The sequence below is a fragment of the Schistocerca serialis genome, chromosome 5 (assembly GCF_023864345.2).
Source record: "Schistocerca serialis cubense isolate TAMUIC-IGC-003099 chromosome 5, iqSchSeri2.2, whole genome shotgun sequence".
NCBI classification, from domain to species: Eukaryota; Metazoa; Arthropoda; class Insecta; order Orthoptera; family Acrididae; genus Schistocerca; species Schistocerca serialis.
The window spans coordinates 263,342,702-263,604,148 of NC_064642.1; the positions used below are offsets into that span (position 1 = coordinate 263,342,702).

The window sequence follows — 261,447 nt, forward strand, 5'->3', positions numbered from 1 at the left end:
GTCTATACAAGGATGGTGTACTTGAGGGTGGTATTATGTAAATGGAAGAGGACATAGATGAAGGTGAAATGAGAGAACTGGGAAGAATATAATAATTCCAATCCCAAAAAAAGCAGGTGTTGACGGAGTGAAAACTACTGAACTATGGGTTTAATTAGTCACAGCTGCAAAATACTAACATGAATCATTTACAGACAAATGGAAGAACTGGTAGAAGCTGACCTCATGGGGGATCAGTTTGGATACTGTAGAAATGTTTGAACACATGAGGCAATACTGACCCTACAATTTATCTTAGAAGATAGATAAATGAAAGGCAAACCTAAGTTTCTAGCATTTGTAGACTTAGAGATAGCTTTTGACAATGTTAACTGGAATACTCTCTTTCAAATTGTGAAGGTGGCAGGGATAAATACAGGGAGCAAAAGGTTATGTGCAATTTTTACAGAAACCAGATGGTAGTCATAGGAGTCGAGGGGGCATGAAAGGGAGGCAGTGGCTGGGAAGGGATTGAGACAGGGTTATAACCTATCCCAAATGTTATTGGGCAAGCAGTAAAGGAAACAAAAGAAAAAATTGGACTAGGAATTAAAATCCAAGGAGAAAAAATAAAAACTTTGCAGTTTGCGGGTGACATTGTAATTCTCTCAGAGACAGCAAAGGACCTGGAAGAGCAGTTGAATGGAATGGACAGTGCCTTGAAAGGAGGATATGAATTGAACATCAACAAAAGCAAAACTAGGATAATGGAATGTAGTCTAAATTAAATCAAGTGATGCTGAGGGAATTAGATTAGGAAATGAGACACTTAAAGTAGTAGATGAGTTTTGATAGTTGGTGAATAAAATAACTGATGATGATCAAAGTAGTGAGCATATAAAATATAAACTGGCAATGGCAAGGAAAGGGTTTCCGAAGGAGAGAGCATTTGTATGGAGTGTAGCCATCTATGGAAGTGAAACATGGATGACAACTAGTTTAGACAAGAAGAGAATAGAAGTTTTCAGAATGTGATGCTACAGAAGAATGCTGGAGATTAGATGGGTAGATCACATAACGAATGAAGAGGGACTGAATAGAATTGGGGAGAAGAGGAATTTGTGGCACAACATGACTTGAAGAAGGGATCGGTTGGTAGGACACGTTCTGGGGTGTCAAGGGATCACCAGTACAGTATTGGAGGGCAGTGTGGAAGGTAAAAACCATAGAGGGAAGCCAAGAGATGAATACACTAAGCAGATTCAGAAGGATGTATGTAGGTTGCAGTACTTACTTGGAGATGAAGAAGCTTGCGCAGCATAGAGTACCATGGAGGGCTGCATCAAACCATTCTCTGGACTGAAGACCACAACAACAACATACTGTAACAATATACTTCTTTAAGGTTCCAATGTTATTCAATCTGCTTAGTGAACAAGCAGTAAAAGAAACCAATGAAAAATTTGGAGTAGAATTTCAAGCGAGAAGAAATAAAAACCTTGAGGCTTACCGATGACATTGTAATTCTGTCAGAGACAGAGAAATTAGTTATATGAGCAGTTGAATTGAATGAAGAGAGTCTTGAAAGGAGGATGTGAACATCAAGAAAATCAAGAGAGGGATAATTGAATGCAAACAAATGAAATCAGGTAATGCTGATAGAATTAGATTATGAGACACAGTTTTTGCTATCTGGGCAGCAAAATAACTGCTTATGGCTGAAGTAGAGAGGATATACAATGTAGTCTGGCAATGACAAGAAAAATGTTTGTGAAGAAGAGAAATTTTTTTAACACTGAATATGGACTTAAGTGTCAGGAGCTATTTTATAAAGGTATTTGTCTGGAGTGAGTCTTGTGCGGAAGTGAAACATGAACAATAAACAGTTTAGATAAGAAGAGAATAGAAGCTTTTGAAATGTGGTGCTACAGATGAATGCTGAATATTAGATGTGTAGATGACACCACACAATACAGGTATGGATAGAAGCTGAAAATCTTCATGTCAATAGAAAAGAGAAACAACATGTGACAAAAAGAATCACCAATGATGACAATGTTAAAGATCTCAACAGTTTGCTGAAAAGCTTACAATGGGGTGAAAAAAACAGCATTACTTTCAGTGAATTTGCATCAGATTTTTATTATTGCTTCAATATCTCATGCCCAGAAATGACCTTTGCAGTTAATGACTGCAAAAAGATACAAAAAATAATTGGATAAATAATGAAGTAAAAACAGTAAGATAGAAACTTACTTTTGTAATATGCAATGGTAAATAATAACAATAATAATAGACTAAAGGTAGAATTTAAAAACTATCATGATTATTATAAAGATCTGCTGCTAGAAACTAAAAGTAAATATGTAGCCACAATGTTAAGAAACTCTACTAACACTGGTTTAACTGTTGGAAAGTAACAAATAGCTTTAGGGATTGTAAGGACAGATCAACTAGTGATTTTACTATAAACCATAAAGGGCATATCATGAAATGTCAATGTCAGATTGCAAATGGTTTTAATGAGTACTTTTCTTCTGTTGGAAAATCTATCATTAACCATTTTAAGAATCTTCAGTATAGATAAAAAGGCATTCCAATCAAACAAAGTATATAATTGGCCCCAGCCAATAGCAAGGAAATCAAAAATAATGTAAGGTCATTAAAAAATACAAAATCAGCAGGCTATGACGGATTGTCTATCAGTACACTAAAAAGATGCATTGAGAACATATTTGATGCCATGGCCACAGCAGTAAATGATATAATTGCATCACGTTGTTTCCCAGATAGTCTAAAGATAGCACAAGTAACCCTGATTTACAAGAAAGGTGATAAATCTAAAATTGAAAACTACCATCCCATCTCAATCTTACCTGCATTTTCTAATGTAGTTGAGAAAGTTATATCAGACTAATGACATTCCTGAGTCAACACAATTTAATATTTGAAAATCAGAATGGCTTTATGAGAGAGAAGTCAACTTCAGTAGCTGCAGCACAATTAATGGACAAAATAAAAACTGTCATAGAGATTTATTTATTTATTTATTTCACGTTCCATAGAGCCATATGGGTACATATCCCTGGATATAGAATGAGTCAAGGTTTTTACAGATTAGTGTTTTGTGCACAGATACATTGTTCTTATCATTAGATTAAAGAAACTGTGAAGTTTAGCATATACCCTTACGTATTAGTTAAGATACAGGACATCTGAAGGGATATACAGTGATACATAAATTTGGGTATTGTTCTTAAGTTATACAGGCGTCATATACAGACATACATAAATTTGGGTATTGTATTAAGTTACACTGTACTTACAGAGTATGATTAATCAATTGTAGAGGTCACACAGTAAGGTTTAAGCACAAACAAGAGATTCTATGCATTTTTGCTAAGAAATTCATCAATACTGTAACAAGATTCATCTAAAAGGAACTGCTTCAGATTTTCTTTAAACTTTGGCATGTTTCCAACCAGTTCTTTAATGTGTGGTGGGAGGGCATTAAAAATCTTGGTGCCACTGTATAAAACCCCCTTCTGGACCATGCTTTTCGTTTTTAGCTCATAATGGATATCCAGTTTCCTTCGGGTGTTATAACTGTGGTATGAGCTATTGATTTTGAATAAGTTGCAATTTTTTGAAACAAAGCACATCAGAGAAAAAATATATTGGGCAGGTGTTGTAAGGATCTGTAGAGCTCTAAACAGATCCCTGAAAGAGTGCCTAGGATGTAGTCCACACATAATTCTTATTGCTCGCTTCTGTGCATGAAACACCTTTTTTGCTATTGGTTGATTTCCCCAGAATATTGTACCACAGGCCATTATTTGGTGAAAATAGCCAAAATATGCAGTTTCTATTGTGCTCATTTCCCTAGTGTCTGAAATTATTTTTAAGGCAAACATTGCTGAGCTTAGCCTTTTGCACAGATCTTGAATATTGTGGTGCCACTTCATTTTGCTATCTATATGCAGACCCAAGAATTTGGAGGACTCAACCCTCAAAATCTTGTGCTCACCCATTTTTAGGTTCATTTCATTAGTAACATTTGTGTTAGAAGAGAAATGAATGTAATTTGTCTTTTTTAGGTTGACTGTAAGGCCATTGGTTTCAAACCAGTTTGTCAAATCTGCAAAAGCTTTATTTGCAGCCTCATTTGACACAATCCCCGAGAGATTATTAACTGATAAAGTGGTGTCGTCAGCAAACATGAGTATTTTCCCATATTCTGTACATACTGCTAAGTCATTTATAAATATTAGAAAGAGCAGTGGACCCAATACTGAGCCTTGAGGTACTCCTGCAGTAATGGAGCCCCATTCTGAAGATACCTGGCCTTCATGCAGTCCTTCCACGATTACTTTCTGCTTTCTACCACACAGATAGGATTCAAGCCACATGACTACGATTCCACCCATTCCTAGGGTCTTGGCTTTACTCAAGAGAATATGGTGACTTACACTGTCAAAACCTTTTGACAGGTCACAAAATATTCCAACCATCATCATATTATTATGTATGGCTTCCATAATATTGTCAACAAAGGCATGTATTGCATCCACAGTTGATACCCCTTTCTGAAAGCCAAACTGGCTACTGCTGAGGATGTTATATTTACTAAGATGCTCAACCATTCTGCTATGCATAAATTTCTCTAGTACCTTGGAGAAAACTGAGAGTAATGAAATTGGTCGATAGTTTGTAGCCTCAGTCTTTTCTCCCTTTTTATAAATCGGTCGTATAAGCCCATATTTTAGCCTGTCGGTAAAAACACCTTCTTCCAATGACGTATTACTAATATGGCAGAGGACTGTACTTATTTCTTTGCAACAGTATTTCTGTAACTTGCTGGAAATGTTGTCAACTCCAGCAGAATTTTTACATTTTAAAGACATAATTATTTTTTCTAATTCTATCACTGTAGTTTTTCGAAGATGCATCTCATCTATTTTGTTAGTTAAGGTGTTATGCAAGTATTCTGTAGCTTTCTTTACAGAACCCTGGCATCCCATTTGGTTGGTGACTGTTAGGAAATGATTGTTAAAGATATTAGCCACCATTTTGGGAGCATCCACCAGAAGGTTCCCAGTTCTTAAGCTAATCACTTCTTTGGCAGATAAGCTTTTCCCCATCTCGCTTTTAGCATATTTCCATATGGTTTTCATTTTGTTGTTTGATTTGTCAATTTCCTTTTTTAGATACATACTTTTAGATTTCTGGATCACCTTCCTTAATATCTCAGAGTACACTTTATATTGCCCCATCACTGCAGTATTGTTAGACTGTCTGGCTGAGGATGCAACTCTCTTTTTGTTTTTCATGAAATTTTGATGCCCTGTGTAATCCATGGCTTAAATGCTGGGTTACATTGATTTTCTCTAACTCTTTTATTTGGAAACACCTCCTCAAAAAGATTTGATGTTAAATTAATAAATAAATTAAATTTTGTGTTGACATCTGCTGAGTTGAATACTTTAGACCAGTCAACTAACTGTTGCTTCTGCCTGTATGTCTCCATTGTTTCTTTATTTATTGGTCTCTCATTTTTCCAGACAGCTTTTGGTTTTCTGTTAAGATTTAAATGGGGGATTGTCAGAAGTATAGCATCATGGTCTGACAGCCCGTTTAGGACTTGACTGACTCTCAAGCTACTGTGCCTAGACTTATCAACAAACACATTATCAATTAGAGTACTGGAGTGGTCAGTTACCCTAGTGGAAAATTCAACTACTTGCATTAGATTGTAACAGCTCATTAGTTGCTCCAGCTCCATTCTGTCATAACTTTCATTCAGGAAATTTACATTAAAGTTGCCTAGTATTATGACTGAAATGTTTTTTCTGTACAATTTTGATAACATTGCTTCAATCTGTTGGAGAAAGATTCCAAGATTCCCTGCAGGTGCTCTATAAATTGATAATATGACTACTGATACACTATTTGTTGCCAGTTCTATACCACACACTTCAAAGTGCGGCTCAATACAAAATTTGCTTACATCAAGAGTTCTAAATACTACATTATTTCTAACATAAATCACTGTTCCGCCCCTCTCCATATTGGATCTGCAATATTGAGATACTAAACTGAATCTGCCTAAGCGCAATATCTGAATACCACAAGTGACATGATGTTCAGTGAAGCATAGTATATCTGGTTGCTTTTCTCATTCTATATCATTTATGTTTATTAGTAGCTGGTCTAGTGAATTTTTAAGTCCTCTTAGGCCAATGTTCTGGTAGAAAATTGTGAGTGGTTTAGTCTTTCTTAAATCTGCACCATTTTTATGATTAGGCTTACTTGGTATCAGGGTACTTTCACTGTGGATATGTAGGCCTACTGTTGGTTTGGGCTTCGGAACTTCTGCTATATCCTCTTCCTCTGCATTGAAGGATACCAAAAGCCTGGAAGTTACCTTTCTTCTTGACTGATTCACCACTTTTATGGTAACTGCTGGCGATTCCAATGGTTCTGTCTGGCTGGCGTGTTGAACACTCTGTATGTTGCTGGCACAGGATACAGTATTTAAGTGAGTTGGCTAATCAGTTGAGATTGAAATGTTTTCGTAAATTAGGGTACTTAGTTCAATCTTTTCTGTAATCAGTTCGTATAATCTTTCACACAAAAATCGCTTCCCCTCATAGTTCAAATGTAATCCATGTACTGTATGCATGCATGTATCTAATGTCCTCATTATCATCATCATCATCATCATTTAAGACTGATTATGCCTCTCAGCGTTCAGTCTGGAGCATAGCCCCCCTTATAAAATTCCTCCATAATCCCCTATTCAGTGCTAACATTGGTGCCTCTTCTGATGTTAAACCTATTACTTCAAAATCATTCTTAACCGAATCCAGGTACCTTCTCCATGGTCTGCCCTGACTCCTCCTACCCTCTACTGCTGAACCCATGAGTCTCTTGGGTAACCTTGCTTCTCCCATGCTTGTAACATGACCCCACCATCTAAGCCTGTTCGCCCTGACTGCTACATCTATAGAGTTCATTCCCAGTTTTTCTTTGATTTCCTCATTGTGGACACCCTCCTGCCATTGTTCCCATCTACTAGTACCTGCAATCATCCTAACTACTTTCATATCCGTAACCTCAATCTTGTTGATAAGGTAACTTGAATCCATCCAGCTTTCACTCCCATACAACAAAGTTGGTCGAAAGATTGAACGGTGCACAGATAACTTAGTCTTGGTACTGACTTCTTTCTTGCAGAAGAGAGTAGATCGTAGCTGAGCACTCACTGCTTTAGCTTTGCTACACCTCGGTTCCAGTTCTTTCACTATGTTGCCATCCTGTGAGAATATGAATCCTAAGTACTTGAAACTGTCCACCTGTTCTAACTTTGTTCCTCCTATTTGGCACTCAATCCGTTTATATTTCTTTCCCACTGACATTACTTTCGTTTTGGGGATGCTAATCTTCATATCATAGTCCTTACATTTCTGATCTAGCTCTGAAATATTACTTTGCAAACTTTCAATTGAATCTGCCATCACAACTAAGTCATCCGCATATGCGAGACTCCTTATTTTGTGTTCACATATCTTTATCTCACCCAGCCAGTCTATTGTTTTCAACATATGATCCATAAATAATATGAACAACAGTGGAGACAGGTTGCAGCCTTGTCTTACCCCTGAAACTACTCTGAACCATGAACTCAATTTACCGTCAACTCTAACTGCTGCCTGACTATCCATGTAAAGACCTTTAATTGCTTGCAAAAGTTTGCCTTCTATTCCATAATCTCGTAGAACAGACAGTAACTTCCTCCTAGGAACCCGGTCATATGCCTTTTCTAGATCTATAAAGCATAGATACAATTCCCTGTTCCACTCATAACACTTCTCCACTATTTGCCATAAGCTAAAGATCTGGTCCTGACAACCTCTAAGAGGCCTAAACCCACACTGATTTTCATCCAATTGGTCCTCAACTAATACTCGCACTTTCCTTTCAACAATACCTGAGAAGATTTTACCCACAACGCTGATTAAAGAGGTACCTCTGTAGTTGTTACAATCTTTTCTGTTTCCATGTTTAAAGATTGGTGTGATTACTGCTTTTGTCCAGTCTGATGGAACCTGTCCCAACTCCCAGGCCAATTCAATTATCCTGTGTAGGCATTTAAGACCTGACATTCCACTGTATTTGATGAGTTCCGACTTAATTCCATCCACCCCAGCTGCTTTATTGCACTGCAATCTATTGACCATTTTCTCCACTTCCTCAAATGTGATCCTATTTCCATCAACATACCTATCCCATTCTACCTCGAAATCTTAAACATAACTGATCGTATTTTCACCTACATTGAGCAACTCTTCAAAATATTCCCTCCATCTGCCCAAGGCATCCACAGGATTAACCAGCAGTTTTCCTGACCTGTCCAAAATACTTGTCATTTCCTTCTTACCTCCCTTTAAAGACTGCTAAATACACTCCAGAATGGTTTTCCAGCAGCTTGACCCATAGTCTCCAACCTGTTTCCAAAGTCTTCCCAAGATTTCTTCTTGGATGCTGCAATTATCTGTTTGGCTTTGTTTCTTTCTACAACATAACTTTCTCTGTCTACCTGAATTCTAGTATGTAGCCATTTTTGATACACCTTCTTTTTCCTTTTACAGGCTGCCTTGACTGTGTCATTCCACCAAGCTGTTTGCTTCATCCTACTTTTAAACACTACTGTTCCAAGACATTATTTAGCCACTTCTAGTACTGCATCCCTGTACCTTGTCCATTCCTCTTCCAGTGACCGTAATTGACTACATTCAACTAACTGGTAGCTTTCTGAGATCGCTGTTATGTACTTGTGCCTGATTTCCTTATCCTGAAGCTTCTCCTCTCTTATCCTCCTACATATGTACCTGACCTCTTGCACTTTCGGCCTCACAATCCCAATTTCACTGCAGGTTAAATAATGATCAGTGTCATCAAAGAATTCCCTGAATACACGTGTGTCCCTCACAGCCTTCCTGAATTCCTGATCTGTTATTATATAGTCAATGACAGATCTGGTTCCCCTGCCTTCCCAAGTATACTGGTGAATGTTCTTATGTTTAAAAAAGGAGTTTGTGATTACTAAGCCCATACTGGCACAGAAATCCAAGAGTTGTTTCCCGTTCCTGTTGGCCTCCATATCCTCTCCAAATTTACCCATAACTTTTTCGTACCCTTCTGTTCGATTTCCAATCCTGGCGTTAAAATCACCCATGAGCAGAACACTGTCCTTGTCCTTTACTCTAACAACTACATCACTGAGTGCCTCATAAAAACTATCCATCTTATCTTGATCTGTCCCTTCACAATGCGAATATACTGACACAATCCTAATTTTCTTGCTAGACACTGTCAAATCTATCCACATCAGTCGTTCGTTTAATACCTTATTGCAACTACGCTGGGTTCCATTTCTTTCCTGATGTAAAGCCCTACACCCCATTGTGCTATTCCTGCTTTGACTCCTGACAGGTAGACCTTGTATTCTCCCACTTCCTCTTCTTTCTCACCACTTACCCGAATGTCACTAACAGCTAAAACATCCAACCCTATCTTACTTGCAGCCTCTGCCAGCTCTACCTTCTTCCCAGAGTAGCCCCCATTGATATTAATAGCTCCCCATCTCATTACCATTTGTTTGCCAAGTCGTATCTTAGGAGTCCCTGGTTTGTCAGTTAGAGGTGGGACTCCGTCACCTCCAAAGGGCCGAGGCATTTTGCTCTGATTGTTGCCAGCATCATATTTAAAGTACCAGGGAAGCAGGTTGCTAGCCTTACTTGTCCCGAGTCCCATTGGGTTTTACCCCTAACAGCTGAGGGACTAACCGGTGGATTTTGTAGTCTTCGCCGTATGAGCACAAAGGTGATCACGACTATGCCCAGCCTTATTCCACAGTAACTGGTATCCCGACTGTCGGGACCATTTACTTGGCCACTCATACATTGCCTGTGGTTCATGAACTAGGACATGATTACAGGAACCCACACCATGGAGCACATGTCCCTACATCCAAAATCCAACATTTTTCATATCTTGAACAAAGCAGTTTAATCCTTGCATTTGTTTTTCTGATCTCTTCGTTAACACACGAATGGTATGTTAAATCTTGCCGAAGTGGAATGGTAGCAACAACAGTATTTTTTGATTTGTTTTGTTCTAGAAACATGGAAAAGCCTTCGACACAGGTCTCAGCTTCATTAAACGCCATGTCATTTGCGCCTGCTATACATATGGTAAAATCATTGTCCAGCAACATTTTGCGTTCTAAGTCTATATTTGCTATGATGTTTAAGGTTCTTGCTCCTGGCTTCACCACACTGCTTACTTGGATTTTATTGTTTACACTTTGCAGGGTTTCCGCTAACTTTCTTCCGTGGCTATCAGTAAGCAAGAGAATATTGCACTTCGATTTGTATTTCTGAGTGAATTTACAGTTGTCATTGCACAGTTTAGTGGGCTTGTTTATCTTGTCAACTGTTTTCTTTCCACTTGTCTGGACCATTTCACTACCTTTAGTTACAGGGATTCAATTTATGTAGCAATTTTCTTTTGTGACCTGGTTTGTTTTGGTACTCACTCACTGTTTATGGAGTTCATTGTCCTTAGTGTGTTCATCACTATTTGTCAACAGTACTGTGAGTCTGTTTTTTTCGGCAAACACAATATCATTTATAAAGTTAGATACATGTTTTGCACGTCCTTTCTGCTTCTCGAGATTCTCTACAGCTCCAGTTTGCAATTTACTTACTGGTGCAAAGGGAAGGAAATTGAACACATTGCATTAGCCTCATATGACCTTGCATGTTACTATAGCAGAATCTCAATGAATGATGGAGGTTCATGTATCTATGTAAAAAAAAAGGTATGTCATTTAAAGTTAGATATGATTTTTTAGATCTAAGTGAGGACAAACATTTTGAACTTTCCGCTGTTGAAATAATAGGACCTGGCACAGCAAAAAAATTTGTCGTATTTTGTGTGTAGCACTCTCCCAGTGGAGACATTGATATATTCTTCTCAAAACTGAATCAAAGCTTAGACAAGGTTTCTGGACCAACAGCAAATGTAATTATATCTGGTGACTTAAACATTAATACACTCCTGGAAATTGAAATAAGAACACCGTGAATTCATTGTCCCAGGAAGGGGAAACTTTATTGACACATTCCTGGGGTCAGATACATCACATGATCACATTGACAGAACCACAGGCACATAGACACAGGCAACAGAGCATGCACAATGTCGGCACTAGTACAGTGTATATCCACCTTTCGCAGCAATGCAGGCTGCTATTCTCCCATGGAGACGATCGTAGAGATGCTGGATGTAGTCCTGTGGAACGGCTTGCCATGCCATTTCCACCTGGCACCTCAGTTGGACCAGCGTTCGTGCTGGACGTGCAGACCGCGTGAGACGACGCTTCATCCAGTCCCAAACATGCTCAGTGGGGGACAGATCCGGAGATCTTGCTGGCCAGGGTAGTTGACTTACACCTTCTAGAGCACGTTGGGTGGCACGGGATACATGCGGACGTGCATTGTCCTGTTGGCACAGCAAGTTCCCTTGCCAGTCTAGGAATGGTAGAACGATGGGTTCGATGACGGTTTGGATGTACCGTGCACTATTCAGTGTCCCCTCGATGATCACCAGTGGTGTACGGCCAGTGTAGGAGATCGCTCCCCACACCATGATGCCGGGTGTTGGCCCTGTGTGCCTTGGTCGTATGCAGTCCTGATTGTGGCGCTCACCTGCACGGCGCCAAACACGCATACGACCATCATTGGCACCAAGGCAGAAGCTACTCTCATCGCTGAAGACGACACGTCTCCATTCGTCGCTCCATTCACGCCTGTCGCGACACCACTGGAGGCGGGCTGCACGATGTTGGGGCGTGAGTGGAAGACGGCCTAACGGTGTGCGGGACCGTAGCCCAGCTTCATGGAGACGGTTGCGAATGGTCCTCGCCGATACCCCAGGAGCAACAGTGTCCCTAATTTGCTGGGAAGTGGCGGTGCGGTCCCCTACGGCACTGCGTAGGATCCTACGGTCTTGGTGTGCATCCGTGCGTCGCTGCGGTCCGGTCCCAGGTCGACGGGCACGTGCACCTTCCGCTGACCACTGGCGACAACATCGATGTACTGTGGAGACCTCACGCCCCACGTGTTGAGCAATTCGGCGGTACGTCCACCCGGCCTCCCGCATGCCCACTATACGCCCTCGCTCAAAGTCCGTCAACTGCACATACGGTTCACGTCCACGCTGTCGCGGCATGCTACCAGTGTTAAAGACTGCGATGGAGCTCCGTATGCCACGGCAAACTGGCTGACACTGACGGCGGCGGTGCACAAATGCTGCGCAGCTAGCGCCATTCGACGGCCAAGACCGCGGTTCCTGGTGTGTCTGCTGTGCCGTGCGTGTGATCATTGCTTGTACAGCCCTGTCGCAGTGTCCGGAGCAAGTATGGTGGGTCTGACACACTGGTGTCAATGTGTTCTTTTTTCCATTTCCAGGAGTGTATAATGAAACCTGATAAGACTAGCAACATATATGTTAATATTCTAAACCGTTATGGAATATACTCCCTTGTTAATTGTCCAACTAGAATAACGAAATAATCTTCCTCATCTATAGATCATGTAGCTACAGATATTGATAGTAAAAAATGTCATATTGTTGTCCAAAACCTGGGCCTATCAGACCACCTCTGCCAGATCTTAAAAACTAACATTCATGTAGAAACTCCTCATAAACTGTGTACATACAAAAGACTGTTTTCCAAATCAGCCCTGTATAAGTTTAAATCCCAGCTAGAATATGAAGATTGCAGGGAAGTCTATGCAGAAACTAATGCAAATCAGAAATTTATCAAGTTCATGCCAATTTTTAAATTCAGATTTGAAAAGATGTTTCCCAAAACTCTTTATCAAATTAAAACTACAAAGAGAAATCAGTGGGTGACTACAGGTATCAAAAAATCCTCAGAAACTCTTAGATATCTCAACTCCATAAAAAATAATCAATCTAACCCAGAAGTTCTGCAACTCTACAAAAAGTACAGGAAAATGTACAAAAAGGTGCTGCTAGCCACAAAAAAACTTTCAAACAACAAAATATTACTTCAAGCTGAAAACAAGAGCAAAGCAGCCTGGAACATCATCAAACAGGAAACATCTAACTCTGCTAAAAAGGACCTCAATTCACATATTAAAAACAAATATGTACCAGTAGGTAACCCTAAAAAATTAGTGGATTTTGTAAACTCATATTTCAGTAGTATTGCAAAAAAATTACAGCAGAAATTTCCAGATACATATGATTTACCTACTCAGAACCAGCCAACAAACTCAGTGGTGCTCTTGCCAACTACAGGAAGGGAAGTGGCACTAGTAGTACACCAACTAAAAAATAAAACTTCAGTAGGACTTGATGAAATCCCAGCCTGCGTAATTAAAGAATGTATAGACTCCATAAAGGGCCCATTAACAGACATAATTAATGAATCTTTCGAATCTGGATACTTTCCAGAGTACCTAAAACAAGCAAAAGTTATACCTATCCTTAAAAACGGAGATGTGGAAAATGTAGAGAACTACAGGCCGATTTCTATACTGTCTATCATTTCTAAAATAATAGAAATACTGGTCAAAAAGAGGCTGCTAAATTACCTGAATAAACATAACCTTCTTTTCAATGACCAATTTGGTTTTAGGCCCGGAAAAAGCACACAGTCTGCTACAGCACAGTTCACTAAAGTAATTTTAGAAGCACTGGACAAAGGTGAAAATGTAAGTGGTATCTTTTTAGACTTGTCCAAGGCCTTTGATACAGTTGACCACAAAATCTTACTTCATAAATTAGGGAAATAGGAATAACAGGTGTGACAAAGAAGTGGTTCAAATAATACTTGGAAAACAGAGTTCAACGAGTTGAGATATCAGCAGTTTTAAACAATTCCCTTGTAAAACACCTGTCTGACCCAGAACATGTGAATATAGGCGTCCCACAGGAAGTGTATTAGGCCCAACAATGTTTCTTATATACATTAACAACTTCCCACAAAGTATCAGACATGGAGAAAAAATACTTTTTGCTGACGACAGCGACGTAGTAACAACAGGCGAAAATCCAACACAACTGTGAGAAAGAGCAAACGAGGCTCTCAATGATGTCCACAACTGGTCATTAAAAAAATAAAGTAACCCTAAATGTAAAGAAAACTAACTATATTAACTTCCAATTGAACAAAAAAGACAATGCCACTAGAATAGAAGTTAATAATAATGAATTATAATGTGTAAAAAGTATCAAATTCTTAGGGATTAATGTAGACAGCCAACTGAAATGGACAAACCATGTCAACATTTTGGCAAAGAAATTATCCACAGCATACTATGCTCTTAGGATCCTTGCACCGGTATGCAATAATACCTGTCTTAAAATAACATATTATGGATATCTACACTCAGGCCTCAGCTATGGGATCATGTTTTGGGGAACAAGTGCCAGTAACATAAAAACTGTGTTCAAAGTACAAAAAGATCCATAAGGATAATAAAAAACAGCTACAACAGGGTCCACTGTCTAGAATTATTTAGAAAGCTAGGCATTGTAACTGCTTCTTGTGAGTATATCTTTCAGAACATTATGTTCATTAAGAAAAATCTCAACATGTATAACACAAACAGCCTAATACATGACCAAGAAACTAGATCTTGTCACCACCTACATCTAGATAGAAAGAACAAGGCAAAGACACAAAAAAGTATATTTTGTAATAGGATAAAACTGTATAACAAATTACCACAGGAAATTAAATAAATAAATAAACCCTCACTTTCAGACAAAAGCATAAAACCTTCTTAGTCAGTAAAAGTTGTTATACTGCAAAAGAATATTTAACATAGATGTAGATTATTAACAACATATAACATTATCACCAAAATATGATGTAATTATAAATGTGTGTATGATTAGTTATAAAAACTACACAAAATATGAGAAATCTGTTTCATTGTAAATGTAAATGTGTGCTCATGTATTATAAACTGACGATATCCATACAATATATATTGTTCCACGGATGAATAAATAAATAAAAATAAATAAATAAATAAAAAGTTTTATCGATAGGAACACGACACACCTTCTGCAGCTTGGTATTTTCATTTCTTAGTTGCGAAAATTCACGTCTTAGGACTTCCACGATTTTTTGTATACTTGAAATACGTTCATTTAATTTTGCTATTTCACTGTCACACTTCCCACAATTTCCTTTTTTTACCGCAAAACTGTAACTTTTTTTTGCTTGACAAGTTGTGGAACCTGGGTATCAGAGGAACTGGCTATGAGCTAATAAAATCATATATGAGCAATAGAAAACAATTTGTCTTGCTTAAAACAAACAGTGGGTCTTTCAAATCTAAAATTACTGATATCGAATATGGAGTGCCTCAAGGATCTGTCCTGGGACCCCTTATTTTCTTGATTTATATTAATGATATACAGTATTGTTCTCCTAACTGTAAAAAAAAAATTGTATGCAGATGATACATCAATTGTGTGTAAACTCGAAGACTATGACATTCTGGAGGTGTTGTGCAACAATGTAACTATTGAAATAGTCGAGTATTTTAATGAAAGCCATTGAAATGTAAGTGCTTAAAGACTGCAATGATGGAATTTATCACAAGGAAACAAACAGAATTTGGCATGAAGTTATCCATAGGAAATGACATTGTAAAAAAGGAAAAATGGACAAAGTTCTTGTGAATTACACTACAAGACAGCCTCAAATGGTACATGCATATCAATTCCTTAGCCTGTAAGCTGTCGAAGAATGTATTTGCTATATATATGATTAGCAAATATTGTAAGCATATGGGTGTACAACAAACTGCCTGTCATGCCCTATTCTCATCAAATTTAAACTATGTCATAGAAATATGGGGTGCAACAACTCAAGCCAACCTAAGCACATTATTACTACTACAGAAAAAAGTTATCAGAATTATTTGTGGTGCCAAATCTCAAGAATCATGTCGGAATCTGTTCCCAAAATTAGGTGTGCTCACCATTACAGGTGTATACATATTGAAAGTTATATTACTTGTGAAAACAATAAATCCAAATTTCAACTGTGACATGCACCAGTACGATACAAGGCAAAAGTTCAGATGCCATGTAAATAGCCACAGAACAGCTTTATATGAAAAATATGCACTTCGAGCCTGGCTGAAGCTAGCCATGCCCCACCAAAAAGTCTCAGAGCCCTTCCTACTAACAAATTAAAAGACCAGCTAAAAAGAATTTTAATTGAAAACCCGTTTTATTCCCTAGGTGAGTAATATATATATAAAAAACAAAGATGATTTGACTTACCAAATGAAAGTGCTGGCAGGTCGACAGACACACAAACAACCACAAACATACACACAAAATTCAAGCTTTCACAACAAACTGTTGCCTCATCAGAAAAGAGGGAAGGAGAGGGAAAGACGAAACAAAGTGGGTTTTAAGGGAGAGGGTAAGGAGTCATTCCAATCCCGGGAGCGGAAAGACTTACCTTAGGGGGAAAAAAAGGACGGGTATACACTCGCACACACACACATATCCATCCACACATATACAGACACAAGCAGACATATTTAAAGACACAGAGTTTGGGCAGAGATGTCAGTCGAGGCAGAAGTGCAGAGGCAAAGATGTTGTTGAATGACAGGTGAGGTATGAGTGGCGGCAACTTGAAATTAGCGGAGATTGAGGCCTGGTGGATAACGGGAAGAGAGGATATATTGAAGAGCAAGTTCCCATCTCCGGAGTTCGGATAGGTTAGTATTAGTGGGAAGTATCCAGATAACCCGGACGGTGTAACACTGTGCCAAGATGTGCTGGCCGTGCACCAAGGCATGTTTAGCCACAGGGTGATCCTCATTACCAACAAACACTGTCTGCCTGTGTCCATTCATGCAACAGTTTGTTGCTGGTCATTCCCACATAGAATGCGTCACAGTGTAGGCAGGTCAGTTGGTAGATCACGTTGGTGCTTTCACACATGGCTCTGCCTTTGATCGTGTACACCTTCTGGGTTACAGGACTGGAGTAGGTGGTGGTGGGAGGGTGCATGGGACAGGTTTTACACCGGGGGCGGTTACAAGGGTAGGAGCCAGAGGGTAGGGAAGGTGGTTTGGGGATTTCATAGGGATGAACTAAGAGGTTACGAAGGTTAGGTGGACGTCGGAAAGACACTCTTGGTGGAGTGGGGAGGATTTCATGAAGGATGGATCTCATTTCAGGGCAGGATTTGAGGAAGTCGTATCCCTGCTGGAGAGCCACATTCAGAATCTGATCCAGTCCCGGAAAGTATCCTGTCACAAGTGGGGCACTTTTGTGGTTCTTCTGTGGGAGGTTCTGGGTTTGAGAGGATGAGGAAGTGGCTCTTGTTATTTGCTTCTGTACCAGGTTCTGGTTATTTGCTTCTGTACCAGGTCGGAAGGGTAGTTGCGGGATGCGAAAGCTGTTGTCAGGTTGTTGGTGTAATGCTTCAGGGATTCCGGACTGGAGCAGATTCGTTTGCCACGAAGACCTAGGCTGTAGGGAAGGGACCGTTTGATGTGGAATGGGTGGCAGCTGTCATAGTGGAGGTACTGTTGCTTGTTGGTGGGTTTGATGTGGACGGATGTGTGAAGCTGGCCATTAGACAGGTAGAGGCCAACGTCAAGGAAAGTGGCGTGGGATTTGGAGTAAGACCAGGTGAATCTGATGGAACCAAAGGAGTTGAGGTTGGAGAGGAAAATCTGGAGTTCTTCTTCACTGTGAGTCCAGATCATGAAGATGTCATCAATAAATCTGTACCAAACTTTGGGTTGGCAGGCTTGGGTAACCAAGAAGGCTTCCTCTAAGCGACCCATGAATAGGTTGGCGTATGAGGGGGCCATCCTGGTACCCATGGCTGTTCCCTTTAATTGTTGGTATGTCTGGCCTTCAAAAGTGAAGAAGTTGTGGGTCAGGATGAAGCTGGCTAAGGTAATGAGGAAAGAGGTTTTAGGTAGGGTGGCAGGTGATCGGCATGAAAGGAAGTGCTCCATCGCAGCGAGGCCCTGGACGTGCGAGATATTTGTGTATAAGGAAGTGGCATCAATGGTTACAAGGATGGTTTCTGGGGGTAACGGATTGGGTAAGGATTCCAGGCGTTCGAGAAAGTGGTTGGTGTCTTTGATGAAGGATGGGAGGCTGCATGTAATGGGTTGAAGGTGTTGATCTACGTAGGCAGAGATACGTTCTGTGGGGGCTTGGTAACCAGCTACAATGGGGCTGCCGGGATGATTGGGTTTGTGAATTTTAGGAAGAAGGTAGAAGGTAGGGGTGCGGGGTGTCGGTGGGGTCAGGAGGTTGATGGAGTCAGGTGAAAGGTTTTGTAGGGGGCCTAAGGTTCTGAGGATTCCTTGAAGCTCTGCCTGGACATCAGGAATGGGATTACCTTGGCAAACTTTGTATGTGGTGTTGTCTGAAAACTGATGCAGTCCCTCAGCCACATACTCCCTATGATCAAGTACCACGGTCGTGGAACCCTTGTCCGCCGGAAGAATGAAGATCGACCGGTCAGACCTCAGATCACGGATAGCCTGGGCTTCAGCAGTGGTGATGTTGGGAGTAGGATTAAGGTTTTTTAAGAAGGATTGAGAGGCAAGGCTAGAAGTCAGAAATTCGTGGAAGGTTTGGAGATGGTGATTTTGAGGAAGAGGAGGTGGGTCCCGCTGTGACGGAGGACGGAACTGTTCCAGGCAGGGTTCAATTTGGATAGTGTCTTGGGGAGTTGGATCATTAGGAGTAGGATTAGGATCATTTTTCTTCATGACAAAGTGATACTTCCAGCAGAGAGTACGAGTGTACTACAGTAAATCTTTGACGAGGGCTGTTTTGTTGAATCTGGGAGTGGGGCTGAAGGTGAGGCCTTTGGATAGGACAGAGGTTTCGGATTGGGAGAGAGGTTTGGAGGAAAGGTTAACTTCTGAATTAGGGTGTTGTGGTTCCAGATTGTGTTGATTGGAATTTTGAGGTTTTGGAGGGAGTGGAGCTGGAAGTGGGAGATTGAGTAGATGGGAGAGACTGGGTTTGTGTGTAATGAGAGGAGGTTGAGGTTTGCTGGAAAGGTTGTGAAAGGTGAGTGAGTTGCCTTTTCGGAGGTGGGAAACCAGGAGATTGGATAGATTTTAAGGTGGAGGGTGGCATGCTGTTCTAATTTGCGGTTGGCCTGTAGGAGGATGCTCTGAACAGCTGGTGTGGATGTGGGAGAGGAAAGATTGAGGACTTTTATTAAGGATAGGAGTTGACGGGTGTGTTCATTGGCTGAGTTGATGTGTAGGTGAAGGATTAGGTGGGTGAGGGCAATGGATTGTTCAGTTTGGAACTGGTATAGGGACTGATGGAAAGAAGGGTTGCAGCCAGAGATGGGAACTTTAAGTGTGAGGCCTTTGGGGGTAATGCCAAATGTCAGACAAGCCTGAGAAAATAAAATTTGTGAGCATAATCTGGCTAGGGTGAAGGCATGTTTGCAGAGGGAATGTAAATAAAACTTAATGGGGTCGTCGTGGGGATGTTGTGAGGGTGACCACAGAAGAACCACAAAAGTGCCCCACTTGTGACAGGATACTTTCTGGGACTGGACCAGTCTCTGAATGTGGCTCTCCAGCAGGGATACGACTTCCTCAAATCCTGCCCTGAAATTATATATATATATATGAAAAGTGCTTCATAAGTATGTCAAGCTCATAGTTTTAACTAACCGACAACTAATATAATGTTGATACCAAAAATGTTTGTAATATTGTGATTGTATACTACCAAATGTGAAATGCATCAAAATGTCAGATTTATTTATACAAACAAATCTTTAGTTTGTAATTTATAAGCTGACTTATTCAGAAGAATAATCTGTATGATGTCCTGAAACAGTATTATTTCTAGGGATTGTATTTGATTATTTGATGTTGAATAAAAAATATTATATTATTATTGTTATTATTATTATGAGGAGATACTGAATAGAATTGGGGAGAAGAGAAATTTCTTGCACAATTTGACTAAAACAAAGGGTCAGTTGATAGGTCACATTCTAAAACATCAAGGGATCATCAATTTAGTACTGGAGGGAAGAGCGTGTGTGTGTGTGTGTGTGTGTGTGTGTGTGTGTTGTGTGTGTAGTATGGGTGCATTGGGGGGGGGGGGGGGGAGGTAATTGTAGAGGGAGACCAAGCAAGCAATGAATACTGTAAGCAGATTCAGAAGAATGTAGGGAGCAGTAGTTATTCAGAGATAGAGAGATTTGCACAGGGTAGAGCATGGAGAGCTGCATCAAACCAGTGTTTGGACTGAAGACCACATCAAAAACATAAAAAAGAAATATATAAAAGTTTATTTTTGTATAAGTAATAGAAAACAGGCAGAAAATGTGATATCTGCAGTTTAAAAACATCAAGAAATACAACTAATGCAAACTGGAGTTTTCCTGAAAAAAAAAAAAAAATATACAAAGGTTTATGAATTTGGCATTTTACTTTGCCACCGAACACTCGTAGCTTAGAAATGCACACACTCACAGACAATTGGATGTAGCAGCTGATACTGATGTTTTTGTGGTATACACTAGGCAGGTGTGACAAGCAGCAATTCTTGCAGAGCTGCTGGCAGCACACCTGAAAGTCACCTTTTCTTGTGTCATTGTCGTAGGAAACTGGCACTGTTTTGCCTGCAGGCTGCACAGGGGGCTTCATTGATTGGTGGTTGTGAGGGTGGGTGGCACATTGGTGACGGCTGTGCAAATGAATGTCAATGGCTTCCAGTGCCCCTGATGAGAAGTAAACAGAGCAATTGCACAGCAACCCATGTGCAACATTTGACTTCATTGAAGGAACAGGGGATTGGCAATAGCATGGGGTGTGCACACATGGACTGGTGCATTTGCCAGGAAAGGAGGTGCAGTAATGGTGTTGATTGCATCACTGGGACTACCACTCCAAGATTTTAGGATGAAGTGAACATGGAAACAATAGTCTACATTGCTGCTAGGCTAATACAGGTATAGGATTTTAGCACAAACAGTAGCAAATTACTAAATAAATCACTGTTCATAAATATTTGACAGTTTTTTTTCCAAGTGGCGCTCTGGTTGTTTGCAGTTGTACAACATGCACAACACATAGTGTCTACCTCTACTCCCTCTTCCACTATGTAATGTGTATATCTTTGTAAGAAATCAAATGACAATATGTCTCTTCAGCTCTTCTTGTTCCACTTTGTGAAAGTTTGCATGGATGCTGCTGACCTGCAACAACCAGACTTCTATCTTTCCATATCTTTTTACGTTTCTTTCCATGAGTCAACAAACCATAGTTAACTCATGTCTCTTCTCAGCAATAACCATGTCTTCTCTTGTTCTCTTTGCTAAAATTTCCTCTCAACTCCTGTTGCTTCTCCTCTGTTCTTCTTTGTGAAGATCTTTGTTTCAACTGCTCTACTATCCCAATTATTGCACAAGGCAGATAACCACAAACTTCATGTAGTAATCATTGTGTAACCTTGCATAAAATGTTATTTTCCTTATATCATACTTCAAAATATTGATTTATTCCAGATACTCCTTCCAAAACTTCTGCATACTTTTTCATCATATCCATAGTTTTGAAACTTGGTCTTTTGTGACTCAATGTTGGTGCTCTAAATCACAATTCATGACTGTTAAAATTAACCCTTCTGAAAAACCAGATTCAGGTATTTTTGAATGAGCAACAGTGGATAAATGTAAACAAACTACTGTTTATTGTTTTTTTCTGACACTAATTAATGAATACAAAAATAATCCACAATCTACATGCCACAATCCATGTAGAACTGGTTTTTTCCCATATCTTTGTGTAATTTCTAGTTGTTACTCATAAAGAATGTGTTCCTATGAACAGTTGTTTGCTTGATGAAAATATTTGCCACAGAATCAAGGATCTAGTTTTTTGCTTCTTATTTCAGGACATGCATGATAACATTGTTGTTCCAGTTCTCTCACTTCATGATGTTGCATAGGTACGGTTTTAATTGTTTAAGGGAGGAGAAAGATTATTCTGCTATACATGTGAAAACTGGCATTGTTAAAATGGCCTTTATAATTGCAACAATCTGGAATCAATTCACTGAAGTGCACATTTGAGGGATAATAGCACATTAAGTCTTTTGTACTCTCTTTGAAATAATTTTTAGAGTTGGACACATCTAACATCATTATTTCTGTGCAAAGTTGATCTTTCTGACTCACTGTCATCCATATACCATTCTACTACATAACTGCAAGATTTAGTTTTGGAAAGAAGACATGTTTCTATTTCTTTGATGTGAGTCATAGCAACTTCAGAAAATGGATCCTTGAAACACTGAACCATTGTCTCTATAACCTCAAAATAAATTCCCTGGCAGAATCATAGGGTAGAGCACTGTCATCTGGTTTTCCAGAAATTTTTTGAACTTTTGATGATGTTTGAGATCAAATGTTTTAGGTCAGTTCCAAGCAAGAACTCCATACTTCATCAAAACTTTCATCAGTTCGAGATAACTTCACAGCATCTTAGAAACTATTAGACTAATGCTGACCGTGGCCTTTTGGAGCTGTAGGAAGGAATTTTGCAGAAAAAGCATTCAAAATTTCAGCTGCCTCCATATTTTAATAAGTATAAGGACAAAAATTAATTCAAAATAACACAGAAAATTTAAGCTTTAGCATCAGCATCAGGTTCTTTTTTCCTTTTTCCTTTTTTTTTTTTTTGCTCCAGTTCCTCAAAGAACGAAATTAACTATTTATAATTCTGGAAAATAGTTTTCAATGAATTTATTCTACAATACCATCTGACAGGTTGAAAACACCAAAGATCTATAGTTTGAATAAAGCTATCACATTGAGCAGCTTTCAGAGATGCAAATAGTGCTAGTAATTTGGAGAACCTTGTACACAGTTGGTCAGTTCTTTCTAACTGGAAATATAATTGCTCATGATGGTTTCATTTTACATTGCCTCTTTGGTTGAAAGATTGGGAAAACAGTGTACATGCAGAATATTTGGCTCAATTTCAAAAGAGAGAGTCATATTTGCTGCTCCATAAGTAGCAATATGAGTGAGAACACCCATTGAAATTGTGAAAAATACTTCAACTGTACCAGATTCAGTATTATAGAAACCAAAATATAATTCATGAATTTGGGAGTTATTACCTCTGACACAGTGAAAGCAAACTGAAACTTGTTTGTCTTGATGACACACAACACTAGAAATTATTTAATGGTATTGGGAATATTTCACAAACTTTATCAAACTGAGTAGGACTTTGTTAGTCATAATAGAGCCTGTTTAATTAGTTATGCCATGCAAAAGCCATCCGTATTTTGTAGATTAAAGCCAATACAACAAACCAGAGATACGTTCTGTAATTAACCCTAAAAATCCATTATAATTATAATTTTCATCTATGTGGCCATGGATTCCTAATGCCTGCACCATGAGATAACACAGTGAAGGCAACATTCTCAACAGATTTACTCTTAAACACTGCATGCTCTAACATAGCTACCTTAATGATTAATTAATTAAACTTCATAACACTTGAAGGAACTAACTTCATAACAAGCTGCTGTCAACTTAAACTTTAGAAGGTTGTTTGCTTAGCTTTTGTAATGGAAATCTCCACAATGTTGCAGAAACTGTTCATTGGGGTGCTGAATCCACTTCCAGATAGTTCTGAGAACTCAAAATGTGAGGATCTGGTGTTCTAAATAAAAGTCAACTCCAGAAAAATCTTGGTTTTGACAGTCATATATTCTCTCAAACAACCTAGTCACAAAGATGTTCCATCACACAACAACAACACAACCTGGTTTATCATGCAGCATTGCTTATAAACTTTCTTGACAACACATTCTGTTTTGGTCTCATTGTTTACAAAGCAGATTTATCAAATTACAATTAGAAAGTTTCATTATAATTTAGAACGGACATTCTGAGCCTGACATCCTAAATAACATGACTGCCTAAGATCTTACATGAATTTAGTTGCTTCTGATGATGTGAAACATTTTGAATTGTTAGTTTGGCTTTTCATGAAATACTTGAATTTTAGTGATTAATTTGCTAATTAGTTACAAACTGGAATTTGATGCTAACTTCATCATGACATCATCATTTATTATTTTCAAAACTTACTTAATTAGTTTTCCTCTATCTTTTATCAAAGTTCTGAGCCTGAACTAATGCATTACTGGCAATTACAATTTCTTCCTAATTACTTCTACATTGCAGGCTGGTAAGCTAATTAGTTATACTAAATCATGTAAATGATGTATAAATTAGCAAATGATCATAAATTATGAATCAAAAGCTTTTCATTACATACTGTACTCTGCGTAATGCGGCCTGGTGGTATAGCCTACTGAAAAGCTATCTTGGGCACATAAACTGTCTCTCATTAAGTCCTATTAAACACTCACAGCTTTATTAATTGCAGTTTTCCTGCAACAGCAAGACATATGATAATTCTACTTTTCCTGACAAGAAAACCTTTCTAAAGCTTTGTTCCAAGAAGAAAACCCAACTTCAACAAATGCTTTAGTCACATCTTCATCTTGTTTAGTTTTCTTCATAAAAAGACCATTAAAGGAACAGAAAAAAAAGAAACCGCTTTACCACACTTCTTATCATATAATATCCACTTATATTTGTCTTTCCACTGTTGTTGAAAAGGTTGGCCACCACCAACATGACCAGTTTCCTTTGTTTGCAGCAGTTGAACCAGAGACACATGAACCAATATCTGCACATATTGTAGCCAAATCACTTTTCCTGACAAGAAAACCTTTCTAAAGCTTTGTTCCAAGAAGAAAACCCAACTTCAACAAATGCTTTAGTCACATCTTCATCTTGTTTAGTTTTCTTCATAAAAAGACCATTAAAGGAACAGAAAAAAAAAGAAACCGCTTTACCACACTTCTTATCATATAATATCCACTTATATTTGTCTTTCCACTGTTGTTGAAAAGGTTGGCCACCACCAACATGACCAGTTTCCTTTGTTTGCAGCAGTTGAACCAGAGACACATGAACCAATATCTGCACATATTGTAGCCAAATCACTTTTCTTCATTGACACTGACCAATGAATTTGGCCATTAAAATACTACCTACAACAAGAAAGACAAAAAATAAATTGTAATTGTAAAAAATTGTAAATGATTCTGTGTTATGCAATAAAAAGATGTAAACAAAAATTTAATGCTCCACAAAGAAAGGTACTGAGTGAGTGAATATCTGTCGATGCAAAGCAGGTAGTTTACAACTCTGCCAGCTGTTGCCTATTGGGCAGAATGTTCAAAAACAGCCTCTTCTCACTCCACAAGATACTATTTCTCTGCAATGCTTCCTCCATCCTACATTCCTGTGCAATTGAACCCCTTGCTCTCCAGCACCTAGAAGAGCTTCCCAGACATCACCTCCTTAAGTTATGCAACTTACTAACATCCTACTACTGCTTTTGGCACCACTATCCAAACCCTACCCTACCCAAAGTGTTCCTCCTCATCCACCCTTCATAACACCTAGACCCTGTCTTGCTGATCTTTTCAGCTTGCCACATTCCCAAAAACTCCCTACCAGCACTTCACCAAATCCAGAGCATAAACATTCCTGTAACACTGATCTTAATCTTTCCACCAAAACCCTCAGTTCCTAAGAAGTTTCAGCCCTATCCAAGGGCCTCACCTTTTGCCCTACACCCGAATTTAACCATGCCGGACTTTTCAAAGACCTACTAGAACCTTCTCTCCTTCTCCTGATCTCTGCAATGGAAAAACCTCTTTGCTGCCAATTCCTCCAACCAAAACCAACCTAATTGGAACATTGAACCCCAACTCCCTCAGTTCATACCACCATCCAACTGTGCTGCTCCCCCCTCCCACCTAACCATCCATTTGCCACTTTCCAGGAAACCCTTACCTCCAACTTAACCTCACCATCCTTCCCCAGGCCTCTTCCTCAGATTACTAACCTTTCAGCAGAAGAAAGAATATCCCATTGTGGCTGGTTATTGTGCACCCACTGAAAGAATTTTGACCCTCATTGACCAGCACAAATCCTGACCTAATAATTCTACCTGCAGACAAAGGAGTTATGAATTGGAGTGACTACCTGGCAGAAGGTCTCTGCCAATTTTCTGATTCCTCCACCTATGATCTCTGCCAGAGTGATCCCATCCCAGAAGTCCAACACAGCCTCCAATCCCTGCTTAAAACCTTAGGCCCTTTCCAGAACCTCTCCCCTGAATCTATCTCCCTCTTCACCCCTATGACACCCTACACACTCACCTTCAACATTCTCCCCAAACTCTGCAATCTCCAAACTCAACAATCCTGGATGAGCCATTCAGGCTGGTTATTGTGCTCCACACTGAATGAATTTCAGCCTTCATTGACCAATATCTCCAACTAATTGCCCGTAATCTAGCCTCCCACATCAAAGATATCAACTACTTCCTTCACCGACTCTCCATCGTCCCCACCCCTTTACATCATGGAACCCTGCTCATCACTGTTGATACCATTTCACTATATACCAACATCCCTAACGCCCATGGTCTTATCACTATTGAATACTACCTTTCCCAGTGTCCTCCAGACTCCATACCAACTACCTCACTCCTCATACACCTTAGTAACTTTATTGTAACTCACAACTACTTGTCCTTTGAAAGGGAGGTATACAGACAAATCTGCAGCACAGCCATGGGCACTTGCATGACACACTCCTATGCCAACCTGTTGAAGGGCCATCTAGAGAAGACCTTCCTAGCCTCCCATAATGCCAAACCCTTAATTTGGTTCAGGTTCATTGATGATATCTTCATGATGTGATCTTAGGGCCAAGACACCCTATCTTCATGCCTTCACAACCTCAACACCTCTCCCATCCACTTCACCTAGTCCTCATCAACAGAGTCAGCCACCTTCCTAGACACTGACCTTCTCCTCTCTGACGGCTCCATCCACATCCATCCACATTAAACCCACCAAAGACCTACAGTACCTGCATTTCAACAGCTGTCATCCCTTTCACACCAAAGAGTACCTCCCACAACCTGGCCACCTGGAGCAATGTATGTGCCATGATAAGAAGACCCTTGCTTAGTATGCTGAGTATCTCATCAAGGCCTTCACAGACAGGCACTATCCCCCCACACCTAACCCGCTTACACATCTCTCGTGCCATTTACCCTCATACCCCCAATCCTCCCATCACCTCCAATAACTGGTCACAAAGTATTACCCCTTTTGTCACCCAGTACCACTCCAGACAGGAACAACTGAACCACATCCTTCACCAGGGCTTTGACTACCTATAATCATGCCCTGAAATGACAGACATTCCATGGATGATCCTTCCCATACCTCCAACAGTGGTGTTCCACTGCCCACCCAGCCTCCATAACAGACTAGTCCAATCCTCTTCCACTTCGAGTTCCAGTACCTTGGCACAAAGATCATTTCCCTATGGAAGACCCAGGTGCAAGACCCGCCCAAACCAACCACCCAGCAATTCCTTCTCCAGTCATGTCACAGGACCCCATCAGGAGCCAGGCCACCTGTGAAAACAGCCATGTCACTTACCAGCTCTGCTGCAACCACCACACATATTGGTATAACTACCAATCAGCTGTCCACCAGGATGAATGGCCATCACCAGACAGTGCCCAAGAGCAAAAGTAGACCACCCTGTAGCACAACACACAGCTGAACATAACAAGTTTGATTTTAATGGCTACTTCATTATCTGAGCCATCTGGATTCTCTCCTCCTCCACCAGCTTTTTTGAACTGCACCTATGGTAACATACTGTCCCCACATCCTCCATTCAACAGTTTCTGACCCCTCTGTCCTATCATCTCCTCCCCATTCTCATCTCCCAGTCCCTTTATTTGTCACCCTCTCCTAATCCACTTGCCCATCTTTCCACATTCCCCTAATTTTTGCTCCTTTTTACCCCACCTCCCTGCTCAACAACCTCCTGACACTTCACCTGTTGGCATTCTGCACACTCTGCCAGACTACTTTCCTATGTCTCTCCACTCATACAGTACTACTCCTTCTCCTTCCCTGCCCCCTCCAGATTGCTGCTGCCATCCCACATGATAGTTGCATTCTGACCTGAGCTGCTGGAGTTGGTGATCGTGTGTGCATGTGGTGTGCTTGCTTGTGTGTATGAATAGTGTGTGTTCCTCTCTTTCTCTTTTTCTGACAAAGGCTGTGACTAGAAGCTTAGTGTAAGTGTCTTTTAATTGTGCCTGTCTGCAACTTAACACGTTTTCATTACAGTAAGTAGCAATCTATTTTTTCCTACATTTTTGTCAAAAACTTTTATGATATTTCCACAAGAGAGTAGTGCTGAGCACTTGTAAGTTGTTTTTGGAGAACTGACAAGTGTTGGGCCGTTTTTGCATGGTCCACTGAAATAGCATGGTGTCAATATTGACATATTCAACAGCTTTGAATTTTCCCCATTTTTTCTATATTTTTATTTATTCTGTTTTATTTACCTTCACCATTTTGTGTTATTTGCTGAGTACTCCAGAAACATTCTTGGGGTACACAAGCACCGGAGCTCCCATGGAGTTGTCACCGCTGATCATATCTCTGATAGTAAGGAACACTGCAAATAAAATTTTAAGTCTCATCTTTCATATTTTTAGTCCTGTATTTTCCAAGAACATCTTTTCAACTTCTTCATATAACAAATTTCCTTTGTCTTGCTTCCCAAACTACATCTCATCAATTTTCTTCCTCTGATGTAAAGAACTCTGACATTCCTCTTCTAAATCATATTTTTGTTTCATAATAGTCTGCTTCACTTCTTCAGCAACAGTAATCTTCACATCTTCTGCCTGATGTTCTGCTCTGAAGTATGTTCCTTATCCACTGACAACACATCTGAAATCACACTGAGAATGTGTACATCCAATAATGTAATATCATCATCTGTAATCTTTGTACCATCTGTATGATCCTTCTATTTCAAATTACATTCTTCTTCCACTGACAGTACATTGATTATGTATGCAAAATGTTAGCATCTGACAGTACTATCACTGTCAGTGTACGTACTGCTCATTTTGTCATCTAAGCACATTGTTTCACACACTAAGTTCAGAGCTAGGTGTTTACTTTAGCTTAAGCTCTTTACTTATGATGTTTTTAGACATTTAAGCTCTCAGTTTTTCAAATCTCATCAGGTGCAGTCCCCAACAATCCACCTTTCTTTCTCATCCTGTCTGGTAAGTCTTTGCTGACCTAGGGTTCTGGACAACCTTTTAAAACTCTGTCCCTTTTTATAAACCTCACCAGTCCATTTCCTTCAAATTTCTTCCTTCCTCTTCAGTCCTCCTGCCAGAATAAGGAGCCACTGGCCCCAAAAGCTTGCAAACTGTAATAATTGTTACATGTGTGTTCTCCTGCTGCTGACATCAGTAATAAACTGCCCAACAAGGATTATATCCAAGTGTCAAACTATGATAGACAACATTTTTTAGATGTAAGTAGACATCAGAATTATATTATCAGGCAGGTTATAAGTGGGCTTTCAGATCATGATGGACAAATTCTCACTCTTTATGACGTTAATCTGTTCAAAAAAGAATTTCCTCAAGGGAAATTCATAAGAGTAATGAATGAAGAGGCAAAAGGAACTTTCAACCACAGGTTGCAGCAAATGGATTGGTCTTTAGTATATAGCCATGGTGATGTTGATACTAAATTTAACTGTTTTATAAATGAATTCTGTGCTCTTTTTGAAGAAATATTTCCCAAGAAATGGGTCAGAATGGGTGCTTCCAATTCTGCAAGTAAGCTGTTGATTACAAAAGGTATAAAACAGTCATGTAAAACCAAAAGGGAAACTTATGCTGCAATAAGATTCTGTAAAGATGTAGAAAAATGGGAACACTATGGATTATACTGTAAAATTTTGAAGAAAATAATACCGAAATCAAAAGCCCTTTATTATGAGAAGAAAATAAATAATTCTAATAATAATAATTGGAGCATTGTAAAAAAAGAAACAGGAAAAGATGCAACAAGCAAAGAAGATGTAAATAAAATCAGATATGAAGGTACCCTAGTAGATAACCCCAAAATGGTGGCTGAGATTTTTAATAAACACTTCCTATCAGTAACTCAACAGATTGGTTGCAAGCCCAATGTTGATGAAGCTGTAACTCTTTGTCAAGCAGTATATTCAAATGCAATTTCAGAAATGCACCTTAATCCTGTCACTGTAGAAGAAATTTAAAAAATCATCATGTCTCTAAAAAGTAAGAACTCTGCAGGGGTTGATAATATATCTAGTAATTTATTGAAATATTCTTGTGTGTGGATAAGGGACATTCTCTGTCATATTTTCAATGCTTCCCTTCAGAAAGGTGTTGTTCCCAGTAGGCTTAAGTATGCCATTGTGAAGCCCCTGTACAAAAAGGGTGATAAAGCTGAACTAACTATCGACCTATCTCTTTGCTGACAGTTTTCTCCAAAATTCTAGAAAAGCTAATACATCTAAGAATTACTGATCATCTCATGGAGAATGGAGTTCTCAGCAAGAGCCAATTTGGCTTTCAAAAGGGCCATTCAACAGAAGACGCTGTCTACGCACTTGCAAATGAAGTCCTAGAAACCCTTAATGAAAAAATGCTAGCAATTGGTGTCTTCTGTGATTTATCTAAAGTGTTTGACTGTGTTCATCACCAGATTCTCTTGCAAAAAGCAAAATTAGTAGGAATAAGTGGTGGGTGCAGGCAATTGGCTACAGTCGTACCTCCAAGACAGAAAAGAAAAAGTTGTCTTGAATAGCTCGAGTGGAGTATGTGACACTTCCTCAGATTCTGAATGGAGTTCCATTACATGTGGAGTGCCTCAGGGCTCAATTCTTGGGCCACTATTATTCCTGATTTTTATAAATGATCTACCATCACGTACAAGCCTGCTGTGTAAATTTGCATTATTTGCTGATGATACCACAATTTTTATGAGCAGTAGAATGGACAACAATCTTGAGGAACTTGTTAATCACATACTCTCAGATGTGGTTAATTGGTTCAAGGTGAATGGTCTCTCATTAAATTCCAGTAAGACCAGCTTTATTCAATTCTGTACAAAAACAGAAAAAGAGAGAGAGATAAGTGTGACATGTGGTAATCAACCAATAGTAAGAATGGAAACAACAAAATTTCTTGGAGTGCACATTGACAAGAAAATGAACTGGTCTTCACATATTATTGATCTCTGTAATAGGCTTAGCTCTGCTACCTATGCTTTACGGGTTGTCACTACATGTATTGAACCTAACACTGCAAAAGTGGCCTACTATGGCTATTTTCATTCTCTCATTGAGTACGGAATTATTTTTTGGGGCAACCAGCCATTAGCAAGGAAAGTGTTCATTGCACAGAAGCAAGCTTTAAGAATTATTGTTGGATTGCTCCCAAGAGACTCGTGTAGAAATAGTTTTCGTAAACTTAAAATATACACAACTACATGCCAATATATTTTTTCTCTCATGTGTTTTGTTTGTAAAAATATAGAGATATTTCAACCAAACAGTAATTATCATGAGCATAACACATGGAGGAAGAATGACATACACAGCGAGCTCAGAAATTTGAGCTTGGCACAAAAGGGTGTCCACTACACTGGAGCAAAACTCTTCAATGCTCTTCCTCCCGAAATAAAGACAGAGATTCATAACAAGAGTAAGTTTAAGAAAGCACTAAAAATATTTCTGCTAGAAAAAGCTTTTTACAGTCTAGATGAATTTTTAACTAAATAAATTGTAATATTTTAATATTATATAATACAAGTTGACATAATGCCACTAAGAATGTTATTTAACCTGAGCTCTGTATCTGTGTGTGCTCTGTATCTGTTTTCTGTAATGTTTTAATGATTTTAAGAAAATATGTATTTTCTTTTTCTGTGTTGCTGCCCAAAGAATTTACTGTATAAATTTTTATATAATTATGTACTCAAATTTTTGTATATCAGATTGTATTTGTATAAAACTGACTTGTTCCATGTCCTTCTGTATCCAACACAGTTAGACCTATGGAACACAAAATAAATCAAATCAAATCAATCAAATCATTAGAAAAATGGTCTGGATCATTATGCTCATCAGCACTAACTTTTGTTAGCATCAACAACTTGCCACTTTATATCCAGGCTGCTTTTCTCAGTTTTCTTCTATGTCTTTTGCTCTCTAATTTTTTATCTCCCTTAGAAAATTCAGAGCCTCCAACTTTCAGGAATTCTATTGATTCTGTAATATTGTCATCTAATACTTCACTTCCTCTGGAATAAAGTTTGTTAATTTTTTTTCACTTTGTCTTTCTCCAGAAGCTGACTGCAAAGGAATGTCAAAATTAATATGATCACTATGAAAATAACAAACTATTTGTGGTTTAAATTTTACACCATGAATCAAGACTTCTTTCGTTTTGGAATGAATCCAGACTCTAAATACATCTTTGTCATTGACATACTCCACAAATTGTCCAAAAAAGTTTTATCATCAGACTTTGAATGAAACTGTTTCTATGAATATAGCAACAACTACCAAAAATTCGGAAGTGATCAAGTTTTCCTACTGGTCGACTGTACCACAGCTCATATGAAAATCCATCTGAAATCAAAGACCTTCCAATATAATTTAAAATATAGATTGTTGCATTACAAGCTTCTGCCCACAATCCTATTGATAGTTTGGTTGTGTTCAGCTTTGAACTTGTATTCAACAATTGTTCTTTTTTTCACATCAGATTAGGAGGAATGAGCAATTCTGTTCCCTTACATGCAAGCAATTCCTTAACTCTATTGTTGTTAACTTCTTTGCCTCTATTACATCTAAACTCTTTAACAGCATGTCCTTCAGTTTGAGTTTCATTTAAAAATTGTAAAAGCACATCATACACTTCATTTTAATGATTCAAACAGAAAATTCAGTGGAATTTACTGAAATAATTTTAAAACATAAATAATATCAAGTATGTCCAAAAGACTTCATTCTCATTGGCCCATTGGCATCTGCATGGATTAATTCACAAATAACTGTGGAGTGATTTGCTCCTTGTCTGAATGGTAGTTTATGCATCTTTCCTAATGCACAACCATCACAAATTTCATCCTTACAACCTTCTACATTGTTCTTAAGATTCTTCAACATGTTCTTGATGTATTGTTTATTTTGATGACTACAATACAGCAAAGATGCTGAGTCACAGATAGACACAACAAAACGACTGTGACAAAATAAGCTTCCGAACAACAAGACCTTTGTCAAAAATAGACAACAGACAGACTCATACACACACACACACACACACACACACACATGCAAACACAGCTCACACACATGACTACAGTCTCTGGCAGCTGGAGCCGGACTACGCACAGGAGCAGCAGTGCATGATGGGATGTGAGTAAGGAGGAAGCTGGGGTGGGTAGGGGGAGGGATATCAGGGTAGGGGTGTGGGACAGTGAAGTGCTGCTTGGGAGCATGCAGAGTTGACGTAGGACATAAGAAAAAAGACTTGGTTCATTGGTGAAATAGAGGCCTGTGTAGTGCAGGAATGGGAACAGGGTAGAGGCTAGATGGGTGAGTCAATGACTAACGAATGCTGAGGCCAGGAGTGTCATGGGAACATAGGATATATTGCAGGGAGAGTTCCCACCTATGCAATTCAGAAAAGCTGGTGTTGTGGGAAGGATCTATATGGCACAGGCTGTGAAATAGACATTGAAATGAAGAATGTCGTGTTGGGCTGCATACTGAGAAACAGGGTGGCCACAATTTGTCATTGGCCATTCATGCAGACAGACAGCTTGTTGGTTATCATACCCATGTAGAATGCATCACAGTGATTACAGCTTATGTTGTAGATCACATGACTGATTTCACAGGTAGCCCTGCCTTTGATGGACAGGTGATGTTTGTGACCAGAGTGGAGTAGTTAGTGGTGGGAGGATTATGGGACAGGTCTTGCATCTAGGTCTATTACAGGGATATGAGCTGTGAGGTAAGGGGTTGGAAGCAAGGGTTGTGTAAGGATGATTGAGTGTATTGTGTAGGTTCAGTGGGCGGCAGTATACCACTGGCGGGTGGGGAGGGAATGGAGGGGAAAGGGGGGGGGGGGGGGGAAGGAAGGATAGTGGGTGGGACATTTCACATTTCAGGGCATGATGAGAGCTAGTTGAAGCCATGGCAGAGAATGAAATTCACTTGCTCCTGTCCCATGTGCTACTGAGTCACGAGGAGAATGCTTCTCAGTGACTGGATGGTGAGACTTTGGAGGTGATGGGTGACTGGAAAGATAATGCATGGAGATTTGTTTTAGTACAATGATGGGCAGATAATTTTGGTCTGTAAAGACTTCAGTGAGACTCTCAGTATGTTTCAAGAGGGACTGCTCATCACTGCAGATGCGATGGCCATGGGGGGCTACGCTGTGTGGAAGGGACCTCTTGGTATGTAATTCACATTGTTACGAAGAAAAATGGCAAAAATTCAAAGAATTGCAGATTTCATGACCATCAATGTAGATAGATCATAGTAAGAGATGGTATTTATGACTACCATAAGTAAGAAATGCACCAGATACATCTACACAAATATCACTAGCCAACATAAATGCATGTAACTGCCTTGGACCAAAATTCATATTGCAGCACTCTCTCTAGGCACAGTCCAGAGATAGTTCTTTTCTTGTGGCAGAGGATCTCTGGAGAATACGTTGAGATTGATGCTCCCACATGCCCATCAAAGTTATCCCTACTAAGCATAGAAAGTGATTTACACTGGGAGTTGGATTTCACCAAAATCTGCAATGATTTTTCATCATAAAAACTCACAGGGTTCCATTCATTAACATCATATCTTAATTTGATTTATTTATTGTATTTTATTTTGTCTCTTTATTATTTCTTTTCCAATAAATTATTGAAACATTTGAAAGAGAAAGTTTTTTAACTTATATAAAAATGATTAGGGGTCTCCACTCCTTTGTTGCCCCAGGGCCTCAACAGCTCTAAATCTGGCCCTGGGCCTATATCATCCTTTACTGAATTTAGTAGGTTGAAGGTCTTAGGGAGTGAGCAAAATACAGATTTAACATTTTGTTGCTCCAAATTATGTTGACTTTTCTGGAAGTATTGCTGACAAGTGGCGTGTATGTTAGTGATTTGTGCTCCTCTTCTTATTTCTGCAGTTGTCTAGGTACTACTTGCTAAATGCATATTTATCTGATTGCTGGTGTACCCACTTCTTTGATATGTTGCCTCCAGGTGTTAAATCTCAGTTGGAAGGCTGCTTTGTTTGCTGATGGTTTGTGCCTGTGAACAAGTGTGTGTAAAATGCTTCCACACTGGGAGTTGTGGTAGCATTGAAATAAGAGTCCAAGGTGATCTAATTAACAAAGATAGCAGCCTACAACTGAATTAGGTGTGGAACTCTGCACTGAGTCAAGGAAAAAGAGTGTTCCCATGCAGTAAGTTCCACATCTGCCAGCCATAGCACAGACACTGGAAACCATAGTTTGCCTCTGGGCATCACAATCCCCACTCTCACCACCACCTACCGTGATGACTGCATGGATACAAACAGGAGAGTACTGATGGAGGGGGTGATGACTGTATATAGGATGCCAAAACAAGTAGAGCAGCAATCATAAGGAGCCACCTGAAGATGGCAATCAATGAGTCTGATGAAATATCATGGAGAACTTACAACATCACCCCTGTGAATATTAGGGAATTTTACATGTTAGAAAAGGAATTTCCCATTTCAGTTCTCAAAACAAACCCATCATAAATATGAACCAGCAACCAATCACATTATTTGCTTGCACTTGAACTATGTTTCATTGTATCTTGGGATGAATAACATTTCACCCAAAGTATATTCTGTTGCTCATCCAACTTACAAAATATCCTAGTCAATTCTTCCCTCCATTGTCCCACTCGCTCTCCACCCTGCCCAACCCTGGAGGCCATTTCTCTGTGAGTGCCAGAGGTGCAAGACTTGCTCATAAGCCCACTCTCCATCTATTACTGCCATCCAGTCACATACATTGCTTATCCAGTCAAAGATAGAGCAATGTGTAAAAGCAATATCAGTCCCTCGTATGGTTGCAATAACTGTGCAGTATTCTATGTAAGTTATATGATATTGTGAAAGTTAGTTGTGTAGTAAAGTTTTGTTTTCATAATTTCATGTTTTTCTGAACTCCAATATTATCAATCTCTCAACAAGGAGTATTATTCCATATCAACTAGCATAGTAACATCAAGTACTCATATGTGAAATGCATCTTATTCTGGAACCACATTTATAGGAACAAAAATTTATTCTTTACAACGCAAATGCTTCATTTACAGTGTAGAGATGGTTAAAGAACTAAATGTATTGACTTGTCACAGGCTCATTTGTCTTTTGCAACTTTCCTCAATTACTTTATTGAGCATCTTTGATCCAAGGCCTGTCCTGAAGCAAATTATAATATAGTTCAACCTACAAAATCCCCTAGAACTGAAGGTGCACTACACATCTCAGCAAAGTGCATGAAATGTTCTGTTTCCTAATAGGAAGATGGTTCATAGTATTAGGTCTTACTGATGCTAGTAAATAAAAGAACTTCTTGTCTAAAATGCTACAGGACATTGTCATTTTCACGACACAAGTGATGCTACTAAGTCCATATCAACACACAGTTAATGATGTAAAAACACATTGTTTCTCATAGCTTGTGCTATTACTTTCACTCACATAGCTCATTCTCACACTAGTAGCCTGTACAAGAATAGAACTCTTGAACTGCTGTCTCAGAAACCACAACTTTTACCAGCAATTATATAGTTGTAAAGTACATATTATGTATATCAATTTTGTACGCTCTTTCAATATCAGACAGTTCAACAATATTCAGTTCTGGAATAGCAGGCCATTTGGAAATTTATCACAGCAGAAGAAAGTCACACAATTCTCTAAAAATCTTAAAACTTGTGGAAAAGTTGTTTGCATTGACCCAATAATTTTATGAACTTTCAGCAAATTACAACTTAGGTCTACATGCCATTAAAGCAGAACTGCAGCTCCCATGTTTAGTAACCAAGTGTTTGGTTTAAACAATCCTATGATGTATTCACTAAAACATATTAATGGGCTTTTAATGGAACTTCATTAGACAACCACAATAAAGTTGCAGGAATATTTTGTGATGTCACAAAAGCCTTTGACTCTGTAAATCATGCACTACTCATCTATAAGCTTGACAAGATGGGATCAAGGGTAATGTTCTAAATTGGCTTACTTCATACTTATCAAATAGGAAATAAAGAGTGATTGTCTCATCAAATGCAGCAAATCATTATTCAAAATGGAAAACAATAGCCCAAGGTGTCCCTCAGGGCTCGATTCTAGGACATATTTTTTTTTTTCCTATGTTAATGATTTACCGAACAATATAAATGCTCCATCGATTTTATTTGGAGATGACACATCTGTATTAATTGAAAACCACGAGCCAGAAAACATCCCTCTCTACATAACAAACACAATGAACAAACTAGAAACATGGTTCCAACTGAATGGATTAAGACTGAACATCCCCAAAACCCACATGGTCCAGTTCAGAACAAAACAGTCAAAGCCCCAAAAAATTAAAATAACTCAGAAAAATCAGGATATAGAAGAAGTGGATTCTGTGAAGTTTTTAGGGTTAAACCTAGATAAAAATTTAAGTTGGAATAAACATGTTGACTACCTGTTAAACAAATTATGGAGCTTTGCATTTGCTATGCAAATATTAGCTGGTGCAACAGACATGAATACAAGGAAAATTGCATACCACAGCTACTTTCAATCAGTTGTAAGGTATGGTATTATTTTTTGGGGAAATTCAAGCAGTATATGGTGCATTCTAAAGTTACAGAAAAGAATAATAAGGAACATGTGTACTGCCCATCCAAGGACATCATGACATCATGTCGCCCACTATTTGAAAAACAGCAGTTATTAACAGTTCCCTCCTTATACATCTATGATGACATCATCTTTCTACATAGCAATTTAGAGTTATTCCAGAAAAACTGTTTCAATCACGCGTATAACACGAGAAACAAAGTCAATTTTATGCTTCCCACTCATCGCTTAAACCTATATGCGCAGTCTCCTCAGTATATGGCAATGAAAATTCATAACAAGCTAAAAAGGAAAGAATGTTCTGAGTATGAACCTAGAGACACTGAAAACAAAGCTATATGATATACTTGTCAAATGCTGCTACTACACTGTTGAGGAGTTCATGAAGGATGAACTGAACATTTGAGCAAGATAAATTTACATATAGTCTTGTGTGTGAATGTAGCTGTCCTTCACAAAAAGGAGGAAAGAAAAATAAAAGTTTGTATTAATGTTAAAATTCTTTGTACCAATTAGGCCTAATTTGTGTTATCCATTTTTTTGACATGTCTCCTGTACACTAATCGTTGATTAGAAATTGTATGTTACGAGACAAATAAAACACTATTCACTAAAATTTAGGTTCATTAGTTTGTGGTATTTGTGGCCTACTTGCTCCAGCACAGTACATTTTTAATGTAAATTATTTACTAGTCTTTAAAAGGGCAAACACTGGTTGATGTGGAAAATTGTACCTGTTTAACGGATTGTATTTCAAATAGCAAGATATGGTGAACTGAGGCTGACTTAAATTTTATTTAATTTGTGAGAAATTTTATCTTGTTTATTTATATTGGTGTCATTACAGAAGTGACTCAAAATCAGTACACTAGAAGATGGATAATAAGATATCTCAACAATGATTTTAAATATTTTATGCATATTAAGTGCAATTTCTTAGTGTCACATCTATAAGAGCTGCTTTTTTGCCACTTTGAAACCAATATGACCATTCCATTATCATGTAGTACTTTTTGTAGATTATTTCAACACTGGTTTTGTTTTTTTAGATAATTTCCCATTTGACTCAACAATACGATGAAGCAACTGAACAAATGGGACGGCTTTCCTATGCTGCTCACCGATTGCCTGAAGTTGAACTGAAGGTGTGTATTGTGTTGTTTCAGAATTAAAAAAAAATGTATTTGTTGTAATTTTCACTCTGCTTTGCATTCTGTCATTACATCTAATATTTCAGTTAATTCACTATTATGATCTTGTGGACAGCCAAAAATGGTGAATCTTTATTTCTGAGAAAGCATCAGTCTGCTTTCATCTGAATTGACAGATATATCTGTGATGTGGTTTCTGGAATGCTTTTCATGATTTCCATCCAAATATCAAACTATCTTTCCATTTCAATCTCATATGAAGAAATAAATAAAAACAATTTGGTAATGTATAATGATATTTTGTTCAAAAACATTTTGTTAGGCAAGGCAGTATTGATTTACATTTTAGAAGGAGGGTGCAGCAGATTGTAGGCTTTTGCAGTCAACAGCAGCTGTTCTCAACAATTATATAGAAGCAATACAATAATTCCAAAGTCCTAGGTGCATAGGATAGAGTTGTGAGAGGCATACTCATCACCAGACAAGGGCTTTTTTCTCTGTTCATATGATATATTGAGTAGTTTACCCTTAACTGTATAGTTCAAGTTTATACTGTGGCATGGTCTGATAACTAACTACACCATCCCTTTCTGTGGGTTCTGGTTACATTACTTTCCCCTGCTGTCAGTACACTGTAACAAGCTGTTCAACATTCTTGGAGAGGTGTGGTATGCTCTAGTGATGGGAAATTGAGCTTTTACTTCTGCACTACTATTATTAGACATTGTTATAGATATCAAGAATCAAGAATTTTTTTGCTATAGCTCATTTTACAATGATATTGGCTTCACCATACAGGATGTACTAGTACATACAGAATAATAAAATAAACAAGTGTCAGTACATTATAGAATACATTCCAAGCATGGCAGTGTACAAAATTACACCAGGATAGCTTCTAAAAGTTAATGCAATAAGCTGTACTATAATCTAATATAATGTACTATTGTATTGTTTATTGTATACACTATGTAATTACACATTATTAACCACAGCACACAATAATATGTTTAACTACAGACAACTTTTAAATGCTAGTATCCTCCTCAGGTATCTCAAAGAATTCTTTAATGTCATAGAATGGATGATCTGAAAGCCAGCTGTACCACTTAATTTAAAAAAAAATTATATCCATAGACTGAACACGAATTGGCAGTTTATTGAACATTTTGAGTGAGTTAACTCTGTGGGAATTTCCTGTTCTTGCTAATCTGTGGTGCAGTATGTCTAAATTGCCCTTAGCCCTAGTGTTGTGTTCATGTATTTCCCCTCTGGCAATAAATTCTGAAATATTATTTTTAATGTAGAGTACAGACACATAGATGTATAAATTTATGATTGTGAGTATTCTGAGTCTGTAAAAAAGAGGACAACATTGCTCCCTATGACCTCTTTTATATATTATGCATAAGACCTTTTTTTTTTTTTTTGTAATTTCAAGATGTTCTTGATGTGAGGGGAGTGCCCCCATATAATCAGACCATATGAGATATGTGACTGGAATAATCCAAAGTATGTCACCCTAAGGTACTCTAAGCTCGCTACCTGCCTTAGTTTCAATATAAGGTGTGCCACCCAAGATATTTTTCCACATATGTGATTGACATATTCCTCCATGTAGAGTTTAGAGTTAATGTGAATACCTAAGAGTTTTACTGACTTATTGCTTACTTCATTTGATGTTCCCATTAAAAGTTGTTGGGCTTTAACAGGATTGCACAGGAGCTTATTGGCTGCAAACCAGTCCAAGGGCTTATCAAGTGTTTCTTTTGTTAGTTTATTCAGATCTGAAATGTTCTGATGTGTGGTAAGTAGTGTTGTATCATCAGCATAACACACTACAGGGTACACTATGTTTTTAGGTAAATCATTAATAGCTACAATGAAGAAGAAGTGTCCAAGGATAGACCCTTGTGGTACACCTGTGCTGATTTCCATTACACAAGAATTTACATTTATGACTGAAACAAATTTTTTTCGGTTACTTAAATAAGAATTTATCACAGCTAAAGTGCTCCCTCCCACACCACTCTAGTTCCCCCGGTAGTACGTCAACAGGAATGCAATCGAAAGCTTTGCTTGGTTAACAATGCACCAGTGATACCATGTTATTGTTTTCAAAAGCTGTTAAGGTTTGCTCAATGATTTCCAAGATGGCTTCTGTTGTGCTTTTCCCTTTGTGAAAACTAAACTGATTGCTACATTGGATATTGTGTTTTTCAAAGAAGCTACTTATTTGTGTGTGTATCAATGCCTCAAATATCTTTGAGAATATTGGAACAATAGAGACTGGTCTGTAGCTTTGGGGAAGATGTTTGTACCCTTTTTTAAAAACTGGGACAACTTTTGGTACCTTAAGTGCATCTGGAAAAACTCCGAATTCTACACATTTATTAGAAATAAAAGATAATGGTTTGGCAATTGAGTGTATTGTCTTTTTATTTATGTTATTTGATAACCAATAACAGTCCATACTTTTAGAACCTGAAAATTTGGATACAACTTTTATAACATGAGGAGGTGTGACAGCCCTCCAATGAAATACCAGGTTAATAGGCAGTGGTGTTCCGACAAGGTCCATTGCAAATGAATTTGTTGCTTTAATACTCTTACTTATTTCTTTAACTGAGTTTAAAAAGTATTGATTTAATTCCTCAGGTTCAAGCAGAGCTGTTTCTGTACAGTTTGGTGTATTGTCTTGTTTTATTATCTTCCATGCTGCCTAAGGCACTGCAGTCCTGAACTGAGCGGCCGGTCCGGGCGGAGGTTTGAGTCCTCCCTCAGTCATGGGTGTATCTTTTGTCCTTAGGATAATTTAGGTTCAGTAGTGTGTAAGCTTAGGGACTGATGACCTTAGTAGTTAAGTCCCATAAGATTCCACAAACATTTGAATTTTTTTTTTTCCATGCTGCCTTGCATTTATTGGGAGCCCTTTCTATATAGTTTTCCACTGCTTGCTTTTTTGCCAGAATAAGTTCAGCTTTGTAGTATTTATTGAATCTCAGATATGACCTATACTCTGTTCTGCTCCTTGGTCACCAGCTTGCTTATGCATCTAGTACAGCATATGCATGTTTCCTCTAATTTCTGCTAGCTCTTCTGTAAACCAGTTCAGACTTTTCTTTTTCATTTCACTTGGATATCTAATTTTTTTTTTTTTACTGTTGAACAAGGATACCATAAATCTGTGTACTTTTTGAAGAAGTTAACAAAGGTAATTTCAGCTTCCCTTTTTCCAGATTGACAATGATATATAAAGTCCCAATCTGCACTTCCTAATCTATCAACAAACATACTTATGCATTCTTCCTTTTCTACTCACACCAATACTACTTAAGGTTCTAACGTGTTAACTAGCTGTCTCTTCAGAGTGTAAGGAGTAGTGGCTCATGATCTGCAAGTCGACTTCCTGAAATTCTGACTGTAAAATCTTCCCTATGGAAATTCACAACAGTATTGTCTATGCAGGCATTCTTACGTGTGGCATGCTTATTTGTACAATAGAGGTCTGATGATCTTAGCGTATTCAAAAATGTCCTAGCAACTGGCCTCTGTGTGTTTACTATTTCTATAATGAAATCACCACATATAGCAATTCTTGTTTTACTCTTCAATATCTTTTGAACTATTAATTCACATTTTTCAATAAACAAGTTTACATCACCATATGGCGACCTATATAGACATTAGTTTTACACAACTTAACTTCCCGTCTAGTTCTGAGGAGTACATAGATACATCAATTCTGGAAAACACTGAACAAATACTGTGTGCAACATACTGCTGCAGAAAGAGAGATATCATCAGAATTGTTGTCACATGTTTTAGTTAGAGAACATCAGATGCAGATGCTATGTATTGTATTGGTACGTAGGAAAAGCCATGGATAATAGAGGGACTGTGTATATAGTTCTTGAGTGGTGAAGACGTATTTTTGTATGGTGTGTGTGTGGTAGCCATTTGGGTTGTCTGAATAATAATTATTATATGTACAAAACCACGAAAATTTTCCTTTCTTCCACGCATCATCTTGATGTCAGCGGCCTGCATCGGTAGAAGAAGCCTGATCAAGAACTAGTGTTAAACACACGGTCAAGAGAATACTTATGGCGGAAGAAGATGAATATAACAAAGGACACCAGAAGTATGCCAAGAGAATACAAGCAATTTGTTTAATTATATATAACTTTTATATATAAATTTGTACAGTATTCCACAAGATATTTATGTGTATAAATTGGTGCATTCATAGGTAATTCATTACTGTTTATCAGTTTAGGTTCAAAACTAGTCACTGCATAATATTATTAGATTGTGGAATCATTGCAAAGTGAAATTTTACTTCACATAAATATCTTCCATTACTCATTTTTTTCACTTCCCTGTTCACTAATAATTAATTAGTTATGATGTATTTGGTAAATTAATACAGTAGCATTTTGAGTTTCTCTAGTGGTTCTGAAGTACTGGTAGCTAACCTCAGTTTCTGTTGATTTATCAACAACCATCACATGGCTACTTCACGTAAGATGTCCTCTGAATGTGAATTTTTGTTGTAAGAAGCTACTTGCACAGCTTATTGTTATCATCCATTTCTTACTAGTGTGTCCCATCCTAATGATTTCGAGTGTTTTACCTAAGTCTTTTTATTTTTTATAAGTTTTCCTGAAAGAAAAAGCTCCAGAATAGAGGAAATTGTAGTTAAAACATCTTCTACAAAAGCAAACTAATAAACCTTCAGCACATCTATGGGTCTGTAGCATGTTATATCGAAATATAAGATGCTTTATAAATAAAAATGGTGAGCTTAATAATAATAATAATAATAATAATAATAATAATAATAATAGCTTTATTCAACATCGAATGGTACACTGCACATGTACAAAGAAACATTAATGATTAAAGTTGTTTGTACAATACACAAGACACATTTTTCTGAATACGTCATTAATTTACAACAAAATTACAATAAGATGTTTATTGATTTCTATTCACATAATTTCACAAAGCATTTGTTGTTCTTCATATAAGTATGGTACTCTTCTAATGAGTAGAAAGGGTGTTTTACTAAAAATTTCTTAAGTTGATGCTTCAGTTTAATTGTAGGAAGAGCCATGACTGCACTAGGCAGTGCATTAGCTAATTTTATACCTGCATACTGAGGCCCCCTTTCCTAAAGTGCTGTTCTGTGGCTGCCAATGTAAAATCTTTCTTTATTTCTAGTATTGTACTGGTAGAAATCTGAATAAGTGTTTGGGCGCAGTCTTTTCACAAGCAATATGGCTTTTAGATTGTATGTGTTTATAACAGTTAACACCTCTGTTTTTGGAAACAAGTTGCGACAAGATTCCCTATATTTTTCTCCACAGATTATTCTCACACCCCTTTTTTGAAGAATGAGTAGCTTATCTAGATTAGCTTCTAAAACAAAAACAAAAATGAAAACAAGTTTTGTTTATCAGAAGATCACGTTGGAGTTATGGAAATAAATAGACACTTATGGATGGATGCAATCCAGAATCACTTTTGCATACAAGGATAATCATCAATGCTATATATGTCTTTCTCCCAAATGTTTTCATGAATCTTTTAAGATATAATTACATGATGTTGTTGTTGTGGTCTTCAGTCCTGAGACTGGTTTGATGCAGCTCTCCATGCTACTCTATCCTGTGCAAGCTTCTTCATCTCCCAGTACCTACTGCAGCCTACATCCTTCTGAATCTGCTTAGTGTATTCATCTCTTGGTCTCCCTCTACGATTTTTACCCTCCACGCTGCCCTTCAATACTAAATTGGTGATCCCTTGATGCCTCAGAACATGTCCTACCAACCGATCCCTTCTTCTGGTCAAGTTGTGCCACAACCTTCTCTTCTCCCCAATCCTATTCAATACTTCCTCATTAGTTATGTGATCTACCCATCTAATCTTCAGCATTCTTCTATAGCACCACATTTCGAAAGCTTCTATTCTCTTCTTGTCCAAACTATTTATCATCCATGTTTCACTTCCATACATGGCTACACTCCTTACAAATACTCTCAGAAATGACTTCCTGACACTTAAATCAATACTCGTTGTTAACAAATTTCTCTTCTTCAGAAATGCTTTCCTTGCCATTGCCAGTCTACTTTGTATATCCTCTCTACTTCGACCATCATCAGTTATTTTGCTCCCCAAGTAGCAAAACTCCTTTACTACTTTAAGCGTCTCATTTCCTAATCTAATACCCTCAGCATCACCCGACTTAATTCGACTACATTCCATTATCCTTGTTTTGCTTTTGTTGATGTTCATCTTATATCCTCCTTTCAAGACGCTATCCATTCCATTCAACCGCTCTTCCAATTCCTTTGCTGTCTCTGAGAGAATTACAATGTCATCGGCGAACCTCAAAGTTTTTATTTCTTCTCCATGGATTTTAATACCTATTCCGAATTTTTCTTTTGTTTCCTTTACTGCTTGCTCAATATACAGATTGAACAACATTGGGGAGAGGCTACAACCCTGTTTCACTCCCTTCCCAACCACTGCTTCCCTTTGATGTCCCTCGACTCTTATAACTGCCATCTGGTTTCTGTACAAATTGTAAATAGCTTTTCGCTCCCTGTATTTTACCCCTGCCACCTTTAGAATTTGAAAGAGTGTATTCTAGTCAACATTGTCCAAAGCTTTCTCTAAGTCAACAAATGCTAGGAATGTAGGTTTGTCTTTCCTTAATCTAGCTTCTAAGATAAGTCGTAGGGTCAGTATTGCCTCACGTGTTCCAATATTTCTACGGAATCCAAATTGATCTTCCCAAAGGTCGGCTTCTACCAGTTTTTCCATTCATCTGTAAAGAATTCGTGTTAGTATTTTGCAGCTGTGACTTATTAAACTGATAGTTCGGTAATTTTCACATCTGTCAATATCTGCTTTCTTTGGGATTGGAATTATTATATTCTTCTTGAAGTCTGAGGGTATTTCGCCTGTCTCATACATCTTGCTCACCAGATGGTAGAGTTTTGTCAGGACTGGCTCTCCTAAGGCTGTCAGTAGTTCTAATGGAATGTTGTCTACTCCCGGAGCTTTTTTGCGACTCAGGTCTTTCAGTGCTCTGTCAAACTCTTCACGCAGTATCATATCTCCCATTTCATCTTCATCTACATCCTCTTCAATTTCCATAATATTGTCCTCAAGAACATTGCCCTTGTATAGACCCTCTATATACTCCTTCCACCTTTCTGCTTTCCCTTCTTTGCTTAGAACTGGGTTTCCATCTAAGCTCTTGATGTTCATACAAGTGGCTCTCTTTTCTCCAAAGGTCTCTTTAATTTTCCTGTAGGCAGTATCTATCTTACCCCTAGTGAGATAAGCCTCCACATCCTTACATTTGTCCTCTAGCCATCCCTGCTTAGCCATTTTGCACTTCCTGTCGATCTCATTTTTGAGACGTTTGTATTCCTTTTTGCCTGCTTCACTTACTGCATTTTTGTATTTTCTCCTTTCATCAATTAAATTCAGTATCTCTTCTGTTACCCAAGGATTTCTATTAGCCCTCGTCTTTTTACCTACTTGCTCCTCTCCTGCCTTCACCACTTCATCTCTCAAAGCTACCCATTCTTCTTCTACTGATTTCTTTCCCCCATTCCTGTCAATTGTTCCCTTATGCTCTCCATGAAACTCTGTACAACCTCTGGTTCTTTCAGTTTATCCAGGTCCCATCTCCATAAATTCTCGCCTTTTTTCGGTTTCTTCAGTTTTAATCTACAGTTCATAACCAATAGATTGTGGTCAGAGTCCACATCTGCCCCTGGAAATGTCTTACAATTTAAAACCTGGTTCCTAAATCTCTGTCTTACCATTATATAATCTATCTGAAACCTGTCAGTATCTCCAGGCTTCTTCCATGTATACAATCTTCTTTTATGATTCTTGAACCAAGTGTTAGCTATGATTAGGTTGTGCTCTGTGCAAAATTCTACCAGACGGCTTCCTCTTTCGTTTCTTACCCCCAATCTTTTCATTTCACTTCATTTTATTATCTTCCTTTATATCATTTACATGATGTAGGAACTGTCACAACAAAGTTACCATACTAGTGCAAGTACTACAGACATAATAATGGAATATCACTTTCAAGGCATTTTTTAAAAGTACAAATTTAGACATGTAAATTAAAATTTTTGGCAATAAATTTACACACTATCAAAGTACTCATCTATGTCATAGAAAGTTTTGCTTAAAAGGTAATTTTTAAGCTGAGTCTTAAATTTTACTTCATCTATTATTGCCTTCATGTACACTGGCAGAGCATTGTAGAGTTTTATTCCAAAATAACTTACATGCTTTGGGTTTGTGTTGTCCTTACCCTTTCTGCATACAAATTCTTACGAGTTCTAGTATTATAATTATGGCAGTCCTCATTTGTACGTAGATTTTTCATATGTGCTCTTGTACACAGAATGCTTTTAAAAATATACAGTGATGGTATTGTGAGTATTTGCAGTTCTTTGAAAAGGGGCCTACAATGAGTTCTTGGAGAGTTATGTGTTATGATTCGTATAGCTCTTTTCTGAAATTTGAAGATATCTGTTAAGCTTGATTTAGTTTTACCCCAGAACACTATGCCGTAAGACACAATGGACTGAAAGTAAGCAAAATACACTAGTCTAGTACAGTCTGTGCTGCATACTCTAGATAATATCCTCAATGCAAAACATGTCGAATTGAGCCTTTGGGATAAGTGCTTGAGATGGTCTTTCCAGCTTAAGTTTTGATCAATGTGCATGCCCAAAAACTTTGTGGATTGTACACTCTCTATCTTCTTATCCATTAGTTTTAACTGGAGGTCCATATCTTGAGTTGCTTTGCCATACTGTATATAATTTGTTTTACTTGGATTAAGTGTTAACCCATTAGCATTAAACCAATGTTGAATATATTTCAGGACTATATCAGTTGTGGTGGTTAATGATTTTTTATCATCACTTATAATTATGCTAGTGTCATCTGCAAACAACATTATTTTGGTACAAATATGAGGATTTTTTATGTCATTTATATAAAGCAAGAATAATAAGGGACCAAGAACACTGCCCTGTGGGACACCTATTTCCAATTTCTTTTCATCTGAGACCCACTTGATTTTCTGATTTTTATGCTCTGTGATGATTTCTACCACGTGAGTTCTATCTTGAAGGTAAGATTCAAACCACTGCTTCACAACTCCCCTTACACCTATTGCCTCCATCTTGTTTAACAGAATTTTGTGATTTACTTAATCCATATTCACCTACTAGGTTTCCTTCTCTCCCTTTTCCTACTGACGAATTTCAGTCACCCATAACTATTAAATTTTCATCTCCCTTCACTATCTGAATAATTTCTTTAATTTCATCATACATTTCTTCAATTTCTTCATCATCTGCAGAGCTAGTTGACACATATACTTGTACTACTGTGGTAGGCGTGGGCTTCGTATCTATTTTGGCCACAATAATGTGTTCACTATGCTGTTTGTAGTACTTACCCGCATTCCTATTTTCCTATTCATTATTAAACCTACTCCTGCATTACCCTTATTTGATTTTGTGTTTATAACCCTGTAGTCACCTGACCAGAAGTCTTGTTCCTCCTGCCACCGAACTTCACTAATTCCCACTATATCTAATTTTAACCTATCCATTTCTCTTTTTAAATTTTCTAGCCTACCTGCCCGATTAAGGGATCTGACATTCCATGCTCCGATCCGTAGAACGCCAGTTTTCTTTCTCCTGATAACGACGTCCTCTCGAGTATTCCCAGCCCGGAGATCCGAATGGGGGACTATTTTAACTCCGGAATGTTTTACCCAAGAGGATGCTATCATCATTTAACCATACAGTAAAGCTGCATGCCCTGCATGCATCAAATAGGGGTAATGCAGGAGTAGGTTTAATAATGAATAAAATAATAGGAGTGCAGGTAAGCTACTACAAACAGCGTAGTGAACGCATAATTGTGGCCAAGATAGACACGAAGCCCATGCCTACTACAGTAGTACAAGTTTACATGCCAACTAGCTCTGCAGATGATGAAGAAATTGAAGAAATGTATGATGAGATAAAAGAAATTATAGAGGTAGTGAAGGGAGACAAAAATTTAATAGTCATGTGTGACTGGAATTCGTGAGTAGGAAAAGGGAGAGATGGAAACATAGTAGGTGAATATGGATTGGGGGTAAGAAATAAAACAGGAAGCCGTCTGGTAGAATTTTGCACAGAGCATAACTTGATCAAGCTAACACATGGTTCAAGAATCATAAAAGGTGGTTGTATACATGGAATAATCCTGTAGAAATATTGCAACACATGAGGCAATACTGACCCTATGACTTATCTTAGAAGAGAGATTAAGGAAAGGCAAACCTATGTTTCTAGCATTTGTAGACTTAGAGAAAGCTTTTGACCAAGTTGACTGGAATACTCTCTTTCAAATTCTAAAGGTGGCAGGGATAAAATACAGGGAGCGAAAGGCTATTTACAATTTGTACAGAAAGCAGATGGCAGTTATAAGGGTCGAGGGGCATGAAAGGGAATCAGTGGTTGGGAAGGGAGTGAGATAGGGTTGTGGCCTCACCCCAATGTTATTCAATCTGTGTATTGAGCAAGCAGTAAATGAAACAAAAGAAAAATTCGGAGTAGGTATTAAAATCCATGGATAAGAAATTAAAACTTTGAGGTTTGCCGATGATATTGTAATTCTGTCAAAGACAGCAAAGGACTTGGAAGAGCAGTTGAACGGAATGGACAGTGTCTTGAAGGAGGATATAAGATGAACATAAACAAAAGCAAAACGAGGATAATGGAATGCAGTCGAATTAAGTTGGGTGATGCTGAGGGAATTAGATTAGGAAATGAGACACTTAAAGTAGTAAAGGAGATTTGCTATTTGGGGAGCAAAATAATTGATGATGGTCGAAGTAGAGAGGATATAAAATGTAGACTGACAATGGTGAGGAAAGCGTTTCTGAAGAAGAGAAATTTGTTAACAGCGTGTATAGATTTAAGTGTCAGGAAGTCGTTTCTGAAAGTATTTGTATGGAGTGCAGCAATGTATGGAAGTGAAACGTGGATGATAAATAGTTTAGACAAGAAGACAATAGAAGCTTTTGAAATGTGATGCTACAGAAGAATGCTGAAGATTAGATGGGTAGATCACATAACTTATGAGTAGGTATTGAATAGAATTGGGGAGAAGAGGAGTTCGTGGTACAACTTGTCTAGAAGAAGAGACTGGTTGGTAGGACATGTTCTGAGTCATCAACATATCACAAATTTAGCATTGGAGGGCAGCGTGGAGAGTAAAAATCATAGAGGGAGACCAAGAGATGAATACACTAAGCAGATTCAGAAGGATGCAGGTTGCAGTAAGTACTGGGAGATGAAGAAGCTTGCACTGGATAGAGTAGCATGGAGAGCTGCATCAAACCAGTCTCAGGACTGAAGACCACAACAACAACAACAACTTATATTGAAATAGTTTAAGCTTCATTTAAATTTAAAGTATGTGTAACACCACAGCTCTAATGCTGTACGGATTTATTTTGCCTTTTGCTTTGGTTTAATGTTATAACATTGAGTATCTGTAAATGTGTTTGACTGAATCGATAACTCAAAATTGTTTACTCTTTTCTTTGTTTAAAACTTTGATGTCATGATTTGATTCTATGCAATGTAATATATCTCTCATTTAAATTCTTTGTCTCAATTGGAGGGAGACAAAACTTACTGTATATAATTGTAATTTCTGTATGAATAATTTTTTTTGTAGAAATGTCAATATGTACAAATGTTCTGTGTTATTTAATGTGTCTGGTTGCTGTTATGTAAATTGCTGACCTTCACTTAGGATTCTTAGTTAGTTTGTATGTAAAAGGTGTAGTGGTTCCCCGCGGGAGTCGAACTGTGTAGCGCACACAAATTGTGGTTGGCCTAGGTAGAAAGGTGGAACAAGAGTCAGTCGGGGACGAGCTACCAAACTGTGCACTGCCATGTAAAAGTGGCATATTTTTCTGGTTCTGAAAGAGGCTTTATTTGCTACTTTCCAATGCCTGAGATGGACGGATAAATAGCTGTAACAATTCTGGAATTGGTATTCATCCTCGTCACCAAGAAGGGCCAGAGTCCAGCAATTCTGTCTGCAAATCCGCCTACCAACATGCAGTTGCCACCACATTGCGCAATCACTGTAAAGGAGTACTATAGTAATGTACAGTGAAGGATCAGCTTATTGGGCGATTTAGTGTGCACAAATATAAGGTAACTTATAACTGAATTTATGTACTTACCTTGATTTTTTCCCTATCACAACACCTCTCAGGTTCCTCTCCATTTGAACTAAGATCACCGAGTGTTCTATTTTGTGGAAAAAATGAGAGCCTCAAAGTTAGACAGTTAATTACATAATGTTGTTTGATCTTTAATGAGAAGGGAATATTCAGATTTACTGTGGATTTAGTGAAATTGTGGGAAGCAGTAAATGAAGTTTTGTGAAATTTCAAAGTCTCCTATTTAATCATTTACTTGCAAGTAGAAGACTGTGATAATAAAGACAATTTGCAGTTCCTTTAAAGATTAAAAGCTCTTATAACTGAGGCTCAAAAAGTTTTCCTTAGTAAATGATCACATTGTTGCCTGTAGTAAACTCAAAAAGGTGAGTTAATTTCTTGCAAATTTGTCAACATTGTGTTTCACTGTAGTAAAAGTTGAAAACTGCTATAGTAGAAAATTATATGTTCATGATTGCTAAGTGATTGTCTCTCTTGTGTATTGGAAGTGAATATTAATAGTATCACAGGATCCACAGTTTGTCTATTGTGCTAATGCCAGGTAACAAGTAACAGGAAGACCACTATTTATGAAAACCATAATTCCTTTATTCAAAAGATAGTGAGAAGCAACCTGTTAGTGTATTCCAATTAACTCTCATTTTAAATAGTAAAGTATTTAACGGAAAGAGACTTAACCTATATCCAATTTATGATCCTGCAGTGAATGTTAATAGTAATGTTATAAAAACCATTCAGTTTGAACAAGACCTGAAAGTAATAGTGTGTTTCGGTATCTGCTACATTTTTGCAAATAGTTTGTGCTGCTCTAGCTGTTAGCTTCAATCTTACTGTAAACATATGTATGTGTCAAGAGTTCATTGCACTCGTGTGTGACAAAGTATAGATTGAGTTTATCCGTTAAAGTTACTAATAACTATTTTCTTGAACAAGAATGTTACTCTTTCTCTTGCCTAATTAGGCTGGCGACCGTTTTCTTTACTCTTTAAACAGTATAGCTAAGTAAAATATTGTTTGTTACTGTTCAAATATTTACGTAACTCTGACTTTCACTTCTGATAAGCCACTTCCGTTAGTTACAACACGGTCAACATAACAAAATTCCTCTCAGAGGGTAACACTGCTGTGTTGCTTTATACCATAATTGTTTTAACTAGATAGTTATATTTCATGGCCTGCCTCCAACTTTAAGGTTATAGTACAGCAGTAGCATACAGTTGTGTTATATATGCGTTGTTGGCAGTAAATTCTATAATTTTTTTATGCATGTTAGGGCACTTCATATGTATTTTTCAGGCTGAATGTAACTGCAATAAATGTCCATGTGTGTGTGATAAATTAAAATTGGAATTGGAAACAACACAAAGAGAACTTAAAACTTTAAAATCTGTGCTTAACAGCTTATCTCACTACATGCAAAGGGAATATCACCACAAATGGAACACTAAAGAAAAAGACATTAAGTCCCTTGACAAGAGATGCCAAAATATTCTTCTTGTCACAGATAGCCAAGGCCAGAAACTTACAGATAATAAAGAAGATGTGACATAAATGCCACAGGCTGGGTTAAACTAGGTGACTCAGTGTGTGAAATCCTAAGAGACTGTAAAAAATTAGCCCAGAATTTGATGAAGTGCTAGTGATCAACTCAACAAAGGAAGCACTAAAACTCTTATCTAATACAAACGTCATCTACTAGGCATCCCACCCAGGCATGACCTTACTCCTGACTCCTGGACAAACATAATGATAGGGAAAATGTGCTGGGAACTTGAAAGAGCCACTAAACTCTACACAAATGTCTCATTTCTAAGACTCCGCCACCTTGAAAGATTTATCTTTACAAATTGTGGGATGCATCTAAATGATTTAGGAAAACAATTTTTGTGTGAATTAATTGAAGAGGGCATAGCCAGCTTACAAATGAACACTGATAACCAACAGCCAATTTTTGATGGGGTACTACAAGAACAAGTAATAGGAAAAGAAGCTAGGTCAACTTCATTGCCTACTCTAAAACACACAGGTCCACCTACAGGTCTGTCATATACTAGAAGACACTTATCAGCAGCCCCAGCAACAGAAGTAGCAAAAGATCCTACAAAAGAAGTAACAGATGACTCCAAAACAGTACATCCACCCCAAATGTCAGATGCTCTTCCACCACAAAAAGATTTGGCAGTAGCTTCAGTAAAGTGTGTGTCTGGTAATTATGCAAGTGGAAATATTCCTTATTTGTCATCAGATGTTCTTCCATCACAAGAAGATATGACAGTAGCTTCAGCAACATATATGTCTGCTGATAGGGCAAGTGCAGCTGTTAGTCACTCATCAACAGTTGCTCTTCCAACCTATGAAGATATGGAAGATCTAGTGTCAGGAGCAGACGTGTCAGGTGATGATGCAAGTATTGTTGCTAATCACTCATCTCCAGTTGCTGTCCCAGCACAAGAAGTTATAGAAGTTCTAGCTCAGCAACAGGTGTTTGTGCAGGTGCAGTTGTTAATAACTCATCATCAGATATTTCTGGTGCAGCAGTTCCACCTCAAAGTTCAGGTAGCAGAAAAATCCCTCAAGACCGAGATGACCTACTGTCAAAAGGGAGGACTTTTACTACCCCGTCAACAAGAAAGGATTGACTTAACAACTGTAAGTCACACAGATAATCTTTTTTGCAAAAGTCCTGTAGATGATAAATCCACCCATTTAAATGTAACTGCCAAAGTAGCCCCAATTACTGATAAAAAAAGTAATCACCTAGATGTAATTAATGAAGAACTTAACTGTTAAGACTTTCCCTCGAAAATTTACTTTCATAATGTACAAGGTCTTAGAAGTAATATGTGTCTTAGAAGTGTTAATAAAGTCTGTAAGTGATATTTCACTTGCAAAAATTCTATGTATAACTGACCACTTAATGGAAGCATAAGAAATCGAAAGTGTAGTTCTCCCACAATTCAAACTAACAGATAATTTTTCAAGAAAAATTTACAAAGGTGGAGGGAGTTGCATATTTGCAAGGGAATGCATTGCAGTGCATCCACTCCAAATATTCTGTTCTTACACTATTCAAAACAATATAGAATTATCTGGGATTCAAGTTACTGACCTAAATTTACTCTTAATAACTGATTACAGATCACCTTCTGGTAACATAGGCTCTTTATTTAAAAACTTCTTGAAACTCTAACAAAGAGAAGCATTCCAAATACCTTATTCTGTGGCGATTTTAATACTGACTTCTTTAATGATGGCAGCATCCAAGCAGCCTTCATAAATTTGAGGAATTCTTTCAACTTTCATTTGAAAGCAAAATCTGCAACTACAACCACACCCCATAGTAGTAGCTGTATTGACCAAGTAGCCACTAATGTAGAATGTGTTGCACACTCTGTATACCTAGGGTTCTCAGACAACAATGCTATAATTATAAATGCAAAGTTACCACACTGGGATGCCTTAGTCAGAAATGTAGTAAGAGAAAGCAGAAACTTTTCAGAAAACAGTATTCTTAATTTTCTATCCCACATGAATAAAGAAAATTAGCAGACATTCTTCCAGTAAGAAACAGTAGATGATAAGTATGAAGCATTCCTAAACATTTTCTCCTATTACTTCAATTACCATTTTCCTTTAGAATTAAAAAAAGTCGTTCATGGTTATTTCAGAAAGTGGATCACTTCATGCATTATAACTTGCTCCAAAAGAGAGAGGGAGCTTTTCTCCCTGAGCAAAATAAAATTTGGCAGGAGTATTCAGTTTAAAAAATACTTCACTGCTTATAAAAAAAAAATTCAAAAATGTTGTCAAGGCAGTCAAAAAACTTCATTATGACATACTTCTCAAAACTTCAACTAACAAAAGTAAATGTATGTGCCAGTTATTTAATACTAGTACTGGTAGTTCTAAAACATTGCAAATAGCATTAACCTAGAGATAAATGGAAGATTTATTACTAACATAAAAGAAAAGGCTCATGAATTTAACTCCTTCTTCACAAATTCTGTTGAAAACCAGTGCCCTCTTTCAAGCAAACCTACTGCTTCACTATTCTTATCACCAACCTCAGAAGCAAAAATCAACAATACAATTAGCCAAAAAATAAAGAAGGTTTATTCTACTGGTCAAGATGTAATCCCTTGTTTCCTTGTTCATAGATGTTCAAGTGTAATAAGTAAGCCTCTATCATATATTATTAATTCTTCATTTTTGGAAGGCATATTCCCTAAAGTACGTACCATAGCAAAAATTATACTGATACACAAAAAAGACTCTAAACAAGATCACAATAATTATCAGCCAATAGCAGTCCTCTCTGTGTCGGGTAAAACATTTGAGTACGTAGTGGCTGACAGACTAAAATCATTTCTGAATAAGTAAGTATCCTTTCTCCAGCTCAGTATGGATTCCAGGAGGGAAAAACAACAGTAGATGTTGCTTATAAATTTCTATATACAACCCTCACTCTCATAGATAAGAAACAGCCAGCTTTGGGGTTGTTCCTTGATCTTACAAAGGCCTTCGATACTGTAAACCACAGAATACTATTACAAAAACTATATAACTATGGTATACTGGGCCTATGATTGGTTTTGCAAGCTATCTACTAGACAGAAAACAGTATGTGCACTTACGTGAGGTCACCCCTTCTGGTTAATCCACAGTGTCATGTCCTGAAATTCAAACCATTAAACATTGTGTCCCTCAATGATCAGTTTTAGGCCCAATCCTATTTCTCCTGTTTATTAAAGATCATCCTCTTCACTTACCAGCTTGCAATACCTTCCTTTTTGCCAACAACAGCAGTATTCTGATATCTGACTCTGATAATTGCATTGAAGCTGCAGGCAACCAATGTACAGCTCTACTGGATTAAGGACTTACAGCTAATAGGCTACTTCCTAATGCAAAAAAAGACTTTAGGACTAACATTTCATACATTCCATAACAGAAATCCCATCATGCCAACTATACAATTAGGTGGAAATAGTATTGAACTCGAAAATGTAACTAAATTCCTTGGAATATTTATCTGACACTCTAAGGTGGAAAAGGCACACTTACAGTTCAGCTACCAAGCTAAGTAAAGTATGTTTTAGGCTTCTGACAGCCAGGGAAGTGATGAGTATAAATATCCCAACATCAGTGTACCATACTCTTTTTCAATCAATCCTAACATATGACCTCATACTTTGTGACCACAGTTCTGAGCTCCTAAAGAAAGCTGTCTGGATAATGTTATTTAAAAAGCAGAGAGACTCATGTAAACAATTATTCCAAAAACTAGGTATTCTTCCACATCCATGCCAGTACATATTGGAGATACTAAGTTTTACCAAGCTAAATATTGGCAGCCTGAAGCTGATCACCAACTTGACTCTAGAAGGAAATACTTGCTGACACAGTTTCCCCGTTCCACCAAATTCTGTGCTGATATTGTAAAGTGCAGGGTATTAAAGATTGTAATCATCTACCACTAAATGTAAAAAACATCAACAATCCAGCACATTTTAAATTAAGGCTTAAATTGATATTATTAAAATACTCTTTTTATAACTTACATGCATATTTTGAATGTGATTTTTCTATGTAATTTATTTGCACTCTTATCTTTCTGTACTATAATTGATCTACAATGAGTAAATTTCAATAAGGCCTAACCGACTGTTAAAAATTGATGTGCTTGTATGTACTTACTACATTCATCCAGTAAATCTGAACTGTTGTATAAATTATATAATGCTTATCGGTACTTAATTTGACTTTAAGTATCCACAGATTTTAATTTTAATTAGTCCTTGTTGACCTTAATTTTGAACAAGTTATGAGCGTACTAATACTATATCTTGTAATCTACAACTATCATACAATTGTGTAAATCTAGGTGTATTTAATTTGGTGTTACATATTTTTAAATGTTTAACTACTATAATGACTAGTCCCATGTCATGTAGTATTCACTGTACACAAAATGATTCAGTGGATCAATAAAGAATAAATGAAACATGCTGTTTTTACACTAGTGTCACTTTTCTTACTGGGACATGATATTATATTGGAACTTAAGTTATATTGTATTAGAGAAATAGTCTCCCATGATACGGGAACAATTTTGAATCAAAATTAATTTGACAGAGTAAAAAAAATATTTGTAACTGTAAGTTGGAAGGAATACATTTGATGTTTTTTCACCATGTGGACACATATAGATATATACTGGGTGGTGTTAAAATCTCAAGTTACTTGTTGCTGGACTACATGTTTCTCTCCATTTTAGATTCATTATCATTATTACTGTTCTTCTGTACAATATGAATATCCTGTTTATTTTGGCTGTGCCTCTATGGAGAAGCATACTGCAGCATGAAATAATGCTAAGAGTGTCATTTTCATAATGTTTATGTCTTCTAGGTAGCTGCATTTGTGCAGGACATACAGGTTTGTGCACTTTTTATCTTATTCTAATGCTGTGGGAGCAAACACAATGCTGTGTGATGCTGGTAGCTTGCCAAGGTCAGGATCTAGATGTTCCACCATCCCTGGTTACAGGTTGACAGTGGCTAGCAGTGAAATACCCACAGGCATTAATGAAATGTTATTAACAAAGAAAAAATTTATTGTTGAAAGATGCACAATTGTCTTGTTCCATGGGCTGTTCACAGTTACAGTATGATGAAGATGGCACACACCATGCCAGAATGTGCTGATGCCAGCTTGTGGCATGCTGTCTTGGGTGCAATGGCAGACGGAGCATTGGAATCAGTGCCTCCAGCCTGGATGGCTGTGAATTGCGTAGGTCCTTCACCACAATAGGATTAATATTTACACAGGGCTGGCTCATGTACTTTGCAATTGTGAGGTGACAATAACATCACTTGTCCTGCATTTACTGCCCATTCAGTTTCTCTGGTCACACTGGTTGCAGCTGAAAGGTGTCCCAACCCTGTCTTTCAGGAGCGGTGGTGGGTATATATTGTAAAGTCAGTGAACTAAGTAGTTATTCTTGCATATGACTTACACCTTCTTACACCACTCTGCATGGTCAGCACAGTGACAGTATCCCTCTCTCCCTATGATGACATTCTGCTGCATTGGCACTTTGGACACCATGCTCTTTCAGTGTGTCGCAATTTACTCTGTTTTGCAATCATGTTACATACAACATCAGTGGTCCTTCCCTACATGCATTCCACCAAGTTGTTGAATACTGACTTTCTTTGCTCGCCTCTTGTATTATCAGGGGAATACTTCAACATTTGACTCAACAAAGCAATGCTATTATTCCATGACACTTCATTATTTATTCTATCTTCTTCCTCTTTTTAAATTATCATCAGTTATTATGCCAAAGAATTTTGTGCATATGAAATTTTTTGCTATCGAGTCATATGTGCCAACTTAAATACCTGAATTGTGTCTGATTTTAGTCTGTATCTTAAAGTGTTTTATGAATGTTATTATGTGAATTTAGTTCCTCAGACCTTTCGATGGTATTTTTCAAGTTGCCCTTTACTTTCAGATTTTCTGTATTGTTACCATTTCATAGTAGAATTTTATCATCTGTACAACAATACTGATATTATTAACAGTGTTTGGGATATGATTATATCTAGTATGAAGCATAATGGGTCACGTATGGATCATTGTGAGACAGAGCAATTTAGCTACTTGCTTCTGATTGCATCCTCTCTCTTGAATTTATTATTATTATTATTTCTGTATATTGGTTACCTTTTTAAAGATGTGACAGTGTCAAGTCTCCTGCCTTCTCTCTTATGCCATATGCATTTCTACTAATAATCTCTCATTCTCACAGTCAAAAGCATTTGTGAGATCCACATTTACTCCTATACATTTCTTTCTGGAGTCTAAGTTGCTGTTGACACTCTCTGAGATATACACTCCTGGAAATTGAAATAAGAACACCGTGAATTCATTGTCCCAGGAAGGGGAAACTTTATTGACACATTCCTGGGGTCAGATACATCACATGATCACACTGACAGAACCACAGGCACATAGACACAGGCAACAGAGCTTGCACAATGTCGGCACTAGTACAGTGTATATCCACCTTTCGCAGCAATGCAGGCTGCTATTCTCCCATGGAGACGATCGTAGAGATGCTGGATGTAGTTCTGTGGAACGGCTTGCCATGCCATTTCCACCTGGCGCCTCAGTTGGACCAGCGTTCGTGCTGGACGTGCAGACCGCGTGAGACGACGCTTCATCCAGTCCCAAACATGCTCAATGGGGGACAGATCCGGAGATCTTGCTGGCCAGGGTAGTTGACGTACACCTTCTAGAGCACGTTGGGTGGCACGGGGTACATGCGGACGTGCATTGTCCTGTTGGAACAGCAAGTTCCCTTGCCGGTCTAGGAATGGTAGAACGATGGGTTCGATGACGGTTTGGATGTACCGTGCACTATTCAGTGTCCCCTCGACGATCACCAGTGGTGTACGGCCAGTGTAGGAGATCGCTCCCCACACCATGATGCCGGGTGTTGGCCCTGTGTGCCTTGGTCATATGCAGTCCTGATTGTGGCGCTCACCTGCACGGCGCCAAACACGCATACGACCATCATTGGCACCAAGGCAGAAGCTACTCTCATCGCTGAAGACGACACGTCTCCATTCGTCCCTCCATTCACGCCTGTCGCGACACCACTGGAGGCGGGCTGCACGATGTTGGGGCGTGAGCGGAAGACGGCCTAACGGTGTGCGGGACCGTAGCCCAGCTTCATGGAGATGGTTGCAAATGGTCCTCGCCGATACCCCAGGAGCAACAGTGTCCCTAATTTGCTGGGAAGTGGCGGGTGCGGTCCCCTACGGCACTGCGTAGGATCCTATGGTCTTGGCGTGCATCCGTGCGTCACTGCAGGCCGGTCCCAGGTTGATGGGCACATGCACCTTCCGCTGACCACTGGCGACAACATCGATGTACTGTGGAGACCTCACGCCCCACGTGTTGAGCAATTCGGTGGTACGTCCACCCGGCCTCCCGCATGCCCACTATACGCCCTCGCTCAAAGTCCGTCAACTGCACATACGGTTCACGTTCATGCTGTCGCGGCATGCTACCAGTGTTAAAGACTGCGATGGAGCTCCATATGCCACGGCAAACTGGCTGACACTGACGGCGGCGGTGCACAAATGCTGCGCAGCTAGCGCCATTCGATGGCCAACACCGCGGTTCCTGGTGTGTCCGCTGTGCCGTGCGTGTGATCATTGCTTGTACAGCCCTCTCGCAGTGTCCGGAGCAAGTATGGTGGGTCTGACACACCGGTGTCAATGTGTTCTTTTTTCCATTTCCAGGAGTGTATGAATACATCTATGGTAAGTTTATCTTTCTGGAAACCACACTGACTTTTATTCATTATGCCATATTTAATTAAGACTGGAATGAGTCAGTGTGTGTAAGCTCATTAAAATATTTGTGATATGATTAGCAGAAGAGCAATGGGCCTACAATTTCCTGTTTTGTATTCATTGCCCTTTTATGTATTTGTGTCTTTAGTACTGTATTCAGGCAGTTGTCTATGAAGAATGTATTTATTAGTTTCACAAGAGGCTTCTTGAGCTCTGACAATGTTTAATTCCTTCAGATGTTGTGTTCAACCAGTTGTTCATGAAGGATGTATTGATTAGTTGTGCAAGATGTTTATTGAGATCCTGAATATAATGTTTAATTTCTGTAGATGATATTCCAGAAATTCTGCATGACATATTTTTGGAAATATAATGTAACTGGTTAGATAAAATAATCTACACACCAAGTGGCAAATGGAAAATATCAATTTAAAAGGTGTTAAAATTCGAAAGCTTTAGGAGCCAGTGGCTCCTTCTACTGGCAGAAAGACTGAAGGGAAAGGAAGAGGGGTGAAGCGAAACGTCTGGTGAGGTTTAGAGTTCAGAAAAGTAGCCCAAAATCACAGTTCAAGGGTTAATTAATAATTAAACAATATAGCTGAATTTGTAATTTTCATCTTTGATTTGTTACTGAAATTAACATGGCTAATTCTAAAATGTCAGAGTTCAGATGTTTGTTTACATATAATATGGATTTTGTCTGTTCCAAAAATTAATGTTTTCTTGATAACTGTGTGGTTGAAAGTTTTGTTGTAAGTCTACAGTGAAGATAATTTTCTATTTCATACATCTGGTGTACTACATACATTAATACCATCACGCTCACAAATATTTTGCTACTTATTATTTATTTTCAGGTGACACCTAACTATTGAGTTCCCTATTTTAACCAAGACATGACTCTGCATCATTTTCTGGAAGGTTACTTAAATACTAAATTAAAACTATGTGCATAGTTGCTTGCTGGCACTCTCAATATTAATATATTCAATTTGTGTCAGTACTTAGTTCAATCTTTCTCTTTTTTTTTGAAATGCAAGAGCACAGATATTCATACTGCAGATGTCACTTTGACTTACCTTTTTGCACCTGGATAGAAAAGTATTATCATAGGCGAGGCACATTCCCATCTCTCATAGTATATTCAAGACTTAGTTTATATTTCTTCATTCCTCATGTAGGTATCCTATGTAGCTAATTTTCAGTAAATAGTGTTCACTTTGTCCTCTGTACATATATTCCTTAACTTTGTTCTTCCTAATTTCTTAATCTTAGTTTAGTTCTGTAGTGGAGATGTTTAATTTCCTTAATAGTCAAGTCATATTATAAAGATTTCTCTAAGTGAAAATTGCTTGGCGGTTCTTAGCTAAGCTACAAATGTCATCTGATGGCATTCCTTCAGCTTACATTGTGCTGTATGTATGCACAGAAGTTGTCAACTTTAAAGCCAGCTACTGCACAGGCACAGTTCTGTCCTCGCTCCCAGGCACAGTCTGTCCTCACTCCAACTCACCATTTCCATGCACTGCATCTCAATCAAATGCCTACTGTGTTTTTAAACAGTACAGTGTCACATTAAATAATTTCTCACACTCAGTGAGGGTAATGTTTTCTGAGCTTCTCTGGCTTGTAAACATACACTGAAAATCTTACATAATTAACACTTACATCCTAATAAGGCAACACACATGAAATAGGCAACATGAAATCTTTCCTTCATACTAAATGTCAATCATAATAAGCATATTCAAGTGGACAGCATGTCATCTTTTATTTACACTTACTTGCATTGCTCCAAGCCATGCCTAATCAGTGACAAATTCCGTTTAGTGCACAAATTCATGTAAATCTTTTTGTGGGTAGAGCCCTTTTTCCTTACCACTGTTTAAGTATACTATATTATAGGCTCCTGGGTGATGAATTTTTGATATAATGAATGGCCCTGTATACAGCAGTTGCTACTTGCAATTCAATTTACCATGCTTTGTCAATTTTGGATGAGTCCTGAGGAGTACTTGTCCCACATAGTACTCTACAGTGTGCTAATTTCTTATCATACAATTGTTTTCTGTATTCTGCCTTTTCTTCAGTACTAACCAGTGCCCCATGTATTTTCTCCTCACACTATGTTTCCTTCCCAGGGACCTTAGGTAGAGGTTTCTCCCAATTGTCTGCTTGCCTTTTGTCAAACAGCAATTTGTAGGTGTGAAGCTGGTTGACCTATGTGCAAGATTGTTAACAGGTTTCTGGAATGAGGTAATGTATTTGATCCATCTTGTTCATTTGTGATGGGTGTAAGTCCAGACAAATCTGTTAAATTCCTTAAATATCTTTACTATGGGACTTGCTTCTGCATGAAATGTGGATACAACTATATGTTTAATGTTTCCAATGACTGCTTTTAAACTATGATACATTGTCTGTCATCAGTATTTCCAACTAGCCTTCTCTGGGTAAATAATCCATTGTAATTCTTATGATGATGGTGCTTGCAGTCACTGACCTCACAGCATACAATTTGACATACTTGGAGAAAATATAATACAGAGCAACACCATATCTTACATCTCCTTTCCCTTGTGGATAGGGACCATCCATGTCCAAGGAAGTTAGTTTTTAGGCAATATAAGGTGTAGTTCAATCAGTCTCAGTTTATTTGTACATTAAGCCTTCTGACACACAACACATTTCCACATTACCTGCAGAACTTTTCGTTTTAAATTTGGATGGTAACAATAAGTGCTTATCTCACGTAGTCATTTGGAGATGCCATAGTGTTCCAAACATTGTGAGTGTGGAATATAAAATCATTAATGGGATCCTGTGGTAAACAAACACACCACTGGCTCTGCTCTGGGTGGTGTCAGTGAAACAATGCACATTGATAAATCATAAAAAAATTTTCAACCCATCATCACTGTTGTGCGGCAGTTTTAGCTTTACCTTTTGCCATCTGTAATCATTCTGCTACAGTTATTTCATGCTTTTACACATCCTGATGTAGTATGGCTGTTGTGTTTTGTCTGTCATCAACAAAATCCTGATTTCTGAATTGTTCTCCATGAATACCAAAATTTGTCTAGATCTTGTGGAAGTCTCATTAAGGTATCATCAATTACCTTTTGATTAACTTTGACATATGCAATTTCAAAATTAAATTCCACCTAGCAATCCTCCTGTGTAAGACTTAACAAGTGAGAAGGGAGGGGGTTGGGGGGGGGGGGGGGGGGCAAAGACTGATGGTATGCTTTCCCCACAGGAAATATTTGAACTTTTTGAAAGCCCATATTACCACAACAGCTTCCAATTCAGTCATGGAATATGCTCATTCAGATTCAAATAGGGTCCTACTACCAACACTAATTACCCTGGGGTAAGCTCCCCCATTTGTGTCAGTGATTTGGGATAAACAAGTGCCCAGTCTTGTGAGGATGCGTCTGTACACAGGCAAAAATACTGGGTCATGTCAGGATAATGTAAGATGTTTGCCTTTGAAAGAGCTTCTTTAAGGGGGGATGTAATGGAAAATGTAAACATTTATTTAAAAAATTATTACAGCCATATTCATTAATGTACAAATCTAAAATTTTCCATGTGTAAAGCACAAGAACTGTGTTTTAATGGAAAAATATAATAAAATATGCAGGATTAATATTTTGCACATAAATTTGAATTTTTAATTTTTGTCTTTTTCATAAAAAGCCATAACTCAAATTCTAATTATGCAATTAATCTGAAAATTTTATTGTAGTGTCCTGAGAATGTTATAAGACCACTGAACTACAGTTATTAATTTATGGTACAAATTGTGTCATTAACAGAGTTTTTAATTTTGCACATCCAATACAATCATCTAAAAATCAGAACGCAATTGCAGGATCTCGTATTTTTTAGTTCGAGGGAGAAAGCAACACATTACAAACCATACCTGAAAATTTCATATCATTAGCACATATACTTTTTGAGAAAGGCTTCTAATAACATAAAAAATGTAAAACAGAGAAAATGAGGTTCAAAGATTTTCTTCCCTCAATTTTAAGATCTTGCATACTGATACTCCTCATTCTCCAAGCTTCTCTTCTCTCCTCTTCAAATCTGCCTGGCCTGTATTTGTAGATAAGAAATTGATCTGTTAGCTTGTCGATGGTGTAAAATGCTTTTGTTGTATGGACACAAGGATCTGCACCAACTCTCTTCAGCACTTCTATTCTGCCATTATTTCCATTATTGTAACATAAAACTGCATCATAGACACCTATTTTGAGTACTTCAAGTCCTCAGACTGTCCTTTTTGAGCATCTAATCCAAATTAAATTATTGAAGACACTTCCTCAATAAATCAGGGTTTGCAAGAAACCTGAATGTGGGCTTAATTGCATTCATAGCAGGTTCTGGTAATGAATGTTTATGTGAATACATCTCATTTGTGTTGTTGAACTTACACCAATCTTCTTTTGGACACAGATTGTGGTGTTTGGTCAGTGGATGGTTTGTGGAAAAAAATTGCCCACACAGCACGCCTCATTACTCCTAAATTACGTGTGTTTTTCCTGATACCTCTCCCACAAAATAACTGAAGAGAATCAATTTCTTTCAGAGTAAGCCTGCCTTTTCCTTCTAGTCGTTTTCCATCCTCAAGTACTTCACCTTTCTTCTCTTTCAGCAAGCAACAAAGCCTACCACCAAGCATCTTTTGGATGTGGCCAACACATTCCAACTTTTCTATTGTTGTATTGTACAATTTTTATCTGCTACAGCTTTGAACAAAGAGAAGTACCCATCACCAAGGTATTTAGTATATCTAACACTATACTGGTCCTTAGATCTGGGGAACTTCCTCACAACTGCAGCAGCCTTCATGCCCCCATTTAAACCACTACAATTTTTAGAGCATGCTACTGCATGCTTTTCCTGCCACAGTTTCTCACTGTCTCCATTGTTGGACATTTTCCTTGTTGTGCACTGGTGGCAGTATCTAGACATAGTTTCTACATCTAAAACTTTACCTGAGTCAATACCAATAACATATGCAACTCCATACAGAGATGTGTGACCTCTTTTCATTCAGATGGTATCTACAGACACACACAGGTCAGTAACATTTCTAAGAGGATCACTGTCATGAATATCTATCCCAAGGTCTATTTCTCTTTCCACCAATTCTTCCACTACTTTCTTCATAGAAACTTCGGCAGTATTGCATACAGCATCAGACATTTTTCATTTATTTTTTCAAACCTTGCACAAGGTGGAGGCATGTTCAGAAAACCACACAATAAATTACCTCCTTCCCCATGCTGTCCAAGGCATCTGAGAGCATATGCCAACCTAAAATTGCTTTCATAGGTACCAGTGTCAGTTTTTTTGGAGAAGGAAAATGAAAATTCATAGCCATTCTTCTTCCCCCAACAACAATCATGCATCCTGTATTTTTACAGCTAGCACATGAACATGAAAACTTTATAGCCTTGCAGAGAAGCTCTAAATCAATAAGTCTGAATCCAGTGGAATCCATATCAACATCATTCATGCACCTGTACAATACTCCTGTCCCAAGCTGAAGCTGAGAACTTATGTTCTTCATTTTGAGCTGCTTCCTCTTTTTTGTTGGTAAACCAATTTCCATGAAACCTTCATTTCCTAAACATAGTTTTTCCATGACCCATTATGCACAAATCTTGACTTGCACATAAAGTTTTGTGAATTCAACCTTCCACCTACTAATATGTGTTAGTATTGTCAAAATGTAAATAAACCACATGCAAGAAAGTTTTCAGGCAAAGATATAGATGTCAGCCAGACGTATAGATGTCAGCCAAAGATATCAAGAAAAAATAGTCTTCACACTGACATAAATTCCATTGAAGCAAGCAGTTTCTCAAATGTTGGAAAATGTGGGAGTGGCTGCCAATGCAGAGTTCAAATGGTTCAAATGACTCTAAGCTCTATGGGACTTAACATCTGAGGTCATCAGTCCCCTGGGGCCACAGCAGAAGCATCCATGTCACGGCCCTGGGAGGACTACTTGTAGCCCTGCTGATTCTGCTACCACCAAGCCATTACAAGAAAGAACAAAATGCATGACGACTCTCATAATCGGTCCTTCTTAAGACCATGTTTGACTATCATCTCCATAAATGTGGAGGGATTATCACCTGCCAAACGGGATATACTGGCTGATTTGTGCAGATCGAATGAATGTCATGTCCTATGCCTACAGGAAACGCACCAAGGCCCAAACAACATTAGCCCTAAAATTGTGGCCAAGAAACTGGCAATCAAACGGCCTGACGATCAATACGGAAGTGCAATTTTCATACAAGAGGGAGTAGCCTACGACGGGTTTCAACTTTCAGACAAAAACAACATTGAACTTCTCAGAGTTGAGACTAATCATATGACAATAACATCAATATATAAGCCTCCAAATATGCCGTTCGAGTATGACCTGCTGCGCAATAATCCCCTTCCCACGGGCAGTATTGTAATGGGTGACTTCAATAGTCACCATACACGCTGGGGATACAATGAATCTAATGAAGACGGACTCAAGGTGGAGACAAACTCCCCCCATCTTTTAACAGTGGCAGGTGGCAAAGGGGATACAACCCTGACCTCGTCTTCATCAGCCAGAACTTGGTAACTGAGTGCGTGAAAGATGTCCTGGGTCCTATTCCACACTCCCAACATAGACCCATCAAACTCACAGTTACTTCAGCAGTGGTGCCAGTGCAGATTCCATTTTGACGAAGATTTAATTTCAAGAGGGCAAACTGGGAAGGTTTTGCAATTGGAATCGATGAAAAGCTGCAAACTCTAGAACCAATACCCACCAACTACGATAAGTTCATAGAAATTGTACAGAGCGTATCAAGAAGGTCTATACCTAGGGGATGCAGAACGGAGTTTGTACCGGGCCTAACAAAAGACAGCCGGCAACTATACGACGCATATAAAGAAAAGTATGAGGAGAACCCATTCTCTGAAGAAACTCTTGAACTTGCAAATGCACTTACCGACCAGCTAATCGAGAAGCACCGAGAAGAATGGCAACATCTAATTGAAAGTGTAGACATGAAACATTCTAGCTGGATTGCCTGGAAGACAATTAAGAAGCTAAATAATGACCCTAAGCAGCAAACGGAAGCACCAAGAGTAACAGCCAACCAAATAGTGCACCAACTCGTTCTTAATGTGAAAACGAAGACTCCAGCAAAACCCATTCCAATAAGAAGTGGCGAAAGTGACACGAACTTCTACAGCCGTCCATTTACCATCGAAGAGCTAGAGTCCACACTTAAATCTCTGAAACCTGGCAAAGCAGCAGGGCTAGACGACCTTAGGAATGAACAGATCCGTAAATTTGGCGAGTACATGAAAAACTGGCTGCTCCTACTTTTCAATACCTGTATCTAGCTAAACAACATCCCGAAAATCTGGAGAAAGGGCAAGGTCATAGCCATTCCAAAACCCGGCAAACCATTGGACGAGCCAAAAAATTTCATTCCGGTAACATTACTTTGCTGTGTTTGAGCGCATGTTGCTGAATCGACTTGTGCCTAATATTGATCATCAGATAATTCCAGAACAGGCGGTGTTTTGCCCTGGGAAAACTTGCACAGGACAGGTCTTGAACCTTACCCAGTTCATAGAGCATGGGTACGAGAACCGTCTAATTACTGGAGCTGTACTTGTCGACCTCTCATCCGCATTCGACACTGTAAATCACAAACTGCTGCTCACTAAAATATACGCTATGACTAATGATTTCGGGCTGATACAAATTATATCAACTCTTCTCAGCAACAGACGGTTCATCGTAAACCTAGGAGGGGAGCGAAGCCGATGGCATATCCAGAAAAATGGACTACCCCAAGGCAGTGTCCTCACACCCACTCTTTTCAACTTATGTGTGAATGATCAACCAGTTGCACCAGGGACTAGGAGCTTTGCTTACGTGGACGATCTTGCAATAGCTGTGCAGGGTCAGAATTTTAACGACATAGAAATTAGCCTTACGAATGCTCTCAATGGTCTAACACCATACTATGAAGCCAACTTCCTACGCCCAAATGCAGCAAAAACATTATCCTGCCTATTCCATCTTCGAAACCGAGACGCCAAACAACCCTAAACATCACGTGGAACAACAAACGAATCGTGGTCAGCAGCACTCCTTGTTATTTAGGCGTCACTCTTGATCGCACACTTACTTACAGACATCATGTAGACAAGGCCAGGGGCAAACTATCAACAAGAAACAACTTCGTGAGTAAGCTCACCTCCACAAAATGGGGTGCTGATTCACATACTTTACGTACGTTGGCACTTGCACTCTGCTACTCGGTTGCTGAATACACTGCCCCAGTTTGGGAAAAATCAGCGCATGCGAAATGAGAGGATCCTCTGCTGAACGATGCTTGTCACGTAATCACGGGATGCCTAAGACCCACCCCGGTTAGCCAACTTTATTTGCTTAGTGGCATAGCTCCACCCAACATCAGACGAGCTATAGCAAGCAAAGAGGAGCACCTCAAGCAGCTGCCCGACCAGCGCCATCCTCTCTTCGGACAAAACCCTCCACACACACACGTCTAAAATCAAGACGGAGTTTCCTCACCTCAGTTCAACTGCTCAAAACCTCAAAACAAAAGGCCAGATTGTCAAAATGGCAAGCAACACTGCCTATGGGAGACCAGGCACCTCTAATCTCACCCAACGAACAACTGGCCTCTGGAAATGAACTAAAATGGCCATTATGGAGAACCCTCAACCGCCTACGAACTGGGGTGGGCAGATGCAACGTAAACATGTGTAAATGGGGATACCGAGACGGGACGGACAAGTGCCAGTGTGGACAGATCAAACAATGGACCACCTCCTGGAATGCAGCAACGTAGGGGAAGTGTGCAGGAAAGAAGATCTGGCAAATGCTACGACAGTGGCAGTTAAATACGCTGAATTTTGGTGGGACGTGGTATGATATATATACTATGTTTATCTTTATATTGTAATGTGACTTCCCATTTTAGGTTTGTTTTACTTATACATATCTGTATTGTATTTGTATTTGTGTGTATATGTAATATGTGGGTTGTCTATGGCTTGGACATGATTAAATAAATAAAATGAATCAGTCCCCTAGACCTAGAACTACTTAAACCTAACTAATCTAACGACATCACACACAACCATGCCCAAGGCAGGATTCGAACCTGTGACCGTAGTAGCAGCGCAGTTCTGGACTGAAGCACCTAGAACTGCTCAGCCACAGTGGCCAGCCAGTGCAGAGTTAATCAGTTTAACAATTTCAAGCCATTTCTAAAGCTGCTATCATGATAAAATTCACACACAACGTAGAATAAACTGTGTAGATAAAGAATATAATATTTTTGAAAAATCGATTTTTTGGACCAAAATCCATTACATCCTCCATTAATGTTTCCAAAATCAGTTTTACATTGTTTGAGCCATAACCAATGATGGTTCTTCCATAGAAGTTTCAATAGGGTGTCAATATTTAAAAGCTGTTGTGGTATAAATTTTCTGAACAAAGATTCTAATCTAACATATCTCTTCAACTGTTTTTTTTTATTTTGATGTACAGGGCAGTGTCTGATAGCATCAAGCTTCTTAGGGTCTGGAAGTAAGCCTTGAGGTCATATTATGTGTCCAAGGAATTTAACACTTTCCTTACCGAAATGTGACTTTATTAGGATGGCTGTGACTCTGCATTCCAAAAACCTGTACAAGACTTCAACCAAGAGCCTTAAGTGTTCTGAACACATGGTAAAGTAATCATTAAACGAAAAACATATGCAGTAACTCTAGTTAACAATTCAGGTTCTAAGACTCGATCTAAATCAGAAATGAATATGCCTGCACTGAAGTTTAAACCAAATGGGAGAACTCGGAACTCATAGCTTCTGCCCACACATACACTGGGAGAGTAGTGATGGCTATCTTCATGTAGTGCAATTTCCCAGTATGAGGTACATAGATCAATTATGGTAACTGTCAGTGACAGAGCACCTTGAGTTCCAGCTGCTAATAAGGTGACCCATTCGTTTGTTACGTATTCTTATGAGCTTCAAACCGGAGTGACTCATTTTCAGTTATCCATGTAGTTACTAGTTAATTTTTATAATTTCTTGTGTGCTTGAGTGCTTACTAGACACAACACTTTATTTTAATAACAATGTAGTACTGCTGTTGTTATCTACACTTCTATCAACACTCCTCTCGTACAAGCCTTTATTTGTTTTGGTTAGTGTAGGGCAGTGTCGGTTAGGCAATCAGTGAGAGAGCACCTTGAGTTCCTGCTGCTAATAAGCTGAGTGCAAAGTTCATTTTTTACATATTGTTAGGAGCTTCAAACAGGAGTGATTTCAGCAGATGACAGGAAATGTGACTGCTGTGTACAGATGTGAGCTGCGTTGGTGACACCTTGCTCAGAGCTCCAGGTGGTGCTTGTTTCCATAACACAGGTTCAGGCTGTTGCCATGGAACATCACTGTGTGGGGGGTTGGACATTTGGAAGCAAAGGACATCGAGCATGTCCCACATGTTCCCCAATCAGTCCACTGCTGTATCCGCCCCGGATACTGCCTGCACTGAGGTTGACCACTCTCCCGTAATCATGTGGGATATCATAGCAATATCTGGCAGGAAGCAAAAGACTTTCTGAGGTGCCAGTCATAAAGCCTCCCCAGTTCATTTGATGAACAGGATTCATATGTTATCTGTAGCTGACAAAGTCTCTAAGCCGGATGCAGTCATCCACCCCGTTCCAGAGGAAACTTCTCGGCCCGCAAGGTCTGGGCATTCACAGAGGGTGGGTTTGCTGGTAGTTGGGAGCTCCAACATTAGGCTCAGAATGGGGCCCTGTAAGACCATGGCTGCCAAGAAGGGGAAGGAAGCGAGTGTGCACTCCATGTGCATAACGGGGGGATTCATTCCGAATGTTGAAAGGGTGCTTCCAAATGCCATGAAGAGTACAGCGTGCAGCTAACTGCTGGTGGTGACTTATGTCAGTACCAATGACATGTGTCACTTTGGATAGCAGGAGATTCTATTTGGTTTTGGGCAGATAGCGGAAGTTGTAATGATTGCCAGTCTGTTTGTGAGATTAAGGTAGAGATAATTATCTGCAGCATCGTCAATACAACCGACTGTGGTCCTTTGTTGCAGAGCCAAGTTGAGGGTCTGAATCTGTGACCATGTAGGCTGCAGATTACTTGATTTGCACCATCGTGTGGTGGGTTTCTGGGTTCCGCTTAATAAGTCTGGGGTCCACTACACACAGAAAGTGGCTACATGGGTAACGGGGGCTGTGTAGAAGGGGCTGGCTGATATTTTTGGTTAGAGGATCTCAGGAAACCACAGGAAGTGCGTCCATATAAAAGGGGTAGGTAAAACACAGTAAGGTAGTTGCAGAAATGATAGGTATTGTAGTTGTAAATTGTCGTAGTTGTCGTAGCTGTGTTGGGAAAGAACCAGAGCTACAAGCCCTAATAGGAAGCAATGAAGCTAAAATAGTTACAGGTACAGATACCTGGCTAAAGTCAGAAATAAGTTCAGCTGAAATTTTTTCAAATGACCTAATAGTGTTCAGAAATGGTAGATTACATACAGCTGGTGGTGGAGTATTTATTGCTATCAGAAGTAGTTTACCATGTAGTGAAAATGAAGTAGATAGTTCCTGCAAAATAGTATAGGTAGAGGTTAAACTTTAAAATTGGACTAAACTATTAATTGAACCATTTTACTGACCACCCAGTTCAGAAGATATAGTTGCTCAACAGTTCAAAGAAAACTTGAGTCTCGTTTCAAATAGGTACCCCATTCATACAATTATAGTTGGTGGAGACTTCAATCTACCATTAATATGCTGGAAGAATTATATGCTTTGAGCTGGCAGCAGAGATAAAACATCATCTGAAATTGTACTGAATGTTTTCTCAGAAAATTATTTTGAACAATTAGTTCATGAGCCCACTTGGAACGTAAATGGTTGCAAAAGCATACTTGACCTCTGAGCAACAAATAATCTTGGACAAATAGGGAGTACCATGACAGATACAGGGATTAGAAACCACAAGGCAGTTGCTGCTAGGCTGAAGACCATAACACTAACAATCAACAAAAAGAAACACAAAGTACATCTCTTTATTCTCCACTCCTCCTGATCTGATCATGTAGGCATAGAAAAGATGTGGAATGATTTAAAAGAGATAGTATCAATGGCAATTGAATGATATATACCACATAAATTAATAAGTGATGGTATTGATCCCCCATGCTACACTAAATGGGTCATATTGCTGTTGCATAACCAATGGAGAAAGCACGCCAATTTTAAAGAATGCAAAATCCCCAAGGTTGGGCAATTTTTTCTGGAGTTTGAAATACAGCACATGTTTCAATGCGAGATGCTTTCAATAATTTCCTCCATGAAATCCTGTCTCAGAATCTGGCAGAAAACCCAAAGCGATTGTGGTCATACATAAAGCACACCAGTGACAAGTGAAGCCACTGAAAACAATGCAACTAAAGCAGAGGTATTAAACAGAATTTTCCAAAGCACCTTCACCAATGAAGAAGACAAAGTAAATATTCCTGTATTCCAATCAAGAACAACTGCCAAGATGAGAAACATAGAAGTAGATATCCTCGGTGTAGCAAAGCAGCTTAAATTACTTAATAAAGGCAAGACCTCTGGTCCAGATTGTATACCAGTCAGGTTCCTTTCAGAGTATGTTGATACAGTAGCTCCATGTCTAGCAATTATATACAATCACTTGCCCATAGAAAGGTCCATACCTAAAGACTGGAAAATTGCTCAAGTCACACCAATACCCAAAAAGGGAAATAGGAGTAATCCATTGAATTACAGGCCCATATCACTAATGCCAATTTGCAGTAGAGTTTTGAAACATATACTGTGTGCAAACATTATGAATTACCTCAATGAAAACAAATTATTGACACACAGTCGGCACAGATTCATAAAATATCATTCTTGTGAAACACAACTAGCTCTTTATATGCATGAGGTAATGAGTACTATCGATAGGGGATGTCAAATTGATTCCATATTTTTACATTTCCAGAATGCATTCAACATTGTTCCTCACAAACTGCATGCCTATGGAAAATGGTTTCAGTTGTGCAACTGGATTAATGATTTCCTATCAGATAGGTGACAGTTCAGAGTAATAGACAGAAAGTCATAGAACAAAACAGAAGTAATATCCAGCATTCCTCAAGGAAGTGTCATAAGGCCTCTATTGTTCCTGATCTATGTTAACAACATAGGAGACAAACTGAGTAGCCCTATTAGATTGTTTGCATATGATGCTGTCATTTACCATCTTTTAAAGTCAGCAGGTGACCAAAACAAATTGTAAAATGATTTAGATGAGATATCTGTATGGTGCAAAAAGTGGCAATTGACCTCAATAAAGAAAAGTATGAAGTTTTCACATGAATACCAAAAGAAATCCTCTAAATTTCAATTACATGACAAGTCACACAAATCTGAAGGCTGTAAATTCAACTAAATACTTAGGGATTACAATTAGAAATGACCTAAATTGTAACAATCAAATAGATAATGTTGTGGGTAGTGTAAACCAAAGACTGGGATTCATTGGCAGAACACTTACATCTACATCTACATCTATGACGCCTGTCTAAAAAGTATCCTACCTTTGGCCAGAAAAAATATTTGGTATACCTGACGGGGTTGGGGCACTAATCCCCTTCAAAGTAGGCCATTTGTGCTTGCACAGGCTTTGCCCACCGATCTTTCCACTGCTGGAAACACCTCAGCAAAAACACCTCAGCAAATCTTCTGTTGGAATGGTTTTCATCTCCGTCGTCATGTTCTGCATTACCTCTTCTTTACTCTCAAAACGATTGTCTCTTTGTTTCTGGACTGTACCTGTACACCCATGACTCATTTCCAGTTATCACAGAGTTCAGAAACCAAAACCCAGGATCAGTTTTGGTAGTGTCCAGAAGGTCCTGTGCAACATCAAAACGGATGTCTTTTTGTTCTGGCAACAAGAACTTGGGCACAAATTTTGCAGCCACTTGGTGCATGTTCAAATCATCAAGCAAAAATGCATGTGCAGAATCTTTACTCACTCCAACCTCTTGGGCAATCTCACACATGGTCAAACGACGATCTGCCATCACCAAATTTTGCACCCTCTCAACAACAGCTGCACTCCGGGCAGTTTGGGGCCTGCCATGCTCGTCACTCTCTGCTGATGTGCAGCCATTTTTGAATCAGTTGATCCACTCCTTAATTTGTGTGACACTCATCGCATCTTCTCCAAACACCTGCTGAATCTTACAAATTCTTTCACTTTGAGAACCAAGATTTTGACAAAACATGATGCAGTATCTTCGCTCAACATGTTCAGTCATCTTGAGAGAATCAGTAATCCAACAGACACATTGTGTAGCATCTCACTCAGTGCAGTCACTGACATGCTGTAAGGCAGACACAGAATTCACACATGTGCAATAAAGGTCTCTTCCTTTACTGTTTACAGTAGCGCCACGCTATCGTCTCTATTTTGTGAGGGAAAATAAAGGGTCAGATACTTTTTAGACAGACCTTGTACATCTACATAATTACTCTGCTATTCACAATATGTGCTTGGCAGGGGGTTCAATGGACCACCTTTGAGCTGACTCTCTACCGTTCCAATCTTGAATAGTGTGCGGGAAAAATGAGCACTTAAATTTTTCTGTGTGATCCCTGATTCCGCTTATTTTATCATGATGATCATTTCTCCCTATATAGATCGGTGCCAACAGAATGTTTACACAATGGGTGGAGAAAACTGGTGATCGAAATTTCATGAGAAGATCCGATCGCAATGAAAAATGTCTTTGTTTTGTTGATGGCCACACCAATTCACATATCATGTCTGAGGCACTATCTCAACTATATTTCAATGTCCTGTCAGTTCCACCTGATGCAGATCCCACACTGCACAGCAATACTCCAGAATAGGGTGACAAGCATGCTGTAAGCAGTCTCTTTAGGACACCTGTTATACCTTCTAAGTGTTCTACCAATGAATTGCAGTGTTTGGTCTGCTCTATCCACAACATTATCTACGTGATCATTCCAATTTAGGTTATTTGTGATTGTGATTCCTAAGTATTTAGCTGAATTTATGGCCTTAAGATTTGTGTGACTTTTTGCATAATCGAAATGTAGTGGATTTCTTTTAGTACTCATGTGAATAACTTCACACTTTTCTTTATTCGGGGTCAATTTCCACTAGTCACTCCATACAGGTATCTCTGGAGATGAGGTACTGGTGGAATTTAAGCTGTGAAGATGGGGTGTGAGTCATACTTGGGTAGCTCAGTTGGTAGAGCACTTGCCCGTCAAAGGCAAAGGTCCCAAGTTCGAGTCTCGGTCTGGCACACAGTTTTAATCTGCCAGGAAGTTTCATATCAGCGCACACTCCTCTGTAGAGTGAAAATTTCATTCTAGAAACAACTACCAGGCTGTGGCTAAGCCATGTCTGTGCAATATCATTTCTTCCAGGAGTGCTAGTTCTGCAAGGTTCGCAGGAGAGCTTCTGTGAAGTTTGGAAGGTAGGAGATGAGGTACTGGCAGAATTAAAGCTTTGAGGATGGGGCGTGAGCTGTGCTTGGGTAGCTCAGTTGGTAGAGCACTTGCCCGTGAAAGACAAAGGTCCCGAGTTCGAGTCTCAGTCCAGCACACAGTTTTAATCTGCCAGGAAGTAATTCATAATGTTCAAACACAGTATATGTTCCAAACTCTACTGCAAATCGATGTTAGTGATATGGGCCTGTAATTCAATGGATTACTCCTATTTCCCTTTTTGGGTATTGGTGCGACCTGAGCAATTTTCCAGTCTTTATGCACGGAACTTCCGGTGAGTGAGTGGTTGTATATAATTGATAAATAAGGAGCTATTGTATCAGCATACTATGAAAGGAACCTGACTGGTATACAATCTGGACCAGAGGTCTTGCCTTTATTAAGTGAGTCAAGTTGCTTTGCTACGCTGAGGATATCTACTTCTATGTCTCTCATCTTGGCAGTTGTTCTTGACTGGAATTCGGGAATATTTACTTTGTCTTCCTTGGTGAAAGAGTTTTGGAAAATTGTGTTTAATAACTCTGCTTTAGTGGCACTGTCATCAGTGACTTCACCATTGTGGCACTGTCATCAGTGACTTCACCATTGTTATCACACTATGAATGTATTGATTGTATCTTGTCACTGGGTTGCTTTATGTATGACCAGAATCCCTTTAGCTTTTGTGCCAGATTCCGAGACAGGGTTTCATAGAGGAAATTATTAAAAGCATTTTGCATTTAATTATGCACTATATTTCAAACTCCTGCAAAACTTTGCAACCTTGGTGATTTTGCGTTCTTTTAAATTTGACACGCTTTTACCATTGATTATTGCAACAGTAATATGATCCATTTCATGTGCCTTGGGGGATCAGCACCATCACTTATTAATTTATGTGGTGTATATCATTCAATTGCCATCGATACTATCTCTTTGAAATTATACCACATCTTTTCTATGCTTACACAATCAGATCAGAAGGAGTGGAGACTGTCTCTTAAAGAGCAATTTTATCAGCTTTTTTAAATAGCTGTACTTTGCACTTCTTGTTCTTGGTTGTGGGCATTACAGAATTCAGCCTATCACCAACTACCTTGTGGTTGCTAATTCCTGTATCTGTCATGATACTTCCTATTTGTCTCAAATTAGTTGTTGCTAAGAGGTCAGGTATGCTTTCACAACCATTTACACTTCAAGTAGGATCATGAACTAATCGATCAAAATAATTTTCTGAGAAAACATTCAGTACAATTTCAGATGATGTGTTATGCCTGCTACCAGCTTTAAACCAATTTGAAATGAGACATTAGTTTTCTTTGAACTGTTCAGCAACTATATCTTCTGAATTGGGGGGGGGGGGGGGGGGGGGGGCTGTAAAATGATCCAGTTAATAGTTTAGTCCAATTCTCAAGTATAACCTCTACCCATACTATTTCACAGGAACTATCTACTTCAATTTCACTACAAGGTAAGCTACTTCTGACAGCAATAAATACTCCACCACCAACTGTATTTAATTTATCCTTTCTGAATACTGTTAGATAGTTTGAATAAATTTTCAGCTGAACTTATTTCCGACTGTAACCAGCTTTCCGATCCTGTAACTATTTGAGCTTCATTGCTTTCTATTAGGGCTTGGAGCTCTGGTTCTTTCCCAACACAGGTATGGCAATTTACAACTACAATACCTATCATTTCTACAACTACCTTACTGTGTTTTACCTGCTCCTTTTACACAGATGCCCTTTCTGTGGTTTCCTGAGAACCTCTAACCTAAAATACCACCCAGTCGCTTCCACACAGCCCCCGCTACCCATGTAACTACTTCCTTTGTGTAGTGGACTCTTGACTTATTAAGCGGAACCCGGAAACCCACCACCTGATAGTGCAAATCAAGGAATCTGCAGCCTACATTGTCACAGAACTGCCTCATCCTCTGATACAGACCCTCCACTCAGCTCTGCACCAAAGGACCACAGTTGGTTTTGTTGACAATGCTGCAGATGGTGAGCTCCACCTTAATCTCACAAGGAAGGCTGGCAGTCTTTACCATTTCCTCTAAATGCCCAAAACCAGAGAAAATCTCCTCCGATCCAAAGGGACACACGTCATTGGTGCCAACATGGGCCACCATTTGCCACTGGAAGCACTCTTTGCACATCGATATGATTCCTTCCGGTATGGAAATGGAGTGCACACTGGCTTAATTCCCCTCCTTGGCAGCCATGTTCCTAAGGGGTCCCACTATGTGCCTAATGTTGGAGTTCCCAACTACCAGCAAACTCACCCCCTGTGAATGCCCAGACCTTGTGGGCTGAGAAGCTTCCTCTGGAACAGGGTGGATGAGTTTATCGGGCTCAGAGACTTCATCACCACAGATAACACCCGAAACCTGTTCATCAAACTGGGGTGGCCCTACAATCAGGCCTTTAGAAAGTCTTTCACTGCCTGACAGACTTTGGGATAATCTCCGCTTGATTACAGGTGAGGGATAAACCTCAGTGCAGGCAGTACCCGTAGCGGTCACAGCAGTCGACTAATCAAGAGACATGTGGAACATGTTCCACAGCCCTTGTATACCCATGTCCAACCCACCACAGTGATGTTTCTTGGCAGCAGTCTCTAGCTGTGTGATGGAAGCCAACACCTCCTGGAGCTGTGAGTGAAGGGTCGACAACCTTATTTCTATATACAGCAATCACAGTTTCTATCCATTACTGAAGTCACTCCTGTTTGAAGCTCATAAAAATAAGTAATAAACAAATGGTATACTCACCTTATTAGCAGCAGGAACTCGTGGTGCTCTCTCACTGATGGTCTAACCAACACTGAGCTGGTCTTACCAAAACAAACAAAAGTATGTGGGATATGAGGGTCAATACAAGGGTTGATAACAACGGTGGTACTGTATGCTACACTGTTATTAAAATAAAAGGTTGTGCCTGGTAAGCTCTCAAACACACAATAAATTACAAAAATAAACTACTAACTACACAGATAACTGAAAATAAGTCACTCTTGTATGAAGCTTGTAAAAATATATAATAAACAAATGTGTACTTGCCTTACTAGCAGCAGGAACTCTCGGTGCTCTCTCTCACTAATGGTCTCACCAACACTGGTTAAAAGGTGGAACTGGTCTACCATAGAGACTGCTTACACCATGTTTGTCCACAATATCCTGGAGTATTGCTGTGTGGTGTGTGATACATTTATTGTGTATAGCAGGGTAATCATGTAGATGTAGATGTAGATGTAGGAATTTAACATTATGGAATTTTGGAAATTGTTCTTCCAGGTTTTCAGGCCATATCCTGACAGGCACATTAATTCTATTTATTCCTTGTGCATCAAGCATGAGGCAGAAACTACCATCTGATCTGCTAATGGCCAAAATGGGGATATAGTATGTAGTTCAGGATGTTTGTATTATTTTCCAGTTTAGCATTCTATTGATCTCTTTAGGCCCCTTCTTGTACCATGGAAAAGGTGAAAAGCAGAAGGTTTTGTGTGGGTACACCTCGATTTTGTATTTGTATCCTTTGATTATTCCAGGGCAGCATTCAGAAATATGAGCATCATGTATTAAAAGCTCCTGCAGTTCTTCCTTTTGTTCTTCCATAAGATTTGCTGATGCACTTGCCTGTGATTGTTCAATCCCCCATGAGTTTACAAACATGAGAGTAGAGTAGAAAAATTGTATTCAAACATCAGCAGTGTGTTTTGGTTTGTGTTCTCTGGAATTTGACTTGGTCTAGGTCTACTGAATATTGTTGCTTGTTCACAATGAAATGACACTTCCCCTAGCCAGCATCAAGTTGTGCTAGATACTTAGTAAAGGTGTTCTTGCTGATAAGGCAGTGTATTTTTAGCCTGTCAGCCACAAAGAAGGCATTGTAAAGAGAAGCTATCAATTTGAATAGGAATCCATGCATGCAATTTTACTCCTTTAGACTTACCTCCTCCAGCCATTTGGATTTTACGATTTTGGACTGGAAGCATCAGTATGTGTCTTCATTTTTGTAATTAATCAGACAGATCCTGTGAAATTATGTTCGTGGTAGTTCCAGTGTCCAGTACTATGTGTACTTTTAAACCAAGTATTTGTGCACTGATTATGGCCTGTAGTGTGTCTTCATTTTTATCTGCATCGTTGGTAACAATTTCCTAACATGGGTCATCTTTGATTTCACCACAATTGTCGTATCTAAGAAACCAGCTTCTAACTAGTTCCAGTGTTCCACCCCTATTATCAAACATCAAATGGGGGTCTATTGAGACTGGCTTGAGTTTTCTGAGCACTGACCCCCTTGTTAGGGTATCATCAACTATGTGCACATTATGCACCTGCTTTCACCAGTTAGTATCTTTACCTAGCTCTCAATTCAAAATTTTGCTGTCGCTGACCACTATTCAAAATGTAATTTTGACTGTACCAATTATAGCCAGGTGAAGGTAGATTATTTTTTCAGCCAGTTACATTCTGCCCTTGCCAGTTGCCCTTCAGGTCATTGCCCACAGTCGGCAGCACATTGTACGCTTGCTGACAATGACCCCTCTGGCCATTAAATCCTCACTGATTGAAATTCTGTTCTTGGTTATTTTTATATCCTTGCTAGAATTTTTTTTCCCTTTTCCATTACCATATAGGTTCCTGTTGGTATTGCTGGGAGTGGTATATAGCTGCCAACCATGTTGGTTTTTATTGCCATTTCTGCCATGTTGTTCATTAGTTCATGTGGGATCTGCCTGTACACTGCCAATTTTTGGTTGCAGAGGTCTCTCTTCATAGATAAGATTAATGGAATCAAGAAGTAAGAGGAATTTTTCTATACTGTGCTCAGGAGTGGTGCTTAATTTCTCAAGTATCTTAGCCAGTAGTAGGCTTTTCAAAATTTTATATCATCTATGTACAATTTCAGGTTGGTCCAGTAATGGTCTTTTTTTTTAGGTACTTCTCAAAGTACCTTCTAAGCCCTCCATGTTTAATGCTAAATGGTATCAGGTTAAACACTTCACGCCCAGTCTTTCTTGTACTGCAATGGCCCAGAACTTATCTAGGAATGCCCTTTCAAACTGTTCTTAGGTGTGATATATATATAAAACAAAGATGATGTGACTTACCAAATGAAAGCGCTGGCAGGTTGATAGACACACAAACAAACACAAACATACACACAAAATTCAAGCTTTTGCAACCAACGGTTGCTTCCTCAGGAAAGAGGGAAGGAGAGGGAAAGACGAAAGGATGTGGGTTTTAAGGGAGAGGGTAAGGAGTCATTCCAATCCCAGGAATGGAAAGACTTACCTTAGGGGGAAAAAGGACAGGTATACACTTGCACACACACCCATATCCAACCGCACATACACAGACACAAGCAGACATTTGTAAAGGCAAAGAGTTTCGGCAGAGATGTCAGTCGAGGCAGAAGTACAGAGGAAAAGATGTTGTTGAATGACAGGTGAGGTATGAGCGGCAGCAACTTGAAATTAGTGGAGGTTGAGGCTTGGCGGATAATGAGAAGAGAGAATATACTGAAGGGCAAGTTCCCATCTCTGGAGTTCTGACAGGTTGGTGTTAGTGGGAAGTATCCAGATAACCTGGACGGTGTAACACTGTGCCAAGATGTGCTGGCCGTGCACCAAGGCATGTTTAGCCACAGGGTGATCCTCATTACCAACAAACACTGCCTGCCTGTGTCCATTCATGCGAATGGACAGTTTGTTGCTGGTCATTCCCACATAGAAAGCTTCACAGTGTAGGCAGGTCAGTTGGTAAATCACGTGGGTGCTTTCACATGTGGCTCTGCCTTTGATCGTGTACACCTTCCGGGTTACAGTACTGGAATAGGTGGTGGTGGGAGGGTGCATGGGACAGGTTTTACACCGGGGGCGGTTACAAGGGTAGGAGCCAGAGGGTAGGGAAGGTGGTTTGGGGATTTCATAGGGATGAACTAAGAGGTTACGAAGGTTAGGTGGATGGCGGAAAGACACTCTTGGTGGAGTGGGGAGGATTTCATGAAGGATTGATCTCATTTCAGGGCAGGATTTGAGGAAGTCATATCCCTGCTGGAGGGCCACATTCAGAGTCTGATCCAGTCCCAGAAAGTATCCTGTCATAAGTGGGGCACTTTTGTGGTTCTTCTGAGGGAAGTTCTGGGCTTGAGGGGATGAGGAAGTGGCTCTGGTTATTTGCGTCTGTACCAGGTCGGGAGGGTAGTTGTGGGATGCGAAAGCTGTTTTCAGATTGTTGGTGTAATGGTTCATGGATTCCGGACTTGAGCAGATACGTATGCCACGAAGAACTAGGCTGTAGGATTAGGATCATTTTTCTTCGTGGCAAAGTGATATTTCAAGCTGAGAGTATGAGTGTATCACTTTACCATGAAGAAAAATGATCCTAATCCAACTCCTAATGATCCAAATGCCCAAGACACTATCCAAATTGAACCCTGCCTGGAACAGTCCCATCCTCCGTCACAGCGGGACCCACCTCCTCTTCCTCAAAATCACCCTCTCCAAACTTTCCAGGAATTTATGACTTCCAGCCTTGCCTCTCAATCCTTCTTGAAAAACCTTAATCCTACTCCCAATCATCACCACAGCCAAAGCCCAGGCTATCCGTGATTGGAAAGCTGACCGATCCATCATCATTCTTCCAGCTGACAAGGGTTCTACGACTGTGGTACTTGATCGTCGGGAGTATGTGGCTGAGGGGCTGCATCAGCTTTCAGACAACACTACGTACAAAGTTTGCCAAGGTAATCCCATTCCTGATGTTCAGGCGAGCGTCAAGGAATCCTCAGAACCTTAGGCCCCCTACAAAACCTTGCACATGACTTCATCAACCTCCTGACCCCACCGGCACCCCGCACTCCTACCTTCTACCTACTTCCTAAAATTCACAAACCCAAACATCCCGGCCCCCCCATTGTAGCTGGTTACCAAGCCCCCCCAGAACGTATCTCTGCCTACATAGATCAACACCTTCAACCCATTACATGCAGTCTCCCATCCTTCATCAAAGACACCAACCACTTTCTCGAACGCCTGGAATCCTTACCCAGTCTGTTACCCCTGGAAACCATCCTTGCAACCATTGATGCCACTTCCCTATACACAAATATCCCGCACGTCCAGGGTCTCGCTGCAATGGAGCACTTCCTTTCACGCTGATCACCTGCCACCCTACCTAAAACCTCTTTTCTCATTACCTGACTCACAACTTCTTAACTTTTGAAGGCCAGACATACCAACAATTAAAGGGAACAGCCATGGGTACCAGGATGGCCCCCTCGTATGCCATCCTATTTATGGGTCATCTAGAGGAAGCCTTCTTGGTTACCCAGGCCTGCCAACACAAAAATTGGTACAGATTTATTGATGACATCTTCATGATCTGGACACATAGTGAAGAAGAACTCCAGAATTTCCTCTCCAACCTCAACTTCTTTGGTTCGATCAGATTCACCTGGTTCTACTCCAAATCCCATGCCACTTTCCTTGATGTTGACCTCCATCTGTCCAATGGCCAGCTTCACACATCCATCCACATCAAACCCACCAACAAGCAACAGTACCTCCATTATGACAGCTGCCATCCATTCCATATCAAACGGTCCCTTCCCTACAGCCTAGGCCTTCATAGCAAATTAATCTGCTCCAGTCCTGAATCCCTGAACCATTACACCAACAACCTGAAAACAGCTTTCGCATCCCGCAACTACCCTACCAACCTGGTACAGAAGCAAATAACCTGAGCCACTTCCTCATCCCCTCAAACCCAGAACCTCTCACAGAAGAACCCCAAAAGTGCCCCACTTATGACAGGATACTTCCCGGGACTGGATCAGATTCTGAATGTGGCTCTCCAGCAGGCATACGATTTCCTCAAATCCTGCCTCGAAATGAGATCCATCCTTCATGAAATCCTCCCCACTCCACCAAAAGTGTCTTTCTGCCGTCCACCTAACCTTCGTAACCTCTTGGTTCATCCCTATGAAATCCCCAAACCACCTTCCCTACCCTCTGGCTCCTACCCTTGTAACCGCCCCCAGTGTAAAACTTGTCCCGTGCACCCTCCCACCACCACCTATTCCAGTCCTGTAACCCGGAAGGTGTACACGATCAAAGGCAGAGCCATATGTGAAAGCACCCATGTGATTTACCAACTGACCTGCCTACACTGTGAAGCTATCTATGTGGGAATGATCAGCAACAAACTGTCCATTTGCATGAATGGGCACAGGCAGACAGTGTTTGTTGGTAATGAGGATCACCCTGTAGCTAAACATGCCTTGGTGCATGGCCAGCACACCTTGGCACAGTGTTACACCATCCAGGTTATCTGGATACTTCCCACTAACACCAACCTGTCAGAACTCTGGAGATGGGAACTTGCCCTTCAAGATATCCTCTCTTCCCGTTATCCACCAGGCCTCAACCTCCGCTAATTTCAAGTTGCCGCCACTCATACCTCACCTGTTATTCAACAACATCTTTGCCGCTGTACTTCCACCTCGACTGACATCTCTGCCCAAACTCTTTGCCTTTAAATATGTCTGCTTGTGTCTGTATATGTGTGGATGGATATGTGTGTGTGTGTGTGTGTGTGTGTGTGTGTGTGTGTGTGTGTGTGTGTGTGTGTGTGTGCGAGTGTATACCTGTCCTTTTTTCCCCCTAAGGTAAGTCTTTCCGCTCCCGGGATTGGAATGACTCCTTACCCTCTCCCTTAAAACCCACATCCTTTTGTCTTTCCGTCTCCTTCCCTCTTTCCTGACGAAGCAACCGTTGGTTGCAAAAGCTTGAAATTTTGTGTGTGTGTTTTTTATTGTGTCTATCTACCAGCGCTTTCCTGTTTGGTAAGTCATGGAATCTTTGTTTTTAATATATTTTTCCCATCTACATCTACATTCTACATTGATACTCCGCAAACCACCCAACGGTGTGTGGCGGAGGGCACTTTACGTGCCACTGTCATTACCTCCCTTTCCTGTTCCAGTCGCGTATGGTTCGCGGGAAGAACGACTGTCTGAAAGCCTCCGTGCGCGCTCTAATCTCTCTAATTTTACATTCGTGATCTCCTCGGGAAGTATAAGTAGGGGGAAGCAATATATTCGATACCTCATCCAGAAACGCACCCTCTCGAAACCTGGCGAGCAAGCTACACCGCGATGCAGAGCGCCTCTCTTGCAGAGTCTGCCACTTGAGTTTATTAAACATCTCCGTAACGCTATCACGGTTACTAAATAACCCAGTGACGAAACGCGCCGCTCTTCTTTGGATCTTCTCTATCTCCTCCGTCAACCCGACCTGGTACGGATCCCACACTGATGAGCAATACTCAAGTATAGGTCGAACGAGTGTTTTGTAAGCCACCTCCTTTGTTGATGGACTACATTTTCTAAGCACTCTCCCAATGAATCTCAACCTGGTACCCGCCTTACCAACAATTAGTTTTATATGATCATTCCACTTCAAATCGTTCCGTACGCATACTCCCAGATATTTTACAGAAGTAACTGCTACCAGTGTTTGTTCCGCTATCATATAATCATACAATAAAGGATCCTTCTTTCTATGTATTCGCAATACATTACATTTGTCTATGTTAAGGGTCAGTTGCCACTCCCTGCACCAAGTGCCTATCCGCTGCAGATCTTCCTGTATTTCGCTACAATTTTCTAATGCAGCAACTTCTCTGTATACTACAGCATCATCCGCGAAAAGCCGCATGGAACTTCCGACACTATCTACTAAGTCATTTATATATATTGTGAAAAGCAATGGTCCCATAACACTCCCCTGTGGCACGCCAGAGGTTACTTTAACGTCTGTAGACGTCTCTCCATTGATAACAACATGCTGTGTTCTGTTTGCTAAAAACTCTTCAATCCAGCCACACAGCTGGTCTGATATTCCGTAGGCTCTTACTTTGTTTATCAGGCGACAGTGCGGAACTGTATCGAACGCCTTCCGGAAGTCAAGAAAAATAGCATCTACCTGGGAGCCTGTATCTAATATTTTCTGGGTCTCATGAACAAATAAGGCGAGTTGGGTCTCACACGATCGCTGTTTCCGGAATCCATGTTGATTCCTACATAGTAGATTCTGGGTTTCCAGAAATGACATGATACGTGAGCAAAAAACATGTTCTAAAATTCTACAAGAGATCAACGTAAGAGATATAGGTCTATAGTTTTGCGCATCTGCTCGACGACCCTTCTTGAAGACTGGGACTATCTGTGCTCTTTTCCAATCATTTGGAACCCTCCGTTCCTCTAGAGACTTGCGGTACACGGCTGTTAGAAGGGGGGCAAGTTCTTTCGCGTACTCTGTGTAGAATCGAATTGGTATCCCGTCAGGTCCAGTGGACTTTCCTCTATTGAGTGATTCCAGTTGCTTCTCTATTCCTTGGACACTTATTTCGATGTCAGCCATTTTTTCGTTTGTGCGAGAATTTAGAGAAGGAACTGCAGTGCGGTCTTCCTCTGTGAAACAGCTTTGGAAAAAGGTGTTTAGTATTTCAGCTTTACGCGTGTCATCCTCTGTTTCAATGCCATCATCATCCCATAGTGTCTGGATATGCTGTTTCGAGCCACTTACTGATTTAACGTAAGACCAGAACTTCCTAGGATTTTCTGTCAAGTCGGTACATAGAATTTTACTTTCGAATTCAATGAACGCTTCACGCATAGCCCTCCTTACGCTAACTTTGACATCGTTTAGCTTCTGTTTGTCTGAGAGGTTTTGGCTGCGTTTAATCTTGGAGTGGAGCTCTCTTTGCTTTCGCAGTAGTTTCCTAACTTTGTTGTTGTACCACGGTGGGTTTTTCCCGTCCCTCACAGTTTTACTCGGCACGTACCTGTCTAAAACGCATTTTACGATTGCCTTGAACTTTTTCCATAAACACTCAACATTGTCAGTGTCGGAACAGAAATTTTCGTTTTGATCTGTTAGGTAGTCTGAAATCTGCCTTCTATTACTCTTGCTAAACAGATAAACCTTCCTCCCTTTTTTTATATTCCTATTAACTTCCATATTCAGGGATGCTGCAACGGCCTTATGATCACTGATTCCCTGTTCTGTACATACAGATTCGAAAAGTTCGGGTCTGTTTGTTATCAGTAGGTCCAATATGTTAGCTCCACGAGTCGGTTCTCTGTTTAATTGCTCGAGGTAATTTTCGGATAGTGCACTCAGTATAATGTCACTCGATGCTCTGTCCCTACCACCCGTCCTAAACATCTGAGTGTCCCAGTCTATATCTGGTAAATTGAAATCTCCACCTAAGACTATAACATGCTGAGAAAATTTATGTGAAATGTATTCCAAATTTTCTCTCAGTTGTTCTGCCACTAATGCCGCTGAGTCGGGAGGTCGGTAAAAGGAGCCAATTATTAACCTAGTTCTGTTGTTTAGTGTAACCTCCACCCATAATAATTCACAGGAACTATCCACTTCTACTTCACTACAGGATAAACTACTACTAACAGCGATGAACACTCCACCACCGGTTGCATGCAATCTATCCTTTCTAAACACCGTCTGTACCTTTGTAAAAATTTCGGCAGAATTTATCTCTGGCTTAAGCCAGCTTTCTGTACCTATAATGATTTCAGCTTCGGTGCTTTCTATCAGCGCTTGAAGTTCCGGTACTTTACCAACGCAGCTTCGACAGTTGACAATTACAATACCAATTGCTGCTTGGTCCCCGCATGTCCTGACTTTGCCCCGCACCCGTTGAGGCTGTTGCCCTTTCTGTACTTGCCCAAGGCCATCTAACCTAAAAAACCGCCCAGCCCACGCCACACAAGCCCTGCTACCCGTGTAGCCGCTTGTTGCGTGTAGTGGACTCCTGACCTATCCAGCGGAACCCGAAACACCACCACCCTATGGCGCAAGTCGAGGAATCTGCAGCCCACACGGTCGCAGAACCGTCTCAGCCTCTGATTCAGACCCTCCACTCGGCTCTGTACCAAAGGTCCGCAGTCAGTCCTGTCGAATGTTTCTTTCTATTTTAGTCATATATATAACCTAACACAAAGTGTATCATCTGTACTTTAGCCCAGTTCCACAGGAAAACGTTCAGGAAGACTCTTATGAATACAACTCAGTTTGTTCACTTACCTTTGAAAGAAAAGATTGGAAGCTGCCTGTGTCATAACAAGTCTTCATCAAAGTAGAAATGCATGCAGCACTGTCCATTACTGGTGAGGTATTGTTTTGATGAATCAGACTGTATTCCGAATACATCTCCATGACAGGGGCAGAAGTTGATAGTGCCTGATGGATGTTATAGTTGTCATCTGTTTCACCTGATAGATAAGGGCTCAAGTGTGAATAGATGTTTGGACCTTAATGTCTTTATCTGCCCTTTCTTGCTCCTTTCTCATGAACTGAGTATTTAAACTTATGCTATCTAGTTGCAGTGACACATCTTGCCCCTATTCATATAGTTCTTTGTATGCTGTTTGCATCCTGTCAGTGGTACCTGTGAGTATATTTATATTCTGGCACAATATAATAACTGCTCCTGCTACAGTTTTGCACGAGCCTCAGAACCTCCTCCACTTTTCTGTGAACTTTTCTTGTGTCATGCCTACTGATGACACTTTCTGGCTTAAATTATTTATTTCTTGCAACAAAAAAGCATCAAGAGTTTGTTTTTGCTGTTTTTTCAAGTAATTCCTTTTGTGTATATGTCTGTTGTTTTGTAAAACATTAAATTTTTCATCAATGCTTTCCTTAAGTGATTGATTTTACTCATTAGACTTATTGAATTTTTCATTTTGTTGTTTTGAAAAGTCATTGGAGCTTTTTTTAAATATCTGTTGTCACATTTGCATCATGATCAAGAGTTTTTGGTGTGAGCAATGCACCCTGTCCAATCACATTTGCATTAGGCATAAGTGTAGCACACAGAGAATTTTTTAATAAGTCTGTGCTGTCACATGTTTCGTTTTCACCAGGGAAAAAAATACTCCCTGGAGAAAATTGTGATCCTGTCTCATCTACTGTCATCATTGTATCATTTTGAATGATAATGTTACTATCATCTGTATCCAGCTTAACTGAAAAATGTTACTGGTCATAATCACTGCAACCAAGATTTTCAGTTTTGATTCCACTTGTTACCACATTCATGTTGGTGACACATTCAGCGTTTCTATCTCATGTACTCATTTTCTGATAATTTTACAAAATGTCAAAATAAGAAAATACTTTTGAAAATGAAATACTGTGTTTGTAGTAGTGAAGACACCACTACAAAACTATTCAGTGGTGCCTCACTAACATGTATTAAAATACACTGTTGGTGTAACTCAACCTTAGGCACACATTTCTCTCCCTAAAATAAATTTTCTGTCCAAATATCAACATATTTTATAAGAATGTTTGAATTTAGGAATTGGATTAAGAAAGGTACTACAAATACTACTGGCAGAGATGCTACTAAGCACAGTCAAGCACACAATGGATCACAAATTTTGCTATCTTTTTTGTTGGCTTCTTTGTCACTTCCAGAATTAATTCTCCAATTGGTTATGTTTAACCTCTTGCACATCATGTAATTTCCATCCTTCTTGTGATAATATAGTATCCCATTCATGAAACAGAGAAAGACAAAAATTAGTATAAAAGAAAATTTACAAAGTTATATAATTATTTTAAATTATTACAAACATGCTAACTCTCTCCTGATGGCAATGTCCTAGTATAGATCACCAGGTATAGTGGTTAGGGACAGAGATAATGTGAATTGTTCAGACATCACATAGGTATGCCAATGTACACTTAGCCGCATTCAAAAATATAAGTCAGCAAACACATGCAGGTATGTATGTGTGTGTTTTACGAAAGTTTGTGGCAGTTCCAGACCACTGGTTCAAGATTAATTGCTTTTGACTTTTTTTGTGTGGTTTGATATTTGTCTCATCTCCCCAATGATGATTTACAATGCCAGTGTGTCTGTGCCAGCTATTCTCTCTTTGTGTTCACTTCTTCTCTGAGGAAGTCCATTTAAACCACAAGTCTTCATCACACCAGAATGTGAAGCTTGATAGGGGAGTGAAAACTTGTGACTTCTGCATATTATAACTTTTAATTAACACAATATTTGGAGAGTGCAAGTACATATGTCTTTAACACACCAGCTCAAAAGACCAACAGACACCAAGATCAGTGCAGCAAATCAATTGAGATTCATAAGATAATTGATAATATAGCTTTCAATTTTCTGTCATTTTACTCAGATATGATCAAACCCTCCTACAATATCTTTGCTGGATGGGGACAGTGCAGATAAGACTAATTACAAATCTTTATTTATATGTGTAGTCCATTAAGAGAACCTATGGAAGACTCAAAAATGAGATGATTTTCGTTCATATGGAACAAGCCAGAAGGTATAAAATAAAAAGCATAAAAAATTTGAATACAATATCCACTACCCTGTTCATTTGTCAGGTGATTGTCAAAATATGTGAATACATAACAGTAAACTATTACTGCCAATATTTACAGAATTAATACATTGTCAAAAAGAAACATAGTTGAGAATTTTTAATAAATTTATCATAAACAATGTACCTAATCATGACTGTTGCAAATAAGTGCTGTCAAAATTGAAATCTAATAGATATTTTTACTTAAACTGGTCTAAGAGTCCCTGTTAAGATATTCATCTACAGAGTAGAAGGAGTTGCCTATCAAAAGGTCTTTCAAATTCTGTTTTAACTGTGCTTTATCTAAAACCAAGTTTTTAATGGTTGCTGGCAATGTTGTGTCCAACATAAACTTTTCCTTTTTAACCTTCACTATTCACACTATTAACACAATCTGCCACTGTATCCATATTAGTTGCATCAAAATTTATTGCAAACTCTGTGCAGCAAACCAGGGATTCCTTTTTACATTTAAGACCTTCTTATTCATCCCCTGTTTCCCATTACATTTCCACAGTCATACTGGTAGTGTCCAACCATACCACATCTACCACACTGAAGTTTGCAACATAGCCTCTCCACACCTCCTGTTCTCCCATACCTACATCACTTCATGTTATCAGAGAATATGCCTCTCTTATCTCGCATTCCTGTTATTACATCAGTTTCTTCAAATTCCATGGCTAATCTGAACACAGAGTATAAATACTCTGGGGTACCCATTCTCACACTTCACGTATCAGGTGGCAAGGCCCATAAAAATGCACCCTGTGCTCTGCAGTGCTGTGCTTCCTGGAGTTTGACCCTATTTGCCTCATCACTCTCCCCTAATTTATATGTCAGCACTTTCAATTTCTGTATTCTTTCTGCAAAATTCTCTACTGATTATTCATTCTTCTTTGACAGACTATCAACTGCTCATAAAAAGCCTTCTGCTGTTTTGCTTCTCTTTTCAGTTCAACAAATATCTGTACACCTCTTTGTTCCTCTGTACATCTGACACACATCTTGGCTTCTTCTATCAGGTCATAACTTTGTCACCTGTAATAACTGATCCTGAAACCACCCTCAATACTTGCTGCTAACTGCAAGTGACTCAAACAAGCCATTACATCATCAGTTGACTTTCTAGAAAGGGCATGATCAAACTGGCTCCAGCTGGATCTCATACAGAAATAGGTTGATCAGCTAATTCCAATTCTTCATCCCTAGCTGCAAGCCTGTTATGCAAGTCTGTATTATCTGCTCTCAGATGCACTATTTCAGTAACCAATGCTTCAACTGCCTCCCAACTAGTGACACCCTGTTTCTGAGACTCTGCCATTGCAGAGCTTTAATTTCCTGTCCCCACTAAAAAAAAACACAAAATACACTCAAGACATTCAGTATGACAAAATGCTCTTGCATATTATGCCTTACCATTATCCATATTGACTCTGTGCTCTGACTAGTCATATGCCCACATCAATGACAGTTCACATGAACTACTGGTACTCGCTCTGTACATGGTGCAAAATGGCTTGGCAAATTATGTTAACCACATCTTGCAGGACATAAATAGTACTCCTTTGCATTACCATAGAATTCTGAAAGATCAGCCGGTTCCACTGCCTGGAAAAACATAACCCTCAAAGCCCTGTGCATCACTCACTTAGACATATGCCCTCTACACATAAAACACAAAAGATAATCACAAAAATCAATAGTCTGCTCACTCATCCCACAATTTTTTGAAACTTTGTTCCATGGTTGTGAAGCTTTGCAGTGTTGAGGTTGACTGTGCTGGTTTCAATTGCCAGACAAGATTGAGTGACACCGATATACTTCTGATACCACTCTATAGCAATCCAGTATGAGTAGGGCTACTATGGTGTAGGGTGGTGGGTTGTGGAGTTGGTAGAGCTGGCGAGGTGTGGTTAGAAAAACTCTGCTACAAGATATAATGTGTTTTATTTAGTCCTGAGCTACAATGTTGAAGGGTGCTATGCCCCCAGATATGCCCTATGCAGGTGCATGGTCTGCCAGCAGTGATGTTGATGTTGGAATGCTGCAGCAGCAGGATGCCCATTTGATGTTCACATCCTGCTTGGCTGACACTGTTTACCCCACTCAGCAGTGCATGCCTAAATTAGCACTATGTGACTGAGTGAGCAGTGCCAGAAATGTGAACACTTGCTGAATTCTCATAAGCATCCATTGCTATCAAGTTAGAAGATTGCCCTGGTGTAGGTGGATGGTGGCAGTACTGCCCCGTCTGCAAATCACTGCCCTTGAAGTCAGGGGTGCTATAGTGGAGCCTAGGGATGGTTAACCCAGCACATTGTTCTAAGTTCACAGGTGCCATTTAGAACAGTGAATTGATTTAGTCAAAATGGCTGCCCAGATGGGCATCAGCTGCTGGCTGGCCCATAATGTGACGGAGATTTACATGGACCCTTACATGACCCAGTGTCATGGTGGGTGCTACCAGACTGCGTATAACTATGCTAGAATTGGAGGAGATTTGTAGTGATCAATAGCATGTTTGTTGCTTCCAGGCATATGCAGATCACCACCTTCACATCTCAATGATGTGGAAATACTCTGGAGGCCAGTCCATAGTTGCATGGCCTTTCTGCAGTGCACACCATGATTATACAGCTTGGTCCAGCCATCTTGCAGTGTACAAACAGGCTCGCTCGTGAAATTGCATATAAGCACCTCTGTTCCTCCTGCTTGCCTCACTTATGGTTGCAACAAAGCTGCTTCTCACTCAGTAATGCCTGCAATTAGCAAGAGCATTACAGTATGATCAGAACCAGTCATTATCTACACCTTTTATTCTAAATGCTTCTATCTTGTTTGGTAGAATACTGTGGGTGACAGCACCAAAACCCTCTGAAAGATCTAAAATTATGATTGTAACACACTCATCATTGTCAAGGGCATAAAATACCACTTTTATGATTACTGCTATGGCTGATACTATACTTCTACCATTTCAGAATCCAAACTCTGATTCACTTAAAAGGTGTATTCATTCAAGTAATTCTGTAAACCTTGAACTAGCTCACTATATTTATTATGCAAGTGATTGTGCAGTGTATTTTGTACCCATGTAAAGAATAGCTGTCTTTATGTTACCACGGGAAACATGTATGAACAAAATCATAGTTTAATCTTAGTTTTAACAGTGATAAAATAAACTTACATTATGTGAGCTAAAGTACTGAAATCAAACAAATAATAAAATAAACTTTCATTACATCACTCTGTTGCAGTGTACAGGTATAACCCCACAGTAATGACTCACTCACAGCATTAAACAGTGCAGTTGCATTAGATTCCAGTCAACTGCTTACTCATTAACTAATTATGTTATAGAGAACTGCCTCATTATGGGACTGTGCTGCTAGCTCATAATATGGATCATTTTCTTGTATATATTGTAAATTTTTCTCATGTGGCTTGCTGCTTATTTTATATTACTGCTGCCCACTTGGACTTATGACAACAGATCTTATCACCTTATTAGCTAAAGCAAAAATGAAGGACAGGTACGGCCTCACAATTGTAAAACAACAATGGAGTGGTACAAGATGATGATGTTTGTCTTTGGCACACTGTATACACAGGCTTCCCTGCTCAAGGGTTAATCATTCTTTTACTTTTGAGAATGGTGACAGGGCTCCTAATTTTCTACATCTTCTTCATAACTTCCTTTAGCAGACATAAAAGGGTTGCCTGTTTTAAACACTCTAGAAATTTCCATAATATGAATGATTCACTTACAATGCTTCTTAAGGGAACTTGTATACTCTGTATGCATTGTTCTAGTACAAACACTGGTACTAGAGCCTTTCTTATTATTTTAGGTTTTGTTTAATTTTACTGACTACATGCTACGTCATTGGTAGTAACATCAATGTTCTTAGTGAATAATTATTTACTGATGCTTGTTGGTTTTTTGAGAATATTTGAGAATATTTGTTGTAATTTCTCTGCAGTATTTGAAGAATGCTCATTCACATAGTTTGCTATGTGGATCATTTATTACTTAATGAATACGATGTTATGCCTTTCTCTCCCCCTTTTCCCTTTTCAATGACTTTCCATACTGCTTTGTTTTTATTCTCTCCACCGCATATTATTTTGTCATTAAATGACTTTTTTCAGTAATCAGTACATTTATGTAACTCTTTTTTACCTGTGACAGAAATTTAAGAACTGTCGCTTAACATGTTTCATTTCCATGAAAGTGAGGCATTTATGGGCTTGGAGGGACTGTTAATACCTATTATTATCAACTTATTTTTTTTTATTGACATGGTGATACTGATGCAAAGACTTTTGGTAATGTCTATTTGCAGTTCAGTTTAAATGAAACTGAGAATATAGAGAATTTCATGTTTACAATAGTTTCTCTACAGATTTCATCTCAATGCTAGTTCTCACGAAAAATTTTATATTTCAATTTCTGATAAATGACTTTTGTTGGCCTGTAGTTTAGGGATTTTTTCCATACCCAATTATATGTTATTACTTGTCAGAAATGGTTTGATAGTCCAAGATCATTCATAGTATATATAAGTCAGCCAGGAAATATGATCATAGTCACACAAATCAATGGAACACTACCTGTTGTCACAGGTGGGAAAAGTAGGTCCTTTTTGGAATAAATCCAGACAACAGGTTCCCCTATCTAAACAGTATCTCCAGCAGTTTAAAAAATACTGAAACAGTCACTCACAAGACAGACTTTAACACTTCAAATATCACACATACCAGATGTCACAAAGAAAACCAAACCATTGGAAAGAGTACCATAGGGTATTTCACAGACTTAACATCCCTCCATCAAAACATGAAATCAATAACAAATAAAATACAACTATTAGAAGTTGAGCTCCAATCTTTGAACTGCACAGTAGTTTGTATTACTGAGCACTGGTGTAGAGCCACAGAAATCCAACATGTAGTGTTATCATTGTATGAAAGGGCAAACTCTTACTGCAGAACTACTTCAAGGGGTGGAGGATCTTGCATTTATATCAGAAAAGGAACACAGTTCAAATCAAGACATGACCTCAGTACAGTAAGTGAAGACAAACACTTTGAAATATCAGCTATTGGATTAAAGGGGCTCGATATCACCAAGAAATTAATCATTTTGTGTGTGTACAGATCTCCCAGTGGTAGTGCGGACACTTTTTTCAATAAATTAACAGAAGTTCTAGATAAAGTCTCAAGCACAAAGGTCAACATAATTCTGTGTCAGGACATTAACATCAGAACTAATATCATAAATGAATCCAGCAGCACCTTCATAAACATCCTTCAAAGTTTTGGAATGTCCCTATTGGTCAATAGTGCAACAAGGGTTACTACAATGACTGCATCAGTAACTGACCATGTGGCCACAAATATGGACAGGGAAAAATGTGATGTAGCTGTAAAAGATCTCAAACTATCAGACCATCTCTGTCAAATAACAACAGCAAAATCAGGCATCAAATCATTCCCTAAACTACAAGCCTACAAACAACATATATCAGAAATACAAATAAAAGATTTTTCAGAAGAACTATAAAAACAAAGCTGGGATGCTGTGTATAAGGAAACCAATGTGAATATGAAATTCACTAAATTCTCCACATTGTTTAAATTGAAATTTGAAAACGCATTTCCAAAATATACATGTCTTTATCAACATCTCACAAAAACAGATGAATAACAGCAGGTATTAAGAAGTCCTCCCAAACACTTAAATAGCTCAGTTCCATGAAGAAGAGTTGCAATGATTCAGAATTCATAAATATCATAAATACAAAAAGATCTATAGGAAGATGCTGATTGCTGCAAAAAAGTCATGTAATGAAAAAATAATATATAATGCAGAGAATAAAAGCAAATCAGTCTGGGATGTTATAAAAAAGAAAACGGGAAGAGGCAAACAAACGCAGGATAACATACTGCTAAGAGAGGGGGATAAAGTAATAAATGATACACAACACTTAGCAAACTACAGAAATGAGCATTTTTCAGGTATTGCAGAAAAGTTACAGCAAAAATTCAACAAAACAAATATAGCAGCTGTAAATAATGTTGCACTAAATACAATGATGCTACTTCCAACCACAGAGAATGAAGTCAATAAAACTGTTCAAAAACTAAAAAATAAAAAGTCAGTAGGCTTAGATGAAGTTCGATGTGTGTACTGAAACAATGCATAGGGATTATACAAGGCCACGTAACCAACATAATAAATGAATTCTTCACATCAGGGACATTTCCAGAGCAGTTAAAACAGGCAAGAGTTGTAACTTTGCTTAAGAAATGTAATGCAGAAGACATAGAAAATTACTGGTCCATTTCCCTGCTGTCAGCATTCTCAAAAATAATACAAGCAATTATGAAAGACAGATTAATGAATTACCTGAACAAATACAATCTTTTAAGCAAATCACGGTTTGGTTTCCAAAGTGGCAAAAATACGGAGTCAGCCATAGTAGAATTCACAAAAGTTGTAATTGCTGCTCTTGATAAAGATGAGTGTGTCACAGGCATATTTTTGGCTCTTTCTAAGGCGTCTAATACAGTCAACCACGAGATTCTATTAAATAAATTAGAAGCATTAGGAATAAGAGGGGTAGCTAATGACTGGTTTCTATCATACCTAGCAGATAGGGTACAAAGAGTAGAGATAACAAATACTTCAAATAGATCCAAACATTTAGTAAAACGCTTATCAGAACCAAAATACATGAATATAGGGGTTCCGCAAGGTAGCATATTAGGACCATTACTATTCCTGGTATACATCAATGACTTTCCCTGTAGCATTACTCATGGTGAAAAAATTCTCTTCGCTGATGATGGCAAATTATACTCACTGAGAAAATAAGAAAATACCTAGCCAAGAAAGCAAATGAAACTCTGAAGGAAGTTTATGATTTGTCAATAAGCAATTTTGTGAACATAAAGAAAACTAATTCCATGAATTTCAGCTTGAAGAGGAAAAATGACAATGTTAAATGTAGATGGTACCCATATAGACCGTGCAACAAATGCAAAATTGTTTTTGAATGAATACTGATTCTCAGTTGAAGTGGTATGAACACACAAAGGTACTTGCAAACAGAATGTCATCAGCATGTTATGCCCTTAGAATATTATCATCAGTGTGTAACATGCAGTGTATTTTAGTTACATATTCATATGTACATATGTTACATATTATTCATATGCACACTCAATTCTTAGCTATGGCATTCTTTTTTGGGGAATAAACACATAAAATATGGACATGATTTTCAAACTCCAGAAAAAAGCCATAAGAATAATAACCAAAAATACTAGTCGAGCTCATTGTAAATATCTGTTCAAAATACTGGGGATTTTAACTGCTCCATGTGAATACATTTACCAGTCAGTTGCACACATCAAAAATAACATTGGTAATTGCTGCACAATCAGCTCTGTCTGTGAGAATGCAACAAGAGATAGACTCAAATTACATTTACGAGGAAAAAATAAACATAAAACTCAAAACAGCATTTTCTACCAAGGAATAAAACTGTGGCGACAGTCGACTGCCAGTAACTTCACCAGCGAAGCACAGAGTAAACGGTCTTTGGAGACTAGAGCTTCTTTGGCAGTCCCATCTGCGACTTGACTAGTGATACACGTGTCGTGAAATTGTGCATTGTTTTTCTTGTGTTTCTGTAAATATACAAACCGTAATAAAAGTGTCTTATTGTAATAAGTTGGAGTTTTTGGTGCGTGGTCCGTCACTATAGCCATAAAAACCCACAAAACTGTACAATAAATTACCAACAGAGATTAAAGAAACTGCAACAATACACTTATTTTAAAAAGGCAGCTAAAAAGTACCTGTTATGCAATACTTTTTATACATTTAAGAATTATTTAGTTAAAACAGAGTAGGAGTTTGACAAAAAAAGTTATATAAATAAATAATAATAATGATGATTGTAAAACATCCAACATCCACATAACACCTTCACTTTGTTTTTTTCCTTCTTTTTTCTTTTCTAGAAACACGCTACCCTCAAGCATAGCACAATACTAACACCTCTTCCTCTTTCTGGGCTAAACATCTCACTCGTTATGGAGGGATGCTGACTCAATTTTTCGGGATAGCAACTGGGAATTTGTGGTACAGAAAATGGCCCAGAGATCACCAGTGTGTGTGTGTGTGTGTGTGTGTGTGTGTGTGTGTGTTTAGTGAGCAAAGTGTTATGAAACAATGTATGTATAGTGTGTGCAGTGACTGATAGTGAGATATGAGTGAACAGTGTGGCATTATATTATTTAATAAGTTATTTGTAAAAGAAGGATTGTATATAAGAAGCAAAATCTAATGATCGTCTCTAACTAGAAGTCTATAAATATATGTGTGTACATATTAGCTTATTTGAAATTGGTGTAAACTTGTAAGTACTTTGAAATGTCCTGTATCCTTGTAAAAAGAGATCTACGGATGAATAAAACTACTACTACTACTACTACTACTACTACAATCTGAATGCAGTGTTCCCATTGTTATTTTGAGGTAGAGATTTATCGCAAGCAATGAATTCTAAATGTTATTCTGCTTGTCTTCGGTTCCTCAGGTGTAGCAACATTTGATCTCTTCACCCGATTATCAAGTATTTTCTGGAAGACTATGATTTAGAACAATTTCTGCTTTACTTGAAGAATATACAACAGCTCTTGAAATTATGTGTCATGTCTTCTTTAAAAATCTGCCTCCATAACTCACTAACACACATGTTTGCAGTGGTGTTTAAATCAGAAGCAAGCCAATTCAAATCCTGATGGTGGGAGAAATTTTCACTGCCAGTATTTGACTAGCAAGGAGAGGAAAGATGGCAACATAATTTTTCAGATCACCAGTCTTTGTATCAATGTCCTGGATTAAATTCAAAACCTCTCCACAGTGTTTCATGAAGTGAGAGCATGGGACACTGTTGACAGTGATCTGTTTGTTGGACAGTATGTAGACTGTCAGGAAATATGGTCTGAGTCATACAAATACAATGGAACACAGCATTCTGAATGTAGTGTTCCCATTGTTATTTGGAAGTACAGATTTATATCAAGCAGTGAATACTAAATTCTCCTTGTCTTCAGATTAGACATTATATTAGATTAGTACTTGTTCCATAGATAATGAATACGACACTTCGTAATGATGTGGAACGTGTCAGGGTAGTAAAAGATGTCTATACAAGATACTACATTAGACAAAATATTACATGCCACTCAATATTTTTATTTATTTTTTTTTTTTTCTTCTGGGAAATTACCCACTTACTATATCCAAAAATTCATCTAATGATTAGAAGGAGTTGCCATTAAGAAATTCTTTTAATTTCCTTTTAAATGCTATATGGCTATCTGTCATACTTTTGATGCTATTAGGTAAGTGACCAAAGACTTTTGTGGCAGCATAATTTACCCCCTTCTGAGCCAAAGTTAGATTTAACCCTGAGTAGTGAAGATCATCCTTTCTCCTAGTGTTGTAGCCATGTACACTGCTTTTACTTTTGAACTCATTTGGATTGTTAATAACAAATTTCATAAATGAATATATACATATTTTGTGAGGCTACAGTGAAGATTTCTAGCTCTTTAAATAAGTGTCTGCAGGATGATCTTGGATGAGCTCCAGCAATTATTCTGATTACACGCTTTTGTGCAATGAACACTCTTTTACTCAATGATGAGTTACCCCAGAATATGATGCCATACGAAAGCAGAGAATGAAAATAGGCATGGTAAACTAATTTACTCAGATGTATATCGCCAAAATTTGCAGTGACCCTAATAGCATAAGTAGCTGAACTCAAACGTTTCAGCAGATCGTCAGTGTGTTTTTTCCGGTTCAACCCCTCATCAATGCATACACCTAGAAATTTTGAATATTCTAAATTAGCTACCAATTTCTAATTGAAGTCTATATTTATTAATGGGGTCATTCCATTTACTGTGTGGAACTGTATATACTGTGTTTTGTCAAAGTTTAATGAGAGCCCATTTGCAGAGAACCACTTAATGATTTTCTGAAAAACATTGTTTACAATTTCATCAGTTGATTCTTGTCTGTTGGGTGTGATAGCTATATTTGTATCATCGGCAAAAAGTACCATCTTTGTGAATATAGAATGGCAAGTCATTAATATATATTAAGAACAGCAGAGGACCCAAGACAGAACCTTGTGACACCCCATTCTTGATTGTTCCCCAGTTTGAGAAATAACCAGTTTTTTGCATATTATGTGAACTGTTTATTTCAACTTTCTGCACTCTTCCAGTTATGTATGATTTAAACCATTTGAGTACTGTCCCATTCACAGTACTTGAGCTTATCTAGAAGTATTCCATGATTTACACAATCAAAAACCTTTGATAGATCACAAAAAATCCCAACGGGTGACTTCCGGTTACTCAGAGCATTTAATATTTCATTAGTAAAAGTATATATAGCATTTTCCGTTGAGAAACCCTTCTGGAAACCAAACTGACATTTTGTTAAAACTTTATTTTTACAAAGGTGTGAAGCTGCCCTACAATACATTACTTTTTCAAGAATTTTGGATAAGGCAGTCAGAAGTGAGATTGGGTGGTAGTTGTTGACACCAGTTGTATCACCTTTTTTATGCAGTGGTTTAACAATGGCATACTTCAGTCTATCTGGGAAAATGCCCTGGTACTTTGTTTTAACAATGGCATACTTCAGTCTATCTGGGAAAATGCCCTGCTTCAGAGAGCTATTACATATGCTTGGTAGACCTCAGATAGAGCATCACTGGACTTCTTCAAGTGATTATGGAGTATTTGCTGGAAGGCTATGATTTAGAACAAACTCTACTTTACTTTAGTGAAGGTGTTACACTTCATGAAAATGTATGTCATGTATTCTTCAAAAATCTCCCTCCGTAGCTGAGCTCACTAACACACATCTGTGCAGTGGTGTTCAAAATGGAAGTAAGCCTGTTCCAATCCTGGTGGTGGGAGAAATTTTCACTGCCAATGTCTGGCCAGCAAGAAGAAGAGAAGTGGAAACAAAAATGTCGGATCACTATTATATGTACTGGATTAAGTTCAACCTCTCCACAGTGTTTCATGAAGTGTGGCCTGTGATGCTGTTGATGGTGATCCGCTCATGGACAGATACATTTAGCTTGGCAGCTTCATCAGTGTTTTCCAAGAGGTGTAGGCTATATGCTGGCACTGTGTTTTGCCCTCTCTCTTCCCTCCATCCGTAACAATACAGACTCAACACCAATGGCAAACCAATACCACTAGGTCCTTGCTATGAGCAGCAGTGCAAGATTCCTGCATCTGCTCCCCCATATTCAATCTCTGATTATGGGACTAAACCAGTATTGGACTCTCCGTATAACAAATCTTCAAAAATTCTACTTACAAACTCAAATCCCGTAATTCAAAATGAAAATGAATCTACAATACAATGTTCATTTGTCTCTCAACTTGATACAGTCATTGTTCTCTTCTTCCTTTCGTTTCTGGGTTGATACTTTAAAATGGGCTGGTATACTCAGGGAGCATAAACATTGGACCCACATAGCAACTTTCTCTTGCAAACTGAGTGCAATCACTGGCTCATCTTTAAGACATGGCTTGCCACATGAACATAAGTAATTTTCACTGTAGCTGTACTATCCTATATCATAAATTGTGTCAAGCATCACTCATCTGGACTGAAATGTAACACCTCATGTCCTCACACTTAAATGAATGATTTTGCCATGAATTCAGTTCTATACTTAACTCATATATTTATTTATGCAAATAAGCCATGACTTTCACAATTGAAGACAACTCCTTATAAAAAATCTTTACCTGCTGCTGCATCCTTAAGCTGATACTTTTGAGACATCAATAGGTCATATTTGACTATGAATAACATAATCTTTGGGACTCAGATCACTCATCAGAGCCACCACGTTAATTCAGTCTGTTCTTGTACCTTGTACTGTGTGAACATGTATGATCCTTGTTGAAATATATGTACGTGCAGACATAAATGGGGACAGTTTATTCTGTATACTGCTACTCATATCCTGTTCCCATATTGGTGACCCCGAAGTTTCTATGTCTTCCGAAATTTCCCTGCCAGTTGTTGTAAATCAACAGGTTATGCGCACGGCACCATGGCCACCTCATCCAATGCTTTGTTTGAAGACTTTGAAGGACAACAATGATCACTGGACCTCTTCATTCCTTCACCAATGACCAGTTCTACATTAACTGACAGTGATTCATGATCTCCAGCCACGTTAACCTCAAACTTTGTCGCTCTACAACGGTTGAGTGCTACACTGCTAACACAAACAATGGACTCAGGTTTTGTGTTGCCGGACTGTGTTTGCCAACATGTGAAGTGTGTAGTGCATAATATTCAGAACTGTGTACCTATCGATCGATTGTATAATGCTCAAAGCCATCTACGTTTGCACACGTACTTTGACTATCAAGGAGCTGCAACAACAATTACTGTTGCACCGTGTGCAGTGCTGCCATTACTGCAAAACACACCTGGCCACTATCAACCATGACCTGCTCTGGTTTTGCCTCATTGGCAAACTAATCAAGAACATTTTAGTGCACTCAATTCTCTGTGCTCACCCCCCTAACCCAGTTGCTCAAGTTTTCGACCACGTTGGTTCAAGTGCCTCCTTCAGTGTTTTGCCTTCCAATGGCATCTTAGCACACCAATGTGACTTCTCACAAGTTCCAGCGGTCAGTTATAGTGCAACCTCATGGGGTGTGTTTTCAACTTGTGTGGAGAAGTTAAACTTTGGTCATATGAGTTACTGACAACCTCCCCCACCCCCTGCCCCTCCCGCACTTGTAGGGGGCCCCAGTTCTGGCCACTCAGCCGCTTGCCTCTCTCACAGTACCGCCTGTGTCTGCTGCACTGGACTTATTTCTGGGGTGGGTCATTTCAATTCAGCACCTGTAGCCTATGGCCCAGTTTACGGGACGGGGTCTCAAGGCCTACCACGCAACTGTTTGTTCCCACAGTTCTGACCGTATCAGTCGCATTGTGGTTTTGTGACACATCAAGGACAATGCAGCCTGCCATTGCTACGGACATTTTCACCATAAACACACCCATGCCTACCACACTGGCCTGCTGTATAGCCTCTCCCTTCACGGACCAGCTAGTTTTCCTAGAGATGCCGAAACTGCCAACATCCCCTCCCCTAGGTTGTCTGTGGAAGCTGCCACCTTTATACGAGGACAACACAGTGTCATGTTTTACACTTGATGAACATCTTTTCAAGTTGCTTCATGTGTCCGATGACAACTCTAAGTTCCTGTGCCTCGTCATGCACCTCCACAATCATTTGGACTTAATTCGTGATCTCCTCCTCTCGCCAACACCTCTACTGAAATACAAGTTCATGAAGAAGATGATCATAGAACGCCTTGCCTGCTCACCACAAGAATTAATAATTGTACAGGGAACACCTGGGGGATCGAACCCCATCACAACTCTGGCGCCACCTTTGGCTACTTGTGAATGAGTATACCAGGCTACTTGTGAATGAGTATACCATGCCAGACATCACACTGTGGGTGGTGTGGTCTGCCAAGCTGCCTACTTACCTACAGATCCACCTGCTACCACACTCCTATGAGTCAGTTGGTTCTTGTCTCCGCATCCCAGACCAACTGTATTCATTGCTACAACAACACCAGCCAGCTCACCACTCACCACTAGTTGGCACAACTGCACCCACTTACCGGCCGCCTGCTGGCAGAGGCAGGGCTCACTCCACCTCCACACCTTCTACATCACCTGGCAGCATGTGCTCACTCTCTCCACTGCCTGACCCCTCCAGGATTGCCCTCACTACGTATGTGCTGGTATACATGCCAGAGCAAATTGATGAGGACAAGTCTCCTCCGCTGCTGCAGTCATCACCACCGCCACATCCGGCTCATCTGTACTGCTGGTACCACAAGGTTTTCTGTGATAATGCTAGCTGCTTACCTTGCCAGCACCTAAAACGCCGACCACAGGATCAAAAACATGCCGAGTCTTGTGGGGTACATCACAGGCATCCTCGTACGTTGCACTCCTTCCACTCGTCCACCTGGGCAAGCATTCATTTGTATGTGACTGACATTTTGTCACAGCTCGTTTTCCTAGTTGACATGGGTGCTGACGTGTCTATCATATGTACATTGATGACTCCCCCCCCCCCCCCCTCCCCCATCTTTTCACCAATGAGGTCACTTCTATGAGCTGTCAATGCATCAACGTTGCAAACCTCAGGCTCTGCCAAAGTTACGGTGCACCTATCTCCTTCTCTGTGTTTTCCATGGACTTCCTACATTGCCGACATCGATGAATCAATTCTCAGGATGGATTTTTGTCCCATTACAAACTCTCTCCAAACGTAGTTCAGGGCTCAATGCTACACCATCCCACTAACACTCACATACTGTGCTCCCGCACTTATGTTCCATGCTCTGTTTCTCTCATGGCATGTGAGTTAGTATGCGAGTGCTCGGCCCTCATGGGTGACATTGTGACCTGTGTCACTAAACTTATGTCAGAATATGACTTGGCAGCACAACTCCGCTGGGAAAATGATGAGCTGAAACAATGCATAGCACACACTTACAACGAGTTCTTCATGTCTCATACCTTGCTGCTGAAACTGCAGTCCACAATTCTGCCACCTAATCAAGCTTCTCCAGCAGACACCAGCTCAGACGCTCGTCAGGTTAGGCCAAAAATATTAATTATATGTCTGTGTCTGGTAGACTCTGCACCCCCAATGTGCTCACCACGTTCAGTGCCATAAGTTTCAGACAGTGCTTCTGATGACAGTCGCGCGATACGACAATGCCCACTGCACAGGCAGCTGCCCCGCATGTTGATAAACGTTCCCCCTCTCTCGTACACCAGCCACATGATTTGGCAGCCATCACTGTTCCACACACGATGCCAACGCTGATGCCGCCCGTGCCAGTTACCAAGTGCAAGGTTGACAGCAGACAGTCGCTGAGCATTGCAGCCACCCTCTCTAAACGAGCGCAAGCCATGCTCACGTACTAGGCATGTGAATTTCAGGCTGCCCTTTCCTACTCATGCAATGGCTATGCCCCGTCGTGCCCTACTCGTCCAAAAACTTCGCGTCAGGACAATGACCAGTCTGGTGTGCAGTTCTCGGTTTCTTCTGTGACTGATGGAACGACATACAAGATAGTTACCACTGCCAGCCTCCTATTAGGCACAAGGTTAGATAGCTCAACCCTATTAAGTTGCGCATCACCCGGCAGCAAATTAACAAACTTTTGGAGGCAGGTATCCTGCCACCATCAGACAGCAACTGGTCTTCACCGATTCACCTCATCCCCAAATATGACGATTCTTTCCAAACGTGCAGCAATTACAGACGTTTAAACGCTCATACCATCATGGACAATTACCCCATGCCCTACGTAAATGATTTCTCTCATATGTTATCGGGTGCTACAATCTTCAGTGTTTTTGACTGTAAACATGCCTACCACCAGATTTCCATAGCGCCAAAACAGCTATTATCATGCCGCTTGATTTGTTCCAATACAACTACATGCCATTTGGCCTAAACAATGTGGCGCAAATGTGGCAGCATTTCATTGACTCCATCTTACGACAGTTCGAGCTTTGCTTCACATATCTTTATGACATACTCATTTTCAGCAAGTCAGCTAAGGAACATGAAAATAATTTATCCATGGTCTTCCAGACCTTGAACTCCAATGACATCGAAGCCAAAAAGACACATTCCAGTTGCGTCAGCCCTCTGTCACTTTCTTGGGTTACACTGTCTCCACCGATGGAATACAGCCTCCCAAGTCTAGCGTTCAGGCCATCATGTCACTGCTGCCCCCGGTTACTTACAAAGAACTCCAACACTTTCTGGCCACAATAAATTACTACTGTCGTCACCTGCCCTCTGCCGCCACCATGCAGGCCCCTCTGACAGACTCACTGTCGGGTAAACAGACTTCAGGTCTCAAACTCATTCACTGGACTGCACCTATACTGGAGGCTTTCAATGCATTAAAGACTTCTTTAGCTCATGCCATGACATTCGCCCACCCCGACCCCTTGGCCAAGTTGTTCATCACTATGGACACCAGTGATATTGCAGTGGGAGTGGTACTACAGCAACGCAAGGCAGACACGGTTTCCCCTCTGTATGTCTTCTCTAAAAGACTATCAACAGCTCAGAAGAAATACTCTGCTTTTGATAGAGAACTCCTTGTGGTCTATGAGGTCATCAAACACTTCCGCCCCGACATGGAGGGTCACTCATTCTTCATCCTCACGGATCACAAACCCCTCACAGAAGCTTTCTGCAACCCCCCCTCCCCCTCCCCCCGAGGACTCAGCCTCTCAGCGTTTCTGCCACTTTGTGCTAGTCTCCCAATTCACAACCAACGTTAGCTACATCAAAGGCCAAGACAACATCACTGCAATTTTTTCCTCATGGATCACTACTATTTCAAGCATCTTTGACTCATTCAACCTGGCCGCCCTACAAGGCTTCAACGAGGAATCTCAAGCTCTCCTCATGGACCCTCAAACATCCCTTGTGTTTACCAAAGCTAAATTCCCCGGTGTTGTGAATGAGGTGTGGTGTGACTCTTCTACGGTACCTTATGCCCGTTACTCCCACCCTGCCTGCACCGGCAGGCCTTCGACGTTCTGCATAACCTCACTCATCCTGGTGTCCACATCACTACACAGCTCATCTCTAAGCGTTTCATTTGGAAAAGTATAAAATGGAACTGTCAGACCTGGGCACGCAACTGCATCCCCCACCAATGCAACAAAATCAGCCACCATGCCACCTCACCACTGCGGAAGTTTGACATCCCCCCACGTCGATTTCGTCATGTACATAATCGATCTTATCAGTCCTCTTCCATCATCAGAGGACCACAGATACATTCTATCCAAAACCGACCGCATGTCCCACTGGGTGGAGGCAGTTCCCTTACCTAACATCACTGCTGAGACCATGGGCAAGGGTTTTATCTCCTCATGGATTCCTAGCATCGGTTGCCTGACCACCATCACCACTGACCAGGTTCGGCAGTTTGAGTCTTCCCTGTTCACCATTTTATGTAATGTCTGCAGCATAAAGAAAATTCATACTACAGCCTACCACCCAGAAAGCAACAGCTTAGTAGAATGGTGGCCCACACTGTAAAAATGGCCCTCAGGTCCCACGACTGCCTCTGGTCCAAAGCAATTCCATGGGAGCTGCTCAGCCTTTGTTCAACTTTCAAGGCTGACTTACAGGGAACTATCTCATAATTCGTTTTGGGGAGAACCCCGTCCTAACAGGGGAGCTCATTCAGCCTCAGGTAGCTGAAGATTCTCCCCCCCCCCCCCCCCCCCCCTCTCCTCCATGGATTTCATAAGTCTTATTTGCACTCACTTCAAACATTCATGCCTGCACACACCTATCAGCCACTCCTCACTGGACACTTATGTGCCAACCGCTCTCAACACTTGCTCCCATGTAATGCTGAGAGATGATTCAGTCCGACAACCTCTGCAACCACCTTATCTCGGCCCCTTTAAAGTTCTCCAGTGGGGCAATACAACTTTCAATATCATCGTCAAAGACAGTCCGTTAACTGTTTCATTACACTGACACAAACCAGCATTTGTGAACCCTGATGCCCCTCTGCTGGCTCAGTCTGATTCTCCTAACAACTCTCCCGCCAGTCTCCCTCCCAATGTGGCATCTGACAATGTTTCTCCTTGGGCCACCATGCCGATTTGTTCACCCAACACCTCCCCGTTGCTTTCGTGGATTTCTCGGACAAATCAAGCTCCACCCCGTGTGTGTGTTTCACTGCTACCTCATCCACTATGGAGACACCCTCTCCCATAGTCACCCTGCTCTGGAATGTACCCCCCACACCGCATGGACGATATTTCCATCGTTACTCTCAATGACCGAGTTCTCATTCTACTCACTTAAAGATCAGTGTTTTGCATAGCCTCACCCTCCCTCGTGAGTGCAACCCCATGACAATTCCCACCTTCATCTTGCCGGACGGTTTGATTTGCATTGAGGCTTGCGACACCTACACCCTGCCATCTGCCGTTCCGCCCACCTGCTCTCGGGCTGGCTGCCACATTGTCCATCCTTGCTGGCTCACCTTTGAGGTGGACCTGCCTCCTGTCACTCTGCTTTCGTACCTGCCCCGGTCGAAGTGGAGGTCCCGGTCATGCGTCTACCATTTCATATGACCACCAAGAGCATTGATGCTCACATTGTCTTCCCTCAAGACTCACATGCGGTACTCCATACTGCTGGGGGGGGGGGGGGGGGTCGACCATGAATAACATAATGTTTGGGACTTAGATCACTCATCAGAGCCACCATGTAAATTCAAAATTCAGTCTGTTCTTGTACCTTGTACTGTGTGAATGTGTATGATCATTGTCAAAATATATGTATGTGCAGATATAAATTGGAACAGTTTATTCCATATACCGCTACTCGTATCCTGTTCCCATACTTTCATTTTCAAAACGTAGTATTAGGATTCTTCCTTTCTGCTACTGGACATCTCAATATGTTTCCCAATCTATTAATAATTTTGTATAGTCATTAAAAAATATGTTTCTATCTGTACACACAACATTATTTTATGTTTCATCATGAGTAATATTCAACTTTAATGTTCACTGTAGTGATCTTTTCTTTTGCTCATATTTTTACTCAATACTGCTTTACCTTGACGATATTTGCCTCTTAATGCTACTTCAGTAGAATTGTAATAATATGCTCGTCAAGGAATTTTATCAGATATATATAGTTTTTGAAGTATTGTACAGCTTTTATTATAGAACAGCAGATTCTGTCTGCTTTAACATTCTGTAATCATTTTAACCTTTGATTTCGCTTTGATCTCCATAACCCCACAGATGGGATCAATTTCCAAGTGTTGTTAGCATATCAGGAATTTCTGTCTCCTAAAACTATTTTATTTGAATCATATTAACTCAGAAACTTTCGCATTTTCAATAATTTCCTGTTTAATTAAGGTGATCAATGGGCTTTTTCTTCTACACTACGTTGGAGTAAATCTCAAGCACAAGTATTTTGCTTCTGGAGGCACTATCATTGACACCTCCTTCTTCAGAAACATTTCACTTATTTAATCATACATTTCTCCATTCTTTTACATAATAAATTATTTTTAATCATTCATTGGTAAGAGTTAGACATTGCTCTTCTGGAATGACATGTAACACCAATCTTACATCTAATAAGAAATTATTTATTACTATTGTACTATGTGCTTCAATCCCTGTAGGAAATTTTACTGTAGCAAATAATCTAATGTAGATCTACGTGTCTTCAATACATACAAGGTGCGTTCCATAAGTAATTCATAAAAAATCATTTATTGAATATATTCACACAAATAATCAAAATTTTTCAAAATAGCACCCTCTTGCATCGATACACTTCTGGAGGCAGTGTTTCCATGCCAGGAAGACATCCTGGAATGCCTTTTCCGGAATGTCCTTTAGAGATGATGTAACATGCACCTGGATGCTTTCAATCGTGTCTAAATGTTTTCCTTTCATGACTCCTTTTAACCAAGGAAACAAAAAAAAGTGAGCAGGAGCCAGGTCAGGACTGTAGGGAGGCTGGGGAACCAATGGGTTCTTGGTCCTGGCCAGGAAGTCATTGACAATGAAGGTGCTGTGACTTGGCGCATTGTCGTGGTGAACTTTCCACTTGTCCTTGATGTCGCTTTGGCAGTATGAGACTCTCCTTTTCAGTCTTTTGAGAACTTCCAAGCATAAAGCTTAGTTCACTGTAGTCCCAGTAGGTACAAATTCATGGTGGACAATGCCTCTGACGTCAAAGAAGACAATGAGCATGGTTTTGATCCTGGGCTTGCTCATGTGTGCCTTCTTGGGATGAGGCAACGATGGGGTGTGCAACTCTGAACTCTCCATTTTTGTCTCAGGGTCATACTCAAAAATCCATGACTCATCACCAGTGATAACTGAGTTTAAAAAAATGAGGATCATTTTCACACATTTCCAACATTTCTTGGCACTGAAGCACTTACATGTGCTTGTGTTCGTCAGTCAACACTTTTGGGATGAGTTTAGCACACACCTTTCTCATGTTCAAATCTTTGGCCACAATGCAGAAAATGGTTGTTTTGACATGTCTGGAGTTTGTGATATCAAACTCAGCTGTCTGTCAGAGTTCAAACAACTGTGCACACACGTCACATTTTTGTCAACTCTTGTGGTTGATGGCCGTCCACTGCAAGGTTCATTGGTGATCTCCTCTTGGCCCTTCATAAACGACTTGTGCCATCAGAAAACTTGTGATTTGGACAAGCAATCAGTCCCAAAGGCATGCTGAAGTAATGGAAACGTTTCAGTGACTGACTTCCCAAGTTTAATGCAAAATTTAATAGTGTACCGTTGCTCTACAGAATGATCCATTGTGCTGTGTTACATAAACTCAAAACGGGGTTGATGGAAAAGCATGTCCTGGCTCTCCATCAGCTCTCAGCCAAATAAGAAAAAGAGCGTTTTGAAGCCAACACCCCCCTCCACTTATTCCAGCCGGTTACAACATGCTGTGGTGTAGAGTTGCGTCAGAAAAAAATTGGTCTCGTTACTTATGGAACGAACTCTGTACTAGCCTATTTCACAGAAAATAAACATTAAACTCTCTACAAACAATGATTATTGAGGTAGTCAGAATAACCATATTAAAACTCCCTTTAGCTGCTTTATGAAGCTTAAAATATTTCTCTTTGGTGACCTGCAAACTGTCAATACTGCACACTTTTGGGTTTCCTAATTCACCACTGTGGCACAAAATTAACATTACTGTTTAAAATAGCTTTCATTAACCTGAAGATTCAACAAGATAAAACAATTTTTGTGCCTTAAAACCATTTTTGTGCATACATAGCTGTTCTTCCTTTCTTCTTACTGGTTCTAGAATAGTACAATATTAATTTGTACTTTGGGGTGAAATTAGATCAGTTAAATTACAATGATTTTCAAGTATTGTTCTGATATGCACAACAACCAGTTCAAATTCTATCTACACTTTCATCTTCTCTCACAGATATGAGAATTTAATCATTTTTATTAATGATCTTCCTGGAGTCTACAAAATTTTAAATTATGTTCCTTATACAATAAACATACTGCACACATCTGTTGAATAAATACTTTTTGATCTTAGTTGCATTGCATTAGAACACAATGTCATAGGACATTATTGTGTAAGAATACACATAGTGTACTTGGAATTACGTCTGCAGATCAATATTCTAGGTGCGAAGGCAGAACTGAACTTTTTGATTAATTTAGGCACTTGATAGTGCCTTCTGTGATTATTATCCATGTAAGTGTTTTGAAATTTAACAAATGGAGCCTCATCCAGTGTATGCATGTAGATCTCTACTTCTGGTACCTGTAAAATTAAAGAATTGAACATCTGGAATTTATTGCTAGTCGCCACAGAGAGCAGGCAAAGAGTGGTAGGCAGACACATTAAAAGCAGATGGGTCTTAATGCCCAGTGATGATAGAGGCTATTGTGTGTGAGTTGTGTATACATGGGCCAGTGTGTCTTTTCTTACATTTGAAGACGGTGGTAAAGTCTGCTGCTAATGTACTTTTAAATGTGCCTGTGTGTTGCTCAATGCTTCCTCTATATGTAAAGCATTTTGATTTGTTTGGATTGAGATAATACAAGAGATTTTAATCAATTGTGAGTCAAAACTGAAGGCTAACATTTATCCTCAGGAGCAAAATAAGTTGTACTCCCTCTACATACATATAAAATCATAAAGGACACACTAATTAGCTATCAGAACTGATGGTTCCTTTGTCAGAGAGGAGTGAGGGACCTGTTGGGGAAGGTTAGAAAAGAAGGGCAGGTCCAAAGATTCCAGGATGGAAGAGACTCACCTGTAGTGGCTCCCAACTAGCTTATATAGGCATCTGCTATTTTGTTTTAGTAACAGGATTAACAAGCCTACTGCGTGATTCTGATGAATTTCATACTCTATTTCTTATTTATTGTTAATTACTTGAAGGAGGAGAAGTAACTGTGAAGGAATTGGGATAGGGTTGTATCCTTTGTTTGAATGGCTAATGCATCAGGCTTGAGAATATGACTCAATACTTGGAAGTAAAATCAGACTGCACTCTAACATATAATTCACATCTAGAAGACACAAAACAGAAACTAAAATCTTGAAATGTTATCCTGTTGAAACTGACTGGAACAATGTGGGGTTGTGGTGTGAGCACAATGAAGACTTTAGCACTAGCCCTTCTATACAGTGTAGCTTAATACTGTTGACTGTCTGAATGATAAGTGCACATGTAACTTAAGTGGACACCCAACTGAAGGAGACAATTTGAATTATCTCCAGATCACTCATTGACATCCAATGTGCCTGGCTCCCCATCCTAGCAAATATAGAGCCCCTTGAAATTGGGCAATCACAATTAGTCACAAGAGCATACAGAAAAATCCTAGACAACACAGAACTCCCTGTACACCCAGAGACAGTACCTAGAATATCCAAGCTAAAATTAAGAGAACATCCAAAAAATACACAGGGTCCATCGACGAGGGCATGGGCTGCAACACTCTTCACTGGAATGCGATTTTTCTTGTCTCCTGATGTTGTTGTAAGTTCAATGTTTTCTATAGTTTTGTAGACTGTTGTGCAGGTACAATGATACCTCATGTAGGGCATGTTGGCAGCGTTCAATGCAGTTGCCTGTGCAGCAGCAAGACACAGACAGTGTAGCGCGAGAGCGCGCTTGCTTATATAGTGTTGGAGGACTTTGACCTTAGATAAGGACTTAGAGTTTTCACAGTGGCCAGCAGAAAGTCATCCCGGATGTGTACACTAGTCGTACTAGGTGTGCGCGTCCCCGCTGGTGCACCGCCAACGCCATGCGATAAGAGTGTTTACATAACAAAACTGTTGCATCCTTGAGCCTCCGGTTCTAGATGTACACTTGTCCGGTTATTGGCTGACACTACAGATCTTTATTTATGGAAAGCATACCTTTCCATGTGAGAAAGTGTCGTTTATATCCAAGCTAAAATTAAGAGAACATCCAAGAAATACACAGGGTCCATCGACGAGGGTGTGGGCTGCAACACTCTTCACTGGAATGCAATTTTTCTTGTTTCCTGATGTTGTTGTAAGTTCAATGTTTTCTATGGTTTTGTAGACTGTTGTGCGGTATGACAATGCCTCCTGTAGGGCATGTTGGTGGCGTTCAATGCAGTTGCCTGTGCAGCAGCGAGACACAGACTGAGTGTAGCGCAAGAGCGCACTCGCGTATATAGTGTGGGAGGACTTTGACCTTAGATAAGGACTTAGAGTTTTCGCAGTGGTCAGTGGAAAGTTATCCCGGACATGTACACTAGCCATACTAGGTGTGCACATCCCCGCTGGTGAGCCACCAATGCCAAGCAATAAGAGTGTTTATATAACAAAACTGTTGCATCAGAATGAGTCTGTATTTATTTGGGTTAAAGGTAAAGGTGTATGTGAATATGTAAAATTTGTAGGTGATTGTACTTTATATTTCCATAGACACAGATGTACTTTATATTTCCATAGACACAGATGTACTTTATATTTCCATAGACACAGATCTGTAGTGTCAGCCAGTAACTGGACAAGGGTATATCTAGAACCAGAGGCTCAAGGATGCAACAGTTTTGTTATGTAAACACTCTTATCGCTTGGCGTTGGCAGCACACCAGCAGGGACGCGCACACCTAGTACGGCTAGTGTGCACGTCCAGGATAACTTTCCGCTGGCCACTGTGAAAACTCTAAGTCCTTATCTAAGGTCAAAGTCCTCCCACACTATATAAGTGAGTGCGCTCTCATGCTACGCTCAGTCTGTGTCTTGCTGCTGCACAGGCAACTGCACTGAACGCCGCCAACATGCTCTACAGGAGGTATCGTCGTACCTGCACAACAGTCTACAAAACCATAGAAAACATTGAACTTACAACAACATCAGGAGACAAGAAAAATTGCATTCCAGTGAAGAGTGTTGCAGCCCACGCCCTCGTCTATGGACCCTGTGTATTTCTTGGATGTTCTCTTAATTTTAGCTTGGATATAACCATCCATTTCCAGGTGAGAAAGTGTCATTTTCTTGTAGTGGGAGGTCAAGGCACAAATACAGTAAGCAGGTTCAAATGGATGCAGAAGGTTCCAGTACTTTTTCATAGGTGAAGAGGCTTGCATGGAATGCATATGTAGAGACCTGCATCAAATCAGGCTCCAGCCTGTTGACTGTAACAAATACTCCTTTTGTTAAACCACCCCTTACTCTTTTTGCTCACCTTAAGCCACTGACAAACACACTGGTCTCATAATTTTCCCAGATATAATCTGAAAATTAATGAACAAAGTTCCCTCTTGATATATCTGTCTTCTAATTACTTAATTTGATGCTATGACTGTCTTCATTATATCACAGCTTGAAGCAAAATCTTCTTGCAGCCTTTCTTTGCATCTATGAATAAGGACTATTTTCTGCTTGGTCCAATGTTGGGGCCAATGTGTGTGAGCTGATACTGTTATTATTATTATTTCTATTTTTCTCAGACCTTAGGTCTGGTTAAAAATGGAAAGTGATGCGGACCTTCATCAAGCGTGACTTCCTTTTAACTGTACGGTATATGTTACATTGTATTTAGGAACTTTCGGGTTATTGAACACGTATCAATAATTACGGATTTCTGTAGTTGTATATATACGTTTGGATGTAGCTGTATTGCATTGATGTACTGGTGGATATTGTGTGGTATGACTCCTGTAGTTGATAGGATAATTGGTATAATGTCAACTTTATCCTGATGCCACATGTCCTTGACTTCCTCAGCCAGTTGGATGTATTTTTCAATTTTTTTTTTCCTGTTTTCTTCTGTATATTTGTTGTATTGGGTATGGATATTTCGATTAGTTGTGTTAATTTCTTCTTTTTATTGGTGAGTATGATGTCAGGTTTGTTATGTGGTGTTGTTTTATCTGTTATAATGGTTCTGTTCCAGTATAATTTGTATTCATCATTCTCCAGTACATTTTGTGGTGCATACTTGTATGTGGGAACATGTTGTTTTATTAGTTTATGTTTTATGGCAAGTTGTTGATGTATTATTTTTGCTACATTGTCATGTCTTCTGGGGTATTCTGTATTTGCTAGTATAGTACATCCACTTGTGATGTGATCTACTGTTTCTATTTGTTGTTTGCAAAGTCTGCATTTACCTGTTGTGGTATTGGGATCTTTGATAATATGCTTGCTGTAATATCTGGTGTTTATTGTTTGATCTTGTATTGCAATCATGAATCCTTCCGTCTCACTGTATATATTGCCTTTTCTTAGCCATGTGTTGAATGCGTCTTGATCGATGTGTGGCTGTGTTAGATGATACGGGTGCTTGCCATGTAGTGTTTTCTTGTTCCAATTTACTTTCTTCGTATCTGTTGATGTTATGTGATCTAAAGGGTTGTAGAAGTGGTTATGAAATTGCAATGGTGTAGCCGATGTATTTATATGAGTGATTGCTTTGTGTGTTTTGCTAGTTTCTGCTCGTTCTAGAAAGAATTTTCTTAAATTGTCTACCTGTCCATAATGTAGGTTTTTTATGTCGATGAATCCCCTTCCTCCTTCCTTTCTGCTTAATGTGAATCTTTCAGTTGCTGAATGTATGTGATGTATTCTATATTTGTGGCATTGTGAACGTGTAAGTGTACTGAGTGCTTCTAGGTCTGTGTTACCCCATTTCACTACTCCAAATGAGTAGGTCAATATTGGTATAGCATAAGTATTTATAGCTTTTGTCTTGTTTCTTGCTGTCAATTCTGTTTTCAGTATTTTTGTTAGTCTTTGTCTATATTTTTCTTTTAGTTCTTCTTTAATATATGTGTTCTCTATTCCTATTTTTTGTCTGTATCCTAAATATTTATAGGCATCTGTTTTTTCCATCACTTCTATGGAGTCACTGTGGTTATTCAATATGTAATCTTCTTGTTTAGTGTGTTTTCCCTTGACTATGCTATTTTTCTTACATTTGTCTGTTCCAAAAGCCATATTTATATCATTGCTGAATACTTCTGTTATCTTTAGTAATTGGTTGAGTTGTTGATTGGTTGCTGCCAGTAGTTATAGATCATCCATGTATAGCAAATGAGTGATTTTGTGTGGGTATGTTCCAGTAATATTATATCCATAATTTGTATTATTTAGCATGTTGGATAGTGGGTTCAGAGCAAGACAGAACCAGAAAGGACTTAATGAGTCTCCTTGGTGTATTCCACGCTTAATCTGTATTGGCTGTGATGTGATATTATCTGAATTTGTTTGGATATTAAGTGCGGTTTTCCAGTTTTTCATTACTATGTTTAGGAACTTTATCAATTTAGGATCTACTTTGTATATTTCCAGTATCTGTAGTAATCATGAGTGGGGTACACTATCAAAAGCTTTTTGGTAATCAATGTATGCGTAGTGTAGCGACCTTTGTTTAGTTTTAGCTTGATATATCACCTCTGTATCTATTATCAGTTGCTCTTTACATCCTCATGCTCCTTTGCAACAGCCTTTTTGTTCTTCATTTATAATTTTGTTCTGTGTTGTATGTGGCATTAATTTCTGTGTAATGACTGAAGTTAATATTTTGTAGATTGTTGGTAGGCATGTTATGGGACAATATTTAGCTGGGTTTGCTGTGTCTGCTTGATCTTTGGGTTTCAGATAGGTTATTCCATGTGTAAGTGTATCAGGGAATGTGTATGGGTCTGCAATGTAACTGTTAAATAATTTAGTTAGATGTGAATGTGTTGAGGTGAACTTCTTTAGCCAGAAATTTGCTATTTTATCATTTCCAGGGGCTTTCCAATTGTGCGTAGAATTAATTGCTCAGGTGACTTCATGTTGCAAAAGTATCACTTCAGGCATTTGTGGTTTCATCTTGTATGAGTCTGTTTCTGCTTGTAGCCACCGTGCATGCCTGTCATGTTGTACCGGGTTTGACCATATGTTGCTCCAGAAGTGTTCCATGTCTGTTATGTTTGTTGGATTGTCTATTTTAATGTGTGTGTTATCTATTGTTTGGTAAAATTTCTTTTGGTTTGTGTTGAATGTTTGGTTTTGTTTCCTTCTGTTTTCACTTTTTTTGTATCTTCTAAGTCGTTTGGCCAATGCTTGTAATTTCTGCTTCTTTTCATCTAGTTGCTCTATTGCTTTTTGTTGTGAGATTTTACCTAACCTTTTTCATTTTTTGTCTGATATTTCATTTCTTATAAATTGTGTTAGCTGTCCAATGTCTTTTCTCGGTTTTTCTATTCTGGTCTGTAGCCTGTGTTGCCATGCTGGTTTTGTGGGTTTCTTCTATGTGTTGGTTGGTTCTGATCTCTGCCTAGTGTGTATATTTAGTGTAGTGAGTGCTCCTACATAAACCAGTAGTTGTATTATTATTGTTATTATTATTACTATTTTATTATTATTATTATTAGTAGTAGTATTATTACCATTTTAGCACTATCCTTTCTTTCTGACACCATATATTTAAAGGGTGCTTGTTATCATGTATGCTTAGACTTTGTAATTCATATAAATGTATCTCACAATCATACAGCTCCACTCCTCATCTTTGAAACAATGAAAATTTTTGTCTTATTTATCCTAACAACAAATAATTTTATTCCTAATAAAATGCAAGTAATTAACTGAATTATTCTTCTGTGATATATCGGTACACTTTTCTCCTTAACAATACATCATACATTCATGGAATTAAATTCATTTACTGATTTACTGACCCACACTATACTAATGGCCTGACTGATTCTCTGTCAGCACCTTCCGACAACTATGTAAAATTAAATTTCATTTATATGCTCTTACAATCGTGAATATTTAGCACAATTAGAATAACATCTTAGCCATTCTTCATTGATTATCAGTCAGACAATCTACTGTGGTATACCCTCATATGAATGACATTGCATCAGACATCAATGTTCCATCAAACAGGTTTATTTTAGATGCCAGGGGGATTTCTGACATTATGGTTTATTTGCTCTTTCCTGCTGCACAGCAGTGAACTGTCACTCATTTTCACTTCTGTGCACCATTGAGTTTAGGCTTGAGATTGCATTTATTGCATTCTGCAACTTTTATTTTCAGTCAATTCTTTATCTAGGTAAATATCTGATGAACAGTTTCGCTGTTGCAAGCTCAATCAGTATCGTCCGATGAAAACATTCTATTGCTGTGACAGGGGGGAAAGCATTATAATAGCTGCATTGTCAATGAGCACGGTAGCCTATGCTATTGAGACAGTTTTTGTACAATGTTGGGGAGTTTTTCAGGGAAAGTTGTAAAATTATGACAGATTTTACAAAATTGTGTACTGAGTGATGGGGACAGATGGGGGAGGGGGAGAGAGGGGAGTTGGATAGTGTTGAGAACATATAAAAGCATGAAAGGTGCAAAAATAAGGTGTAAATATGACCAGCAACTTTTAGATGAAGTTGTTCATGGTTTTCAGTGTGGCAAATTATCATATAGAAAAGGGTGTGATCTGTTCTGCATACCTAGATTGGCCCTACAAAATAAAGTGTGGGAAATACATCCAAAAAACTGGGAGGACAGCAAGTACTAAATGAGACAAGAAGAAGATATGTTGAAGCAAGGTATCTTGGAAGGCTGCACACTGGGAATTTCCTTTCACTAAATTAGATATTACATATTTATTGAATGTCTACCTTGATAAGTATGGCCAAAAAGAAAAACAAATTTGCTAAAAATTTACCAGGGGAAGAATGGGAGGATAACCAACACTAAATGAGGAGGAAGAAGAAATTTTTAACCAGTGTATATAACATGATACTTAAAATTCATTATCTGAATCCTTATCACTTATTTGTGATGATGGACAACCTTAAAGTGTGTCAAAAGTCACTCAAACCAAATGGGAAGAATGTGAAATTTAAAAAAAAAAAATGTAAATTTTTGTCAGATTTCCCTCCATATAGTTTTATACACTGGACAGGGATTTAAAAAACACATGTGTCTGAAATCATCCTAATCTTTGCGGTGATTGTGGGCACTCTCAGACAAATACAGATGCATACAGACTTTCTGTTCTTAGGATATTTTATATGTTACACATATATCCAACCACACCTGCAACAAACAATGCAGCTGTGCAAGTTATGGTGAAAATTAGCACAAAACCATCCAAAATAATCCCACTGGATGGTACCTGTTACTTTTAGGATGCTGTTAAATCACCTTCCAGAGCCCTCTGAAGCAAAAAATTACCACACAAATATTATTTCCCTATTCATATGAGGAAATATTATAGCTTGCATGCCAATACTGGGGGCACAAATAGATACTAAATATATTTTGTCCCTATTCAGATGTTAAACTACTATTTTAATTGATAATTATGTCAGAAATTGCCCACTGCTATGAAACAGAAATCATGTTTGATGTGCCTCTGTTTCTGCAAACCACTGTAATGTGCTTTGTCATAGCTACATTTTTAGATATCGCATACTTAAGATTTATTTCCATTCATGGATGATGGATGAAAACAATAACTACTTGCATACTTGGGTTAATTTTATTTTTACAATCTCCATGAAGGGCTTTTGATAACTACAGAGTATTGATGACACTTTACAGAAAATGATAAGAGATATCTTATTAACTAACAGCAAAAATTTCTTCAGTTGTAAAATGTGTGAAATTCACATCAACTAATTCACACTAAGAATTTATATAATATGTATAAATTTTAGTCACAAACAAACAAACAAATGTAAGAATATTTTTCTTATGACAACATTCAAGGTCAACTTCATACAAGTAGATCTGCAATATGTTGATGTAAAAATGGTTGGTTTAATCTCATTCTGAAAATGTCTATTAATCCTGACATATGTCTTTTAAATTACTCAGTAATGAATAATGTCATTTTATCTATGTCTTTATATTGCTACAAATTACGAACATAATGTGAAACAAAGTTATGAGAGTACAGCCTAACCACAAACAGCAGGTTGGGGTAACGCCATCTAACTTCTATATTTAAGGGAATGTTATGCAGTCAATTTATCAAATAGAAATTATATTTAAATGTTGTTTGTTTCTTTGTTTGTTATAAGATCATATTACACCTTATGTAGGAAGAAGAAACACATGCCAGTATATTTTGAAATTCAACAGTGTCAGATTGTGGCACGTTGAAACTGAAGTTTATTGTTCCATGACCTTATGGCTTGTGTTGGTCATAATCCACTGACCATCTTGTGAATATCCAATCAGTGGGCTGTGGGCTCAGGAAAGACTGTACTCTACACCATGCAGGATTTTAATTGCTTTACATAACTAGCGCCTGACAGAATAGTCACGCTGTTCACTAGACCATGTGAGGTGATACAATTGTCTCAAACACCTTGATCTAATTAATAGGCTTGTTTGCAGGAAGACAAGTTTGCAGAAAGCACAAGGAGTGCCATAGGTTGTCAACAAGGCAATAATAGTTACATGGGAACAGAGAGAGGTGCACAGACAGAAAATCACTGAGTGACAATGTGGTGTCACCGGCAGACACCACACTTGCTAGATGATAGCCTTTAAATCGGCCGCGGTCCGTTAGTATAAGTCGGACCCGCGTGTCACCACCATCAGTGATTGCAGACCGAGCGCCACCACACGGCAGGTCTAGAGAGACTTCCTAGCACTCGCCCCAGTTGTACAACCGACTTTGCTAGCGATGGTTCACTGACAAAATACGCTCTCATTTGCCGAGACGATAGTTAGCATAGCCTTCAGCTACGTCATTTGCTATGACCTAGCAAGGCACCATTACCAGTTACTATTGATACTGTAATCATGTACCATCAAGAGCAATGCTCATCATTAACGGATTAAAGTTAAGTATTCCACCAGCTACGTCCGTTTTTCTAAAGTCTAAATTCCTTGTCCTGTTCCAGACCTCACACCAGCCTGTGTGAGCTAAAACGCGTGCCTTTTGGCTTCCTCTAGTACCCAGTGTTGGCTGCCAACTCACAACAGACAATACTGGACACGTGTGGATTCATATATTTTTTAGGTTTCACCTGTAAAAACAGAACCCTTATAGGATCGCTTTGTTATCCATCTGTTTGTCTGTCTGCCTGCAATGACCCTTTTTTCTCATGAATGGATAGACATATCAAGTTTAAATTTATGTCACATATTAAGGTCTGTATTCCCTTGCTGGTGTAAGAATTTTGATTTTCTAAGTCAACAAGTATGGCCATTTATATCACATATTTTGATACTCAAAAACTCACTCCTCAAAACCTATAGGGTACATCCCGTTGACCTGAACTCATTAAATTCTGCAAGAAACAAGCTTTTACACTATAGGTAAAGGGAAAAAATCCAAATTTGTTAATTTTTAATTATATGTGATGAAAAAATACTTTTTTGTCATTTTTTATCCATCTGTCAGTTTGTCCGTCCATCTGTCAACATCCTCATTCTACATAGCGGTTTGGAATATCAAGTTTAAATTTATGACACATACTAAGGTCTATAGTCACTTGGTGGTGGAAAAATATTGAGCTTCTCAGTCAGTTCAGTCGAAACATATAGACATTCATGTCACATATTTTCATACTCAGAAAACCACTCATCGAAACCTATATGGTACTTCCTATTGACCTGTTGTTGTTGATGTGGTCTTCAATTCATAGACTGGTTTGATGCAGCTCTCCATGTTACTCTGTCCTGTGCAAGCTCCTTCATCTCCCAGTAGCTACTGCAAACTACATCCTTCTGAATCTGTTTAGTGTATTCATCTCTTGGTCTCCCTCTATGATTTTTACCCTCCATGCTGCCCTCCAATACTAAATTGGTGATCCCTTGGTGCCTCAAAATATGTCCTACCAACCGATCCCTTCTTCTAATTAAGTTGTGCCACAAATTTCTCTTCTCCCCAATTCTATTCAATACCTCCTCATTAGTTAAGTGATCTACCCATCTAATCTTCAGCATTCTTCTGTAGCACCACATTTCACAAGCTTCTATTCTCTTCTTGTCCAAACTATTTATCGTCCATGCTTCACTTCCATATATGGCAACATTCCATACAAATACTTTCAGAAATGACTTCCTGACACTTAAATCTATACTCGATGTTACCAAATTTCTCTTCTTCAGAAACGCTTTTCTTGCCATTGACGGTCTACATTTTGTATCCTCTCTACTTCAACCACCATTAGTTATTTTGCTCCCCAAACAGCAAAACTCATTTACTACTTTAAGTGTCTCATTTCCTAATCTAATTCCCTCCGCATCACCCAATTTGATTTGACTACATTCCATTATCTTCATTTTGCTTTTGTTGATGTTCATCTTATATCCTCCTTTCAAGACACTGTCGATTCGATTCAGCTGCTCTTCCAGGTCCTTTTGCTGTCTCTGACAGAATTAAAATGTTATCGGCGAACCTCAAAGTTTTTATTTCTTCTCCATTGATTTTAATTCCTACTCTGAATTTCTCTTTTGTTTCCTTTACTGTTAGCTCAATATACAGATTGAATAACATCAGGGATAGGCTACAAACCTGTCTCACTCCCTTCCCAATCACTGCTTCCCTTTCATCTGTCATCTGGTTTCTGTACAAATTGTAAATAGCCTTTAGTTCCCTGTATTTTACCCCTGTCATCTTCAGAATTTGAAAGACAGCATTCCAGTCAATATTGTCAAATCTTTCTCTAAGTCTACAAATGCTAGAAGTGTAGGTTTGCCTTTCCTTAATCTATATACTCCTTCCAAATTTCTGCTTTCCCTTCTTTGCTTAGAACTGGGTATCTATCTGAGCTCTTGATATTCATACTAGTGGTTCTCTTTTCTCCAAAGGTCTGTTTAATTTTCCTGTAGGCAGTATCTATCTTACCCCTAGTGAGATAAGCCTCTTCATCCTTGCATTTGTCCTCTAGCTTAGCTATTTTGCACTTCCAGTTGATTTCATTTTTTAGATGTTTGTATTCCTTTTTGCCTACTTCATTCACTGCATTTTTGTATTTTATCCTTTCATCAATTAAATTCAATATCTCTTCTGTTACCCAAGGATTTCTATTAGCCCTTGTCTTTTCACCTACTTGATCCTCTGCTGACTTCACTATTTCATCTCTCAAAGCTACCCATTCTTCTTCTACTGTATCTCTTTCCCCCATTCTTGTCAATCATTCCATAATGCTCTCCCTGAAACTCTCTATGACCTCGGGTTCTGTCAGTTTATCTAGGTCCCATCCACTTAAATTCCCACCTTTTTGAAGTTTCTTCAGTTTTAATCTACAGTTCATAACCAATAGATTATGATCAGAGTCCATATCTGCCACTGGAAATGTCTTTCAATTTAAAATCGCTGTCTTACCATTATATAATCTATCTGAAACCTTCCAGTATATCCAGGCTTCTTCCATGTATACAACATTCTTTCATGATTCTTGTACCAAGTGTTAGCTGTGATTAAGTTATGCTCTGTGCAAAATTCTACCAGGCGGCTTCCTCTTTCATTCCTTGCCCCCATTCCATATTCACCTACTATGTTTCCTTCTCTTCCTTTTCCTACTATTGAATTTCAGTCACCCATGACTATTAAATTTTTGTCTCCCTTCACTACCTGAATAACTTCTTTTATCTTATCATACATTTCATCAATCTCTTTGTCATCTGTGGAGCTAGTTAGCATATGAACGTGTACTACTGTGGTAGGCATGGGCTTCGTATCTATCTTGGCCACATTAATGAATTCACTATGCTGTTTGTAGTATCTTACCTGCATTCCTGTTTTTTTTTTTTTTATTCATTATTAAACCTACTCCTGCATTACCCCTATTTGATTTTGTATTTATAACCCTGTATTCACCTGACCAGGAGTCTTGTTCCTCCTCCCACCGAACTTCACTATTCCAACTATATCTAAATTTAACCTATCCATTTCCCTTTTTAAATTTTCTACCCAACTTGCCCGATTAAGGGATCTGACATTCCATGCTCCGACCCATAGAATGCCAGTTTTCTTTCTTCTGATAACGACGTCCTCCTGAGTAGTGCCAGCCTGGAGATCCAAATGGGGGACTATTTTACCTCCAGAATATTTTACCCAAGAGGACACCATCATTATTTAACCATACAGTATAGTTGTATGCCCTCGGGAAAAATTACGGCTGTAGTTTCCCCTTGCTTTCAGCAATTCACAGTACCAGCACAGCAAGGCCGTTTTGGTTAGTGTTACAAGGCCAGATCATACAATCATCCAGACTGTTGCCCCTGCAACTACTGAAAAGGCTGCTGCCCCTCTTCAGGAACCACATGTCTGTCTGGCCTCTCAAACAGATACCCTTCTGTTGTGGTTGCACCTACAGTACGGATATCTGTATCACTGAGGAACACAAGCCTCCCCACCAACGGCAAGGTCCATGGTTTATGGGGGTTGTTGACCAAAAAACTTGAAATTTGGGAAGAAGCAAGGCTTTACAGTACAAGTAAAAGAAAAAATTCGAAAATTATTAATTTACAATAATAAAACACTAAAAAAATTTTCGTCATTTTTTAAAATAATTGTCTGTTTGTCAGTCCATCTGTTAAGAACCATTTTCCTTGGGAATAGGTTGAAGCATCAAATTCAAATTTATGTCACATATTAAGTTCTTTTGTCCCTTGCCCTTCTGAAGAAGAGAAATTTGGTAACATCGAGTATAGATTTAAGTGTCAGGAAGTCATTTCTGAAAGTATTTGTATAGAGTCTAGTATGGAAGTGAAACGTGGATGATAAATAGTTTAGACAAGAAGATAATAGAAGCTTTTGAAATGTGGTGCTACAGAAGAATGCTGAAGATTAGATGGGTAGATCACTTAACTAATGAGGAGGTACTGAATAGAATTGGGGAGAAGAGAAATTTGTGGCACAACTTAATTAGAAGGAGGGATTGGTTGGTAGGACATATTCTAAGCATAAGGGTATCACCAATTTAGTATTGGAGGGCAGTGTGGAAGGTAAAAATCATAGAGGGAGACCAAGAGATGAATACACTAAACAGATTCAGAAGGATGTAGGTTGCAGTAGGTACTGGGAGATGAAGAAGCTTGCACAGGGTAGAGTAGCATGGAGAGCTGCATCAAACCAGTCTCTGGATTGAAGACCACAACAACAACATGCATGCAAACATAAAATGTAAGTTGTAGTCATGTTTTAGAAAGTAAATAAAAAATGTTTTATTAAATCTTCTCTCTCCACATAAATAAACTGCAATCTCCTGCTTGCTTCTTCTTGGATGTCCGTTCTAATCTGAGGAGCTATTGTAGAGGTTTGGATAAGGTTTTGAAATTTTCAGACCAATCCCTTGCCAGTATCAGTATCAATAACAGGTAGAAATTGTTGAGATTTTCAACTCCCAGGATGTGAGAACTGCCAACAGCCTTGCCGCAGTGGTAACACCGGTTCCCATCAGATCACTGAAGTTAATTGCTGTCGGTCTCAGCTAGCACTTGGATGGTTGACAATCCAGTACGTTGAGCACTGTTGGCAACCAAGGTGCACTGAGCCCTTGTGAGGCAAAATGAGGAGCTACAAGATTGAGAAGTAGCAGCTCCAGTCCCGTAAACTGACATACGACCAGGAGAGTGGTGTGCTGACCACATTCCCCTCCATCTCCACATCCGGTGATTCCTGTGGGCTGAGGATGGCATGGCAGCCAGTCAGTACCACTGGGTCTGCCACTGCCTGTAGATGAGTTTATGTTTTTAGGATGTGTGAACTATAGATGTACATAATTAAGTTTATACAGAACTCTCAGTGCATGAGTCCCGCAATTTTTTTTTTTTTTCAGAAGACTCCCAGTTCTGTGTACAGGATCATCATAGTCACCCCCATGTTTGGAGGATCTGAAGAAGAACAAATGCTACCTGACTGCGTTTGTTGTAACCATAAGTGCCCAGCTCCTGACGTGATGGTATGGGGTACCAATGAGTTTTGTGGTTCTCATAGTGGGTAATTTGGACAGCAGTTGGTGTGTTAAGACCTTCAGTGTGTCCATGACATTATCTTTCACCAAATTAACACAAGACTACATGTTGTCCATGCTGTCCTGACCCACCTACACACAGAGGATGTTCATCTATAGCCTTGGCCAGCACATTCACCAGATCTCTTAACCATGAACATCTTCTCATCAATTGCTGAAGGACTGCTTGCTATTATTCAGCAGTCACTGTGATAGATGAACTCTGGTATAGAGCTAAAGCAGCCTAAAGAGATAAACCTTTATCCATCATTTAAGCTCAGTTTGATTCAATATCCTGCTAGACCGGAGCAGTTGTTTTCACCAGGGGTATCAGATCTAAATTATGGATCCTGTAGATCCCCATATCACCTACAAATTTAATCATGTGTTCTTTATACAACATTTATATGCACTATAAGTAAAATTTTATTCTTTATTTTTATTTGTAGTTTTGCAATTTTAATGACTAGCATTGCACATTATTTACAGCTGTCGTTATTGTGACAGGATATTTTATATAAAAATAGATTCCAGTATGCCCATATGGCATATTGCATCTATACTCACTCTTACAGGAAAACATATCTTTCTATTTAATTACCAAAGAATAGATTTCCAAAGAAATAAATTCATTTTGCCACATATTTTGTCTGTTTCACTATGCTCTATTATGGGGCAATATTTGCACTTTGGTCTCACTGAGTGTGAAATGGATTTATTTTTATTATGAATAAGTTGGATGAATCTAGATGTATCAGCAGGGAACAATTTTAACAGACAAAAAATAAACCAAGAAAAAAGTGAATGAAAACAGTTCAAACTTTTTCATGGATTATACATTACCCTGACCTTAATAAAGCCTCTTTACTGCTGAGGTGAGAATGTCTCAAAATGCAAATGAGCCATTGTACCCACAACAAGGATACATGCAGAAAGAATTTCTTTATGATTTTTACAAGTCATTGAAGTTATTGTTTATTTTAGAGTGTTTAAAATTTTGTATATTTATTGTGAAAGGTGCAGCACCTTCGATCAGAGTTGTCAGCATCCAATCAGCAAGTACAGAGCCTCAAACAACAGCTGCATAGTGCACAGTATTTGCAAGACCAGTTGCAGCGCCAAGTTGTGGATGCTCAAACTTGGGCCACTACATTGGAAGCTGTGTTGGACACTGCAGCAACTGAAATCAAGAATGCTATTATGGTAAAGTGATGGTTACCCAACAGTGTGGTAAATTAATTTTTAAATTTGAAAGGATAAAGTTTTTTGTCATAAATTTTGGGTATATTCAATTATTAAAATTTCCTATCTCACTCTGATCTCTGAAAGCCATTATAAAGTAGACAGAGAGTGATAAAACTTCTGGTTTATCAATAAAATACATTGAACCATGATATAAGAGGCCAGAAAATTTTAATAAGTGCAATAATTCCTGTTTTATAGCGATTAGATCATTGTGATACCCTTAAACTCAATTAAAGTGATGCTTTAGAAACAGCTATTATCAGTTTTGTAATTATCAGTATTAAACTTAAGTTACTTTGCAACTACAATAGTATTAAGAGACTTACACCTAGTAAAATGGAAAATTTGAATAGATTAACAGCAATAAGAAAAGGACAGATTGCTATTCACCCCATTAAGGAAACACTGACTGGCAGACAAGGACACTGACGAAATTGGAATTCAGGAAGGGGTTTGGGGAGGGGAGAGGGAGGGATAATAGCATAGGTATTGGAGAGGAGTGTGCAGGGACATGGTGCAGTCAGGATAGTGCTGGGACAGAGGAGAAAAGTACAGAAGAGGAAAGGACTATGTGAGTGCATTAGCGGCATAGAAGGTATATGTAGTGCTAGAATGGGAGCAAGAAGGGGTTAGGCGGGTGGAGGACAAGGAATAGTGAATGCTGAGGCCAGTAGTGGGAGGGGGGGCATTGTGAAGTAGTAATAGATGTGCAGCACATCATGCTATGTGGCATGCTCAGCAACTGGGTGGTCCCTCTGTCTCTTGGCCACAGTTTGACAATGAGTATCCAACAATGGCCATCCATGTGGACAGGCAGCTTGTTAGCTGTCATGCCCAGGTAGAATGCAGGTCAGTGATTGCAAATGATTGCATAGATTACATGGCTGCTTTCACAGATGGCCCTGCCTTTGGCAGGATACAAGATGCCTGTGGCAGGACTGGAACAGCTGCTAGGTGGAGGATGTGTGGGACAGGCCTTGCATCTAGGTCTGTCACAGAGATACGAACCTTAAGACAAGGGATTAGGAGCAGGGTTGGAATAGGGGTGGACAAGGGCAATGTGTACTTCAGGAGAATAGTAGGGAGGATATTTCTCATATCCAGGTACAAAGAGGGGTAGTCAAAATAGCAGTGGAGAATGTGATTTGGTTGTTCTATCCCTGGGTGGCACTGAGTCATGAGAGAAATAGTCTTTATGGCCATACCATGGCTAAGTGGTGGATGGTAGATGACTGGTGAGAAAAGGCATCGGAGTTCTGTTTCTGGACAACGATGGGAGGGCAGTTTAAGTCTGTTAATGCCTCATTCAGACCCCTGGCATATTTGCAGAGAGACTGGTTGTCTCTACAGGTGACAGCCACACGGCTAGTACAATACTGGGAGGGTAATTTCAATCTGTGAAAGCCTCATTAAGACCACTGGCATATTTACAGAGGGACTGCTTGTCTCTACAGATGTGACAACACAGGTGGCTAGGTTGGATGGAAGAAACTTCTTCGTATGGAATGAGTGGCAGCAGTGAAGTGGAGGAGCTGTTGGTGGTTTTTATGTTCGATGTGGACAGAGGTAGTGATGTAGCCATCCTCAAGATGGACGTCAACATCAACAAAAGGGGCTTGTTGGTCTGTGGAGGACCAAGTGAAGCAGACGGAGAAGTGGGTATTGTGTTTCTGGAGGAAATGGATGGTGTGTTGTTACCCTTGGTCTGGGTCCTGAAGATGTCATCAATTAACCTGAACCATGTGCGGTGTTTGGGATTCTTTGTGGTTAGGAACAATTCCTCAAGATATCCCATAAATAGCCCGGCAAAGGATGATGCCATGTAGGCATCCCATTACTGTATCAGGGGTTTGTTTGTAGATGATACCCTGTATAGAGAAATGACTGCTGGTGAGGATATAGTTGGCCATGATTACCAGGAAGGAAATTGTAGGTCTGGAGTCAGACATTAGGAAAGGTATTGTTCAGTAGTGGCAAGGCTGTGGATGTTGGGGATACTGTAGAGGGGAGGAGTCATTGGCAGTGATGAGCAAGATTCCAGGCAGTGAAGGAACAGGAACTGTGGAGAGTCGAAGGAGGAAATGGTTGGTGTCTTTTATACAAGAGGGTAAGTTACAGACTGAAGTCGCTGGCCCTTAAATGAACTTTAGGAAGCTTTAGAAATTAGGAGTGTTGGGGGTGGTGGGCTAAGAAGAGAGGAGGGGAGGGCTTCTGGGATGGATCTAAGGATTTGAGGAGGGATTGGAAAATCTGCTGGATTTCTGGAATAGGTTCACTGTGGCAATACCCTGGACAACCTCCAATGGTATAATCATTTGGATTGGCCTGGTAATCTCTCTTCACTCTGGAGTGCTCAGAATAACAGTCAAATAAACTCTTTCCTGGCCAGTTTGTAAATCCTTTGCCTTTGCTCTTTTTCATAGACTTCAGTGCAAGACTTCTATCTAAAAAAGCATGATATCTTCAATTCTAATCTTCTGGTTGTCACTGATATTCTGGACTTGTCTTCTGTTAGTTTCTGCTGGGGCTTGAATCTTTTTAATAAGTCATTTAGCTCAGTCCAATTTGGTAAAGTTGTAAGTCTCATGCATACCAGGAAGTCAGCTGGTGTGAGCACTTCATCATTGGTCTAGGAGATAGGTCTCAAGCTGACTGCAGCTTCAGTGCCTACAAGAACAGTTTGAAGTCCCTCATCATATTGACTGCTTTGCCCAAGTACTGTATGAAGGTATTGTTTTACCAAACCAATGATTCTTTCCCACCATCCTCTCCACCAAGCCACATGTGGGGCAATTAACCTTCAAATGTTGATATCTGCTAGTATCCATGATAGGACTATAAAGGAGTCAGTCCAAAGCATCATATTTTCAGTGCCACAGCTGATATCATTGCAGCAATAATGCAACAGCCTGATCCGCAACATTGTACTTAGCAACTCAAAATGTGAGACTGTTACTCTCTTGATGTATGCTAAACTGTTTTCACTACAAATTAGGTATGAATAAGTGTTCCCATGGTCCATACACATTTAATACAAAGTGAAACATTGCAAAAAAAATGTGAGTTCATGAGTTTCTGTTCTCAGAGGTTGAGATTCATCTGGATATAGATATATTAGATAGAAGAATTGCAAAAAAATGTGAGCTCATGAGTTTCTATTCTCAGAGGTTGAGGTTCATCTGGATATGGATATATTACATAGATCAAGAATAAATGGCCACGTATGACATTTTGAGCCAACCCAGCCCAATCCCAGAAGCCAAGTAGATCGAAGAAGCCTGCAGTAGCTCATAACAAATTTCTTTTGGTTGACATCATCTATAATGTTTTTCCAGTAATAACTGTTTGTGGTAAATAAACAGTTGTTGTGTCTCTTAATGCACTAGTACTGTAGCATTCATTTTTATGTCTTGTCATTGGGTTCACCTTTGAGATAGCCTTGAAGAAAGACATTCTTATTAACACTGGACAACAAGTGCTTGCTATCCATTGAGCTTTCAAATTGTTCTGGAAATGTAGGCTAGCTTTCCATGTGTCTCCAGGAAAGGACTCTAATTTAGTGGATGATAATCTGACTGTCATAGTAACTGCTTTGGAGGAGGGACCACATTATTTGTGCTTGAAGATAACATTGATTCTGAGAATCTCTTTTTGATACCAAGAGACATGATGATAGGGTTGTGCTTCACTTTATAATATAATCTTCACATACAATTGTATCAATACAGGTCTATTTAAAAAGAAGGGACAGATTTCAGACATTTATCGCTTCCAAACTACAAAAAACAGAAACACAATTCCAACGTTCATGAAAAGAGAAAAGTTCAAATTTTTATGCATCAATATGAGCACCATACATTACTCAGCAAATATGAAAACAGAGATGCATTTCCTGCCATACACATGAAGCAGCTGGTCTCTCATCATCGAATTCACAGCTTTGACAATGCTGTGTCACAGACATTCAAGAGTGTCATGCATAGTGGGAATAAAAACACGGTCTTTTACATAACCTCACAGATACAGGTCACAAGGTGTGAGGTCTGGAGACCTGGGAGGTCACTGGCAATAAAGTTCATGTTCTGCTCCGCCTCTGGTGTCATCCAGGTAATGTTGGATGTGCTTAGTGAATTTCTCATGCATTAATTTATAATCCATAGTGAGGCCTAGAAACATGGTGCCCCATTCTTTGAAAGAATGCCTTTGTTTCCTATAAGCTAGCAGAAACTATGGTGTGCAGCTACTCTGAAAATTTGTCATTAATTTCTGGATAATGTATGAAATTTCAGTAGTCCATTTAATCTCATCGGTTCAAAATACTATGCTGGTTCTCTATTATGTGAGACAAATAATGTTCTAATTCACCATCTACTGTGTTCTCTGGGGATGCCTATTTTTGTGGTACCACTGATGTCTGTGAAGCAAGCACTGTTCCTGCTTCACATCAGGTATGCCTTCTAGAATTATAACTACAGAAATGATAATAGTAACTTTTCCAATGATACACTCTGTTGAAAGAATACAAGTACCCAACCTATAGTTTGATGTGCATGGCACATTAAGAAGAGTCCTGTCTAGAGGCTAAAGTCCAAATGTACAGTGCAGTCTCTCTCTTGTTGTCACTGCTGAAGAGTATCCACTTCAGTCTGATGCACAATATACTGGATCTGCCATGGTCAGTGACAGACTAACTCAAAGACTCAAGTTGAATTCCTGTACTGCGATAAGGTCCACTCTAGGATGACCAACTTAATGAATTGTAACTGTGAACTCCAAAGTAAAAAGTGCAAGCTAAGGCATGGGACACAACTTAAGTAGTAGTGCAGAGTAATACAGTGTCTCCATGCTACTGGCTGCTGAGTAGAGTGGCACTATGCCTCTGCTCCATTGGCTGCTATGCAGAGTGATTTCCTGCCACTGCTCTGTCAGCTGCACATGATATACAACAAAGTCCATCATCTTTGGTACTGCTGTGGACAGCTGCTGGAAATCCAATGTGTTGTCTTCACCTGATATTTATACTGTCCTGGTCACAACCCTTGTGTGAAGGGTGGACTAGATGACAGGGATAGTGGTGTGGGTCACAACAGTTCTCAAAATGTTCCTTCCCACGAATTGCTGTAGTCTATACTGACTCCAACTCAATGGTATTGAGGTGTTCTACTTGTACAATTGAATATGGTCTTTTAAATATGTGTTTAAATTTTTTTCTTTACATGTCTATTTTCTTTGACCTAGCATGTCTTCGTACTAACACAAGCTCATTTACTCTGTATACTACTGTGAGCGTAAGAAGATCATATGTTGTTTCCCTTCCCATGCCTTCTTCATCAGATTGTCTGTACCCATCTTTATTTTCCCTTCTCATAGCAAGTTTTCATTAGACAGGGTGGCACAGATGAAAGTAGTCCATGCAAGTATACAAAAAATACAGATAAAATACAGAAACAGAGAGCTGAAATGGATTTACCATTCATTTACAATGAAAAATACAGGTAGAGAAGATGCTGAAGTGACCCCTTGCAACATCAACATACAGCTGCACATCCTGCACATGTCTAAGCATATTCAGATACACCGAGCATAAATTCAGATGTTGATGGCAGGAACTTCATGCTGAACTTGTCTTTCAGTTCCTGTATTGTTTGTGAATCTGTTTCATAGACCTTGCTCTTCAAGTGTCGCCACAGGAAAAAAAATCACATGTTGTTGGATCCACTGAATGTGGTGGCCATAAATATTTGCTGACAGGTTGATTTCTCAGTGGAGACATCAAGGACTCGTTCCAGGGATATGTTAGACATTAGGCATGTTACCCCATCTTGCAAAAAATGGTTCAAATGGCTCTGAGCACTATGGGACTTAACATCTATGGTCATCAGTCCCCTAGAACTTAGAACTACTTAAACCTAACTAACTTAAGGACATCACACAACACCCAGTCATCATGAGGCAGAGAAAATCCCTGACCCCGCCGGGAATCGAACCCGGGAACCCTGGCGCGGGAAGCGAGAACGCTACCGCATGACCATGAGCTGCAGACCCCATCTTGCAGGAAGAAGCAGTATTGTCTTTCATATTCAGTGAGTTGAGCATAAAATGCTTTGAAAATTTCCATATATGCAACCGTGTTGAGGGTAGTGTCAAAATATTTTCAATGATGTGTGTTCCTGTTATGTAACACCAAATGCTGATTCTTTCATTGTGGAGTGGATGCTGACACATAATGTTGAGGTTCTCTATTGCTCAGTACCTCATGTTCTGTGAATTAAGAAAGATGAGGCCATGAATCATCACTCATGATGTAATGGAAATGATCTAACAAACCATAATTAATTGGATGGATAAAAATTCTACTCACCAAGCGGTGGCAGAACACACAGATAGAAGACTGTTGTGATTGGCAAGTTTTGGGAGCCAGTGGCTTCTTCTTCAGGTAGAAGGGTTGAAGGGGAAGGCAGAAAGGTGAATGAAAAGGACTGGAGAGGTCTAGAAAAAGGGGTAGATTTTGGGAAAGTCACCCAGAACTGCAGGTATTGGGAGACTTACTGTGTACTCTGGGGATGGCGCCGCTTGATGAGCAGTTTTTTTATCTATCCAAATAAATAATTTTATCAATAATTGATTGTTTTGTTGTTATATTAAACCATCATTGCTGTTATTCAAAAGCCATGTGCAGTAATCTACATACTTCTGACTGTCATCCTCCAGTAATTGCAGCACAGCTGACACGTGATATGGCTACAAATTAAGACTTTTCAATATCTGCTGGCAACTCCTCCTACTTATATGTGCCTGTTGGGTCAATTTATGTGTAGACTTCTTTGGGCTCTGAATAATTCTTCAGTGGATATCTGCAATAACTTCTGGCATGCAAACTGAAGGAATTCTTCATCATTTTACATTTTGCACAGATCTGTAGGTGCACCAGTTTTTATACAGACTCTGTATTGCTATCTTTGCTGACAGTCCTCTATCCGGATACTTGACCCCATATATAGTTTGTGCCTTTCCTTAACAAACCTGTTTTCACAATGCTTCCACAATTTCAATTATGTCTTCATCGAGAGTTATTGTGTAAACTACACAGAGAAGTCTAACTTTACTGGAGAAATAAACTGAAATATTGACAAAAAATGCTAACAATTGATTTGTATAAAGTGTCCTTTGTTATAGCTGTTTATTTTATTCCAGAAGCCAAAATATTGCATTTGCATTCAAAGGGGAGGTGGGCTAACTGTGCTACCCTGAAAATGGTTCTTGGCTCTCATTTCATCAATATTTCAACTGGTCTGAAACCAGGTGACCCATGAGACATATTAATTATTACCTCTTTGAACTGCTGAATACAGTATCATCAGCTCACATGTTTGCAGTTGCAATATGTGGTGGCACATATAATTCTGCTCTAAACTCTTTCCCATGGGTTGGATGCTGGTCTCTACCTCAGAATGTATATGGGCTCTTCTGCATTTCTATCCAGCATGTTTTTTCATATCTTTGACATGAATTGTGTATCACTGTCACTTAATATTCTCAAGTTTACGTTCTTTCTTAAAATAATCTATTTCCTTTCTCTCTGTAAGTGCTCTGCCCCTTGCTTGACTTAATGGGTAAAATTTCAGACTCATTAACAATACCTCAATGGCTACTATAACTTGTATGGATCTGCCTGTTGATGTTGTCAATGGACCTCATTGATCCACTGCTACCATTTCTTCCAATCCTGTAGGTATTATGTTGTGCATATAACCCTTTTGCTTGATTGCAGTAGGTTTTAAGCACCTTCCATACTTTCTGGGCCTTATTGTTAAAGATACCATACTTTTTTTTTTTTTGCACCATAATGGGTGTTACTCTGATGCATGTATGATATATGCTTCTGTACCAAATGGCCCAGTATATACAACTTTTCTTGCTCCAGACAGTCATATGTTATTCAAGCAATCCAACACACATTCATTTGCACCCTGTCTGTGATTAATGTATTTCAGCAACTTAAGCATGAAGTTTTTTATGTTCCATGCCTTGCATGTATGTTTGTACTTGTGGTTAAACACCCCCCCCCCCCCCCCCCCCAAGAACTATTGGTATTCTAGATAGTTCATTAGGTATAGTATTCTCTGAGCCTTGTATGTAAAAAGTGTGGAAACCAAGGTCCTGAAATGTAAGCATCCCATGAGTCAAACAGTTGTGATGTAATTCACTACTCATAATAATAGTTAAAGTTTTGAATTGGTAAATACTTTAGTTCTTCCCACCACCAGGTCGTACTTGAATTTCAAGAAACTGAATCCTGTCACCAATGCTTCTTTTTCAGTGATGGAATATTTACTCTCCCATTTTCATTGTGCAGTGGCAAAGGCTATTGTTTTGACCATGTTTCCCTGCTCTTTTTCTTGAAATTGATAGAGATTAACACCAAGCCCAAAATCTGAGCAGTCACTGCCCAAAAAAAATTCTTTTAGGTCTGGATGGGATAGGATGACTATGATGCTCAATTTCTGTTTGATTTCATCAAATCTTTTCTTACATTCTACTATCCATTTCCAAAGGATTTGTTTTCATAGTACTTTTTGTAAGGTCTTATTATTTAACCCCTCATTCCTGTAAAAGATCTCCAGAAGTTTCACAGGTCTAAAAATGAGTGCAATGGTTTCCATTAAATTGCTTTCAATTTGTCCAGGTCAGGTGCAGTACTCTCCCATTCTATAATGTGGCCAAAAAAATTACACTCCTTCTACTGCATTCAGACTGCTGTAGGTTCACAGTCAATGTGGCCTCCTTAAAATGATCTAATACTTCCATGATCAGTTCTAAGTCTCCCTTCATTCTTGGAGTAACTGACATGGTGCCTATCAATAACGTAATTTTACTAAATAAATGATTCTCTGAAACAATATCTAGGGTATGGATGAAAGTGGTTGCACATATATTCAGTCGGAATTGTACCATCTTATATTGGTAGCAAATACCTGCATAGAGGAATGTCTTGTATTGTTAAGGTTCTTCATACATTTAGATTTGATGGTAACCTGCCTTTAAGTTCAGGCCGCTAAATAGTTTAGTGCCATTAAATTTCTGCAGGATCTTCTCTAAATTTTCTGAGTGGTCCAATTCCAGTTTTAAAATATGGTTAACTTTCCCAGAATCTAACATAATTTTCACTTCTCTGTTACTTTTGTCCAACATAAATAATGGGCTATTATGTGATGTTCAAAGCTTTCCCGGCGTATTGATTGTTCCATAAAAACACGGGAGAACTGCCGGATATCAGTAACTATCTGCCACGATATTTCAGCGCAGAGTCTTCTGGCCATCTTCAGGTGAATGCCACTGTAGTAGTACTGGCGAGTACGCGCTGAGCTCCGCTATTTAAAGCCTTCTGAGATGACATTGCACATGCGCTGCTCAATGTGCGCGTTCATAACGGCTCCGTGAGCTGCCCTCGTGCTCTCCACTGTGAAAGCCTGGCGTATCGGTGTCAGGTCGATTTCCATCTTTATGCAGATAACTACATCGACTACAAAGTGTCTCTATAACAGGATTCCAAGCAGAGTTCAGCTGATAACCGCTATCTCGATTGATGAGAGTCTCATTGTCAGACAATCTTATTTCCACAGATTCATTTATAATCAAGCTCCAAAAGTTTGATGTATGGGCCAAAATTTTTGTGTCATCGTAATTCATGGAATGGTCTGTGGAAATACAATGTTCGGCGATTACAGACTTGGTGGGTTGGAGAAGGCAAGTATGCCGTTGGTGTTCCACAATGCGTTCCTGCACAGTTCGTGTTGTTTGCCCTATATATGATTTGCCGCATTCACACGGAATTTTGTAAACACCTGGTTTACGCAGGCCCAGGTCGTCCTTAACGGATCCCACTAGTGATGAAATTTTGGAAGGAGGATGAAAGATGACTCTCACTTGATACTTTCTCAATATTCTGCCTATCTGTGAAGAAATATTCCCAATAAATGGTAGATAAACAGTCGACCTGAAGGCCTCTTCCTCTTCCTTGTTCCGTCGTTTGTAGGTCTTCATCACTATGTTCACTTGCCTAGGTGAAAAGCCATTGTTCAAAAATACGTTTTGCAGGTGTTCCAGTTCCGCTTGAAGACTGTCGGCGTCAGAGATAGTATGGGCATGGTGGACCAAGGTTTTGAGAATACCCATTGTTTGTGCTGGATGGTGACAACTAGTAGCTTGTAGATACAGGTCTGTACCATCTCTCTCTATCTCCATGGTAAACTTTATGTTTTCATGTATGGAGTTCATGTGATGTAAAAATTCTTGGAGACGGTCCAGACCATGAGGCCACACTATAAAAGTGTCGTCAATGTACTGCCAAAATACTGTCGGTTTAAAAGTGGCAGAGTCGAGTGCTCTCTCCTCAAAATCCTCCATAAAAAGATTGGCCACCAGGGGAGACAAAGGACTCCCCATGGCGACACCATCAGATTGTTCGTAAAATTCGTTGTTAAATATAAAGTATGTAGAGGAGAGAGTGTGCTCAAACAACGCAGTAATGTCTGCATCAAACATATTGCCAATGAGGTGTAGTGAGTCCACCAGAGGCACCTTTGTGAACAGTGAAACCACATCAAAACTGACCAATAAATCACTACTTTGCAGTTGTAGTGACTGAAGTCGGCTGATAAAATCACCAGAATTCTTTATGTGATGTGCACACTTGCCTATCATTGGTTTGAGCAAAGATGCCAAGAATTTTGGTAGGTCGTAGGTGGCTGCTCCAAAGTTACTCACAATTGGACGTCATGGCACATTTTCCTTGTGGATCTTAGGCAGTCCATATAGCCTAGGTGGAACTGAACTGTTTGGTTTCAGTCTCTTGATGACCTCCTTCGGTAGAGAACTATTTGATAAAAGTTCTGCTGTTTTTCACACCACTCGGCTCGTGGGATCCTTATCGATTTTGCGATACGTTGAATCACATAATAAAACATTGATCTTATTAATATAGTCATCCCTTGGTATGAGGACAGTAGCGTTTCCTTTGTCAGATTTTAAGACTACTGTATCCACATCTGCTCGTAAGTTACGGAGGGCTATCCTCTCCATGGGCAAGATGTTATTCTTCATTGGTGCACCCCTGGTCAATACACGGCAAGACTCTTGACGAACTTCCTCTGCTTCATCTGTATCAAGACGGCGTACAGCTTCTTCGATGGCACTGATGAAATCCACTAGTGGCAGTGAAACAGGTGTGGGAGCAAAATTCAGTCCTTTTGCTAGCACAGACACAGTCGCGTCATCTAAAGTTTTCTCTGTCAAATTAACAACAGATCGTCGAGTTGGAACTTCCTGCTGCATCTGTTTAGAAAGTCTGTCAATCTTGGCAGTTTGCCTCGTCACAGCTTTATCATGGCTCCAGTTTGCTTTAGCCCATGTCACACCATCCACCCGGTCCCACAACAGAGAAGATAGTCTTGCTGCCAATTCCAAATGTATGTGGAACATGTCCTTTGATACAGAATCCAATTCACGCCGAGTAAAACGAATCCTTTCTCTCACCAAAGCCCTGCTTGCTTTCTGTTTGATGTTATTTGCAGCAGTGGTATTTATGAAATGCACAATTTTGGCAAACGTTGGAATAATGCCCTTGTCTCTGCAACTTAATAAGAATATCAACGAGCTCAGCAGCCTCGCTCTTCTTTCATGTTACTTGTCGAATCTTCGAATACATTCCATCACTTCCTCCCCATAGGGTTGCTTGATGTGATGTTTAAAACTTTCCCGGCGTATTGCTTGTTCCATAAAAACATGGGAGAACTGCCGGATATCAGTAACTTCCTGCCATGATATTTCGGCGCAGAGTCTTCTGGCCATCTTCAGGTGAATGCCACTGTAGTAGTACTGGCGAGTACGCACTGAGCTCCGCTATTTAAAGCCTTCTGAGGTGACATTGCGCATGCGCTGCTCAACGTGCGCGTTCATAACAGCTCCGTGAGCTGCCCCTCGCACTCTCCACTGTGAAAGCCTGGCGTATCGGTGTCAGGTCGATTTCCATCTTTATGCAGATAACTACGCTGACTACAAAGTTTCTCTATAACAGGATTCCAAGCAGAGTTCAGCTGATAACCGCTATCTCGAATGATGAGAGTCTCATTGTCAGACAATCTTCTTTCCACAGATTCATTGATAATCGAGCTCCAAAAGTTTGATGTATGGGCCAAAATTTTTGTGTCATCGTAATTCATGGAATGGTCTGTGGAAATACAATGTTCGGCGATTGCGGACTTGGTGGGTTGGAGAAGGCGAGTATGCCGTTGGTGTTCCACAATGCGTTCCTGCACAGTTCGTGTTGTTTGCCCTATATATGATTTGCCGCATTCACACAGAATTTTGTAAACATCTGGTTTACACAGGCCCAGGTCGTCTTTAATGGATCCCACTAGTGATGAAATTTTGGAAGGAGGGCGAAAGATGACTCTCACTTGATACTTTCTCAATATTCTGCCTATCTGTGAAGAAATATTCCCAATAAATGGTAGATAAACAGTCGACCTGAAGGCCTCATCCTCTCATCAATTGAGATAGCGGTTATCAGCTGAACTCTGCTTGGAATCCTGATATAGAGACACTTTGTAGTCGACGTAGTTATCTGCATAAAGATGGAAATCGACCTGACACCGATACGCCAGGCTTTCACAGTGGAGAGCGTGAGGGGCAGCTCACGCACGCTGAGCAGCGCATGCGCAATGTCACCTCAGAAGGCTTTAAATAGCGGAGATCAGTGCATACTCGCCAGTACTACTACAGTGGCATTCACCTGAAGATGGCCAGAAGACTCTGCGGCGAAATATCGTGGCAGGAAGTTACTGATATCCAGCAGTTCTCCCGTGTTTTTATGGAACAATGGGCTATTATATTGGCTAGTCAACTTTTTTTTTGACTCAGTTGAGGTATCCATTGTATTTCTCCTTTTTCCAGCTTCATGAAGTTTGACTGCTGTGCTTTTATTCTGATTTTATTTGGTGGTGCCTTTATTATGCCCAGATTTCTGGAAAAGACTTACTTCCTTATACTTGATTTTTAGGCTGGATAATTTATTTTTATTCTGCTGCCTGCATTTTCCATTCTTCCAGTTTTCTGCGTAATTTTCTTTCCATCAGTTATCTATTCTTCTATATGCTATTTGAGACTATTATATTCTATGTGATCTATTTTTCACTACTTCACAGTTTTCCTTCATCACAGCCCTTTATATGCTTGTAAATCCATGAATATCTTCTACCATATTATTCTCTTTAAATGTAATCCTTTGTTTTCTTTTGCTCTTCTATACTCTTACTGCATTCTCACCAAAATTAACCTCCACCTGTCATCTCCATAGAATCTGCACATAAATGTGATACAACCAAAGCCTGCACTGCACACATTTCCCTCTCTATTTTCACATCCAACAATAGTTGTCATATGCTGATAGCACTGATTGTACCCATGATCTTGTACCTACTAAAATAAAATTTAAATAACTGATCTCTCTTTTTCAATAGCCCCTCATACAGACTTTAAAAATTAAATAAACATCATATCCTGATTCTAATAGAGCTCGCAACAGTATATTCCTTACTTTTATGTTTATTATCAGCAATTTTTGTTACTTTTCATGTTCCTCATCCTCTAATTACAGTTCTTGTTGCTCCATCTTTAACTTGTCTATGCATATTACCAGTATTTGTCACCTCCAATTCTAGATGAATTTTCTCCTAGCACTATATCTGGTTTTCCAATTCCTGAATATGGTTTTGTCTTTCTGCAGTCAAATGTTCCAAACCATGACTCACCCCTTCATTCATAGATGCCACACTGTTTCCAGATTCACATGCCATGACTTACTTAAGCTTTTTGCCAATTTCCATACTATGTACTGTTTACAAGCTGCATGTTACTTTGGACATGTATTTCTTGTTTCACCTGATCTACTCAGTTTAAAAGTTGACAGTTGTTTCCATGGGTTCTATTACCATGCCTGCTCTGACTTATTGTGCTCCTATCACAGCAATCTTTTTATCAAAGTTGGAACTAAACATTTATCTTTGAATTGTTAACTCAGAGATATATTCTTCTCCCCAAGCCCATTTTGTATTCAGTATTTTGGTCTGCTGACTAAGATTTACTTCAATTTATACTTTTTCTTCTATTCAGTAATCTTGCAGGAAGGGCACATCTAAATCTGTGTAGCATTTTAGTGTCATTCATACACACATGTGCTACCCAACTGTGGGTCCCATTAATGTTCTTGATGCAAAACTGATCTTTCCCTCTACTGTCCAACTGTGATGCCAACCTCTGCTTTTAAGATTGCTAAAAATGCAATAGCTTGGATCAAGCCTTTTAGATCAGATTTGTCAGTTCCACTGACACGAGTCAAGACACCCTAAGAGGGCAGTTCCACTGTGGATGCTATGTGACTCTGCCTTTAATTCCATTTTAACACATTCCCAAATGGCTTCTTTGATCTGATTATTGTTCTTGGTGATTTCTTTCCTTGCTGTTAACTTCTATGTCAATTTACACTTTTGTGCTTTCTTCCTTAGATGAGTCTGTACTCTGCTGGATTTTCTCATCCATAACTGCAACTGTTTCATATTGGTTTTGTAATTCTGTTTCCAATGCAAAAATTATTCCATGGGTGTATGTTTTCTAATTCCTTATTTTTTTCTACACATTTTTTCATTAACATTTTAATTTCTTTTTTTTATTTTTGAACATTTGGTCCACTCTTCTTCCATTAATTCTTTAAGTGTTTCCTTCTTTTCTTTCTTCTCCTTTAACTGTTCTTCCTTCTTCCTTCCGTTCTTTCTTATATATTAACCACACCACCCAGTTCTCCTCCTTTCTTAACAAATGTACCTCAGTTCCATCCATTCGTCTTAGCCATTGTCGCTCCTGTTGTTTTTATTAATGCATTAAGTTGACCATGGCCTTCTGCATGGCTCAAGGATGCAGCTGATCATGATGGTGCCATCAGACCCTCGCTGGTGCAGACCATACAGAGGCAGCAGCCGTGGCTGCTGTGTACTGAGGCTGGAATCCAATGTGGCCAGTGCCCAAGTCCCCAAGCCCAGAAGGCAGAGCCAGGAGCAAATATCAATGAGGGCCATGCTGACAGATGTTGGTGAGCAGCATGAGCAGATGCAGGACTGTAAGTGGCTCATGACCAGGGGCACTAACCATGCCAAACGGGAAGCATTGATATTGGTACAACCCAAATGGTATATTAAGTACAAGGAGCCATTTTGAATCCTCATCCAACAGAACCTCTAAATAGGCTTCAAATAAATCAATTTCAGAGAAAAAAAGGCCCCCAACAACTTCAGCCAGTAACTTATCCTGACGGGGCAAAGGGTAGATGTCAATGATGGCCGAGTGCTAGTGGAAATTTTAAAGTCGGTACAGATGTGAAGCTGATCATTTATTTTTCAACAACCACAAGGGGAGAAGACCACTCACTTGATGCAATAGTTTGTGTGACCACCAACAATCCAACAATGTCTGCCTGCCCAATTTGGATTTCACTTGATTGCACAAAGCCACTGGAATAGGGCACACGTGAAAAAAGCGTGGTTTCACCATAGGTTTAGAGGTAATTTGAGCCATAAAATAAGTGACATAACCTAACTCATCCAAAAAAAGACATAAGAACTCAGAACACAAAGAATCTAATTACTGGTAAGGGACTTGGTAGTGAACAAGGAGCACCGCATCAGCAATGGAAAACCCAAAAGCATTGAAAGCATCCAGCCCTAACAAATTGTCAGCACTAACATCATCCACTACATGAAAAGTCAAAGAAAAAACCACAGATTTATAAACAGTGGTAATCATAAATTTTCTCAAAATTGGGATACGCTGCTTGTTGTAACTCACCAATTGTCAAATAACCATAGATGATGCCGGAGATCCCAGGTCCCCATAAACCTGTGAGTTCGGCAGTGCAACAGCTACACCCATGTCCACTTGTAGTCTGAGTACTTTGTCCATCTGTCCATCATATGCAACCAATAAACAGTTTGTCATTATTTGTAGGCATGGGAGACACACAATTAACATCCACATCTGCAGATGAGGGTTGAGGGAGAGACACACAAATTCTATATCTTTCTTTTTTCCTACAGTTATTGCATGTTACCCAGCACTTAGAGTATGTGCCACTGTCATGTTGCACACAACAGTATGGACAAGATGGGAACAGTGAGTGCTGCCACTGCTGTGGTTATCGTTATTTGGCATGTCACTGTCCAGTGCATACCAACAGCTGAATTTGCACGGCTGCCACATCGTCCTCCCCTTGAGAACTATCTGCTTCTCAATGATCAGGAACAGGAGCCACCATGCTGATACATCACCAAGCCTCAATCTGGTCACCAGCAGCATGAGATACCATGAAAGATTGGGCAATATTTAATATTTCAGCCAAAGATGGATTCTTGCACAGTAGTCTGCATTGATGCAACTCCTTATCAGGGGAAAACTGAGTGATGGTGTCACAGACCATATAATCAGCATAGGATTCATGATGAGCATTGATAATAAACTAGCATGACTGGTGCCTTGTTGTTGGGCCACCCAAGCCTAGTAGAACTGGTGTGGCTTTTAATGACAACAATAGAACTCTACACATGCTGCAATGATATGCATGTGTTTATAGTGATAATGTGACAATAATCTACATATTTCATCCAATTAGAGAGACACAGGTTCCAGGAGTGGGGATAACTGGCACAGCAACTTGTAGATTTGAGAGGAAATCGAAAAAAAGGAACAAAGCCTTACAGATGTTTGCATCAGTGACACCAAACACCAAAGGAGAGGAAGTATTGCTGAAGCCACTTCTCACTTCTTATAAGCCTCCCAGTGTTCGACCACATCATTGTAAGGGGGGAAGGGCTGTGGTTTCATTGACAGAATGAGAGCCTGCACTGTCATTGAGGTGACAGGTTCATGATAGCAGCTGTAAGAGCCTGCCACTACTCAAGGAGAGACTTGAACACTGCCTCCATGACCAGGAGAGCAAAAGGAACAGCCAGTAGACTGAGAATTTGGAAGTGAACACCACACTCTTCACCAATAGTGCTGTAATTCTGGACGCAATCAATAGTATGGCTGCTAAGAACAAAAGTTTATTGATCCACATTCAAGTAAACAACAAACATACAAACAGTACAATAACCAGTAGAACACTCTGAAGACATGTACCTTCTGTGCTGTCCTTATATAGAGAACAGGTCCAGCAGAAGGCACAGTGCGCACCCTAGCATGTGTACAAGTTTTGGGCAGCCTCTGTAACCACCTGCAAATATGCCATTGGCAGAGTATTTGAGTGTAGCATGCTGGTGGCCTGCTGCTATGACACATTTCCAGAAATGATGTACAGTGTTACAGCAAAAACTACAGCTTTAATTCTTCCATCACATACTTTTTGCTGTCTTGAAGTGCTATGACTGCATAGTGTAGCATGTTCTGAAATCTTGAAAACTGGTTCATGACTTCCCTGCAATTCCTCCACTGTTCAACACATAAATTCAATCCGATCCTCAGTTCAGAGTTGTATACTTCATACAGGCTATGTGGCACGTTATTCTGCATCCTACTTGGCACTCAACAATGTGTATTCTCACAGCTGTTGTTGGTATGTAATCTCAGCCTTTTTAAAATAACTTTTAATTTTTATATATTGATACCAGTTTATTCTTTCCCACCAAATATTGTCCTATCACTCATTGTTTCTGCTTAGGTATCACTGTGGGGAAACAAGTGCTGAACCATCATGTACACATCACTCATTGTTATTTTGGTAACTGGAGACAATACATTTAAGAAACAACAATATAATCAAAACTTTTTAGTTCACCAAACATTTATTTTAGGTGACAAAATATTAATACAGGTACTTGCTTCTGCCTTTCTATAGCACTCTGACCATTTTTCTACCTTCCAAACAGTCACAAACATTTCACTCATTACAGTAACACCCACTCAGCTCTAAACATAATGTAAAGACCTCTAAAGACACAAAAATCTTTCTGTAATAACTTTATATCAGGCATGAGGCCATAATACTGTGCCCTTTGTCAAGATCACTAATCTCAGTGGATTTCACTATCTGTGGCCTGTATGATCACTAGAATGATTCCCAGTTCCTCTATGCTCTGCTTTTATATTTTCTTTACCACCACACACACCTGTGTGTGCACATGTTTGTGTGTGTGTGTGTGTGTGTGTGTGTGTGTGTGTGTGTGTGTGTGTGTGTGTGATCAAAGTGAATGTTTTAGAGTCCAGATGCAAACTGTACAGTCCAGATGCAAAATGTGACAAGCTGACAATTACAGTTTCCTGGAATATATCATTTTCCAGTTTCCAAGTTGCCTAACCTTTGTCACAGCTGTGGCTTATACGACTAATGGTCATGGTAGATCTCACTAACTGAGATGTCTCTTGTTATAATTCATCCCTCTTTACTGAGGTCAGCTGAAGTTCTGTTATTGCTACAAAGCCTCAGAACATATCAATCCATATTTCAGTTTGGATGACAAGAAACAATCAGATAAGAATACAATAGTTAACCATGTTATCAGATGTAGTATGTATTTGAACTACCTATTTGCAATATGTCTTCAGTTATCATTATATGATACCTACATTAGTAAATTATTTCTATTAGGTTTCAAGAATTAAGATTCATGTTGGTACTTGACAAGTAACAATATTTTATGCAAACAGACCTCTACTTTTACAACATGCACATAACTATTGTTTTGTGTAAGTTTCAGTATGATAATATGGTCATGTACATCTTAAGTTTACAATATTATCATAATATTGAATAAATAAGATGAAGCAGCCGCCCCCCCCCCCCCCCCGCCTTCACCCCCCCCCCCCCTCCCAAACTAAGAACTTTTCTATTACTTTTGCTGTCTTAAACTTAGCTTGAGTACACACAAATAGTTTACCACTGTTTAAAAATTGTTAATTATTATGCAGTTTCTAACAGGTGCTTCAATTTTTAATGAATATCTCAACTTGTCCCACATATTTTAAGGTCTCTTTCATGATTGAGATCTATTGATTGTGATGAAGTTTAATAGAAAACTCATAATTGATAGGATACAGAGAAGCCTAATAGAAGTATTATGACAACTGAAGAAAAAGAGTTTGCACTTGACGAACGAGACAGTCTGTTAAACACCTTACTGGACCTAATAAGAGGAAATTTAATTCAATTTTCAAAGTTGACACCCAAAAAGTAAGTACTTCATTTCATAATATTAATGTGCTTCTGGATGTATTAGTTAATAAACTCTCTCTCATGAAACTGATCAAATAGTCACATCACAAGCACAAAAAATATGACCTCTCATGTGGTGTCCACATGCACTTGAGAAATATTCTAGTACAGATCAAGACATCAATTGTGATACACTGATTTTTTTAGTAACTAGATACTACATTTTTTCTTTTTGTAAAGTGTACAACTTTATGTTTCTCAGCCTTTAAAACAAGTTGCCAATCTTTACAATACGTTGAAACCTTGTGAAGTTCTGACTAAAAGCCAGTGTTGCTTTTGTGTGCAAGACTTGACTACGGAAAATTGCATCATGTGCAAAAACTCTCAACTTACTATTAATATTATCTGCCAGATATTTACTACATAATATGAGTATGAAGGGTCATGACATGTTTACCTGCAGTGCTCCTGAAGTTATTTCTACATTTGTTGATGGATCCCCAATGAGGATAACATTTTGCATCTTCCTTACCTAGAAAACCTCAATCCTGTCACAGAACTGGTTTGATATATGCTATGATCATAGTTTCATTAATAATCATTGATGTGGTAGAGAGTGAAATTCTTTTTAGAATTCAAGAAGAACTGCATAAACCTGATTCTTATATGCATGGTTATTAGAACGTAACTTGAGCAAAGTGCAAGGTGGATTTCATATGGTCAGTGTTTTTGGTATCCATGCTGGTTGGCATAGAGCATTTAATCCTGCCTGAGATATTGAGGTGTTTCTTCCTCAGAATATTTGTACGTGTTGGATCAGTGACAGTGTTGTGTTTTTTTTTTCTTTTTAAATTGAAACACATTTGAATTTTTTATGCCTTTGTGTTGTAAAATTCAGTCAATATATTACTATTAGTAAAGCCTCAGATACATTTACACTTGTCAGTTTAGTGACAGTTAAAAAAAAAAGTAGTTAACTTGAAATAAATTTGGATTTTTGATCTCATAGTGATGTAAAATGCAGTCAACATATTAATATTAATAAATCTTGAGATTGTCTGGAAGTAGTCAGTCTTATTGTAATTATTGAATAATATTGCCTAGAACACAGAGATTATGGTTTACAGCCTGGCTCTCCCTCAATGATGCTTTTAATTACATACTATTCTAGTCTTACTGGCTCATAATATGAACGCATGTTATTGCATGACTGTTACTAATGCAGATATTTTTTCTATTCACATCCAACTTACTATTATGATTTAAATGATCTGAAGATGCTTGCTGAAAGTGACCAAAACTAGCCATTATGCTATTATTGTAGAATCTAAACTGCAACCTAGACAGTAAATGTTTTTATATTAAAAATTTTTTTATTCAACAACAACATAAATATCTTGTATATATTTTAATGTGTTTAAAACAACATTGTGTTTTGCTTAAATGAGCTAATGACCAGCTACAGTATTTCTGCTCTTCAAACATTAAAAAAAATCAAGTTTAAAAGAAGTTATTACATAGGTTGGAACTTAAATGGTGGCAACACTGCTGTGGAAACACACTGCAATGGAATCTACTATTGTCGTTGATAGCACATGTTGTTGACATACCTACCTTACCTCTGAGCAAATGGACTTGCCTGTCCCATGTCACCGGTGTGTGCACAATCGCACAGTCACTTGTGAGCGAGCAGACTAACGTAAGGCAGTCACTATGTTTTTGAAACAGGAGCAACAGAGTTGGATCAAGATTGAATGTGCCACAGGTCGTAGAGTATGACAATGCCATCAACGTCTTCAAGAGGTGTATGGGGAATCAGCGTTGCCATACGGAACAGTGCCACATTGGGTAAAGGCCTGCAATGAAAGTCGGCAAACTGTGGCAGACATGCATCAGGCAGGTCATCCTAACGTATCTGAAGAAGAAGTGCATGCTGTTGCTGTGTCAGTGGACAGTGATTAACACCATACAATTCGTGAGCTCACCCACAAAACTGGATTATCACATATCACTGTGCTTTGCATCCTGAAGGAACACCTGGGCATGCAGAAAACTGCATCATGATGGGTTTTGTATGACTTGACAGAAATGCAGAAATGGATGCATTATGATGCTGCTCAGACACACTTGGAGCACCATGAGCGCAAAGGAGAGACTTTTTTATGCTGTATCGGAAAACTGGATGAGACATGGGCCACATTGTAAGAGCCAAAACAGAAATGCCAATCCAAAGAATGGCGTCATTATGGGTCGCCGTGAAAGTTGAAATTGCATCAGAGCCCCAGTATAGTGAAAGTTATGGTGATTCTCGTGTACGACTGTGACGGCGTTATCCTAACGCATTACATTCATCCATGGCAGGCCATTAATGCATAGTATTACTGTTTGTTTTTGGAGCATCACCTGTGACCAGCTTTGTGAAAGAAGCAGTGACACTTTCTGCACAATCCACCCATCATTTTGCACAACAATATGCAGCTGTTGCTGCTCTGTTTGGTCCATGGGACTGGAAAGTACTGTACCATCCACCATACTCCCCGGCTTAAGTCCTTGTGAGTATGATTTGATTCTGAAGATGAAGGAACCACTTCGTGGCATTCACTTCAGAACAGTTCCAGAGATTCGGCAGGCAGCAGACCACTCCATTTGTATCATCAACATAATAGGCTCTGCTAACAGTATATTATGCCTTCCACATTGCTGCCAATGGGTTCTATATAATTCTGGTGCCTACTTTGAAGGACAGTAACAGGTGCAAACATGTAACTCTTTTGTATCGGTTGTGAATAAATAGTTGCCACTATTTAAGTTCCAACCCTCGTATTAATGAACCAATGACGATTGACTGCACAATTCCTGAAGCTCTCAGAAGATTTGACTGGTGTGGCAAGCATAACAGTGGCCAGTTGATGACCCTTAAAGGATGAAATTCACTGACTTGCACAACATGAAAATGAGCCAACAAGAGAGCATAATCATTTCTCACGAATATAACAATTAAATATTTTAAAATTGCACTGCATAAAAATACACAATGTATAATCCTCGTAACTTAAAAAATACACAATGTATAATCCTCATAACTTAAAAAAAATGCCTTATCATGTTTGAGATCAGAATATATTCCATGATTCTACGGTGGATTGATGTCATTGGTATTGGACCATAGTTTTGTTGATCACTTTTGCAACCCTTTTTAAGACAAATGTGACCACACTGTTCTTTCTAGCCCTGTTACTAGGTTTTTTTCATGGGATCTGCAATATATTATGGCTAGAAGAGGGGTTCACTCAGCTGAAAATTTTGTATTGAATCAGATTTGGATTCCATCCCTGGAGCTGTTTTCAGTATAAGCTATTTTAGTGATTTCTTAACACCACTGACAGTAATGTGTGTATCAATCATCAATGCAATAGCAATAATTTATGAACTATATTGTGACTGTACTCCTAGCTAATTGTTTGTAAAGGAAAATATAAATGTAGAGCTCAGTATTTGTGCTTTTTTCTTCGATATTCTCAATTCAGTTTGAATGTCCTTAAAGAAAAAGCCTCATTTGCAACAAAGAAAATATTTATAGTTATGGGAAGTGTTTTACATGTCATATTATTGCAATATTAGTGGAAGAACAAAGCTTAAAAGGTCAATTTGCTGTTTTGAACTCACATGTGCTGCATTCATGTCTTCATCAGCAGTATGATGTGCAGTTATTGACATGCTCAAACAACTGTTACTGCATTATTTGAGCAGAAATAAGGTACTGTATGTGTCGGACGAGAAATGGAATGAATTCTACTCAACCCCACTGCATCCTTATGAACATAGTTGTCCAGTCAGAGAAATCCAAAAGGTAGTTAACCACTGTCAAAATGGAAGTACTCCCAGACTAAAACTCCCACCAAATCTGATTAGGCTCAGGCAGCAAGTACATGATCTAAACCAGCTTTATAAAGCTACTACTATGCAGGTTTTCAAGGAAAAATAATTAGGGCCTCGCAAACCTTTAAAACTGAAATTGTTAACCTAAGGAAGCAGATTGACAGCAAAACAATAGAACAGTCTGACAACATAACCAAAGCATCTTGGAAGCTGATTGACAAATAACGAAAAGGTCCCAACAAGATGAATATGGAACCACTCAGCATAAGACACGATGGTAACATTATAAAAAATCTAGATACTATATGTAATATTTTTAATAACTACTACATTTCTGGCGAACAATCAACCCATATTATAGAATCACAGGTAGAGGCCCAATGCCATCTCACCCAGTGTACTGAATTTGAATTTGTGGAAGTAAATGAGCAGGAGGTTCACATGGCAATACATGCTAAAGAAAAAATTTCATCTGGATAGGATGGTGTATCCAGTGCTATTACTAAAGCGTGCTTAAAAGAAATCTCTAAACCTCTTACTTACCTGATTAATTGCAGCATTAGAGAAAACATGTATCCAATGGCTCTAAAAATGAGTGTAGTGAAACCAGTGTATAAAAAGGGATGTAAGGAAGATGTCTCCAACTATAGACCGATATCATTAATTCCCACTTTTAGTAAGATATTCGAAAGCATTATCCTTTCTCAGCTAAGTGCCTTTTTTACAAAACATAAACTGCTTGTAGATTTGCAGCATGGCTTCAGAGAAGTGCTAAGTACAACCACAGCAGTTACACAGTCCATCCATAAAGTTTACTGTCTGTTGGACCAGAAGATGCAGACTGCAGGTATATTTTTGGACTTGACAAGAGCATTTGATATGGTAAACCATAAGGTACTTCTCAAAAATCTTATAGTATTGGGGATCAAGCCATGAATCTTCTAATCACATACCTGCTGAATCATAAGCAAAGCACTAGATTGTCATACAAACTAGATAATGAAATCATGAACTCCCAGTCCACCAGTGAACCTGTATTACAAGGTGTACCACAGTGCTCAATCCTTGGACCCTTTCTCTTCCTTATATATATTAACAACATTGCACAACCCATCAACTCCCATACTGTAAGCTATGCAGATGACATATCAATTTTATTCTATGGAAGTGAATCTAATGAGCTAGAATCTCTTGCTACTAGTGGTGTAACAGAAGTAACAAAATACTTCAATGATCAGGGACTCAAGGTGAATGTCACCAAATGTCAACTACTGACATTTAAAACAGGCAGTTCTCACCATAACTATATGAATAGTGTGTGTAATATATCTGCAACAGAAAATGGTAACTGTAAATTCCTGGGTGTGTATGTTGATGAAAATTTGTGGTGGACATACCACATTAATTTTGTAAGCTGAAAAGTCAGTAGTGCCATTTATCTCCTCAGCCAGCTCACAAAGATAGTTCCTAGCCAAGCACTGAAATTAGTATATTATGGAACACTTTACCCCTTTCTCAATTATGGAAGTGAACTATGGGGCTGTGAAGTTGATGTACATTTAAAAAGAATACTACTACTACAGAAAAGAGCAATAAGACATATACATGGAATGGGACCTAGAGATTCATGTCGTGAAGTGTTTGTGCAGCACAAGTATTTGACAGTATATTCTTTGTATATCTTCAAAATAGTTGTATTTTTTACAAGTCAACCAACAGAAGCTATTAAGGACAGTGATGTTCATGATCACAACATTAGAAGAAAGAGTAACTATTTTCGTAACAGAACAACGTTAAAAATTACTGATAGAAGTCCATATATCAGTGGTTTGATTTGGTATAACAAGCTACCAAACGCTCTAAGAACATACACGGGAAATGTTTTTAAAACAAAATTAAAATCTTTCTTAATAGAAAAATGTTTATATTCTTTCAACAAATTTTGAGATAGTAATTGTAGCATGAGGCATTAGCATAGCAGCTGTAATGTGATAAATGTACAAAATAGACATAAGGAGCAACAGCTACAGAATATAGTGTATTTTATAAGTGTAAATATAACCATAGTATTAAGTCTGATGTTTGCAAAAGCTGTCATTATGATGGCCCCACACAAAGAAAATGTGAATAAATAAATAAATAAATAAACTGTCTCCCAGCTGTCACTACAGTGCAATGAACCTTGCAGTCTGTCTTCTTTCTTCATCTTTCTATTGTTATTTCTTGTGCCATAAAATAAGTTACATTTCTTTTTTTGTGGCACATGTGTGACATTTTTTAAATAGTTTCAAGTCATCTGTTTTGCTTGGATTTCCCATCTCATCCACACTTTCTCCTTCTTCCTTTACCACAACTTTCTTTTGTTCACTTTACTTTTCTGGTTCAGTTTCTTCTGTTTTGGTACCATTCTCTTCAATTTTCTGGGTAACTTCCTCTTCTTCAAGGGAGCTTCCTTCCTCTTCTAAATGCTGTATCAAGCTGCTGTATTTTATGTGGTTTGTTTATGCTTTCTTCCCTTAGTCTTCTCCTATGATAGTGTAGTATATCCTCTGTATCTTCTGTAGCCTTCCTCTCTTTAGACATCACCTTTTTCTCCCTTTCAAATCTTTGTGGTTTTTTTCACTAAAACTGACCTCTACTTTATGTTTTGTCATTGCCTCTGCTCCTAATATGACAAGTCTCCATAGTATACATTTCTTCCTCTATTTTGGTTATACTGATATTCTTTGCTTGTCTCTCACTCTTGCCTTTTAAATGGTCTTCCTGGCCTAAATCTATACACAATCAAATTTCTTCAACATACCTGCAGCTGTTTCCATTTGGTTTCATCTTCCTAGATCTGTTCCCAGTTCAGAAGTTCCTACTTGACTGTCTGTTTTAAAATATTCTCATTTGGCTACATGTTCTTGCTGTTTGTGTAATATTGGCCTTTTTTTTAAAAAAAAAAAAAAAAAAAAAATAAAAAAAAAAAAAAAAAAAAAAAAAAAAAGTTAATCCATCTGTTCTTGCTTCCGTTTTCCATTAATGCCTGTATATTTTTCTCTTGTTTTTCCACTAATGTCATGGATGCCTTATTCTCTTTCTGAGTCACTTATAACAGTTTTCTCCTTTTTATCAGTCTTCATGTGATACCAAGTGAGGCCTGCCACTGCAAGTAGAGTAGAGTAGAGTAGAGCATCATTATCTTCAGCTTCAGGCATAATTAATTATTTTGCAATTAACAATTTGAATAAACATGTAGTGTACTGTTCTAATACAGTTCATTTTGAATCCTTATCTATTACTCACACTCAAAACATATGAAAAAGAAAACTGTATCTGTCAATCCGAAACATTTCCAATGTTGATGCTATAGCACATTATAAGAAATACTGCAAAATATTAAAGACTGTAATACGGATGTCAAAGCAAATATATTACAAGGAAAAGATAGTCATATCAGATAACAAAATAAAGACAATATGGGATATAGTGAAGGAGGAGACCGGTAGAACCAGACATGAAGAGGAACAAATAGCATTAAGAGTAAATGATGCATTGGTGACAGATGTGTATAGTGTTGCAGAACTTTTTAACAAACATTTTATAACTGTTACTGAAAAGATGGGGTTGTCAGGTTCGGTAGATGCTGCTATGGATTACCTTAGACCAGACATTTCAAGTAACTTCCATAATATGAATTTGACCCTCACTACCCCAACAGAAATAATGTCCATCATAAAATCTTTAAAATCAAAAACATCTAGTGGGTATGATGAAATATCAACAAAGTTAATTAAAGAATGTGATTCTGAGCTAAGTAACATATTAAGCTATCTGTGTAACCAGTCGTTTATCAGTGGAATATTTCCCGAATGGCTGAAATATGCTGAAGTTAAGCCACTGTTTAAGAAGGGAGATAAAGAAATAGCATCAAATTTCCGTCCAATTTCACTGTTGCCAGCATTCTCAAAAATTTTCGAAAAAGTAATGTACAGTCGTCTTTATAACCATCTTATCTCAAATAACATACTGTCAAAGTCACAGTTTGGATTTCTAAAAGGTTCTGATATTGAGAAAGCTATCTACACTTACAGTGAAAATATACTTAATTCATTAGACAAAAAATTGCAGGCAACTGGTATATTTTGTGATCTGTCAAAGGCATTTGACTGTGTAAATCACAATATCCTTTTAAGTAAACTAGAATATTATAGTGTAACAGGAAATGCTGCAAAATGGTTCAAATCTTATATCTCTGGCAGGAAACAAAGGGTGTTATTAGGAAAGAGACATGTATCAAGCTATCAGGCATCATCCAACTGGGAACTAATTACATGTGGGGTCCCACAAGGTTCCATTTTGGGGCCCTTACTTTTTCTTGTGTATATCAATGACCTTTCATCAGTAACATTACCAGATGCCAAGTTTGTTTTGTTTGCTGATGATACAAACATTGCAATAAATAGCAAATCAAGTGTAGTCTTAGAAAGATCAGCCAATAAAATATTTGTAGACATTAATCACTGGTTCCTAGCCAATTCTTTGTCACTAAACTTTGAAAAAACACACTACATGCAGTTCAGAACTTGTAAGGGGTGTCCCAAGAGTATATGTCTAACATATGATGACAAGAAGATAGAAGAAGTGGACGGTGTTAAATTCTTGGGATTACAGCTTGATAATAAATTCAACTGGGAGGAGCACACCACAGAACTGCTGAAGCGTCTTAACAAATCTCTGTTTGCAATGCGAATTTTGTCAGACATAGGGGATATAAAAATGAAAAAGCTGGCATACTATGCTTACTTTCATTCCATAATGTCATATGGGATTATTTTCTGGGGTAATTCATCAAGCCAAGCTAAAGTTTTCCGGGCACAAAAACGTGCAGTAAGAATTATATGTGGTGTGAACTCAAGAACATCCTGCAGAAGCCTGTTTAGGGAACTAGGGATACTAACTACAGCTTCCCAATATATTTATTCCTTAATGAAATTTGTCATTAAAAATATATCACTTTTTCAAACCAACAGCTCAATTCATGGAATCAATACTAGAAATAAGAATAATCTTCACAAGGATTTAAAGTCACTTAGTCTTGTACAAAAAGGTGTGCATTATTCAGGAACACACATTTTCAATAACTTGCCAGCAGCCATAAAAAGCTTAACAACCAATGAAATTCAGTTTAAGAGAAGCCTAAAGGATTTATTGGTGGCCAACTCCTTCTACTCCATTGATGAATTTCTGAGGAAAACCAACTGATTTGTATATAAGTACAACATAACTTCTGCACAATTTCAGTGCAGTAATGTGTTCACTGAAAATTTGTGTGTGTGTGTGTGTGTGTGTGTGTGTGTGTGTGTGTGTGTGTAAGTATAATCTAACTTCTGCACCATTTCAGTGCAGTAATGTGTTCATTGTAAATAAGTATTACAGTAGTTGTATTACATGTTTCTTACCTTATAAATAAATATAAAACTTTTTTATTTTAAATTCAGTGCAATAGTATTTGTAAAATGACTCTTAGTGTTCATTAAAAAATGACGATCATTCCACTTGGGACCTGTGGAATGGTACATTAGCTTATTTGTTTTAGTTTAAATATTTGTCATGTATTGTTGTTTTTCTGACATGTTCCACATCCTGGAGGACCTCCTCACTACGGATCAATTGGAATGAAAGTAAATCTAATCTAATCTAATCTAATGTTTCAGCCAATTGTTCTCTGTGTACTTCTTGGTGAATACTATAACATGGTTTCTTGCAAAGTTACTTCCCATAATCTTGAAATGTGCTGACACTTATTTTTGCTTCCTCTTCAAAGCTGAATGCTACTCCATAATGCTCTTGCAATTCCTCCTGTTGTTTCACTGTTGCAGACATGACCCATTATGCAACTGGATTGAAAAATGCTCCTATCATAGAACAAAAGAAGAGGAATATGTTGTGGGTAGAGTTACGCATGTAAAAACAAGGGAACTAGCTTCTCAACTTATCTGACAGCTTCAAATGCATTTAAAGCAAAACATCTTGACACATTCGCACCTTTGTTAGTGCTAGTACCCATATCATGTAATGTAATTCATCACATCAAGTAAAGTAACATGATACATGTCACCTCCCCAGGAACAAATCCACCCCCAGAATTTTTATCCCCCCTCCCCAGAAAAACTTTTTTTAACTATAACACGTCTGAACTTCAGCCATATGCTATTAGAAATTGTTTACTGTGGCTGGTGAATCTTCTGGATTTTGCACACAGGATAAGGGACTTCAGCCTGTAAATTACAAGGTGCAGGTGTGCCAACACCTTGCACCTAAAAAGGCTGACTACACTGAGGAAGTAATGTTAACTTGTAAAAAAGCGTGAGTATGTCAAGATGTTTTGATTTACATCCCATTTAAGCTAACTTACTGGTTGAAAAGCTAGTTCCATTCGTTTACATCCCTAACTCTGCCCAAGGTTTACTTGCCTCTTTGTGCTACAATAGGAGCATTTTTCATTCTGGTTCCAAACTTTTACTCTACCATAATTTTCACATTAGACCACAATAGCTTGGTAAGTGATGTAGAGTTTTGTTGACTTTGTAACAAAGCAGGTGAATTCCATCTGCCTGTCACATTTGGTTGGTTACTATTATGTTATTCTCCCCACTTATATGGCATGTGAATAGCACCAAACATTTTGAATACTAATCCAGGCATAAGCCAACTCAAATTTATCATCCATTGCATTCTTTTGATGAATGGGATCTTATATGTGTAAAAAATATTCCTAAAAACCGTGCTGATTACAAATACCAGTAACATAAAACTTCTTTATCATTTTTCATGTGTAAACATACCCCTGACTACTAACTTTCTGATAATATAGATAAAAATCCATGATAAGGACATCAGCATTCATACAAGTAATATTGAAAATATGTTAGCAACTTTCGCCCTCATTTAGTTTAGAGTAATTAACATTCATAGTAAAACATTGTTCCTGAAATAGGGTACTATATTTTGGCAAAGTGGACAGCATAATTCAATAGTAATTATTGTTTCACCTAACTGTTCACATTCAGGATAATGTCCCTCTAGTGTTTAGATAATCAGAAATGTAAATTTTAAATGTAACTTGTAAAACTTCAGCAAACAACCGATAAATGTAGTTATAATTATTGTAATCTAATGTTATAGTCAGTCTACTAGAGATTATGAAATGTGCAAGATCTATGTCCACTGATACGGGGAAATGTATCACAAATCAGTTAGCACACATTACAAATCACAAAATGAGGCATGTTTAATCTAAACAGTGCATCCACGAGATCATTCTATAATTTTGTGACTCTTTTCAATGACTGACTGGACATGGCATGTGTAATTATCATTATGGACTGTGCTAAACTTCAATAATGCTCACTGTGATAATAGGTACAGTATATGAACAGTGTTATCTCCAACAGTTACTTGCTGTGCATATTGTTTTTGTATTGATATGAATGCCAGATGTGAAGGACCATGTCTTAAGAAATTCATAAAGTGCACTGATTATAAATGTCTACCACATGTGAACTTTTGTGAAGAATTATGCCTATGTTATGTTATTGCACTTAAATGAACATATTACAGGATATCGCTCAAGTGTAGTACATTGCTGTCTATCTGTGCATAAATTCTGACATAACAGACATGATCTGGTCATAAATTATAGGTTATTCAATACCAAAGTGCAATTAAAGTGATGGGACTGCAAACCTGGTGTGGTCCACAGTATTTAAAATAACATACTTCAGACAACCACTTTTCAGCCAGATTCAATGGAGGCACAGCTACCAGACAAATATCAGAAAAAGTAATCTGGTTAGACTTTATGTTATCAACCTGAATTTTCCTTTACCACACTGTATTTTATGCACAGAATAACTTTTTACATTCTACCATTCACCATACTTCTGAATGTGAAGTTACATTATGATTAGCGTAATTAACAATTATGGGATATATGTATATATGAGTAAATTAACAATGATCTTGTGCTGATATAAATTTGAATTAAACCAAGGACGGGGTTGGATCAATGTGATATGCAGTGGAGCATGGGAAAATGCAACACTTCATACTGATTTACTGTTTACTGCATTTGATAAACTCATAGAGATGAGAGACACAGTAGTTACAATGACAAAGGCATTATTCTAAAGTGCAATTAATTTTGTTTACTGATGTACATTCACATTTATTTGAGGACGCTGATATTGCTGTGATCATTCTGACCATTAAATTAGGAAGATGACACATTTTCTTTAATCTATTTGAAGTGTTGACATCAAAATTGGTTTGATACAGCGTTTATCTAATGTCTGGCATTCTGGTTTGCACAAAAACACACACACATTCACAATAACAATTTTTTTAGACATAAGAAACAATTTTTTTAAAGAAATCTCATAGAACATTCAATGGAGTGCATAAAATGGGGCATCAAGAGGATAAAACTGAAATTTTATACATTTGTATTTTTCTTGTATTTCATCTCCTGTATGAGAAAGTTGACTGAATAAACTTTATGTATCATCTATTTTCATACATACACACTAATTGTCAAATTATAAGTCTGTTTCACTAGTCATGATCATATTCACTTCATTTTGGCCAGAAATTTACAAGAGCTTTGTCTCTCTGTGATAGTCAAACCTCTTCAGGGGTACTACAATACCACAATGCTTTTTGGGATCCTGCATTCTTTTCCAGTCTCATCCCCACTCTCTCAAAGAGGGCATATGTGTAATATCAGTAATTTACTGCAATTTAAACTGCTGCTTTGATTTTGTCTTTTCTGGTTATCTGGATTCAAATACACTGAAGATTTTCTTTTGCACCAAATTAGAAATTTGCACTAATTTAAGCTATTGTTTCGGCATTGTTTCCATTGTACATCACCAATATGCAGAATGAAGGAAACATGTTGGATTAAAAGCTGATGTACCATCACAATTTGTATATTATACAAACTTCAGGCACATGGTAGGGATAAATTTGTTATTGTAATTATAGAGTAATTAATGACTAAATTTCTGATATTTGTGATCATTGAAAGACAGCTATTTTTATGTATTCAAGCTAAAAACAAATTTTATCAATAATAGAAATATGACATGATAATTTTTCAGTCAGAATTAAGCATACTCATGTGTTAATCAGTGTTAGTTAATGGGATTGTAATTATGAGTATATAGAAATGTAAAATTTTACTCGTATAAAATTTAATTAATTGAATCTAGGACCTTCATTCAATAAAACTAGTCCCTCTGTTCACCTGAAAATGATAGGGTGATTACTCTTTAAGTAAGTAAAATTATATATGCATATCAATGAAATATATTGTTGCAATGATAAAATATGTACAATTTATAGTCTTAACACAAACAAATTATTTCCTGTCTTTGTACAAAATTATTCACTTTTAATTCATGTAAATTTCTATGCAATTTGGGAAGATTTATATATAAAAATTTAATATGTAACAATGTCAGTAATTGTTTAAAATCATGTAAATAGAGGCAATCTGTATGCCACCATAGATCAGTCTGTAGTTAATCTTACTTCCGTCATGACATAGTGTTAAGTCAATTTTACGCAAGTAGTTTGTGGCTGAACATAAAGCATGTGAAATAAAACTGTGAACATGAATTCCTGGAGCTTATTTCTATCATTGCGTGACTCCAATGTGGAAATGCAGTAACATCAAGATGAACCTACAGCAGCATTAAGAAGCAGCACCCCAGATTACACAAGATACGTATTATTTATTTGTGGAGGATATCTGTAATATGACATGGTATTCTATTTTTCTTGTGTTAAGCAATGACACACATCCCAAATTTCACCACACAAAAACATTTTGGCCACATTATATTACATTCTTCACCAAACATTGTTCACCATAGGCCACCAAATACAAGGTACTGGTACAGGAAGGGAGCAAATACCACACAATTGTACCTGGTGAGCAACCAGACTGTGAGGGAAACCGAAGAGTTGAAGAATTTTCTTTTCAAAATTTTAATACGCTGTATTCTACAGTACTAGTACTGCATTCTTTGACGAGGCACTGGTTGGACTTGCATGGGTGCATACCAGATGTTACTCGGTTCACACCTGCCCACACCTAGTTCATGTGTGTAGCATTCCCACCATGTATACTGTTGACAGGGGACACTACTCCAAGGTGCTGCTGACAGTAGGATGCCTTGGGGTACCACACTGTCAGCCAATAAGAAAACTGTAAAGTGTCACATGAGGGACACAGACTAGGCTGGTCAGAGATGTCTGGGACACAGGGTCACTCTCTCACCTTCCAGCTCTCCTCCCAGGTAGGAGTGTTTGCTAGCTCTTCTTTATGTCCACAATGCCGTCAGTCTGGCTGCGGCAGCCTCTTGACACTGTGGCTCATCACTTTTGTTGTATCCCTTAGTAACAGGGCTCAGAGCCTTGAACTCAAAACGTAGTGCTGAAGTTCTTATTACATTTCTCATTTCGATAAATTCCGTGGCACACTTTGCCACCCACATACCGCCTCCATCGTAACTTGGCCTGCCCTGCTTATAGTTATTTACTGTGTCACTTAAAATTTTATGCTGGACATTTATTTTAACAAATACTCCAAAAACACAATTAAAAAAACACAATTAAATGAGAAATCATGAGTTCGGTGGATGAAGATGAAGAAAAGGAGAGATGTGATCTTATATCAAGACTTACACAGTGTGTCAGAAGAACCAGTTAAATCAGAGGAAGAAACTGAAAATACAAAAATTTGCTTCACAATAAGATTCAGTGAAAGAGATCAGAAGATCACAGTGTCAGTTCAAAGCAAACAGAAGGTTTGATCCATATGAGACTTAATTTTCTGCTCAAACTTCAGATCCCATCAAGGACCCAATAACTGTTTTGGGGGCTCTTTGCAGGCCTTATGCAGAATAATGAAGACATGCAATGGAGGAGGAGATACAATCTTTTGAAGACAACAATGCTGGAAGATGGTAAATCTTCCAGAATGTGCTAGTCTTGTGCAGTGTGAGTGAATGTTCAAGAAAAAAGTCAATAGTGAAGGTCAAGTGCAGGTTAGTGTCAAGACATTTCACTCATAAATCAGAAATTGATTCTAAAGGAACTTTTTCTCCTGTAGGAAGTCATTTTATATATAGACTAGCTAATGAATTTATCTGCTGAAACAGATTTAAACACCACAAATCTGATGAGGACAACTTTTTCATGTGATATTCTCAAAGAGGAAATTGGTCAAAAGTAAGATTTTGATCTTTATAACGATAAAGGAAAAGTTTTGAAGTTACAAAGATTACTAATGAATTAAACAATCATCCAAAGTGTAGAACCAGAGAATAAATGATGTTTTAAAGTGTTTAGGTTACAAAAGGTGTGGACTATCATCCTTTTTTATAAAAAATAAGGATAAAACCTTAATTACTATAACAGTTTTGTAAATTGTAGATTTCTGCATTTTTTAAATGGCACATGTGAAAAAGAATTCTTGAAACATAGCCTAAGTTTGGATTTCAAAGTGAACGAATTAGAAATTGCTAAAAATTGGTTACTGCTGGAAAAAAATATTATAATGTTTGTGGCGACCATCAACTGCCAGTAATGGCCACCTGCCAAGTGTAGAGTAAATGGTCTTTGGACTCTGTGTTCTTTGGAGTGTGTTTTTGGGCTCTGGTGATGATGTTTGAGTTGTGATTTTCTGTATTGTTTTTCCTGTGTCTGCTGTAATTAGACAAGCATTAATAAAAGTGCCCGATCGTAATCAGTTGGAGTTTTCTGTGTGCAGTAAGTCGCTATAGTTAGAAAATCCACATCCTGAGTTGTGAAAATATGTTGCATTCACTCAATATGTATCACTGGTTTCCTGTCAATAGACAATGTTGCAATCTCCAGTTTTTCTGGCAATGCAGGACGCCGTGACCACATAATGGAATTTTTTACTGTGAACCACAATGCTTTACCCCATCTGCTACTAAAACACTGGGAATGTTTGTGTCACCAGTGTTTGCTTCAACAGGCCAGACAACTCTAACCTCCACTGCATACCACACTGGGCACTCTACCCATTGGTGTGGATGTCTTCTACGGCATTCTATGCTCAACAGGATGTTTCTCCAGCTCAAGGTTCCAGATTCCTCCCACACAAGTTTCTACCGGACCCCAACAGAGACCATGCAAGTTGTCCAGTTTCAGGGTTCACACACATGCCTGCTCTCTCCTCAGAGCAGTCCATCACTTAATGTGTTGCCCTCTCCACCTTTCAAAGGGACATTCATGGCAACTGTTCTGGGCCACATATAGCCTATCCATGCTGCCACCCCATGCACACCATGGGCAATGCAACTGCTATAGTTCACCCCTGTCATTCAGCACTCAATTGTGATTTATCACCTTTGCTCGAGATTTTGTCTGCATCGGCCACTGATCCTTCTGTGCCTGCCACACCTTGCTCATCATGTAGCTATACAGATTTCAATAATACAAGGACTGGATACCACAACTTGCCTGCATAGTTACCAGATGTTCAGACTACATTGCTCATCACTGAGGCATAGTTCGCTTCAGTGAACACTGAACAGTATCCCCACCTGATTTGTGCCTTTCCTATACCCCCATAAGCTCTGGCCCCTGGTCGTTTTCCGAAGCTGCTGCCACAACTGGACAACCCAGTGATGTGGTGTACCTTGGCAGACATGTTTAAGACACACAGGATTGTGGGTGATGGCACTTGTTCTGTGTGTTTAATGTACCCCCCGCATGACCACCCTGATCTCATCAGTGACTTGTTGCTGAACCCACCCAAGAGCCACAAATATCCCTCTGTGCATGCACTACTCATCAAACACTTTTCTCATCTTCCAGCTGATACTACTCACATCATTTATGACAAGACTTTTAGGTGATAGAACCCCTCCTGGCTGTGGTGACACTTGCATAAGCAGGTCAGTACTGAGATCTTGCCATACTCAGTGCTCTGGGTGTTGTGGGTGGTGAAGTGGCTGCGAGAACTACAATTACATTTGCTTCCCCATACCACAGTCTCACTTGAGAATAAAATATGGCTGGCAAACCATGCATATGCCATTATTCGGCACCGCCACCTCCCCATGGGTAGCAGAGCACCTAATACTGCTGAGGTTGGTAATTCTGTGACTATACTCCCACCATCAGGCGATAGAGGCTTGGTGCATGCATATCACGGACAACTCATGGATCAGCAGCCACCTAGTGGCCAAGACTGGGAATCACCAGCGTTTCAGCGCCACCTCTCACCATCCCAACGCGGCTAGTGCCTGCCCTCACCACCTTCCCCTTGCCTGCTGCTTCGACTGGTGGGACGAGTACAACTGACTCACATTTATGCTGGTTCCACTCCACCTATGGGGATGCCACTAACAACTGCTGCCTGCCCTGCACATCCCCAAATGCTGCACGAGGCGCAACGGCTCTTGGGTATATGGAAGGGTGCCCACAGATGTTGCATTCTGTCAGATCCTCCAACTCATCAATCACCTGTACGCCTTGGATTTAGGTTCATGCCCATATTTTCTCATTGACACTTGAGCAAACATTAGCAACATATCTCCCTCATATATTTTGATGGACATGACACCAGCCATACTGTTTCTTCGAATAGCAAATAAATCGCCACTTCGTGTTGATGGTTTTACCGAGTTACCTGTTGAACACATCTGTGTTACAAATAATATATATATATATGAGAAACAATTGAAAGGGATAATAGAATTGTGTTATTACAAATGTTCTGTGCTTGTACGAATTTTTAGGCTATTGGACCGCTTCTCTTACATTTCAATTGTAGATGCAGGCAGCAGACTCCAAGTACACTAGTGCATGTCATACTGAAGAAAATCCTCCTTACTTACTTTTTACTTCACCTGAATAAAAGTACTTAAGTCTGGCATCAATTTTTTTTCTTATTTCAAAACGTGTATGATACAAAACACTTGTAGCCCATTATACTATCAATGGCACTTTTTAACAGAACTTCAACATACAAGACAGTGTGAGTAACAAAATCGCGTACAAAAAAATGAATTTCGTTTGTCTGTGCCTTACTGCACATTCATAATTAATATCTTTGTCAATGCTTATGGTCAATTGGTGTTTTATTTTTTGTTTTCAATAAATTTTAATTTTACGATATCCTGGGGGTCTTTCACCATGTACCTACACAACTGCCCTCACATTGTACATTGACAAGGTATGGAGATGTACAGTGTTTTTTGCTTGTACATGTTTACATTTGCCGATAGGGGTTGTTACCCTTTATTTGTTGGCTTCTCTTTTGTTTAATGGAATGGATATGTCAGCTTATCCTATGTACATTAGAGTTATACAAGGAATTAAAAATTATATACATAATATGACAGTCTATAAAAAATTTGAATTTAACACACTAACAATAATGTTCAGTTTGCTTCATTCCCACTGCCAAATTTTGTGCTTGCACAATTGCAGATTTCACAGCAACAAACTAGTCACCAATGGCCAATAAGTCACCTGCTACTATTGCATGTGTATGCACTTGTTTTCTTAGTGTTGATTTCACATTGAGTCTCACATTTTTACCTGAGTGTCACATATTGAAGATTTGCCATGGTGTTTGTCTTCATTCTGGGTGCAAAAGGTGTGTTCTTATTGTTCAAAATCCAGCACTGTGGCTGAAGATCTCTATTTTTATGTCCCAGGCATCATTATTACTCGTCATACTTGCATTCTCAGTGGAAAAAACCCCAACCAACAGCATCCGTCGATGCAGTAAATACTGGCTCAAACAATTACATTTCACATGTTAACGTGTCAAGCGTCGTGAGCCACGATACGCAGAAATTGTTTTGTTAGACATGCATGTTCATGTCACCCCACTTGACGATTCAATTGTTGAAAGAAACATATAGCCATCCAAAACATAATATAAATTACTTGTCTTTAAAGTTCATTTCTTCATATGGAGTTTGGTTTGCAATGAAAATTCATACAAGTACTGAGTTACAACAATATACATAACATACCTATGGCTGATATTCCATCCATTACTTATACTATGAATGTCTTAAGTTTTAAAATGTCTTAAAATTTTCTTTAACTGGGTTCTGTTACTACAGTTTGTTTGTTAACTTCAATTTATCTTCATTTACACCACATGCACAAATTAATTACGTCCACATTATCATGATACAATACAAGCATATGATACATTTATGCTTCATTTTATAGACAGGCTTTTATCACAAATGGGAGCTCATTTCATCCTTGAGTAGAGGAGGGAGAAAAACATGGGAAAGAGGACAAAACATTACACACTGTTGGCCTAACTGTACTCAGCACCGCCTCCTTTGTTTGGGAGGGAAGAAAGGAAATACTCATCTACTAGTCCAAGGATTTATGAGGAAATGTTATTCATACAGTCATGGACTAGTTGCCAAGGAACTTTTGTTTCATGAAAATAATGTGTACTGACTAATCATTCATGCAATATCGTGTTCTTGCTTCATGTACTAGTGCTATTTACTTCAATTCACGTGTGAATATGATGTTTTAACCATCATAGACATATCTTTCTCAAATACCTGGAAATGTCATTATTCATGCTTTCATATGACATGATAAAGATTAATTAGTTTTTGTGAAATCTCATGCTTAAATGTTTATGTGTACTCTGCAGCGAATAGGTACTGATAACTGTCATGGAGATACGCTGTGACAATGCATATTTCATTTCCCTTATGACCTTTGTATAAATGAACTTTTAACTAAATTTTTTACTCAATGTGTGGCCTGTTTCTTTGCTTTGTACCTGCTACTCTCAACGTAATTCTCTTCTTCTGTGCCATGACGATGCACTGGTCACTGAAGGAAAAAAACTTAAAACTATCTCAAAACTAATTGCTTTACATAGCTCGGAGGCCACTGAAACACTTGATTATTGCACACGTCCACAGATATTCCCATACTTTTATTAAATTCATAGACATTCGTATATTCTGTCACCCTTTATGATCATTTAGCCTGCAAAGAGAATCATCTGACATTTCTTATGGATTTTTGTCATTTCTCCTTAGCTTACACATCTTGTATAATTTTTCATAATGGTTCCTTTTGCTTGAAAATATGTTTTACATAGCTTAGTACTTCATTAAATATCAATAGGTTGTTTAGTTCTTAGGCAGTAGATGTATTTGTGTAGTATTTCTGTTTACTTTGTATTTAAGTTAATTACCTGTTCATATTGCATTCCTATTTGGTTGCACCTCTGCCAGTCTGTCGTGCATGCACACAGGACAATGCCTCCTCTCCTACTACTGACGTCAGCATGTATTGTTGAGTGCGGACAGCTGAACTATAAGCTAATTTTGTTTATACCTTCACTTTGCATTAAGCGATGTATTACTTCTCATTGCTGTTAATTTTATGCCTATGTGTACAGATCAAAAGAATTAATTATGCCTATACACATTACTTTATCTTAAAATACACTCCAGAAGAAAAATTACATTTAGAGTTATGGACACTATGTACAATTATCTTGTGATAGAAAGTAAAAATGCTGCCTAGCTTACATAGCTTCATCATTCTATAAAAAATATTATACCTTTGTGAGGGTGGAGACCCTTGTCTCTCCCTGTTTTCTCATCAACTAGTCTGTACGTCCCAGGGTATGGTATTTTGAAATTACATATGGTCTTGAATAGAGTAATTGCCACTTCTCATTTAGTTTGCCAAATTTTGTCGATTCAGGGTGCATCTGTAAGAGGACTCGTTACCCTTCAGAAAATTGTATAATACATTTCAGGTTCTTATTACGAATTTTCTTTCTATACTCAGCCCTGTTTTTTAGAGTAACCATAGCTTGTTTCATTTTGATTAGATTAGATTAGATTAATACTTGTTCCATAGATCATGAATACGACACTTCGTAATGATGTGGAATGTGTCAGGTTAATAAAAGATGTTTGTACAAGATATTACATTACACAAAATATTGCATGACACTAATGTTTAAGTTGGTTTTTTTCCCCCTCCCTTAATTTATATCTAAAAATTCAGCCAATGAGTAGAAGGAGTTGTCATCTAGAAATTCTTTTAATTTATTTTTAAATGTTGGTTGGCTATCTGTCAGGCTTTTGATGCTGTTTGGTAGGTGACCAAAGACTTTTGTGGCAGCATAATTTACCCCTTTCTGTGCCAAAGTCAGATTTAACCCTGCGTAGTGAAGATCATCCTTTCTCCTGGTGTTATAGCTATGCACACTGCTATTCCTTTTGAACTGGATTGGATTATTAACAACAAATTTCATAAGTGAATATATATACTGTGAGGTTACTGTGAGGATCCCTAGATCCTTAAATAGATGTCTGCAGGATGACTGTGGGTGGGCACTGCAGTTATTCTGATTACACGTTTTTGAGCAATGAATACTTCTCTACTCAACGATGAATTACCCCAATATATGATGCCATAGAAAAGCAGTGAATGAAAGTAGGCATAGTAAGCTAATTTACTGAGATCCTTATCACTAAAATAGCCTACGTAGCTGAACTCAGACGTTTCAGCAGACCATCAATGTGTTGCTTCCAGTTTAACCTCTCATCAATGGACACACCTAAAAATTTTGAAAATTCTACCTTAGCTACAGACTTCTGTTCAAAGTCTATATTTACAGGGTGATTCAAAAAGAATACCACAACTTTAGGAATTTAAAACTCTGCAACGACAAAAGGCAGAGATAAGCACTATCTGTCGGCGAATTAAGGGAGCTATAAAGTTTCATTTAGTTGTACATTTGTTTGCTTGAGGCACTGTTGACTAGGCGTCAGCGTCAGTCGATGCTAAGATGGCGACCGCTCAACAGAAAGCTTTTTGTGTTATTGAGTACGGCAGAAGTGAATCGACGACAGTTGTTCAGCGTGCATTTCGAACGAAGTATGGTGTTAAACTTCCTGATAGGTGGTGTATTAAACGTTGGTATAAACAGTTTACAGAGAATGGGTGTTTGTGCAATAAAGTTTTTGGTCCCTTTTTCTTCGAAGGTGCTAGTGTAACTGGACTACAGTATCTGGAGATGTTAGAGAATTTGCTGTTCCCTCAGCTCGAACAAGAAGCACAACAATTCATATTTCAGCAGGATGGAGCGCCACCACATTGGCACTTATCTGTCCGTAACTACCTGAACGTCAACTACCCGAGGCGATGGATCGGCCGCCAGGCAGCCCGTGACAGAGCACTTCATCACTGGCCTCCAAGAAGCCCTGATCTTACCCCCTGCGATTTTTTTCTTATGGGGGTATGTTAAGGATATGGTGTTTTGGCCACCTCTCCCAGCCACCATTGATGATTTGAAACGAGAAATAACAGCAGCTATCCAAACTGTTACGCCTGATATGCTACAGAGAGTGTGGAACGAGTTGGAGTATCGGGTTGATATTGCTCGTGTGTCTGGAGGGGGCCATATTGAACATCTCTGAACTTGTTTTTGAGTGAAAAAAAAACCTTTTTAAATACTCTTTGTAATGATGTACAACAGAAGGTTACATTATGTTTCTTTCATTAAATACACATTTTTAAAGTTGTGGTATTCTTTTTGAATCACCCTGTATTACTGGAGTTGTGCCATTTACTGTACGGAACTGTATATACTGTGTTTTATCAAAATTTAAAGAGAGTCCGTTTGCTGAGAACCACTTAATAATTTTGTGAAAAACATCATTTACAATTACATCACTTACTTCTTGGTTTTTGGATGTTATTACTATACTTGTATCATCAGCAAAAAGAACTAACTTTGCATCTTCATCAATGTGGAATGGTAAGTCATTAATGTACACTCCTGGAAATTGAAATAAGAACACCGTGAATTCATTATCCCAGGAAGGGGAAACTTTATTGACACATTCCTGGGGTCAGATACATCACATGATCACACTGACAGAACCACAGGCACATAGACACAGGCAACAGAGCATGCACAATGTCGGCACTAGTACAGTGTATATCCACCTTTCGCAGCAATGCAGGCTGCTATTCTCCCATGGAGACGATCGTAGAGATGCTGGATGTAGTCCTGTGGAACGGCTTGCCATGCCATTTCCACCTGGCGCCTCAGTTGGACCAGCGTTCGTGCTGGACGTGCAGACCGCGTGAGACGACGCTTCATCCAGTCCCAAACATGCTCAATGGGGGACAGATCCGGAGATCTTGCTGGCCAGGGTAGTTGACTTACACCTTCTAGAGCACGTTGGGTGGCACGGGTACATGCGGACGTGCATTGTCCTGTTGGAACAGCAAGTTCCCTTGCCGGTCTAGGAATGGTAGAGCGATGGGTTCGATGATGGTTTGGATGTACCGTGCACTATTCAGTGTCCCCTCGACGATCACCAGTGGTGTACGGCCAGTGTAGGAGATCGCTCCCCACACCATGATGCCGGGTGTTGGCCCTGTGTGCCTCGGTCATATGCAGTCCTGATTGTGGCGCTCACCTGCACGGTGCCAAACACACATACGACCATTATTGGCACCAAGGCAGAAGCGACTCTCATCGCTGAAGACGACACATCTCCATTCGTCCCTCCATTCATGCCTGTCGCGACACCACTGGAGGCGGGCTGCACGATGTTGGGGCGTGAGCAGAAGACGGCCTAACGGTGTGCGGGACCGTAGCCCAGCTTCATGGAGACGGTTGCGAATGGTCCTCGCCGATACCCCAGGAGCAACAGTGTCCCTAATTTGCTGGGAAGTGGCGGTGCGGTCCCCTATGGCACTGCGTAGGATCCTACGGTCTTGGCGTGCATCCTTGCATCGCTGCGGTCCGGTCCCAGGTCGACGGGCACGTGCACCTTCTGCCGACCACTGGCGACAACATCGATGTACTGTGGAGACCTCACGCCCCACGTGTTGAGCAATTCGGCGGTATGTCCACCCGGCCTCCCGCATGCCCACTATACGCCCTCGCTCAAAGTCCGTCAACTGCACATACGGTTCACGTCCACGCTGTCGCGGCATGCTACCAGTGTTAAAGACTGCGATGGAGCTCCGTATGCCACGGCAAACTGGCTGACACTGACGGCGGCAGTGCACAAATGCTGCGCAGCTAGCGCCATTCGACGGCCAACACCGTGGTTCCTGGTGTGTCCGCTGTGCCGTGCGTGTGATCATTGCTTGTACAGCCCTCTCGCAGTGTCCGGAGCAAGTATGGTGGGTCTGACACACCTGTGTCAATGCGTTCTTTTCTCCATTTCCAGGAGTGTATATCAAGAACAGTAAAGGACCTAAGACTGAACCCTGTGGGACCCCGTACCTGATAACCCCCCCCAGTTTGAGGAATCGGCTGTTGTTTTAACATTACATGAACCACTTATTTCAACTTTCTGCATTCTTCCAGTTAAGTATGAATTAAACCATTTGTGCACTGCCGCCCTCAAGCCATAATGATTTAGCTTATCTAAAAGAATTCCATGATTTACACAATCAAAGGCCTTTGAGAGATCACAAAAAATACCAATGGGTGATGTCCGGTTATTCAGAGCATTTAATATTTGATCAGTGAAAGTGTATATAGCATTTTCTGTTGAAAAGCCTTCCTGAAAACCAAACTGACATTTTGTTAGTACTTTATTTTTACAAATATGGGAGGCTACTCTTGAATACATTACTTTCTCAAAAATTTTTGATAGAGCTGTCAGAAGAGAGATTGGGCGGTAATTGTTGACATCCGACGTATCCCCCTTTTTATGCAATGGTTTTACAATGGCATATTTCAGTCTGTCGGGGAAAACACCCTGCTCCAAAGAGCTATTACATACGTGGCTGAGAATCCTACTTATCTGTGGGGAACAAGCTTTAAGTACCTTGCTGGAAATGCCATCAATTCCGTAAGAGTTTTTATTTTTCAGTGAGTTTATTATTTTACTGATTTCAGAGGGAGAGGTTGGTGGGAATACAGTTGTTTCAAACTGCACAGGTATGGCCTCTTCTATTAGTAGTCTTGCCTCTTCTAGTGAAGATCTAGATCCTATTTTCTCCTCAACATTTAAAAAATGATTATTGAAAATATTTTCAATCTCTGATTGTTTGTTAGTACACTTGTCATTCAGTTTTATGGCACTAAAGTTTTCCTGTGCTCTTGGTTGCCCTGTTTCCCTTTCAATAATATTCCAAATTGCTTTAATTTTATTATCAGAGTTACTGATCTCAGACATGATACACATGCTTCTGGACTTTTTAATAACTTTTCTTAGTACTGCACAATAGTTTTTATAATATTGAACAATTTCGGGGTCAGTACTCCCTCTTGCTGTTAGATACAGTTCTCTTTTACAGTTGCAAGATATTCTTATTCCTTAGTTAGCCAAGGTTTCTTATATGTTTTCTTGGAATTATGTTTAACTGTTTTCTTGGGAAAACAATTTTCAAATAACCTTAAAAATGTATCATAAAATAAGTTATATTTCAAGTTTGCATCGGGTTCCTTATACACTTCGTCCCAGTCTAGCTGCTGTGGGCTTTCCCTAAAGTTTGCAATATTTATATTGTTAATTGAATGCACTGCTTTGAAATTCTGATTTGATATACTGCATGGAGCTATGTCATGTACTGTAACTAGCTGTGCACCATGATCTGAAAGACCATTCTCAACAGGATAAGCATTTATGTCCTTAAACTTATCTTGGTCTATAAAAAAGTTATCTATCAATGTCCTGCTGTTCTTTTTTATCCGAGTAGGAAAATCAATGACAGAGCTCAAATTGAAAGAACTGAGTAATACTACAAGATCATTTTCCTATGACACTCTTTCAGGGAATCAACATTGAAATCCCCACAAATGATAATTTGCTTCCCCCTATCTGACAGATAGTACAACAAAACATCCAAGTTTTCTAGAAATAGCTGGAAATTCCCTGAGGGGGACCTATACACTGTTACAATTATGAAAGTGCCATCATTTAGTTTTAGTTCAGTGGCACATGCTTCCATATGTTGTTCTACACAAAATTATTTAGTTTCTAAATTTTTTACACTGTGGAAGCTTTTGACATATATGGCAACTCCTCCTCTCATCATATTATCTCTACTTACATGTGCAGCTAATTTGTACCCATTGATGCTAACCTTTTGCATATCAGTGACAATGTGATGCTCAGACAGGCATAGTACATCTATTACATTCTCAGTTTCTATATCTTCTAAACAAAGCAGAAGCTCATCAATTTTATTCTTCAACCACCAATATTTTGATGAAATATACTAACATTATTTTGCACTTTACTTTTGTGAGTATCTTGAACTTTTTTAACATCTTTAGTACTTGCCTGGCTGAGTTTCCCACTGGACACTGATCTTACACTAAAAAAGAGTTTCCACCATGAGATGTAGTTCCTCCCCCCTTTAATATCCTGCTATCAGCCCAGCCAGTTTACTACTTTGTCTTGTAGTGTCATTTCTGTAGTAGGTACCTTTGGTATGGGCGACTTCCACTCATTTGTTTGTTTTGCCCAGAACATCAATTCATTAGGTGTGAAACCTGTTGAAGAATGTGGAAGGTTATTGACCACTTGCATTAAAGGATTTACGTATTCCATGCATTGGGTGTGTTTATGAGGGCGTATGTCCTATTAAACCAGTTAAATTCTTTAAAAACTCTTTCTACTGGTCTTTCTTCTGGGTGGAAAAGTTTACTAACATGTGCTTTATGCCCTGTGAGGTCATAAATTGTTTCCACTTTTGGCCAACAAAATATGAAGCATTATCAGTTAATAGTACCTTTGGTTTACCTACTCTTCTCAAATATTCTCCCTCAATCCTTTTTCTGATATTTGTGGCTGTTGCCTTTTTAATGGCATACATTTTGATATGTTTTGAGAAAATATTATATGGTGCTACTATGTATCTTACTCCTCCTTCACTTCTTGGATATGGACCAGCTATGTCCAAGGATACTATATCTAGGGTTTTTTTTTGTGGGTATTAGGTGTAACCCAGTATATTTTGACACATTGGACTGTTTTGATTTTTGTCATATTGCACATTTTCTTAATACATGTAGGAAATTTGGAAAATAACAAAGTGTTGCAATTTTTTCAGTACATTTGCCTACTCTATAATGTCCACATACTTCATGTGTGTGTCTTATAAATTCATCGACATAATCATCAGGAATACAAACACACCATTGATCAGATTTTTCTTGTTTCCTATGAAACAAAACGCCCTTTTACTCCCAATACCATTTACTTACCTTTCCACCTCCATCCTTCTCAAGGTTTTGCATGACTTTCCTCCATCTGCGATCTTGCTGTTGTATAATTTTCATTTGCTTACAAAACTTATGGTAATGAGACTTGTGTTGTACCTTGCATTAATAACATTCTGAGTTCTGGATCTTGCTCAGTTAATTCACCAAATCCCTCTTAACCTTGTGGTAAGCTAGACAAGGCATCTGCAACAACATTCTGACTTCCTTTGATATAACTTGAATCCTTGTAAATATAGACACCTCGCTAATCTATGGTGCAATAGTTTACATGTTAAAAGAAATGACAGTGACTGATGGTCACAGTAAACTTTGGTATTCTTGCCCCACAAAAAATAGTCAAACTTTTTAATGGCCATATTACAGCTAAAATTTCTAATTCTGATGCAGAGTAAGATCTTTCTGCTTCTGATAATGTGTGACTAGCAAAACTGATTAAAAAAATGTAAATGTCGTGTGACTAGGACCTCCCATTGGGTAAACCGTTCGCTGGGTACAAGTCTTTCAATTTAACGCCACTTTGGTGACCTGCGTGTTGATGGGGATGAAATGATGATGATTAGGGCAACACAACACCCATTTCCTGAGTGGAGAAAATCTCCAACCCAGCTGGGAATAGAACCCAGGCCCTTAGGATTGACATTCTGTCAAGCTGACCACTCAGCTACTGGGGTGGACAGCAAAACTGATGACCTTGGGTACTTCCTTACCTTCTTCTTGTATCTGGAACAAGCATGCCCCCAGCCCCTGGGACTTTACTATAACCGGTTGGTGTTTTCCGATGGTGCAGTGTGACTTCATTCATTACCTGGAGAAATTTCAGTTAGTTGCACTGTGTGAGTACTTCACCAATTTGTGTCATTAGCTGCTGTGCTGTTATTTTGCTGCTCAAAGGTTGGCTCCAGTACAGCATAAACCATGGCATTGTTGCCACATGTCACCTGCTGCTGCAGCTGACTGTTTCTGTTCATGTTCAACAAAGGGCCCTGTAATGGTGGATTGTGATTCACTTGTGCATTGAAATTACTCCTGTTATTTAGAAAAATTCATTTAAATCATTTGTTTTTTCCATACTTATTACCTCTGGGTATGTGTCTTTGCTGTTGTGTGTACCACCCTTGCTGTGTGTTTAGATCACATTTTACTGACTGATTTACATAACTATGTTGTTGTTGTGCCTGATTTTCTGTTGCTCTATTGGCTACAGGCCTCTCCTCATAGATTAAGTCAATAGAATCCAGCACTGACAGAAAATATTCAGTGTCATGCTCTGGCATTGTGACTAATTTTTCTCTAATGTGCAATGGTAAAAGACTTTTCAAAATTTTTAACATGTCTACCTGTGATATTGGGTTTGTCTAGTAGCATGTCTTGTTCAGAAGTATCCAAGTAGGCTACTGTATTTGCCATTTAATGGTACAAGATTGAAAACCTTGCATCTGAGTCTTTCTTGCACTGCCTCAGACCAGTATTTTTCGAGGAAAGCTCATTCAAATTCAGTATTAGTGCTGCATTGTTTGGCCACTTCAGTTGCCAATAAAAGAATGTCACCTGCATATATTCCGCGACAAATCTGATTTTCTGTGCTTCTGTCCAGTTGCGTGGAAATACATGATGAAAAGCACTGATAAATGCTAATGGATTCATTCTTTTACCTTCAGTAGTGAATGTAGGAAACTGTGGATGTCTCAGCAAACCTTTGTCCGCAAAAGTAGTTGTTTGACACATGGCATTTTCGGTCATATTTATGTTGTTACTGTAGTTACCTGTAATTCCAGTTGGTAATTGTTCAGGTCTTAGAGTTTTGGCTATATTTACATTTTGCACTCTACAACTGTCACTGATACCTGCTGTGGGATTCAGGACAATTTGTGGATAAATACTAACAGGTTGTGGTTTGTTCACTGCAGCCTGTGTATTATTTATGTGCATATTTCAAGATCCAGTAATATTTCCTTCTAAAATGTTGCAAATCCTATCTTCTGCAGCTTGCAGGTTAATGTTTACCTTGTTCACAATTTCATTTTCTTTTTTCTGAATAGCCTTTTCTAGTATGTCTGTGCAGAACTTACAATCAGTTACTAACTTATCTGTAAATGTATTACCCTTATTCAATGTACCTACTTCAGCTTGACTAATGATATCACTCAGATTTTCATTTATCTTCTCTCTCTCCTTCTTAGCACATGCTGAGTCAATTTCTAAAGTTGCTACTCTTAAATTAAATCAAACAATGGAACATCCAGGATGGAATGTAACAGTGTTAGAGAAGGAAAGTTGCTACTCACCATATAGTGGAGATGCTGAGTCGCGAGGGGCACAACAAAAAGATTCACACAATTATAGCTTTCAGCCATTAACGCCTTTGTCAGAAATAGACACACACACACACACACACACACCACACACACACACACACACACACACACACCGGCCACAAATGTCCAGCCACGCAGGACACCCTACTGTAGCCAGTTACTGTGGCAACAATGAAAGAATCTCGGTTCTTGTAGACCAACATCTTCAACCTGTTACCTGGAACCTAACCTCCTATATAAAAGATACCAACCATTTTCTCCACTGACTCTCCACAGTCCCTGACCCTTTACCACATGGTGCACTGCTCATCACTATTGATGCCACCTCCCTGTACACTAGCATTCCTAATGCCCATGGCCTTATTGCTATTGAACACTAACTTCCCAGACACCCTATGGATTCCAAACCAACAACCTCCTTCCTAGTCACCATGACCAACTATATCCTCACTCACAATTACTTCTCCTTTGAAGGCATTACCTACAAACAAATCTGGGGTACAGTTATGGGCACCCACATGGCACCATCCTATGCCAACCTATTCATGGGACATCTAGAGGAATCCTTCCTAAAAACCCAGCATCCTAAACCCCTCACCTGGTTCAGATTCATTGATGAAATCTTTGCTATCTGGATTGAAGGTAAGGACACCCTATTCACATTCCTCCAGAACCTCCTTCACCTGGTCCTACTCAACCCAACAAGCCACCTTCCTAGATGTTGACCCCCACCTCAGAGATGACTACATCAGTACCTCTGTCCATATCAAACCTACGAACCACCAGCAATACCTCCACTTCTACAGCTGCCACCCATTCCATACCAAGAAGTCCCTTCTGTATAGCCTAGCCACCTGTGATCATCACATCTGCAGTGACAAGCAGTCCCTCTCAAAACATACTGAGGGTCTCAATGAAGTCTTCACTAACCGTAATCATCCTCCCAACCTTGTACAAAAACAATTCTCCTGTGCCTTATCTTTCCAGTCTCCCACCACCTCCCAAAGCCCCACAGTCCGGCCACAGAGGAGCATTCCCCTCGTATCTCAGTACCACCTGGGACAGGAGCAACTGAATTGCATTCTCTGCCATGGTTTTGATTACCTCTTGTCATGCCCTGAAATGAGAAATGTCCTGCCTACTATCCTTCCCACCCCTCCTAGAGTGGTATTCCGCTGTCCACTGAACCTACACAATATACTCGTCCATCCTTACACAAACCCTGCTCCCAATCCCTTACCTCATGGCTCATACCCCTGTAATAGACCTAGATGCAAGACTTGTCCCATACATCCTCCTACCACCACCTACTCCAGTCCGGTCACTAACATCATCTACCCCTGTGATACCAGTCATGTGTTTTACAAACTAAGCTGCAATCACTGTGCTGTATTCTATGTAGGCATGACAACCAACAAACTGTCTGTCCACATGGCCACTGACAAACTGTGGCCAAAAAACAAGTGGACCACCCTGTTGCTGAACACGCTACCAAACATGATATCCCTGCTTCATAGCCTGTGCCATATGTATCCTTCCCACCAACACCAGATTTTCTGAATTATGCAATATAGACTCACTTCTATAGATGATTTTTTTTTAGATTAATTATTCATTCCATAGACCCACAAAAGAGGGGATCCTCCTGGGTGTGGACACGTCAGATAAACACATTACAAAAATGAAATTAGAGAAACTTGAATTTCATTAATTTTAATGATCCTCAGTCAATAAACAGTAAAATTATGTACATGAATTAAAATTAAACTTCTAATATTTACAGGTTTAATACTTACTTCTGCTTTCATTAAATCCATCATTCACACAGTAGTTACATGGCTATTACAACCAAGTATTGTCAAAAATTAAAGTAAATTATTCATTTCAATGATCCTCAGTTAAGAACAGTCAAATTATGCCCATACATCCATCATTCACGCAGCAGGTAGTTACTTGACTGTTACAACCAAGCATTGTCAAAAATTAAAGTATAATAAATTTTCATTAAAATGGTCTACTGCAATTGTTGAGAAATTCATGGATGGATTAGAAGGAGTTGGCCACCAAAAATTCTTTTAAATTATGTTTAAATTGTGCCTTGTCTGAAACTAAACTCTTAATGGTTGCTGGTACCTTATTGAAAATATACATTGCTGAATAATGGACTCCTTTCTGGGCAAGAGTAAGTGATTGTAAATCTTTATGTATATTGTTTTTATTCCTAGTATTGATACTGTGTACTAAGCAGTCAGTTGGAAAAAGAAGTGTATTATTTACGACAAACTTCATTAAGGAATAAATATACTGAGAAGCTGTGGTTAGTATGCCCAATTCTTTGAATAGGTTTCGATATGATGTTCTTGGATTTACACTACACATTACTCTTATTATATGCTTCTGTACTCTAAAATTTTTTCTGGGTTTGTGGAGTTACCCCAAAACATGATACCACATGGCATAATGGAGTGAAAATAAGCAAAATATGCCAGTTTTTTTATATTTTATCTCCTATGTCTGACATCATTCACATTGCAAACACTGACTTGTTTAGGCACTTTAGGAGTTCGTTAGTATTTTGCTCCCGACTGAATTTATTATCCATTTGTAATCCCAAGAATTTTACACTCTCAACTTCTGCTATTTCCATGCCATAATATTTTACACACACACTAGAAGGAAATCTCTTGGAAGTTCTGAACAGCATATAGTGGGTCTTTTCAAAGTTTAATGACAGTCAATTGGCTATGAACCACTTATTAATGTCAGTAATAATTTGATTACCTGCCCATTCTAAATTTATATTTGATTTACTATTTATTGCAATGTTTGTATCATCTGCATATGACAAACTTGGCTTCTGGTAATGTCAAGTCATTAATATACGCAAGAAAAAGTAGTGGACCTAGTATGGAACCTTGGGGAACACCACATGTAATTTCTTCCCAGTCAGATGATGTCTGATAGTCTACTTCTGAAGTGTTATGTAATGACACACTTTGTTTTCTATTAGTAAGATATGATTGCAATCACTTTGCAGCACTACTAGTGATGCCATAATATTTTAATTTACTTAAAAGAGTGCTGTGATTCACACAGTCAAAAGCCTTAGACAGGTCACAGAATATGCCAGTTGGCTCTAATTTGTTGTCTAATGAATTAAGGACATTTTCACTGTAAGTATAAATAGCCTTCTACATATCAGAACACTTAAGAAACCGAAACTGTGACTTCAACAGTATGTTATTTTCACTAAGGTGCATAATGTAGATGCTTGGACATAACCTTTTCAAAAATTTTGAAAAAGCTGGCACAAGTGAGATTAGTCCGTAATTTGACAGCATTTCTTTGTCCCATTTCTTGTGGAGAGGTATAACTTCAATCTGGAAATGTTCCTGTGATAAGTGATTGATTACACAAATAACTTAAGATATGACTAAGCTCACATGAACACCCTTTTATTAACTTTGTTGATATGTTATCATAACCACTAGAATGCTTTGATTTCAAGGACTTTATGATGGATTCTATTTCTTTGGGTGAAGTAAGTGAAAATTCCATTTTACTGAGATTGCTTGTGTGCACTGGTCTCAGATATTCCATTGGATTATTTACTGAACCTGACAAGCCCATGCTGTCAATAACAGAAACAAAATGCTTGTTTAAATGGTTTGCAACACAACATGCATTTGTTACCAGGGTACTGCACGTATTGTTATGCATACCTCAATGACATACTCATTTTTTCCTCCTCTGACAGAGAACACGAACTCCACCTGGCCAGGATAAAGGACCTATCGATACATAACAGAGTCAACATCAATAATGATAAGTCCCAACTTCAATGTATTGCTGTCACTTTTATGGGGTACACCGTTTCCTCCGAAGGTACATGCCTCCCTCAGGAGTGGGTTGACTGCATTTGCAATCTACCTCTTCCGGTGTCATTTCGCAAATTAAGCCGGTTTTTAGGAACTATCAATGTCTACCATTGTGGCCTACCAATGGTGCCAGGCATTCGAGCCCCTCTGATTGATGCATTGGCTAGTAAACAAACCTCTGGCAATCACCAGGTACAGTGGTCTGCCAACATGGTGAGAGCTTTTGAAGATCTTAAATCAGTGTTAGCCCACCCTTTGCATCTCTATTGCAGCAGATGTGAGTGATTTCACAGTTGGTGCAGTCCTCCAACAGCAGGTCCATGACATGACTCAGCCACTTTGGATTTTTTTGCAAAAAACTACCCATGGCTCAATGTTAATGTTCAGCATTTGACAGAGAATTGCTTGTGGTGTATTAACTGTAAAATATTTCTGCACAGACATTGAAGGAAGGAACGTAAGAATTTTCACAGATCATTGCCCCCTCATGGAGGCTACCTGTAACTGTGCTGTTGATCTTCCTCCACGTGGGTCTCAGCAGATGGACTTCATTTGCCAATGCGCAACAGACATCTGTTAGATCCGAGATTCAGAAAATGTGGTGGCCAGCTACCTACCACATATCAATGCAATTTCATCCCCCATCAGTTTCGATGAATTGGCCCACTTACAGGACAATGATACCAAACTGCACAACTCAGACAGGACCCAGCTACTTCCCTCCAGATCGTTTCCTGCAACCTGCTGGTCTCGATCAGCCCACTATGGAGTGTAATGTCCACGGGCACTGCCCAACCTATTGTTATGGCAGCGCTGCATTGCCAAGTATTCACTATGTTACATAAGCTTTCATATCCTGGTGCTAAGGCTTCTATGGGCCTTGTTACAGAATGCTTGGTGTGACCAGATGTGAAGAGGGATTCTCATACTTGGGCTCATGCTTGTTTACAGAGCTAGCGCAGCAAAGTCGGCAGGCACACACAGCTCCCTCAAGGTAAATTCGACATCCTGTAAGGCTGCATCCAACATGTGGACCTGGACCTCATAGGACCGTTATCTATGCCTGATGGTTTCAGGTATATCCTGTATATCATCGACCGTGTTATACGTAGGGTGGAGGTGATACCTCTGCAGAACATACAGTGGATTCTGTAGCACGAAGAATTGTGTCCTCCTAGATAGCTCAATTCGGCTGCCCTACAAATCACCACCGACCAGGAAAGGCAGTTTGAATCCCTGCTGTTTAATGAATTCTGCAAGCTCTGTGGGGAGGACAGATTATGCAGTATGGCTTACCACCCACAGAGCAATGGACTGGTTGCGTGTTGGCACAGGACTCTGAAAGTGGCCGTCTTTGCAACAGTGGTGAGCAGTCTGATGCCCTTCCCTGGGTTACTTTAGGAGTATCCATGGCTTATAAGACAGACCTCCAGGCTTCACTTGCAGAGCTCCTGTATGGTGAGACTCTAATTTCCCTGCAGAGTTTGTGAACGATGAAGCAACCATCAACCTACCTGACCTCTCCTCTATAGTTGAGCATGTCCAATTGCACACAGACATGATCCCCATGACCCCTCCATGACCACATACCCATCCTAAGGTTTTTCTGCATTCGGCACTGGAATCTTGTGAGTTCATTATGTTACAGGATGACACACTCAAACTGGCATTACCTTACTCTGACCTGCGCCGAGTACTGGCTTGCACGGACAATACTATTGACATTCTCATCAGTGGCCATCGGCAGACAGTTTCTCTTCACCATGTGAAACCAGCCTGAATGATTGAGGAATCTGTACCACAACCTTTTAAGTCAAATGCTCCTCCGTCAATCTACATCCACTGTCAATGAAATTTGCATCTTAATGCCTCTGAGTGTCCATATGATGACCTTTCCTTACAGCTCCTGAAGGGATCCATCTTCATTCTCAACGTAGGCAACACTTCACACGAGTCCACACCCATATCACATATCACCATTCTGTGCACAGTCCTATCCCAAATGGGGTGAATACCGCTGGCATAGCAACAATGTTCAGCTCCAACAGGATGCTCAAGATTTGTGTCCCTCTCTCTGCCTGTATTTCAATGCCGACATCTTCTGTGCCAGTCCAGTTCACACGTGCAGGTCGACCAGTCCATCCTCCCCATCCGATAGCAGACTATACCATTGCTAATCCACCCTGCACAAGCAGTCCGATAGCTCTATCAATTGGCAAACAACCCACAACACCACTAGACAGGAAGACACCCAAGTCCTTCCCGCATTGCTCTGCACTCCCAGGGGTGTGTGTGTGGGTGTGTGTGTGGGTGGGGGGGCCTCTGTGGTGACCATCAACTGCCAGTAACTGCTGCCTGCCAACTGCAGAGTAAATGGTTGAAATGGTTGGACTCAGTGTCCTGGCGTGTGTTTTTGGACTCTGGTGATGATGTTTGAGTTGTGATTTCCTGTACTGTTTTTTCTGTGTCTGGTGTAATGATACGAGCCTTAATAAAAGAAATTGATCATAATCAGTTGGAGTTTTCTGTGCATGGTCAGTCACTACAGCTAGAAAACCCACAGGTTAATAGAGTGTTAGCTTTAAGTCAACAGAAGTATACCAGCTATTGGAAAGGTTCAGTATTACAGATTATGAAACAGTGAAAACCCCTATTGAAACTAAATGCAATTACCTAAGTGAAAAGAAAATAACCCTGATGATGTACCTTATTAAGCAATAAGTGGTACCAAAACTTAATGTTTTTGTCAGTACTTATAAAACCAGATATTTCTTTCAGTCCTAGGTATTTAATCCACTTTAATAATTCCTATTCTGACAAATATAGAAAAAGTGATAAGAGATTTTTCAACCATTTGAAGGAAACAATGACTTACTGTCTAAACTTCACAAAAGCAGAATTTCTCTCTTAATTTTCATTAGTTCTGCCCTTTCATTGTTCACATACACTAAGTGTTGCCTGTTATTTAGGTATGATTTAATCAAAGTAAGTGGTTTGTCTGCAAACCATAATACTCTAATTTTTTAACAAGAATCTCATGTGATTCTGGATCAAATGCTTTGCTTAATTCTATGAGTGTTGCACACATGGTCATTTTCCTTTCAAAAGTATTGTGGATTTCTGTAATCAGGCTTTCAATAGCTTTTATGGTTGACTGATTAGTTCTAAATCCAAAGTGGCTGTCATTAAGTAATTTATTGCTCTCAAAATACACGTAAATCTGTGTGTGTGTGAACAGCTCTCTATGGTTTTGGCCAGTATTGGAACAATTGATATTGGTCGATAGTTATCTGCTATTTCTCTGTCTCCCTTTTTGTAAATGGGGAGTGTAACTGTGATTTTAAAGTAATTAGGGAAAATGCCATTGTCAAGGATTTTATTTGCAAGGTAGAGTAGAGGAGTTCTAATTTCCTTAATAATAGCATTTATTACAGAGTTACTGACTCCATACTTGTCTGCTGTTCTAGAGTTGTTCTGTTTTATTCTGTAACTGCAAAAGAAAAGCTTCCACATCAGTAAACCATCACTTTTTGGTACATGGGCATTTACTGAATTTATGAAGTGTTTGTTGAGAGTGTTACATTTAATTGGGTTACTGATTTCTTCCTTTCCCATCTTTACCTCACTTTTAACTATGTTCCAGGGAGCTTTACATTTGTTTTTAGTATTTAAAATATACTCTTCATTTGCTTTCATTTTTGCTGCTTTATTTTCAGATTTGTATATTTTTCTTAAATTTATTTATCTATTCTTGTTTTCTTGCCTACCTTCACTTCTACTCTTCAGCATGAGTAAGAGGATTCTGGTTTTATTGAGGTGTGGGGTGTCTCACTTTTTTTTATGTTGTGGTTTATGTATATTGCTAGGGTTACATCTCTTAGTAATAAGAGGGGAGTTGCTTCTAATGTATTTTTTATATTGGATGTGAATGCAGGAAAACTTTCATTTATATCTTTGTCAATAGTTAGTATTCAAGCCCATTTTATTCTACTCAGTTAATTCCCCATTATTTCATAGTGCTCTTCCTTGAGAGCTCTATATGTAGATAGCATCCTGGTATCATCAAGTGCCAGATTTCCAATTTTGAGCCATGTGCCATCATAGTCAGGTAGTCTTAATTTGATGATTTCCCACTCTACTTGATTCCTACAAACATTGCTAATTATATTGTCAAGGCATGCTTCCATTCTGATTGGTTTTTCATTAAGCAGTAGCAATTCATTGATCTTAAGATATTTAGGATGTGTACCACTGTTTTCTCTTTATTCTTGCATCTGTATTAATGTCTGCTATCATAAATGTTTTATATTGGTTATATTTGGCAGTCAGTAAAATTAATTAAGAGAGTTTTTCTGTTAATATCGCATCAGAAGCTGGTGGTCAGTAAACTAAAGCAATAATGAGTTTCTGAGTGTGTATAACCAAGGCAGTTGCTTCAAAAAGTCCTTCAATAAGACAGTCTTGTGAGGTCTATGACTGAATATTTTAGATTTAAGTTTTTGTTGATATGTTTGCAAATTGTTTCAAAATACTTGTCAGCTTTGGTTATTTCTCTATTTACACATGATGATTCAATTAATTTGTAGTCATGAGCTATTTTAATTAATATAACATTTGTGCTTGTTAACATGCCTAGTGTTGTCTTCAGAGCTGTTGTTGCTGCAGCTGTTTCATTATGGTATACATGATTGGGGTCACCTATAAGAACTGCAAAGACAAGATGTACAGCAATAACCCCACAACCATTGCTTAGCTGAAAACAGCCACTCAGGAGGTCATTGACAGCACTGATGTTCCAACACTTCAGTGGGTCAGGCAGAATTTCACTGTTCATTTGCACAACATCATCCTCAATGATGGCAGGTGTATCGAGCATGTCATAACCGAATACGAATAGTTGTAGTGACATTTACATGTTGAATAAAATGTTTGTATGCCATGATTTGTAACTAATTTATGTTTTTTTCCGTATAGTTCAATAATTGTCACCCCATAATTTTACATAAATATTCTCTCTCTTTTAAGCAGAAATTCATGCTGTTTGTTTTCCTTATATTCAGTGTAAATTTATTGCACAATTGCTAACTACAAACATTCTTTAGTATTTCATTTGCATTCTCTACTAAATGCTCTGCTGTCATCAGCAAAACTACTTGCTCCATGTCTAACATTATCTGGAAAGTCATTGATCTATATCTGAAACAATATAGGTTTTAAGACATTTCCCAAGGGACTGATAAATTTTTTACTAAGAATTTTGTTTCATTGGGAATCTGTGGTACCTCTACATTTTGTACCCTGTTTCTGAAATATTCTTGGAACCAGTAATTGGCATTTCATCTTATTTCTAATCAGTTTAGTTTTTTCAGTAGAATTTTATGGGTAACAGGATTAATGGCTTGTGACAGATCCAAAACTATGCCTGTAACACATTCATCCTTTTTACGGATTCTATTATTCTTGAGACTTACAATGGTACAGAAATGGACTTGCTGTTTTCTGTATCTTTCACATCATCTTTCTCTAGTAGATGCACAATTCTTACCTGTTTCAGAAACTATGAAAAGTTACCTGGGCTGAAAAACCTGATTTATTTTGTCAGTTAATGAGGATGTACACTGCCCATGCATTCAGTTAAGTACATAGTTTGCCACTTTATGAAATGCAGTTGACTTCTTTACATTTTTAATTTTTATATTGTTTCTCTTACTTTGTACTCTGTGGTGGGTTATGACAACATTAGATGTTCCATGTAATTTTTTCCCAAAACTATTTTGGAAATTTTTGTTATGGTTTCTCTGCTATAGCTAAAAGATACTCGTTTACAAAATTTTCTACTTTCTGTAGATGATTTATTGACCTAACCCTGCATCTTATCTGTACCTGTTCTATTTCTGTATTTGTGTTCTTGTTTTACACCCTTCCAGTCTGGGACACCTTCATTTTCGACATTAATTACTGTTTTGGTTTTTGCTGACTTTTTTGCAGCAAGCAATACCCTCCTGTAAATCTTTTTTTTATCTCTGAACATTGACTAACTATGGAGTTTTCCTATGGGACAGAGATTTCAAGGTGTGGGAGAACTTCCAAGCAGCTTTTGTTATCCATTCCTTTGTTTACACACTGCTATTTATGTTGATACATTTTGAGATGACTACTTAACATTTGGTTTAAATGTTGTACAGAACTTTGTGAGTTTTGTAGTATATTGTTTTTTCTATACTGTATGTCTCATATTTGGTTTCAACAGTACCCTCAAAAAATCTTAAATTTTTAGTTTTTAAAAGGGTGTTTCATAGGCCTGCATTCTTGTGGGCTTATCAAATGCAGCTTTTTCATTTAATAATTGGCAGTCATTATTATTGAGTCCAAAATCTTTTACATGTACAACACAGAATTTTCTTACTATATTTGCAACAATGTCATTGATTACTGATGCTGAGGTACGTTGTGTAATTATAATTCCAAGTACACTGCTAATTTTGATTTCTTTTATTTTTACAATAGACCTATTTCAGATGAATTGCCATCATCAGATTACCTGTAATGGTACATAATTCTAGTACATTATTTTACATTATTTCTAATTTTATGCATAATTTATTGTCTTTTACATTTTACAATATAGTGTGGAGTATCTTGTATTTTATATGCTTAAAACTAAGAATGGTAAAATTAATATAAAGCATCAAATTCAGCAACTTTAGAAAATTAGAAATAATGTGCCAAAATCATGTACCATTACTTACAGATAATGCAATGATAGCAATTCAGCTGAAACAGGTCTATTAAAATCAACCGGACTTGGCAGTATACTTGTAAATATAATTATATAATGTATATCTAAAAACAAAGATGATGAGACTTACCAAACAAAAGTGCTGGCAGGTCGATAGACACACAAACAAACACAAACATACACACAAAATTCAAGCTTTCGCAACAAACCGTTGCTTCATCAGGAAAGAGGGAAGGAGAGGGAAAGACGAAAGGATGTGGGTTTTAAGGGAGAGGGTAAGGAGTCATTCCAATCCCGGGAGTGGAAAGACTTACCTTAGGGGGGAAAAGAGGACAGGTATACACTCGCACACACACACATATCCATCTGCACATACGCAGACACAAGCAGACATTTGTAAAGGCAAAGAGTTTGGGCAGAGATGTCAGTCGAGGCGGAAGTAAAGAGGCAAAGACGTTGAAAGGCAGGTGTGGTATGAGTGGCGGCAACTTGAAATTAACGGAGGTTGAGGCATGGCGGATAACGAGAAGAGAGGATATACTGAAGGGCAAGTTCCCATCTCCGGAGTTCTGACAGGTTGGTGTTAGTGGGAAGTATCCAGATAACCCGGACGGTGTAACACTGTGCCAAGATGTGCTGGCCGTGCACCAAGGCATGTTTAGCCACAGGGTGATCCTCATTACCAACAAACACTGTCTGCCTGTGTCCATTCATGTGATTGGACAGTTTGTTGCTGGTCATTCCCACATAGAAAGCTTCACAGTGTAGGCAGGTCAGCTGGTAAATCACGTGGGTGCTTTCACATGTGGCTCTGCCTTTGATCGTGTACACCTTCTGGGTTACAGGACTGGAGTAGGTGGTGGTGGGAGGGTGCATGGGACAGGTTTTACACCGGGGGCAGTTACAAGGGTAGGAGCCAGAGGGTAGGGAAGATGGTTTGGGGATTTCATAAGGATGAACTAAGAGGTTACGAAGGTTAGGTGGACGGCGGAAAGACACTCTTGGTGGAGTGAGGAGGATTTCATGAAGGATGGATCTCATTTTTTCAGGGCAGGATTTGAGGAAGTCATATCCCTGCTGGAGAGCCACATTCAGAGTCTGATCAAGTCCCGGAAAGTATCCTGTCACAAGTGGGACACTTTTGGGGTTCTGCTGTGGGACGTTCTGGGTTTCAAGGGATGAGGAAGTGGCCTGGTTATTTGCTTCTGTACCAGGTTGGGAGGGTAGTTGCGGGATGCAAAAGCTGTTTTCAGGTTGTTGGTGTAATGGTTCAGGAATTCCGGACTGGAGCAGATTCATTTGCCACGAAGACCTAGGCTGTAGGGAAGGGACCGTTTGATGTGGAATGGGTGGCAGCTGTCATAATGAAGGTACTGTTGCTTGTTGGTGGGTTTGATGTGGATGGACGTGTGAAGCTGGCCATTGGACAGATGGAGGTCAACGTCAAGGAAAGTGGCATGGGATTTAGAGTAGGACCAGGTGAATCTGATGGAACCAAAGGAGTTGAGGTTGGAGAGGAAATTCTGGAGTTCTTCTTCACTGTGAGTCCAGATCATGAAGATGTCATCAATAAATCTGTACCAAACTTTGGGTTTGCAGGCCTGGGTAACCAAGAAGGCTTCCTCTAAGCGACCCATGAATAGGCTGGCATACGAGGGGGCCTTCCTGGTACCCATGGCTGTTCCCTTTAATTGTTGGTAGGTCTGGCCTTCAAAAGTGAAGAAGTTGTGGGTCAGGATGAAGCTGGCTAAGGTAATGAGGAAAGAGGTTTTAGGTAGGGTGGCAGGTGACCGGCGTGAAAGGAAGTGCTCCATCGTAGCGAGGCCCTGGATGTGTGGAATATTTGTGTATAAGGAAGTGGCATCAATGGTTACAAGGATGGTTTCCGGGGGTAACAGACTGGGTAAGGATTCCAGGCGTACGAGAAAGTGGTTGGTGTCTTTGACGAAGGATGGGAGACTGCAGGTAATGGGTTGAAGGTGTTGATCTACGTAGGCAGAGACATGTTCTATGGGGGCTTGGTAACCAGCTACAATGGGGCGGCCAGGATGATTGGGTTTGTGAATTTTAGGAAGAAGGTAGAAGGTAGGGGTGCGGGGTGTCGGTGGGTTCAGGAGGTTGATGGAGTCAGGTGTAAGGTTTTGTAAGGGGCCTAAGGTTCTGAGGATTCCTTGAAGCTCTGCCTGGACATCAGGAATGGGATTACCTTGCCAAACTTTGTATGTGGTGTTGTGTGAAAGCTGACGCAGTCCCTCAGCCACATACTCCCGATGATCAAGTACCACTGTCGTAGAACCCTTGTCTGCCAGAGGAATGACGATGGAACGGTCAGCCTTCAGATCACGAATAGCTTGGGGTTCAGCAGTGGTGATGTTGGGAGTAGGATTAAGGTTTTTTATGAAGGATTGAGAGGCAAGGCTGGAAGTCAGAAATTCCTGGAAGGTTCGGAGGGGGTGATTTTGAGGAACTGGAGGTGGGTCCCGCTGTGACGGAGGACGGAACTGTTCCAGGCAGGGTTCAATTTGTATTGTGTCTTGGGGAGTTGGATCATTAGGAGTAGGATCATTTATTTACATTAGGATTAGTTTTATTTACATTCCCTCCGCAAACATGCCTTCACCCTAGCCAGATTACACTCCCATATTTTATTTTCTCAGGCTTGTCTGACATTTGCCATTACCCCCAAAGGCCTCACACTTAAAGTTCCCATCTCTGGCTGCAACCCTTCTTTCCATCAGTCCCTAGATCCAATTCCAAACTGAACAATCCATTGTCCTCACCCACCTAATCCTTCACCTACACATCAACTCAGCCAATGAACACACCCGTCAACTCCTATCCTTAATTAAAGTCCTCAATCTTTCCTCTCCCACATCCACACCGGCTGTTCAGAGCATCCTCCTACAGGCCAACCGCAATTTAGAACAGCATGCCACCCTCCACCTTAAAAACTATCCAATCTCCTGGTTTCCCACCTCCGAAAAGGCAACTCACTCATCCTTCACAACCTTTCCAGCAAACCTCAACCTCCTCTCATTACACACAAACCCAGTCTCTCCCATCTACTCAATCTCCCACTTCCAGCTCCACTCCCTCCAAAACCTCAAAATTCCAATCAACACAATCTGGAACCACAACACCCTAATTCAGTAGTTAACCTTTCCTCTAAACCTCTCTCCCAATCCGAAACCTCTGTCCTATCCAAAGGCCTCACCTTCAGCCCCACTCCCAGATTCAACCTAACAGCCCTCGTCAAAGATTTACTGTCCTACACTTGTACTCTCTGCTGGAAATATCACTTTGCCACGAAGAAGAAAAATGATCTTAATCCTACTCCTAATGATCCAACTCCCCAAGACACTATACAAATTGAACCCTGCCTGGAACAGTTCCGTCCTCCGTCACAGCGGGACCCACCTCCTCTTCCTCAAAATCACCCCCTCCGAACCTTCCAGGAATTTCTGACTTCCAGCCTTGCCTCTCAATCCTTCATAAAAAACCTTAATCCTACTCCCAACATCACCACTGCTGAAGCCCAGGCTATCCGTGATCTGAAGGCTGCCCGTTCCATCGTCATTCTTCCGGCGGACAAGAGTTCCACTACAGTGGTACTTGATCGTCGGGAGTATGTGGCTGAGGGACTGCGTCAGCTTTCAGACAACACCACATACAAAGTTTGCCAAGGTAATCCCATTCCTGATGTCCAGGCAGAGCTTCAAGGAATCCTCAGAACCTTAGGCCCCCTACAAAACCTTTCACCTGACTCCATCAACCTCCTGACCCCACTGACGCCCCGCACCCCTACCTTCTACCTTCTTTCTAAAATTCACAAACCCAATCATCCTGGCCGCCCCATTGTAGCTGGTTACCAAGCCCCCACATAATGTGTCTCTGCCTACGTAGATCAACACCTTCAACCCATTACATGCAGTCTCCCATCCTTCATCAAAGACACCAACCACTTTCTCGAATGCCTGGAATCCTTACCCAGTCTGTTACCCCCGGAAACCATCCTTGTAACCATTGATGCCACTTCCTTATACACAAATATTCCACACATCCAGGGCCTCGCTGCGATGGAGCACTTCCTTTCACGCCGATCACCTGCCACCCTACCTAAAACCTCTTTCCTCATTACCTTAGCCAGCTTCATCCTGACCCACAACTTCTTCACTTTTGAAGGCCAGACCTACCAACAATTAAAGGGAACAGCCATGGGTACCAGGATGGCCCCCTCGTATGCCAACCTATTCATGGGTCGCTTAGAAGAAGCCTTCTTGGTTACCCAGGCCTGCAAACCCAAAGTTTGGTACAGATTTATTGATGACATCTTCATGATCTGGACTCACAGTGAAGAAGAACTCCAGAATTTCCTCTCCAACCTCAACTCCTTTGGTTCCATCAGATTCACCTGGTCCTACGCTAAATCCCATGCCACTTTCCTTGACGTCGACCTCCATCTGTCCAATGGCCAGCTTCACATGTCCATCCACATCAAACCCACCAACAAGCAACAGTACCCCCATTATGACAGCTGCCACCCATTCCACATCGAACGATCCTTTCCCTACAGCCTAGGTCTTCGTGGCAAATGAATCTGCTCCAGTCCGGAATTCCTGAACCATTACACCAACAACCTGAAAACAGCTTTTGCATCCCGCAACTACCCTCCCGACCTGGTACAGAGGCAAATAACCAGGCCACTTCCTCATCCCTTCAAACCCAGAACCTCCCACAGAAGAACCCCAAAAGTGCCCCACTTGTGACAGGATACTTTCCAAGACCGGATCAGACTCTGAATGTGGCTCTCCAGCAGGGATATGACTTCCTCAAATCCTGCCCTGAAATGAGATCCATCCTTCATGAAATCCTCCTCACTCCACCAAGAGTGTCTTTCCGCTGTCCACCTATCCTTCGTAACCTCTTAGTTCATCCCTATGAAATCCCCAAACCACCTTCCCTACCCTCTGGCTCCTACCCTTGTAACTGCGCCCGGTGTAAAACCTGTCCCATGCACCCTCCCACCACCACCTACTCCAGTCCTGTAACCCGGAATGTGTACACGATCAAAGGCAGAGACACGTGTGAAAGCACCCATGTGATTTACCAACTGACCTGCTTAAACTGTGAAGCTTTCTATGTGGGAATGACCAGCAACAAACTGTCCATTCGCATGAATGGACACAGGCAGACAGTGTTTGTTGGTAATGAGGATCATCCTGTGGCTAAACATGCCTTGGTGCACGGCCAGCACATCTTGGCACAGTGTTACACCGTCCGGGTTATCTGGATACTTCCCACTAACACCAACCTGTCAGAACTCCGGAGATGGGAACTTGCCCTTCAGTATATCCTCTCTTCTCGTTATCCGCCATTGCTCAACCTCCGCTAATTTCAAGTTGCCGCCACTCATACCTCACCTGTCTTTCAACAACATCTTTGCCTCCTTACTTCCGCCTCGACTGACATCTCTGCCCAAACTCTTTGCCTTTACAAATGTCTGCTTGTGTCAGTGTATGTGCGGATGGATATGTGTGTGTGTTCGAGTGTATACCTGTCCTTTTTTGCCCCTAAGGTAAGTCTTTCATATCCTTGCTGGAGAGCCATATACTGAGGTTTTTGTTACTCTTGTTGCACTCTTGACCACCTGTGACATGCCAAAAGGGTGATAATGTTTACGAGACTGCTATTTGTTTCATCCATAATATTTGTGCTCATATTCATGTATTCACATCAGAATAACCTCTTCGTAGGCACTGTAACTTTCTCCAGAATCTCAGTTAATTTATTTAAAAAGGTGCCTGTGTTTCCACTAGGTGATTAGTACCCACAAAGAATGATTACTTTTATTTTCCAGAATTACTTTTATTTTGTAAATGTCAATGCCTGTTAGTTCAGTAGCTCTGTTTCGTTTCAATAATTATGATAGCATTATGTCTGATTTTGAACTATGTTTCTTTTTTGATATATAATACACACACACACACACACACACACACACACACACACACACACACACACACACACACGTGACCCTCCCCTAATTCTATGATGCAAATTACTATACAGTTTGAAGCCTGAAGTTCAACTTCTGATTCCTGTATTTCATTCTTTGTTGACTGAATGTTTTCATAAAAGATGGTTAGGTTTGTATCCACAGTTCCTTTTCTTCATGGCTTATTTTTTACTCTGATGCCTCATAAGCAAGCTTTTTGCTGTGAAATCTCTTTTCTGAACTGTATGGAAATGTTTCTGCACCACTTCTGATTTTTTAAAGTAAGGAAACATGTTGGCGTTTATTCTAGAAAAGACTTAATCTTTCTACCAATGACAACAGCTAATTGACCATGCATGTCACAAGACCCACAACTCAAACAACCTCCTCCACATTCCAGTCATGTTCAGTTGTAGACCTCAGCTTATGATGCCTCATTTATCAATAGTCCCAATTGGTACCAGTGTAACACACCTGAAATCATCCATCACCAGCATCATCCAGAGATGTGCATTAATACACTCTGCAGCACTATCAAGGCATGGTTTATCATTGTTCCAGAATAACTCAACTAAACACAATGTTGTTCCAGTTCTGGTAAGCTGTCTTGTCCAGTTCACCACCTGTCCAGTCCCTGTTGTAGTGTTTCCCATCCCACCCACTATTACTATCAAACTCGTTTGTGAAATCTCTACATAAAGGACTTAAGCCCTCTATCACTTGACTTATCCCAGCATTTGGTTTAAAAATGCCAGTACCTGAAGCTATTACCCCAACACTTTGTGCAGCTGTGTGCTTTCATGTCACCCATGGCTGCTTCCTAGCAGCAGTACTTCCTTCTTCCTAATATTTGTCACAACCCTGGGCTTTCTGATCCCTGCTGGTGGCTGCTCCATGTTTCTTGCACCTACTTCTAACTGAGACACTTCTTCACTTGACACCTGTGTTATGTATGTACAATATAACAGTCAGACCTCATCCTCTTCATCCCCACCTTTCTGCTAGCTGTCAATTGACAACCATCTTTGACCTCTCATCTTCCATAATCCTTAGCAGTTCTTTACTTGCTTGATCCAATTATTCTTGAAAGGCAAAGACTTTCTCTCCATCTTTCTTAATCAAATGAATTCTAATGTACATAATGCAGTTCCAGGGAGGGGATGGCTCTGGCGTTCCCCAAAACCTATCTACTCCATTTCTCCACATGAAACAAATTACCACGCTGTACACAGTAAACGTAATTTCCCACTACTGTATGACAAAACCCTCACCTTGTGGCATTTACTTACCTGGTTGTCCATCTGGCTATCGACAGTCTCACTGTTTCTCACAATATTGTTGTAGCTTTCATCGGTTGTTGAATTGATGGACACAACAGAGACTGTGCTTTTAAGTTGTCTTTTTCACATTTTATCACTACTTTAAATGTTGTAATGACCAGTTTGAGCATACATCTCCCTGATAACACAGGCAGTAAAAACTCCACTCTCTCCTAGTTCACTCCTTCAATCACACAGTCTTAGTGAGAAAAACAGTTAAGGTCAGTCATCTTAGTAAGCAGTGGTATGAACACAAAAGGCTGTGCACTTGGAAAACATTTGATACAATCAGGTTAATGAAACCACATTTAATAAACACTTTGTAATACCAACAGAAATTACATACCAGGTAGTAGTATCCATCTGAAGCTTTAACATGAGCTGTTACATATTTCACAACTGCTACAGGCTTTCTGAGCTCAAAACATGACATCACTTAAACTATGACCACCAAAGATCAGTGTCCAAGACATAGGAATGATATTTTTGGGTGGGGTCAGTCTTACAGAGATTGGCTTAAAATATTTGCCAATTTCTGGATTTATTTAATATTTTGAAAAATGGCTAGGTTAGATTTTTCTACTGTAAATGTATTGTATGTAAAGACAGTAATACAGCTTATAAAGTATGTAGAAGATTAATAAACTATAAAAACACATAGAATACTCTAATGCACGACATTGGGAATACCCTACTTATAAGTATGGTTGCCACATTGAAAATTATTTCACATTATAAGTTACACAAAAAATCAATTAGTGAGGAGTGCCACTGAATCTGTAAAAATGAGAACAGCAAAGCACAGTGTCAAAGTTTGGACTCTGAAAGTTAGTATGGCACAATAGTAGGTGTATATAGTCCCAAACTTTTTACAAATCTCTCGAGTTAATTAATTTCCAGTAAATGACAACTCATTCTCAGAAAGAGCACAATGACTGTTTTTGAATGAACAGCATCAATACTCCAGATTCTGCTGATTAGCTCAAAATGTTTTTCTAGTAGATATTGTTACTGTGACTTTGTCGTGATGCCATGTTAACACCATTGACAATGGATCTTCCTTTTAATAGACTATCTTTGGAGGTGATTACATGTAGTTTAATATGCCCTATGATTTTGGCTCTTATGGACATGCCTTGTTATTATATCTACCATTTGAGCAAATAGAAGATATTCTTATTCTGTATCATATCAAGTTGTATGTCATACACACAATATCCCAGTGTACAGTTCTACATTGGTGACCCACAATGACTGTGAAATTATGGTAAAACATGCAAAATCTGAATACAATTCATTGACAGTGCAGCCACCATGCAATCACTGTGCATCACAATTCACAAATTATGCAAATGAGAGCAGTGCAAGAGTATGGAGAGCTTCGCATCCAACTCTCCAGGGACATTTATTCTTCAAAACGAAGAGTGACACACCAGTGCAGTGCACAAAAAACTGCTACTAATGTCAATAAATGGCATCCAACAACCTATCTATTGTATGACTTCATCACCATCCACTTTGAAAGTGGCACATACACTATGTGATCAAAAGTATCCGGACACCCTCAAAAGCATACGTTTTTCATATTAGGTGCTGCCACCAACTGCGAGGTACTCCATATCAGTGACCTCAGTAGCCATTATTATAAGCGAACAGAATGGGGTGCTCCGTGGAACTCACAGACTTTGAACGTGGTCAGGTGATTGGTTGTCACTTGTGTCATATGTCTGTACGCAAGATTTCCACACTCCTAAACATCCCTAGGTCCACTGTTTCCAATGTGATAGTGAAGTGGAAATGTGAAGGGACACATAAAGCACAAAAGAGTACAGGCAGATTTGTCTTTTGACTGACAGGGACTGCCAACAGTTGAAGACAATCGTAATGTGTATAGGCAGACATCCATCAAGGCCATCACACAGGAATTCCAAACTGCATCAGGATCCACTGCAATTACTATGACAGTTACGCGGAACATGAGAAAACTTGGATCTCATGGTCGAGCGGCTGCTCAAAAGCCACACTTCATGCTGGTAAATGCCAAACGATACCTCGTTTGGTGTAAGTAGCATAAACATTGGATGATAGAACAGTGGAAAAATGTTGTGTGGAGTAACAAATCATGGTACAAAATGTGGCAATCCGATGGCAGGATGTGGGTATGGCGAATTCCCTGTGAACGTCATCTGGTAATGTGCAATACAAATGCCTCTTCTTTAGTCTTTTTCTTCTTCTTGTTTATCCCGGCTTCTTGAGATCTCTTGTGAAGATACATGATACGACAAGTTCCTTTGCAGTGTAGGACAATCAATGAAGTTACGTGTCAGTTCATAATTTAACTTTTGAAACTGCCGGTTTATTGGCATTTATGGAAAGAAAAACACTCTCAAACTCTCATGTGGTCAGCAAACTTCGTGTCACATTTTGTGTGTGTAATGGGCCTTACTACATTGCAAATAATTCTAAAGAATTAATAAAGCTGCTTTACAGTGTTTCAAGGCAATGTAATCAACAAGGTAATACATGTCTCAATTAAAACTGTACCTTGATATTTTGAATAAACTTTCAGTTAATTTTTTTGTCAAAATCAGCACTTGTCTCAAAATTAATCTCCAACTTCGTGCATTAAGTCCAAACACATTTGCACTATTGTACTCGATTTACTGGACAGTTCAATCACGTACTGGTGTGTAACGTACTTCAAATCAAGTGCGCAGGTTTCAGTTTTCCCTAATGGGCTGAACAACTCTTTTGTAATAACGTGATGTGTCTTATCTCACATAAAGTTTAAATGGAACTGGATTTACTCTCCAATTACTATGACAGTTAGGCGGGACATGAGAAAACTTGGATCTCATGGTCGAGCGGCTGCTCAAAAGCCACACTTCATGCTGGTAAATGCCAAACGATATCTCGCTTGGTGTAAGTAGCATAAACATTGGATGATAGAACAGTGGAAAAATGTTGTGTGGAGTAACAAATCATGGTACAAAATGTGGCAATCCGATGGCAGGATGTGGGTATGGCGAATCCCCTGTGAACGTCATCTGGTAATGTGCAATACAAATGCCTCTTCTTTAGTCTTTTTCTTCTTCTTGTTTATCCCGGCTTCTTGAGATCTCTTGTGAAGATACATGATACGACAAGTTCCTTTGCAGTGTAGGACAATCAATGAAGTTACGTGTCAGTTCATAATTTAACTTTTGAAACTGCCGGTTTATTGGCATTTATGGAAAGAAAAACACTCTCAAACTCTCATGTGGTCAGCAAACTTCGTGTCACATTTTGTGTGTGTAATGGGCCTTACTACATTGCAAATAATTCTAAAGAATTAATAAAGCTGCTTTACAGTGTTTCAAGGCAATGTAATCAACAAGGTAATACATGTCTCAATTAAAACTGTACCTTGATATTTTGAATAAACTTTCAGTAATTTTTTTGTCAAAATCAGCACTTGTCTCAAAATTAATCTCCAACTTCGTGCATTAAGTCCAAACACATTTGCACTATTGTACTCGATTTACTGGACAGTTCAATCACGTACTGGTGTGTAACGTACTTCAAATCAACTGCGCAGGTTTCAGTTTTCCCTAATGAGCTGAACAACTCTTTTGTAATAATGTGATGTGTCTATCTCACATAAAGTTTAAATGGAACTGGATTTACTCTCCATTTGGATCAAGATCACAAAATAAAATTCACCACATAGGTTAGCGAACTGTACATGCGCACTTTTAGCACTCTAAGTGATAATTCGTCTCAGAGTAAAAGTCGCAGGTAAATTCACACTTTTTTTATGCATACAAAATTCGAAACACCTGTACATTAAACAAATAAATTATGGCATGTAATTACTTATTAGACATTTCCAATTCTGAATGAACTTCAAGAACCTGTATTTCATAATCAATAAAATTTTATCTCCTGAGAGAAATTATTAGTGTCCTAAAATGGATTCAGGTTACAGTCAACTCATGTCTGGATCATGACGTTAGGAATCAACACTTGCTTGGGATGAACGAAATACCTGTAATCAAAAATACTGTCCATTGAGTAATTTACTGACTTTTATAAGAAATTTGGTTCACTGTTGCATCACTACAGTGTGTAGCACCAACAGTAAAATTCGGAGGTGGTGGTGTTATGGTGTGGTCATTTTTCATGGAGGAGGCTTGCACCCCTTGTTGTTTTGCATGGCACTATCACAGCACAAGCCTACATTGATGTTTTTAGTACCTTCTTGCTTCCCACTATTGAAGAGCAATACAGGCATGGTGATTGCATATTTTAACATGATCAAGCACTTGTTCATAATGCACGGCCTGTGGCAGAGTGGTTACATGATGATAATATCTCTGTAATGGACTGGCCTGCACAGAGTCCTGGCCTGAATCCTATAGAACACCTTTGGGATGTTTTGGAATGCTGACTTTGTGCCAGGCCTCATCGACCAACATCGATACCTCTCCTCAGTCCAGTGCTCCGTGAAGAATGGGCTGCCATTCCCCAAGAAACCTTCCAGCACTTGATTGAACATATGCCTGCGAGATTGGAAGCTGTCATCAAAGCTAAGGGTGGGCCAACACCATACTGAATTCCAGCATTAATGATGGAGGGAGCCACAAACTTGTAAGTCATTTTCAGCCAGGTGTCTGGATAATTTTGATCACGTAGTTTACCATAACATAACCATCTGACCAGTGGGATTCACAATTGCGTGCTTTTAATGATGCTTCCATGCCGCATGAGCTAATTTTTGACCTAGCATTGACACAATCGACAATGCAGGTGGACATACTGCCCGCACTACAAGCCATATAGAGCAAAAGAACATTCATCTACATTACCACCACCAAAACTCCTATAGAAAATGCCACCTTTTCATCCCAACCTCTCTTCTGTTTGATTTGCAAAAGTGGAAAGTATTCTCTCCTGATATGGCATCACCAGTGACAGTACAAAACCTGTCACTATGTTCTTTCATTTAGGTGAACACATGGACATCATAATTGACATTATTCTCACACCTCCCACAGACAACAAATGTTCTGCAGTGCAATCAGCCCTTCTCCAATGCCTATCCACAACACCAGAAGATGAGTTACAATAAGTGATCTATCATAAACAATTATCAAACAGAGCCCCATCACAACTATGGAATCAGTTACTAACTTTAGTCAACTTCCAATCAATTCCTGACCATACCCTATGAGCATTGTGGGTGGAAAAACTCACATCACAGGTGCAACCAGCCATGTTCACCAATAAATGGGAATCATTGGATTACAGACACAAATTGGTGGATAAAATCTTTGCTGTGCTTTAGTTGACAATAAAGCCACCACTCGTGGACCGCTTTCCCTGCCTCCTGCAACAGCCAAGCCTGCCAAACCACAACTGAACATTACTGACTGTGAGGTCAAGGCCTCCACCTGGAACACTGACCTCCACACAGCCATGTCAACAACATGTGCTGGCAACTGCACCTCTCATGCCACCACTACATGCCTCTGCTTGTTCCATAAGCATTTCGGAGATGGTGCACTCAACTGCCAACCATCTTGCAACTATACTGCACCATGTAGCCCGCAACAGTTGCAGTGTACAGTAATGATCATTCAGTTCATCTTATCTCACACCAGGAAGAATCACTGCCTATGCAGTGCAATGGCAGACTCTGCATTCTTGTTCACTTACATCATCAATACTACCTAGTCAATTCACATGCTCCATGCAACCATCCCCACCATAGCATATGACAACACTGCTATGCAGCATCATGCAGCGAATGACTCAGCAATTGTTTACAGCTCAGAGCCCAATATGCTGGACCTGGACTTCAGAACAACAGTTACATGGAACTTTCTCATTTCAGACACCAGCAAACAGGTACCTGTCACTCATTTCCTCTGTCACACCCAGCTTTTACTCGATCTGATCAGTGGTGGCACACTGATCCAATATGACACAGGCCATGAAGTTGCCAGCATCATCGGCCATGTCCCATAGTAACACAGCACACACTCACATCATCCTCTTCAGTTGACATGCAGCAACACATGTCAATGGATCAAAACCAGCTTCTTTACTCTGAGACCCAACTGGAGTCCCTACATCTCAAATAGGAGATTAAAAAATTGACTGGCAATCCAAAAAACATTTGAGCAGTTCACCGCAACATAACACCACCTACAAACCTCTCAACTGACCTAACCCTTTAATGATGATTCCATAGTGCTGGCCCAACACTCTTCCAAAGAATCTACATCAGCCCCCAATGAAGTGCCTCCATCTACACAGCTTTCATGAACTAACAAGATAATTAACACGTCTCCTGCTCCAGTGTTCCCTACTGTAACCCTTCACACACATCCACACATGAATTCTCCTTGCTTGTTACTCACTCAATGCACCATCAGAAATGGAATGGCACACAAGACCCCCACCTCACCTGAGCCCTGGTCCTATACAGCCCATGCTGACTTCTGCCATACAACTTCATGCAGCTAAGGCAGTGGTTGACAAAGTTTTAAAAGTCAGAATTGTCAGATCTTTGGACAGTTTGTGGCCTTCACTCTTTAAACTAATGCCAAAGAAAGATGTTGCGTTATGTTTATGTGGTGACTACAGAACTCACAATGCACTTACCATAAGTGACAATTACCTGATACTGAATATCCAACACTTTACCAACTACCTTGCATAAGCACCTGTCTTCAGTGTTCTGGACTGCAGACAAGTTTACCACCAATACCAGTGAGCATGGAAGTCATGCAAAAGAAACCAATAATCACAACATTTGGTTTATTTGAGCAACTCTTTATGACGTAAGGCCTGAAAAATGCATCCCAAACAGGGCAACCATTTATAGACAATATTCTATTTAAGGTACACTTCAATTATGCTTATCTTGATGACATCCTCATTTTTCCCTGGATAATGACACACACAACTCTCACCTCAGACAATTATTTAACGCTCTTCCTGCAATTGATGTCATAATAAATGAAGAGAAAACCCAACTGCAACAATCTGAAGTTATTTTTTCTTGGTCATGTTGTCAATGTCACATGCATCCACCCTACAAGACAATGAAAAGAACTCATACACCACCTACCACCTCCACAAGACTACCAAGAATTATCTCATTTTCTAGGGATGATCAACTTCGATCAAGAGCACCTCCCACAGGCAGGCTCTACTCAGGCCCCATTCATAGAGGCCCTCAAAGGAAAAAACAACAACGGTAAGCAGAAGCTGACATTGATAACTGACACACAACACACATTCGATCAGCTCAGACACTTTCTTTCTTGATCAATGACACAGCACACCTACTTCCCCATGCACAGTTAACCACAACATTGAACGTGAGGGATTTCACAATTGGTGTTGTGCAGCAGCCAGAACATCACCTGATACCAGGAACAAGACTGATCTTGCGTGATGTGTCACAAAACTGAACTTGTTCCTCAATAGCTAACTGTTTAGAATATCATATTCAACCTGTTGTACAACTTGTCACATCTAAGAATTTAACCCATGACACATCTTGTTACAGATCGTTTCATATAGCCAAACATCAAGAAAGGCTGTAAGGAGTGGAATGCACATGCATAGCTTGTCAAGAAACTAACGTGGGATGCCACTCACAATCAATCCTTGGACAGTTTACAATACCAAACAGGCAGTTACGACATGTGCAACTTGACTGCATAACACAGTGGTTAGAAGCATCCATCTCTGAGACAAGTCAGCATAGTCAACAGCCAGAACCTTCATTGACACTTGTACTTCCTGGTACAGGTGTCCAGTGTTCGTAATCACCAACCAGGGTTGACAATATGATTATACCCTGTTCAGTGAACTATGTAACCTCTTTGGAGCCCATTGTTACTGAACCATCATTTACCACCTTCAAATTGCTGGCTTCACAGAATGATGCCACTGCACATTAAATGCTGCCCTTATGTGCCACAGTAGTCACTGGACAGAAGCTTTACCATGGATGCTATTAGGTATATGTGCTGCCCACAAAGATGAGTTCAATGCCTCCCTCGCTCAACTTCTGTATGGCGAGTCACTCATACTTCTCATCAACTCTGTGCAACAGGTGTCACCGACAGAAACCACCAAACTTCAGACTCTCTTCAACTGGGTAAAAGAAGACATTTGATGGCTCAAGATGCCACCTCAACAGCCTCATAGGGCCACTAAAGTCTTCATCCATAAGGCCCTGGCAGAGTGCAACTATGCCATGCTTCAAGATGATACAGTTAAGTTATAACAGCAAAAGTAAAGGTTGTTGGCAGTTGCTGTTTTGCCCATTGATCATTTTATTGAATTCTGTCAACAGTTCTCTTTCTTAAGTTGTAATAATAATAGTAAAACTAGTTGGTAGTTGTTGTTTTCCTCATTGATCATTTTATTAAATTCTGCCAACAGGTCTCTTTCTTCAGTTATAATAGTAAAGCTAGCTGGCACTTGCTGTGTTGCTAATTGATCATTTTATTAAACAGCAGCAATTTTGGTAAATCACTATAGTAAATTCTGTGGCCAAGGGTTGCTCAAATCTGTGGTGCCAATAGTTGTTACCCTTCACTGTAACATTAAATGTGGTTGGCAGTGCTACTTAATGTCATTAAATTGCTGTGTTGAGGTCTTTGATAAATTCTACCATTGGTATTCTTTAGTAAAAGTCATATTAATAAATTCTGGTGGTATGTACTGTTCTTATCTACTACACACTAGTGAATGATTTTGCCTGTTAAGTTAAAAAAGTGGTTTGTTTAAATTTGAAGAAACTTGTGTTGATCCAGCACTTTACTACTCAACACTAGCTCCCTACTGCTTTCAACCTTACTTTATCAAAAAATAATTACAAAATAAAGCACCCCAAGATGGTTATCCCACAATCCCATAACATTATTGTTCATAAAGCTATTAAACTCTCAAAATTATTCACTTTAGATTAAGAAATATGCAGGGATGGCTCATTCACTACATGTAAACCTAACTGAGGTAGTTACATTTCAAAATCTTCAAAGAATATGGTCTATTTGTTACCTTTAGATGTAATATGATACTGTATTGGTCCAGGGCCCTGTTAAAGTGCAGCTGTGGCCTTATCACCACAGCTAAATATTTATTAGCTGCCCTTTAACACAAAAAAATGGCTACAGAAAGGGATACTGGCATTGCGTGCCATGTGGGTCAGGTACCGTGCAACTGTTAAACAATGAAGTGCGAAATATTCAGTTTACTTTTATCAACCATGTACTTTTATTTTCAAGTGCATTTCCTTTGCAGTGTGTTTTAGCAATCATCTGGGCAGTGGAAAGACGCATACATGGCAGAATTATCAGAAATTTTGTGGCTGTTTTCAAATATATTTCTGTCATGAGAGGGCTACTCTACTATCTATTTTCTGTGGTTTTCAGACATATGATTTGGTAACATTTCTCAGGATGTTTTTTGATACCTATCACCTACATAAATGTAATTTCTTTCATTATTTGTTCAGAGACGGAAGTCTGGTCCACTGATTATAGTATGAGTGAGAAACATATGTATTAGCATGCTGGAGATTTTTTTATAAAGTTTTTGGTAACATCTAGACCCCAGTCTAGTGATCAATAGAGGGACCTAACTGTAAACTGATACCTTGCCCTTAATACTTAATGCTGCAAAAAGATTTCACATTCAGCTTCGATTTCTATCATGGTGAATTTAGATTTACTGTCTTTAGTGGCAAATACATCACCTTCATTTCCCTTTACCTTATCCTTTGGATATACAGGGTGATTCTTATTAACGTATACAATCTACCACTGTTAAGATGATGATGCTGAGACAACTAATTTAAGACAAGACACATTGGGCCAAAATGTCAGGAAACACCCCAAAAGTGGATGACAAGTGTTGAACATGTGACGTCATCAGATGACATACCTCACTGCAAGTGCACTGCTTAGGTTTGTCTGTCATACACTAGTCAGTAGTAGGCAGTGCTACACATCTCTCCACTAGGCTACTCTTTTTTCTTTCTTGCATTATCTGATGTGACAAGGTAGTGCTCACTGTAGTGGTAACCTGATAATACAATTAAACACGTTTACAGCACTCTAGTAGATTCACAAAAGCCCACAAAGCTGTTCATGCTGCAAAGATCTAAAATACAGAAATACAGAGGGTACTTTTGAGTGCATGCATGATGGTGTGATTGAGTGATGTAATACATGCATTCAAGGAGATGATGCAAATACTGAACACCTTTTATAAATGTGAGCTGATGGAAACATAGAGGTTACAAAATTATTAACCTCAATGTAAACAAGCAAAAGCTATTCTTATTTTGTATTTCTTTACTTTCCCTTCCTTTTTTTTTTAAAAAAAAAAGGTCATTTACTAGTAATGACATAATTTGGAAGCTAATACTCATTTACTTGTGACACAGTACAGTAGGCTTTTGTTATTCTGTACTTTGCAATTAACCACTAGAGAATGCAAGACTGGTAAATAAAATAATAAATCTTACCTCAGAGTAAACACATAATTGTCTAACTCAATGGGAAAAATATGGCCAGCCAGACACAAGACTTGAAACCTGCGCCCCATGCACTGAAGCCATGACATATGCCCAGAGCCACACCACAGGAACACTTGACCTGGGTTGGGATGATTAGGTGTGACAGACCAATGGGTTCAGCCACTGTGTGTGTGGTGTGGTACATCATGTGGTGGTGTCAGATGTCCATCATTTGTTGTCCGTTTTTGAGACATTTCCCAGCATTTGTGGCACCATGTGTCTTCCATTAAAATCTAGTCTCAGCATCATCTCAATTGCTGCAGGGGTTTTAAACAATAATAAGAATCACACTGCATACTTTGAGTAGCTCAAGAATCTCACTAATGCCCTTTTTGTGTCTTAGCCAGCTTTCCATACGCAGTATAATGGGTGACTTTAAAGTGAACTTTTTAACAGAAAATAGAAACAGAACATAATTTGAACACCTGACGTACTCTTACTACTATGTAGCAGTGGTAGACACTCTTAAGTACAGCAACAGCCAATTCTAGTACTTTAATAGGAAACATATTTATAGATAAAGATGCACATAATAATTTAATGGTGAAAAATATTATAAATGACTTCTCTGATCATGATGGGCTGTTCCTCACTGTAAATCAAATAAATGTACAAAGAGAATTACATTTCATTTGGGAAAACTTGACAGTTACAAACAGACGAACAATGGAAAATGTTAATCATCAACTGCAGCTTGTCGACCGGTCTCCTGCACATGCTACATTACTGTTAACTCCAAATTTTATATTTTTATCAATGCAGTTACAAGTCTATTTTAAGAAACATCATCGTCTGACAAATTAGTGGGAGGAAACCTGTTTTGATCAGGTTATAGGCCTTGGATACTCAGGGCATCATAATTTCTTGTAAAGTGAAAAATGAACTTCATGCAGCAGCCAAGACATCAAATGATCCAAATACGATTAGGCATTACAAACAGTACAATAAAATCGTTAAGAAGACAATATAGGCAGCAAAGAACATGTTCTTAAAGGGAGAAATTGATAAGTCAAGCAATAAAGCGAAAACTATCTGGAATTTTGTAAAAAAGAAAACAAGAGAAAGTGCAGTCTGTGGTGAAAATATCCAAATAAAAATGAGGATTGTCTGGTTAGTGATCCAAAAACAGATTCTGATATATTCAACAAACATTTTTTAACAGTAACAGGACAAACGGGACTGCAAGGCTGTATAAATCAAGCCACGAATTTTCTGCAAGCCAGTGCACCTAGCACAGTGCAAAAGATAAGTAACAATGGTCACTATCCCAGAAAATGAAAGAGTCAATATATCTCTGAAAAGTAAAGAGAGTAAAATCATTCACCAAATTTTTGATGCATTACTTAAGCAAGGAAAAGCTACCAGAAGGCTTAAGTATGCAGCTGTAAAACCTCTGTATCAGAAGAGAGATAAGGCAGATGCTGCAAAGTATTGGCCTGTATCACTACTAACAAGTTTTTGTAAGATGTTAGAGAAAGCAATGCACGTATGGATTGTCAAGCATCTCAGTGAGCATAATATCATTACCAAAAGTCATTGGATTTCAGAAGTAGTTATTAACAAAAGATTAATATTTGCATTCGCTTCCAATGTTATGGAGTTCATCAATGAAAAGATGAAGATGGTTGGCTTATTTTGTGACCTAACAGACAACAATTTATGGGTAATGACTTGTAGATTAAAACTGGATAAACTGCAAAAAGGTAGGAAATTAAGGAGATGGGACCTGGATACGTTAGAAAAGGGGAGTTTTTTGAGAATTTCAGAGAGAACATTAGGCAAGAATTGGCTAAAAAAGGAGAATGGAATATAACAGAAGATAATGGATAGCTATGAGAGATGAAATAGTGAAGCCAGTCAAGGATAAATAGGTAAAAAGACAAGGACATTGGGTAACACAGGAGATACTGAATTTATATTACAAAAGGAGAAAATATAAAAATGCAACAAATTAAGCATGCAAAAGGAAACACAATGTTTCAAAAATGAGATGGACAGAAAGGCAAAATGGCTAAGCAAGAATGGCTAGAGGGCAAACTCAAGGAGTTAGAAGCATATATCATCAAAAGCAAGATACATACCACCTACAGGAGAATTAAAGAGGCCTCTGGAGAAAAGAGAAGCACCTATATGAATGTCAAGAGCTCGGGGTATCTGCAGGGTCTATATAGGATAAATGAGGCTGAAGGCAATACTACAGAAATGGAATAGGACATAGATGAACATGAGATGGTAGACATGATACTATGAGAAGAAGTTGATAGAGCACTGAAAAACTTAAGTTGAAATGAAGAATATAATAATTCCAGTTAAAAAAAAGTGCTGAAATCTGTGAATATTACCAAGCCATAAGTTTAATAAGTCATGGTTGCAAAATACTAACATGAATTCTTTACAGAGAAGGAATGGAAAAACTGGTAGTAGAAGCTGAATTTGGGGAAAAGCAACAACTTGGATTCCGGAGAAATGTAGGAACATGAAAGGCTATGTTGACCTTACAACTTATCTTAGAAGATAAATTAAGGAAAGGCAAGCCTAGGATATATTCCTCCAATGACCACCAATGCCAGTCCAGTCAAAAGCATCACCTATCCCATCAAAGGTAGGGCTACCTGTGAAACCAGACATGTGATCTACAAGGTAAGCTGCACCAACTGAACCGCATTCTACGTGGGCATGACAACCAACAAGCTGTCTGTCCGCATGAATGGCCACTGAAAAACTGTGGCCAAGAAACAGATGGACCATCCAGTTCCTGAGCATGCTGCCCAACATAATGTTCTTCATTTCAAAGACTGCTTCACAGCCTGTGCCATCTGTATGCATCCCACCAACACCAGCTTTTCTGAATTGCACACAATATATCCTATGTTTCTGTAGCTCTCCTCAACCTTTGTGAGTCATTGTCCTTTGGCCACCTATACCATTCCCTGTTCCTATTCCAACACTACACAGTCCTCTATTCCACCAACACACAAGTTGTTTCACTTATCTCTTTCTCTGCAGTGTCAGTGCCCCCCCCCCCCCCCCCCCCCACGACCCACCATCTAACCTCCTGACTGCATCTAGCTGCCCTACACTGTGTGTGTGTGTTTTGTCTAATTCCAATGAAGGGCTGTTTGGCTGAAAGCTTTGTTTGACAGTCTTTTTGTTGTGCCTACCTACAACTCAGCATTTTCAGTATATGGTGAGTAGCGTTCTTTCACATGGATAGTGGAATGTAGTCTAATTAAATCAGGTGATGCTGAGGGAATTAAGATTAGGAAACAACATTCTGAAAGTACTAGATGATTTTTGCTGTTTGGGCAGCAAAATTACTGATGACAGCTGTAGTATACAAAATGTAGACTCGCAATGGCAAGAAAAGCATTGCTGAAGAAGAGTAATTTGTTAACATCAAATATAGATTTAAGTGTAAGGAAGTCTTTTCTGAAAGGATTTGTATGGAATGTAGCCATGTATGGATGTGGAACATGCACAATAAACAGTTTACATAAGAAGATAATAGGAATTTTTGAAGTGTGATGCTACAGAAGAATGCTGAAAATCAAGTGGGTAGATAATGTAATTAATGAGCAGGCACTAAACAGATCTGGGGGTAAAAGAAATTTGTGGCTCAACTTGATGAAAGGATCGGTTGATAGGACACATTCTGAGACATCAAGGGATCACCAAACAGAAAACAGGGTGGCATTGGATAGTCGAGAAGGTGTCTAAGTGTCATCAGAATGGGGTACCAACACATTTGGAGTGCCTTAGGCCTCAGTCCTGAGGCTCCTACTTTTTATTATTTTTATTAATTATTGGCCTCTTTGTACAGAGTATTGTATATTCACTATCTCTGCTGATGACTCTATACTACATATTGATAATTCCTTGTAAAAACTTGAGGTGTCAGCTAATAAGGTTTTCGTGAAATTGTGAACTGGTTTAACACAAATGGCGTTTTTATTAATTAACATGAAACAAACTTTATTCAGTTTCACACAACCTCTAAAGATGAAGAAATGGGTCAAAACCTAGATAACCAACTGATTGCTAGGGTGGATAGTTCAAAATACCTGGGCTTACATATTGATACAAAAATAAACTAGTAAAACCACAAAAGACTAATTTATGTGATTTGCTCCTTTGGTTTGCTTTCATGGAAATAAAAAATCTGCTTATTATGGTTATTTCCATGCCATTATGGTATATAGCATAATATTTTGGTGAAACAGCCACTAGCTATATGCACAGTAAAGAACCATAAGAATCACAAGTGGAGTCCCCCCTGCAGTCATGTGCAGAAATCTTTTTAAGGAACTTGAAATCCTTACAGTCACTGCAGTCTGCTTGATGTGTTTCATAAGGAAAAAAATGATATTAGAGGAAAAGAAGGTATCCAACATGAGCAAGCAAGCCTGAGCATGGTACAGAAGGTGGTCCATTTCGTGGATTTAAGATTTTTAATGTCCACCATTCACAAATTAAATGTTTAGTAGATGATGAGCTCTTGTTTAAAAACTTAATCAGTTCCTATTGAAAGGATCATTTTACACAATAGTAGAGTTGCTAAAAAACACTGTACAGTACCCATGAACCTGTAACGTTCAGATACATTCCCAGATCCTTATTGTGATCCTGTCTATTTATTCTTGTAAATGTATTGATTTTTCTGTAATAGATTTTCTCTAATATTTATTTTCTGTAATATTTATTTTTTCCTGCAATATTTATTTATCTGCAAAACTTATTTATTCTTGTAATGGAACCTAAGTTGTAGATATTTTAATATGAAACTGATTAGTACTATTTACATAAAGCCCCAGAATGTATCCACACCAAAGTTTTAAAACCATTCCATATCCTGTGATATATTCACAACATGGATCACAGGAAAATGAAATAAATAAATAAAATAATTATATGATCTCCACTATTTTTCATGAGCTTCCAAACTCTGGCATTTTGTGTCAAATGCTTTGGTACCTGATCACTATAAGTGTAATAGACTCACAATTAGTGGCAATGCTGCAGATTTTGGGCATCACTTAAATTCTGTGAGCAAGGCTGGTATTCTTATCCATCTCTGTCACCTGGCAGAATGATCCAAGTAGTATCTAGGAGTCCAGATGAAATGATCTGCAGGCAGTTGCATACTTTTCAATTAGTGGCTACCAGAATCGCCCCTTTTATGCCCACACATTCATACTGAATACAAATGTGATCCTTATCCTCTCTTGCCAATTTTTTCCTAAGGAGTACCACTGCTTGTCATATGTCTGAAATGCCAACAATTAACAAAGCCCTACACACTTGCACAGGCAATGGCCCTGCTGCAGTGGATACACCGGTTTCTGTGAGATCACCAAAGTTAAACACTGTTGGGTGTGGTCGGCACTTGGATGGGTGACCATCCAGGCCACCATGTGATGTTGCCATTTTTTGGGGTGCACTCACCTTCATGATGCCAATTAAGGAGTAAAGGAAACATCGCCCACAGGACAGAAAGATTTTTGATGCATTTTTGGTGTACATGGTAAGTGTGTCTTAGGAGCCTGAGCAACACAACAGTTCACACCAGCATTCAACCACTTAACAGAAGCCACAGTGATTTCCAGCTGCTTAATGAACAGCAATGAACTTATACCTCTTGCCAATATCACGTTCACTAACAATAACAAACTCGAAAATAGTGGTACGAGTGGCATGACAATATACACTGCTGTTGAACTGGGAAGATAAATGGGAAAAAGTATGAGAACTGTAATATGCAGAGACCACTATATTAAGACACAGCATGAAAGCTGCATTTACGTCACAATCATAAAAGTGAAACTATTACGCTGATCATATTATATTTACTCTGCAATTAAGGTGAAACAAGTTTCTGACCAAGATATCGCTACTAAAATTTTTTGAACACACAACTGTACTTCACAACCATTCATTTAATCCAAAATGTATTACTCACAAGACATAAATGGTTCCAAAAAACTCTCAAAATAAATGTCACATAGAGGAGACATACACAGAAATTTGGGGAATAGCTATTTTAATGGAGATACTGAATCTAAAATTCAAAGAACCAAGAATGTAGTTTACAAATATATACGATAAATTAAATTATTTGCAGTACCCAACCTTCAAAAATTTGCCGTATTTCATGATGCATACACAGTAAATGGGGAAATAATGCATGGACTAAATCTTATTAATGACAATCATTTTATCTTATCAGCGCACAGAACTTAAAACAACATTTCCATACACTGACTCAACTGGCATTCACATTAGTTTTTCATTCATTTTCTATAACTGGTGCATTCATCCTCATTGCTTTCTAACAACTTCCCTCATTTCATTCATTTATGATATATTGGATGTATTTCACATACTTCAACTTCTGCTTACCCTTTTTCTTTACTTGTTTCTATTTAGGATGTCCAAAAATAAGAAATACCAAGAAATATACAAAAATGACAGCTTTACATTTACCTTCATTATCAGAGTAATATACCATAATGATGCATTCATTTAGCCAAAAGAGCATCTTCACTATTCCCCAACTTTCATTCTTACTATACATAAAAAAAAGAATAAATTTAAATACTCTTTTCTTGATATATATAACTTAGACTTCCACTCTTTAAAATTTTAATAACTATCATTAGTTTCAAAACTGATTGTTTCTATTTTGGATAGCAGAAGAAAATTACATTTACTTAAGTCCATGGACAGAGTAGTAGTAGAATAGTGTGTGTGGCACTGATGACGTCAACACCAGTATCGACATGCATTCATCTTTGGACTCTGATCATTGTCTTTGAACTCTGAGCATTGTCTTTGGGCTGTTCCACCATGTTCACTTCTTTGTGAGCCTTGCATGTTTTTAGGTGAATAAATGAACTACTGCTAAATTGGTGTTGTTTGGTGTAACCAACCCGAACTTCTCCCTCACTGGTGACCCCGAGTTGTAACGTCTTCCGTTTTTGCCGTTTTACTGTGTCCGCAACCTCCGCGACAGTAAATTTTGCATGTATTACATCGACACAGCATTTGAACAATGACTTCGGCCGAGTGCCTAATGCCGAATTTTGTGATCGACGTGCATTGTGTTGTGGGCGATGTACACCCGCCAGGACTGCAACCCGATGCCTCTCACTCGATGATTCCACCGATTTTGCTGGACGTTTTCGAGCCTGCAACAATAAGTGAGGTTAGGAGTGCGCATGACTATGGCTATCAAATGCCTTTGTTCCCGCCACATGTGCCCTCTCTCATCGACTGTGCAGTTACCTCTTATGGATCTCTGTGCAGTGAGGGACCAATGCCGATTTCTGCAAATGCTTCATCGGACAACCTACTACCGCCAGGACAACGATTTGCCACACCGCAATTAATGCAGTACCACATGGATACCTGTCACATGGCCAGAACTGCTTCGTTCACAGGTCTACCTCCTCAGCATCCGATCATGCCTGCGCCTGCCTTGGTTCAGCATCAGCACATGCCTTCCTACTTCGATACCTCGGCCTGCAACAACAGGAACAATAACTTGTTATCTGTGCCTGACTTCCACCTCCGTCCCACCGCTACGCCTCAGTGTTTTGTGCCATGACATTCACCTTATCAGCATACCGTTTTGAGTGGAGTGACTATGAACAGTAAACATTCACACATTACGTCCCACATTCGATATCATTTCCCACACTGTGCTCCTGGACAGCTCGCACCTCCGCAGCATCCCCGCAACACAGGTGGCCCCAGCTCTGATCATACGTCGAGTCTTCCGTGGACTAACATGTGTTCTCAAACTTTGAACTGTTTCTCACCTGTCGCCCCCACGCTGGCTCCAGTCAAGTTTCTGCTACTCTTCTCGGCACATATCGGTGCCTCATCCGCATCAGTCTTCTGCGACGCATCAATCCGAACACACCCGTAATGTGTTGAGCTTCTGCAACCGCAATCAACACATTACGGTGTCTCACCCACGTTGGACTTCCGTGCCATGACGGATCACGCTCAACCACAACATGTCACCTTCACGCTGCCACCCGAACTGCCATCATTGCCACATCCCCTGGAGGCACACTCTCCTGGAATACTACAGCAATAACAGCTCAATTCAGGCAGTGCCCCAATGAACTCAACACAACCTGTTCTTCCGAACATTCTACAACGCTTACCAACGCTGCCGCCGTTTAATCCTGACAGAGCAACAACCTGGTTCAAAATTGTGGACGAAGTGTCCGACCATTACAATCTCGATGAGTCAACCAGGTTTCTGTGCCTCATCACCCACCTGCACGACCAGGAGGACTTGATTGCTAACCTGGTCGATGCCCCGGACTCATCTACCTGGTACATTCTAGCCAAAAAGACAGTTCTATGTCGGCTTGCACGCTCAACTGAGGCAGCAATACGGCAAGTGCTCCACATTGAGCAACTAGGCAATGACAAACCTTCCCAGTTCTGGAGATGGCTACGCTCCATGGTCAGTGCCGATCTATTCTCTGACACAGCTCTCCTCGCCATCTGGTCAGATAAACTATCTCCTCACATCCGCTTTGCTCTGGCTCAAAGGTTTCCTGAACCTGTCGAGCAAAGAGTGACAATTGCTGACAAGCTACATGATGCATCACTGCTCTATTTTGCCAGCCACTGCCTACCTGACAAGTCTCAGGTTCAGGCTCATTGCTATTCGGCCGGACGTGGCCAGGATTGTACTGTGCCGACCATTCCGCTTGCTCCAGGAAGCAGTAAACGAGCAACTGGGATGTCACCGGCTCTGCCCACAGTCATGCCCCCTCCTGCAACCGAACCTGCTGCAGCCACCAAACCTTGCCCACTGCCACTGGCAATGAACTTTCTGCAGGAAATGCAACTGCACTACCCATACTGTTACTTCCACACACAGTTTGGTGAGGCAGCACGGTACTGAAGACCACCCTGCTACTTCTCAAACGCCAATCGCAGGTAGGTCCGAGTGCTGCCTCCTGCGCACAACATGACAGGCACCCCCCAGTGCTCCATTCTGTCTGGGAACGACTGGATAATTGTGGACAACTTTACATTAAAGACATTTCATCGGGATACCTTTTCTTAATGGACATAGGCGCCAATGTTTTGCTGCTGCTGCCTATGTCATTAGTGTTGTCGAACATACGCCCTCATCATACTTCACTGCAGGCCGTGAATTCAACTAAACTACAATGCTCTGCTTCACCTTCCCACATCGTCTCACTCTCTGCAAACTGCAAACTTGTATGGATTTTTTTAGTGTGCAAAATTGAAGGACCTATACCAGACATTGACGTCTTGCAACACCACAAACTTTCACTGGACCTAGTGCAAAACACCGTGTTTGATCATCCGTCCAAAACTCACTTTCCCTGTGCTCCGTCGAGCAAACCCCCCCAGGCTCATCTCATCCGTACATGCTTGTCTCTGTCGATGATGTTACAAGAAACCACGTACAAGTGCCTTGTCGAGCTTGAACACGTTGCTCGCCTATGCAAGGAAAACTTCGAGCTCTCTCTCCGGCTCCACGAAACACAGCTCCAGCTCTCCGACACAGCAAAGGAATTACAGACAATACAGCAAGTACAAAGCAAGGTCAGTAAGTGTACCCAATCTGCTTGCAGTCCCAGAAATTGAGCCTCCATGTGTTTACTTCCCGCTACCACTCGCAACTGTGCTATCAACACTGCCACATCATGTACTGGCAGTTCCGCAGGGCCACATCCTCCTAACAAGACAGCATTTGACATTGAGCCAGACACAAGTGTGCATGCGCGATGACTCCTACCCTGCCCCTTGCGGACAGCACCTCAAACAATGCAACTTCGGCTCCTGTGCGCCACCGTGCAACCGCCACTGACAACACAAAGAGTGCACTTGTGCCAAGGGTTTCACTCACGACCGTGCTGCCACAGGCCGCGCTCTCGGACAATGGACTCACTATTGGCTCACAAGCTCTACTGAGCTCACCTGCCCATGGTGCCACTACTTCAGGCCGGCGGCCATCTTGTCGCATCGACTCCTGGGACACTTTGCCGCCTCAGTTCCCGTCGGATCCGCAGAGTGGCTCTGAACACCACGACCACACCTCGCCTGTCCCGCCCACCACACATTGTAAACAAACCGCCTCCCGTACCGCCGGCAACATTTCCGTCAACACTAACGGCACAGTTCACAAGCTTTGCCTCACACCAGGCCCCCCGATCTCCAGTAAACCACATTGACTTTGTCCCGAGCGCCTCTCTGAACTTAAAAATCAGATTTCTGAACTACTAAGCTCTGGCGTCATTGAACCCTCTGCCAGTAGCTGATCTACACCCATACATATGACACCCAAGAAAGACGGGTTGTGGCGCATGTGCGGAGACTACTGTTGACTAAACACATGAACAATTATGGACACCTACCCCATACCAACATTGCCAACTTTACCAGTTCCCTCGCAGGTGCAACCACGTTCTCTGTCATTGATTGCAAATGGGCCTACCACCAGATCCCCATGGCACCTGAAGATATCGAGAAGACAGCAATCACCACCCCGATTGGGTTATTTCAGTTTTGATTCATGCCCTTCGGTCTGCAAAATGCAACCCAGACCTGGCAACGCTTCATCAACGAAGTGCTATTCGACCTAAAATTCTGCTTTGCATATCTTGATGACATTCTTGTGTTCAGATCCTCCATTGAGGACAACATTCGGCATGTGCAAACTGTTATGAACACTCTCACAGCAGCAGGCATCGAGACCAACCAGGACAAATTGCAGTTACATCAACCTCCTGTCACTTTTCTTGGTTTTTGGGTCTCTGCTGACGGCTTTTCACCGCCCCCTGAGAAAGTACAAACAATACTAAACCTACCCAGATCTGCATCATTATTATCAGACTCTACTGATGGATGTTTTGGCCGGCAGCAACACATCTGGATCTCGGCCCATTCCATGGACCCGTGCTATGACTGACTCTTTCACTGCCCTCAGAAATCTTCTTGCCAAGGCCTGCACCATCGCGCATCCTCATCCCAATGAGCAGCTTTTCATCACCACAGACGCCAGCGATACTGCCATCGGCGCTGCCCTTAGCCAGACAATCGATGGCCAAACTTTGCCTCTGCAGTTCTTCTGACATAAGCTCACCAATGCACAACAGAAATATTCCACGTTTGACAGGGAGTTGCTTGCATTTTAAGACTGACGTTAAGGGATGTCCTTTCTATGTGTTAACGGACCACAAACCCCTGGCTGCGGCCATTACAAACCTGCCAGCTCACCCACCTCCTCGCCGCTTCAGATACATGGACTTCATATCTCAGTTCACCACCGATGTCAGACACATAAAGGGAGCTGACAATATAGTTGCTGATTTCCTTTCACGAGTCAATGCTGTCCATTCGCTGTTAAACCTCTCCAAACTGCCTAACCTCCAATCCGCCAACGAGGATTCACAAAACCTAATTTCAGACTCTACTTCTTCACTACACTTCATCCACACCACCTTCCCTGGCACTTCTGGTGAGATCTGGTGCGATGACAGTATGGGCACGTTATGCCCTCTCATCCCAACCATGCTCCGTTGAGCTGTCTTCAATGCATTGCATAATTTAGCCCACCCCGGTGTTCGTGCATCTGCCCGCCTTAAAGCGGAGTGCTTTGTGTGGAGAAATGTCAACAAGGACTGCCATCAATGGGCACACTCCTGTGTCGCATGCCAAAGCTGAAAAGTACACAAGCACACTTCACCCCCCCCCCCCCCCCCCCCTCAGCTCCTTTTCGATCCCTCCTGGGCATTTCCAGCATATTCATATTGACATTGTCGGCCCTCTCTCCCCCTATAACAGCTTTTGTTATGTTCTCTCGTCTGTCGACTGAACAACTCACTGGGTCAAGGCTGTCCCCCTCTCCAATATTACGGCAGAAACTGTTGCTTGAGCTTTCGTCGAGTCATGGGTATCGCGTTTCGGACAATTTGAGTTGGCCCTGTTCAATGGGATTTGCAACATTTGTGGCATCCGGTACATCCATACCACAGCATATCATCCACAAAGTAACGGGCTAGTTGAGTGCTGGCACCACACTCTCAAGGCGGCTCTTTGATGCCATGACTCTCTATGGATGGAGGCCCTTCCCCTTGTGCTACTCGGCATTCGTACGATCCATATGGAAGACCTCAAAGGCACAATAGCTGAGTTTGTATACGGCCAGAAGATTGTTCTCCCTGGAAAACTTATGAGCCCTTCCGCTTCTCTCCCTCAGTCTGACTTACCCTCCTTCGTTGACTGCGTCAGACGCCATTTCATCAACCTCCATATCCCTCTGCCCACCAGCCATTCCCGCCCTAAGGTTCAAGTCCCGAAATCTCTGGACAATTGCGAGTACGTCATGCTCCGAGATGACACTGTCCGTGCTCCCCTCCAACCTCCATATACCAGCCCGTACCGAGTTCTCCGACACTCAGCCAACACCTATGACATCCAGATGAAAGATTCAGCTGTTGCAGTCTCTCTCAGCAGACATAAGTCTGCTGATGTCGAGTCTTCTTCTACCGCCCTTCAGGCCACAACCACAGCACTCACTGTCATGGCTCACGACGCTCCGACCACTCCCTCCATGTCGGACTTACACACTCAACTGAGTGACTTGCAGTTCCAATCGTCGAGCTTTCCTTCGACATCACCCTCTACGCCAGTCTCACACACTCCATCAAGTGACTTCCAGTTCCAATCGTCGAGCTCTCCTCCGACCTCGCCATCTACTCCGGTCTCACGCACTCCGTCGAGTGACCACATGCTCCCCACGTCGAGCTTACATGCAATCACGCACTAACCACCAGGCCCTTTGCCGGTCCCTTCGACCTCTCCACCATTGCCTGCCTCACCCTGTCGAGGTTTCTCATGCCTCCCCATCATGAACGTGCCCTTCCTCGAGGTGTTTGTGCCCATTCCCCCGGACATAATCCACGACGTCTCAATAATACTGCACGATTATACACTGTTCGTCATGTGTTTCCCTTCATCCAGTGCTCATGACACAACCTCCACCGTTCCCTGCTACCTGGTGAAATATGTTCCCCTCCCACCCGACGTTGACCTGGACATGCTTCGTGTGTTCGCCACGCCCACCGGAGGCATCGTCGGCATTGCTCCGTTCCACCTGCAAACCACCGGTCTACCCGTCACCGCATGACCAGCACGCCCAGTACGATGCCCGGTTCGCTTCAGCAACTTCCAGTTTTGGGGTGGCTGAACCTTCCTTCACGACACCTACCCACACAGCTCCCTGATGATGATGCTTAATCACCCCTCCCCCCTCCCCCAGCCACTCAAGAGTACACCGTACTGCGGGAGTGGGCTATGTGGCGCCGATGAAGTCGACACCAGCATCGATATGCACTCTTCTTTGGACTCTGATCATCATCTTTGGACCCTGAGCATTGTCTTTGGGCTGTTCCACCATGTTCAGTTCTTTGTGAGCCTTGCATGTGTTTAGATGAATAAATGAACTACTGCTAAATAGATGTTGTTTGGTGTAACCAACCCCAACTTCTCCCTCAAGTGAATCAAAAAATGAGTATGGTAGCATCCACCCACAACCCTCCAATAATCAGCTACAGAGAAGTGGCCCTCTTGTTACCCATTATCAACCTGGACTGGAACAAATGAACCATATCCTTAGTCAGGGCTTTGAATATCTCTCATCATGCTCTGAGGGGCATCCTTCCCATTTCTCCTAAGGTGGTGTTCTGTCTCCCAACAATCTACACAACATCCTTCTATATCCCTATGTCACCCACATTCCCAAGTCCTTGACACAGTCATCATACCCCAGTGGAAGATCAAAGCACAAGATTTTTCCAAGTCCACTCACCCAGCATTTCCTACTCCTGTCTGTCACAGGCTTATCCTACCCTATCAAAAGCCAGGTCACCTATGAAAGCAGCCTTGTCATATACGAGGGTATTTCGGAAAGTAAAGATACACCATACGCCAGAGGAACAGAAGATTTTTGGTGAGGAAGTTAGCAACACTGGTGTTAACCTTGAACTGTTAGCTTTCTCCTCGCAGTCATTCAGCAGTTGAACATTGCTTCTGGTTGGAGTAGGTTGTGTTTAAAATGGCTGCACTGATTCAGAATCCTGCCAAATGCAAAGTGCGCTCCATCGTACGTTTTCTTCATGCAAAAGGTCAGTGACCAGCGGATATTCACAAAGAAATTGTTTCTGTTTATGGGAACATTATGAATCGACAAAATGTAATGAAATGGTGTCTCCATTTCTCTGAAGGTAGGATCGATGTTCAAGATGAACAAAGAAAGGTCGGCCATCTGTTATTTCTGATGCCCTTCTTCAGAGAAAGGAGGAAACAATTCATGCGAATATATGTCTCACATTGAAAGAATTGCATCAGATCATACCTGACGTGTCAATGACAACTCTTTACGACGTTGTGACTGTCGAGTTATGGTACAGGAAATTGAGTGCATGCTGGGTTCCAAAACTGTTAACGGAAGAACACAAAAAGAAAAGGATGGGCTTTGCACTTGACTTCCTCACACACTATGCTGAAACAGGTGATCAGTTCCTTGATCACGTTGTGACATGTGACGAGACGTGGGTTTATCACCATACACCTGAATCCAAGAAACAATCAAAGCAATGACGCCGTTTGAATTCACCAAAAGCCAAGAAATGCAAAACGTCGATTACAGCGAAGAAAACCATGGCTTCTATTTTTTGGGTCAGACAAGGCATTAATCTGTTGGAATTTATGCCTCCTGAAATGACAATTGATGCTGCTGCATACTGCCAGACTTTGAAATGTCTTCGAAGGGCAATTCAAAACAAATGCAGGGGAATGCTGACAAGTGGAGTCCGCTTGCTTCATGACAACGATCGGCCTCATACAGCACTCATAACCAAAGCACTACTCAAACAACTCAAATGGGACATATTGAACCATCCGCCATACAGCCCGGACCTTGCACCCACCGATTTCCATGTCTTCCGTTACCTGAAGTCACATCTTGGTGGGCAGTCTTTCCACGACAATGAAGATTAGATTAGATTAGATTAATACTAGTTCCATGGATCATGAATACGATATTTCGTAATGATGTGGAACGAGTCGAATTTTCTAATACATGACATAATTAGGTTAATTTAACAACATACTTAAGTTAATACAACAACTTTATTTTTTTCTGTTTTTTGTTTTTCTTTACTTTTTATTTTTATTATTTTTTATTTTTTAAATATTTTTTTCTTTTTTTTTCTTAATTTATATCTAAAAATTCCTCTATGGAGTAGAACGAGTTGTCATTCAGAAATTCTTTTAATTTCTTCTTAAATACTTGGTTATCTGTCAGACTTTTGATACTATTTGGTAAGTGACCAAAGACTTTAGTGCCAGTATAATTCACCCCTTTCTGTGCCAAAGTTAGATTTAATCTTGAATAGTGAAGATCATCCTTTCTCCTAGTATTGTAGTTATGCACACTGCTATTACTTTTGAATTGGATTTGGTTGTTAATAACAAATTTCATAAGAGAGTATATATACTGAGAAGCTACTGTGAATATTCCTAGATCCTTAAATAAATGTCTGCAGGATGATCTTGGGTGGATTCCAGCTATTATTCTGATTACACGCTTTTGTGCAATAAATACTTTATTCCTCAGTGATGAATTCCCCCAAAATATGATGCCATATGAAAGCAATGAGTGAAAATAGGCATAGTAAGCTAATTTACTAAGATGTTTATCACCAAAATTTGCAATGACCCTTATTGCATAAGTAGCTGAACTCAAACGTTTCAGCAGATCATCAATGTGTTTCTTCCAATTTAATCTCTCATCAATGGACACACCTAAAAATTTGGAATATTCTACCTTAGCTATATGCTTCTGATTAGATTAGATTAGATTAGATTAATACTAGTTCCATGGATCATGAATACGATATTTCGTAACGATGTGGAACGAGTCGAATTTTCCAATACATGACATAATTAGGTTAATTTCACAACATACTTAAGTTAGTATAACAACTTTATTTTTTTGTGTTTTTTTGTTTTTCTTTTTTTTATTATTTTTTTTATTTTATTTTATTTTTTATTTTTTTTAATATTTTTGTTTTTTTTCTTTTTTTTCTTAATTTATATCTAAAAATTCCTCTATGGAGTAGAAGGAGTTGTCATTCAGAAATTCTTTTAATTTCTTCTTAAATACTTGTTGGCCATCTGTCAGACTTTTGATACTATTTGGTAAGTGACCAAAGACTTTAGTGCCAGTATAATTCACCTCTTTCTGTGCCAAAGTTAGATTTAATCTTGAATAGTGAAGATCGTCCTTTCTCCTAGTATTGTAGTTATGCACACTGCTATTACTTTTTAATTGGGTTTGGTTGTTAATAACAAATTTCATAAGAGAGTATATATACTGAGAAGCTACTGTGAATATTCCTAGATCCTTAAATAAATGTCTGCAGGATGATCTTGGGTGGATTCCAGCTATTATTCTGATTACACGCTTTTGTGCAATAAATACTTTATTCCTCAGTGATGAATTCCCCCAAAATATGATGCCATATGAAAGCAATGAGTGAAAATAGGCATAGTAAGCTAATTTACTAAGATGTTTATCACCAAAATTTGCAATGACCCTTATTGCATAAGTAGCTGAACTCAAACGTTTCAGCAGATCATCAATGTGTTTCTTCCAATTTAATCTCTCATCAATGGACACACCTAAAAATTTGGAATATTCTACCTTAGCTATATGCTTCTGATTAGATTAGATTAGATTAGATTAATACTAGTTCCATGGATCATGAATACGATATTTCGTAACGATGTGGAACGAGTCGAATTTTCCAATACATGACATAATTAGGTTAATTTAACAACATACTTAAGTTAGTATAACAACTTTATTTTTTTGTGTTTTTTTGTTTTTCTTTTTTTTATTATTTTTTTTATTTTATTTTATTTTTTATTTTTTTTAATATTTTTGTTTTTTTTCTTTTTTTCTTAATTTATATCTAAAAATTCCTCTATGGAGTAGAAGGAGTTGTCATTCAGAAATTCTTTTAATTTCTTCTTAAATACTTGTTGGCCATCTGTCAGACTTTTGATACTATTTGGTAAGTGACCAAAGACTTTAGTGCCAGTATAATTCACCCCTTTCTGTGCCAAAGTTAGATTTAATCTTGAATAGTGAAGATCGTCCTTTCTCCTAGTATTGTAGTTATGCACACTGCTATTACTTTTTAATTGGGTTTGGTTGTTAATAACAAATTTCATAAGAGAGTATATATACTGAGAAGCTACTGTGAATATCCCTAGATCCTTAAATAAATGTCTGCAGGATGATCTTGGGTGGACTCCAGCTATTATTCTGATTACACGCTTTTGTGCAATAAATACTTTATTCCTCAGTGATGAATTACCCCAAAATATGATGCCATATGAAAGCAATGAGTGAAAATAGGCGTATTAAGCTAATTTACTAACATGTTTATCACCAAAATTTGCAATGACCCTTATTGCATAAGTAGCTGAACTCAAACGTTTCAGCAGATCATCAATGTGTTTCTTCCAATTTAATCTCTCATCAATGGACATACCTAAAAATTTGGAATATTCTACCTTAGATATATGCTTCTGATTAAGGTCTATATTTATTAATGGCGTCATACCATTCACTGTACGGAACTGTATGTACTGTGTCTTATCAAAATTCAGTGAGAGTCCGTTTACAAGGAGCCACTTAGTAATTTTCTGAAAGACAGTATTGACAATTTCATCAGTTAATTCTTGTTTCTCAGGTGTGATTCCTATACTTGTATCATCAGCGAAGAGAACTAACTTTGCCTCTTCATGAATACAGAATGGCAAGTCATTAATATATAATAAGAACAACAAAGGACCCAAGACTGACCCTTGTGGAACCCCATTCTTGATAGTTCCCCAGTTTGAGGAATGTGGTGATCTTTGCATGTTACGAGAACTACTTATTTCAACTTTCTGCACTCTTCCAGTTAGGTACGAATTAAACCATTTGTGCACTGTCCCACTCATGCCACAATACTTGAGCTTGTCTAGCAGAATTTCATGATTTACACAATCAAAAGCCTTTGAGAGATCACAAAAAATCCCAATGGGTGGTGTTCGGTTATTCAGATCATTCAAAATTTGACTGGTGAAAGCATATATGGCATTTTCTGTTGAAAAACCTTTCTGGAAACCAAACTGACATTTTGTTAGTACTTCATTTTTACAGATATGTGAAGCTACTCTTGAATACCTTACTTTCTCAAAAATTTTGGATAAAGCTGTTAGAAGGGAGATTGGACGGTAATTGTTGACATCAGATCTATCCCCCTTTTTATGCAAAGGTATAACAATAGCATATTTCAGTCTATCAGGGAAAATGCCCTGTTCCAGAGAGCTATTACACAGGTGGCTGAGAATCTTACTTATCTGTTGAGAACAAGCTTTTAGTATTTTGCTGGAAATGCCATCAATTCCATGTGAGTTTTTGCTTTTAAGCAAGTTTATTATTTTCCTAATTTCAGAGGGAGAAGTGGGTGAGATTTCAATTGTATCAAATTGCATAGGTATGGCCTCTTCCATTAACAGCCTAGCATCTTCTAATGAACACTTGGATCCTACTATATCCACAACATTTAGAAAATGATTATTAAAAATCTTTTCAACTTCTGACTTTTTGTTCGTAAAGTTTTCATTCAATTTGATGGTAATACTGTCTTCCTCTGCTCTTGGTTGACCTGTTTCTCTTTTAATAATATTCCAAATTGTTTTAATTTTATTATCAGAGTTGCTGATTTCAGACATGATACACATACTCCTGGATTTTTTAATAACTTTTCTTAATATAACACAGTAGTTTTTATAATTTTTGATAGTTTCTGGGTCACTACTCTTTCTTGCTGTCAGATACATTTCCCTTTTCTAGATACAAGATATTTTTATACCCTTAGTAAGCCATGGTTTGTTACAAGGTTTCTTACAAGTATATTTAACTATTTTCTTGGGGAAGCAGTTTTCAAATGCATTTACAAAAATGTCATGAAATAAATTATATTTTAAATTGGCATCAGGTTCACGGTACACCTCATCCCAGTCTAACTGCTGTAGGCTTTCCCTGAAATTTGCAATTGTTAAATTGTTGACTGAACGTACTACTTTGGAGGACTGTTTAGTATTGCTGAATGGAGCTATGTCATATATTGTAACTAGCTGTGCACCATGATCAGAAAGACCATTCTCAACAGGCTGAGCATTTATCTGGTTAAACTTATCTTGGTCTATAAAGAAGTTATCTATCAGTGAGCTGCTATCCTTTACCACCCGAGTAGGAAAATCAATAACGGGTGTCAAATTGAAAGAACCGAGTAATACTTCAAGGTCATTTTTCCTATTACCCTCTTTCAGAGAATCTACATTGAAGTCCCCACAAATAATAATTTGCTTCCCCCTGTCTGACAGATAGCACAACAAGGAGTCCAAATTTTTCAGAAATAGATGAAAATTTCCTGATGGGGACCTATATACAGTTACAATTATAAATGTGCCTTTATTTAATTTAAGCTCACAGGCACATGCTTCTATATGTTTCTCTACACAAAACTTTTTTGTTTCTATACTTTTTGCACAATGATAACTTTTGACATATATGGCAACTCCTCCTTTCTCCATATTTTCTCTCATTACATGTGCAGAGAGCTTATAACCACTTACATTTACCTTATCCATATCAGTAACAATGTGATGCTCAGACAGGCATAGTATATCTATTTCATTCTCAGCTTCTAAATCTTCCAAACAAACCAGAAGCTCATCTACTTTATTCTTTAAACTCCCAATATTTTGATGAAATATACTTACATTATTTTTAATTATACTTTTATGAGAACCTTTCCTTATTCTAACATTTGCAGTACTCTCCTGTCTGAGTTTCTCATTGTGCTTAGGCCTAGTTCCTATACCAGTGGTCACATGGTGTTCAGAGAGGCAGATTATGTCAATTGGGTTGGGTGACTTTAGTTCATCAATGCAATTACCTAGGACTGAGATACAACTTGGTGGAGATAAAATTTCTGGTGATTGGTGAAAATTTATAATTGATAGCTGTGATTGGTGATCCAATGTGCTAGAATTGTGCTGTTGAATTTCTTTCCTAAACTGAAGATTTGTTTCAATCCTGACCTCCCGTAGAACTTGACATCTTTCTGTCTTACCTATCCTAAAAAAGGTGCTGCTCCAACACCTGTAACCACTGGTATTTTACCATTCATGGCAGTGCCTCCCCCCCTTAAATTTCCTGCTATTACCCCAGCCAGTTTCCCCTTCCCTTTCCTGTTGAGATGTAGGCCGTGCCTGGTATAGTCCCACCTACTGAGATAATCAACAGGAACCACACCAATATGAGCCCCCGCACCCGACACAAGCAGCCGTTCCAACTCCAAATTAACTCTCCCAACAGAAGAGTTCAAATGAGGCCGGTCATGGCATCTCAGGACAGATACAAATTCAACATTGGTGTGTCTCGATGCCGATGCAATCTTTACCAGGTCACACTCTATACTGTACCCAGGATCTCTGTCGATGCTGTTCCCTGGCCCTCCCACAATAACCACGGTGTCTTCCCTGGTAAATCCTTTACAGAGTGAACCTAAATCCTCTGTCACCTGATCCAGACTAGCACTTGGTTTGAAAAAATTTGTGACCTGGTATTCTGGTCCTAATTCCTCCTGCAGAAGTTGGCCTACATCTCTGGCATGAGAACTGCCTAACAACAAAACTTTCTTCCTTTTCGATGACTTTCCTACATTCTTTTTCAATTTCCTATTGAAAGTTTGTTGTGTCCTGTCTACACCTACCTCTGCTTGAGGCTCATCAGTTTCTAACTGAAGCAACAGGTCAAACTTATTTTTGACATTCACCACAAAACTGTCAGACTTAGTTCTAGGCCTGTTCCTTCTGCTACCTGTTGCCACTTCCCACCTCTCTTTGCCCTTCTCCCTCCTTAACCTGTCCAGATCTTCCCTAGCCTGATCTAGCTTAGCCTGAAGGGCAGCAATTTTCCCCTCCTGTTCCGCTATCTTCCTATCTCTGCTGCAAATCCTACATAACCACTGATGAGCCTGATCCACTTTCCCAACACCCACGCCACTGCAGTCCCCCCAGTGAAAAAAACTACTGCATCCATCACACCAAACCCCGGAACTAACAATTCTACGGCAAGGCAGGCACTTCTCACTCATGGATTAAGGTCTATATTTATAAATGGCGTCATACCATTCCCTGTACGGAACTGTATGTACTGTGTCTTATCAAAATTCAGTGAGAGTCCGTTTACAAGGAACCACTTTACAAGGAACCACTTAGTAATTTTCTGAAAGACAGTATTGACAATTTCATCAGTTAATTCTTGTTTGTCAGGTGTGATTACTATACTTGTATCATCAGCAAAGAGAACTAACTTTGCCTCTTCATGAATATAGAATGGCAAGTCATTAATATATAATAAGAACAACAAAGGACCCAAGACTGACCCTTGTGCAACCCCAACTTGATAGTTCCCCAGTTTGAGGAATGTGCTGATCTTTGCATGTTACGAGAACTACTTATTTCAACTTTCTGCACTCTTCCAGTTAGGTACGAATTAAACCATTTGTGCACTGTCCCACTCATGCCACAATACTTGAGCTTGTCTAGCAGAATTTCATGATTTACACAATCAAAAGCCTTTGAGAGATCACAAAAAATCTCCCAATGGGTGGTGTTCAGTTATTCAGATCATTCAAAATTTGACTGGTGAAAGCATATATGGCATTTTCTGTTGAAAAACCTTTCTGGAAACCAAACTGACATTTTATTAGTACTTCATTTTTACAGATATGTGAAGCTACTCTTGAATACATTACTTTCTCAAAAATTTTGGATAAAGCTGTTAGAAGGGAGATTGGACGGTAATTGTTGACATCAGATCTATCTCCCTTTTTATGCAAAGGTATAACAATAGCATATTTCAGTCTATCAGGGAAAATGCCCTGTTCCAGAGAGCTATTACACAGGTGGCTGAGAATCTTACTTATCTGTTGAGAACAAGCTTTTAGTATTTTGCTGGAAATGCCATCAATTCCATGTGAGTTTTTGCTTTTAAGCAAGTTTATTATTTTCCTAATTTCAGAGGGAGAAGTGGGTGAGATTTCAATTGTATCAAATTGCATAGGTATGGCCTCTTCCATTAACAGCCTAGCATCTTCTAATGAACACCTGGATCCTACTATATCCACAACATTTAGAAAATGATTATTAAAAATATTTTCAACTTCTGACTTTTTGTTCGTAAAGTTTTCATTCAATTTGATGGTAATACTGTCTTCCTCTGCTCTTGGTTGACCTGTTTCTCTTTTAATAATATTCCAAATTGTTTTAATTTTATTATCAGAGTTGCTGATTTCAGACATGATACACATACTCCTGAATTTTTTAATAACTTTTCTTAATATAACACAGTAGTTTTTATAATTTTTGATAGTTTCTGGGTCACTACTCTTTCTTGCTGTCAGATACATTTCCCTTTTCCGGTTACAAGATATTTTTATACCCTTAGTAAGCCATGGTTTGTTACAAGGTTTCTTACGAGTATATTTAACTATTTTCTTGGGGAAGCAGTTTTCAAATGCATTTACAAAAATGTCATGAAATAAATTATATTTTAAATTGGCATCAGGTTCACGGTACACCTCATCCCAGTCTAACTGCTGTAGGCTTTCCCTGAAATTTGCAATTGTTAAATTGTTGACTGAACGTACTACTTTGGAGGACTGTTTAGTATTGCTGAATGGAGCTATGTCATATATTGTAACTAGCTGTGCACCATGATCAGAAAGACCATTCTCAACAGGCTGAGCATTTATCTGGTTAAACTTATCTTGGTCTATAAAGAAGTTATCTATCAGTGAGCTGCTATCCTTTACCACCCGAGTAGGAAAATCAATAACGGGTGTCAAATTGAAAGAACCAAGTAATACTTCAAGGTCATTTTTCCTATTACCCTCTTTCAGAGAATCTACATTGAAGTCCCCACAAATAATAATTTGCTTCCCCCTGTCTGACAGATAGCACAACAAGGAGTCCAAATTTTTCAGAAATAGATGAAAATTTCCTGATGGGGACCTGTATACAGTTACAATTATAAATGTGCCTTTATTTAATTTAAGCTCACAGGCACATGCTTCTATATGTTTCTCTACACAAAACTTTTTTGTTTCTATACTTTTTGCACAATGATAACTTTTGACATATATGGCAACTCCTCCTTTCTCCATATTTTCTCTCATTACATGTGCAGAGAGCTTATATCCACTTACATTTACCTTATCCATATCAGTAACAATGTGATGCTCAGACAGGCATAGTATATGTATTTCATTCTCAGCTTCTAAATCTTCTAAACAAACTAGAAGCTCATCTACTTTATTCTTTAAACTCCCAATATTTTGATGAAATATACTTACATTATTTTTAATTATACTTTTATGAGAACCTTTCCTTATTCTAACATTTGCAGTACTCTCCTGTCTGAGTTTCTCATTGTGCTTAGGCCTAGTTCCTATACCAGTGGTCACATGGTGTTCAGAGAGGCAGATTATGTCAACTGGGTTGGGTGACTTTAATTCATCAATGGAATTACCTAGGACTGAGATACAACTTGGTGGAGATAAAATTTCTGGTGATTGGTGAAAATTTATAATTGATAGCTGTGATTGGTGATCCAATGTGCTAGAATTGTGCTGTTGAATTTCTTTCCTAAACTGAAGATTTGTTTCAATCCTGACCTCTTGTGGAACTTGACATCTTTCTGTCTTACCTATCCTAAAAAAGGTGCTGCTCGAACACCTGTAACCACTAGTATTTTACCATTCATGGCAGTGCCTCCCCCCCTTAAATTTCCTGCTATTACCCCAGCCAGTTTCCCCTTCCCTTTCCTGTTGAGATGTAGGCCGTGCCCGGTATAGTCCCACCTACTGAGATAATCAACAGGAACCACACCAATATGAGCCCCCGCACCCGACCCAAGCAGCTGTTCCAACTCCAAATTAACTCTCCCAACAGAAGAGTTCAAATGAGGCCGGTCATGGCATCTCAGGACAGATACAAATTCAACATTGGCGTGTCTCGATGCCGACGCAATCTTTACCAGGTCACACTCTATACTGTACCCAGGATCTCTGTCGATGCTGTTCCCTGGCCCTCCCACAATAACCACGGTGTCTTCCCTGGTAAATCCTTTACAGAGTGAACCTAAATCCTCTGTCACCTGATCCAGACTAGCACTTGGTTTGAAAAAATTTGTGACCTGGTATTCTGGTCCTAATTCCTCCTGCAGAAGTTGGCCTACACCTCTGGCATGAGAACTGCCTAACAACAAAACTTTCTTCCTTTTCGATGACTTTCCTACATTCTTTTTCAATTTCCTATTGAAAGTTTGTTGTGTCCTGTCTACACCTACCTCTGCTTGAGGCTCATCAGTTTCTAACTGAAGCAACAGGTCAAACTTATTTTTGACATTCACCACAAAACTGTCAGACTTAGTTCTAGGCCTGTTCCTTCTGCTACCTGTTGCCACTTCCCACCTCTCTTTGCCCTTCTCCCTCCTTAACCTGTCCAGATCTTCCCTAGCCTGATCTAGCTCAGCCTGAAGGGCAGCAATTTTCCCCTCCTGTTCCACTATTTTCCTATCTCTGCTGCAAATCCTACATAACCACTGATGAGCCTGATCCACTTTCCCAACACCCACGCCACTGCAGTCCCCCCAGTGAAAGAAACTACTACATCCATCACACCAAACCCCGGAACTAAAAATTCTACGGCAAGTCAGGCACTTCTCACTCATGGCAAAAATAATACTTTAGCTAGAATAAATCAATTAAATTACCGAAAATCAAAAAAAGATGTTACAAGAATTAAGCCTATTCACAAATGTATATAAGAAAGTTTTTGATTTAAAATTCCGCTGTTTTTCTGAGATCTGTATTAAAAAAATGAAGGTATACGCTATTTATTATATATTTCACTTGGTGGAATGAAAAAAAAGGACAATTAAACGAGATACTTTAACTTTGATTCTCCAAAAACGTTACGAGAATTAGGCCTATAAACAAATGTATATAGGCAAGTTTCTGATAGAAAGTTACGCTGTTTTTCTGAAATCTGTATTACAACAATGAAGTTATACACTATTTACGGTAGTTTACTTATTTGTTACCGAGAAACTAGTTAAATTACCATGAAACAAGAAACAAACACGTTTACAAAGAGATCAAAGATAAAGTTGAAATGTGACAACAGGTGGCAACCTTCTATGACTGTGGGGTACAAAAGCTTCTGCACCGACTTAACAAATGTTTGGATAATGGGGGTAATTATGTCGAAAAATAACAAGTAATCCAGTTAATAAGATGTAACTGACGTTTTCTAAATAAATGTTCTATTTAAGGACTGTGAGCCATTGTATCTTTACTTTTTGAAATGCCCTCATACCAAATCTGTGACAAACAATGAAGAATTTTTTGTGTCGCTATGACTACCAAGCTGTGCACCACAATGAATGGCCACTGCCAACCTGTTGTCAAGAAAAAAACTGATCACCTGGATGGAGACAACATACTCAATTTCAATGGCTACTTCACAATCAGGCCATTGTCTCCCTTCCTCCAGTACAAGCTTCTCTGAACTGTCCAGATAGGAGTTACTCTTGTGACACATCTTTGCTCCCAATATCTTCATGGCCCCAATCGGCTGTAGCCCGTCTCTCCATCAGTCCCTATACCAGATCCAAACTGAACAATCCATAGCCCTCACCCACCTAATCCTTCACCTACACATCAACTCAGCCAATGAACACACCCGTTAACTCCTATCCTTAATAAAAGTCCTCAATCTTTCCTCTCCCACATCCACACCAGCTGTTCAGAGCATCCTCCTACAGGCCAACCACAAATTAGAACAGCATGCCTCCCTCCACTTCAAAAAACTATCCAATCTCCTGGTTTCCCACCTCAGAAAAGGAAACTCACTCACCCTCCACAACCTTTCCAGCAAACATCAACCTCCTCTCATTGCACACAAACCCAGTCTCTCCCATCTACTCAATCTCCCACTTCCAGCTCCACTCCCTCCAAAACCTCAAAATTCCAATCAACACAATCTGGAACCACAACATCCTAATTCAGAAGTTCACCTTTCCTCCAAACCTCTCTCCCAATCCGAAACCTCTGTCCTATCCAAAGGCCTCACCTTCAGCCCCATTCCCAGATTCAACCAAACAGCCCTCATCAAAGATTTACTGTCCTACATTCGTACTCTCTGCTGGAAATATCACTTTGCCACAAAGAAAAATGATCTTAATCCTACTCCTAATGATCCAACTCCCAAAGACACTATACAAATTGAACCCTGCCTGGAACAGTTCCGTCCTCCGTCACAGCGGGACCCACCTCCTCTTCCTCAAAATCACCCTCTCCAAACCTTCCACGAATTTCTGACTTCCAGCCTTGCCTCTCAATCCTTCTTAAAACACCTTAATCCTACTCCCAACATCACCACTGCTGAAGCCCAAGCTATCTGTGATCTGAAGGCTGACCGATCCTTCGTCATTCTTCCAGCGGACAAGGGTTCCACGACCGTGGTACTTGATCGTCAGGAGTATGTGGCTGAGGGACTGCGTCAGCTTTCAAACAACACCACATACAAAGTTTGCCTAGGTAATCCCATTCCTGATGCCCAGGTGGAGCTTCAAGGAATCCTCAGAACCTTAGGCCCCCTACAAAACCTTTCATCTGACTCCATCAACCTCCTGATGCCACCGACACCCCGCACCCCTACCTTCTACCTACTTCCTAACATTCACAAACCCAATCATCCCGGCCGCCCCATTGTAGCTGGTTACCAAGCCCCCACACAACGTATCTCTGCCTATGCAGATAAACACCTTCAACCCATTACATGCAGTCTCCCATCCTTCATCAAAGACACCAACCACTTTCTCGAACACCCGAAATCCTTACCCAGTCTGTTACCCCCAGAATCCATCCTTGTAACACTTGATGCCACTTTCTTATACACAAATATTCCACACGTCCAGTGCCTTGCTGCGTTGGAGCACTTCCTTCCACGCCGATCACCTGCCACCCTATCTAAAACCTCTTTCCTCATTACCTCATTACAATTTCTTCACTTTCGAAGGCCAGACATACCAACAATTAAAGGGAACAGCCATGGATACCAGGATGGCCGCCTTGTACGCCAACCTATTTATGGGTCGCTTAGAGGAAGCCTTCTTGGTTACCCAGACCTGCCAACCCAAAGTTTGGTACAGATTTATTGATGACATCTCCATAATCTGGACTCACAGTGAAGAAGAACTCCAGAATTTCCTCTCCAACCTCAACTCCTTTGGTTCCATCAGATTCACCTGGTCCTACTCCAAATCCCATGCCACTTTCCTTGACGTTGACCTCCATCTGTCCAATGGCCAGCTTCACACATCCGTCCACATCAAACCCACCAACATGCAACAGTACCTCCATTATGACAGGTGCCACCCATTCCATATCAAACGGTCCCTTCCCTACAGCCTAGATCTTCGTGGCAAACGAATCTGCTCCAGTCCTGAAGACCTGAACCATTACACCAACAACCTGAAAACAGCTTTCGCATCCCGCAACTACCCTCCCGACCTGGTACAGAAGCAAATAACCAGAGCCACTTCCTCATCCCCTCAAACCCAGAACCTCCCACAGAAGAACCCCAAAAGTGCCCCACTTGTGACAGGATACTTTCCAGGACTGGATCAGACTCTGAATGTGGCTCTTCAGCAGGGATATGACTTCCTCAAATCCTGCCCTGAAATGAGATCCATCCTTCATGAAATCCTCCCCACTTCACCAAGAATGTCTTTCCGCCGTCCACCTAACCTTCGTAACCTGTTAGTTCATCCCTATGAAATCCCCAAACCACCTTCCCTACCCTCTGGCTCCTACCCTTGTAACCGCCCCTAGTGTAAAACCTGTCCCATGCACCCTCCCACAACCACCTACTCCAGTCCTGTAACCCGGAAGGTGTACACGATCAAAGGAAGAGCCACATGTGAAAGCAGCCACGTGATTTACCAACTCACCTACCTACACTGTGAAGCTTTCTATGTGGGAATGACCAGCAACAAACCGTCCATTTGCATGAATGGACACAGGATCACCCTGTGGCTAAACGTGCCTTGGTGCATGGCCAGCACATCTTGGCACAGTGTTACACCGTCCGGGTTATCTGGATACTTCTCACTGACACCAATCTATCAGAACTCTGGAGATGGGAACTTGACCTTCAATATCTCCTCCTTCCCGTTACCCACCAGGCCTCAACCTCTGCTAATTTCAAGTTGCCACCGCTCATACCTCACCTGTCATTCAACATCATCTTTGCCTCTGTACTTCCGCCTCGACTGACATCTCTGCCCAAACTCTTTGCCTTTACATATGTCTGCTTGTGTCTGTATCTGTGTGGATGGATATGCGTGTGTGTGCGCGAGTTCATACCTGTTCCATTTTCACCCTAAGGTAAGTCTTTCCACTCCCAGGACTGGAATGACTCCTTTCTCTCTCCCTTAAAACCCACATCCTTTCGTCTTTCCCACTCCTTCCCTCTTTCCTGATGAAGCAACTGTGGGTTGGGAAAGCTTGAAATTTGTGTTTGTGTTTGTTTTTGTCTCTATCAACATACCAACGCTTTCGTTTGGTAAGTTGCAGCATCTTTGTTTTTAGATATATTTTTCCCACGTGGAATGTTTCCCTCTATTATATTAGTGCTTGCTTTTGTGAATGCCTACATATTTTTTTTATGAAGAAGACTTTGGCTGAAAGCTGACTGTGTGACAGTTTTTCACTGTGCCCATCAGCAACTCATCATATCATCTTTATGGTGAATAGCAATCTATCCTTTTCATAATATTTTTCATGCATAGAAAAGTGATAGTAATTGTTATACAGTCAACTGTAAAGAAACAGGATTTATGTTAGAAACTATAAAGCACAATTGCAGTTAACAAAACTAATTAAGCCATTGTTGTTACGGATTTCAGGTAATTTTGATATGAGAATTGTAACATTCTGACATGCTAACTGATTATCAACTCACCAATGTTTGATGCTATATAAGAAGCAATGGCAGTAGCATCAGTCCTATGTCCTATGTCACTCCTACATCATGTTTTAGGCACAAAGCCCATGTCAGGTACACCTGCATTGTGATGCATTAAAAATATTTAAGAAATATTTTTGCTGTTATCTTTTTGTAAATTTGACATATGTTGCTTAACATACATAAATTGGACCCAGATTTTATTTTAGGCAAAAAAAAAAAAAAAAAAAAAAAAAAAAAGAGAACTGTGTTACAAAGCTCAACTGAGATCATCGATTATTATCAGCAAGCTAAGTAAGTAATTTCCTGTAAGTAGGCTATTTCAGACAATGTTGTCCACACCAGGTGTACAGTCCAAACCACTTTAATTGCACTTTGATATTAAATAACCTACTGTTTACGGCCAGATTGAGTGTCATTTGCTGTAATTTATGCATAGATCAAGACTAAGTCACTTACTACGCCCTGCAGATGTCCTATATTGTGATTGTTTGAGTGCAGTAATTTAACACTAAAGTCACGCAAAGGTTTAGGTGTGGCATGTAGTTTAGACAGGTAGGTAGAGTTATTTATCTCATAACACAAGTTATTTATCTCATAACACAGGATTTCAAGTCATTGTTGATTTCATGTATTGGAGACAAATCAGGGTTTTTACATTATTTTATACACATTTTTGAGATACTGCTGTACAATTACGTACTACAGTTCTCAGTATACAAAAGTAAATGTATAATTCCCTCATTCAAATTGTAAAATTGTCCTCAAAGAATTCTTCAGTAGAATGGTAACACTTTTCCACCAGAGAAATATAGAGTAATCTATGAACCTAGCTCCATGTTAAATACATTACTGGCTTTTATTTTATTGTAAATTTTAACCCCATTTTTTGGCCATAGAATTTTATACAGTGGCAAGAACTGCAGTTATGGTTGAAATGGAAAGAGTTAATTGTATGTTGATTTTGATATAAGAACAACAATACTTCATATATGTAAAGGGAAGGAATTGATACTATTAACAGTGATCAACATGATGCCCATTGTTTGGCAACACTCATGTTCCCTAGAAGTCTCATGACATTTGTTGAATGTTCCCAAAAGATTATGGCATAACTGATTGAAAGTGAGAGTGACAGGTTATCTTTCTGTTGTCTATCGTTCCATGCTTGTGGCACCACATTAACAAGTCCCCTAATTACACTGTGTTAGAATGGTAACACTTTTCCACCTGAGGGATATAGAGTAATCTATGAACCTAGCTCCATGTTAAATACATTACTGGCTTTTATTTTATTGTAAATTTTAACCCCATTTTTTGGCCATAGAATTTTATACAGTGGCAAGAACTGCAGTTATGGTTGAAATGGAAAGAGTTAAGTGTATGTTGATTTTGATATAAGAACAACAATACTTCATATATGTAAAGGGAAGGAATTGATACTATTAACAGTGGTCAACATGATGCCCATTGTTTGGCAACACTCATGTTCCCTAGAAATTTCATGACATTTGTTGAATGTTCCCAGAAGATTATGGCATAACTGATTGAAAGTGAGAGTGACAGGTTGTCTTAATGTTGTCTATCGTTCCATGCTTGTGGCACCACATTAACACATCCCCTAATTACACTGTGCTTTAAAGTAGACAGTCATATGAAAACAGAAACTATGTGCACAATAAATATCATTTGGAAATAACATAGTTCACAGTCCAATACTGTTAGCACAGTTTGCAGAATGCATTATTGTAAATTAGTACAGTTCATAAGATTAACTGTGAGTTTACGGTCAGTAGTCAAAAAACAATCAGAAAATAAACTCTCAGGCATGGCATTACATAGCTCTGAGCACCTATTATGACTGATGCTCTTTCTAACTCATCTGTGTATATTGTGCAGTAACTTCAGGCACAGATCTTGCCCACATCACAACCGCTATGAACTGATTGAAATGGCTCCTGGCAGCCTCTCTTTTACAAGACTGTAATAATAATAATAATAATAATAATATTTATTCAACATCGAATAATCAAATACACTCCCTAGAAATAATAGAGTTTCAGGACATCATACAGATTATTCTTCTGAATACGTCAGTTTATAAATTACAAACTAAAGATTTGTTTGTATTAATAAATTTTACATTTTGATGCATTTTTACATTTGGTAGTATACAATCACAATATTAGAAATATTGTTGTTATCAACATTATATTAGTTGTAGGTTACTTAAAACTATGAGCTTGACATACTTATGAAGCACTTTTCATACATATATAATATTCGTCTAGGGAATAAAAAGGGTTTTCAATTAGAATTCTTTTTAGCTGATCTTTTAATTTGTCAGTAGGAAGGGTTGTGAGACTTTTTGGTGGGGCATTGGCTAGCTTCAGGCCAGCATGAAGTGCATTTGTTTCAAATAAAGCTGTTCTGTGGCTATTTACATGTTATCTGAACTTTTGCTTTGTACCGTACTGGTGCGGGTCACAGTCGAAATTTGGATTTATTGTCTTCACAAGCAATATAACTTTCAATATATATACATCTATAATGGTAAGCACACCTAATTTGGGGACAGATTCTGACATGATTCTCGAGGTTTGGCACCACAAATAATTCTGATAACTTTTTTCTTTAGTATTAATAATGTGCTTAGGCTGGCTTGAGTTTTGCACCCCATATTTCTACAGCATAGCTTAAGTTTAATGATAATAGGGCATGATAAGCAGTTTTTAGTACACACATGTCCTTACAATATTTGCTAATCATATTTATAGCAAACACTTTCTTCGACAGCTTACATGCTAAAGAATCGATATGCATGTCCCATTTGAGGCTGTCTTGGATTGTAATTCCCAAGAACTTTGTCCATTTTTCCTTTTTTACAATGTCATTTCCTATGTATAATTTCATGTCAAATTCTATTTGTTTCCTTGTGTTAAATTCTATCATTGCAGTCTTTGAAGCACTTATATTTAGATGGCTTTCATTAAAATACTTGACTATTTCATTAGTTACACTGTTGCACAGCATCTCCAGACTCTCATAGTCATTGTGTTTACACACTATTGTTGTGTCATCTGCATACAATATTTTTGTAAAGTTAGGAGAATAATACTGTATATCATTAACATAAATCAAGAAAAGAAGGGGTCCCAGGACAACAGAACCTTGAGGCACTCCATATCTGACCATATCTGATATCAGTAATTTTAGATTTGTAAGACCCACTGTTTGTTTTAAGCAAGACAAATTGTTTTATATTGCTTATATATGATTTTATTAGCTCATAGCCAGTTCCTCTGATACCAAGGTTCCACAGCTTGGTGATGTTGACACAATCAAAAGCTTTTTCTAGATCAAGGAACACTCCAGTTACATACTCCTTGTTCTCTATGGACGTTATTATTTTGTCTATTAATTGTGCTGCTGCTACTGAAGATGACTTGTTTTTCATAAAACCATTCTGATTTTCAAATATTAAATTCTGTTGACTCAGGAATGTCATTAGTCTAGTATAAATAACTTTCTCATCTACCTTAGAAAATGCAGGTAAGATTGAGATGGGGTGGTAGTTTTCAATTTTAGATTTATCACCTTTCTTGTATATCGGGGTTACTTGTGCTATCTTTAGACTATCTGGGGAACAATCTGACGCAATTACATCATTTACTGCTGTGGCCATGGCATCAGATATGTTGTCTATGCATCTTTTCAGTGTACTGATAGACAATCCATCATAGCCTGCTGATTTTGTATTTTTTAATGACATTACTATGTTTTTGACTTCCTTGCTATTGGTTGGGGCCAAGTATATGCTTTGTTTGATTGGAATGCCCTTATATCTATGCTGAAGATTCTTATAATGGTCATTGACAGATTTTCCAACAGAAGAAAAGTACTCATTAAAAACATTTGCAATCTGACTTTGACATTTCATGATATGCCCTTTATGGTTTATAGTAAAATCACTTGTTGATCTGTCCTTACAATCCCTAAAGTAATTTATTACTTTCCAAACAGCTGAACCAGTGTTAGTAGAGTTTCTTAACATTGTGGCTACATATTTACTTTTACTTTCTAGCAGAAGATCTTTATAATAATCCTGATAGCTCTTAAATTCTACCTTTAGTCTATTATTATTGTTATTATTTATCATTGCAAATTGGAAAAGTCTAAGTTTCTCTCTTGCTGTTTTTACTTCATCATTTATCCAGTTATTTTTTTGTATCTTTTTGCAGTCATTTACTGTAAAGGTCATTTCTGGGCATGAGACATTGAAGCAATAATGAAAATCTGATGAAAAATCACTGAAAGTAATGCTGTTATTTTCACCCCTTCGTAAGCTTTTCAGCAAACTGTTGAAATCTTTAACATTGTCGTCATTGGTGATTTTTTTTGTCACATATTGTTTCTCTTTTATATTGACATGAAGATTTTCAGCTTCTATCAATACCTGTACTGCGTGGTGGTCAGAAATGGCAAGCTCCAGAACTGATGCACTGCATGTAAAGTGGGACGTGTTACTTATAATGTTGTCAATGCATTTTACACTATTGACCTCTCTAGTGGGCTCCTTTATCAGAAATGTTAAGTTAAATTGAGCTAGTATTAGCATTAGTTTTTTAGAGACAGAGTCATTGGACAGCAAGTCAATGTTTATATCTCCAGTTAGTATTATGTTAACCCAGCCATTTTTATTGCAGTGTTTACTGTCAATTTCAACCAGCAGATCCTTAATGAAATCAGGGTTATCAATTGCTGCAATGGTATCCAACTCGTTGTGCTTATTGCCAAGACTTTGAAAGTTCTGCTGAATTAATTTGAAAGTGAGTTTGGATTGTTGAACACTAGATGGGCGTGTCACCCTACCAGACTGGTTGTTTTTAAGAGTACAAGGGTTCCGCTGTATGATATTAGGGCTAAGTTTCTCTTGCTGGACCATACAAGGAGATTTAGAGCTACTAGACTGTCCAGCAGGGTTTACAAGTTTCCCTGGATTGTCAGCTGTAGCTCTTTGAGTGGCAAGTCCTGTTTGGGTGAGTTGTGCCATTCCATAGCAATGCACTTATTTACACTGTTTTGTGTGAGTTTCGTCTGATTTCATCAATAATTAATTTTTTCACAATCTTTTTACCTCTCTCGTTCACATGCATACCATGAGTTGTGTGCAGGTTTCTATCTGGGTTACTGATGTTTACCAAAGACACATTGCGAAATTTGTTACATATTGTTTTAAGCCTAACATTTGTTTTATGCACTTCCAAGTTCACAATAGATTGGTCCATTAGATCATGTCTCTGTGGAATGATAACGACAATTACTTTAGTGCCAGTCAACTTACCGAGTGTTGCTTTCATGTGCCTGATAGCGACATTTGCTTCATTTTTAGCCACATCATTTGTACCACAAGTGATAATGACATAATCATTTACTGAGAACAATTCACTATCTTGCACACACGGCTTCACTACAGCAGAAAGAGGTGCACCAGGTTGAATGTGAGCCACAGCTGTGAAGTCATCTTGGATATTCACGATGTTTTGAGCTATTTCATGACTATGACTGTCTCCATATATAAAAATCCAGGCCTTCTTGTACTTCTTGCTTCTTCTACTGCCGGTTTGGAACAGTTTCTTGCACACACTTTCATGGATTACACTGTCATTTCTTTCATGAATTTCACTGTCATTACATTGAACATTTTGTTTATGTTCACTCACTAGGTTAGCATTAAAACATGAGTTTGGGACTTGGGGTTTTTTGAAATTATCACTGGCAATTTTTTTACAATTTCAACGGTTGGTTTTAGTTTGCACGGGTTTCAATGCTGCAACTTCCACTATTGGTATTTCGTCAAGAATCTGATACCTGTTTTGAGTTATGATAGTCAGAAAGCATTCCTTGGTTTTTGATTTAGGCCTGCTATTATTCAACAGGCACTGCCGATCAATTTCGTTCACCTTTTTATGTAGTAATGTGACCTCAGCTTTAGCAATACATTCAGCTATTGTTGTTTGCTGTCTTTTTACAAATTATAATTAAAGATTTCTTTTTCTGAATAACTGAATAGTGGAATAAGGTGTGTTGGATGACTTTTAGATAAAACATTAACTGCTACTGGATTACACTGTCTATTTTGCCAAAATTTGGGATTCTACTTTGGTATCAGTGTTTTAAATAAGAATACTAATTATGTTTAAACTAAATGAGTGCAAGATTTGCCAATATATTTCCTCATTAGCTGTATGGATATTTCACTTATTTATATATAGTTTTGATTTACTTTATCAGGAAGTCAGTAATGGGATATATGTTTACATAGGAACAATGACAATGAAATAAAAAATTACTGGTGTTGGTAATTAGCACAGTTTTTAGGCAAACTGGCCACGCCAACAGATTCTAACCAACCAAATGAATGTAATGGATAATAAAGTTATGGCTAAGCCCTGAGTAAATATTCAAGATTTCAGGTACTGTGCACATAATAAAAATAACACTATTGAATACATTTGAAAAGAAAATATAAATTTTGGGCACAAGGAAAACATAACAGGTGCCAAGAATCCACCTACTTTGTCACCATTTGTTGTGCAGTTTGAAAATCAAAACTGTTGTTGATAAGGTCACAGCAAACCACTGTTTGTAATTTAGCTTGATTTATTTGGACAAGCAATTGTTGTAAGAAAACTCCAAATGTTCATAACTTAAGGGAAAGCAGCTTGGTTGTGAAGACAACCACTGGTTGTCAAGGACAATACCTATCTGCATTCTTTTAAATAATTTGTGCAGTTTATATGCTAGGATGAACTTAAGTTTCACAATGTTGAAATGATTGCATTAATACCACTATAGTGCAGAATAACAATATAGCTACAATACAATTAAATTTTCTTCTGTTGGTCCAAATACCAAGGGAGAATAATTTTTCTACACTATGTTGCCAGTGAGGATTTTGAAAAGAAATACATGAATGCACATATTTAATGACTCATTGAGGAAAATAAAATGCTAGTTGCCATTATGAAGGACAATTATGGCCTTAATCCACTATTTTACAAAATTTAATATTTCTTGCTGAAAGATTTTGCTTCATGTTATCATAAGCACCACATCATACAACTTCTCATTTTTACTGGCGCAAAGGGCAATCATGTGCCGTAGCAATAACCAGAACCATTCTTTCTTTAGTCTCATTCTTCACTCAAGTCATCTTTTTTATGCACATTATTTGTCTTTTTTAAGTGATTTTTCTATATTTATTGAAAATGTAACACGTTATGTGAGTATACATAATTTTCAGACATATTAAATATGCAAAGACTTTATGGGAGTCTCTTAGCTAGTAGTTCTAATTCTAATTTTATAATTTTGCAGGAATCTGAAATCAACTGCATGTTCAGCAATGTACATGCCAGGTAATCTAGGGATTATTTCAAAAACGTCTTCTGGAAACATAAAAACTGTAATGGAAGATGAAAGTGCTAGAAGAATTGACTCACGCGATGAAGATTCTGACTCAAGTGGAAAGACCTCCTTGGCAGAGCGAAGAAGTCATTCTAGTGAGGCTGCTGATATTTCTGGAAAACAAACAGAAACCCCTAAAGCTTCCACAGAAAAGATCACAGAAGTGGAACCAATTGAATTGAAGGGTTCTTTTGTAATTCAGGAGAGTTCAATATTTACTCATTCTTCATCATTTTTGAGGGATATATCATCTGCTATGATACACGCAGAGTCAGAAGAACTAGATGATATTCTTCCCTTGAACACTGAATTACGTCAAATGTCCTCCCAAACATCTAATATATCAAAGAAATCTAGTTTACGTTCTAGGTCTTCTGACATAACTGGCAGATCTGAGAAATCTTTTTTGTCACAGGAAAGATCCAAGGTAAGATTTCAGGATAAAACCACTGATACACTGCAACAGAAATCTTCAAAACAGCCAGAAAAGGAATAAGACAATTCATAGAAATATATCCAAAATATTGTATTTAATCATAATGCTAAATAAATGGAATAGTAAGAGCAAGAGCATAAATTTGAAAAATCTTCCACTATGTCACTTTCATTTTTGAGTGCAATTGTTAAATTGCCTACATATTTGGAAGAGTGTGTTAATACAGAGTGTTATGAAATCAAAATTTGTTTTTAATTTTTTGCACATTTTAATGATTACACTACTCCAGCCATTAATTTTTAGTGTGCATTTTTTGAGTCATGTATGTACTGGAAGTGATGGGGCCTCTACTCTTGGCACAGTTTAGGAGAGACAGTTTCTGTGTGTAGAACGTTGTGAATTGGTATTGATATTTTAGTCATTTGTATTTTATTTATTGGTCCCATTGTCTACAAAAGCATCCTTTGCATAAGACATTGGAAAAGTCAAGTTATAAGTAGACTTCTGAAGTGATTTCTAGGCATACTTATTTAAGTTAACAATAATGCACTTTATACATTATCAAACAATGGAAAATCCAGGATGGAATGTAACAATATTATGAAAAGGAAAATTGCTACTCATCATAGAGGGAGATGCTGAGTCGCAGATATGCACAACAAAAAGACTGTCACAAATAAGCTTTTGGCCAACAAGATTTTTGTCAACAGATGACAGTCACACACACACACACACACACACACACACACACACACACACACACACTCATGCATATGCAACTCACACACATATGACTGCAGTCTCTACCAACTGAAGCCACACTGCAAGAAGCAGCAGCAGTGTATGTTGGGAGCAGAGCATGATGGGAGTGGCCACTGTGTGGGTATAAAGAAGAGGGTGGAGCAGAGAGGGGGAGGGACAGTAGGGTAAGGGTGGGGGACAATGAAGGGCTGCTGGAGACTATGGGGATGAGGTGGGAGAATGTTGGGCAGTTAAGTGCAGTGAGGTGAGGAGGTTAGATAGAGCGCAAGGGAGAGGTGCGAGGGTGGGGGGTGGGGGTAGCGGAAAAGGAGAAAAGTAAAGAGACTGGATGCATGGATGCATTGGTGGAATGAGGGCTGTGGAGTGCTCAAATAGGAACTGGGAAGGGGCTCAATGGGAGAGGACGATGGATAATGAAGTTGAGGCCAGGAGGGTTATGGGAACATAGGATATATTGCACGGAGAGCTCCCACATCCACAATTAAGGAAAGCTGGTGTTGGCGGGAAGGATCCATATGACACAGGTTGTGAAGGAGTCACTGAAATGAAGGACGTTGTGTTGTGCAGCGTGCTCAGCAATATGGTGGTCAAATTGTTTCTTGGCTACAGTTCGTTGCTGGCCATCATGTGGACAGACAGCTTGTTGGTTGTCATGCGCACATAGAATGCAGCACAGTGGTTACAGCTTATCTTGTAGATCACATGACTGCTTTCGATGGGATAGGTGATGTTTGTGACCGAACTGGAGTAGGTGGTGGTGGGAGGATGTATGGTACAGATCTTGCATCTAGGTCTATTACAGGAAGGGCCATTAGATAAGGAGTGGGAACAGGGGTTGAGTGGAGATGGATGAGTATTCTGTGTAGGTTCAGTGGATGGCGGAATATCACTGTGGGATGGGTGGGAAGGATAGTGGGCAGGATGTTTCTCATTTCAGGGCATGAGGAGACGTAGTTGAAATCCTGGCAGAGAATGTAATTCACTTGCTTCAGTCTTGGTTAGTTCTGAATTATGAGGGGAATGCTCCTCTGTGGCTGGATGGTGAGACTTTTGGAGGTGGTGGAGGACTGGAAAGATAAGGCATGGGACAGTTGCTTTTGTACAAGGTTGGGAGGACAATTATGGTCTGTGAAGGTTTCAGTGAGACCCTCAGCATCACTTGTAACTGCAGAAGGGATGGCCATGGGTGGCTAGGCTGTATGGAAGGGACTTCTTGGTATGGACCGAGCGAGGTGGCTCAGTGGTTACTGCACTGGACTTGTATTCAGGAGGATGATGGTTCAACCCTGCATCTGGCTGTCCTGATTTAGGTTTTCCGTGATTTCCCTAAATCATTCCAGACAAATGCCAGGATGATTCCTTTGAAAGAGCACGGCCGACATCATTCCCCATCCTTCCCTAATCTGATAAGACAGATGACCTCGCTGTTTGGTCTCCTCCCCCAAACAACCCAACCCAACCCAACTCTTGGTATGGAATGGGTGGCCGATGTTCAAGTGGAGGTATTGCTGGTGATTAGTATAAGTTTGATCTGGACAAACGTACTGATGTAGCCATCTTTGAGGTGGAGGTCAACATCTAGGAAGGTGGCTTGTTGGGTTGAGTAGGTCCAGGTGGAGAAAATGGGAGAGAAGCCATTGAGGTTCTGGAGGAATGTGGATAGGGTGTCCTCACCCTCAATCCAGATCCCTAAGATGTCATCAATGAACTGAATCATGTGATGGGTTTAGGATTCTGAGTATTTAGGAAGGATTCCTCTAGATGACCCATGAATAGGTTGGCACAGGATGGTGCCATATGGGTGCCTGTAGCCATACCTCAGACTTTTTTAGGTAATACCTCAAAGGAGAAGTAATTATGGGTGAGGACATAGTTGGTCATGGCGAGTAGGAAGGAAGTTGTTGGTCTGGAATCCGTTGGGCGTTGGGAAAGGTAGTGTTCAACAGGGTAATGCCATGGGCATTAGGGATGTTAGTGTTAAAGGAGGTGGCATCAATAGTGATGTGCAGGGCACCATGTAGTAAAGGGACAGGAACTGTGGAGACTTGGTGGAGGAAATGCTTGGTATCTGTTATATAGGAGGTTAGCTTCCAAGCAATAGGTTGGAGGTATTGGTCTACAAGAGCAGACATTCTCTCATTGGGGGCACAGTAACTGGACACAATGGGGCATCTAGGGTGGTTGGGTTTATGGACTTTAGGAAGCATGTAGAAGGTAGGAGTGTGGGGAGTGGTAGGGGTGTACAGAGATGAACTCTGGGAAGAGGTTCTGGGATGGCCCTAAGGATTCAAGGAGTGATTGGAGATCCTGCTGGATTTCTGGAATGGGGTTACTGTGGAAAGGTTTGTAGATGGCTGTATCTGATAGCTGGTGGAGTCCTTCTGCCAGGTAATCCTTGCAGTTCAAAACAGCAGTGGTAGAGCCTTTGTATGGAAGTAGGATTATAAGGTTGGGATCTGTTTTTAGATGGTGGATTGTGGTTCCTTCCGCAGATGTAAGGTTAGTTTGCATGTTGAGGGATTTAGGAATGATGGTGGGGCAAGGTTTGAGGTTAACAAATTCTGGAAAGTTAACAGGGGTTGATTTGGGGACAGTGGGGGTGCACCACAGTTGGATGGATGACTGCAATGTAGAGATCAGGAGGAGGAGAGAAGGCCTTTAACAAGTCCTGCATGATTGAATTTGGGAGTGGGGCAAAAGGTGAGGCCCTTGGAAAGGACTGATATTTCTGTGGGGCTAAGGCTTTTCAGGGGAAGGTTCATGACTGTGTTTCAGGCCTGTTTAGGTTCTCGATTCTGTGTGTTGGTGGGAGAGGGTTTGGGGGGGGGGGGGGGGGGATAAATGAAATAGGTCTGCAAGACAGGGTATGTCAGCTATGAGGGAATGTGGGGGAGATTTGGAGGTTTTTGTAGAGGTGGTGGACAGTGATACTCCAAAACAGGAGTAGGAAGTAAGTAGGTTGGAGAGTTTTTTGAGGTGGCGCTGTGCATGTTGCTATTCTTCCTGGTGGGCAAGAGTTTCAATGTGTGTTACGGGTTACAGGGACTTGGGATTGCATAACAGAAGAATTTTGTGGATGGAGAGAAGGTACCACATGAAAGTTTGATCTTGGTTGATATGGTTTCGCAGGACTATGTTGGTGATGGCTAAGGATTGGTGGAATCTGAACAAATTGAGGTCACTGTGGAAGGAGGGGTGGCAGCCAGAGATGGGTAATTTGATGGTAAGGCCAATTGGAGGGATTCCATGAGCCAAGCAACTTTAGACATTAAGTATTTATACTATTAAGTATTTATACTATTGCCACCAAGAATAACTCCGAAAGTATGAAGTATGATATGAGCTGAAAAGTTTGAGGGACAAAAGTTGCATGGAACACCAGGGGCCACAATACAACATTGTTGGTTTCTTGTTGCGGGGAGGGGGGCGGGGGGTCACTTCAGAGACATGAAGGTCAACTTTGTTTTTTTAAATAGGTTGCTATAGTTTGGTATTTATTTTCTGATAGCAGATATCGAGACAAGTCCAATGATATGTAACAGTAAGGTCTTTGAAGGTCAACCAAAGTCAAAAAGGTGGCATGAACGTCGATTTACAGAAGGTGTTCAAAGTGATGACCATCGGTATCAATGCAGTGCTGCAATCTTCTTATAATGGATTGAGTGGTATTCCTTATCACTTTGGCACTTATCAAAGCACATGCTTTGACAATTCTCCCTCACATATCTTCAGGTGTAGTTAGCACGTCTTTATAAACAACATCTTGTACGAATCCCCACAAGAAAAGACCCAGAAATGTCAAGACTGGCGAACGAGCTGGCCATGACACATCTTCTCTGTGTCCAATCCAATGATTTGGGAATTGTCTCTGAAACCCATTTCTAGCCATCAGCAAAAAATGCTGGACGCACATTGTGTTGATACTACATCCTGTTCCTTGTTCCTAAAGGTATTTCTTCCCATAACAGACTTTATGTTTATTGCAGGAATGTAGTGTACTTCCTACCACTAAGATTTCCTTCGATGAAATAGGGGTCTATAATTCTGTCCTCCAGAATCTCACACCACACATTCACTGACCTTGGTTTTTGATGCGCAATGTGCCACAGCCAACATGGGTTTGCAGTTGCCCAATAATGCATGTTATGCAAATTAAAATTTTCGTGGTTTGTGAATGTAGCCTGATCAGTAAATAAAATAAAATTAATAAATGTGTTATCCCTCTGAATCTGAAATTGAGCACATCAGAAGAATGTGGTGCATATAATCTGTACCAGTTAATTCTTGGTGGAGAGTGATACGGTAATAATGATATTTATGGTGATGCAGAACACGAACAACACTACCCTGGCTCATGCCAGATTCCCTTGTGATTTGATGTGAACTAACACAAGGATCTCTAACAACAATGGAAAGAGTGCCAATTTACATTCCTTGTTAGTAAATTTCCTTGGCTACATATGTTTCCGATGTGTTAAAGATCCAGTTGTTCTTAATTTATCATACACATATTTAAAGGTACAATGTGTAGGGTGAATAGGTTGAGGATATCTTTCAGCGTATAAGTCTCTAGCTCTCACTGAATTTCGTTGGCATTCTCCATAAATGAGAATCGTATCGACCTGTTCTTCCAAAGAATATATCATTCACATTCCCTTGATTTGACGATATTGGTCTTACCATTCCTATTAGTGTTGTATTGTGAAACTGTCAAATGGTATTTACATGTCAATGGCACGTTAGATGGATACACTGTATTCGGTGAATATTTACTATTTGCACGATATATGAGAGAGAATGGTCAGAACATGTGCTTCGGAAAGTGCCAAAGTGATAAGGAATACCACTCAATCCATTGTAAGAAGATTGCAGCACTGCATTGATACCAATGGTCATCGCTTTGAACATCTTTTGTAAATGGGCGTTCATGCCACCTTCAGAGACCATACTGTTACACATCACTAGATTTGTCTCAATAGCCACTATCAGAAAATAAGTACCAAACTATAGCATCCCATTTAAAAAACAAAATTGACCTTAATATCTCTGACATGACCCCACCTAAGAACAACATCATATTATGGCCCCTGTTGTCCCATGCAACAACTGTCCCACAAACTTTTCAGCTACTATCATACTTTCAGACTTATTCTACATGGCAGTACTTAGTGACTCACCCTGTAAGACACAATTTATGAATTTAAATATTCTTTAATAGAGTCAACTCTGTGACAGTTACAATGTACTGTCTGAAAATTCATCTGCCACCAACCTTTTCTAGATGTTTGTCTGCTATTCAGTATCTTTTGTACGAGGGTTGTTTTTTAAGTAAGGGCCATTTGCGCGTATAGTCCCGTAGTTCGCGCGGACGCCGCAACAAGCCACCCCGCCACTTGCTGGAATCCTTCCCGTTCACACTGATGCAAGTGGCAGCTCTGTAGCTGATGTGTATGCATCGCTGTGCTACTTTATAATGTTTACGATTATTGAATCGCCCGCCACGTGTGAGATACGGTCAGTGATACGTTTTTTGACCGCGAGAAGCCTATCAGCTGCAGAAATTCATCGTCAGTTAACAGAAGTTTATGGCTTGAATGCAATGAGTGAAGGTAAAGTGCCTCAATGGGTTAGAGAGTTTAAAAATGGCTGTCAAAACGTCCATGACGAAGAATGCTCAGGCGGGCCCTCTGTGATCACTCATGATTTGGTGGCTGCAGTCGAAACAAAGATTCATGAGGACAGAAGATTCACAATTTCCACTCTTTCTTTGGAATTTCCACAAGTTTCAAGATCAGTTTTGTGCAAAATTGTGTCTGAAAACCTAAACTTTAAGAAACTGTGTTCTCGGTGGGTACCCAGACTCCTCACAGAGGACCACAAAGGGAAGAGATTTGCCACTTCATTGGACTTTTTTATTCGTTACGAGGAAGAAGGGGATGACACGTTGAGTCAAATTGACACTGGAGATGAAACATGGGTATCCCATATCACTCCCGAAAGCAAGCAACAATCGATGGAATGGCGAGACACAACCTCATCCGTCAAGGTCAAAGCCAAACAGACGCTGTCAAAGTGCAAGATTATGGCAACTGTGTTCTTGGACCGGTGCGATGTTTTGCTAGTGGACTTTATGCCACGAGGAACGACAATCAACTCAGATGCCTACTGTGCAACTATAAAGAAGATCCGCAGAGCAATTCAAAACAAAAGGTGCGGCATGCTGACAAAAGGAGTTTTGCTCCTGCATGATAACGCTAGGCCTCACACCTCTCAAAAGACTCGGGATCTGATTGATTCTTTTGGCTGGGAAGTTTTGGACCATGCACCATACAGCACCGATCTTGCTCCTAGCAATTTTCACCTTTTCCGGTACCTGAAACACCATCTTGGTGGGCAGCACTTCAATGACGACGATGAAGTGAAAGCGGCCATGAACTCTTGGCTGTCGGAGCAGGCGGCCGAAATCTTTGAAGAGGGAATTAAAAACTTAGTTGTACGGTATGATAAGTGCTTAAATAAACAAGGCAACTATGTAGAAAAATAGGTAAAAGTGTGTAGAATCAGAAAATAAAAGTTTTTTTCAAAAGTATTTGTATCTTTTTTTAAAAATAAAAACAGCCCTTACTTAAAAAACAACCCTTGGTGTAGAGTGTTCTGTTCTCATATACACACAAATGAAAATAAAAGTTGACCACTTCAACATTGTAAAACAAAGGCTTTAGAAATAGTTAAGATAGAATTCTTTAGAGTAATGAAGAAGGAAAGTAGGTAGTAGACAAATGTTAAAAGCCAACAGAAATCTTTCTCCTCTTACCAGTAGTGGTAGTGGTAGTAGTAGTACACTCCTGGAAATTGAAATAAGAACACCGTGAATTCATTGTCCCAGGAAGGGGAAACTTTATTGACACATTCCTGGGGTCAGATACATCACATGATCACACTGACAGAACCACAGGCACATAGACACAGGCAACAGAGCATGCACAATGTCGGCACTAGTACAGTGTATATCCACCTTTCGCAGCAATGCAGGCTGCTATTCTCCCATGGAGACGATCGTAGAGATGCTGGATGTAGTCCTGTGGAATGGCTTGCCATGCCATTTCCACCTGGCGCCTCAGTTGGACAGGCGTTCGTGCTGGACGTGCAGACCGCGTGAGATGACGCTTCATCCAGTCCCAAACATGCTCAATGGGGGACAGATCTGGAGATCTTGCTGGCCAGGGTAGTTGACTTACACCTTCTAGAGCACGTTGGGTGGCACGGGATACATGCGGACGTGCATTGTCCTGTTGGAACAGCAAGTTCCCTTGCCGGTCTAGGAATGGTAGAACGATGGGTTCGATGACGGTTTGGATGTACCGTGCACTATTCAGTGTCCCCTCGACGATCACCAGTGGTGTATGGCCAGTGTAGGAGATCGCTCCCCACACCATGATGCCGGGTGTTGGCCCTGTGTGCCTCGGTCATATGCAGTCCTGATTGTGGCGCTTACCTGCACGGCGCCAAGCACGCATACGACCATCATTGGCACCAAGGCAGAAGCGACTCTCATCGCTGAAGACGACACGTCTCCATTCGTCCCTCCATTCATGCCTGTCGCGACACCACTGGAGGCGGGCTGCACGATGTTGGGGCGTGAGCGGAAGACGGCCTAACGGTGTGCGGGACCGTAGCTCAGCTTCATGGAGACGGTTGCGAATGGTCCTCGCCGATACCCCAGGAGCAACAGTGTCTCTAATTTGCTGGGAAGTGGCGGTGCGGTCCCCTACGGCACTGCGTAGGATCCTACGGTCTTGGTGTGCATCCGTGCGTCGCTGCGGTCCGGTCCCAGGTCGACGGGCACGTGCACCTTCCGCCGACCACTGGCGACAACATCGATGTACTGTGGAGACCTCACGCCCCACGTGTTGAGCAATTCGGCGGTATGTCCACCCGGCCTCCCGCATGCCCACTATATGCCCTCGCTCAAAGTCCGTCAACTGCACATACGGTTCACGTCCACGCTGTCGTGGCATGCTACCATTGTTAAAGACTGCGATGGAGCTCCGTATGCCACGGCAAACTGGCTGACACTGACGGCGGCGGTACACAAATGCTGCGCAGCTAGCGCCATTCGACGGCCAACACCGCGGTTCCTGGTGTGTCCGCTGTGCCGTGCGTGTGATCATTGCTTGTACAGCCCTCTCGCAGTGTCTTGAGCAAGTATGGTGGGTCTGACACACCGGTGTCAATATGTTCTTTTTTCCATTTCCAGGAGTGTAGTAATAGTAGTAGTAGTAGCAGCATCAGTAGTTTTATTCATCTTCATCTTGAGGGAAGTCATTTTCCTGTATAAGCTCTTTTATTTTTAAAGAACAACTTTCCTTCTTTATTTAGCAATTAGCCATTTTCATCACATTGAACATTATCAAGCTACCTGTTAGCTGGACAACCTGTAATAGACAACTACAAAATGTTTAGGGAAAATTTAAGTGTGTATTGGAAAGATGGGCTGAGGTGTAGTTGTTGAATAATTTTGAACTCTTCTTTGCAATTCATGTATTCACTTTCTGTTACCATTTTAACAGCCGTTACACTCCAACTAACACATTAGCATTGTACAATGTCTCCTGCATACTCTGGCTATCAACCAATGACAAAATCATCTTCTTAGAGAAGTCAACATATCAGTCTCCAATTCCCTGGAGGTTCCATTGAGTGGAAATTATCTCCTAGATGGAACAGAAGTGGCATGGAATAACCAGTCGCTGCTGCAAGTGCCACAATGTGTTGTAATATCACTGCCCGCATCCCTCTTTTGCATCATTCCAGAATACTGAAAACAAAACAAAACAGAAATTCCACACACAGTATACAGGTCACAAATGTCTAACAAACTAAAAAAGAAAGTTGCTTAAAAAGCTGCACATTCATTGCTCAGATGGGAAGGGAAAGGTATAATGTATTTCTTTAAGCAGAAAGCAATCTCTTGAACCTCACAGCCCCCACTTAGATAGATGGCATTGCAACAGTCTCATTCAACATGTCTTTTGACCCACACAAAATGTTATACTTCAAAATATTGTCGCATAAGCAGCTGAGTAGCACCATGGTGTAGTCGTTATCATACTAAACTGTTGCAGGGCGGATTGTGAGTTCAAAACTTACCTGGCCTTTACAATTTTAATTTCTATACTTGGTTCAAGTACATTCTAGAAGTATCTACAAATATCAAGAATTATTGTACTGGAATGTTCTGTAGTTGTATATGTATTGTATATGTTCTGGCCGGAGGCAGTTTGCTCCGCACTCTTGTATGTGCAAGGCTGAATAAACCTTCGTTAAGTGAAGTTAGTGTTCCTCATTCGTCTAATTACACCTTCTTCTATGTGACATTATTCTGGAGGAGGTACTGGGTATTGGAACTTGTGATAGTGCACATTACTGATGACACAGTGGCTCCCATCAGGCCACGACAGAGCCGGATTAGCACTGGAGACCATCAACCAATAAGCCAAAGAGCATACCATGTGTCAGCAATGGAACGTCGAATAATTCGCGATGAGGTAGAGAAAATGATGAAGAACAACATCATTCAGCCTTCACAGAGCCCATGGTCATTGCCAGTAGTCCTCGCCAGGAAGAAGGATGGCAGTTGGCGCTTTTGAGCTGATTACAGGAAGCTTAATAAGATAATTAAAAAGGATGTTTACCCTCTTCCACGAATTGATGATTCACTAGATTGTCTGAAGGGGGCTAAGTTTTTCTCAACCATGGTCTCAGGATACCGGCAAATCGATGTAGATGAAGCTGATCATGAGACAACTGCATTCGTCACCCCTGAGGGCCTGTATGAATCTAAGGTAATGCCGTTTGGTTTGTGTAATGCACCAGCAACTTTTGAATGGATGAAGGTTAATCTTCCAAGGCACCTGAAGTGGACAATGTGTCTTTGTTATTTAGATGACAGTATAGTGTTCTCAGAGACATTTGATGAACATACAAAAAGACTGAAGGCCATTCTTAAGTGTCTCCAACAGGGCGGACTGAAACTTAATACAAGAAAGTGTCTATTTGGAGCAAAAGAAATCAAAATACTTGGACATCTTGTGTCAAATGAAGGTGTGCGGCCAGACCCAGAAAAGGTGAGATCTATAACAGAATTTCCTATTCCTAAAAGTTTTAGAGATGTGAGAAGCTTCCTTGGATTGTGTTCTTATTACCGTTGTTTTATCAAAGACTTTTGTATCAATGCCAGGCCGCTCCAAGAGTTCTTAGAAGCCAATAATAAATTTATCTGGGGTGGTGCTCAACAAGATTCTTTCAATGTGCTGCGAAAAGCTCTGATGACTGACCCTGTACTTGGTCTGTATGATGAGAGATCACCTACAGAACTACACATAGATGCCAGTGGGTATGGGATCGGTGCTGTTCTGGTGCAAATTTCAGATGGACAAGAGAAGGTTATAGCCTATGCTTCTATGACACTTACAAAAGCTGAGAGAAACTACTCAACTACAGAAAGAGAATGTCTTGCTGTGATCTGGGCCATGTGCAAATTTCGACAGTATCTCAAGGGGAGGCCATTCACAATTGTTACAGACCATCATTCACTTGGTTGGTTGACAGGTCTTAAGGATCCAACAGGATGACTCGCCAGGTAGGCACTACATCTTCAAGAGTATGACATTACCATACTGTACAAAAGTGGAAGAAAACACCAAGATGCCGACTGTCTCTCAAGAAACCCTGTGCAAGATCATCAAGACTTTGATGAAGATACTGTCTCACTGCACTTCAGGATCTCTCTGCTGAACAGAAGAAGGATGCCAAGATATTTCAAATTATTCTTGCCTTAAATCAGTCAGAGGATGTGAAAGGACAATGTAAGGTAGTTAATGGATTACTTTGCAAGAAAACTTTGATCCATTTGGAAAGAGGTGTCTACCAGTGATTGCTAAACACATGTGCCTAGATGTTCTACAGAAATTCCATACACACTGGAGGTCGGACATTTAGGATTTATTAAGACATATGATAGAATCCACAAGAGATTTTTCTGGCCAGGTTTATTTAGGAGTGTCCATCACTATGTGTCACACTGCTGAGAGTGCCAGAGGAGAAAGGCAGTTCCTCAGAAACAACCTGACCAACTCATACCAATTCCACAAGCCTAAATGCCTTTCCAGAATGCTAGGATTGACCTCCTGGGACGATTTCCAACATCTGCTAGTGGCAATAGATGGATTATTGTTTGCACTGATTATCTGACACACTATGCCATTACAAAAGCCATGAAAATGACCGAAGCATCCGAGGTAACCAAATTCATTGTATAAGACATTGTATTAAAACATGGTGCCCCAAGGTTGTTAATTACGGATCGAGGGAAAGTTTTACAATCAAATCTTGTGACAGAGATAAACCATCGGTGCAACACTACTCATCACATGATGACTGCCTACCATTCGCAAACTAATGGACTTACTGAACGCCTTAATAAGTCCTTGGCCGACATGCTATCATTGTTCATCAGTGTTGAGCAGAGCAACTGGGATGAGGTGCTACCTTTCATGATGTTTGCCTACAACACCACCAAACAAGACACCACAGGATTTACACTATTTTCCTGGTGCATGGGCATGAGGTGACGATGACGATGGACACTGTGATTCCGTTACATCCTGATGATGTGGATGATGACTACATTAGCCAGGTGTTAGCCAGAGGTGAGGAAGCTCACCAGTTAGCTCGACTCCACATGCTGCAGGCTCAAGAAAATGATCGCCAAAGGTATGATGGGAGCCACCGCCCTGTTGTCTACCAGCCTGGTGACTCATCTGGATCTTCACTCCTGTTCGGAAGGTTGGTTTCTCTGAGAAACTCCTCAGGTGCTACTTTTGACCTTATAAGGTTGTAAGAGAGTTGTCTGATGTTACTTATGAAGGTGAAGATTTCGACCTCGACACAAGACAACGAAAGATCGGAGATACGGTCCACGTCCTTTGAATGAAGCCCCATAAGGATCATTCGAAGCTCCAGCAACAGGCAACAAGCAGAAAGGTGTAGTGGCAAAGAACTTTTAAGAAACTTCCTGGCAGATTAAAACTGTGTGCCCGACCGAGACTCGAACTCGGGACCTTTGCCTTTCGCGGGCAAGTGCTCTACCAACTGAGCTACCGAAGCACGACTCACGCCCGGTACTCACAGCTTTACATCTGCCAGTACCTCGTCTCCTACCTTCCAAACTTTACAGAAGCTCTCCTGCGAACCTTGCAGAACTAGCACTCCTGAAAGAAAGGATATTGTGGAGACATGGCTTAGCCAAAGCCTGGGAGATGTTTCCAGAATGAGATATTCACTCTGCAGCAGAGTGTGCGCTGATATGAAACTTCCTGGCAGATTAAAACTGTGTGCCCGACCGAGACTCGAACTCGGGACCTTTGCCTTTTGCGGGCAAGTGCTCTACCAACTGAGCTACCGAAGCACGACTCACGCCCGGTACTCACAGCTTTACATCTGCCAGTACCTCGTCTCCTACCTTCCAAACTTTACAGAAGCTCTCCTGCGAACCTTGCAGAACTAGCACTCCTGAAAGAAAGGATATTGCGGAGACATGGCTTAGCCAAAGCCTGGGAGATGTTTCCAGAATGTCTCCGCAATATCCTTTCTTTCAGGAGTGCTAGTTCTGCAAGGTTCGCAGGAAAGCTTCTGTAAAGTTTGGAAGGTAGGAGACGAGGTACTGGCAGATGTAAAGCTGTGAGTACCGGGCGTGAGTCGTGCTTCGGTAGCTCAGTTGGTAGAGCACTTGCCCGCGAAAGGCAAAGGTCCCGAGTTCGAGTCTCGGTCGGGCACACAGTTTTAATCTGCCAGGAAGTTTCATATCAGTGCACACTCCGCTGCAGAGTGAATATCTCATTCTGGAAACTTTTAAGAAGATCACTGCCATGGCAAGAATCAGTCATCAGGAGTCGGAGTATGCAGGACCGATGACTCGTTCCCGGACTAGGAGGATGTAACACCGAGATGCTGTTCTCTTAAGGAGAGAGCAATGTTGCAGAAGAAGCTCACTAGCACCGTGGTGTTGTGGTTATGATACTAACCAGTTGCATGGAGGGTCGTGAGTTCAAAACTCACCTGGACTGTACAATTTTTATTTCTAAATTCGGTTCAAGTACATTCTAGAAGTATCCACAAAAGTCAACAATCATTGTACTACAATGTACTGTAGCTGTATATATGATGTATGTGTTTGGAGGTAGTTTGCTCTGCACTTGTTTATGTGCAAGTGATGAATAAACCTCCATTAAGTGAAGTTAGTGTTTGTCATTCATCCAATTACACCTTCTTCTACATGACCATATCGTACTGTGCAGTGAACTGATCTCTAAATTTTAAACAATCTTTAACCATTTTAGCTTGGTTTCAAACCCTTACACGCACATGAGGATTTAGCTTGCAATACTGATAAGAAAAATTCTATTTTAACACTATTGCTCTTCATGCCATATTATGATACTTTTTTGAGTTCACTATCAGGAACATGTGTACCATACACACATAAATTTATCCATTGCGTAAATTCCAGGTTCAACTACTAATTGCTCATCCTGTTCACTCATGGAACAGTTAAGTGATGCTTCGGTATCGAAAACTAATCTTAATATCCAGGTTGTCCAAAATCATTAACCCACAGAAAATGCGAAAAGGAGTAATTAAATTAAAGTAAAGCCCCTCCCTTAAGAACATTTACAAACCCAATCATGTAATTCAACATTTTTATCAAAACTATGTAAAATTTGTAATTATTATCCACTTAATTTAGCTTATACTAAACCAGTCATACAAGCATGACATAACTTCCATAACCATTATCTTGAGGAGCTAAGGCCAAAAGCAACTCCTTGCCTGATACTCATGTTCCCTCCATCTATGAAGACAACAAAGTTCAGACACACATGTCTTCATTCATTCATTTAGTCAAATATGGGACTTCAAGGAGCTGCACTATCTTGGTAAAATCCCCTACATTACTACCTTGGAGTAAGTCTTTGAGTAACAGAGCATCCTACCACTGTTAGGCTGTCAAACACACCACTCAATGCACAGGGTGTATACAAGGACAAGGAAAAAAAAATTCCCAGATTTTTCCTGGATTTCCCAGTTAAAAATACACTTTCTACCGGGTGACAATACACTTTTTTCATATTAACACTTTGTCGTCCGCACTTCTCATACAAACTGATTCGCTTGGTGCTGGCAGTGCTAATTTGGATTACTTGGCATGTCACCAGCCATTCTTGCCATTATCAGGAGATTATAAATTGTTAAGTTTTACTAATCTCATTGTTAGTTCTCATAAGCTTTCAACCCTGTTCCCCTACTTTCATGAAAGTTTGAAGGTATACATACATAAATAAATACAAAATTTGTTTGTTTCAAATATTTCTTAATTTAAACTTTTTGGCAAAATAATCGATTACGAATTACACTTTGAAAAGCCAGTCAGCATTATCCGGTTTATTGTTGTTGTCGGAAAAACATAAAAATGATATTATTTGTCTGAATCAGTTGCGGGACGCCATTTTGAAAAATATTGGTATGTCTATTAATGGATTCATGCACCAATTAATCATCAATCCTTGCTTTTTTTTTACAGTGCCATAAGGACATCAAGCCCAAACCATTTTCTATGTTTGAGTCTCATAATGTTGACAAATTTGTCAATTTTTTTATCCAGCTTTCTTCTATTGCAATTTTGACTGTAGTTCTTGTTAGTTCTATTGCTAATGTATTCAAATAGATCATAATTCTATCATATCCTCAACACTCTGTGTATCTTTGAGAAATATGTTTGGACTCTGAGATCCTTCAAATTTATTATTCCTTTGTAAATCAAAGTCTGACCACTGTGCACTGTCTTCTTCGTCTGATTCATCCGAGTCAGTTGGCAACCATAGCATTGGCTGAAGTCTTCTTGGACATATTTCACTACTTTCCAACGATTCTGCTTCACTTTCATTTTTTTGATATCCCATGTCTTCTTCCCGATTGGCCAAATTGTCCGGAACGTCAAACGAGACGTCCACGCATTCATCATAAATAATCGTATTGTCTCTTTTGTCTCCCATGATGAAAGGGCACAAGTACTTATAAAAACAAAAGACTTGTTGATATGTGTAACTTACTGTTACCTAAACAAAACACCAACAGAATGCAAAAGATACTAGTAAAGTGCTGTTGCCGGCCACTGAGAGATACCATGCACATGACACCACTATGGTGTCAGCGGCTGCTGACTGCTATTTCGCACACGACACCACTGTGGTGTCACCAGATGGCAGAGTGTTAAGTGACAGTATACTCTTCCTCGGCACTGTTAAACTTGTCAATCCTTTGAATGTTTATGGTTTTATATACCAACATAGAATCTCCCAGCACTTTAGAAAACAAAACTCAGGGCAGAAAAAAACGTTTTGAAAGACCTTTGATGTGTAGCAACTGGTATGCTGCATATTTTTGTATTACGAAGGTATAAATTCGAATTCCACCAAACACTGCATGTCACTTTCTGAAGCATTGAAACTGAGATTGCGGTTCGCTTTTGTAAGCCAATCATAGCTCATGTCACATGATCTCGCCAGCTGATGACAGCATAGGACACGTGATGTAGTCAGCCAATACAAGATCATTCTTAAGTAGCGTGAACACACAAATAAGATATGTTAATAGTTTAAATTAGTATACATAGCATTCACATATAACATTGGCCTCAAAAATTAATAAGCCGGAAGAGAAGCTAAGCTTCCACATATAATGTTGATCTTTAAGATACATCACACAAATGTGCCAGTAAAATTTTTAATAACGACATTAATGTCTGATCTTCTGGGCTCAAAATGTTTCTAAATGCTTGTCCTCAAAGAGTTGATTTTTAAATGAGAGGTAAACACTCTGTGATTTAAGAAATTCTTTGTACATTCTCACACATAGTTCAGCTAGCATAAAAGGAAATTTAATTTGAAAGTTACACTTTTCAGACAACCATACACAATATTTTTCTGTAACCTGTTAGAAATAGGTTCATTTCAGCAGTTTCCAGAGAGTGCCAGGTAACAGGCATAACTGCGCTTGCACAGCTACAATGGCGCAGGAAGCCCATATGTTCATACGTGTAAAACATTAAAAGATCATACATTATGTCACAAAAGAAACAAGACATCAAAGGATACTTCAAGAGCATCAAAATTTCGTGAATCATACTAAAATGCATAATTCGGCTTAAAGTGCACATTAGTATGTCCAGAACTGGATGTAAATTTTCTTGGAGTACCAGTACTTTATTATCTCATATTTGGTTCTCTATTGTGGCATAATGCCATACATACACTTGAAATGCAGCGAACAGTTGAAACTAGCAAATAGTGTGAAATTAAACACTTCGTTTCAAATAAATTGACTGCCTCAGCAGAAAAGATTAATAAAAGCCAAATTTCTTCAGCAAACTGACAAAAAGAACTTCATTGTTCTGCAAGGTGATTAATGCTTAACTGTCAGAAAGGTGGAAATAAAATCTGAAACTAATAACATATTTTAGCCTTCTGTAATTATGCGAATGTATTTTAATTCATTTCATAGCTCCCAGCCACAAAAATCTGTTTTGTTATCATTTAACGTGAGAACAATAAATGAAGGGGAAACAACAAAATCACTGAACATAAACATAGGTCATGTGGAGATGACCCACCACAACTCAGACTGCTCTGTGCATCAGTCAGGGATCTACGATATTTCTGAAGTGGGGCAATATTAGATAGTGGTGCTCAGCCACACTTCTGTAGCCAGAAGCAGGAGAAGGTACTACCACAGTCTATCATAACAGATGCGACACTCACTGCTGTAAAAGTTGTCACCGTTTGACAGCTGGAGTGACACTAGCACTCCAATCAGTGAGAAAGGAGAACTTCAGATGCGTCGTAAGCATAGTTTTTGTTTTGTGTCCCTTTCCTGTGTGATTTACAAAATATTTGAATTAGTTCTTTCCCTCCAAGAGTTTGTGCAATATCAGAAGTCATAGATGTTCCTAAAAATGATTCTAAAATAAGCACAAGTAGGGATAAAACTCATGAATCCAGTGGCAAGTTACAATACGTTCGTGAAGAAACACTTGTGATGTTAGATAGAACTGCAGCTTACCATGTTGATATCAACATAATATAAACACACAGATTCACACATAAGCACAGACATGTACCTCTACATGCAAAAGGAATTGACGTCCCATTTGTCGTTCCATAGGCTTTCTGTATTTTAGTTACTGTCACCTGTTGCCACAAATATGGCCTTCATCTTCATATTATTCTAAGTTGGAGAAGCAAGTGCCATATAGTAGGAGAAATATACTGTGATTGTAAACTCCAAGTCCTCAAAGCCAATAACACTGTCAGAAGTGTTCACATTTGTTAAATTTGCCATTAGAGACTTTTCATTCAATGACATATACACTAGTTTATCAATATCGGAGAAAAGCTGTACCTTCTGCTTTAAATTTATTTATTTATTTATGTATTTCGTGTTCTGTAGAACCATTAGCGATAAATTGCTTGGGTGTAGAACATGTCATTTACATAGAACATATTGTCTCTTACCCCACATTGTGTTTGTATGCCTTCCACATACCTCAGTAATTAACACACTGATGGAAACATAAAACATTGTGACAAAACCTGTATGCCTGAGTGCTGTAATATAATAAATTTAGAGCAAACAGCTTAGTTTTGTCTTTCCATCCTGCAGATGGCTTGCTAATGTGGTTTAACAACAAGCCAAAGGCATCTTTTTTTTAAATATTGGGATCCTATAGTTTTCAAAATTTGTTTGTCTGTCTTCACTTGATCCTT

At 39.5% G+C, this 261,447-nt stretch overlaps 1 protein-coding gene and 1 non-coding gene across 2 annotated transcripts; one reads left to right on the forward strand and one right to left on the reverse strand.

Annotated features, from left to right (window-relative positions):
• The first annotated feature begins 36,764 nt into the window (after positions 1-36,764).
• Positions 36,765-242,863, forward strand: LOC126481889 (uncharacterized). Its single transcript, XM_050105848.1, has 5 exons — positions 36,765-36,836; positions 39,088-39,183; positions 128,165-128,350; positions 147,526-147,665; positions 242,278-242,863. Exons 1-5 carry the CDS (start codon positions 36,765-36,767, stop codon positions 242,861-242,863), a joined length of 1,080 nt encoding a protein of 359 aa, XP_049961805.1.
• Positions 242,864-255,960: 13,097 nt separating this feature from the next.
• Positions 255,961-256,035, reverse strand: Trnal-caa (transfer RNA leucine (anticodon CAA)). Its single transcript has one exon. It is a non-coding gene; the product is annotated as a tRNA-Leu (tRNA).
• Between the last annotated feature and the right edge of the window lie 5,412 nt (positions 256,036-261,447).

Coding starts and splice junctions, on each gene's coding strand:
- LOC126481889 (XM_050105848.1), top strand. CDS start 36,765: ATGCTACAGGACATTGTCATTTTCACGACACAAGTGATGCTACTAAGT. Junction 36,837..39,087: donor ATCAACACACAGTTAATGAT/GTAAAAACACAT, acceptor TTGTTTTTTTAG/ATAATTTCCCATTTGACTCA. Junction 147,666..242,277: donor TCAAAGTTGACACCCAAAAA/GTAAGTACTTCA, acceptor ATAATTTTGCAG/GAATCTGAAATCAACTGCAT.